At 37.6% G+C, this 288358-nt stretch overlaps 6 protein-coding genes and 1 pseudogene across 12 annotated transcripts; 1 reads left to right on the top strand and 6 right to left on the bottom strand.

Annotated features, from left to right (window-relative positions):
* Window positions 1–2697: 2697 nt before the first annotated feature.
* Window positions 2698–8556, bottom strand: LOC113069362 (ribosome production factor 1-like). Its single transcript, XM_026242382.1, has 9 exons — window positions 8241–8556; window positions 7867–7923; window positions 5960–6040; window positions 5770–5865; window positions 5508–5661; window positions 5287–5369; window positions 3473–3654; window positions 3086–3212; window positions 2698–2963 (listed from the first exon to the last, which is right to left on the bottom strand). Exons 1-9 carry the CDS (start codon window positions 8529–8531, stop codon window positions 2922–2924), a joined length of 1113 nt encoding a protein of 370 aa, XP_026098167.1. The 5' UTR covers window positions 8532–8556; the 3' UTR covers window positions 2698–2921.
* A 624-nt stretch (window positions 8557–9180) lies between these two features.
* dnase2b (deoxyribonuclease II beta) lies at window positions 9181–12613 on the bottom strand. Of its 2 annotated transcripts, none has more exons than XM_026242384.1 (6): window positions 12366–12613; window positions 12037–12174; window positions 11800–11878; window positions 10990–11151; window positions 10703–10900; window positions 9181–9926 (listed from the first exon to the last, which is right to left on the bottom strand). In XM_026242384.1, exons 2-6 carry the CDS (start codon window positions 12172–12174, stop codon window positions 9592–9594), a joined length of 912 nt encoding a protein of 303 aa, XP_026098169.1. In that variant the 5' UTR covers window positions 12366–12613; the 3' UTR covers window positions 9181–9591. The 2 variants fall into 2 exon arrangements, with proteins under 2 accessions (XP_026098169.1, XP_026098168.1); XM_026242383.1 differs by having other exon boundaries at window positions 9182–9926; window positions 12037–12205.
* Window positions 12614–14257: 1644 nt separating this feature from the next.
* On the bottom strand, window positions 14258–19271 carry LOC113069364 (sterile alpha motif domain-containing protein 13-like). 4 transcript variants are annotated; one of them, XM_026242389.1, is made up of 5 exons: window positions 19149–19271; window positions 18293–18400; window positions 18030–18069; window positions 16967–17078; window positions 14258–16340 (listed from the first exon to the last, which is right to left on the bottom strand). In XM_026242389.1, exons 3-5 carry the CDS (start codon window positions 18065–18067, stop codon window positions 16197–16199), a joined length of 294 nt encoding a protein of 97 aa, XP_026098174.1. In that variant the 5' UTR covers window positions 18068–18069; window positions 18293–18400; window positions 19149–19271; the 3' UTR covers window positions 14258–16196. The 4 variants fall into 4 exon arrangements, with proteins under 4 accessions (XP_026098174.1, XP_026098171.1, XP_026098173.1 ...); XM_026242386.1 differs by having other exon boundaries at window positions 18293–18447; XM_026242388.1 differs by having other exon boundaries at window positions 14259–16340; window positions 18030–18072.
* A 4592-nt stretch (window positions 19272–23863) lies between these two features.
* Window positions 23864–31844, bottom strand: LOC113069366 (cAMP-dependent protein kinase catalytic subunit alpha-like). The gene is made up of 10 exons (XM_026242390.1): window positions 31475–31844; window positions 30217–30278; window positions 29998–30126; window positions 27283–27381; window positions 27068–27150; window positions 26865–26991; window positions 26684–26779; window positions 26484–26606; window positions 24756–24920; window positions 23864–24661 (listed from the first exon to the last, which is right to left on the bottom strand). Exons 1-10 carry the CDS (start codon window positions 31647–31649, stop codon window positions 24536–24538), a joined length of 1185 nt encoding a protein of 394 aa, XP_026098175.1. The 5' UTR covers window positions 31650–31844; the 3' UTR covers window positions 23864–24535.
* A 1323-nt stretch (window positions 31845–33167) lies between these two features.
* ttll7 (tubulin tyrosine ligase-like family, member 7) lies at window positions 33168–151713 on the top strand. Of its 3 annotated transcripts, none has more exons than XM_026242391.1 (21): window positions 33168–33358; window positions 54625–54887; window positions 67226–67360; window positions 68710–68831; window positions 77594–77661; window positions 77783–77941; window positions 80143–80359; window positions 81005–81169; window positions 82490–82648; window positions 102659–102753; window positions 108139–108286; window positions 109428–109501; window positions 112170–112305; window positions 119227–119313; window positions 121758–121920; window positions 126404–126729; window positions 129124–129249; window positions 137646–137726; window positions 138594–138754; window positions 141807–141983; window positions 149643–151713. In XM_026242391.1, the coding sequence occupies exons 2-21, from the start codon at window positions 54863–54865 to the stop codon at window positions 149758–149760; spliced, it is 2742 nt and encodes a 913-aa protein (XP_026098176.1). In that variant the 5' UTR covers window positions 33168–33358; window positions 54625–54862; the 3' UTR covers window positions 149761–151713. The 3 variants fall into 3 exon arrangements, with proteins under 3 accessions (XP_026098176.1, XP_026098177.1, XP_026098178.1); XM_026242392.1 differs by having other exon boundaries at window positions 141810–141983; XM_026242393.1 differs by lacking the exon at window positions 54625–54887.
* LOC113069368 (cyclin-dependent kinase-like 1 pseudogene) lies at window positions 71174–74086 on the bottom strand (annotated as a pseudogene).
* A 67427-nt stretch (window positions 151714–219140) lies between the features above and the next one.
* LOC113069369 (zinc finger BED domain-containing protein 4-like) lies at window positions 219141–221124 on the bottom strand. Its single transcript, XM_026242394.1, has 2 exons — window positions 220679–221124; window positions 219141–220486 (listed from the first exon to the last, which is right to left on the bottom strand). The coding sequence occupies exons 1-2, from the start codon at window positions 221086–221088 to the stop codon at window positions 219958–219960; spliced, it is 939 nt and encodes a 312-aa protein (XP_026098179.1). The 5' UTR covers window positions 221089–221124; the 3' UTR covers window positions 219141–219957.
* Window positions 221125–288358: the final 67234 nt, after the last annotated feature.

A 288358-nucleotide genomic window follows, 5' to 3' on the forward strand; every position in this document is an offset into this window, starting at 1 on the left:
GACTCACCAAATAAACCAGAACTCGTGTCTGTAACTTTGGAATGATTGACAGTTTTTGCCCGTAGCTTGAACACATTTTGCAAAACTTCGCTCATTGTGCCAAAACTCTACACACAAGTAAACATGACACAACACTGGGAAATATACCATACACATCTGTGTCAAATTGAAACTCTAATATCAAATCCTAAACTTTGCTATCAAAAACTAACATTCCTTCGTCTAAATGTAACTCTGATGACAAAATTACACATACTTGCATCTTATGCATACACTTTCAGATCAGGGGGAACACACTAGTCTACTTTATATAAAACACTGCAGTCTTTGATTTTCACTGTTTATTCAGAAGGAATATTTTCAGGAGGCACATTTTCAAACAAAAAAAGCAATAGGGCCTGCTCAATATTGTACATTGTAGCACTGTACATTGCAGTAACATGAATTCAGATAAAGCAAAAAAAAATTATATATATATATATATATATATATATATATATATATATATATATAAACACTATACTGTAAATACAGAAAATCATTGCAATTGTGCATTCGTGGGCTCATGGATCCCGCCGTCTGTTGGCCTCATCGACATCGCAAGCAATGTCTTCTCCCGCTAAGCTCCGGGGGAAAATATCCCCTTGCATGTCGAAACCATCCATGGATTGCTGTCACCTGTCTGTCGTCACAGGTCTGTTCCACTGCCTGCAGAAGAGAAATGCGGCGTGTGGGTGGACTCTCTGCCCAGCTTCCCTCACAGTCAGGCCATGTTGATGACATGGTCCACCAAAGTTGCTCTTATATCATCAGAAATAGGGGTCCGTGCATGGCCTCTTCGACCTCCTCCTTCTCCTCTTCCTGTTCCTTCCTCCTCATCTTCCTCTTCCTCCTCTTGCTCTTCCTCCACCTCCTCTTCCTGTTCCTCCTCCTCATCTTCCTCTTCCTCCTCCTCCTCTTGCTCTTCCTCCACCTCCTCTTCCTTATGTCTTATGTATGAAATAGAGTGTAGTATGCAGGACCAAGTGTGTTGCATAAAGAAGTAAATGTGTTGCAGAATTGCAACTAGAGTGCAAAGCAGCGCTTTTGTTTAAGGTATGGGTACATGTGTTTGAGGTATGGTAACAAACGCTTCAAGTAGTGTTACTTTAGTCTAAACATGGGTCTATAGTGTTCAAGCAACGGGCAAAAACTGTAACATCAACACCAACATTTGTGAGACTTTATAACAGCTGTTTCAGTCTGCAGCATCTACATTCTTCTGTTCATTTCCACCGCGGTAAGAAGCACTGATGTGTAGCTCAAATGATATCTGTTCAGATTAGTTCCCACTGACTGCTGGTTTCATATTCCCTTTAGTGATATTACATGTTGTCATAGGAATGCCACCGTGCTCATTTAAATTAGCTTTTGGTTTTGGGTCATGTTCCAATTTTCATTGGCAAGAAAGGTCCTTTATGTGGGTTTCATCATATTGTTTAAAAAATGGGGGTGGTGAAAGTTATTTAAATATTTTAGTATTCAGTATTTTAGATCTCTTTGATCTGTAATTAGAGATCAAATTATCAGTACTATCGTTTCTTAGTTTGTCATCTTATTGTAGCCATACAGTTAGAAACAAGAAATAACAGACTTTTATATGTATATCAGTATAATATTTAATATTGACCTGGGGTGCGTTTCCCTTAAAATCATCATCCTCTTGTTGTCCCGAACCTGTTAGACCTTCTTCGTTCATCTTTGGAAAACAAATTGAGATTTGATTTGATTTAAGATAACAGGAAGCGTTATTTCAGGCTTTCAATGAAACTGTACCCAACAGATTCGGCTGAAGCAAAGCTCGTGATAACAGTTTGAGTTCTTTGCAGCACAACTACTACTATCCTGTAGGCACACAATACCTTCTGTTTCTTTTACTGTTGTTCTCTACAATAGCCTGTTTTTGATTTCATTGCACTTTACTTTATAGTCACAAGATGTCATTGCCTCAGCGCTGCTTTATTATTATTATTTTTTTCATATTTTTATTTGCCAAAAAAAGTATTTTAATGCCAACAAAGTTACAAAGGGAGTGACACAATGACCCATACTCAGAATTCATGCTCTTCATTTAACCCACCTAAAGTGAACACACACACACACACACTTGGGACTAAGACTCAAACCCACAACCTTAGGGTTAGGAGTCAAACTGCTAGGCCACAACTTCCCCCTGTTGAGATGATTTACAGATCGAAACTGCAGCATCTGTCACAAAAAGCTGAATATGTTTAGTGTGCATGGAAACAATTTACATCTAAGTTTACAGTCTAAATTTTACACGACAGAGAGAAAACCAAGAAATTCCCTATTGTGAAATTTTTGAATTCTACTTAGAGTAAGTTCCCCCTTCTACAGGTTAAAGTTCATAGTTCAAACTACTTTTTAAATGTTAAAACTGATTTAAAAAACGGTTTACAGTAAAGGTTTACAGTAATTTACAACAGTACTTTAGTTATGTCTTTCCAAGGGGTTGTTTCATGCATATTTAAATGCATTTTTGTGTATAGCCCAACTTCAGTATTCCAAAATTACAACATAACAAGGCAACAGTCTTTTTAACCTGAAATTTCACAAACACTCACCATAAACCTGCCTCTTCCACCCATGCCTTTACTCAAATATTTGGAGAAAAAGAAAAAAAAGAAAAAAGAAAACTTATAATGTATTTGCTTGATTTATTTGTCATGCCTTGACACACCAAGCCTCTTTGTGTCCAATCTGGTTATAATATTCATATGAAATGCTAAGCAAAAAATATAATACAGTGAAGTCAAAGCTTGTATTTCTACAACACTTTTTTTTTATCATAAAAGATCTAAATTTTTCAATTTCAATTCATGAAACGTCAACATGGCTGTCCTGCGTTTGAAGTCTGTCCCTTAAAGATGGAATTTTCTTCTGCTGGAGTCCATCTCGTGACGCTAAAACATTTAAAGGAGCAGTTAATGATGTATGACTGACACATAAATTACTGACAAATAACGGCACAATTCAAACAACCAATGAGGTTGATCACGAATGAGATTTTAGATTTAGAACGCACCTTGTGAACCCACTCATATTCCCCAAACTTTGAGTCAAAGGTTCCTTTCTGTAAAGAGCGAAGTTTAAGAGTGAAGCGAGGTCCTAGTTCCTGTATGCCCACTTTCTTCTCATTCTTGAAGATGTACCTGTATGATTTAAATGCATTTATTCAGTCATGTAGAAATAGAAGTTCCTAATCTGTATATCATTTTTAATCAGTTAAAATGTAACAATGCGTTTATAAGGGCCCTAATAGCAGTGTCAGACTTTTGAACTCTACTTAATATTCTGACCATTTGACTATTTTTACTACAATACATTCATACATCAGTTTTTAGAATCTACAGTGATACATACATGTAAGCTTTCACAATTACATAGCCCTTACAAATGAGAGAATATTTACCTGTGAAACCTGAAAAAAATGAAGTCTCTCTGATTGTGAAATGTGGCAACCTGACGGCCCACAAACTGTGGATCATGAGGAAACAGAGCAGCAAACATGCGGCCGATGGAGTGACCGAGTCTAGTAGTGAAGTTATTAAGGATGACTTCTGGGACGTGTTCCGTCGGGTCCTTACCTCTTCTCTAGTGAGGAAAAACAGGAGTAAGCATTAAGCATTTCTGAGTTCCATCGTCCCAAGTATGTAGTTTTTTAATGGGTTTTGGTAAAATGCCTGAAACAAGTTCTGTGATTAACACAAGTTCACAATATTTTCACTTTTTTATTCTACGATATGAAATGCATCAGCAATGCCCTCGTGATTTTCAGCACATCTTGAAAAAGGCAATTGCTAAAAAGTGGCTAAGTACTAGGTCTGGGACAATAAATCCATGCTTGAAGAATCTAGTAATTATTCCACAGATTTCACGAGTTGCATTCAGTTCGAAAAAGTCCAAATGAATTACAAGGATGTTCACAGTGGGCTGTTTACGTTATTTCATTGTGTCTTAAACGCCAAGGTGCAAGTACATTTAACCACTTACATGACAAACACACAAAGGGTCCTTCTTCACAAGCATTTGAGTGTGCAGTTAAAAACCAGCCTAGTGCACCATCTGCTGTTAAAAACTAAGCTCAGAATCCACTGCATGTGCATTGATTTGTTGTCCCAGCACTACTTAAGTATTAGAAGCTCTTAGGGACTTTAAATATCATCATGCTTAGCAGAAAAACACATCTACTCACTAGTCTGCTTTACAGCCCTAATGTATTTATATTTGCGTTTTCAAAAACTATTCCATTCAAACTTTACAACTTTTGTCTGAAGCTTAGCAGCAGTGATGTTAAAGGGTTAGTTCGCCCAATTTGCAAAATTATGTCATTAATAACTCACCCTCATGTTACTACAAACCCGTAAGACCTCCGTTTATTTTTGGAACACAGTTTAAGATATTTTAGATTTAGTCCGAGATAAGTCATTTGTGGATTAATGCGTATTGGAGACGTGAACCGTTTTAAACGATTCAGTTCGATTTGGTGAACTGTTTCAAAAAGATCTGGTTACATCGAATGATTCGTTCGCGAACCGGATATGACAAACTGCTTTGTTTTGAACGGTCTTACAAAAGACACGGAAGAGAAGACAATGCTGAATAAAGTCGTAGTTTTTGCTTTTTTTTGACCAAAATGTATTTTCGATGCTTCAAAAAATTCTAAGTGACCCTCTGATGTCACATGGATTACTTTGATGATGTTTTTCTTACCTTTCTGGACATGGACAGTATACCGTACACACAGCTTCAATGGAGGGACTGAGAGCTCTCGGACTAAATCTAAAATATCTTAAACTGTGTTCCAAAAACAAACGGAGGTCTTACTGGTTTGCAACGACATGAGGGTAAGTTATTAATTACATAATTTTCATTTTTGGGTGAACTATCCCTTTAAAGTGAAGTGGCCAGGGTTCTTTATATATCCTAACTTTCGACTGCATTTAGGCTTCATTTTCATCATAAACAACAAAGCTTATGTTTTGCTATTATCCAAAAATCCTATTGATTATTTTTTACAAGAGAAGCAGGGTGAGGCTCACTTCTGGTATGAACTACAGAAATATGTCTTCCTTGCCGAACTCCATTGATATAATTAGTCCAAATGATTATGTGATTAAGTATTGCACAACATGAATCATCAAAATTCACTGCATGACTAATTTTATATATATATATATATATATATATTAAAAAAAAAACACACACACATAATATTTCACTTACCTTCATTTCCTTGCGAAGGCGAACATTACTAACTTTGAAGTGTGCAGTTGGGCCATCAGGAAGGTGACAGAGAACCAAACCATCTGTGATACTTTAAGTGAGGGAAAATCCTTCATGTAGCATCCAGTGACTGCTTCTCGTGACCTCATTAAGAAGACGATTCAACAAAATCTCTCAGATCTAAAAACATGGTTATATACTGACGTCTGAGCAAAGGATACTTGGCACTTTTCTGTCCTCATTGATCACCATCAGATAAGTGAAACCTCTAGATACACACTGTGGAATGACTCTCTTCAAAGCCAGACCTCTTCTGTAGTACACATGAGCGTGTGGGATCACAGTCGCCAGCTGCTCACAAAACCTCACGGTCCTCTGAAAACAGACACACGTCATGAACCCATAAAAACAAAACCTGAAGTATATATCTATTCTATGCATAACACGAGTGAATTAGAAAACAGAACAGTAAACTGAACCCACTCCTCTGGGTCTGTCTGATGTGGTGATGAGAACTTTAGGATTCGTCAGCCGATTGAAGTAAGCAGAGAACTCGTCGGTTCCTTCATCGAAAGCCACCTGGATTTCCAACAAACTATTTCCAGGTTAGGTTCAAAATTGTACACGAGGTCTACTGAAGCAGACGGCATAAAGCTGACAAATCACACATCACCTCCTCATCCTCTGGGTTGACTGTAGTTTCATCGTATATTCTCTGGTTTTCTATTGTCTTGGGAACTTCTTTCGGTGGAGCCTGAAAAAGAGAAAATATATAGAAATAAAAATAAAAATAACCAAATTAAAAGAGACAGACATCTTTCCGATAACGTTTTGCAACAAACTCTTCCATTTGCAACAATGACTACGTTTACATGCAGCCAATAACCCGTTCAAAACCGGAATATTAGCAATAACCCGGTCGCACAAGGCCATGTAAACACCGGCAAAAACCCGGATATGCTCATATCTCCGTTTTTAAACCCGGGATATTATACCTGGGGTACCCCTTTTCTAACCCGAAAATTTGGTCTTGTAAACGCGTTTCGGCATATCCCCATCAAAATGTGTGTTCTGCGCATGTTCTATTCGCAAGGAATCTTGGTCTTTTGAGTCTTTGGATACAGGAAGAAGAATCGGAAATTACGCATATTGCGTATTACGTCCAGACGCTAACCGTGCGTCGCTGTTTACATCGGGATATTGGCGACTGATTACACATTCCATGTATACAGGAGTAACTCTCTCTGCTCACGCATGTAAACGGGTTATCCCGAATGTTTCAGAAACCCAAATAGTTACCTTAACCCGACCATAACCCAAATTTTAACAGCTTGTAAACGTAGTCAGTAATGCTAATTTGATGCTACTGAGGTGGGCAATCAAAATGATACACGGGTAGAAATGTGAGTATTGTTTATATCAAAGTAATGCAGTTTTTTGTGCAAAAGAGATCGTTATTTTAACTTCCGAGTTGTGAACGAGTCCATGGTGTGAACTGAATGTGACAAGACAAAACAAACATGCATAGCAAGAATAACCCAGTCCATTTAATAGATCCTTCAAAACTCACATTACGCTTCAAACAGTCTGATGAATACTGAACAAAACCTTTAGGGTGCTTATTTAATAAACGTTTGACTTGGTCAATGAACTGCAGTGTTTGTTTGTTTAAGTCTTTTCTGTAATAGGCTTGGGCGATACAACGGTACCGATATTTATCGACTGTAAACCTTCTACGATAACGATATAAACATTTGCATTTGAATGCAAAAATAGTACAATCAAATGTTAGAGGTGTGTGTCAGGGAGCGTTGTCAGTGGAGCACGAGATGCGGTGATGATAAGTGACATTGTAGTTTAATGTTTTGTTAGTCTAGCCCACAAAACAGGCAGTTACTGCATTATTCAAAATAGTAGAGAAATACAGTAGCTCTCTGCGTAGATCATCTAGATTAGGTTAAAACCATCCACATTCAAAAAACAATATCGGTCGATCATTACTAACCCTGAAGAGAAGACAATGCTGAATAAAGTCATATTTTTTGTTCTTTTTGGACCAAAATGTATTTTCGACGTTTCAACAAATTCTAACCGACTCTCTGATGTCACATGGACTACTTTGATGATGTTTTTCTTACCTTTCAGGACATGGACAGTATACCGTACACACAGTTTCAATGGAGGGACTGAGAGCTCTCGGTCTAAATCTAAAATATCTTAAACTCTGTTTTCTGAAGATAAAAGGAGGTCTTACAGGTTTGGAACAACATGAGGGTGAGCCATTAATGACATAATTTTCATTTTTGGGTGAACCTTTTAAGATCCAGTTAAAGAAATGGCTCATTTATATCAGAGCTGTCAACATTAGCTTACAACAAGACCAATTCTCGCTAGTGTGTGTGTATGTGTTCATGTATTTGTCTGATGTTTGTCTGATTGTTGGGCCTGCTGTGTTTCTAATGTACATCATAGTAATATATGAATATATGTATGTTTAAATATGTATAAATATATATACATAGTGAATATCAAGGTTTAGGAGAGCCAGTCTGATTATAGATGGTATGAAACCAAACATACCTTATCTCCAAGAACTTTTCTCTCTTTCTTCTTTTTCTTTTTCAGTTCCAACTTTTGCTGAAAAACATAATCGACATCTTTAACAATTTGGAAAATGTATGTCGCAGAGTTGCACCTTCAGTGATTAAAGGCTGTGTCTCAGATTTTAGCGAGCTACAGGACATTCATAAAAGAGTTGTTTAAAATAATTGTTTTTAAGTGATCTAATTCCGTTTTTTGGCACCAAATGCGCATTTGGTCATCAGTGACAGGACCTTTCTGTCTTGTGATGCCCATTTTGCTGTCTATCCTGACAGCTCGCTAGGTTTGAGACACAACCAAATTATCCGTTCGTATGTGTTGCAATACGTGTGTATATGATAGTGAGATGTCACCTTTCTTTTCTCCTCCTTGAGTTTAAGGAACATTGAATGTCTGCGCTGCTTGTTTTTGATCTCAGACACGCTGAATGTGGGAGGAAAACAAGCTCCCGACACGGGTTTCATTTCTGTTTCTTCACCCTCCGCCTGATCCATCTCTTGCACCGGAGCTTCGTCGGGTTTTACCTTTCGCTTTACTTTCTTCGTTTTCCCCTTTTTCTTAGAAAAACTTTTTGAAGTTGTTGCCTCGTTAGATTCCATTTTCTGTTGCTTCTGTTCTGTCTGCTTCACGTGTGTGTTATACATTACTTCCGGTCGAACTGGAGGTTCTTGCTGCCACGTGAGTTGCTGTTATGTTTAGCGCCCTCTAACGGAGAGGCAGCCGACTGATCAAAGTACGACTTTTGTAATAACAACAACATTTCTAAGGTAACTCTTACACATTTATTTTGTAACTGTAAATACTCTGAAGAATTTTTGATGCAGGTATCTATGTTAGTTTTTGATTGGATAAAATAATTAAAATAGATGAATCTATGATCCTTTTTTAAACTGTAATACTGGATCAGATGTAGTTGATAACACTTTAAAGATGAGAATTCTTCTTGGGAAGTTCAATGTACATAAAGCAAAAATAATGTCTATTACTCCCTCTTTAAAGTTTTTCTGTAAAGAACTTAAAATATTTAATGACTCATTGATTTCAATCACTAGGAACAAGAAATTTATAAAAACGTCTCTCATATAAAAACAATTAATCATTATTTTTTTATTTAATTTAATGTTTTACCTTCCATGATGTATATTTGTTATATATGTATCCCCCATTTTGTTTGTGATCTGTTTGATATTAAGTATCTTTGTATGCTTGTTTTTGAAAGAGAAAAAAAAAAGTAAAAAACAAAAAAACAAAACAAAAAACAAACAACAAATATTGTTACAGGTACAGGTTATAACAGGTATTCAATTAATTCATTCTTTTTAATTCACCTTCTTAATTCATTTTTTTTTATTTCACTAGTTTTACAAGTAACTACAAAGACATGGCACACAACAGATTGAATTAAATGTGAATTTGCGTACAGAATAAATGTGTTTATTAAACAAACATCACTCCAGTGATCTTTGTTTTATATACAACTTCAAAAATATTTCTTTCAATTATCAAAAAAAAAAAACTGTTTTATTTTGTGTTTCACAGAACATATTAACATAAACAGGTTTGGAATGACATGTCATAAAGGTTTGATACAAAATAAAACAACTTTAAAACTTGGTTAAAAAACAAACTGTTTTTCTTTTGTTGATTAGGTTTTCAAAAGTGGTTAATGCATGCACAAAAGTCAATGTACTGAAGGTATTTTTTTCAGCAGTGTTTATACCCAGCCATGGCTTGACGGAAAGCTTTATAAATGACTGAGCTTTGAGAACATATCAGCCCACCAGCTCTGCCAGCCTGGCCACTGTCTCTGTTCAAGTCCCCCAGACATGCCCACTGGTCTTTGAATGCATAAGACACGCACCACTTTGAATGATCCTCATAGCTTCTGAACATCTGCGGTCCTGGAAGACGAACTCTGTCAATGTTCATCACGTGCCGGGGAAGTGAGCAGTTGGAGGGGAGCCGATGTGCCTGGTGCAGCCATGACTCCACCAGCAGATCTGTCCCCAATGCTTGAGCCACCCAACCAGTGTAAATATCTGTAGAGGAGTATAAGTTATACTTATTAACCTATTACTCTGTTTCATGTTAAATTAATAGTTTACCTAAAACTGTTTAACCAAACATCCTCTGATCACATAGTCACTTTTAATTTTTGTGGGACACAAAAACCACAAAATCTTGAAGCCTGTCTATTCTCCTTTGCAATTACAATGAATAAGGACTGACAAATTGTTTGCGGTTTACCAAGCCTCCTGAAGTAGATACAGCTTTGAGAGAAAAAAACAAAAAACAAAACAACAACACCAAACATAAAATGGTAAAAACCTTTTTTTATTTTTTCTCTGAAAGCAACTAGTGTTTGTTTGAGGAAAAAAAACTCGCAGTCCTCATTTATTGCTTTTGCATAGAAAAATAATCTCATGATTTCTAATTTTGTGTTTCACAGAAGGAATATCAAATGCAATTAATCATTTGGGGAATGATGGGGATTGAATTACGATGGAACAATGACAAAATCACATTATATTTCACTACTGTAGCTTTTAGCCTACTGTGTCATGATGGGAATAGTAAGAAATAATAAAATAACAAACTATTTAACACTGTAATAATATATTGTCTAGTGTTGTGTCTTGAAAAATATTCATATTATATAATGGTCATACGGTGGTATGTGAAAAAAACATGTAGGGACTGTACTTCTTGCACACTTGGATGGTTACATAACCATGGCATAATGCAATATCAATAAACTGCTGTAGGACCATCCGTCTGAATATATAGAAGAGTTTTTGCACTTGAGAGTTCTCACCATCCACATAGTTGTGTGATTTGGCAAAACTGAAAAAAGTTTGTCCTCGGACGGACTTCAGCTTCTGCAGACTTCTTCTGTTTTTAATGGCAGGTGTCTTACCATCACAAATCTGTGCCATGACTGCAAAGTCCGGGCGAAATGCCATAGGGACAGAGCAGTTATACATGCGTGGATTAAGATATGCTAACTGCCATGCTGTTAAAAGAGAGGAATACTTATTTCAGACTGTGAGCAATAAATCAGAAATATCCTATATACCGGTAATAAAAATTGCATGTGCTTACATATTTGAGGGAACTGTGCGTAGTTGTATGTAATACAGAGCAGAGTCTGTCCGTAGTATTTTCCTGTAGATGGGTAACTGTAATTTCTCTCTGGAAACGGAGGGAAATGAGGAACACTGTGTGTGAGCCAAAATCCCTGAGAGTGGTCAAACATCAGTACGCCTGCAAAAAATCATAGTGATGACAATCCACTTAAACCATACAGTTGGATACAATATTTACAAGTTTCGAATCTTGTTTACGTAATGTATCAGCTAGGTTTGAGGGTATGAGAAGAGCAAGAATAGGCCAATTCAAATACTGAAATAATGCCCACTTGCTTCACAAGAGAGAGAGAGAGAGATTTGTCCTTAACTATGCCATTTTTTCACAAACATGACTTATTAGGCATCGCCTTTGTGCTATAACTTTAAATACTAAAAGTGAAAAGGCAATATTAAGTGAACAAAATCAAATTAAAATCTAATATTGTTGTTGAAATCTGTAAATCTGTGTATTGTTGCAGAGCACATGATCGTGAGGAGCAAGGAGACACAGGAGATTTAGTCAACATGGAATTTTAATTCAAAGGCGTAGAAAACACAGGAACTCACAGAAGACGTTTAAGACATTTAACAGCGGATGGGAAACATGGGGCAGAACTCAATATCAATACACAGACACTGGTAGAACACAGCTGGGATCAAAATAACTACACGGGGAACACCTGGAACTGATATAACTAAGGACAGGAACAGGAAAACCAAATATGGTCGCAAGACAAAGTCTGACATGTATACGTTGTATATACATTGTCACACATAAATGTACCTTTTGTATGTCCATAGTTGCTTGGGTACTTCAGTTCTGGTGGAGCGTCATTGTAAACCATATAGACTGAGCCGTTAGACTGAAAAATGAAAGTACAGTCATCTGCAGTATAACATTTGTACAAATAAATGAATACAAAATGGAAAGATTTGAACTTTTGTAACAGTCCTAAATATTGTGGTAACTGCATACAGTAATATAAATAAGTAATATATTAGTATTCAAAGAGCATCTTACTGTATATCTGGAGTAAAGCTGTGTCAGTGTTCTTCCTAAAGCTCCTTTACTGCTGTTGACTGTATGTTTGCTCATCTGGAAATCCACGACTGATGGATCCAGATACATGTAATCCACTCCACTTCCCTTAACTTCCATCTTGTAAATGGGAAGTTTGTAAATAATGAACCTTTTAAAACAATATATGAGAGTTGCAATACTACGAAACCTTGAATATTTTGATACACATACCAGTTTATAGTAGATACAGTAAGATTGATTTCAACAACAACTGTCAAACATGTTTTCATAAACTAATCCTAAACCTGACAGCAAAGGTTTCATCTTACCAGTCAACAGGCTGACCATCCTCATTTAAACAGGATATCACTGCCTCTGAAAAACTGATAAAAAACAACAGCGTATACACACAGACTCGAAACAACCTTAACATCTCAGTCTGATTCAAAGTGAATAAACCATCTGTATTTCCTGCTTAAATGAAAACAGAGAGACGCTTTCTCGCGTATTCCAAGCTGTGAAGTCAAAATAGCTGCTCTCATGTCAAAAAGAGGAAGTTTGTCTTATGACCGAGATCCTGCAGCTGTAATAGTGACAGTGAAGCAGCCTGAATATAGCAGGGACTGGGGAAATGAAAATCTGCTTCTTTAAAAAACTAGATTTTTTCCCCCTCAAACCAGTAAAAAAGTCAGTAAATTAAGTAATATAAGTGTGTTGTTACAACCTATCCCCACCACCAGATTTAATTTATTATTTATGAATAAACCCTGTAAAGTCTAACATGTGAAATAAGAGTCTTAAAATGCATATAGAGTATGTAATTTTTTTTTTAAATGGAACTTTTTAAAACAAACTTTTACAGAGTCTAACATATTTATTCTATATTAAATACAATATAAAAACTACTATGAAATCTATATGTTTTGCTTGGCTCTTCAGTTCTGGACTGAAAAGTGAAAGTAATCTTAAATATAGAGCCAACACTCGAGGAGGAAATGTGATTTATTGGTGCAGTTGCCATATCGTGAAAGAAGAAATTCTGATAATGTATATCAACATCTTACAGTACAGCAGTCTGCTTTCATAAAATGCTTATACATATTATTTGTCACTCTATATATCCCAATAATATGCCTAAGATGATATATAATGATTAGTTTTATGGTCAACATAGTTTTTGTGGTGAGCAAAACATATTATGCAGTACAATTAAATGATAATTTATAGATAAACGAATTTCTCAAAAAAACATACTCGGGTTACCTGAGCTACGGGAACGAATGCGTTTTGCTTAAGACACTATGGGGAAAACTCCTTTTTCTTCCATGACTGATGCCTTTTTAATAACACAGTTATAACAACAACTGTGTAATAGCGGAGATGCATGAGCCTATGACAACGAAGACCACCAGAATGGGTCGGGCCATCTGGCAATATAATCAGAGTAACAGAGTACATCCCTGTCGATACTTCACTCGTACTGCGTCTTGCTTAAGATGCTATGGGAAACCTGTCTGCCTGTATGGGGCGAAACACTAGGAAGCGCCAACAGAGTTATTACCTTTACTCTGAATGGAGTAGAAAGCACTTTAGGTTTGTAACATTGGCTTGTCTTCATGATGGCCTTGGAGTCACCGGGCTCAAATGTGAGGCAGGTGGGGCTCACAGAGAGCGCCTGAAGATCTCCTATACGCTTTACCAATAATAAATGCCAGTAGCAGAGTGGTTTTCAGGGAACAAAGGTCAACAGACTATAGTGGCTCAAAGGGAGGGTTTTTTACTGTCCCATGTAGGTGTTGGGGCGAGGTGGGTTGAGGCTCCTATACACCTTTAAAAACCGAGAACGGCCCTGTGTGTGACTGTATGTAGCGAATTTTTTGTGTGTTTGTCCCCTTTCAATGAAAATGAGCTTTTGTCTCCCTTTTCAGAAGAGTGCGGAGCTTCAAGAGCTCATGCTCGTGGTTTAACTGGTTGTGACCATGTTACTGACCACATATTGCTTCCAAATGCAATTTTTAACTACCACATTCCTATTTACGATGATTCTGGTAGCAAATGAAGGCATCATTAGTGAAAACAGGCAGAGACAATAGCCCTGTTTCCACTGTCGGGCCTGTGCGAGTCAGAGCTTTAAATGGGCCAGACGGGGCTATTAGAATAACAGCCCCGAGTATAATGTCATAGTAGTGAGATGTCTGAAACTACTAGTTTGGAGAGACTGTTTATGATTTATTGGGATTAGAAAACAATGAGTAGGTGTATTTTTACCATTGTAGGCTGGTTGTTTTCACACACTGTGGCCACACAACTGTGTTCAAACACCTTATAAAAGTGATTTTTGCATTCTATGGCACCTTTGAAGAAACACAGTCACTCTACCAAGTTAAGAAGAGTCACCCAACCCACACAACTGGCACACAAAGGGACAGCTTACAAATACAGAAAAAATCCACCAAAATAACTAATACAAAACAAAAGACAATGATAATAATAGCGACTATGATAAATTATTATTGCTACTACAACATAAAAAAACTAAAACGAGAAGGAAACACATCAAACTCACAATGACAAACCAACACATACACAATAAATTATAACAAAAACAGTACAAAAAACAAAAACAACTGAGCGCAAAGTAACCAAACTCACATAGAGCACCACTCACAACAATTAAAACACAATAAAGGCATTTCAAGGCACTTTTGTTCAGAGCTCATGGATGCAGCCTATATATTTCGCTAACTGCCCAATGATAGCACAACCAATGAACAACTAGCCAAAGAATTGTAAGCAGGAAGAGCTTCACTAGCCCGGCAACATTTGTATTTATATTTTAAATTCACGTCACAATATGTTGTTGTGCATTTATTTCAGGTTTATAATTCATCAAGAAACAACACAGGCACTACATTTCCTGTTTATCTGTTTAAACATTCAACAAACCAAATTTTGAATTTACAAACATATTTATTATTTTTTGTGTAACCACACAAGTAAAATAAAAAATAGAAAACTGTTGAAATGAAAACATCATTCTTGTCTCGGATAAATATATTAATAAATTTACTTCAAAAATGTGTATGTGTTCATCTTTATAACTTCTTTGTTTGAATTCATTTATAAAAGCAATATAAAATAATAATGGTCACATTTGTTAAAATTTCAGTTCGTTTCAGTTGAAAGGTGTTTACAGTAGTTTTTTTTTTTGAGTAAAAACAACACAATTAACATCAAAGAACAATTAACTTCATCCCCTTACTATAAGGATTTAAGTTTAGAAAAAAAAAACCTGAATCATATAATCATGCATGTAAAATATCTGGGATTTCATCAAGAAAATTAATTACATTTAATGATCCTTTTTTTTTTAGCTATTAACACAAAAGGTAGGAAGTCAAACAGCACTGTAATGAGGACCAGGAAGTAGATTTTTTAGCAGTCTGAAAAAGCACCATTTATTGCAGTCTACACTCACTTTTGTTTCATCTTCTAAAACACCGTTTCACAAACCGCTGTAGACTTACAGTGCTGTGCTGGCTTTCAAAAACAACAATTCACCAACTGATCAGGAATCACATTGTTAGTTACAGAATGAAATAAATAAACTGAATTTATAGCAGCACAAAGCACTGTCATTCTGACAGGATTCCTGCAAACAAAGCCCTAATGCGTTGAGCATTAATAGCTGTAAACCACAGCAAATACATCATTTTCAGACACTTGATCATTTGTGCTGTTATCTCAATACACTTTTTATCTATTAAAAACCAGAAAAACAAAAAGGAAAAATAAACACCAACAAACTAATAAAAATCACACGGCAACCTCCCGCTCATTTCTATTCAAAAGTACTTCATGCGTTACACAAAAACATCTTCAAGAATAGTGTTCCATTTATCATTTCATGTTATTAAACTGAGCATTTAATCTTAAAAGCTGTAATGATTTATGTACAAGCACACAAAGTGAAGGTAAAATCTGAACGAACATGTTAAAACGTAGGTAAACTAAAAACAGTAGATAGACCTGTACAGCAGAATGAGACCTTAAAGCAATAAATTCCCCATGTTTCTTTATTAAGATGGATAAAACGTATTAGTTCTGCCTGCAGTTACCCTGCTGTGATTGTCTTCCATGCATCCATGTGACTGCAGCAGCTACGAGACGTTACTTTTTAAGTGCTGGGTTTGGAGAGGCTTGACGTGATACTCATAGATCTTCAGTGCAGGACCCAGTTTTATTGACAGTCCGGTCAGAACGTCATTTCGAGTCATTAATAAAAGGGATTTGCCATCGATTTCCTGTCGGGGAAAGTGGAACAAAAATGATACAGGAGATAAATAATACAACTATATTATCTATTGATAACATGATGGTCTTTTAAAATTATAAAGCGCCGCTCCATTGATCTAAGAAACTGCAGAATTACGGTCAATTCCCATTTATTTATTTTTTTATATACAGCTGACTTTGAATGAGAGATCAACATGAAAAAGGCATTGTTGAAATGTAAATGTAAATACAAACCATGTTATTACTGTACATTATTTTTGTTGAGAACTGGGGGTCAGGCCTTTCGAGAAACGTTTGGGAGAAATGCAAGGATAAAATGTCACTGCATTTATAATGGTTGGAAAAGTAAAGGCTTTTTTTGTTCAGTCGAGAATGTTTTGTAAAGTTTCTATTGCTTTTTCTGTTATCAACATTTATTGATTTAGACGTTTTCTCCAAAGTGACTCTTAATTCAATTATTAAATACGCAAAAAAAAAAAAAAGAAAAGAAAGAAAGAAAAAGTGTGTACACACAGTATATTCACAGTATTATATCATATGAATCTGGTTAGTGTGTAGAAATATTTAAAAATATATATTTCTATTAAAAAATAAAAATAAGTAAGGAATTTAGGAATATAACAAAATATCCTACCTGATCCTTGAAAGCGTTGGCTTGCTCCTCAAACCCTGTGGCTTTAAAATAATTGACCACATCTGCTACGGCCCAGTGGGCTGGATCAGAGACCTGCCCATTCTCCACAGAACTGTTGGGGAGAGAAAACGTTTTCACTGAGGCATTCGCATAATTCCACCCCAAAAATTACATTTTGTCATTATTTTCTCACTCTCAAACACATAGGACTATCTCCGGAAAGTAATTGAAGATATTTTTAATGAAATCTGAGAGATTTCTTCTCCCTCCATTAGAACTCTGAAACTTCAAAACGTCCATAAAGACATCATAAAATGAATCCATATAAATCAAGCAGTTTGAATCGACATGAAGAGGAGTTATTTTTACTTTAGGGTGAACCAACTAAAATAGGTGTCCAGAGAAATCACACTGTCTCTGTAACAGCACACTAGAATATATGAGTTTTTTTTAGTCAAGACACTGTTCTATGCATTTTACAAATTCGTATATGCTGATATTGGGTTGGTTGAAATGTTTTCAGTGGGCAGTGTTTTGGAGAGAGGATGTGTGCCTAAATTTCTCTTCCGTTAAAAACAGTTGCCATACAAATGATTCTTTTCAGTCTGGCTGCCATGACTCTTCTTGTCAAAATAACTGAGAGGCTGAAGAGTGTAAAGCATATTTATTCAAATGTGAGGTTTGTTCGTTTTTTTTCTTCTGGAATTTTTTCATACAAACAATCCAAAACTGGTCCATTAATTGGGAACAAGAAATTATTATTTTTTTAATTTCTACAATGGAAGTAACAGCAACTTGGCTAAATAAATGGGTTGTGAAGGTAAGTTCTGCTTTTCTGAGTCAGAGCCAGGGATGAAATTATATTTCTGGCCTTGTGATGAAAAGGCCCTGCTAGTTTTGACCAAGTACAGTCAAAATCACTTCCTGCGTAAGATGAAAGAGTAAAAAGTACAGCAACAACATACAATTAAGATGTCAAGACATTAATAAATGTTTCTCACTCAAACTCAATTGTTAAAACACTTGGACTCCAATATTATCCAATATTACTCTGTACACATACCTTTTGGCGTCCACTGATCCATTTTCCTTGGTTTCCATGACTGCTGGATGAATAATAATAATAATAAAAAGGTTTAACACATGCAAATATAGTCTATCATCACTGGTGTAGTTTTTAAGAAATACTACAGTATGACATTATTACTCAATTTCAATAAACTGTGTCATGTTTAAGCATATAATAAATAACTTCTTTAGGTGGATAACGGAGGCTCTGTTTTTATATGAACAATAAGAATCGCATTAATCTGATTTATTGCTCACCTGTATGTCAGAGAGGTGAGACTAATCTTTTCCATTAGATGTGAGTTGTTTCCTCGTGTCCTGCTCATTCCCTCCTCATCAGTCTCCTGCTGTGTAGAGCTGCCCCATCTTCAAGAAATCCACACACGTTTAGAAATAAACTTAGAAAATTGATTCTGCAATCAAAAAGATGATAAACCAAAAAGTTTAGGACCACAAAACAGACAAGAGATAAAAGTTAAACATGTAAGGTTATCTGTCAAATAAACAAAACAAAAACATTTTATTAACAACTAAAATATATTAATACTACCGTCATTATTATAAAATGACTATCATCGCAATTTTGAAATAAAAACATACTGCATTTCCAAAACAGCTTGTGCAAATATAATGAGCCAAATATCATTTATGAGACGTTATATAAGCATTTTCCTTCATATTTGAGGTTTGACAGGTTCGGTGTCTATGAAGAGAAACACGATGAACAAAATGACAGCCATAATTTTTAAAGCAAAAAATAGATTTTTTCATTGTAAATAAAGTATTTAATAATTTATTGTAAATAAAGTGTATACTTGTAAATACAATAATTGTAAAATGCCGTATCAAATATAGTTATAGCAGGACTAAATGTTATCTGTCGCTGAATCTGTATTCTGTCTGGTTAAACAGAAGTATTGGATCATCAAAATATCCATTTAATATATTACAAGTGTTTTCATGATAAATTTCGACAGTGTGGTGATTAATAAAGCAGATGATAAACTCATTAGCTAGCTAGCTTCCATTAACTCAACATTTATGACATTTGCCGTCTTTCTGAGCAAACAAAACAACAATTAACAATTATTTGGATGAAAAGCTTTTTTCTTACCAATTTAACAGATGTTTTATGTAGATTGTTTGAATGTTACTGATTCTCGATCATTGAAACAATATTACGCTTTTTTCCCCCCAGCACATTCCGACTAATGCAGGCGCGGGGCTTTATGGGTAATGTAGTTTCGAATGATGGGAAATGTAGTTGTTCACACATCTCTTCAATAATGAATATGCAATTATACGCAGTTATCAGTTACGTTAAGAAAAAAGTAAAAAGGTAAATCAGCATCTTGACAAGGTATAAACATGCATTACTTAGGACGGACAGTAATTCACTTGTTTCTGTGAACTTCTGAAGGTAGTGACCTAGCCTTCTGATGTGTAATATAATTTTTCTTTCAATTTCCATTTCCATTTTCCATATATAATGAGCAAATTCATAATTAACCATATTTTAAAACCAACACAATTATCTTAAAAAAGAAAAAAAAAATGTAACAAAAATGTTTGTATTTATCTTTTGTTTTGTTTGTCTTTACAAAACTATGAAATCTTGAATCATACTTCCCTAATTAAGCCTGGTGATTTTAAAGATGATTTTAAGACACACTATTTAACAAAAATTGACTGAAAAAAAAAAGATGATTATTATATTTAAAAAAATATATTTTCTTTCTGCCATTATAAATTACTGAAATGATATTATTATGGCACATGATGAATTAATACTTTTGATACATAGCTTTTGTTTTGCAACATAATGCAACTGAACTATGAGATCTGCACAGAGATAAGGTGAATAGGACAAAGCGATTCCCTGTAATGTATTATGGAATATAACCAATTGGCATCCAGAGATGGATTTACTTGTTTTCTTTTCTTTTCTTTTTTTTTTTTTTTTTTGCAACTTTATTTATGATTTTCAACAAAACATTGACATAAGTTCAGCATTTCTTACAAAAGTTGTGTTCACTCCACCCCCCACCCCCATCCAGGTGGCATCCCCACAAAAAAGAAAACAAGTATACACAACAAAAAATTAAAATAAAAATAAAAAATAAATAAATAAATACAAATTCCAAACAGTCAGAATGCGGGCATTGAGGAGACTAGGGACGGCAGTCAGAGAGAAGTGCAAGAAACTAAATTACCAACAAATAAAAAGACAATGAGTCAAGCAAAAGGCAGATTCTTGATATGAGTTATGAACGGTGACCAGGTTCTGTCATATTTACCCTCCAAGCCGTGCACTGTATACCTAATCTTTTCCAGAGCTAATCCCAACATCACCTCTCTAATCCAATGGACATAAGAAGGAGGGTTTTTCGCCTTCCAGTTGCAATTTTATGGAGGTGGGAGAGCTTTAGCTCATCACGTGCTTCACCGAAGATAGCTATCAAGGGGTCAGGCCGCAGTGTTTCGCCAGATATAACTGACAGTGATTGAAAAATTGATGACCAAAAATCATACAAAGATGGACATGACCTAAAAAATGTGCCCCAAAGAAACAGGGGAATAGTGACATCTAGAACAGTTTGGTTCAACATTAGGGTATAATTTAGACAGTCTTTCATTTGAGTAATGCAATCTGTGGACAACCTTAAATTGAATCAAGCCATGTCTAATACAGAGAGAAGATGTGTGTATGCGCTGTATGGTATTTTTCCAGATGTCTTCCGGTATCATTTCTCCGAACTCTCCTTCCCACGCTACCCTGATTTTTGTCCCATGTATGAGGGCAGCTATCAAGAATTAATGTATAGATCTTTGATATTGCTCTTTTAGTAGGTTGACTCACATTAAAAACTAAATACAGTAGGTCTTTAGAGGGTGGAGATGGGTACCCTGAGAAAAATTCCGAGCCTGAAGGTATCTAAAGTGGTGAGACTTAGGTAAATTATTGTTTTCACATAAAGATTTAAATGAAACAAAGCCATCCTCAGTGAAGAGATCTCGAAAGAAAACCAAGCCACTTCTGTGCCAAGCTGCAAATGCATGATCTATTTGAGATGGTACAAAAAGATGATTAAACATTATTGGAGAGAAACTACATGTATTTATCAAATTAAAATGTTTCCTGAATTGAATCCAGATCTTAATCGAATTCTGAACCACCAAATTTGAGTTCAGCTCAGTTAATTTAATATTTAGTGGGAGAGGGGCAGTTAAGATTGAAATCGGAGAGACTGGGAGTGTAGCTTTCAGTTCCATATCAGTCCAGACTGGACCCTCCTTATCTGTGAACATGGTTATCCAGTATGTCAACTTAACAATATTGGCTGCCCAATAATAAAACAAGAAATTAGGTAAACCCAAACCCCCATCAGACTTAGCTCTCTCCAGGTTTGCTTTCTTCATATGTGCAGGTTTTTTGTTCCATATGAACAAAGAGATACAGCGGTCCAACTGAGCAAAATAGGATTTGGGGAGAAAAATGGGAATCATTTGAAATAAATAAAGAAACCTGGGCAGTACAGTCATATTCACTGCATTTATCCGTCCTGCCAGGGAGAGTGGAGTTTTTGACCACCTATCCAGATCAGTTTTGGAACGATCCAAAATAAACCTGTAGTTATACTGGAAAATAGCCTTAATTGAGTCAGCTATTTCTATTCCCAAATAAGTAAATTTTTCATTTTCAATTTTCAAAGGCAAATTTTCATAAGTGATCTGTTTTGCCAGATTATTTTATGAAAACAATAAAGATTTTGACAAATTAACTTTATACCCCGATATGTTACTAAACTTTTGTAGCCAATAGAGAAGATGGGGCATACTCTCAATTGGATCTGAAATCTGTAAAAGGCATCAGCATAGAGCAAAGTTTTATGTTTTATTTCACCCCTGGATATACTCTTTATCCTCTCATCAAATCTGATAGCAATTGCCAGTGGTTCGATCGCAATGTCAAACAGGAAGGGCGACAGGCAGCAACCCTGTCTTGTTCCCCTGTAGAGCGGAAAGTATTCCGAGATCAGACCATTTGTCCTGACTGCCGCCATAGGTGTTGAATATAGAACTTTGATCCACCTACAGAAAGTAGGCCCCATGCCGAATTTTTCTAAAACTGCGAAAAGATAGGTCCATTCGATTCTGTCAAACGCCTTTTCAGCGTCAAGGCTCAGAATAACTTCTGGATGTATCATTGAATGGGGGGAAAATATCACATTAAATAGTCTTCTCACATTAGAAAATGATTGCCGTCCGGCAATGAAGCCTGTTTGGTCCTCATCGATAATGGTGGAAATAATAGGGTCTAACCTTTGTGCAAGAGTTTTGGTTAAAATCTTATAGTCACAGCACAGAAAGCTTATTGGTCTGTATGAACTACACTGTACAGGATCCTTATCTTTTTTAGTAAGACTGAAATCGTGGCCTGGGTAAGCGTCTGCGGCAAATTTCCAGCAGCCAAAGCTTCATCATAGACTGATTTCAGGATGGGTATGAGTTTAGAAGAGAATTCCTTGTAAAACTCCACGGGGAAACCATCCGGACCTGACTCCTTTCCTGTCTGAGACAACTTGATGGCACTCGCTAATTCCTCAAGCAACAATGGCTGTTCTAAAGATGACTGAGCATCTGGAGAAAGCTTGGGGAGATCCAGCGAATCAAGAAATGAGTAGATCTCAAACGAGTCACTACCCACCTCTGATTGATATAGGGTAGAATAAAATTGTTTAAACTGATCATTAATGACTCGGGGATTGCGGGATATCGAGTCAGCACCTATTTCAATTCCTGAAATCATTTGTTCAGCCGACTGCTGTTTGAGCTGTAGTGCAAGGAGCCTCCCCGCCTTATCGCCATGCTCATAATATACCTGTCTGGATTTAAAAATATTTTTTTCGGCTTTCCACGTCATAAGCGTGTTAAATTCTGTTTGCAGCAGTAATTTCTCCTTGAAAAGATCTGACGTAGGTAAAAGAGCATAGCGCTTGTCAATATCTGCAATTTTGTCAGCCAGTCCTTTAAGTTGTTTAGAACGCTCCTTATCTCTATGTGCCACATAAGAAATAACTTGGCCCCTAATATAGGCTTCCATAGACTCCCACAATACTCCCCTTGACACATCCTGAGTGTCATTAATTTCCAAAAAGAAGTCGATCTGATTGTTGAGAAAAATTTTGAAGTGTTTACATAAAAGTAATTGGGGATCTAACCGCCATGTTCGTTGGGGCGCTACTTTGTCTGGTAAAAACTGGTATTTGGTGCTGGTAATTAAGGGTAATAACTGGTTATCGATAATAAATTAATCAATCCTGGAGTAGCTATGATGAACAGGGGAGAAGAAAGAAAATTGCTTCGTACCTGGATTTTTTATACGCCAAGGGTCTGATAAACCATAAGAACGAAGGAGAGAATTAATAGCCACTGCAGCTGACGAGAGAGTATTGTTCGACCTTACGCTTGACCTGTCCAACTGAGGATGGAGGACACAATTAAAATCTCCACCTAGAATTAGTTTGTAGGAGTTAAGGTCTGGGAGAGTCGAAAAAAAATTAAGAAAGAATTGTGCATTGTCCCAGTTAGGTCCATAGATATTAGCCAATATTAATGGTGTGTTAAATAGCTGGCCCACTACAACAATATATCTGCCATTAGCATCTGCTATTACTTCAGAGTGGATTTATTGTTTTCTATATGCACTGCATAATATGAAAACAAACAACAACAACAACAACAACAAAACGTACAAGCATCTTTTACAAGTATACTCACAACAGTACTCTGACAAACAGGTGTGACAAAAGGCATTGCACAATAAACCATTGTAAATCATTTTCTTTTATTCAGTGTCAAAATAAATTGTCCCAAAATTGGACATCATAAGCTCTACAGCAGATATACCATTTCTCTTAAAAATAAAAGTATTCACATGGTCCATATAAGAAGACAGATGGCTGTAGAAGGTACACAAATCAAAGGCATCTTTTCATTACAATTTCAGTGCAATCCAAGACTGAATTGTGTGGAATATCAGGATCATATAGAATTAATCTGCATTACCACCGTTTAAGGAGATATTTTACTTGATTTTTTAAAACTTGCTTTATCTTTTGATATTTCTAAACAACCAAAAGTTTTCTTTGGCACACATATTCCACATATGGTGCATACACAATTAAACATAATGTGGAATTGAGTTTTTCTCATTTATTAATACTAAACATATATACTACTTTTCCTTTGTTTCAAAATGTTCAATGTAGGAAAAATAGGCTTCATTGTATATTCATTGTATAAATTAATTAACATATAATGATTCAAACGGAAGATTATGTGATCTTTTTCTTTAATGCAGTAGACTACACTTCACTGGTAAAGGAATAAAGCACTGTGGAAGGAATTGTGATGTTCTTGGATTCAACTTTGAAGAAGCATATAATGAGACAAAATAAATGTAAAATGTAAAATTCTATTAAAGCCTTTACAGAAATTCTAAAACTCCAAGAATTCTTTTGTACATTTCTCTGTGACAGATACCCGGATGTCTTCCTCATCGTACTCGTCAAAGTTACTCGTGTCTCCAGGTCCTCTGCACTTTGGTATGATGGGGGCATCAATCTGTAAAATCAAAAATCCACTAGCTTACAAAAGAGCAGTTACCAAGAACCAGTTATTAAACTGAAACCTTAATGTTAAAAACAAAAGGCCACACCTTCTTCTCGTAGATTGCAATCCAGTCTGTTGTAGCGAACCATCTGTGGTTTTTGATGTCGTTGACTGCATTTTTTAAATTGCCAAACCTTTTTGTGAGGTCCACCTGCAGCAGATTGCGCAGAAGATCCTTCAGGTCCGAACTAAAGTGTGAAGGAAATCGTACCTGTGGAAATAAAATATTCACATCTGTTGGAAATGTATGGAACATTCGGGGATTTGATAGTTTCATTGACATTTTGTTTATTATTTTTCTTTTTCCCTGACTGTCGGTCATTTTTTACTTTTGTTAGCAGAGGTTTTAAAGAGGTCGTACAGTATGCATTTATCAAACCTTAAATTAGGATTGAATATTCAATAAAATGCAGAAAAATTATAGCCATGCACTGAAGAAAGTGGATTTACATTATTTATATATGTGCACCAGTTGCACTCCAATTAAGTATTTTGTTCACGTGACTGCAAAAACAATGAATTAAATTATTTTAAAATGACCAAATAATGTACTCTCATAACGATTTTATGTGTGAAAACTGTTTTGTTACATCACTGAATTATACGATTTTACTATCTAACAACTAACTAACTAACTGTTAACAAACAATAGCACATATTAGCATAATAAATGATAATTTTGCTTCTTAGAAAATCATATTTTATACCTTTCCACCCTTTGCCTAAGTAAAATCTCCACTCATCATCACAATGGTAACACAGTGTAAATGAAATGGTTCTAAGTCCCAACATAATTAAACATGATCAAGTCTCCCCCTTTTCTCATCTTGCTGAAAACACACACACACACACACACACACACACACACACACACACACACCAAAAAATGACCAAAAATATTTTCTATCCCCTAACCCAATCCTAACCCTAACCCTACCCTATATATAGTTTTAACATTCTCATACATAGTAAAATATATATATATACATAATATCACTTCCTCAGAAAAGTATTTAATTTCCTGTTGTGCTCTCACATCAAAACCAGCAACATATTCTGTTTTGAACTGTTTCAGCAGATCTGTGGATATGTGGAGGTGATTTCTTTTCACTGGACAAAACATATGGATAGAGGACTCATATTTTAACCAGAAAGCAGCAGTTTGAAGTTTAAGAGGTCTTAATGATTGATTTGTTTATCACAAACATCCAGCTTTCTGCTTGACAAGTTATGAATTGATAGATTGGAGTCGTGTGAGGATCTCAGCCGTTTGGACTCTCATTCTGATGGCACCCATTCACTTCAGAGGATCAACTGGTGAGCAAGTGATGCAAAGCTAATTGTACCAAATCTGTTCCAAAGAAGAAATAAGCTACATCTTTGGTGGCCTGAGGGTGAATACATATTCGTCAAGTTTTGATTTCAGGGTAAATTTGTCTCAAAACACATGATGGCATTAAAAAATTATTTCTTTTTTTTACTTATTCTGATACAGCAACCTAATTTTATTGTACTGATGGAGCCAAATAACTTGTGTAAGAATCGAAATACATTTACATTTAGCTGATGTCTTATCCAAAGCGACTTACAATTGCTATATACACTATATGTCAGAAGTCACACGCACGTGTTTTATCCACTGCGCCAACACCACCCCATAAGGACAGAATACAGATATACAGTAGGGCCAACACCAAGATGGAATTTTACTGGCAATTACAGTACAGTAATAAATAAAATAAATCATAGTAAAAATGACAGAGATTTTTCTGACCTTGCCAGATACAATTTTCTCATAGATCTGAATAGGTTGATCAGCAAAGAAAGGTGGATATCCAGCAGCCATTTCGTAGATCAGAACGCCCAATGCCCACCAGTCAACAGCTTTGTTGTAGCCCTAACAAAGAAAGAGAGAAAACATGAAGGATTTGTTTCACTTCTAGATGAGTAAGAACTGCTGCCGTGTTTTCTTACCTTACTGAGAATGATCTCTGGTGCCAGGTATTCTGGTGTACCACACAACGTCCAGGTTCTGCCTTTGACTCGCTTGGCAAAGCCAAAGTCTGTTACCTAAATCACATTCACATTTAAGAGATATAATTAAAATAGCAATTACACAACCCAAGTGCAGGCAATATTTAAGTGACTTGCACACCTGTATGTATCCCTGATGATCGATGAGCAAGTTTTCAGGTTTAAGGTCTCTGTAGATGAGGTCTAGAGCATGAAGATACTCGAATGTAAGAACTATCTGAGCAGCATAGAACCGTGCGTTCTGCTCGCTATGAGGAAAAATGATGGTTATTTCATTTATAAGAGGAAAAGACAGGCAAAGGCTGATGTTTATTAGCTGTTTACCTGAATCTTCCAATGCGTCTCAGATGTGAGAACATCTCACCGCCTTGGATATACTCCATCACCATGTATAAATTTGAATGATCCTGTTAAGGTTATTTAAATTAAATCCTCATAATGCTGTGTAATACAATTAGTTTCTGTTTTTATGCAATAATGTTGATTTCTTTTCAGTAGCTTTAGCTACATCTTAGAATCCATATAAGTTGCATGTGTACCTTAAAAGCGAACTCCAGCTTCACAAGGAACGGAAAGGACACTGCTTGTAATATTTTCTTCTCGTTTAATGTGTGTTCTATCTGTTTAAGCTTCACCACCTGAAAAATCACCAAAAGCAGGAAGAAATACTGAATAAAAAAGAAACGAAAACTAAAATTCTACACATTTCAAATACTAAAAATATATTGTTTTTAACATACTAAAAGCATTTCTTATGTAGAACAGTGTAAATAAGTAAGGTACAACGGGGCTAGATGCTTCTTTTATTAATCTAATTTAACTTTAAAATTCTAATTTGTGAAAAAGGCTAAAGAATGAATGAGTGATATAGTGTGTACAGTGTTTATTGGCAATTACTGAAAAAAGAAAAATATTGGAATTAATAGGAAATCTTTTGTTTTAAAAGATATGTGATAATTTTAGGGATTCTCATGACATACTTTGCATTATTTTGATATATAAAAAAACAACATTTACCCTTTTGTACCCTATTTCTAAAAACACCATCAGGCAATATTTGTGGTTTTAAAACTATTGCAAAGTAATATTTGTGGTTTTGATGAAACTGTTTTAGATTTCAGTTCATGAAGAAGTGGGATCCAGACACAGTGACTTTAGAAGAACCCACAGTTATCGATTCATATGTGACTCATTCCGCCAGCATACAGTAGCTAACATTTTAATGCATGATCCTCTCAAAATAATATATTTTGGTTTGATATTTGGTTACATGACACTCTAGCAGTCTTGACTGTGTGACAGTGAAAACATGATGAGGCTGCTCGCTGCGGTTTGATCTTGTCAGCAGAGGAAGTTATAGTTTCCTCCCTGCTCTGTAGATATATTTGCCATTTCACATTATGTTCTGACACATGAAACAAGACTCAACTGTGTCAATTAACCTGCTTCTGAATTCCCTATAATTCCAAAATAATAATCAGTTTCAGTGTTGAAAATGTAAGAAATAGTTAGCTGTAAATTTGATTTGATATAATTAAAGTCAATTTTATAACCCAATTTAGTTTAGAGCATACAAAACATAAAAATGCATTTAGTTGAATTATATCATTCTTTATAGGGAACATCGGGATTCAGCTATTTAGAAATTTCATCTAAATAGAAGTATGCAAACAGAAACCATGCTCATTACCATTCGCAAATCAGTTTTTACATTTTTCAGCAAAAATGTTTTCTGTAAACCAGATTATATAAAAATCTAAACAAATTACATTTATTTTACAATGTTTTGTATGAACAGAATTTAAGGTGTTAAATCCAAATAAGTGAAACTTTACATTTGCCAAAATTATTAGAACACTAGTTAATACAACTATACATTTCCAAACATTCATTTTACCATTGATTGTATAAATCCAGTGAGATTTTTGTTTGATAACAGCCATTGCTCCACACAGAGATCTGCTCCTCATCCAGTCTGTCTGGAATGACGTGAAGAAACAGAACAAACTGAGGCAGAAATCAATCCAGAAAAACTGTGGAGACGTCTCCAAGATGCTTCAAGAGATCTACCTGCAAAGCTACCTGAAAAACTATGTGCAAGTGCATCTCGAGCAAAAGCTCCTGCTGAAATGTTGATTTCATTTAGTTCATAGAAGTTATTTGATAAAGAAAATATATTTACACAATTATTTTTGACAGCATCTTAATTTTATAGCATTTTTACACAAGTGCCTTAAACGTTTAACAGTACTGTAGCTTTGGTTTCTTGATGCGTCTTGATGACGTTGCCACAGTTCTTCTGGATTTAGTTTGTTTCATTCTAGACAGACTGATGATGATCAGATCAGATCTCTGTGTGGAGCACTACCTGCTATCAGACAAACATCTCACTGGATTTTTACAAATAATGTATATTTGGAAATTTAAACTGATATTTCCTACTGACACACTACAGCAAAAGATAGAAACAAGTGATTCAAAGCCTTTTTTTCCCTGGTGAAAATACTATGTGGTGTTCTAATAATTTGGGCCACCACTGTAATTTGCGTAGCTAACTTATTTGCAGAAAACATACAGTAAATAATAAATTGAGATTACATAAAAATTAAGTAATAAAGAGCAACTTAAATATGCACAGCAAAAACTTACAATATCAAGTTTGATTCAAGTCACTGATAATAATAATCACCCACATGTATAATTAATCGCTTATTGAACGATAAATATAAAATCAACGTATTGCTAATTGCTCTAATTTGTACATTTGTACATTGCTCCATTGACATGGAGGAATGGGACTTTTCCAGCTGACCAAAGCTAAAAACAATGACATCAAATCAGAATCCACAGATGAAAGAGCTGAGCCTTTAAAGCAGCAGACAACATAAAAATAGAGCATAATAAACTCATTCATAATAAACAGAACAAGAACAGGTCTTAAATAATTTACTTTTGAGTTTATGGAACTTATTATGCTTATTATGTTCCCTAAAATAACAAGAACGTCCTTAATTGTTATGGTGATACAAGCATTTTCCCCCCATATCTTCATAGTGAAGTCTTATTCTTCTTGGAAAACCTAAAAATAAATACTTTCAAAATATATACATTCAGCATTTCCCAAAGCCCCAGGATGTACTCATTAAGAGACTGTGTTAAAGAATGTTATATCTCATAAACAAATACCTTGCACAGAGGACAAAAATCAATTGCTGGGTCCTGTAGGAGATATACAACACAGCATGCATACTCACTTTTTCTTTGTCCAGAATCTTCATAGCGTAGTATCGTCCCGACTGTCTGTGCTTGACAAGCATTACTCTTCCAAAAGATCCAGTGCCAAGAGTTTTCAGTCTGTCAAAGTCATCTAGACACGATGTGCTCTGCAGAACCCAAGTCAGAAGTCAACAATAGTTGTGCTAAAAAAACAACTGTCTACGACTATCATGTTTATTGTAATAAAGCTCCCATACCTGTGGCTGACAGTCCCATTTTCTCAAGAAGTCCTCTTTGGCTTTTGCCAATAATTCTTTCACTAAATAAACAGATAACAGAATTAACATTATAAACTGAAAAAGGATAGCTCAATGCATGCTTTTAAGAAAAGACAATAAACTGCTTAATATGGAATAGAATAGAACAAAACTTTAACATTTTCAGCTTCATTCCAATCTATGTAAATGTGTAACACAGAACTTATTTAATGCTTTGAAGTTGGTCTATCTGAATCATTCTGTCAGCATCCCCTGGGATTTCTACTTCTGAGTAAGGGATTGACATTTTATATTTATGTTTTTGAACTAGATTAAAGAGGGGGCAACTTTAAATCTCCATATGTTAGACATAATAAAAAAATGCAAATATTAAAAAAAGGTGTATTCTGTAATGAACTGAAAGTTGCAGGAACAGAGTATTTGAGTTGAGTTTCATGTCATAAAACCCATTTCCAACAGGTGAAACCACTGTCCAAACTGAAACGTATTTCAAATTACATAACACTGGATGTGTTATAAAATGTCTTGTTCTATAAAAGTTCTTGCTATTTCATTTAGGCAGCAGCAGAGTTGTTATCAACTAATCCATCTTTTCTTCTGGTTGGTCAGTCAAATGCATAATCAGTGAAAGCTGCTCAATTTTCTATCCAGAGACAATATCGAAAGTAAAGGTTTGGCCCGCCACCTGCACATGAGATTTGAATTGCATACGTTTGGATTTATTATCAGTAACAATGGTGTATTTGTTTATTTTTACATTTACATTTTGGCATAGCAGGGCAACCTACAGTATTATCAGGTCTGCCATTAACTAAAAGAAAAGTTAATACTTTATGTACAGGACACTTGATGTTTTAACACTAACAAGTTTAGTTTGCTTTAAATGTTTGCTGGCTGTGAGAAGCAAACTGATCTCTTCCTGTTGAAACCACAAAAAGTCTGACAACAATCAAAGTGTGCTGAAATATACAGTATGAACTTAGACGAGACTAACACATTTTACTCTGGAATTAAAATAAAAGTCCTACTTCATATCCTTCAATCTAGAGCTTGGGAAATCCATCAGATACTCTCTAAAGTATATGAAACGACTTTATTTATATCAAAAGTCAGTCATTAAAAAACAACAACAACAAAACAAACAAACAAACAAACAAACAACAACAACAAAAAAACAGCCATTTTGTGCATTTAATAGAAATAATGAAATATTTTAAAATAGTTCATTTTGACTTACTTGTTGCATCCCAAAGGATGGTATACTCTGACACATGTGGCCCCTCATTCTCTATTCCTTTCTCAAGGTATCCTTTTCGATACTTAAAAAATCGACTAGCTAACATGTCCAGCCTCTGAAGGGCAGAGTTGGTGCCTGTTGGCTGCCCAAGGTTTGGATCTTTTGTCTGGGCCATCACATGCACCGTTCACACTGAAGGAAACTCTCAAATGGTTGGTAACCACAAATGCTCTTCAACTGAAGTCTCTATATCACAGAAGTCATAGTCATTTCCTGTTTGAGAGGGTTAGATTAACAAGCGAGTTTTTTGCCATACCACCAACTGAGCTAGTTATACTTCCTGTTGGAGTATTCTGTGTTAATCAAGAAGTAAACACATCAGGCCCTTTGCTCAACACCCAAAACAGTGGAGAAAAACAAAAAGACACTCTAAAGTTCCAAAGGCCATCACAGGGAGAATGTATTGATTCTCACTTAGAGATAACTTGTGTATAGGCTTACCACTAACATGTAGAAATGTTTTACTTATTCTTGAAAATACAGACTTACAGTTCAGCTATGTATAACTGAACTGACATGCCAATATATTGATCATATCATTTGATGTTAGTGCATGTACATGCAGTATGTCTTAATTTTTCAATAAAAATGTGCATACATTAGTTTAAATATAAATAAAATGTGTCTGGCTATTTCATTCTTCTTCTTCTTGCTCATCTCATATGCGTTCTATAAAATAATTTCACCTTAATAGGTTAACTATTACTCAGCCCTGACTAATGTTATTACTAATGTAACTATGCCTATTATTATTATTAGTATTAGTTTTTTTTAGCAGAATGCAAAACAAATATACCCAGGTGGTCAGTGCTTTCCTTAGCATATGAATTTATATTATTACTTACTCCAGAGATCAATTTGTAGCCTAATAAAACGCTTGTGTTAGCAGTTATTAACAGATACCCTCACAAATAAAAACAATCCAGCACATAAACAAAGTAGACAAAACCAATAAAATAGTAGCGTAGCCTGTGATGCGTTAAGTCGTAGCACCATCATGCGGAGAAAATACGAAATAAACAGCAGTGATGAAATAGTCTTGATAACAAATGACACTACCGTTTATTCAGTGTTTAATATGTCTAGTATATATATATATATATATATATATATATATATATATATATATATATATATATATATATAAGTAAAGTGCGACTGTAGTTTATAGGCCAACTGTGATTTTTAGTTATCTATACACATAGTCAGCAATGATGAACATAATTTGGTTTATATTAATTAAAATTACATTTGAAAAAGAAGAAAATACGATTATTTATTTCTTTGGAAAAAGGAAATATATGTAATATTTATTTATTTGCCTTTTATTATTAGTCATCTGGAATAAGAACCCGGATGGAAACATTGGTTTGTTGCTAAGAGTCCGTGCGCTCTGGAAGAGTCCATGTGTTTCAGAGTGGGTAATTATGGTCACTCACCATTTAATGGTAATCATGGTCCCTCACCACATGCCCCTTAATCTACTGTTTAGAAATAAAGAGTAATTTATATAGATCCTATATGAAATATAAACTGACAAATTGTATTTAAATTATATTTTGTTCTTAGTATTGTGTAAACAGTGTGCAGTCCACGCGCCCCTATTTGAACAATGGATCGGTCCATCTTCATCGTGCACTCGCGTTAACTGGACAACATACAGAGCACAGATCGAGGGATTTCATTTAAAGCCAAACCTTTAAATGACATGTTAAAATGAGATAAAATGCATTACGGCCAAAAATAAGACTTATACAGAAAGAGAGAAAAGAAAGAGCAACAGCGACAGCATCGCAGACAGAGGCTGGAGCCTGTGTATTATAGGTAATTCACTCAAAACCTTCTCATTATTATCCTACTTTATCTAATTTCTGCTGTTACATAGTTTATGCAAAAATTTTACGGACAAATTACAATGTTACGGATAAATAATTATTCAATGGCTTGAGTTCAGTGGCTGTAAGCCATCAGGATGTCTTGTGTGTCAGGATGCGGCGCATCTCTCATCGCATCTGCCTTTTATAATTAATGATTATTTGTCACTTTAATAACATGCACCATAACCTAATCATTATTTATAAGTTTGTAATATTCGATGTGTAGTTTAACTGAGAGCTTCATAAATCGTGGCAATGCAGCACCGGTGTTTTATTATCATCTGGGCCTCTCTGCATCAGGAGGTCTTGCAAGAAATTCAGTGGCAAATGAATCACATGACAGCGCAGCGTAACCTGTTTTTAACTGTGCGTTATTATGAAGAAAGGAATAGGAGAATTAAAGGAGTAAAGCAGGTGTTTGGATGCAAATCTGGATTTAAGCATCCTCATATATGGCCTATACAAAGGCCAGCACTACCATCACATACAGTAATGCTCATGAAATAACTGGTGCACACGAGCTAGATCAGCAAAAACCAGGACCAGGATGTATCTACTGTATGTATCTGTACATTTATCCACCTCATGCCACAGGATCTATCATTTTTATCAGTACACCTCATGTAACATTCAGGAGCCAATGAGTTTTGTGCTATAACAGACGAGTGATTCAAGAAGATAAGCCAACATCACTGAATTCCTCTGTTGATGGGAGAGGATGGTTTCTGGGATGGATTGATGTTGTTTGCGCATTAGTTCATTGTTTCAATAATTTTTTTTTTTTTTTTTTTCATGGATTGTTCAGAGTAGGAGCTTTGGAGATTTCTGCTGTTCTGTTTTCTCTCTTGCTGTAAGTAAAACTGGTGTGGTTATTATGTTTCCAAGGATACATATAGGCCTGTGTCTAAGAGCTGTTCCTAATTTTAGAAACATACTCAAAACGTAACAACACCCCACGCTTAGTGTGACTTCACATATGCTTTATCAGGGGTTTGAGTCTTTACTCATTGCTTAATACATGAAAAAATTGGTATTTTTCACTACCAGTGCCAGAAACCTGGAACAGTTATACCTTTTAGTTGTCGTACCATTGGCATACAGGTTTGGAACTACGTCAAGTGAATTATTCTAACATTTTTTGGTGACTGTCCCTTTATGGGTAACTTAATTTACACCCTTTAGGGGTAGAAGGAGCACAAAGGGTGCTGCCCAAGTGACAAGCTACAATTTTTGTAACGGAAGTCTTGGAATAGGCAGTTTTCAAGGGAAAAGTTTGGTTGATATGCTTTATTGGAAATTCATTATCAATTAGTAGAACATGTACGCTTGTGGCACAGAGAACCACTGTCAGGCACATCTCTTAAGGGTCTTAAGGCTGGAATACACTTCACAACTTTTGAAATCTGAACAGATTTTTTATAATGTGGATAATGTCATTTTTTGGGGCCTGCCTACAAAATATATTTTTTTGGTGTGTATCACTTTAAATGCAAATAAGCTGTGTGAAAATGGAGGACAGCGTACAACCAGGGGGGCAGGGTTTCATATTTTTTTGAAGCAGCCCTGGGTGCCGCCAAGGGGCAAGGAACTCGACCGGAAGTTGAAGTCGGGTGGGGGCTGCCATCTTTTAGCAGAACTTCACTTGCGTTAGCATTCCCATTGACTCCCATTCATTTTGGCGTCACTTTGACAGCGAATAACTTTACATCTGAGGCGTTTAAAGACTCTGTTTGTCCATTATTTATTTCTAAAGATACACGACAATGTATAAAGGGCTCCATTACCTTCTATGTTACATTATGGCCCCGTATAAACAGTTTTTGTAAAAAATAGGCTAACGATTGCGTCATAACCACTCGGCTCTCTGTCGCATTACCGTACAGACAGGAGGAGAAGCTCGCAGGCAATTAACTTAATATGGCGTACTGGCGTTACATTTTAAAGTACTATACAAAATAATTAATCAGAATACTTACTCCTGCTCACTCACGACAAAGAACTCCCCGCTCAAGCTCGCCGTCTCTGCAAGATTAACGATGGCAGTTTGCACGCACAGCCACTTAGAAGATTTACATCTGCCAGACAGATTGCTGACGTCGTCAAGCTTCGTTTGAGTCTGCGCGTCAGAAACGGAAGTGCTAAAAAACGCTAAAACTGGGCTTCATTTGTCTCAATTGAGTTCCAATGGGGTCGCTGTGTCCATTTCTTTTACTGTCTATGGGTGCCGCCATTGGCTAGCGGACCCCCACCTGCTGTTAGCATTCCATTGACTCCCATTCATTTTGGCGTCACTTTGACAGCGAATAACTTTACATCTGAGGTGTTTAAAGACTCCATTTGTCCATTAATTATTTTTTAAGAAACACAAAAATGCATAAAATGCTCCATTACCTTGTATCTTACGTTATGGTCCCGTAGAAGCAGTTTTAGTAAAAAATAGGCTAATTATTGCGTCATAACCAACGACTTTCCGTCGCACAGTAGAGAAATTACCGTATGGACAGGAGGAGAAGCTCGCAGACAATCTTTTACTGTCTATGAGGCAATCGAGGGGACGTGGAGGCATAAAGTCAAGGGAGATAATTAATCAGAATACTTATCAAAATTTGCGTGACATCTACGTCATCAAGCTCAGTTTGAGTCTGCTCAGTACACCCAACCCCCAGGAAGTGCGTGCTTCTAATTGACTTTTCTTGTCTCCGTTGAATCCAATGGGGTCGCTGTGTCCATTTCTTTTACTGTCTATGCGTACAAACGCTGAGGGCAGAAACTGTAGCTGTGTCTGGAATCGCTCACTCGTTCACTAATCCCTATATAGTGTATGGCAGCTGAGTGCAGTGCATTATATCAGAAAGGAGTTAATTAAGTGAACAGATTCAGACGGTGACGTATACACTGCACGTGAGACTTGGAACTGTTGCAAAAACATCGTCACATATGTACTTTTAAATTACATGTACCTTATTTCAGAATGTATTATAAATCGCAATTACACTCAAAATGACTTTTTATTGTGATTATACATACCCCCGCATCAGCTTTGTGGTTTCATTGATGGCATTATTAATCTGTTTTGTTATATTTTTATGTTCATAATCATTAAATACTATTAAAGTACTGAGAATACACATATTATTTGTAATATCTTCTTGACACTCTCCCGAGCAGTGTTTAGAGCTCAGATAAGATACTGGCCGTAAAGCGCCCTCAGGCGACAGTTAATTTTACATAAGAATGATTACGCTAACATTACCTACTGGGATTAATTAACATTTTTAATCATCTTTAAACATTTTTTTAATCATTTTTAATAATCAAATTATTTTACATTTACATTTATTAATTTAGCATAATTTAGCAGACGCTTTTATCCAAAGTGACTAACAAATGAGGACAGTGGAAGCAATCAAAAACAACAAAAAGAGCAATCATATATAAGAGCTATAACAAGTCTCTATAACAAGTTTGGTTAACACAGAACACGTAGCATGGGATTTTAAATAATATAATAAATGAAAAGAAAACAGATAGAATAGAAAAAGAATAGAGCAAACTAGTGTTAGAGGACTTTTACTGTATATATATATATATATAAAATAGAATAGAATTAGAATATACTTAAATGGCATTTCTCATTCAAACTCGCTTGCTCCCACTCTTGCTTCCAGCTCCGGTTCTCCGCATTGGATTGTGGGAAATAATGCTTCACAGAGTGTACATTGGTTGTACCCTCAAAATCAGAATGCATTGTGGGTAAAAAAAGAGGAGGACGGATGTAGGGAATGAAGTCGTTCACATTTAGAATTTGGACAGCACTACAAAATTGCTGACACTCAAAATAGTGCACTATATAGTGTATAGAGAGCGGTTTCGAACACTGCTTATGGCAATGCAGGGCTGTCAGTCAGCTACTGTGGGCAGGGCCTAAGCAATATGAAGTCATATTGTTTGGAGAATCAAAATGACATGTCTAGTGAGACTGATTTGGTTTAATGTGGATAAAAAAGTAAAGTGTGGGTGGATTTTTATCATTGTAGGGTGGCTGCGTTCACACACTGCCAACACATATTTATGTCCAGACACCATGTAAAAGTGGATGTTGCATAATAGGTCCCCTTTAAATATTGGTTGGTTCTGTTATAAGTGAGAGTAAGTGTGGTTAAAGAGACTTTTAGTTGTGTATTTTCCGATTCCTAGAGCTAGTTCAAAGTCAAACCAGTGTGCACCGTTTTGCTACAGTTTCAGGTTTGAACGACATGTTTCCTGGAAACGGTGAGCAACGGGGTTTGAGATAAGTTTTCTCTTGTTTGGTGGGTATGTCAAACATGTCATACCAATCAGCAGCAACATGTATATAAACCACATGGTGTTAAAGAGACAGCTCGCACTTGGTAATTAACATCAAAATAAATTCACAAGAGCAAGTATATTGTTTGCACATGTTTATTTACATTTAAAGTAGGGCTGCACGTTTTCAAGTTTTTCATTAACGGTTAATACTCGGTTAACCATAGTGTGCGCCATGGTTGCCATTGTCCGGTATTGCAGACATTGGCCGAAAAAAGTAATGTCCGTCAAAATTAAATCTCTCCGGTCAAATTGTCAGATTAAAATAGCCTAATAATCCTGCCCCCTAACACAATCTGAATTTGAGAATAAGCATAAAATGTATAAAGCAAAAATACACAGACCTTTGGCTATGTTATAAAGGAACATGCTCTAGTAATAGTTATGTAACTTTCCGTGTTTAGAGCAGTCCAGCAATCCGTAGTGATGGCAACTACATCAGGTGACTGTAGATCTTCTTCGAGCGAATCTCTTTTTGCCTCATATCGTTTTTCAATGTGGCGTGTGATTGCCGAACGCTAGAGGGAATGCTGTAGCGGGGTGGAACAATATTCATCAGTTCTTTAAAGCCTTCGCCCTCCACCATTCTAATTGGCATCATGTCCTTTTCAATCATTCTGCAAATCCCCTGTGTTATGGATTCGGCTTTAGCATCACTGCACATGTTTTGCGCTAGCATCGTGGGGATGGGGATAATTATTTATTTATTTTTTAAATTACATTTATATCTGAATTTATGTCAACCTATAGACTTTCAAATATCAAAATGTCATGAATTCATATGTATTTGTGTACAAAATGACATATAAACATATTTTTCTATTATATGTTGCCTGGAAATGCTTCCAACACGTGCGCGTGTCGCGTGAAAAATAGGCTTCGGTTTTATTTCTAGCATGCACGCGTTTTCCGCGCGTCTCACCCAGGCAGTCTGCAAGCTCTAACCTTTAACATGGGAAGCTGAATTAAAAACAGACACGCCATGCAGCTGAGATGCTTGCGCCACGCATCCAGTGTGTCACCGGCCTAATAATGATGCCCGGGTGTTGGCTGTTGAGATGGTACAACAACGAGGTTGTACTTGAAGTATATCTAAGCACTGCATTGCAATACTTGCATTTTGCCCCGTCACTCCCAATTTTAAAGTGCTCCCACGCTGTACTTTTCTTTGCCCACTTCATATTAGAAAACTGGTCATGACTTCTTCTTGTGTACATTACAAATGTCTGGGAGCGCTCTGGCAGTCTCTAGTGGTGCAAAAATGTATTACAACTAAATTCAATGCACGCCATTGACGCCACTTAACCGAGCAAAATGTTTCACTCGGTTAAGCAATTTTTAATGGTTAATCGGTTAATCGGTTAACCATGGACACCCCTAATTTAAAGGCAAAATAACTAAAATAATAAGAGCACAAATATAGATCTGGAACTTCTTTAAGTCTGTTTAAATATCATTTAGTAATTGCAATGTCTTCTGGTCCATATCCTTTACTTAAGAAGGTGTGCTAAATACTGATTAATGTAATATAGATATTCTATAGATATTTATATATTTAGCTATTGTGACACTTTCATACACTTTTTTTATACACCTCTGATTATATATAATGGTAAATAATAGAATATCATAGCACAACAACAGTGATCAATAATGATAAGCCTAATACTCACAATAAAAACAATAAGGTCATAAAGATCATAACATAACACTCAGAGGTAAGAAGTGAATTATCCTTCACCTTAAATGGTTGTTGTTTCATCCTCAAATGCATGGCAAATGTTAAATCACAATAATGAGGAACCACAGTCCTTCAAATCCCTTCACTCGATTGGGATTATCTATTTTATTTTGGACAGCAAAGGCAGTGACTGTATCATCAAACGTATTTTCCAGTATTAAACAAGTATTTATACAATTTATACATTTCATCAGCCTCCGAAAATTCTTCCAAAAGAACGCAAAGAATGGCCTTCTCAGCTGCCATAGTTGCAACTCTTGCGTCATCAGACCAGGGTGTTCAATGCACCACCATTTACGTTTAAAAAACATTTTGCACCTTTTTTGGGGGGGCTGAACTTGGTCCTGATCTCCTGTCTTTTGTTCCTGAGTTGCCCTAATTTGTCATTATGTTCACCTGTGTTCATTCAATTAGCCTTTCGCCGGCCCCTCCCCCAGAATGGCCATCGTCCAGTCACACATCATAGCAACCGTTACTATGTGAGCAGCTTCGACAAACATTGACTCCAAGCAAGATGGTGAAGCGGTGCGCCCACGGCATTTGTAAATCGGACACTATATTCCCCGAGAAATTGCCTGGAGGAGTTGTGTTCTTTCCATTCCCAAAGCTGAAAACACAACGCAATAAAATAAAATGGATATCTGAATGCCTTATATTGTATTTTATGTGTTTCATTTTATTATTTTATCTGTTATGCACCTTTTAAGCCAAAGCAATTTTCTATTTGTGAATTCTGTTCATCAACAATGGAAATAAAACATTCTGATCCTGATTCTCAAAACAACAGAGAAATGTTAGTTAGCTTTGAATGGCTTTGACACACATGTAGGTTTAGCTAGCTAGCATACCTTTGTATTTGAACAAAATCGTTACTCACAATAGACAATAATAGACCATAACATATGAAAGAGAACTTTCACGGCAGTGCAAGAGCATGACTGGTCCACAGGGCGGTGCTGGTTGCATTTGAAGTACAGGTCATGGGGTTTCTCAGATTTCGCTTGAGACCGGTAAGCATTAGCCTCGATAGTAGTCGTGTCTCCTTCATTGCCTATTTTTATATTTTGAATGTATCCCTTCACTGCTTACTGTAACCCCTTTTACCTCGATCTGGAGGATATCGCGGATGTATTGCTCCAAAAAAGGTCACTGACACGCACTGGTATACCTCTTCCCGTCATGGCAATATGTCGAGCTGGTCGTGTTTGACCATTTGTTTGTAGGAGGTAGCAACAGTAACTAAGGGGGGCGGGGCTCAGCGAAAGGCTAATTATGTCATTAGTCTCTCTCATAAAAAAAAAAAATAAAATTCTCCCCATTTCTGTCCTGTCCTTGTCAATTATTATTTTGGTCCATGTGTTGTGCCACCTCAGCTCCTCGATTCCTTGTGTTTGCTGTGTGGATTATAATAAAATACTTTATTGGATTACCTCCTGCCTCCTTACAGAGCACAGTACCATGACTTTAAGCAATTCGCAAAAAGTTTTAATGAAACTAGTCAGTTTAGTTCTGAGAAAGAGTGTACAATTCTCAAGCAGCATCAATGAAGGTATGATAAGTTATCTTAAGTGGACCAAAAAAAATCAAATAAAATCTTTAGATTTAATTAAGTTAAATGAGTAATTAGCAAACTAGTATTTACATAAGTTATATTTGACTTGGCCACTTGTTTTACTAGTAAAATGAGTATTTGTGCAAACCCTACATTATATAATAAATATATATAAAAAAAATGTATTGCATACTATAATAATTTCAGAAGGTTATGTTGTGTTGTTATTTTTTCTTTTTCTTCTCAGCAGCTCCCACTCACTGAAGTGGAATAGTGACATAATATTCTTCTTCTAACAGTTTCCAGCATTTCAGTGATAAAAGTACATTTGAAATGCATCCACAAAGGGGAACAGTTATTGTACAATGCTTGGAAGTATTCAAAAAGCATTTACAAAACAACTTTTGAATTGATTCCCTCTTGTAAACTCAATGATGTGGAGCATGTGGAGAGAGGGGGCAGTCGTGGCCTAATGACGATAGAAATACTTTGAGTCTCAGGTCTGGAAGGAATTGTAGGTGGCCACACTTCCCTTACTTCACTTCACTTCACTTCACTTCACTTCACTTCACTTCACTTCACTTCAGATTAACATTTTCCAAATTTAGTTAGCATTAGTGACAAAGTTGAGAAATATAGGATATGACTTTAATTTCAATTAGTTACCTCCCTGATTACCATATTATTACCATATACCACTCCTCATTCACTGATATCAGAAACACTGAAAATATAAGGTGAAATATCACAGAAGTTCTGTTCATAACATATATTAAAAGAAAAATGAAGTCTCGAAGAGTAGTTTCAAGGTGGTTATTGTGCAAACATTTTTCCTATCAAATGCACATTCGTCAGCATTAAAAGGTATTATTGCAAAATTTTGTTTGTGAAGGATGAAAAATAGATACATTTTTGTCAGTTATTTTATCTACTGTTCGCTGCATTTCTTACAGATTTTCTGAATTCGAAATCAGATGAAGTAGCACTATAATACAGTACATTTGTTGGAACGCATTATTGAGAGAGCAATTCCGTTTAAATCATGCTTTCACTGGAAAATATTCAGTATAGGAGGAATACCAAATACCTTGAGAGCTATAGCTTGAGACTCATATTCATTGCAGTCATCTACATCTACATTTCAGTTATATTATGGGCTGTTGGCACATGCTCATGATGGAGCAGTAGTGGCGCGCTCTTGGAGCGAGTGAAAATTACAACGCTCCACCTTTTAAAAAATCCACTCCTCGCTCCAGTCAAAATAACACCGCTCCAATCCACACAGTTTACAAAGAATCCTGCTAAGCAAGTTTGTTATAGTCAGCCTGTTTATAGTAAATTTGCAGATCAGAATAATCAGGGCCGGTGCTGGCCAAATGTGTGCCCTAAGCAGGATTGTATTTATGTGCCCCTCTTCCTCAAATATCATGAAAAAACCAAACAAACAAACAGCAATTACAACACAAAAGCACCTACTATAGGGGTCAAAATAGAACTTTAATAAAAAATAAATAAATAAAAATTACAATTGTAGCTCTCGACATTTACCTATGGCTATGGCTTTATTATGACTAATTTATTTTATAGTCTCAAGCTTTCAGAAATCATGCAAAAGAAAATTAATACATTATTATAATACAAACAATAATACAGTATTATAATAATAATTCTTTGTAAATTATTATTTGAAGTAAAAAAAAAAAACATGGTTAAGTTGTGGTTACCAAGAACGATGCATTTTGGTGTTATTCTTGTTAAAAGCATGGATAATTTTCGTAAGGGAACCTGTAGATGCGTCGGTGGTGGTGAAATTATTTCTGACATTAAAACTTGTTTTTAACGTCAACAGCCAAAAAAGCTTCACAGGAATGTGCCTGAAAGTGATACAAGGGCCTCGTTTTTACCTAAAGGATTTACAGTTTATTTGATTAAATATCAAAAATGTAAAAGGTGTTTATTATAGTTGACACCTAGATTAACCTTTTACAGTTGTCTTTATGACTGTATCATTCTCCTCAAATGCTATTGACGTTAGAAAATTTGCGAATATCAAACCTCCAACGTCAAGCCAACTTTATGCCAGAATTTAAAAAACATTTTTACTTCCGTTTTTTTTCTCTCTGTGCTGATTGCTGATGTCTTTTTCATGGGCATAGATGTCCATCCATCAATTATAAGCTTCACCCGCAAACATGAGGTGCGAGCGCAGTTGGGGGAAAGGCACCGTTTATTTATTTTTTTAGCAAGTTGGATGGTGCCCCTCTGGGTGTTGGTGCCCTACACAAACTGTGTACTCTGCATATAGGGAGCGCGGGACTGAGAATAATGACACTTTTGTTAAAAGATGGCATACAGTGCACGGAGGAGAAGAATTGTTGAATAAAGTCGCTAATTTTGCTTTTGTGCACAAAACGTATTCTCGTATCTTCATAAAATTGTGGTTATACCACTGATTACACATGGACCATTTTACAGAGGTCCATCTTACTAGGTTTCTGGGCCTGGGAACATTTGAGTTGCATTGCTGTCTATGGAGGGTCAGAAAGGTCTCTGATTTCATCAGAAATATCTTAATTTGCTTTCTGAATATAAATAAAGGTCTTACAGGTTTGGAATGACATGAGTGTGAGTAATTTATGACCCTTTAAGTATGTTCTCATTACGTTACAATAGTCGTGCGGACAGTTACTTACTGTGTAACATTTTTGAGCAAATTATTTGCTGGGCACAGCATCTCACAGCACAAGCACATGTCAGCACCTGACACTGCAACTGATTCACATAAAACTCATCATCAACTTCTTTAAAGTGTTTAATGTGAAGCAAGCTTTGAGTACATTAGGTTTACAATGTTATCACTGTAAGAATATCACTCCAACTTCATAGTTATATTATTCACAATTACACTTCTGTTATCAAAACAAACTGATAAAAGCCATGCAAAACAAGTAAACAAGTAAAACATGATAAAGAGAGCACATTAAATGATGAAATACATATTATATTTGACAGCATTTTTAGAAGAAAATACATTTAAACAATATTGTAAATTGGGATAATATTAAATACAAAGTATATTAGCTACAGCTGCACAACCTTACATCATACAAAACTGCATACAACTTGGTGTTTTGGTAGTTTTAGTGCATTTTGAATATGAAATTTACTGCTGTGCGAATGTTGAAAAACAGAAAATTGGTAAGGATAACTGTGAAGAGTTTTGAAAAAGTGACCTAAGTATTTAAAATGATGTGCCAGTGATTGTAAAAACTAAACTAAAAGAGAAGTTTGATAGTAATAGCATTAGTCCAGGGGTGGCGAACTCCAGCTCCAACCCTAATGAAAACTCACCTGTCTGTAGCTTTCTAGTAACATTTCAGACCTTGCTTAGCTTGTTCAAGTGTGTTTGATTAGGGTGGAAGCTAAACTCTGAGGGCTGCGGGTCTCCAGGACCGACGTTCGCCACTCCTACATTAGTCCAAGACCATATTTTCTGGAGCATTTGGACGTGGCCTAGACTTGGAGCTGGTCTTGATTAGTCATAAAAAATATTTTTTCTTGGTCTGGACTTGGGTACTTGTACTGGAATGCCATTTTCTTGTAAAAAATGTATTAAAGAAATTATACTAATAAAAAAGTAAATGTAATCTAAGTGTATTTTTTCTTCTGATTTAGATTTTAAAGGGGGGGTGAAATGCTCGTTTTCACTCAAGTTAATCTTGAGTACCTATAGAGTAGTACTGCATCCTTCATATCTCCAAAAAGTCTTTAGTTCCCTGTCAAGGGAACTTCGAACTGCGTCCTCTGAAGGGACACTATGGGGAACACCTCGTCGTGACCCGTGTCTGAAGCATACTTTGAAAAACGCCAATGTGTTGGCCGGCGACAGCCTCTGACGTCGCTACCGGCGCGACTATAAATACGCGCCCGTAGGACCCGTCACTTATCTTCTTCGTCTTCATTGACTGTTTTGTTTGAAGCGTGCATCTGAGAAACGACCAGAATGGTAAGAGCGATCTATTATGGTTATCATGGCATCCACTAGCAAGGCGTTTAAACAGTGTGTGCATCCATGTCAGCGTTATTTGACACCTGATGACACACACAGTCTTTGCGTCTCTTGTTTGGGCAAAGAGCACACGCGCGATGTCCTTGAGGGGGCAATCTGCGCGCACTGCGAGCGTTTTTCTGTGGAAAAGCTCCGCTCTCGTTTGTCATCTGGATCTCGCGGCTCAGGACCCGCCGTTGCCGAGGCACGGAGGAGAATGAGCTCGTGGGGATCGCAGGTGGATCTCGCTGAGGAGTTTAGAGAGGGACTTTCCTCTCACACTCTCCGGCAGCAAACGAGAGCGAACTTCGAGAGGAAGATGCGTTGTCATTAACCCTTTCTGACACTGAAGTTAGTGCTCTGCTGGGTTCTAACCAGAAAGAGCAGGAGATATTTGAGAGTGGTGAAGAAGCTGAGGCTGAGCCGCTCATTTCTCCTGCTCTGCGTATGGGGAGCTGTTAGAGGTTATGGATCGCGCCGCGGCAAAAAAAAAAAAAAAATGTTTAAATAAAATAAAAATAAAAATAAATAAACTTGCCATGGAAGTGTGCCAGAAAGGTAACGTCGCGAGGTAGACTCGATGAGTGTTATTTTTCTGACCATAGCCCGCAGCCCAGGTGAGCCTTCCATTCTTGCCTGACTTACATGCAGAAGTTGAAAAGGAATGGAAGAGGCCGTTTTCTCTTGCATCCATCGGTTTAAGCATACGAGTTATGCTGATATCGATGGCATGCACGAGGACGGCTATGAGAGGATGCCCCCTGTAGAAGAGATGCTGGCTTGCTATCTCTCAGTGGGGGAACATCCTCTCTAAAATCTCCCTCTTTGCCATCTAAGCCCTTCCAGGATACATCCCGCTTAAATGGTAAATCATACGCAGTAGCAGAGCCCGAACAACAAAGGGGTCCTGGCCCATCTCGATCTGAGGATCGAAGACGGGCGCAGAAGGCTAGTGTCGCGGCTCGTGCTCCTCCCCCGCCTGAGGGCAGGGGCAAGAGGAATCGCAGGTCACGAAGAGGTAAGCAGGGTCTGAAGGATGTGATTCAGACGGGGCAGCGTTCTCGTCTGGATCAGAGCGATACCTAGGAGTTTGTCACTTCCTTTTGGATGTTTTTAAATTCTGTTTCATTTCTCCCCTGCCTAATTCCCCTGTAGCCACCAGCGCTCCACCTGATCGTGGTTAGGTGGAAAGTTTCTCACATAACAGTCTCCTATCCTGGACCTGTTATGTTTTTGGTTGGTCCTATTTTCATAGTGACCTCCTTACTGACGGTCCGGACCAAAAGGGGACGCCCCGTAAAGCGGGACTCCAGTACAGGAGGGTGGGTGAGTATGTAACCCTTTCTGCTTATGGGTGTTATGTTGCTGGTGGTTATGTCTTCTAACAGACTCTGTGAGTTTCCTTTTACAGTGCTCAGTTCCAGCCTTGTGCTCTGGCCACGATCACACGCTTTCGGCAGGCGGCCGTGCCGCGTGGGTTCGCCCCCCCAGGGCGCGTCACCCACCGCGGAGCGAGTTCCACGTGCGGGAAGCAAGCGCTCTGCGGTTGCTCGTCCCACACCCCTCCCGAGGAGCCTGGCTGATCGTCAGAACTGGCATAGCACTGCAGGGAATATCATGGATATCCGGCCAGGTCACCCTGAGGGGCCGCCTGGCCGCTTGGCGCATCCGGGGAGGTGGTAGTTACGGAGTCCTTCTGTATGTACTGCCTCAGGTGATGCTCCCCTCGCTTGAGGGTTGGAGCTCGCCTCTCCCGTGCGATCCAGCGCCTCTGCGATGCTTAGGAACCTTTCTGTACACACGCTAAGCCTGTGTACTGTCTCAAAACCACACGGTGGTCAGTTTGCACGTGAACACTTTGCGCACTGTCTCAAATCCACGTAAGTGGTAAGTGTGCACGCAAGGCTCTGCGCACTTTCTAAAATCCTGTACGGTAAGGGTTACGCGCCCCGCTTCGTTCCCTTTCTTAAGATGATTAGCCCTGAGGTTTCTTGGACTTCATTCAACCAGTGTGTATTTGTTATACACCCCAAGCATCGCTTCCCTCAACATGAGGGGCTGTGTGGACTCCCGCATATTGTGGTCTTTTCAGATAGTAGGCTTCACCAGGCCTCTCTGATGGTGAGCTCCCACATACTGTGGTTGTCAGGTAGTAGGCCTCACCAGGCCTCCCTGGAGATTTAGCTCCCACATGCTGTGCGTTTCCACTAAAAAAAAAAAAAAAAAAAAAAAACAAGCTCCCACGGTTTGTGGTTGTCAGGTAGTAGGCCTCACCAGGCCTCCCTGGAGTCGAGTTCCATATTAACTTCCACTGAGGTGGTTATCAGGTAACAGGTAGTAGGCCTCTCTAGGCCTCTCTGTAGGTGAACTCCCACATATTGTGGTTATCAGATAGTAGGCTTCACAGGTCTCTCTGAAGGTGAGCTCCCACATACAGTGGTTGTCAGGTAACTTTTTTCTGTACACACGCTAAGCCTGTGTACTTTCTCAAAACCACATGGTGGTCAGTGTGCACGTGAACACTTTGCGCACTGTCTCAAATCCACGTAAGTGGTAAGTGTGCACGCAAGGCTCTGCGCACTTTCTAAAATCCTGTACGGTAAGGGTTACGCACTCCGCTTCGTTCCCTTTCTTAAGATGATTAGCCCCGGGGTTCCTTGGGCTTCATCCAACCAGTGTGTATTTGTTATACACCTCAAACACCGCCCCTTAACATGGGGGGCTGTGTGGGCAATTCTCGCAGTAGTTTAGCAGCGCTCCCCTTTTCTAAAAGGGTCGCCTATGAGCATGCTGCTCGGAGCTCGGAGTCCTCCTCTCATGGGAGACTGAATTCTCGGTTTTTTCATCAGAGCGCTCCAGTACTACATACTGTTTTGAGACGCACTGTGAGAGCAGACATCCTGCTGAGGCTCGGGGAATGGCGCCTTCGCACCAAGGTGTTGAAGTAGAGTTAGAGAGGTTGGCCAGACCTGGGTGGATCGGTTTTGCGGCTCAAGAGAGCGTCGCACTATCCCCTCTGGCTTCCTCTGACTCATCCAGCTCCATTGGGGCTGGACGCCATGGTACAGGCGTGGCCGAGGCTTCATCTGTATGTTCCGTCCTCCAATTGCTCTGCTCCCGGGCCATTCCATCTACGAGCTTCTCTATCAGAGTGCCACGAGAGCCCCTCCTTTGTGACAGGCAAGACTTGGTAATAAACAGTGCTAAGTTCTTAGCCGTATCCCTTTAAAGGAATCTTTCGTGATTCCAAGCCTTCAGCTCTACCCCGGGCCGAGGCCCTTCAGGTAAGTTGGGTATGTAGCTTAGGCCTTTGGCCATAAGGGATAATGTCATGGACAGCCGTCGAACCGTCCCAGGGGCGACTCCCGGTGAAATGGTAGAGTTGGTACTTAGTGTTTGCCATGATTCTGGCCTGCACTCCCCTCAGCATGGCGGCGTGGGTATACTGTTCCCCATAGTGTCCCTTCAGAGGACGCAGTTCGAAGTTCCCTTGACAGGGAACGTCTCAGGTTACGAATGTAACCATGGTTCCCTGAGAGGGAACGAGACACTGCGTCCTCTAGCTCCCTGCCATGCTTCGGACGCAAGCTTCACGAAGAAGATAAGTGACGGGTCCTACGGGCGCGTATTTATAGTCGCGCCGGTAGCGACGTCAGAGGCTGTCGCCGGCCAACACATTGGCGTTTTTCAAAGTATGCTTCAGACACGGGTCATGACGAGGTGTTCCCCATAGTGTCCCTTCAGAGGACGCAGTGTCTCGTTCCCTCTCAGGGAACCATGGTTACATTCGTAACCTGAGACGTTTTATTTTATTCATAAGAGAAAGATAGTCTGCACCGATTTTTCCCGGAAAAACACGACCGGCTGGAGGAGTGACGTGTGGGCGGAGCAAAAGAATCACGAGCGCGAGTAGGCTTTTGCGTTGAGCGCATCTGGAAGCTGTGACATTACCTTGAGGAAAAAAAAAACATCATCCAAAACAAACCATGGCTAACAGTCAGATTCAGCCGTTTATTTATGATCCAGAATCAGATCCAGAGGCTGAAATTTAACAAGAGCAGCATCAGCAATGACGTCTCTATGTGGTATGTACTGAAACTGTATATATTTGCTTAGCGGTTTTGGAAAATGACTAAGTTCCACTTTATGTCATCTTTTTTTTTTTTTTTTTTAAGCTGTACATGTGGAAAGTGCAGTTTGATGACAACATCGCATGTTGTTTACTTGATGTGCTTACGCGCTGATAGCTAAGTTAACAACACAGAGATATTTGAAGCAGTTTTACTCACCGCCTGCGGTTCCAACACACGATCGTGACCCTTTTTCGTTGGGACTGCATCATCCTTAAGAAATAAACGATGTGCAAATCCGGCGTCAAACTGGGCCTTGTTTGTAAAACAAGCATCTTCGAAATGCAGGGAACAAACACAAACACTTGCACAACTCCGTTGATGCTCTGTAAAAATAAACTCCATACACTGGTCCCTTAATGCTGTTTTTTCTTTGGTAATCTGTGCAGGGTTGTCTTGCCCTGGCAACCAAAAACACACTCCTTTTGTGACATTTCGCGACGCTCTCGCTCTGATCAGATAATGCCTCTGCTCTCATTGCTCTCCTATACGGGAGCGCACACTCTTCCGGCAGACGTGCGTCAGGACCCATATAAGGAAATTCCGCTAACGTCACACAGACCCATACTCGAAAAAAACTTTACGAAACTTGTGACAAACCGGAAGTACTATTTTTGGAACAGAAATACTCCTTCAAACGTACAACTTAATTTTTGAAACTTTGTCCATGTTTAGTGAAAGTGAAGTGACATTCAGCCAAGTATGGTGACCCATACTCTGAATTTGTGCTCTGCATTTAACCCATCCGAAATGCATGCACACACACAGAGCAGTGAACACACACACACACACACTGTGAGCACACACCCGGAGCAGTGGGCAGCCATTTATGCTGCGGCGCCCGGGGAGCAGTTGGGGGTTCGATGCCTTGCTCAAGGGCACCTAAGTCGAGGTATTGAAGGTGCAGAGAGCTGTTCATGCACTCCCCCCACCCACAATTCCGTCCGGCCCAAGACTAGAACTCACAACCCTTCGATTGGGAGTCCAACCCTCTAACCATTAGGCCGCGACTTCCCCAGCATGGGGAAATTAGTTTGCCTTGAAGTTATAAAGTGAAATTTCCAGAGTGGTGCTAAAGTGAACAAAATGTTCTCTAAAACAGATGTGAAGCAGCATTATGCAGTCTTGCACATATTGGAGCAGTTCAGAAATATTACACGAAACCCTACCTTAAACCTAACCAATAGGTTTTTAGAATAAAAAGCAAACGTGAGATAGAAAAATAAATAGTGTGTGCTCTCTGACTCCCTCTACAGATGAGAGAGGTGTTAACAGGAAGTGATGCGAGGTCTCAGAGGAAATAAATAGTGAGTGGATTGTGGGTGGTGGAGCTGTCAGGGTGATGCATGATAGCAGGAGATTACTCAAGCACTCATTCGTCAAACACACGCCTGCCTGTCATTGTGTTGCTGTCTTGTGCTGTAACAGATTGACTGTAGCTTCAGAAATTGCCTGAACGTCTCTTTTAGCGACTGTTCTAATTGCATTAGTATCTCATAATTTGGAAAATGTATTGATAAAGCAGATACTTTTTATGCAAATATTTCATTGCAGTGTCTTGCACTGATCTAATTTCAGGAACACAACGGTGACAGGATGTTCTCAGTAGTTCTGCAGTTTATGGGTCGTCCCGAGACCAAACTTTTGAAGGGTGAATCAGAGCTCAGAGACTTAACCTTTCTGAATGAAGCACTGGAGCAAATAAATTAACAACTTGAACATATGAAATTTCATTACATTCATTACTTTCCCTTCAGTAAAGGGACTTTAGAGAGATACATTTTTTTAAAAAGATTTATTAATCTGAAGAAAACTCTTCAGCATCGAGTCACAACAAACTAAATAGTTTGTAATATAAAAAAGAAAACACTCTCAGAACACTAAAATAAAACATTAATAATCGGTCTGATCAGAGATGGGGAAGATACTTTGAAATTGTAGCTTTTCAAACCTCAAGCTACTCATAATTTAAGGTTAAATCTACAGCTACAGTCAAGTTTGAAAAACAACGTTTATTTCAGCTACACTGAAGCTACTTAAGAGGGTAGTATATATATATATATATAACTGTCCAATTATATAATTAATAATGAACAGCAGCATTTAATCATATGTTTTACTATAAAATATGTAATAACGGATTGTTACTTGTAACTACAATTAATCAGATGCTACAATGCTACAGTATTTTTATGTATGAGAAATATGGCATCTAATATCATATCAGATTTAGGCTTTGATATTCATAGAGATGCTGAATCAAATGTTACATTACTCCATAACTAACTTTCTTGTTTTTGAGAATCTCATCGAATCAAACCAAAACATCAAATTATTAAAATTATAAATGACTATTAAGCCCGGTATATGTACAAAATAGCTTTAGAGACTAGAATAAAGTTTCAAATAAAAGACTTATATTTAGCAATATTACATTCTAAATATGATTGGATGAGTCGCGTTTGAAGCTGGTGTAAATTTATGTAGGTGTAAATGGGATCATCTCCAGTTAAATGCCATTTTTGCAGAGATATTAACATTTGAAAGCATATCTTGTGTGTTTGAATACTACAACAGAAGCTACAGCAAAACACTTTACTACTATGTGATGTTTGTAGCCTCAACATCAGAGAACTCCTTCTCAAAATCACATTTTTTAAATGTCCATTTGAGTGGAATCAATATGTGCGATGCACTTTACAAACACACCACCAGAAGTCAGTGTTGTATTATATTTTGCCATCTGGATTGTCATAAAGTAACACTGAAAATAGCTGAACATTTAATTATAGTCAGGAACATTTAATACCAAAAAAAATAAATAATAATAATAATAATAAATAAATATATACCTCGACAAAGTAGGCTAAATAAAGCAAAATCATTCTTTCCCACAAACAGAATAAAATCTTTTTCATATACTGTGCACCATTGTTCAGAGCATTTCATGTACATGTATCCACATGGTATGTTTTTATCCAAAGTGACTTACATCGCAATCAACAAAAGAGCACATACATATTTTAAAGATGTTTACATATTGTAATTTTTTATATATATATTTTTAATTTGTATACACTCTTGTTATTTAAAAAAGGTACAGTAAATAATTTCTTCACATATTTTTTTTGGATATTTGAAGATGTCCTGATATGTGAAGAAGTCACTTGCAAGGTTGTATATTGGAATCGATGTTAATTTATTGTCATTTAAGTTAAGTTATGAGAGATATTTGTAGCACGTCCCCAGTTCATTAGAAGAGAAGTCCAGGAATGAACTTTGTGGTCCCTACACAGTGTTCAATGCTCTCTGCTCCCTGAAGTGTACTTCGTTTAAGAACATGGATGTGTGCTACGCCACTACCTTTCTTCACACACAAACAAAATGTACTACAGAAGTGTGAAGGGTTATTTAATTGCAATTATGGGATTTGCGTAGTAGTCACATTTTGCACACTTTTATGCCCTTTGAATTGAACATGCTTCTTTCAAACTGGAATCATGGTGGAATATCCTGTGATGACCACTTCGCAGGGCACTTACGGTTAAATGAAACAGATCCCCAATGAAAACCTTGTCTCCTAGATGGGCATCGGGACAATACCCCAAGAACCAGATGAGCCTGGTGTCTCCCAAGGTTTTTCCTCCATTCTGTCACCGGTGGAGTTTTGGTTCCTTGCCGCTGTCGCCTCTGGCTTGCTTAGTTGGGGACACTTAATATCCAGCGATATCTATTTAAACTGAACTGATCTGATCTGGATGATGACATCACTGAATTAACAATGAAATGCCTTTAACTGAAAATTGAATGCTTAGTATTGTTATTTTGCATTATTGACACTATTTTTCTATTTAATACTGTAAAGTGCTTTAACACAATCTATATGGTTAAAAGCACTATATAAATAAAGGTGACTTGACTTGAATAGAACAAAGCTTTGATGCAATAAGAGAAACTTACAAAATGTGCAGAGCTGTGGCGACACAAGGATTAGGATTTAGGAGCGCCTCTTTTGACAATCGAAACGTTGATTTTTTGAGTGATCAAAAGAATGATTGAATTTGAACTGATTCATGGAAGTGAATCCAAGTGACTTGTTTGTAGCAAAGCCATCATAAATATGTGATGAAGAATAAGTATTTCAACCAGGCTTAGTTATCATTTGTCATCCTTCTCAAAAGAAAATACTGCTTTGTTGTTGAGTATAATGTTATTTCTGCATTCGTTTTTGGAAAACCTGTTATGCTGTTAGTGGTATTGTCACAAATTCCAAAAATTATGACTTCGCTACAATACCTGACACATACTGAACTGATAGAACGCCAAAAACCTAATACAATAGGAAAAGTAATTCAACAATAGAAGACCCAACATAGAACTTATAGTTCTTAGTTTTATTAATTTAAAAAACCCTGAAATCTCCCCATTGACCAGTGTGTTCCTGCCCTGCTATTTGAACATCTAATTAAAAAAAATTAGAAATTAATACAAATATTATTAATAAATGTGTGTGCTTGGGACAGAACTGATTGTTTATTTTGTTTATTTTTATTTTATTTTAAACAATAGTGATTTGCACAAAAATTAAAAGTGATTATAGTAGTGATTACAGTACACAAATTGAAGACATAAAGTAATACAATTACTTTATCTTATCTATAATTATCTAATCTTTTATTTACCTATCTTTATCTAATCTATTCTGTCTATTTGAACTGACTATAACTATATTTAATACACAAAGCTAATTTGGGCTTCATATAAAATGATGATATTGTAGTAAGGAAAACTGCTGGAACTCACTCCTTTTGAACCAGTACTTTAGCACTTACACATTTTTTCAGGTGAACATAGCTTCAGAATTCATAGATCACATGCATTATTGGCAAAAATGAGACAGTGCCTTAATGTGAAATGTGCTGTTTTTGGACTGAATGTAACTAGTGCATATTTCTCTGCATATCACTCAGACAGCATGACTCTTATTAAAATAGTTTCTTATTTAAAGTGTCGGTAGTAATAAAATGAGGAAACAAACAATTTTTACTAACAAGGTACCAATACCTTTCTGGTAGGTGTTAGGTGTGTGCTTTGCTGCGTGACAGATTACAGACATGTCAAGCAAACATTAGAATGTTAAACATGGAGAAATCTCACAGACTGATGATGCAGTGGCGCTAACGCTGCCTTTGCTTGACAAGAAGCAGACAGACCCTCATCTGCTGAAGCCCCCGTCAGGCGGTAACAGCTGATCAGTGAGGTGAAACCTGCTGTCAGCAGCGCTGATAGGTTTGAGTGACACAACAACCATTTGGCCAGACTGTGCAGTTCCCTCTAGCGCTTCTTCTTTGTCTGACATTACCAATCTTGCTGTTTCTCTTTCTCTCTTCCTCAGACACCTTGTCTATCTGCCCATCTGTGGTTCTGTGGAGAAGCCCTGACCTCTTTCCTTCAGGGTATACAGTCTACAACCAACCTTCGGCACATCCTCTGTCACGTGATCTAAGTGGACAGATGATAGTGCCACCTCCTAAAACTGTTGCCACAAAGACAGCGAGGAGGAAGTAGACTGGTGCCAAACCGTGCCTCATAAGTCTCTGAGGCTGGGTATCGAGAGGTCAGCTGTTTGAGATATGCCCTCACCCCCCAATGATGGAGGTAAGTTTGATAAAACAGTTTGACAACAGTGACCCCAAAAGTCCTTCCAGAAAACCAGAACCCACTCTACATGCCCACTAGGGGTGTCACAAATAGTAGAATATTTTCTGTACATTCATGACTGCAGGCAAAAACAGCTGTACCCTGAGTGAGCTGAGAAGAGAGCTTAACTGATTGCGCACTGATCTGGAGACATACAGTATGCTTCCTTTAAGTTTCCTCAAGGGAGAGTGATTTAAGAACAGAAAACACAAAGCTCTGTAAGAAACTGCTTAGCACGCTGTTATCTTTTTGTCTCTGGAATGTCTATGTTGGCAAACTTTTTATTGTTAGAAGAACATCCCTAATGCTCACCCTCTTTGTTGAAGTAGTCATTCAAGTTGGTGATAAAGGGTGGTTTTTTTTTAAGTGCCCCTATTATGGATTGAAAATTACCTTTCATGCAGTGTGTAACACAGCTCTAAGTGAATGAAAACATCCTGCAGTTTTAAATCTGAAAGTGCACCGTGTATAAAGTTATTGTCTCTCTCAAAAAAAGGGTTGACTGAATCATTGAAACAATTCGTTTTTAACACGAATCCCAAGCCCAAGCCCAAGCCGAACATTAGCATATTGCCCACCTACTTGTTGCAGAGGCAGACCTGGGAAAACTTGACCATTGCTGCATCCCAGTTCACCTATTTATACTTTGACCTAAAAGTATGTACTCTTTTTGTGAAGATAAAGTACATTTGATTATGTAGCAGAATAGTAGGCAAACTTTGGGACATACTACTTCGTCATAACTGCGTCTGTAATGGATGCTTTGTTGCTTAGTTACATGAATTTCTTTCACTGTTTAAACTGCACTGTAATTTTGTCACAGTGAACAAAATACACATTTTGTTTAATTCAGATTCCTACCGAATTGGAGGTAAATGAATTGGCATGTTGATCTGCCAGTCACAGGTCTAACATGCCAAGAACTCTCTTCATGTATGCATAATGATGCATTTAAAAGTTAATGACCAAATATGTCATTATAAAAGTTCTCAATGTTGCTGCAGATGAAATATAATGCATATAACATTAAATAAATATTTTTAATCAGGTAAGACGTTGATCACTCAAACCCATCTAGCATATCTGCCATGTTTGTAGCTTTTAAACACTTTTTTTTGTGTTTTCGTAGTTCTAATAGAACACCATCCAATGTGTTGTTTGAAAAGTCCTACATTTTGCAGAAACTTTCCATTGGATCTTCATCTGGGAAATTTTGAATTTGAAACTTACCAGGAATTTAGGGGAATTATAAAACATAATATACAAACATAAATATTAACATTTTGTTTCATCATAGGCTCACATGCATGCAAACTCATGTAATAAAAAAAAATGAATTCAAGGATTTATTGATAAATATAAACTTATGAAGTGTTTATTCAAAATAGAAATCTTTTCTAACAATATAAGGTGTCTTTACTATTATCTTTTCTAATGATATATGTCATCTTTACTATTACTTATTATTAATTTAACATCCTTGCAGATTATTGTAAAAAAGAAAAAAGTTTCATTCGCGATTAATCGCATTATTGTCCACAATTAATCGCAATTAATCACATTGTTACGCACAAAACTAACCATACATTCAAAAGTAGTGTACTGTGCACTTTTTTTCATTTAAAAGCAGGCCTACTGCTGTATGAACAAAAGTGTAATAACATTTGGTTTGCATCACTTTAAACAAATACAGCAGTGTTCCTTTTACATGTTAGCAGTTAAAATATTTATTGTAGCCTAAATCTCAACTTATAACATCCATCGATCTTCTGCCGCTTATTTGGGGCCCGGTCACGGGGGGCAGCAGTCTAAGCAGAGAGGCCCAGACTTCCCTCTCCCTAGACACTTCCTCCAGCTCTTCCAGGGGGATACCAAGGCATTCCCAGGCCAGCCGAGAGACATAGTCTCTCCAGTGTGTCCTTGGTCTTCCCCTGGGCCTCCTCCCGGTGGGACATGCAGGACATCCAGGGAGCACCCATCCACCCTGCGGAGAAAGCTCATTTCGGCCTTGCCACCAAGAAGCTTCTTAACTACCTTAGTAACTTCAGCTTGGGTGATGGACAAGTCCACCTCTGAGCCCTCAGCCTCTGCTTCCTCAACAGAAGGCATGTCGGTGGGGTTGAGGAGATCTTCAAAGTATTCATTCCACCATTCGACGATATCCCCAGTTGAGGTCAACAGTTGCCCACCTCCACTGTAAACAGTGTTTGCAGGGCACTGCTTCCCCTTCCTGAGGCGCCCTACGGTTTGCCAGAATCTCTTTGAGGCAAAGAGTCTTTCTCCATGGCCTCACCAACTCTTCCCAGACCCAAGTTTTTGCCTCCACAACCACCCGAGCTGCAGCGCGCTTGACCTGCTATTACCCATCAGCTGCCTCAGGACTCCTGCAAGCCAGCCAGGCCTGGTAGGAATCCTTCTTCAGCTTGACAGCATCCCTTACTTCCTGTGTCCACCACCGGGTTCGGGGATTGCCACCTCGACAGGCACCAGAGACTCTACAGCCACAGCTCTGAGTGGCCACATTGACAATGGAGGTGGAGAACATGGTCCACTCGGACTCAATGTCTCCAGCCTCCGTCGGAATCTGGTCGAAACTCTGCCAGAGGAGGGAATTGAAAATCTCTCTGACAGGGGTCTCAGCCAAACGTTCCCAACAGACCCTCACAATACATTTGGGTCCACCGAGTCTGTCCAGCTTCCTCCCCCGCCATCGGATCCGACTCACCACCAAGTGATTATCATTTGACAGCTCCGCCCCTCTCTTTACATGAGTGTCCAAGACATACTGCCGGAGGTCAGATGAAACGACCACCAAGTCGATCATTGATCTTTGGCCTAGGGTGTCCTGGTACCATGTGCACTGATGGACACCCTTATGCTTGAACATGGTGTCCGTTATGGACAAACTGTGACTTACACAGAAGTCCAATAACAGAACACCACTCGGGTTCAGATCAGGGGGGCCATTCCTCCCAATCACGCCCCCTTATCTCCAGGTGTCACTGTCGATGCCCACGTGAGCGTTGTAGTCCCCAAGTAAAATGATGGAATCTCCGGTCTGAGCTTTTTCAAGCACCCCCCCCAGAGACCCCAGGAAATCCGGGTACTCTACACTGCCATTTGTCCCGTAAGCACAAATGACAGTGAGAGACCTATTCCCAACCCAAAAGTGCCGGGAAGCGACCCTTTCGTTCACCGGGGTAAACTCCAACACATCGCGACTGAGCTGGGGAGCTATGAGCAACCCCACACCAGCCCGCTGCCTATCGCCGCTGGCAACTCCAGAGTAGTAGAGAGTCCAGCCTCTCTCAAGGGGGGTGGTTCCAGAACCTATGCTGTGCGTAGAGGTGAGCCCGGCTATCTCCAGTCGGTACCTGTCAACCTCTCGCACAAGCTCAGGCTCCTTCCCCGCCAGTGAGGTGACATTCCACATCCCTAAGGCCAGTTTCCGTGTCTAAAGATCAGGTCGTCGGGGCCCTTGCCTTCGTTCCACATTGCACCAGCCCCTTATGATTCCTCCTGCAGATGGTGGGTCCACGGGAGGTCGGCCCCATGTTGCTCTTTCGGGCTAAGCCCGGCTGGGCCCCATGAGGGGAGGCCCGGCCACCAGGCCCTCGAATTCAAGCCCCCGCTCCGGGCCTTGCTCCATGGTGGGGCCCCGGCTGCGCCATGCCCGGGTGATATCACAGTCCTTGTTTTTTGTATTATTCATTAAAGGGCTATTGAACCACTAGAAACAAAGTTATGCTCAGAGTCCAGAACCTCAATCATAACATTATAACAGACACCTTCCTATTTGAGACCTGCACAATTTTAGAGACTTGTGTGTCCGGGATGCGAGAGAATAATTAGGGTGTGCTCACAATATGCAATCTTAACCATGCCAGAGCACGTTTGATCCCCAAAGCCTGGTTTACTTGACTAGTGTAATCGTTTAGTGTAGCAGTCCCTGGGTTGGTTGGAAGAGGTGGGCCAGAGCGCGGTTCAGTTATATATATAGATCAGTGAGTGTGAGTGCTAACCATGCCGGAGCACAGATTTTCTGATAAGTGCTGCATGATTGCGTGATTATTTCTGAGCGGCAAAAACGATAGACCTGTAAAGCAATATATAGTGAGAGGGTCGTTTGTTACCACCTCCCATATGACTCAAAATAATAAACCAGAAAGTTAACAAAACAATTCACTCCACTGTGTTGAGCAAGAGCGTTCCTCTGCTGTCTTCACATGCTATCGGAAACTTCCTATTTCCAACTTGCCCAGCCCTAACACATGTGGAATTATATTTGGAATTATATACATAACAAAAAAAGTGTGAAACAACTGAAAATATGTAATATTCTAGGTTCTTCAAAAAAGCCACCTTTTGCTTTGAGTACTGCTTTGCACACTCTTGGCATTCTCTTGATAAGCTTCAAGAGGTAGTCAACGGAAATGGTCTTCCAACAGTCTTGAAGGAGTTCCCCGGGAGATGCTTAGCACTTGTTGGCCCTTTTGTCTTCTGTCTGCGGTCCAGCTCACCCCTAAACCATCTTGATTGGGTTCAGGTCCGGTGACTGTGGAGGCCAGGTCATCTGGCACAGCACCCCATCACTCTCCTTCTTGGTCAAATAGCCCTTGATGATTTCAGTGTGACTCTACAATTTTCATAGTCATGAAAATAAAGAAAACTCTTTGAATGAGGTGTGTCCAACCTTTTGGTCTGTACTGTATATATATATATATATATATATATATATATATATATATATATATATATATATATATATATATATATATATATATTAAGCAGCAAACTGTTTCCTAAATGGATAGTAAATAATAATTTTAGAATGATTTCTGAAGATTGTAGATGGAGTAATGATGTAAAATTCAGCTTTGCATCACAAATATACAACGTTTTAAAATATATTAAAACAGAAAACCATTATTTTAAATTGTAATACCGGTATTACTGCACAATATTACTTTTCCCTTTAAGTTGGTTACTCTCTATGTCACGTTGGTGACTAACAAATGGAATATCGTTTAGAGAGACCAATCTACCTCGAGTGTAAACTAAATGAGCCAATGCACATTGACATGCAATTACTGCATCCAGCTGTAGCTGATCATAGCTTGAGAATAAAAAGGCAGCAGGTGCAATGCATACCAGCTTTTCACTTTGGAGCTGAGTGAAAATATTTTTCTGCTCCATCCAAGTCTCTTCAGTGAGCTACAAGTTTTTGTTGTTGGCAGCATGGCGCTTCAGCAGTGGTCATTCCTGTGTCGAGTGGGTTGCGCACTTCAGGTTGCTGTTGTGCATCAAGCGGCTTTCCCCTGTGTGCCTCAGCACTAAAAAAGCATTTCCCCAAAAGAGCAATTTCGTTAAAAGAGTTTACACAGGTGTGTCTTTTTAAAGACAAAGGATTGTCTTTTTAAAGATGCCTTTTCACCCATGTGTTTCTGAATGCGGTTGTTACCTGGCTCCGGGTGATGGTCACGATTGCTGCCTCATGTGTCTGGGCATTAAACATGCTGTGGTTCTTTTTGCGGATGATTCATGTTCCCATTTGTGGGAAGATGACCCTGTTGGAGCTACGAGCCAGGCTCTGTTTTTTCTAGGGGGGTGGACCTCCGTTGCCTCTGCCATAATCTTGGCTGCCAGCCTAAGCACGGGTGGTTTGTGGATTACAGTTGTGACAAACTCCTAAGGGAACCAACCTTCGGGGGCCCACCATTCCAGTTGAGAAGCCAATGGAATGGGCTGGGCCCTCTTCAAAGAGCATACCAGTGGTATACTGCTGGGCTCCTCCTGACGACAGGTTGTCGATTATTGCATCGGATAGAGAGCTCTCTGAGAAAGATTCGGCTGCGTTGCCGTCCTCTGGGATGGTGGCAATGCCTGAGTCAGATCCGGAGATGACAGCTATGTTTTCCCGGGCCGCCAAGAAGATTGAACTCAAATGGAAACTGCATCCCGAGCCTTCGAGGCTGGATGATTTGTAGGGTTTTACAGCTCTTACTTCATTGTACCCAAGAAAGGAGGTGGGTCACAACCAATCTTTGACCTGTCTGTTTTGAACCAGGCCCCATTCAAGATGTTAATGCAGAAACGCATCTTCGGGTGCGTCCTTCCTCGAGACTGGTTTGCAGCAATTGACCTAAAGGATGCGTACTTTCATGTGTTTCGATCCAACCATGCCACAGTTCATTTCAGCCATTTGCATTCGAAGGACGGGCATACCAATAGAAGGTCCTGCCCTTCGGGCTGTTCCTGTCTACCCATGTCTTCACAAAAGTCACAGATGGGGCTCTTGTTCCCCTCAGAGAGCAGGATGTTCTTATAATCATCTCGATGACTGGCTTATACCTAGATGTGATCAGATGTGCAAGCACAGGGACCTGGTGCTCCGGCACCTCAGCCTGTTGGGTCTTTGGGTCAACTGGGAAAAGAGCAAACTTTCCCCAATGCAGAGGATATCTTTTCTTGGTATGGAGAGGAGAGGAATGTGAGGAACGTGTAGGTCTCCAGGCATGGTGTGGTTCACATGGATGCCTCCACCACCATCTGGGGGACCAAATGCAATGGGCATGCAGTGATGGCTGTATGATCAGGCCCCTATCTGCACTGGCATATCAATTGCCTAGAGTTGTTAGCAGTGCACATTGCATTGAACCGTCTAAAAGCCTGGTTTCTCCCAAGGTTTTTTTCTCCATTCTGTCACAGATGGAATTTTGGTTCCTTGCCGCTTTCAACTCTAGCTTGCTTAGTTGGGGACACTTAATATCCAGTGATTTTGTCGACTTAATTGCACAGATACTATTTAAACTGAACTGACCTGGATGAGAACATAACAGAATTCAATGATGAACTGGGTTTTTGCATTATTGGCACACTATTTTCCTATTTAATGCTGTTCAGTTGCTTTGTCACAATCTGTATGGTTAAAAATGCTATATAAATAAAGGTAACCTGTCTCAAAGGGTGCTTGTGAGGCAACTACGTGCTGGTCTCACTGACAAGTTTTCTACATTCTGACTGAGGGAACACTCTGCATGGATGCACTTGCACACAGCTGGCCGTGGGGCCGAGGTCATTGATCAGGGTTGTGCTTTCCTTTTTGCAGCAAAGGCTGGAGTGACGGCTGTCTCCCTCCACCCTTAAAGTGTCACTGCGATTGCTGCTAACCATGACCCTGTGGAAGGGAAGTCGGTAGATAATCATGACCTGGTCTTCAGGTTCCTTAGGGGGCCACAAGGTTAAAACCTCCCTGGCTCCCCTCCATACATTCTTGGGACCTGTCTTAAACTGTCTGATTAGTGTTTAAAATGCTACAGCAGGGCCTATTTGAGCCTTTACACTCAGTCAAGCTAAAGTTTCTTTCATTGAAAATTGTGCTTCTGCTTGCACTGGGCTCTATCAAGAGGGTAGGGGAACTGCACGCATTTTTGGTCGACAATCTATGCCTAGAGTTTGGAACGGATGACTCCCAGGTAATCCTGAGGCCCCGGCCCGGCTATGTGCCCAAGGTTCCCACCAATCCCTTCAGGGATCAGGTATTGAAAATGCAAGCGCTGCCACTGTAGGTGGTACACTCCGCCCTAGGTTTGCTCTGTCCCATCTTAGTCTTGAGAAGCTATGTAGACTGGACACAAAGCTTTAGGACCTCAGACCAGCTCTTTGTCTGTTACGGAGGCTGGTAGAAGGGGAAGGCTGTCTCTAAACAAAGGATGGTCCAATGGATTATGGATGCCATCACCCTGGCTTTTTAGGCACAGGGTGTGCCTTGACCGCTCAGGTTGCGATCTCACTCTAATGTTGCATCCTCTTTGGCGCTGGCTCATGGTGCCTCGCTGACAGATATTTGTAGAACTGTGGGCTAGGTGACCCCCAAATTGTTCTCACCTCAAACAGACAGTGGCACTGAGTGGCCCAGTTAGTTTCGGCTTGTTAAAACTATTGTAGACCCTGTCGAGCTCATCTATCCCTTCGGCAGCCAGACATGACAGAACGTCCAGCACCAGGCCTTCACTCAGTGAATCCTTGACAACTGGTAGAATGCTGGGTTCCATAAATAAGATGTAATTGGATTTCAGATCTGTAATGTCCACAGTATAGCCTCAAAGCCCATGTTTCCCCTGGCAGAATTCTGGCATTTCCAAGAGGGTTACAATCACCTCCAATTTTTCATATGCACCTAAACAGATGTTCATGTGTATTTGCATCCCTGTTCCAAGTGAAACGAGAAAAAGATTCAACGATGAATGGTCTTCTTGCGAGTCCTGGCCCCAGGACACTTAGGATCACTAGGTGGGACCATTAACCCTTTAGATAGGCCTGTGCAAAAAAAAGGCTGAGTTTCTGGCTTGTATATGAAGCTATATGGAGTATAACAGCATATCATATTTTGTGTGTATGTGTGTGTGTGAGAAAGAGAGAGAGAGAGAGAGAGAGAGAGAGAGAGAGAGAGAGAGAGTGTGAGAGAGACCTTTGCGCACTTACCTTGATGTATTTGAGAAAATCAAAATGTACACCTCAGCTCTCAGAAATACATGGAGTAAAGAAAAGTGTATTTATGCACCTGCTGCCAAAGTTTTAGAAATTATAATGCAGCTTGACCCCTCCAGCGAGTTGCAGCTTATTTGAAGTTGGTATTGGATGTTGGTTCATAAAACATTATGTTCATAAATTTGATGCAAAGTAGATTTTTTTTTTACAGGATTTTAAGGTTTTAAACTGGTTTTACATTCAAGAAAAGAAGAGCATTTCACACATAGGCCATCTGTACTTTTCACCATCAAAAGGCAGCAGGTGCATAAACACACTTCTTTTTTTATTTGTTTGCTCCATGTAGTTCTGAGAGCATGAGGTGCATATTTGGATTTTTTCAGATACATCAAGGTAAGTGCACAAAGGTCTCTCTCACACCCTCTCTTTCTCTCTCTCACTCTCCCTCTCTCTCTCTCTCACACACACACACTATAATTTGCTGTTATACTCCATATAACTCCATATACAAGCCAGAAACTAAGCCGTTTTTGTGCACAGGCCTATCTAAAGGGTTAATGGTCCCACCTAGTGATCAACTGTAAAGATATAATTTTTTTACCTCTTCCTAAAAGGGAAAACCACAAACAATCAAGAATGCATGATTTTATGGTGTCATGGCTTTGCAATCAAAAAATGTTGTAATAATGGAAGTCAATGTGGCAAAAACAGCAACAACAAATGAGGGAGAAAAAATTTACATCTAATGCTGCACAAAAACTAGCAATGCATCAAAGCCAATCTTGTTACTAATCTTTGACATGCCCAAGACTGTGATAATAGGTAAAAAAATATCCAGTCCACAATCACTTTTTATATTGAAAATATGTAGTTTTGCGTGATTTTTCCCCCCAAATCATTGACATCATTTATGAACTTGGTAATTAAAGAGTTAAAATCTTGGATTTCTTTTAAACATTTGGTAGTTTTGATCAGGACTAAGGGTTGATTAATAGATTTATGCAAAATAATTTGAAAAAAAGATTTATCTGATATATTTTTACAGCAGTTTAATTTAGTGGATGTTTTCATTCACATAACGAAAGGGTAGTGAATTTGCCCACAGTGTACCGTTGAATTTTTGAAAAATTTGTCACCAAAAATCATTCCATTGGCTCAAACACAGAGAAAGTTGTGGCCAAAATAAGACTCAACTTTACCCCCTAGTGGACGAAAACGTCCCCAACAACGCATAAGGGTTAAATAAATTCAATGCACACAGACTGTAGTAAATGTAGAAGTAGTTTAAGTCTTTGTTTTTTTTAATTGTGATGATTTTGGCTCACATTTGACAAAAACCCACCAATTCACTATCTCATCAAATTAGATTACTAAATAAGACCAATTAAAAAAATTTAAATCTTTTGCTTTAATTACTGCCTCAATTCGGCATGGTATGGAGGTGATCAGTTTGTGGCACTGCTGAGGTGGTATGAAAGCTCAGGTTTCTTTGCCAATGGCCTTCAGCTCATCTGAATTTTTTGGTCTCTTGTTTCTCATTTTCCTCTTGACAATACCCCATAGATTCTCTGTGGGGTTCTGGTCTGGTGAGTTTGCTGGCCAGTCAAGCACACCAACACCATGGTCATTCAACCAACTTTTGGTGCTTTTGGCAGTGTGGGCAGGTGGAAAATCCTGATGGAAAATGAAATCAGCATCTTCAAAAAGTTGGTCAGAAGAAGGAAGCATGAAGTGCTCCAAAATTTATTGGTAAACGTGTGCAGTGACTTTGTTTTTTAAAAAATCACAATGGATTAACACCAGCAGATGACATTGCACCCCAAATCATCACAGACTGTGAAAACTTAACACTGGTTTTCAAACACCTTATGCTATGAGCTTCTCCACCCTTCCTCCAGACTCTAGGACCTTGCTTTCCAAATGAAATACAAAACTTGCTCTCATTTGAAAAGATGACTTTGGACCACTGGGCAACTGTCCAGTTCTTCCTCTCCTTAGCTCAGGTAGGACGCCTCTGACTTTGTCTGCAGTTCAGCAAATTACTTGAAACGTCTGTGTGTGGTGGCTCTTGATGTCTTGACTCCAGCCTCAGTCCATTCCTTTGTGAAGTTCACTCAAATTCTTGAATCAATTTTGCTTGACAATCCTCATAAGGCTGCAGTTCTCTCGGTTGGTTGTGCTTCCACACTTTTTCCTTCCACTCAACTTTCTGTTAACATGCTTGGATACAGCACTCTGTGAACAGCCAGCTTCTTTGGCAATGAAAGTTTGTGGCTTACCCTTCCTATGAAGGGTTTCAATGATTGTCTTCTGGACAACTGTCAGATCAGCAGTCTTCCCCATGATTGTGTAGCCTAGTGAACCAAACCAAAGTCCTTTTAGGCAAGTTGTGCCACTCGGCCGCCATCTTGGCAACGCCTCTGGCAGCTATTTGAGACAAACAAGACCAGGCTCCTATATAAATGAATGGGCATAGAGTCAGAACTGCACTTTCACTGGTCACCGGGACATAAAAACTGCATGCATAGAAACAGCAGTAAAATATGAAAAAAATCGCTGGAAAAGTTTGATGACTTTGCCCCAAAAAATAAGGTTTAAAAATGCCTTTTTCCCCACAGGTTATACTTTTACTACGCATGCGCAAGGGTTCCTGAACTGTGCGCATACATCAGTGGAACCAGACGATAGGCTTAAATGTTTCCCGGCTTGACTGTTAAAAGCAGATGATTGGCTTTCCAGCGGAAGGGGCGGGACATGTGCATACAACCGCCATCTTTGCCATTACGGGTTTTCCTTGTAGAGTTGTATTGAGGGTGCTGGAAGTGGCATGTCTCTTATAAATTGTCTCTGACCAAACTGAGAGACCATTTTGAAGGCTCAGGAAACCTTTGCAGGTGTTTTCAGTTGATTAGCTGACATGTCACCATATTGTAATTTGCTGAGAATTTTCTGTTGAGAAGAAGGGTTTTTGTTAAATGTGAGCCAAAATCATGACAATTAAAAGAACCAAAGACTTAAACTACTTCAGTCTGTGTACATTGGATTTATTTAATGCATACATTTTCACAGTTTGAGTTGAATTACTGAAATAAATGAACTTTTCCATGACATTCTAATTTATTGAGATGCACGTGTATATGTAGTCTTTGAGCTTTAATGCAGCAGGTGTGGGTTCAGAGAAAATGGAGGGAAGTCCCCCTCTTAGGTGACTAGAGTGGATTGTGTGTGGGGGATGGTCATGTTTAGACCTCTGTTTTATTATTATCTCACATAAATGTTTGTTCAGTCAGTGTATTTGATTTTACAATGCCTATTTTAAATATGCCCATTGTATAGCATCATTTAGTTGCCAAGTATATTACACGTAGCACAATTAAGTTTTAAACATAATCTTTTGTAATAGTCATGTAATTTACATGAACATTACCAAGATGGACATTTTGATGTTTTGTGTGTAGAATTTAAGAAATGTTCTGTTCATGTTATGGGGGAAAGCACAGTGCATGTAGGGGGAGTGGCCTCAATAGCCCTGCAGTAAGCAGTGTGCTGTATGCATTTGATTGAACAGTGTGTAGGGTAGAAATTAAACTGAAATTGCATTAAATCTGGTTGTTTCAACCAATATTATGCTACAAGATTTTTTCTCAACTACATTTTAGTGTCCAGTTCCTGCAATTTTTCAAATTTCCAGTTTATTCCCATTAATTCTCATATATATGCCTGTTAATTCCCATGGAATTTTCTAGTCTTGAAAATCCACAGAATTTTACAACCATAGTTATAAAATATTCCTAAATATTCCATAGACGATCAAGGAACGTCCCCCATGAACATGCAACCAACACTGTCCAATCAGAATGGAGTAAAAAGGAAGGTCCACACGAAGAAGAAGAAGAAGGGTTTCATCACCGCCAACGTTGCTGGAACAAAATATGAGATTGGTAGGAAAACATTCTATTATTTATGTAAAATTTGCTGATTCATACAGAACACATACAGTTATTTATCCAGAGACTCAATGGAACTGCATTCTCTCTTGAAAATAAGGCCGAAGATAAAAGGAAAAAACTTTTTTTGAAACAAGATTTTGAAACCCTCCCATATTTGAATTGTCGTGGCAAAATTTAAATCAACTCTCATCAGCATAAGAGACAGACTCATTCTCAGGTATAGAATACCATGAACTGTCTCTTACCCGAGAGCTCTGTTGCCACTCCGGTTCTTTTCTGATTCCAGTGGTGTCTCCTCCGGGCCTCGGCGGTCAGTCCCTTTCTCCCTCAAATCTAATCGGGGTTAGGGCTGAACTTCTATTGTTCAGGATGATCAGTCACCGTCCGCTCACAGGTCTAGAAGACACATCCAAGGAATCCCACTTTCTGACACCAAATTGTCGTGGCAAAATTTAAATCAACTCTCATCAGCATTAGAGACAGACTCATTCTCAGGTATAATTAAAAAGAAAGCTTTTATTCTTTGCAAAGAAGGTCAGACAGTCATACGGCAACACTGAGTTCCTGCAGAGTGAAACTGACCCAGGAAGAGGGCAGTCCTCCATCTTATATACCTCTGCTGCTTCCAAGGTTATACAGACTGAACAGCTGTAACTTTCCACACATAACAAGGAACACTCTCTATGGGCTGTTTCTCACACATTTAGGACTTAGGTGACACCCTCGGGTCATCCTCAGGCCTTGTTCCCCCACTATATGGCCCAATGACCCTCTCAGGTAACTCAGACATCTGTTTTCCCCCCAGGTGTCACCCTTCTGAACCACACAGCAATTCTAAGAAAACACATGCATATATAGGCATACAGAAGCAATGTTAAATGAATTTTTCCACCACAGAATTTAGTGTAAGTTTAATGCTTTAGAGTAATTCTCTTAATTAACAATCATATAGTTATTTAACAGGCATGGGAAGTTTTTAAGTTTTTTATTTTAACTGGATTCCTGTGTAAGCCACACTGATTTAGTTTTATCCAGTAATGCTGATGTTTATGAAAAATCATGATAATTACATTACCAGTTGCCACAACTCTGTAACGTTTCTTGGAAAGATAATGTAATGCAGACATCATTTTCTTAAAGCATTTGGGTTGAAGCAAAAGCATAAGTCAAGCATAATTATTGTTAACGAATGAGTTTTTATTTCAAGAAAAGAATTAGGATTTCTGTTGTAAAATTCTACTAATGAAGTCAGTTACTTGTGTTCATTCAGTCATGGAAACAAATATATGATCCAGTATTGTCAATGCATATTAAAGTAAAATAATTTGATACATTTGCAGTTCGTATTGTCATTGAGGAGATGATCTTTCATAAAGCCAGAGATGATGATGAGACGGCCAATCTCATCTGGAACGACTCTTCTGTGCAACATGAGAAAATCGCTGAGCTGAGGAACTATCAGGTATTGTGGTCTTCCTTTCAGTTCAAAGAAAGAAAGTAAAAAGTTAAAAACAAATATGTTGCTAAAGTCTCCTTTTATTTCCCATGGCTTTAAGAGCTGTGAACTTTACCATGACTTAAACTCATTTTCCTAAAACCTTTTACAGGAATTTGTGGTTTAATCAACATAAGTCACGTAATGTACTGTATACAACCCTCATAGCTAAAGTACGTACAAGTAATAAACGGTCAACTGAGGTCACCTGAGATTTGAAACAATGTAATTTTAAGGGAAATCAGTTCAATCACCGTTTTAAGTGTGTAATGATCTACAACAGAAATAGAGATATTGTTTGAGATAATTAAGCAAATGTTTACTTTATAAAATAATAATTTCTTGCTAAAAATTAAATCAGCTGTTCAAAAACAAATACAGTGTGTACACACAAACTGAACACCAAATGCAGCTTTCAGATGCCTTTTTTTTTTTAGCTCAACTGTCATAGAATTGAACAGACTGGGACTGTTGATGCCAAACTCTGTTTATGTACAGTACAGACCAAAAGTTTGGACACACCTTCTCATTTAAAGAGTTTTCTTTATTTTCATGACTATGAAAATTGTAGATTCACACTGAAGGCATCAAAACTATGAATTAACACATGTGGAAGTATATATGGAATTATATACATAACAAAAAAGTGTGAAACAACTGAAAATATGTCATATTCTAGGTTCTTCAAAGTAGCCACCTTTTGCTTTGATTACTGCTTTGCACACTCTTGGCATTCTCTTGATGAGCTTCAAGAGGTAGTCACCTGAAATGGTCTTCCAGCAGTCTTGAAGGAGTTCCCCGAGAGATGCTTAGCACTTGTTGGCCCTTTTGCCTTCAGTGTAACTCTACAATTTTCATAGTCATGAAAATAAAGAAAACTCTTTGAATGAGAAGGTATGTCCAAACCTTTGGTCTGTACTGTATATATACTAACATCAGATTCAAAGCAGTCTGATGTTATTATGTTGCCAAGCTAACAGCACACCACTCAAATAATGTCTTATGCACATCAAACTAAAATATTGGGTAATTGTTTTTAATTTAAATGACATGTAAGTTTACCGAATCAGTAATTCTCTCAAATTGTCTCTCACATAAGGCGCATTTTCCACTAGCCTTCAAATTGCGCAAATTCTGCAAATTCATAGCAAAATCTGACACTCAACTCTACCTCTCATTCCATCCTGATGATCCTACTGTAGCTATTTGCATCTCAGCTTGTATAACAGACATTTCTTCCTGGACCATCACCTTCAACTCAACCTTGCCAAGACAGAACTGATTCCAGCAAACCCATCGTTTCATCACAATTTCACCATCAAGTTAGCCACATCAACCATAACTCCTTCAAAAACAGCTGGAAGCCTTGGAGTTATGATTGGTGATCAACTGACTTTCTCAGACCACACTGTTAAAACTGTTCAATCCTGCAGATTTGCTTTATTCAACATCAAGAAAATCAAGCCCTTTCTTTCGGAACATGCTGCACAACTCCTTGTTCAAGCTCTTGTTCTGTCCAGGCTGGACTATTGCAATGCTCTCTTGGCAGGTCTTCAAGCCAATTCCATCAAACCATTACAATTAATTCAGATTAGTTTTTTAATGAGCCAAAAAGAATACACGTCACACCTCTGTTTATCAATTTGCACTGGCTTCCAATAGCTGCTCGCATAAAATTCAAGGCATTGATGTTTGCATACAAAACTACCACTGGCTCTGCACCCATTTACCTAAATTTGTTACCTCAGACTTATGTGCCCTCTAGAAGCTTGCGTTCTGCAAGTGAACGTCGCTTGATTGTGCCATCTCAAAGAAGCACAAAGTCACTTTTACGGACTTTTAAATTAAATGTTCCCTCCTGGTGGAATGACCTCCCCAACTCAATCCGGGCAGCTGAGTCCTTAGCCATCTTCAAGAATCGGCTTAAAACACATCTCTTCCATCTTTGTTTGACCCTCTAACTTTAACACTCATTATTCTAATTCTATTCTTAAAAAAATCTAACTACCTTTCTAATCTTTTTGTATTCTATTTTCTTTTCATTTATTATGCAGTTGGATGTGTGTGTGTGTGTGTAAAGACCTCTAACACTAGCTTGCTCTATTTTTTTATTCCATCTGTTTTCTTTATATTTAATATATTATTTAAACTCCCATGCTACGTGTACTGTGTTAGCCTAACTGAGACTTGTTATAGCACTTATATCATTGCTCTTTTTGTTGTTTTTGATTGCTTCCACTGTCCTCATCTGTAAGTCGCTTTGGATAAAAGCGTCTGCTAAATGAATAAATGTAAATCGAAATTGCGAATTGAAAATACGCCTAATGGAAATGCATCTGTAGCATTTGGACCAATCAGACACACAGCTATTTGTTTTATTTAACAATTAATATCTAACACACCCTCTTCTAAGGGTCTATGGATCCTTCCCCCGAAATGCAACTATCTGGTTCCATAGCAACCAAAGGCACACTATCTGATAATGCTAGTTTATGGCTCCCAAGAATGTGGCAGTCTGAACAGCCAGGAGCTGGCCAGCACCATCATCTCCATGGCCCACCTCTCAAGGGCCACAGACAGGTGGTAACTGAACTAAACTTGCAAGTCACAGAGTTCTACAGGGAAGCGACAGCTGCTTAATGAGAGAAAGCACAGAACAGATGCAAGGAACCTTACAGAATAGTGCAACGGAAGGAAATCACCAATCTTCAGGAGGCTTTATTAACAGTTGTTGGACACCAAGCGCAGCTGGAAAAATCCATCAGACAGGACTTGGAAAGAGAACTATTTCACACAAAGTCACTGTTAAATGTGGAACTTAATGAGAGAGACACCAGAGCTGAGTCCTTAGAAGGCCATCTGCATGCAGCCAGAGCTGAAGTCCAGACACTGACTCAGCAACATTAAAGAGGAGCTTGACATGGTTCAGAGAGAACTGAAACAGTCCTACAGGCTGTGTATGGACTCAAATAAAAGGCACCCTGCTGCACGTCACGCAACCAGCAGTTCGAATACCCTAACCCCTTTACAAAGATACGAAGGGGGGAGAAAAGCCTTCTGTTTGACATTTCACAAGTCAGCTTCCAGCAAACCTCTGCAGCTGCAGAAGAAAAGGGATTTATTCCGGTGAGCCCTGAAACAGCACATGGAATAACACTCAAAGACCTCAACCGAATGGGCAGAAACATCCCTTCATTCATAAAAGAACTTACAGGAGAACATGATGTCCATGCTCACTTAAGAGAAATTGACTTTTCCCTCAGTCTTGGACCAGTGTGAAACAACAAGAAAGACTCTATATGCTCTGGATCACCTCTAGCCAGAAAAATCCTGGCTCGATACATCCAATCGGACTACCCGCAGCTTAAACAAGCCATCATAAAGGAATTCTCAGACCCAGAGTCTGAACACGGACTGATCGCTGACCTAGCCATCGAACAGGACGACACTAGCTTTAAGAGCCTTTTCCTCCAAAACCTCCACCCGTTGTAAGTCACCGTAAAGGCATTATGGCCTGCCCCACAATGACTATTAAACAACTGTATGACACAAAAGGCCTTTAACAAGCACAAGGCCTCCACTTAAGGTGTTGGTAAGACCCCACTGATTCTGAACTACACATTCCAGAATCCAAAGGGGTGATAACTGTTTAAAAAATACAGGCCCACACAGAAAGAGCATTTCAAACAAGTTCTACACATCCCCAAACACTTATTGAATATTTTGTCTACGATGATCATGCTTTCATCAAGATCCATACTGCAAAATTCCAGTCTTTTATCTATAGAAAATCTGAATGAATGTTTGTTGATTTTTTTCTGGGTGAGGTTATGTCTATAGAATTGATTTGAGTCACATATACACACTTCAAACATCATTAGGATTTATAATTAAGTAAAACATCTGGATCTAATAGAGGTTAAAAAGAAACCTGTCCCACAGCGTGAACTCGTCTATAGCACCGAAGTCAGTTTCTAATCAAACTATCAAGCACAGTACAGCATTCGGTTTTAATGCTAGTATTATTGCTATTGTCATTTTACATATTACAGAAATGCCTCTGTGAGTCTTTGCTTTGGCAGTGTGACATCATCATTCTACAGGCAGAGCAGAGCCCTTTGTCTATAACATACATACACACACACAAGCTGGGAGGTGGTTGGTAGGCTCTCGGGTTCCTGATGAGTCGACGTCCGTCATATCTTGGGTAGATGATAGCTCAATTTGAGCAGGTTGTTGTAGTATTTTCTGTTTTCCATGGCTGGGAAGACAGTACTGCTGTTGGCCAACTGAGGAAGATACCCAGGAGGCAGGTGTTTGCTTGCTTGCGGTCCAGTTCACGTGTCATACTCTCGCTGTCTTCTATTTGACTGTCAAAGGACACAGGACAACCTCTTAGCCAGGTCCATCCGCAGATAACCCTTCATGAGGCTCAGTGCCTGGTACGAGATATTTGGGTACTTCAGTTCAAGAGGCTCCATTTCCTGTGGTTCAGGGACACAAACTCTGCTGAATAACTGGTTAGTGCTGAACACTTGCTGGTGTCGAGGAATCAACTCACCCAAAGCTTTCCTGATTAGATACAGCTGGTCTACATCGGATTTGCCCGGCCATAAAGGGGCACAGGAGAGAAGCTCTGCAAACACACAGCCTACTGCCCTGAGGATCCTGGCAAAGCCAAAGTCACAGTTTGATTACCTGTTGTTTGGTGATGAGAATATTTTCAGACTTCACATCTCTGTGGATACAATTTTGTTTGTGACAGAAGTTCACAGCATGAAGTGTTTGCCAGATGATGGTTTTAACCATGTGCTTTGGAACGCCTCTTGTGTATCTGTCCAGCTCATTTAGGACGGTGTGGTCGCAGTACTCAAACACCAGGTGCAGTTTTCTCTTTCTTCTGAACACCTCGATCAGATTCACCACGTTTGGATTTTTCTGTTTCTTAATGATGGGATCATCCTCAGACTCCACAAACTACTTGGATGGCAACGGTCTGTCCGGTGTCTTTATTCCTGCCCTTGAACACGATGCCATAAGAGCCTTCCCAGATCTTACTGATTTTCTCATACTTCTCCATCGCTTCCAATGTCTCATCCAAATATTTGCTTCATGATAAAAAAATTAATGCGAACACAAATAGCAACTTCCTGAAATCAAAATTTGTTAGATATCAAGGAGCTGTGTGTTGTCGTGTGAATCTGACGGACAGATAGAGCCGTGTGTCCATGCACAGTGAGAATGTGTTTGAGTTTGCAATCCTTCACACAGGTGCCAAACAGAGGCTACACAAGGACAGCTGGACACTCCTACCTCTGAGTTACAGGAGCTGCTGACACTAGCAAAAGAGCTCCTTGAACCAAACTCGACTGAGGAGAACTTGGAAGGACATCCTTAGGATCATCTGATTTCTAGTGACATTTGAGCAAAACAGAGGTCTAACAACGACCTTCTGCCCTCCAGCCATCATCACTAGGTCAGTCTGAACTCTCTACACATATCAAAATCTCCAAAACAATTCCCTACGACCCATGGAGCCTCCTGCACTCTCACCAATGAGAGTCCAACCTAGCTGTTCCAAAACTCAGGTACCACAGATAGTCTACTGGGTATCAACATCAACAACCATCTGACCCGGACCAACTCACTTCAGGACAACAGGTGACACAGCCTTAACACCTGCTACATAGGCTCGAGGACCCACACCTTGCTACAGCCTAAATCACCATGGTGCACCATCTGACAGCATCCACCATGGCACCACAACCACTCCTGGAGGCACCAACAGCCAGAGAGCCACCTCTGTCTCCCAGCAGTGAGCAGCAGGTGCATGTCCGATTGTTCTGCACCTTTGATGTCGCTCGCTTTTCTCTATTAGATGGACAACAACATTTTAAACGGTGGGGGTTATGTAGCATTTGGATCAATCAGACACATAACTATTTGTTATATTTAACAAATAATATCTAAGGCCCCCTCATCTAACCAAAGGGTCTATGGATCCCTGCCCCGAAATGCAACTATCACTTCAAAAAAAAGGAAGAACAGGCCTCTGGTTCCATAGCAACCAAAGGCACACTATCTGATAACACTAGTTTATGGCTCTCAGGAATGTGGCAAAGCAACTCTTAACTCAAGTCTCTCAAAAACAGACACATAATGCCCATAAAAAGGGACTCTTTTCTGATAAGTTCATAAGAAAACCTCTCTTTGAATGAACACACATATCCTTGAGGTCATTGTGTATATTATTGCTGTTCTTGTATATTGTCTCTTGTATTTGACTGTTTTATGCATGCTTATGATAGAACCACTCATTTATGTAATCTTACCTATATGTAATCTTACCATGTTTAGTATTTATTAATTTGACTTCTGATGAACTAAACAAAAGTGTATATTATTGTTTATACCTATGCAGCATATTAGTGTTCTAAGAACCTAAGAACCTTCTAAGAAGTAATTTTTGCATCACCCCCCCCCCCCCCCCCCACTCGAGTTCCATTTGCAAACTGCTATGCTCTCACACAAAGGGTCGTAAAACTTCTCAGTATTTCCTAACTTCCGTTTGGAATTTCAGCCTTTCTCATTGGACAAGCCCATCCTGAGAGGTGTAAACCATCTCAGACTTTAAAAAGGCTCACACACAGACAAGCCTGTGATTTCTTTTCCTTCTTCTAAGACTATGTGAGCTAGAACACTTCTGCAACCTACTAAGTCTGTGCCAGCTGACACCTCTCTTAGCTCTTTTTCACTTTCCACTGAAAAAAAAAAAACTCCCAATCACCCTTCAAGTCAGGACTTCTTTGGAATTCATCACTCTTCAAAACCGGAAGAACGTGATCGTGACTCCTACAGTTACTGCTGGCAGCTCATATAAATAATTGTAATTATTACATACATTTTTTCCTTTTGATCTTAAATTTACTAAATCAATTTCACAAAAACGCCCATATGTCGCAAAAATTATGTGCTTGCATGAGGTGGTTTTTCAGGCAATGCAAAAAAAGGAATAATTTGCAAAACTGGCAATGGAAACGTTTCTGAAGCGGCTCACGCCTCCTTTGAATAAATATAGCCAAAATGCCACCAAAATCCATTGCCATGAATTATTGCGAGAGCCAAAAAAAAAAAAAAAAGTGAAAGTGAAGTGAAGTGAGTGAAGTGACATTCAGCCAAGTATGGTGACCCATACTCAGAATTTGTGCTCTGCCTTTAACCTATCCGAAATGCACACACACAGAGCAGTGAACACACACACACACTGTGAGCACACACCCGGAGCAGTGGGCAGCCATTTATGCTGCGGCGCCCGGGGAGCAGTTGGGGGTTCGATGCCTTGCTCAAGGGCACCTAAGTCGTGGTATTGAAGGTGGAGAGAGAACTGTACATGCACTCCCCCCACCCACAATTCCGTCCAGCCCGAGACTAGAACCCACAACCCTTCGATTGGGAGTCCAACCCTCTAACCATTAGGCCACGACTTCCCCCCAAAAGCTTATGTTGTAGTTGCATAACACTGGTTAATGGAAACGCCATCATTTTACAATACTTTTTTTTATCGACATTTATAAAATATCGTCAAAGTTTTACGCAAATCCGTAATGGAAATGTGCCTGTAGTCTGCTATCTTTGCCTTTTTTGTGAAGGATATACACCATTCTGTCTTAAAATTGCTCTAAAACAGTATATTCCAGGAGGAAGCTTAGTGTTTGAATTGACACAAATGCTAAATATTAAAACACTCAAACAAACAACACAACATACATGGCTAACACTTAATTAAGATGGCTACCCTATTACCTAATTTAAATAACCTCAATAAATGACATGTTTAAACAATGTTATTAATAACAGATATTTCAACATCAGAGCCAGTCTGTGGTATTTACAGCAGCATGGCCATAATGTACTTCATATTTTCTCCATTTATTTTCAGAATTTGATAGGGAATGAGTAAAAGGATGAGTAAAAGATTAAAGTAAACTCTAAATTCACATTGGCAAAAAACATTTTTATCAAGATATCAATCTATCTTTTATGATTGAAACAAATAACATTTACATTCAGTATGACACTGTGTTTGGGCATGCTTTCATAAAGCAACTCTGCATGTCTGACTAATATTTCCTGTCTCGATCACAATATTACTGTACAGCTGCAAAGAAAAATGCCCCAAACAATTGGCTTAGATGCTTTGTTTCATATAACACTTTTCATAAAGTTGTGTTTTTTAACTTTTATTTTTGGAAAAGCATGCTGTGCTTTCACACCTACTAAAATGTTTGTTTTACAGTTTTTTTTTCTTGCTTTCCTGTGATTGGCTCGGCTGCCAAGTTACAGGTCATATGAGTCAAATTAATGGCCCTGTTCAGCCTCATTTGCTCAAAGAATACAGAAAACTCTCCACCCCCTCTCTTCCTCTTTGCATTCAAAGCAATTCATTCATCTGTCAGTACCTACAACTACATGGGTACTGATGCAGAACCAATTACCTTGGCCCTTAGAGTCAAAATTGATCGTCTTTTTTAGTTTTAAATTAAAAACAATGTGGGGAACTAAATAGGGGTTAAGAAAGGTCTGACAACTACCTTTTGTTTTGAGTCTGTAATTGGACATAAATGTCAAAATATTATAGTCTCAGTTCAAGACTTGGGGTCTAATGTTGTGTTTTTCCTCTCAAAGGTGAATAACCGAGTGCCCTCTAACAGTGTGATTATTTTCCTCAGAGGATAAACCATTTTCCAGGAATGGGTGAGATCTGTCGGAAAGACTGCTTGGCGAGGAACATGTCCAAGTGAGTTTGAAAATATGATACCATATAAGATACGTGACTGATTACAGCCGCCCTCCAGCCAAGAAAAATTGACTTAAGCTCTTTGTTTTCATTAATTTTAATATCCTCTTTCTTTCCTTAGGATGATTAAAAGTCAGCCTCAGGAATATAGCTTCATCCCCAAAACCTGGATCTTCCCAGCCGAATGCACGCAGTTCCAGAATTATGTTAAAGAGTTGAAACGAAAACGCAAGCAGAAAACGTTCATCGTTAAGCCTGCGAATGGAGCCATGGGCCATGGGTAAGTTACAGCAGAATGGAAACTGCGCATCCTGTTTTGCTGTTGTTGTTCTGGAATAGTTCTCAAAATAGAGGTTATTTGTCATTTTCCCATGGGCAGTATACTGCTACAAAAGTGGCATAGATTTCAGAGTTAAATGTTGCTATTTCAAAATTTTCTATGCCTGACAGATCAGACGTCATTCATTTATTGCTGAAAGTAGGACATGAGCTGCATGGAGTTCTAGCCATTTGTGTGTTTGGATGCAATTTGAGCTTTGGTTGCTCTGACATATTTTATCTTTTGCAGTTAGACTTACTGTATGTGAGGTGATATTTAACATTAAAATGTATTCTTTGATCTATTTTTGTAAAATCTATAAATAGTTGACTCTGAAATAACTGTTTATAATCTTATAAGCAGAGGGTAATGAAAAAGTCATTTCGGTTGGCGGCCATCTTTAAAACCCCTTTCTAGATCCAGTTTGTTGAATTAGCACTTGGGTTGAGATTGGTTGATAGGAGTATCATTCCATGTCTTACTCATGTTTGTAATATTATGCCATCGCAAGCACTAATTCTTAATGTAAATTTGAAACTAAACTGTAGCATAAATTATAACCCTAACACCAACCCTTTATTTTAATGCTTATACCTTATACCTAAGCTGAAGGCGTACAGCAGCAGATGGGGCACTAGTTTTATTTATGACTGCCTTTTATCTGTTCATAAATTAATATTTCTATGGTCATATGCTACAGCAAGCCGGCACTTATTAAAATGAGAAGTCATCAAAGGTTGAGTTATTGTGCCGCATTTAACAAGTGAAAGAAGATCGTCTGCTAGGCTGGAGATTAAATTTGAAAAAGCATAGCGTGACGCAGGAAATTAAGTTATATCTTCCTACATAATTTATTTTTCAGGCCGAAAACTAAATGAATATTGTTTGTGTCTAAGCAGAGGCTTGTTAAAAACTGTGGAGGGCTAAAAGACGAGATCCCCACTGGTGCCAAATTAACCACAGCCAAAGTGGGTTTTGATTACCTGCCATCAGCCCTCATCAATCATGTCATGCAATTCAAACAACCCCATTATCCTCTACAACATAACACAACACAAGCTACTGGACACTAAATACACACCTGAGCCAGCGGATGCCAAGCGCAGGACTACAGACTGTGTGCCAGTACGGTGGAGATAAGGAAGATTGGTTGGTGTGCTGCTTTTGGCTGAGCACCAAATTCACATACTCTGAACTCCCTTCACTATAGCAAAAGCAATTAATATTTAATATTTAATTCTAAATTAAATGTTCATATATTAAACAAAACACCTGTTAGCGATAGATGTGGCATTTCTTATGGAAAACAGAATGCATTTGAAGTGTAATAAATCCTGGAAACCCCCAAGAGCCACTTATTAATGCTAGTAGGAAGGAGACTCAATCGCGGTAAATCATTTTTAATTGTTTTAATTGAGCATATGGAGCAACTCAGTGTTGTGTTGGTCTTTTTTTGGCCCTTGTTCTTGTTTGGTCATTTTCTGCAATTTTGTTCTCGTACTAAACAAACAACCGTAAATGAGTCAAATGTATCACGAGTCACAGGAGAATCTTTCGTAACAACGCAATTCTAGAGAACATTCAGCTGTGTTTTAATAGTGCTGAACCTCTGCATTTAATTGCGGCAAGAGCAAGCAGACAAATTATTTAGCAATATTTATCAGTTGACAGCTAACAAATGAACTGTGATGATCGAGCCCTCCTTCAGCAGCTTGTGGTCTTTGGAAAGTTGACGTCTCAGGTAAACGCTGAGGTCACATGGAAACCGGAAGAAAAGAAACATGCAACCAATTAGGTTAATGCAGACCAATGGCTGTATATTTTACCGTCAAAGCTGGTTTTTCTAAGGCCCCTTTGTTTGTTAAACATCCAAGCTTCACTTATTCATGTGTTTGGTACTGGTAAACGGGTAGTCGTCTGTATACTATAACAGCCAAGAGCTGGAGATCTGTTCAAGCTCAGAACCAAAGGAAATAAATGATGGCAGGGCTTGAAACAGACCAAGATGTCTGGGCCTAGTCAGGGTCAAGGGTCCAGCGATAGACACAGCACCTTAATAAAGTCGCTCTCTCTGACACATTTCAGCCTGGGATTTTTAACCAACAATAACATATGCAGCACATTTTTGCGATGTGCGCTGAATCTTATCCATTTTCTCCCAGGATATCTCTGATTCGCAATTATGAAAAGCTCCCGGTCCAGGATCACTTCATTGTGCAGGAATACTTAGACAAGCCCTTCCTTATGGAGGGCTACAAATTTGACCTGAGATTCTACATTCTTGTTACTTCCTGTGATCCACTACGTGTCTTCCTCTACAACGACGGCCTGGTGCGAATGGGTACAGAGAAATACCACACGCCAAACGAGTCCAACTTGGTGAGTTTGCATATGATAACGTAAGTGATGTGAAAATTTTTATTCAATGTAGTAAATGGATTTACAGTCAACCCAACATCAAAATAAACTCCGTTCCAACAATGGGCAGAAAGCTCCACTCTATAAAACGTTCATATTGACAGCTTTCACAGTCGATTCCCGATGGATACAAGCAATTGCAAATGCTGTTTCATATTGACTTTAACGCTGTTATAGGTAATTGAGATAACAGTCATTAGTAAGAGTAAACACCATATGTAATTGTAATGAATATGAGTGTATTGATGCAGTTGTTACGTTTTAGCATGTTATCAAGTTGTCACATTATGAAGTATGCATAATTCAGCCATATGTAAAATGATTCATATGCAAATTGATTTAATATAAAATAATTATTGTTTAAAATCTTGCATTTTAAATCTTTCTGAAAACAATTGTATGTAAACTGCCACATAATAAATCTTCGTAAAACCATTTTTCTTTGCATTGTAATAGATTTACTTTGTTGTAAATCTTTGTAAAACCATTGCTGTGCAAAATGTTGCATTACATATATTCATAGAAAATTCTTATGTAAATGTTTGCATTGTAAACAATCATTTATTTGGGCCATAAATGTGACAGGTATAATAATGTTTTCTTCAGAACCAGCTCTACATGCACTTGACCAACTACTCCGTAAACAAACACAACGAGAACTTTGAGCGAGATGAAACTGCGGACAAAGGCAGCAAGCGCTCTATTGGTTGGTTCACAGAGTTCCTTCGAACCAACGATTACGATGTGGCCAAATTCTGGGGCGATGTTTCCGTGAGTAGTTTTTATTTATATTGATTCTTCAATAACTTTCAATCTAGGGCCACGTGATACATTGTTTGATAGATTATTTGAAAGATTATGTAATTAGAATTTTTAGTTTCTTGCCCCATGAGCAATATGTGAAATCAATAGAAGTTTTACAAAAATTTAAAAACTTCTAAAAATGTGTTTTCATGCTTGTCTTCATGGATATGTTGTCATCAGTTCACACACGAATCAGAAGACATTGCACACCCAGTCTTTTCAACACACTTCCATTAACTTCACATTAATGGCTTTAATTTCATAATGCAATGCATATCACGACCCTGATGATAAGCTTATCGAGATTTGCCATATTTTTCAGAATTCGATAGATCACACAGCACTACATTAATCAGCCTCCCTGGCTCCAGTTTCTCAATTGTATCAAATTTTCCTTTCCCAAACGAATCTGTTTCCTGTCAGAGTGTTACCAGTGTGACAGCTCTGCCCTTATCTTTCCTCTGTTTCTGTTTGCTGTCTCTTCCACCTCGCTGTCCACTTCTCTTTAGATCTAATTGTAATTCTTTCATCTTTTCAAATGGAGAGCTCATCCACTCATTGCACAACTGTATTTATTGACTGTGTATGTTATATTTTACCCAGTGTGCACCGTCTCTGTAATTCTGTGCCTCTCTATTGGCCCACAAGCTGTCCTTATTTATTGAAGCAATTTCTCAGACTCAGAATTAGACTCTACTGATAACTAATGTTAAATTCTCATTTATATGTCAGAAAAGATATGCATGAACATTTTCAGTTTGGCTGAGGACAAACACACACACACATACTTCTTTCTCTTCTCTGTGGAGGATGCATGCTGGGATCTAACCTGCTTCTCCGGAACTGCGCGTTTGGGGTCCACGGGATGCTCAGCAAATGTCCCGCCGGTTATCTGCCCCTCATACTTCAACACAGCCTCTGTTTAATCATGCAGGGAGACCGCCGGCCTGCCAGACCTCTGATAAGAGAGTACAGCAGCTGATACAGGCCGTCTGTTCCTGTCTTCCGACGATCTGCCCCTGTCTTCCCCTAGCGTGCTGTCAGTCTCTGACCTATCATGTCTCTTCAGGGAGCTGGGATGTTAATGAGTCCCTCATACGGGCTGTTTGCACATGCAATGAGATTTCACGAGCATGTCCTTACTGAGAGTTAACACAATGTCATGCATTTCTTGTGATTGGAGCAATTCAATTCACAGCGTTCAATTGTGAATGCACTGATTGGAGTTGTTTCAATTTGTTGTGTGGTCTTTTATAACAAATGCGTGTTTTGTGCACGTGTTCACAGGAGCTGGTGGTGAAGACCCTGATAGTGGCCGAACCTCATGTGCTCCACGCCTACCGCATGTGCCGCCCCGGCCAGCCACCAGGGAGCGCCAGCATCTGCTTTGAAGTTCTGGGATTTGACATAATCCTTGACCGCAAGCTCAAGCCCTGGCTGCTCGAGGTCTGTTTTCACCTTCTGTCCTCAATCAGTTCACTTCTTTTGATCCGCCACACAGTATACATTTCTGGCTATGGTCTATTGCATTTTTTTATATTAACATGGTTACATTTCTAAATGACATTATTGCTATAATGAAAGCTACAGTGGGTTCTTGTCAGCTAAATGTTTTATTATTTGTTATCTCATCTTCGTTTTGTTAATGAATTCAAAACATTTTGGTTCACAACAAGCTACTAAGGATTATATTTTTGTAATGGTTTCAATTTCTGTATTATTGCGGTTGACACCTCAGGTACCAATTGTGTTTTGTATAAAATGAAAGGGGTCAAGGCATGAGATATCAAATTTACCTTGATCTTTTGATATACAGTATATGAGGTCTTTGTACCATTAAAACGTCCTGGAGGTTTCATAGCTTTAAATGTCCTCCTCATTATAAACACATAATTTATATATTCAAGCTAATGTTAAGATGACATCACGTAAAAGATGTAAAAGATGACATCACCCGGGAACAAACATTTGCATAAAGAGAGCGTCCAAAGCAAGACATCAACGAATAGTCATCTTCTCACCATAGGCCACGCCCACCGGCTTCCATTCATGGCTAGGGATGGGCGATATCTTATCATTTGCGATATACCGGTACAAATTCTCCCCATGATAAGAATTAGTCTTCCGTAATAATAATGAAATAATGAAAAAGTCTAGTTGTTGACATTTCTGTTTGTGACAGTGCACTTTCCTAAGTTTTGCATGTGTATGAGCCTGTTTACAAACCCGTTGTTCAACAAGGAAATAATTTATTGATATGCTTTTTCTTCATATTAACTTAACACAGTTGACCTTCTTTTTTTGACCAGATTGGTTTCATATTACAGAATGATAGCATTATATAGCATTAAATACACTGATAAAGGCTATGTCGATTAGCATTGCATTATAAATATACTTTCCTCATAAAACAATACCCAAGATTGCTTGAAGAACACATATAAACCATATATTTTGTGCAATCGTATGTTTATTGTCTTCAAATTTCATCAGTTAATATTTCTCTATATCTTTTGTGCATTTTATTGAGGATAACTGGATACCTTTGTCCATATTAGGGATTTCCTGGAGTGTCATCAGTAGTATTACTTCTGCTATGCATATGTGGAGTTTCTGCGCAAGGGCGCCCTCTGGCTTCCATTATGAAATAAATGGTCAATACATTACGTTTAAGGGCTGTTTCATAGTCAACGCATCTGTACACATACGCGTCACCGAGGCTACGCATCGTTATGCTTTGGCTGCCATTATGCGTCGGTGCGTAGCCAAAATGTGTCGTCCTAGTTTTTGATACTCGACTCGCTGATGCACGCAATACTGTGCGTTGTCGGTGGGGGCGACATTGCAAGTATTGTACATTAATTCAATATATTGTGTTTACAGAAGAAGAAGGTTTGAATACAATGGCGGGTGAAGAGTAAAAATTATGCAAACTTATACGTATTCATCCACATTTATCTCTGCGTTGACTTTGTTGCCGCCTATGTAAAATCAGCAACAGAATGCCATTGTGATCTGAATATCACGCGACCCGACTCTACTAATATCACCCCTACTCTACTACCCCCTGTTGCGTGAGCGGTGTATTGCATACACGCATCGCCCGTGACGCTTGCGTCTGCTGTTTAGACTATGAAAGGGAGTGCGTCGCTCGCGTTGCTTGCTCGCGTTTCTCTAGTTGACTATGTAAGGGCCCTAATCAGTAATGCTCACAACACCCTATTTTGGATAAAAATAGGAAAGATATTACTTTACTCTAAAGAAACAGGATTCCCTGAATTATCGTCATTGGTATCGCAATAAATACCAGAAATAGAAAGAACGTTGGCTTTAACAGCTTGTTCGTGTCTTTGTACAGATATCAGAAGGTTTCCAGCATAAGGAACAAGTGAATATTTTATTTTTAATGGCATCCCGAATCATATCAGAGGATTGTTCTGAGAATTTTGTTTTGTAAATGAGGCACAGTGTCATGGAGAGTTCACAAAGAAACATTTGCTGAGAGATGAAGCGGTACTAGATCAGACTGCAACTGCCTCACAAACTGTAACTGAATGATTTCATAATGCTTTGTGTGGAAATGACCGTTTTATGTTGATCATTTCGTCAAAACAATCACATCCAATAGTGAGGGGGCGTTGATAGTGTTTCCTGTGCAATGAGGTTAGCCAATCATAACTGATTACTGGCAAGCTTTAAAGGAAAGGCCCATAAAACAGGTTGTTTTAGAGAGAGTTTTAGAAGGAGGGTTGAAGATAATAATTTTTTTCACATATGTGACCCTGGACCATCAGTCTTAAGTGTAATTTTTTTCCAAAATAGATGCAGTACTGCTGTAGAAGTGGTATGTTAGATATTTTAGAGGGTCAATTTTTCTGCTTATCTTTGAGAGCTGCTCTCACATCAGCTATATGAGGCCTTAAAATGCTGTCTACACAGGCAGCTCGGCAGGTTTTTTAACAAAGATATAGAGTGGAATGATTGCTGGACATCCCTGATTTACCCAGTAGGAAATAGGATGCATTTGCCTTGGTCTTTCTCAAGATGTCTTGGGTTTTGCGTCCTTTTGTTCAACTTTTCACCATCTAAGGCAAAACATCCCATGTCATTCAGCTAAACGAGAGACTCCCACTGAAAGATGATCTAAAGAAGCAGTTGTTTGTGCGTTTGAAAACAGTTGGTTCCTCAGATTCTGGGGTTTGGCATTTTTTTTATTGTTCTGTTTCTTATTTTCATTTCCTTTTGCTGTGGTGTTCTGTAATGCTGGATGACAGTCATCTAAACAACATTTTCCAGCCGTTCCCAGCATGTGCATCTTTTAACTCAACAAACATAAAGTGATTGTGCTGACAATGCTGATTAACCATGTGTTTGTCATGGTTATTGCTTAATTAAAAACATAAAAAATGTAGAGCAACTATCATTTTTAGTGAATTGTAAAGACACCAAACATTTATAAATCATCCAATATTTAAACCATTTTTTCACGGGTGAATCATTGTCATGAATCATGGTTTTATCCGTTTAATTTAGTTTTGATTTGACAAGAATAATAAAAGTTGCTATCACAATGTTGTTTTAGCATCATCAGCCAGTCTTCAGTGTCACATGATCCTTCAGAATCATTCCAATATGCTTATTTGGTGCTCAAAAACATTATTTTATTGTTATTATTATTATTATTATAAATATTGAAATCATGTTTTTCTGCTTATTGTTTTTGTGGAATCTGTGATACACTACATTTCATATTTTTTGTTCAACAATTTTTTGTTGTGCATCATACTGATCAAAAGTGACATTTATAATGTTATAAAAAATATTTATTATGCAGTAGAACCATCATTTTTAATATAAGAACCCTAATATTTTTCAATATTAGTTTTGACTATATATTTAATCAAATAAACTTAAAAAAAAAAAAACAGAAAAATAAACTTTTTTACTAGTAATGTACATATTTTATTAACCCTTTCCCCTTATTTAGCATGATATGGTATTTAAGCATTATTTTTAATGTTTAAACAACCATCAAGGTTGATCTCATGCCAAAGGGGAAGACTATTGAAGATATGGAATTTGTAGGGCTTTCGATCTAAGCTGTAATAAGTCCAAATATTCCTTGTTTGGTTTTGACATCATCGAACATTAAGCTGACCACAGCAATCCATTCTGCAAATCTTTATTATCATTCTTAGTCAGACAAAGAGCCTGTTTGCATGTTTTTGTGTTTTGTCTGCAGTATTTCCCCATGATGTCTTAGGCCGTTGGGACGCATCATGCAGGCCAATGTTTTTACGATGGTGAAAAGTGCTTTCTTCTGCACTCAGTTCTAGCTGCCTCACTTTTAGAGTACATGAATGTGTGAACAGTTCTTTTTTTTTTTGCTCAGTAAAAGTGATTTTGATGAAGCATGTTGACTGCAGACTGCACTGAATTTTGAATTAAATTCCTTATTATGGAATTTATAGACTGGCCAATTAAATCATGCTTTTTAATGCATATTTATATGATAGATTTTTTTCTGTGATGTTGGCAGTCCTGCAAATTTTGAAAAACTTTTGGCTCGAGGAACTGGCCACCTTGTGTGTTTTAACATCTGAAGTGGGGTTCCTGCACAACAGCAATGATAAATGGTTAAATAGCAGTGCATTCACGACTGACGTTCAGCATAAACACAGGGCTGAGTTTGCTTACACCAGAGCAAGAGCAGACTCTCTCCCCTCTTTCCTCTGTTTGACAGACACGCTGTAGAAATGTAGGTCAGGACTGTGAGTTAAGACGGTTAGGATGCAGGAATGCTGGCGCACGTACATGTGGGGTAACGTGCCGTTTGCCAGCCCTGAAAGTTCCATGTCGGGTTTTCTGGATCGCCCTCACTTCTGTGTGGCAGTTAAAGCATGACCTAAATCTTTTAACCCAAACTTCTGGCTGCAGCTTCCCTCTTACTAACCCATTCTAGAATGTAAAATGCCTTGGGATTATTATTATGTTATTTAATTATTATTTTTTTGGTTAAATCAGGCTTTTTGACACTCGCGCTTTTTTTTGAAAGGGGATTTTATTAAGGGAGTGGAAAATTGGATTCAAACCTACAACTCCCATGTGAGCATCACAAGAGTATGGTGCATATGTGGTTGACTGATAAGCTATGGCTCTGAAAGAATAAAAAAATAAATATACTGTATATATATATATATATATATATATATATATATATATATATATATATATATATATATATATATATATATATATATATATATATTATTTTAAGTCAAATCATTGGTGAAGTTTGTTTATGGCTAAGATTTTATTTTATTTATTTACTATTCTTTTTTTTTTACTTTCATTTTTGGCCTTTTTGCAACTTTTTAATTGAGACATTTAATTGAGATGAAGAGATATTATATTATGGTAATAGATTCAGGTTGCCGACTGGATTTTAATCCCAAAAAAGTGCATGTTTTTCATTTTGTTTTTAAGTTGAGTAATTGAGTAATTTCTTATATGGCATTTCTCTTTTTATTTTCTGAATTTGGTGCAATTGGATCAGGTTGCAGGCAATCTTGGAACTTCTATGTCCCACATGAGCACCATAGCTCAGTGCATGTGGAAAAAAGCTGATTTTGTTCAAGCCCCCCCGTTGTTTTAAGTCAAGTCATTGTGAAAGTTTGTTGCAGGTTTTAGGAACGTCTAGCGTTGAGTGACGGACGTTCCCAGCAGTTCTCCAGCGCTGTTCGTGTCTCTTTGCAGGTTTTGGGAAGAGAACACAAACTGTGGCGGTAGATGCAGTCGTTCAGCCCCAGTGATAATGATCCCTCAGTGCTACTAGCAGCCGCCACACACTCCCATCAATTAACATCCCACAAGCTCCTCACTGAGGGGGAAAAAAAGCTGTTTCTTTTTCACGCTACATTTACCGAGCGAACATTTATTTCCGATTTCAAGTGATTAGTCAAGACACATATCCACACTGCAGCGTCTGACGGAGAGAGGCAGGAGGTGTGCTTTTCTGCTGTCTGTTCTCTTATGAAAGTTTCAAAGCTGACTGTCGTAATCTTAGTGGATAAATATTGGGAATGGTATACTTTCAACTTCCTCCTTCGTCCTCTATTTAATTTCGGTTTTGATGGCTCACCCTTATCAGATATTCTATAAAATTTCTTTCTTTGAAGCAGAAATTGTTATGATTGATCTACAGTTATAATTTATTCAGTTTTCAGTGCATCCGCAGGTCTTCTGATTCTTTTATCAAGACACTTTAGTGTCTGCCGCAGTGGCAACAAAAAAGTCAAATGTAACCTCTTACTCTGACAGAGAAATGTCATATTCTCCTTTTTCTTCACCGCTTTTCATTTTATTTGCAGTTTCCTTTTCCTCTTATTTGCAAATGAGGCTGAAATGTCAGCTGGGCTTTTACAATACCTCTAAACTGACAGCTCTTTCGTTTTCACACACACAGACACCTTAGTGAGAGCTCTAAAACTTGTGTTTTAATGGACCTCAGCTCAAATAAACATCAGTTACTCAATCGCTACACAAAACCAGCATACTCAGATACACAACAGCATTCGAATGCAAATGGTAATACAAATACACCTTATAATTAACACACACACAAACAGTTAAAACCACACGTGAGCGCGGGGTTTCAAACTAAGGGACCCCCTGGGGGCAGCAAGGGAACTATTTACCATATACATTTTTAAAAATGTCTTTACGAATATAATATAATATTTTTTGTAATTTACCACTTTTTGTATTCTGCTTTCTAAAGACTAGTAGAAAAATATATATAATTGTAGTTAGTTTATATTATTGACAGAAATAGCTTTTAACAGTAAGCAATACACATACTTACTTACTTTAGCAATATACATACTTATTTATTTTTAGTGCTTGAACTGAAGATGTTTCTTTTCAGGTTTATCCTAAATGTAATTGTAATAGTCGGTAGAAAAAATGGAAAACTTAGCACAAAGTGAATATTTTCAACTAATATTTTAAACTGCTTTTAGTATAGTGAACATATTTATGCTTAATTAATCATACAGTATAAATTAGTCTTTATACACTTAAATAATATATATAAATGTATATAACATATATAAAATGCATATTTGTGAAAATATACAATATAATATAATATAATATAATATAATATAATATAATATAATATAATATAATATAATATAATATAATATAATTGAAAAATATATACTTTTTTAACTTAATAACATTTTCACCAATGTGGTTTTGTCAGATTTAGCTCACTTTTGGATACACATTTTTGGATTTCACATTTTTGTCACACACGTTTGTTTTTGTGAAAAGTGGGGGCATCCCATAGGTGTAATGGTTTTTATACTGTACAAACTGTATATTCTATGGCCCTACACCAACCCTACCCCTAACCCTAACCCTAACAGTAAACTTTGTGCATTTTTACTTTCTCAAAAAAACTCATTCTGTATGATTTATAAGCATTTTGAAAAATAGAAACATGGGTTATGTCCTCATAAGTCATGCTCTCCTTGTAATACCTGTGTCATACCCATGTCATTATACAGAGTTGTGTCCTGATATGTTACAAAAAATAAGAGCACACACACACACACACACACACACACACACACATACAAACAATAAAATAACGCAAACCACACTCAAATGCAGGGACAAAATGGATCTTACATATTTCAAACACACATTGTTAAAAATATATGCACCTTCAAAAACACAAATTGGCTAAATAAACACTTAACACGCATTTGAACACATACAGATATGATGGCTCACGTTCACTCAAACACACACACACACTGCAGGCAGCAGAAGCACTTTAGCTCTGGCCGAACAGCTAATGTTCTGAGGCTTTTGTACTGATTTTATCTTCTCTGCGGGTTTTATTCTCCTTCCATTGACATTCAAAACATTTGAGCCATTGATACGAGCAGGAACACAAACATGGAAACCGGAGAAACCTCACTCTCTTTAGCTCGCCTCGCATCATTCGCTAGACGTGGTGAGGCACCATTGTCCACGTCTTCAGCAGAGCGCATCATTAACATGTTAATCTGGGCACTGCTCGTTCGCGGGGCTGCTGGGAAGGTTCGTCCACTCCACAGGTCAGACAGAAGCATCTGAGGGACTTGAATAGCCATTAGTCAAATGCTGTGGCGCAACATTGATATCACTCCCCCCCGGGCCATCTCTGTCTTTTCCCTCTCTTTTCTTTCCAGAAACTGCTCACACTGGAGCCGTTAAGCTGGCATGACGAATAATGCAAAGGCACAGCGACAGACAGAGAGAATGAGAGAGAGAGATCGAGAGAGAGAGAGAGAGAGAGAGAGAGAGAGAGGGGAAACATGGCTTCTCTGTTTGCCTCTTTCACTGAGTAGACTAGGCTCGCACACATGTGTTTTATGTTCCAAAACTTAGTGAACTGCCTATCTAGAAAGCATTTTAAGACAACATAAGGTGCTTCGGACAAAACAGATGTTTCAAAATGTAAGTGGCAACATCATGCTGCCTACTTTTCTAGAATTAAATGCCACATTAAGAAGGCGTATACTGTATATTTTATAGAAAATCTCAACAAAATTGCTCAACTTAATTTTACATTTTTTAACTATCATCACCCAGCAATATGTTCAAATTTGGATATCGTAAATTCTAATTTACATAGAATATACTCACGTAAAGCAATGTATACTGTATAGAAAAGTTCAAAGCTGTATTTTGCACAGCTCTCTATATAAAGTTGTATATTACATACAGTACATACAGTACTATATAGCATATTTCTATCACAAGAATAACTGCTTGATTTCTTGTATCGTCCGAGATGCAAACTATATTATCTCCAAGCTGTGATCTGAATGCAATAACTTGTAATTTATAAGATATTATAAATATTTACATTATATTTGGTAAAGCTGATAAATTAGACATTTGATTTGAAAGCGAATAAAAAGTAAATTTAAGATGCTGGGTAAACAAAGATACTAAACAAAGAAACTAAATATAATTAACTGTACCCCTAAAAGACAACTTTTTGCATTTTGTTTTAGGATAAAGACAAGTATGGTTTATATGTTAATTAATTATTAAATAGTGCTCGCTCTTTTCAGTGGACAAATGTGTATATACACAAAGTATAGCTTCTCTTTCACAAAGAGAAATGCACTAGCAGTGATCTTCTGTTCTGTCTCTCTGATTCTGTGTGGGTTCAGTGTTATTGGGGAGACTGTACCTGCAATAACGACAAGGGAGAAAAAAATAAATAAAACAAATTGACTTCTTTTTGTGTTTAGCTCTCGTGAAGGTTGTGTCCTTGACGCAGTTGGTTTTCTGACAATCATTAGAAAAGCAGCAAGCATCCAGGGACAGGAAGTGCTTGTCAAGTGTTTGCCAAGCGCGGGTCAAGTAGAGCTTTAAGAGCTCGTCTGCACACCCGAGATGGTCGAAAGCACGCTTCTCTTATCTAATGCTTCTCTTGCTACAATCTTTTTTTTTTACATTATTTTTCTCTGAATTTGAAATCTTTAAAGTCATGATGAATACATTTTGTTAATTGATAATTTACATTTTTCATGTCATTCCAAACTCATATGCTGTAATTATTTTCATTTTCTTTGATTTTTTATAATCTTTACATTGCTGCTGTCATACAGGGATAATTTGGTGTTCTGTGAAATCACGTGATAGCTTTGTGTGAAAAACAGACTTTTAAATTATTTTTTTGGATTGTGATGGATATGCATTTTTCTATTTTGTGTTCTGTTTATAATAAAAACAGCAACAATGGGGATTTTTGGGTTAACCATCCTTTTAATTTAGATATGTCCTTTAGGCCATTTTAAAGTTTATGACAGCACATAATGAAGATACATTATTTTATTTTTTTGAAGAACATAAAAAAAACTGAAGAACTTTAAAAGCACTTTGTTTATTTTGTGGTTTAAAAATATTTGTAAATTCTTCCAAATGCTTAAATTTTTTTTTTAACCACTATGAATTTGGTTTTGCGCATAAGGAATTCATGCATGAAACAGAATTTAAAAACTGCCAACTTCCTAAAGATTCCTCACAGGATGACCATAAATTATGCAACACATGCATCACAATTTGAGAAGCCTACTTTTCCATATATGTACCCATACGTATCTAACACATTCACTGTTGGGCTGAATTTGATTTTCCTAGCATGCATTAGTCGTCACACTTCTCTATTTGATTTTTTATGCCCTTAATGAAGTCATAAAAGCTGTGGTTCACTGAGTGGAAACTCTAGGTGGCAGTGTTGCTCTGTAGTTTTGCTCTTTTCAGGTTTATTAAAAAATGATTACAGTGATCCATTCATCTGTCTATATCCGAACAAACTAAATTACTTAGCATTTTTAATGCAGTCTCACAAAAAAACAAAAACAAAAAACAAAGTAAAGGGCTGTTTCATGCTCTAAAATAAATCTCTCCATCACCTAGGTGTTTATTTGAAGAAGTATGACAGTCTGTGTGTGTTTGGGAATCTCTGATACGGGGTCAGGTCAGCGGCTGGCCCTGAACACGCACTGAAACACTGATTGGGTTTCGCCGCTGGAAGCAGCCTCTCCAAATGCGACAAAAGAACAGAACAGTGATTGATAAGGATGTGAAATGCGATCCACACGTCTCTCTCCGCAGCTGCTCCATTAGCAGAACCCAGATCAGTATTCCTGCGTGTACGGCGCGCTGAGGATTCGAGCAAGTGTTGTTTTGTTTATCCTGATGTTGTTGTTTATCGCTCATGCATGGGATGGCTTGTTCAGTACTGCTGCATAGTAATGCATCGTGCACTTTGCATCATTTCAAACATCACATAGATTATTTAAAACTATTCTAACTTTTATGTTTATATCTCAGATATTTACTTTCATTTGTATCACACCTGAACCTTTAAAGCACACAGATGATCATAAATGTACTCTTTATTTTCTCACCAGAAATATTCAAAGTTTTCATAAATTAAAACAGAGGGGCAAATAATTAAAATCTAAGTAAACATAATCCAAATGCAAAATATTCACTGGAATGATTACACACTGAAATCATAATCCCTTCGCTGTGGTTTCTTGGATTAATGTCAGGCCATGAGTACACCAAAACTTTGAGGTTACTTGAGGTTCCTAAATTGCATGAGTAGTTTTCACAAAAACTGAGAGAAATTAAGTGTATTGATTTAACTGGATTAACTATGATCAAAAAACAGTATAGCATTTCGTTTTATGTGCAAATTATTATTATTATTTTTTTAAACCTCTCTAAATGTAATTGAAAAACCTATAACACTTGAGAAATATTTTGTATGTAAAAGAGACAACTGTAAGTGTGCCATTTCTCTTTAAAGTTGAATCACAGCAGTGTTGGCTGTTTGCCTGACCAATAGCAGATGAAGTGAGTGTTCAGGAAACAATGAGATACAGACCCTGGTACATCGTTCAGCCAAGTGTTATCTTTAAACATTATTAGAGTTTTTGCTCGTATTCTCATTTTAATTTTATTTAATAATAATAATAATAATAATAATAATAAAAATTGTTTTGTCATTCTATTATTAGTATTATTTGTAACCCTGGACCACAAAATCAGTCATAGGGGTACATTTTTTGAAATTGGGATTTATTCATCGTCTGAATATAGATAAGCTCTCCATTGATGTATGGTCTGTTAGGATCATGGGACAATATTTGGCTGATATACAACTATTTATTAACTATTTAAAAAATTATTGTTTCATACAAGGGTTGTTTTTTTTTTTTTTAGTGGCAATTACTACAAATATACCCATGCAACTTAAGACTGGTTTTGTGGTCCAGGGTCACATTTTTTGGCTATCTATCTATCTATCTATCTATCTATCTATCTATCTATCTATCTATCTATCTATCTATCTATTTAGTCTTGGATTAGATAAGAAATGTTGCACTGGCAACTAGCTACAATAACACAAGTTTAACTTTTCAGACACACTTTATTTTAAGGTACAATTCTCACTTTTTACTAACTATTGACTACATTTTTTTTCTTGCCTTGCCTAAACACCTAATTAGCTGCTTATTAATAGTTAGTAAGGTGGATAGCATGCTAGTAAATAGTGAGTATTGGTCCTTAAAATAAAGTGTTACCAATTTTTATACTTAACTTTGCTTCAGTTAATGTATACTTTATTCAATGAAATTGAAATGTTTCATGTTTTCATGAAAAAAAAAAAAAACTTCAAAAACTAAAATTTCCAAAAGATCTCGCTAAGTATTTTTTTAATTAAACGTGAAGGGAAAGGCTGTAAATTTGAAATGTGTGCATGTGCTATAATTTGACTTTTGGTCAGCTTTCAAGTCTGCGCTATCATCCAGTGCTAAAAGACAAATGCAAAGCCACAGTTCAGATTTTCTGGGGTCTCTACACAGATTCATTAATCTCAAAACAGCTGGATTCCCTGTAGTGCGACACCACGTTTGCACCACAAGTCCCAGTAAAGGCACAAAGAAGGTGTGTAAATTAAAAATCAGTCAAATCCTTTGATGGCGTCGAGGAGCTTTTGTAAAATCTACTTGCGTCAGAGCAATTATTGTCAAAAGGTGTTGAATTATGAAGAAAAAGACCGAAAACATGGCTGACATCCTAAATCTGCGGGTCTCCTGCGTGGCGGATCTTGATGAGCCGCCTTTGTTGCTTTGTGAATCGGGCCATCTGCGGGGCATCTACCCAGCGAGGGGTGACGTGGCCCAGCTCGGAGAACTAAGAAAGCGTGAGCCGGATCAGCTACTGCTGCTAAGGTTACGGCTGATACAGTAAATTCATTGATTCAGTCCACCGTTAGCCACCCCTCCCACCAAACCCCCCTGCGCCGCTCAGTTGTGATGTAAATATTATCTTACGGTCCGGTCCTCTCCTAAGCGATCGCCTTTCTGAGGGGGGCAGCTCTATTACTGTGTCTGCTGTCATCTCTCTCTGGGGCTGCCATCTTTCTCCAACCGTTTGTCCGTGCTGACGCTGAAGCACTAATGCTGTTTGTCTTACACACTGTAATGTGCAAAGCTTTACCCAAAACTCATTTTTGCCATATCGGAGTGAGCGAATGCTTTTGCTGTTGTTTGTCATGGGCGGAATACAAAATGATCTGAGGTGAAGAAAACCCTTCAGGACACTTATCTGCTGATAAATGGAGTTGGTAGCTAAAGGAACGGTTCTCCCAAAATTCTGCCATTGTTTACTCACCCTCATGCCATTCCAAATATATTCCTTTGAAACAAAGTTACTGTATCAATGTCCTGTTAGAAGGCCTTTGTATACAAAAGGGGTAAAGATGTGGGCTGTTAGCAAAAGGTTGAATGTTTATAAACCGTATAATATATAAAATGTGTAATAAACTTTATTTTACCAAAGTGACTAGTCGACGTGTTGGATAATCAATATATTTATATTATAAACATATCATTTCAGACAGCTAAAATAATAGTACCACATGAAGGAGAAATCTATTCAGTAATAATGAAAAATAATAAAGCAATAATATTATTCCTTCGAGGTGTACTTTGTTTGAGATACAGATGATTTATTTTTCAAGTTGCCTCCAACCACTGTAACACTCTCGACTTCTTGTATAAAATGTGATAATATTTTCTTTCTAGTCTTTCTTGCTTTAAGTCTATTAATAGCACAGTTAGTTTTGGCTTAACATACACAACGGGTCAGAAGATTGGAATCATTAAGATTTGATAATTGTTTTGAGAGAAGTCTCTAATGCTCATCGATGCTGCATTTATTGATTAAAAATACAGTAAAATCAGTGATATTGTGAAATGTCATTTAAAATGTTTTATTTAAAAGATATATATATATTTTCAAATGTAATTTATTCCTGTGAATTTTCAGCATTTTCATTAGTCTAGTATTTAGTCTTCCGAAATCATGAATGTAATGTAAAACCAGTGTAAAAAAGTGTATTGGGTTTTGAAGATGCATGCAATTTTTTTGTATGTTAAAATAGACAACCATTTCTTTTAAAAGTTTAATAACAGCAGTGTTGGATATTTGCCTGACAGACCCTGGTAGATCGTTCAGCCAAGTGTTATTTTGGTATCATTAAAATGAGAAATGACTCATTACTTAATTAAATTGGGGTTTTATTTGTATTTTAATTTAATTAAATTATTATTTTTTATTTGTAATTTTATTATTATACATTTAAAATGTATTAAATTAAAACCTGTGTATATAGTTTTTGAATATTTTTTTAGCTGCAATAAAATAAGTTGAACATTTTGTACATTTTATTTTAAGGTCCAATTCTCACTATTTACTAGGCTGATTTATTAATACTTATTTAAAAAAACATGAAAAATATTTAATTATTTCAAATTGGGAGTGTATGTTACTTAAACTAAAATACAGCAGGGTAGTTATTATTACAAAATTGAAAAATAAAATAAAATAGATTATATATTTTAAAAAAGAAGTTAGTTACCCATAAAGATTAAAGCGTCTAATATATTGAGTCCTTGCTAATTGTCATACTTTTAAATTTTAGTGCAGTCACTTTTTTTTAATTTGTAGTTTTTTTTTTCTTTTTTTTTTTTTTTTCGTATGCCTCTTGAAACAATACAAACACTTAAATATTGAGTTTCTGGTCAGCTTCTGGTTTCAAATACTGCAGCACTGAGAATGAAAGTTATGAATGAGCATTACCATACATCACAGCGATTGTGCAGATATCATGAGCTGATCTCATTTCCTGTGCAGTTCTTTTTTCAGGTCCACAGAGAAAATAACTCTGGCATCTGATGAATTAGCTTGTGTTGGCAGGAATGTGACAGATTATACTAATGCACGGAAAGACATTCTATTGCTCAATTATCTCTAATTAACTGCTCAAATGATTCTGAATGGTTCTAAATGATTTAACTCAAACAAATATCTAAACCAGCATGCAAAGCTATGGTTTTCATGTGTTTAGATGGTGCCGTTATTCCGGCCAAAGCGAACCAAAGCTCATCTGATACATTTAAAAATGCTTGATCATCACTCTGGGTAAGGGCTCACAGGATATATTTGCATTTAGTGATGACTTTTTACCCAGTAAGCTCTCAGAGATCTGCGTTCGGAGTGACCGGAAAAGATTCCTCATGCGAGATAAGGAAAGATTGTGCCATTCAAGTGGTGGCGTCTACCAGCATAATGGACTAGTTGGTTTGTTGCCTGGCTGATCACACTTGCTAAATGTCTTTGTCCCATTCAGACTTCATATTTAAAAAAAAACAACAACATATGGTTTTTGTCACGTAACAATGAAGTCAAGAAACACGTTGGCTTAAATTGTCACGATTTTACAGTTTTATAGACCAATTTCGGTGTTTGCAAAAAGCAATGATTTTTTTTTTTGTGGCAGAAAATAATTGTTTTAAAGTAGCAGTCTATGGAAGCCAGGGAATAAAAAAAAAAGGAATTTTCAGTTTATATTTCAAAATACAGCAGCGTATATCTTAGTTTATGTTTTGGTTTTAGTTTTTGTCTCACACTTCTGTCTTTTTTTCCCCTCAGAATTGACAAACAATTGTTGAGTTAAATGGAGTTATAAAGTCCTTACTATGATATACAAACTTGCATTTGAGAGAAAAAAAGTCAGAATTTTGAGATAAAATAGGTACATACTAAGTGAAATGTTATAGGTTTAAATAGTATGTCATGCTTTAGCTGTAGGGCTAATTCATTATGTCCCCTATGGACTGCATATGTGAATATTATGCAGACCTATTGTTTAAATCAAATTAATGCTTTAAAAATAGGGTTATCATAGCAGGTTTTCATCCATCTGTCCATTTAAATATCTGCGTTTAGCTTCAAAAAGCATCTTTGGCAACATTATTCTTTAAAATGATTTGCATTCTGATTGTAACATCCCAATGTACAACAATAGATTTTTTTTTCTCTAATTCCATGGATTTTACTTGTTTCCCTGTACTTGTTAACAGTCAGAATGTTTACATGGACAACAATACTCTGATTTTAATATGATTAAGACAATACTCTGATCAGTGTTGTGATAGTTACTGAGAAATAGCAACTAGTTACAGTTACTAGTTGCTTCATTCAAAAAGTAACTCAGTTACTTTGTTGATTACTTACACCAAAAAGCAATGCATTACTGTTAAAAGTAACTTTTTAGTTACTTTTTTAAAGAATGTTCTTTAATGTTCCCATTGATGCCCTTTTATGCGTTATGGTCTATACGAACACAAAACTGACTTAAACAGAAAGTAATTTTTAAACAATATTTTATTTAAGTCAGACCAGAACAAACTGAATACTGTATATCACAATGATTTCTGAAATAAATAGCAAAAAAGGCTGAATAATATATTCAGAATCAAAAACTAAAGTGGCTTCTGCATCATAAAAGCTGTTGAGCCCATAAGAATGTTCCTTTCACAGCTTAAGTATGAAAACTATCAACAATGTACAACATAACACAAAACATTTTGAAATAAATCAATGAAAGCAATCTGAATTATTCAAAATCAATTTCGAAAAACTCAGCACCAAAAAACTGCTATTACAACCATAAATTATATGCATTAATATATATATATATATATATATATATATATATATATATATATATATATATAAATGCTGTTTAAAAATTAAATCTATATTATCATGCTAATGAGCTGCCTGAATGTGATGAGACATTGGAGCTTAGCTTAAAATCACAAAAATAAGTCTTCATGTGAACAAAGAAGTACACAAGCATCTCCAAAACCATCAAAGGTTATTTAAAAATAAACTAATTCATGAATTATTTTATGAAACACATTTTACTGTCTTATTTATTTAGCCTATAAATTAAAATTATAATAATGATAAAAATAACTTTATTTTTATTTATTATTATATATTATTATACAGGTTATGCATACAAAGCTTTTATCCAAAACGACTTACAAAAGAGGAACAAATTACTCCAGAGTCAGTCACAATGCCGGGTTTATTATACAATAATAATCAAGTGTTAAGATTATCACAAATTGAACAAGATTTTGATGCACATCTTTCTAAATCGTTGTATTTCACCTTGTACTACACTTGATAGAGAATCACTTTACAGTAGGCATGCTACACATAATAATATTCAATAAAACTGTATGTTAACACGTAGCAGCTTGCTGCATGAATCCCTGAGTACAGTTTACAAATCTGAGGGAACGGATTGCGAAAGCATGCACACGGATTATGAATTCGTGGATACGGTTTACAAAAACTGAGCACACGGATTGGAAATTTGTGATCACGGTTTGTTAATCCATGGGCACTATTTGTTAAACCGAGGGAACAGTTTATGAATTCTTGAGTACGTTTTATAAACTGAGGGGGCGGGTTGCAAAACCGTCGCCACGGATTTATTTTTTTCTCCTACAGGTGACATGTGGGGCTCCGTATGATAGAGAATCACTTAAGACACTTTGCTGTAGACCCATTCCACATAATAATATTAATTAAAACTGTATTTTAACACATAGGAGCTTGCTGCATGAATCCGTGAGTACAGTTTACAAAATCTGAGCACACACATTGGAAATTCGTGGGATAGGATAGGACATTCGAACCAGAAAGACACAGCTTACACTTGACTAAAAGGTTTTTGTCTTTATGCTCAACTAAAGTGAAATAATAAGCATATTTCCACTTTGAGAAACTTGTCTTGCTCTCGCCTTGACTCGCCATGACTGCCGCACATACTTGAATAAACGGAAACACGGCCACAGTGCGTCTTCGTGTTTACAGTGGTTGGCATTCACCATTCATACAATGTGTCGCTGCTGCAAACAGGTTAGGCTGTAGGCTGCACTTCAGCCAAAATTAATATGCACAATATGGTAACGGTAACGGAGTTAATTTTATTTAAAAAGTAATGCGTTACAGTATTAGTTACTGTTAAATGTAACTGCGTTACAGTTACACGTTATTAATAATGCGTTACTGCCCAACACTGACTCTGATTAACAATCTACCATGTAAACAGAGATTTTTTTATTGACTTAATCGGGTTAGGTCAAAATCAAAGTAAACTCTAATCGAATTAAGACTTGTGGAGTATTCCTATTTTAGTTGCGTTATTGAAGTACAGTAAAGACATGTACACACCCTACCGTAGTGTAGTCATTTTCATGCATCTTGCAACATGAGACACAAACGGCAGTGGTCAACCGTTTGATGGTAAACAAAATAATGGCTTCAACAACGGCATTGTCTGTTTGCATGTATAGCATGATGAATAATTAACTGCATTTGAAGCTTTCTGTAATTTAAAAATGAAACATCCAAAACTGTATATGATATCATAATGAAGATGAGACATATGTCTATGTGAAATTCTGGAGGGTCCATCAGATGACGTTGCGTAGTGTCTTAATGGCGTGCCATTAATCGATCTATGTACTATAACGTTAAATGGGAACATGAAAGTGATATTCTAAAAGCAACTCATGTAAACACCTTAATTGTAATATTGTCTTATTCAGAATAAGGTAAATAATTAGATTACTGATGCCTATGTAAATGTAGTCATTGTTTTTCTGCCACCCCAATGTGCACGTAGATGCAAGTGACGTAACAGTGACGTCTCCAAATCGGTCTATGGAGCCAATCTTTTCTTTCTTTATGATGTGCCTTTGACGTTGTGTCACAGACATCTAGATATGCAGGCTTCCATGTTTTACATTTAAATTACATTTAATCATTTAGCAGATTATTTTATGCAAAGTGACATACAAATGAGAACAGTAGAAGCAATCAGATCAACAAGAGAACAACAACAGTATACAAGTGCCATGACAAGTCTCAATTAGTCTAGTACAGAACGCATTGCCAGTGTTTTTTTTTCTCTCTCTTTTTTTTTATGTATGAAAGACAAGAAAAGTCATAGTATTAGTTGGTTAAGTGCTGGCAAAAAAGATGAGTCTTTAGATGTTTCTTGAAAATTTGTGGTCATTCCACAAACTGGGCACAGTCCAGGAAAAGGTATGTGAGAGTGATTTTGAACTTCTTTGGGATGGCACCACCGTCGTTCACTTGCAGAGCGCAAACTTCTGGATGGCAAATACGTTTGAACTAGTGAGTTTAGGTATGTTGGTGGTAGTGGTCACCTTGTAGGCAAGCATCAGTACCTTGAATTTGATGCGAGCGGCTACTGGTAGCCAGTGTAACCTGATGAGGAGAGGAGTAACATGAGCTTTTGTTTTGGCTCATTGAAGACAACCCCTTCCTGCTGCATTCTGGATCAGTTGCCGAGGATTGATAGTACATGCAGGAAGGCCCGCCAGGAGAGCATTACAACAGTCCAGTCTGGAGAGAACAAAAGCTTGGACAAAAAGTCCTCTGACAGGACGTTTCTAATCTTCCTAATGTTGTATAGGGCAAATCTGCAGGACCGGGTCGTTGTAGCAATGTGGTCTGTGAAGCTTAACTGATGATCCATCACAACTCCTAGGTTTCTGGCTGTCCTGGAAGGAGTTATAGTTGACGAACCCAGCTGTATAGAGAAGTTGTGATGAAACGATGGGTTTGCTGGAACCACCAGGAGTTCTGTCTTAGTAAGATAGTAGTTTTGATTTAAAGGCACCACCTGTGCACTGATATGTCATGTCAACTCTGGTAATCACTGGCTGCGCTTTTAAAGCTCAGCAGCAAACAAGATCAAAGTTGCATTTGTATGAAATTGAGTCTCACTTGACCAGCATGCAGTGCTTCACTCCATAGAGGTCATCATTTACTCACCTTTATGTTGCTCGAAAACCTGTGTGAGTTTCTTGATTCTGGGGAACAATTAAGCTTTCATGATACAAAAACATGACATAAAACATGTGCGGCATATTCCAAGTTATCTATAACCATACAGTAGTTTTATGTGATCAAAATTTAAGTAAACATTTAATGACAATCATGATATCTGCCATACCTCTTCTTGGTTATAAGAGAAGTAGCAGTGTTTGCCTAATTTATGTTCTTTTGAGTCTAGCCTTTTAAATAATTTTTTTAGTTGGTTCACAATGATCCATTCACAAATCAGACTGAATAGGTTCCTGAGTAAGTGACTAAAGGATCTGGTCTCAGCAGTTCCTTGTGAAGTCAAATTCGGAGTAAATGATGTACATTTCGGTGTGTAACACAAAGCTGTCTTATAGTTTCAGAAGACTGTTCTCAACATCAATGGCAGTTGTGGTTAATGGGACACTAAACCAGATTTAGTTTTAATGAGAGCTAATGCCCTGAGATTTCAATAATGGGTGACTGCTTCTATGTGGCTTCTCAGTCCTCCTTAAAAATGAATGTTGATTTTGGTTTTTGATGAAATCCAAAAAGGAAAACAATATGAAAACAAAAACATCTATCTCTCTTTTTTCCCCTCCACAGATCAATCGTGCCCCAAGTTTTGGTACAGATCAAAAGATTGATTACGATGTGAAGAAGGGGGTTTTGCTCGACACCCTGAAACTGCTCAACATCAGGTATGAAGCAATTCTCTCTCCAGAGTCCCATTAGAAAGAGAAAGAAAGAGTTAATCGGAAATCTCACTCTACGTTCCCAGATGTCCACCAGTCTTAAATGTTTTAGAAGATATTGATTCCTTGATCCTTGAAGAAGTTATTTAAAACTCATTTACAGTTCCACGCCCACTTAGTTTTACTGCTGCTCTTTGATTTGTAAGAAGAATTTTGGACATTTAAGCCACACTTAAAAATATGTAAAGGTCACAGGTTTACATGACAAACTATCAAAACAAGTGGTATCTTCAAATTAATAAGTGACAGACCAACTTTTTGAATTAACTTTTCTAGAGATGCACAGAGATGAAAATTTTGGCCGATACCGATAACCAATAATTCATTAAATATGAAAACCCATATGTTGGCTCACGAGTCAAGAACCGTTTCTGTCGGACAAGTCCGATTAGAGAGGCGAGGAGCTGATGATACTGCGCATTCTTGATTCAGCATGAAGCAGACCGACACACAGAGCATCTGAACCAAACTGATTCTTTTAATTATTGATTGTGAACTGATTCTGTGTTAATGTTATGAGAGTGGGTAAACCAAAGGCTCGAATCAAGGGCAATCATCGCCAAAGACGTCATCACGATGAGCGCAAAAGAACCGGTGAACCGTTTTCTTCAACTGGTTAATTCAATCGAACTGTCCGAAAGAACCGATTCGCGGAAAAGAACCGAAATTCCCATAACTACTGGTGATCCGACAACCGACATGAATCTCAACTCGCCCTCCATCTCCTCCTCTGGAGTCAGACGCAACTCAAGTCGCTGCACGCTATCCACATCTCGGGGGAGCTCAATCGTGCAGCCGACACGCTCTCACAACAGCTCACCTTTCCCGGGGAATAACGACTCCATCCCCAGATGGTCCAGCTCTTCTGGAGTCGATTTGGGAAAGCCCAGGTAGACCTGTTCACTTCCCACGAGTCCTCCCACTGCCAGCTGTACTATTCCCTGTCCCAGGCCCTGAGGGGTGCCAGAAGGTTAAATCCTCCTAGGACACCCCTGATTCCTTCCTTGGACCACTCTCTTGTCCTGGCAGGACTTCAGAGGGGTCCCTTTGAGCTGCTGGATTCAATCAAGCTTAAGTTCCTGTCTCTCAAGATAGCGCTCCTGGTCGCACTCACTTCCATCAAGAGGGTCGGGGACCTCCAAGCATTTTCGGTAAGTGAAGAGTGCCTTCTGTTCGGGCCGGCCTACTCTCACGTTGTCCTGAGACCCCGGCCGGGATACGTGCCGAAGGTTCCCACCAATCCCTTTCGAGACCAGGTGGTGAACCTGAAAGTGCTGCCGCTGGAGGAGGCAAGATCCAGCCTTGGCGTTGCTGTGTCCCGTAAGAGCTTTTCACATATACGTGGACCGCACCCAAAGCTTCAGAAGCTCTGAGCAGCTCCTGGTCTGCTTTGGAGGTCAGCAGAAGGGGAAGGCTGTCTCCAAGCAGACGTTGGCCCACTGGATAGTGGATGCCATCGCCTTGGCATACCATTCCAAAGGCGAGCCATGCCCTCGGGGGGTGAGGGCCCACTCCACATGGAGTGTGACCTCCTCCTATGCGCTGGCACATGGCGCCTCTCTCGCAGACATCTATCAAACTGCAGGCTGGGTGACACCTAACACCTTCACAAGGTTTTACAACCTTCGTGTAGAGCCAGGTTCTTCCCATGTGTTGGGTACCAGTTAATTGGCTTGAAGGCCTGGCTGGTTGTCATGCTTGCTGCGTCATTTACTCTAACACGGGGATGCAAGCACCTTTCTTCTCCCAGTAGAGTTCCCCAGTTGGCGTACCCTGGTTGAGTATCCTCCAGCACACTCGGCAGTCAGACTTGGCCGAGCAGTCTGTCGCCAGACCCAGTACTGGTGTTAGCATGCCCGAAGTTCTGGTCAGCCCCTGTACTGGGCTAGGTGTCCATATTGCTGATTCCCCATGGGTATTCCCATATCTGTATTCTTCCACGGTAATGTTTCCCTATTGGCAAACCCGTGTCTTCCCTTGACAGACCCGCTCTGTCAGTCTCTTCTGGCAGCTGTTCCATCCCTACTCTAAGGTAGGACCTGCCTCAGAGACCCATTCCATATGTAGTACTGCCCCCCGGGCCAGTCCATATCAGTATCTCTACATGTCACCTCCCTACGGGTAGGATGTGGTCTCCGTTGCAACCTTTTCCTAAGGCTCGCTTCCCCATCGTCTTGCCAAGCTGTAAGAATAAATAGGGAAGATTTTAAGCAATCTTTCACTGAAGGTTGAAATCCCTTCCATTAATTTTGTTTGGGCGGAACAGCAGCGTGGCCTTCTACAGCAGCGATGTACTCACCCTGCGCTGGGGCTTTAGGAAGGTTACGACCTTAAGCGTATTATTTGTGGCACGCCATGTCTTGCCGACAATTGCAGTGCCACAGGGTTGTGACAGTGTTCAGGTTGTGGCGTTTTTCATAGGACCCCATATGTTGTTCGACATAACTCGTAGTGACCGACAGATAGGGAACGTCTTGGTTACGTACGTAACCCTCGTTCCCTGATGGAGGGAACGGACACGTTATTTCCCCATGCCACAACCTTGAACCATTTGCTGTTGCCGGGACATGTTCTCGGCTCCTCAGCGTAAAACCTAGTGAGTGGATGCACCTGTCGCCCTATTTATACCCGTTGGCACGGGGAGTGGCTCAGGTATGTTGAATCCACTAGCCGATTTTCAATGGCGTTTTCTCTTAAACTCAGAGATGATTGGCCTCCCAAGTGATACCCCATATGTCGTTCAACATAACGTCTCCGTTCCCTCCATCAGGGAATGAGGGTTATGTACATAACTGAGACGTTATATATACCACATATTCGTCGTCCTCTATCTTCATATGAGATTCGTCTCTCATCATCTCTGAGAGAATATGCACTGTAAATGTGTGCGTCGTCAGATGCTGAAAGCTCTATCAGTTTTTACTTTCACTATCATGGTGAAAGACCGCCATAAGATTAACTTGCACACAGTTAGCCTGTTGCTTGTATGATACCCACTGGCTTGCCTTCATGGTTTAAAACAGAAGTAGCCTATTTCCAATATTGCAATACATCCGTGCTACAACCCGACTAGTCAGATGTGTTGTGAACCCGCTCTTAGCTCTTCCAGTAACAACACACTGAAACACGGCAAATAAACCCAAATAATTCACAACTTTTTTATTATGGTAATATTCTCTTTATAATATTATGTTTATGACATTCCCAATTATAGTAATTAATTTTGAGCATTGCTGTTCAAGCTGCATGTGCATCATATGTTCAGATATTTATACAACATAAATATAATATTACAACTTATATTTGTACAAAAAGACCAAATGCAAACAAATTCATAACATTTTATTATAATAGTGTTCTCATTATAATGTTATATATATATATATATATATATATATATATATATATATATATATATATATATATATATATATATATATATATATATATATATATATATATGACAATCTCACTCGTAGTTATTAATGTTGTAAGCTGCTGTTTGAACTGTGGGCTGAGCTAAAGTAACCCCCACATAGGCTATAGCTTAACCAAATGCATTCTATATGAGAAAAAAAATCTGATTTATATGCATAAAATAAATACAATATTACAACGTATAATTGCACAAAAGACTGTAAATGCACAAGCAAACTTAATTGTTCTAGTCGTGTAAATCTGTTGTGGATACGCTCTTCCCTTAACAACGAGCTAAAACACGGGCGAAGAAAGATTCCATTACTTTTTATTTACAGTAGCTAATAATATCTTTTTAATTTGACAGACTTGCACTGCACATGTTGCAGTACACTGTATATCGCTTTTCAAAGTGCTTCCAATGATATTTCAAGTAATTAAAAAAACATCATGGTGAACAAAAATGTATTTATCGGCTCTAAGAAAATCTCTTATCGGTTCGATAACGATAACAGACAAATGAATATTTGTTGACTGTTATCGATATGGTGACCGATATATCGTTCATCCCTAAACTTTTCTTTTTTTTGGAACTGCTGCATTTATGTGAGTTTAAAGAAGTGTTCTTGGTTGATGAGTTGATTGATGACTTTGTTTTTCTGGAAAAAAAAGTGTTATTTTTGCCTAAAGAAAAAAAAGGGTTAAAATCATCCTTTAAGCGGTGGGATTACTTTGCTAAGTGTTTAAGTATAAAAAAGTGCTTTACTTAAAGTGTAGTATGTCTCTTTCCTCTGTGGTGTCATTAGCACAGATAGCATGTGAATTTCCTAGTCAAATTAATTGAAATGGTTTTGAGATGTGTTGAAAGTTATAGATATAGCAAGGTGAGCAGATTATTAATTCTCACTAGACTCAGAAATTTAGATTTTTAAATTTGCCAGAATTGCCAGATTTACTAAACAAAGCATCGCCAATTTTTACAGCGCATATTTAGGAAAATAGTGACAGTAGACAATAGTCGTTTTTTTTTTTTATGCCAAAAGAGGGTTTATGCTGGCGCAAACTGTTAGTTACTCTTGCCCATTATATAGGCTTGCCCCTTATATTTTTTATGTTTATTACTGTGCCGTATAATCACCCAATACACTTCAGTTTTATATTTCAGTAAGTGTATTACTGTAAATATCAAGGGTAATACTAAAACAGTTTTCTATGATTGTATTGTATTTAACCTTAAGCGTGTTTGTGAGGATTGTGTGTTTTTGAGGGAATGTTGTGTATGTTCGTTTGTGCATACTTCTTGAGTTTGTGTGATTGCCTGTGCTTGTAGTTGTATGTCAGTACACAGGCTTTCCTGTGATTGATTATCATAGACCTGGCCTTCAAATCCCAGGTCCACCTTTTGTACTAAATATACCAGAGTGGCCCAACAATGGTCCTAGAGTAGGAAACAACAGCAGACAAACTCGATCCAGCAGTGGATCAGATTTCAGGATGCATTGCTACCATTCTGTCTCAGTGATTTTCTTGGAAGTCTCCACAGACGTTTACTGTGTCCCAAATGATCCAGCTGAGTTCTACCAGCAACATATCAAAACGACTCCCGTCTTATTTCCCCAGCAGTGGCAGGACAAAACCAATAACTCAGCGACAAGAACTCCAGAGTGTGAAAGTCGTATCAATAAACTGAGAGTTCCCCAGTGGTTCAGGAGCCCACTGACCCTGAGTGGCCACTTACAACAGCAAATTTGAAGGGCCAGTGAGCGATGAAATCTTGAAGTGCTGAATGCTGTCAAGACTAGTGATGTATGGAGTCTCGGAGTCTGTCAGGATTTCGGCTGGGAGTTTGGGCTACTTTAAGTGCTATTACTGAGTATTTCCTTTTATTTTATTTTATTTATTTATTTTATCTAGAGCGAGTGATAAACGTCGGAATTTGGCCCAGCAGAAGGCAGAAGCCCAGCGACGGCTGTATGGGCAGGGATCAATGCGCAAATTGACGGCCGGATCATCAGAATGGGAGAGACAACGTCACCTACTGGAGCGCAGGAGAGAAGAGCTGGTGAGGCCTGTTTAGCAATTGGAAATCAACATTTTATTACGTCATATTTAAGTAATGAATCAAAATAAAATTTGGTGTTGGAGCCATGGATTAGCAGTTTGTGCACTTGCTCCAGACTTGTTGAGACTTGGTGCTCATGTTGAAAAAGAAGATTTAGATCTCACTTATTTTTGTCTTATTTCTCCATCAACAAAAAGTTGCTTTTAAAATTAATGCATTACAATTTTTCACCTGAGCTGTGCCTGATTACTTATTTTTAAAAAGTTTTATTTTTGGCAACTGTAAAAGCCCTTTCATACCAAAAGTGAAATTAAGAAATCTCTGCACCACACTCCCAATATCTCTCAACCTGGTAAAAGGAGAGCTGCCAGTGAATAAATGGTCAAACAAAATAACTTGCATTACTTATTTGAAAAAGTAACTTTTGATACTTTTTTCTACATTTAAAAGTAATGCGTTACTTTATTAGTAATTTGAAAAAAGTTATCTGATTACATAACTTACGCAAACCCCCCAAAACCAAAAAAGAAAAAATATATTTAAATATTCATATTCGGCATATGTACAGACAAAGCACATTTTCCAGGAAGTTCAGTAAGTAGATGGTGCTTTGTGCACCAGTTCTTGATTGGTCTTTCGATCAACTTTTTATTATATGAGGAGATGAATGAGGTTGAGATGACTTCAGGTAGGTGGTATTTTCAAAGGGCAAAGCTAGACGCAGAAGAAGAGTGAGATTTGGGGATTGGGGGCTGAGCGAATATGCCTGTACCAGCATTTAGCAGAGATCAGTGACTATTATAGAAGACACCCTGCTGCGCCACAGCAAATTGACCAGCTGACCTTTCCACAATTATAGTTTTTGATGTATTAAAATGGTACAGTGGGAGTTAAATCTATATGAATTATGAATGGGCCCCCTGTATTAACAAGTGTAGAGGAGAGGCTGTTATTCCCGCTCACTAACTCTCAGACTTCATTAAGTTGCCTCGTAATATGGGAAACGAGTCATTCGGTGCCATTGTTATTGGGTTTTGGGTGGCTAAATTACACTGCAGTATAGCAGTAACAGAAACAGGGCTTTATTTCTTTGTTGTTCTACCTGCTTCTCACCGCTTATTCATTTGTGTTGTGTTTTCAGAAAGAAAGACTGGCCCAAGTCCGCAAGCAGGTCTCCAGGGACGAGCACGAAAATCGGCACCTGGGGAACTACAGGTAGGGGAGCCGCTTTGACGATTGTTATCCTGTAAGAATGCCCGTTTACACCTGTGGGGTCTCTTGTGGCTTGGTTTGGGATGTGACAGTATAAAACAATTTCTTGGGCTCTCATGTGAGAACAAGACAAGGACAAGAGTTGTTTCTGTAACTTGAAATATTCTGCCTTCGTAGACAGAAAAGTGGGGATAATAAGACACCAAAGCATGCCTGAATCCAGTCTTTGGATAACATTCTGTTTATTAATATAAATGAAAAAGTTACATTAAATGTAAATTTTGTGCATTATTAATGTAAAAAACAAACAAAAAAACATTATACATTATTATATAATTATTACATAATTAGGTCAGACGAAAAGGGGTTTTCAAACATTTGTCATCAATAATTTTTTATTATTATGTTTTAATTAATTAAAATATAATTAAATCTAGTAGGATCACTTTTCATTTAATATATTTTAATAAGTACAGGCCAGAATACGTATGCTGTTTTATTTAACATAAATATATCTGTTATGCTGAATGATGATGGGACATAATTTCACCCATATTTTATCATTTTATTTTCATAAAAGATATTTGAAACATTAAAGCTGACGCTTCACTTGCATTTTTTACTTGCACTTATGCTTTCTATATAAAATCACTTTTGTCAATTTAATTTGATGCGGACACCATGTGGGTCTCGTCTTTGACCCACATATAAGGCCAAAGTAAATCATAGACAATGTATTTGCAGGAAAACATTTATTTTCTACCTCACTTATGGTTGATAATTTGAGAGTGCTGGTCTAGAAGGTCCAAAAGTTTTCAGTATTTTTATCTATATCTGTCAGAGATTGCTAATGAGGTCCAGGTCACTACTTTAATGGCTGCTAATGTTTTGTAAAGAAGCCAAAGGCTTCTTGCTTTTATTACTTTTGTCATTTGCTAACATTTACATTCAGACACTAAGATCTGCCAGACGAATACCTGCCATTAAGACTTGATTAACCTGACCTCCTTACACAAGCATCTTGACTAACCCTTTGTATTTACCATAGAGGGTGGCTTCTTTCATAGAGAAATTGTAGCATTTAACATCTTGCAAAAAAAGAAAAAAATTCCAGTCACTTTGTAATTGCAACAAATCGTTTCTTAATACAGAGCCTCCACGTCAGAGCCTCAGAGGAGGAATACAAAACGAATGCCTCTTCCTAAATAGGTCATTTTATGCCTATGCCTGTAACTGCTGTTCTGTTCAACTCTAAATAAAAACACCCCAAAAGATGCTGAAACATGAAAAAAAAAAGTGTTTGAGGTTTGTGGGTCAGACCCAGATTTCAAACATGTGCCATATGCCGAAGACTAAGCCCACTTACTCTTACTAGATTACTTCTCCCACATAAGTTTGTCCATCGTGGTTGTAGCTCTTAATGGATTTGGGGCGGTTTATCGTCTGATCTGAACATTTACATTTACTTGAGCTTTTGATTACGTCAAAGCCGGAATCCAAAAGAGCTGTTTTAAATGTCACACGCCAAGTGAGTTTAAGTTTATTAGGCATAAATGTGGAAATATTTCGCTCGCTATACCCTTTGCTGTTTATGTAGATTGAGGTGCCACCATTATTTTGCTCAGTCCTTCTCAAATGTTGGGTCAGACTGAAAAAACAATAAAAATTTCAAATGCAGCTAACTATATAATTGTGTGAATTTATGATACCAAAATAAACAGTGTTTTTAGATAGTTTTCTGGAATACTTGGTGCTGATTGGTCAAATGCTGCATTCTGTAATGATATATTCTTAATTTATGTATTTGGTAAGTAGTCAGTATAATAAGCAGGATGATTCTTGCATTCTGACAATCATTATTTCTAAATAATCCACTTTAGGATGGTACAAGTTCATCTTGAGTCTACATTATCAACTTCCACACATATTTGTTGATGTCAATGGATATCCTGTCAAACTGTATGGTATTTTTGCACAAATACATTTGCCATCTTATCCCAGTATCTGTTTAATCCAAACAAGTAAATCAACCATCTTAGGTTTTTTTTTGTTTGTTTTTTTTTTCCACTAGCTCCTGTTAATGTTATTTATACAACATGAATTAATAATGAAAAAAAACGTATAAAACATTTATTAATATTAGTTATTGCTAATTTCAACATTTAGTAAACATTTTTTATTATTTGTTTCATTACATTAACTAAGAAAAGTTATGTTTTATTCACTAATTTTAATAAAGATTAAATACATACTGTAACAATACAGCTATTTTGCTTATTGCTCGTGTTGCCAGTAAAATTAATACATGCAAGGGTTTTGTTTGCATAATTTTGGTACCGTAGCAGGTCCCCACCTGATGTAAAATCTGGGTCCTGAAGCTCAGCCAGTTGCTGGTTTTGATTATATCCCCGACCCAATATGGCACTGATCTCTAGATCCATCACACAGATACAGACAAAGGTTTACACGTCTCTGGCTTTTGTTTAGTCTTAACGTCTAATATAAAGGCAAGTTTATTAATCATTAGTATATACACAGCATTAATGGACAAATGCATGTGTGAAAAGAACGATTGAGGTTTGTTTAAGTGATAAGAAAAGCAGGCAGACCAGGCTGTTAAATCAGATAATCAGATAAAACTCTCTCTCTCTCTCTCCCTCTCTCCGTACAGGCGTATTTACCCCCCAGATGACAAGCTGCTCTTGGAGAAATATGAGAGTCTCCTTTCAGCTGCCTTTCAGACATTCCTCGCTGGGCGAGCAGCTTCACTTCAAAAGGAAATGAATAATCCACTGAAACGAATGAAGGCATGTACCTGAGACACAACCGAACAATCTTTTGTTCTTATTCCTTCTTTCTCTCCCTCTGCTACTTCTTTTCCTACTTGCTCTTTTGCTTTTAAAATAAGAAATGTGGACATTTATTTTACGTCCTAATGCTTGTGGCCATCTGGTCTTCATTAGTGCAGTTTAAGGCAACCATCAGCATTGCTATTGCTCATTCATAGGGTTAGGGATTTAAACAAAGCTAAACCACTTGAGCTACGGACATGAATGATACCTAAAAAAACACATGGCTTGTTGAGGAGAGCTTGCTATTACTATAAGCTCTGAGACGTTTTGCCTAGTAGATGATATATCTAGCCCATTGACTGGCTGTAAATGCCATACAGAAGCTAGAAAATCTATAGGCAGTGTTGAGAAATCTATTTGGAAAATGGTACTTTTCAAACTAATAGCTACTCATAATTTAAAATAGTAGTCAAGCTAGCTAGTTTGGAAAAGTAGTTGGTGACTCTACAGATGATAAAAAACGTAGCCAAGTGCAATTCATGTGGTACAAAAACAGTGAGGTTCTATAGAAAGCCTTAATAAAAAAGATATAAGTATTAACATTTAAAATGATAATAAAGTCACTCTGTGAAAGTAAGGATTTTGATGAGATTGACAACATTAAAATCAGATTTAATCAGACTGATTTACTCTAGAAACACCATACACATACATATGTGTATAACTGACCTAAAGCTACTTAAATACAAAATTTTGCTAATACGTATTGTAATTTAAATATATACAATAATAATACCGTACAAGTGTTTTTTTAATTAAAATCCTAAAAAAAGAAAAAAAAAGAAAAGAAAAAAAAAGTCTTGGCAACTATCATGACATCGTTTTTATTGTAAAATATACAGTAAAAATGTTATTGTTATGTAATGCTTTAAAAGCTTTATTAGCTTTACATATAAATTGTCCTACTGCATTTCTAAGATTTCTTTCTTTCTTTTTTTTATGAAAACCTCAGTTCTAAGATTCTCTATTCAGCTGGAGTTCATTATTTTGCTGCACAACCTCTCCGAAACCTCTGGATATTCATTTTACAGGGCTTTTCAAGGCCGGATCTGTGTACCCATGCATATGAATGTGGCATATTGTTGGAAGGGTTTCGTCCTCATAGCTCACATTGATGGAATCTGAAATCTGACTTCGGAGTGGGGTTGCTCATGAGTTTGAATAGAGATGGTTGTTAGGCAGGTTGTAGTTTTGAGCCGAGAGCCGTCTGCTGATATGGCAGGGGAGTGCTTGAGCCGTTTCCTATGGCGCTGGTGTCTGGCTTATTTGGGAAAGATTCAAGAGCCAGAGTTCGTGCCATTGCCATGTGGTCTTTGACCTTCCTGTCTGTCAGTTTGTTAATGTCACTTCAGTTTCTCAGCAACCCTGAGCTTTTACCATTAGTCTAGGGCCTGTCTACCCCCTAAGATTTACAAAGGGTTGGGAAAGTTACTCAAAATAAGTCATTACTAATTGCTAATTACTTTTCTATTTTTCAGGGGAATTCTTTACTAATTACTCTGTCTAAACAGTAATCACGTATGTACTTACTATTGCTGCCAAAATGGCTTGTTTATTAAGAATCACTGGATTACAATCTCTGGCCAAATTTGCATGTCAAAAGCACCCATTTGATGTTCGGACCTACTCCATCATATTTGAGTAAAAGGGATAAATTCTATTATTCCTAAACACTAGAACAACTATCAATAAGAGTAAACTGTGGGGAAACTGTGTAGCACTTGTCACTTTGTATATTCTTAGGGGCCATTTAAATGAAAACAGGAATTTTTTTTGCCTGTTCATTTTGACGAAAACGGCATTTTGGGGACTTAAAACGCATAAATCATGTTTCAAAGTGCAAGTTTTTGAAAACGGCATTGTTATCGTTTTTCGTGTAGACACCCAAAATGTGAATCTTTGAAAACGGCGGCGTCATGCGCATGCGTAGTACACGACACAGTTAGGTATGCAGACATGACCAGTATGTGTTGATTTTAAAGGCAAGTGCGAACAAACATACACAACAGTGGTGGAGTACACGGAACTGTTGTTGCTGCTCAAGAGTTAGCATCTTCAGCAAAATGTGGATTTACTTCACCAATATTACAACCAACAGTAGAGACGTATCATATACAACATATAATCGTCACTTCCCTACAAGATACTGTTTACTAACAAGGTGACAGCGCCAACTACTGGCCTGGCATACGTAATACAGCATTTTTGGCCATTTTCACGGATACATTAAATGCAAATCATTTTGAAAACAGTGTTGTGTATACATTAAACTTTTTTAAAATGCAATGGAGAAACGTTTAAAATGTTGACTACATCGTTGTTGTGTAAAAGTAGCCTTAAAGGGATAGTTTACTCTAAAATTTACATTTCCCCATGGTTTACTCAGCCTCAAGCCATCCTAGGTGTATAAGACCTTCTTCTTTCATGCAAATACAATTGGAGGTAAACTAAAAAATATCCTGGCTTTACCAAGCTTCTGTTGAGATTTTGAAGCAAAATAAACATTCTTAAGTGAAATAAATGTACACATTCAGTGTGGATTGTTTTTTAGCTGTCACAATGTAATGCAGGTGGTACAAAAAGGCTGTTTTTGAAAGATAGGGCAGCACAAACGATACTGGATCTAAAAGAAAGCTCACAGCTCGCAGCAAAGCACTGATACTCATTTCACATGCAAAGACGCATTTGCATTTTAAAAGCACAGCCGCAAAAAAAAAAAAGGGCCTGTTTAATGCCAAGGGTCACTAAGAGGGTAGAAAATGGTCATAAAAAACTATGAAAAAGGATTTGATATGCTATTTTTTATTTTATTTTATAAAAAGGTATATGCTATTGTTAAGTGATATTGTGTAAAGAATTTTGTGGGAACAGGTCTGCTAAGATAAAAGAAAGATTAACAAAAAGATTAGAAATATCTTAGGAGTAAGGTAAACAATAAATTCCAGTAGCATAACTGCATATATCTGACACTTAATGTCTTAGTTTTTTTGTAGAGCATAGATAAATACATGGACTTATACATGGATGAATGGCACACATAAATGGAATAGCTCACAAAAAATAAAAGTGGAAATGAACTGTACGATTCATATTGATTAAGTCACAATGTCTTAATTGTTCAATTTAATTATAGAATTTTATTTAAATTGTATCTATTCATTTTTGTTTGTGTGTGTGAAAGTTTTTTTAATGATAAAATAATATAAAAATATATTTGTTGTTGTTGTGTTCTGAAGATGAACAGAAGTCTTACAGGTTTGAAATGGCTTGTGAGTGAAATGAAAATGAAAAAAAAAAAATAAACAATTAAATTTTAAATTTTTAATGACCTTACTCTAGTGCAGTTGGTCTCAGGCTGCCACAGGATGATTATTAAATTAATATTATAAAAAAAAAAAAAAAAACATGATTTTAACTTATACATAATACATAATAAATCATTATTAATATATTAAGATAATCTAAGCCTAATTTAAATTCAAATTCTAAAAATAAAAGAAACTGAAATCAGAGTTCTTTTTATTTAACCTCAATAACTTTCTCTAATGGTAATATGTTTGCTTTGAGTGTGACCAGATGATTATACTCCATCCAGAAAATAACATTTTATGTTAATACCAACATTTCTTCCGTACATCAGTCAATTTAAAAAGCGAATGTTGATGTATTTGTTTGCATTTTGTTTTGCGCTTCCTCTAGAATACATAGAAAACTGTGAATAGATTTGAAAAGCTGCTGTAGGAGAGAACATTGCTCTGTTATTTACTTGCTTTCCACAGCTGCAACAAGCACTTGGTAAAACATTAACAATAGCAAGTTCCAGCACCCGATTGCCACTTATTGTAACATGCGATAACAAAAGAAAACTCTTGTTGGAAATGCGTCCTCTGTATTAGGCACACACCTGCCTCAGAATTTTTCTTATGTCCTCACGTCTGTGCCCTGACACACAAAATAATCCCAAAATCGACTTTGTGAGTTTGCACCCAAATCAAAGCAACAAAAACAAATTTCATAACAATCTAACTGTAGCAAACACTGGCAAATATTGACTCGTCACCTGCAGTCAGGTGGCCTTTTTTCTCTTCCCCGACTGGCTGAACAATGAGTCTTACTCTGTGTTTGGGGAAGAATGGAAGGCGGCGATGAGCAAAAGAACAGATTTTAATGCACTTAAAATCTCTCTCCATCTGAGCCAGAACAACAGATCAATGCCTGGCTTATTGAGTTACAGCTGGGATAATGTTTCTGCTTGAAAAGCATGCGACATTTGTAATGGAGAAACATCAGAGTCTTACGGTTTTGAGGAAAAAAAGAAAGAAAGAAGAAAATATGTTGAAGCGAATTCAGAACATTATCGATCAAATTCTTGAGACTGTGATGATTCAGTCCTCACCCAAATACATTTATTGTTTGTTATACAGCTGCTCTCCTGCCCTTTTCTTGTCTGAAGTACTGTCATTAGCCAATCTTGTTTTGTTTTGAAATAACCTGCTCCATTTATTTGTATGAACCAGCTGACAGACATTTATTTTGGATTAGCAGTCTAATAATATCTCTCAAATGACTGAAATACAACTATAAAAAGTTAAATATAATATAAAAAAATATAAAAACATAAAAGTTATTTGAATGTGATTGAATATAATTAAATTAAAAACACTTGTTTTGTAATATATATATATATATATATATATATATATATATATATATATATATATATATATATATATATATACTTTTTTTTCCTTCTCAAAATACATTAATTTGGTTTAACTGTTCCGAGTTAGTAATTAAAAAAATAAAAACTATCTTATATTATCTATAATATATATATATATATATATATATATATATATATATATATATATATATATATATATATATATATATATATATATATATATATATATATATATATATATTGAAAGTGTTACATATTAGGACAGAGATTGGATTGCAATTTAAGCAGTGTTAATAGATAAAATAAAATATATTTTTCTTTTGACTTCATCAAGTACTTATTCAAATTATAATCAAATACATCAGTTAGGTAGAATCAAGTGCTAATTAGATGATAAGAAGGAAGGTGACACATTATATAAACCTAAAAAAATTTGGTCCATAAGTGAAAGTGAAAGTGAAGTGACATTCAGCCAAGTATGGTGACCCATACTCAGAATTTGTGCTCTGCATTTAACCCATCCGAAATGCACACACACAGAGCAGTGAACACACACACACACACACTGTGAGCACACACCCGGAGCAGTGGGCAGCCATTTATGCTGCGGCGCCCGGGGAGTAGTTGGGGGTTCGATGCCTTGCTCAAGGGCACCTAAGTCGTGGTATTGAAGGTGGAGAGAGAGCTGTTCGTGCACTCCCCCCACCCACAATTCCGTCCAGCCCGAGACTAGAACCCACAACCCTTCGATTGGGAGTCCAACCCTCTAACCATTAGGCCACGACTTCCCCACTAAGTCTGAAGCACTGAAGTACACCATGGCAATATCAAAAGAACTGCTTGAGCCCTCTCCAGAAGCCAAAAATGGGTTTAAAGTCATTCCCAAGAAATGTTAAGTCCACTATTGTATGGAATAATTGTTTCAGACTACTGGCGGGCTGTCCAGACTGTTCTGTCCCATCAAATTCATACAAAGAGGGGAGTGCAAGCTGAGTTTCAGGAAGATTCAAATAAACTCCAGGGTATCGTAAAGGAATATGCAGGAAGCTCAAGCAGCAGTCAGCCTGAATGTGACACTGTTGTCAAAGTGAAATACATAATTTAAAGACAGCTGGATTCATTGACAGTTTTTTTATGAAAAGTGTTATACTATTATTGGAATCTGTATTATTAATCATACTGATAATGAGTTCTACAGTGTTTAAATTAACTGGTGTTGCTTGCCTGAACCATTGGCTGTGATTCTTAGAATTGAATGGAAAAAGAATTGGTAATTTGTAATACCAGGAAACTGTCATTTTGGAGTCTTTAAATGTTATGAGCGCTTTTCTCATTTGAACTGTGCAGTGACCCCATACTTCAAAGTCAACAACAGAGTGCTTTATTTGAAAGAAATGACAAGAAGAAATTCTACATAGATTATGATGTGCTAAACTCAAAGTGTGGTTCAGATACAGAGACTTGTAAGAAGGAATGAGAATGATTTATATTCCAGATGGATTCCTGAACTTGGGCTAAACACATGGCTTTGATTTATGCCAAGGAATTGTTTAGGTGTCATGCGACGAGCTGTTTTGATTTAGTTTTTTTTATTTTTGAGAAATTACTCATAGTTTAGACAAGATAATAATGTGTTTCAAATATTTTAGAATTAAGAGGCCTCACAAAAACTATGCAATGTGTTTGTTCCTGATTTTGCAAAGAATGAGCTGGGCTATGTTAGGAAAATAGCTAAAACAATTATATGTTGATAATATACTACTTTTTGGTGATATTTGATTGAGATATTTATGTATTTAATATCACTTGAGAAGGTTCAGTTAGAGCATCCATTATTTCAACCAAACAATCACTGAAGGTAATTTAATTTACATTGTACATTTGGTCATAAATAATCAATATATAATCCATATGCAATTTGATAGATTTAGATAAAAAACTATTCACCTATACATGGATTCATGGAAATGAATCAAACTTACTAAAACTCCTAAAGCTTAAATGAAAGATGTTATATCATACATTCTCAGAGACATTGTGAATTTAGTGAACTTGTACTTAACTTATTTTCTTTTGACATGCAGTAAAATCACAAGTGAGGTGCAAACAATTATTCATATGTGTGTATATCCACATGAAAAGCTTAAAAATGAAGACTGTCTTCTGCTTTTGTTTCATGACTTGTTCTGCAGGAGGAAGATATCCTAGACCTCCTGGAGCAGTGTGAACTGGATGATGAGAAACTGATGGGAAAAACTTCCAAACAAAAAGGACCTAAGGTATATAGTATAAGGTATAAGGTATATATGCTGTATATACAAACCAGTGCTGTCAAAATTAGAATCTTACCTGTAAATGTTGTCCAATTTAACGAAAAATATTAAATAATAATGTTAAATATATGAACACAGGGGCAGAGCTAGGGTTGTCCCCCCCTATAACAACTGCTACTTAAGTCTATTTTTTTTTTAGAAGAACTGCGTTTATTTAGATGCAGAATGTCTTTACGACGACATCAAACAGGACACTTTTCAGACACACACTCCACTTCACCCCAGTGCCAGTCGCTAGTCAAAAGAGTGCTGAAAACAGTATTAGCAGCCAAATAACCTAATAACCCAGCTGCTGTTTTTTTATTTTCTGCTGTTTTTTTTTTATATATATAGCTATATTTAATTTAGAATTTAATATTTGATGACTTTAAGTTAGTGCAACAAATTACTATAATAACAATTATCTGAATTATATATTCAGTCTACTGAATATATGTATTTTTGGTATAATTGGTTTCATATTTTTCTAATTAATTTTCTCTTTTAAAAAGTTTGTCAGTAAGGAGTTCTAAACCATGCGCTGAAGCATAAAATATTATTAATGTTTATTTCTATGCTTTTGTCAAAACTTTTTTCATTTACGGTAGAAATCTTTTTAGTTCATCCATTCACTTGGAATCAAACCCATTGGGACCCATTTGAACTACATAAATGCTCTGCTCTGCTTTTATAAAGGAAGACCTCTTGTAAGAGACAATTAATTTTGTATCCCATCATGCATTATGACTTAATTCAAAACTGTATGATGATGCAATACTATTTAAAATAAGTCATTGTAAAGGAAGTACATTATATTTTATGTAGCCTAAATCATCCATGCTAGCATACACGTTTTCTATTTGATTTTTTTAAATTAATTTTTTGATTGAATGTAGACACTTCACTCTCTATAGTAGTGGTTGGACGGAGAAGATTTGTGCTTGCATTCATCCAAAGTGTGCAAATATTAAGCTCTCTCTGAAGTATTGTGTTTAAATGGATAAATTCAGACAAATTATGCCCATTTTGGTAAGTATCCTATAGCAGAAATAGCCAGCTGAACATAGGCCTACTGTATCAGTGCACTGGATCAGTGCTTTCTCTTAAAGTGACAGTCTTTATTTTAATCGAACAACAACAAAAAATAAATAATTTACTGCTCTGGATTAAAACGCTTTTGTAACTTAAAGAATCTTTAATTTATACAGCCCAATATGCAATGCTGTTTTACATTTAATTACTTTATTCAATTTCTGTACCTAAAAACTAATGCTAGACTTACCTAAACAAAGAAAAAAAAATTTTTTTTGTATCTTTACTCTATTGTATTTATTTGTTCTGTTGCTTGTAGGTGGATAGAATATTCTTTTTTTTTTTTAAGTTTTGTTTTTCCATAAACATGGCACATACCAAACTGTATCAAAACCGTGACTCTAAAACCATGAAACAAACTGAACCGTGAAAGTATAGATATATTTATCATACATGGAGTTTCTCGCTCAAGTTCACAGAGACCAAGACGCATCCTGTTTGCTTGAATTATTTTACAAAAGCGCAACGTTTCGTTGTTATTCTGAGTGCACACTGCCTATGTCATTCACTTAACCAGCCACACCAAAGCAAACAGGAGGAGACCATAAAGAGATAGGGTGACTAGAATTGAGTTCAATATTAAAGTAAACAGTTCATACTTTATTTATATAAAAGGTATATTTGTGTATTAAGTTGGGTTTCGTAGTATTATTACGATTCCCGGTCCCACCCACTCCCGCTGACATTTTTTCCTGTCCCGCCCCAATCACGTGATGAATAGCGATTTTGTTTCTCATCCCATGGGATTCATATACACCCAACACTGGCAGAATGTTGGTTTGATTTCAGCAGTATCTGCTCTGACGGATTGGAACACTCTAACAGTGCCATTACAGGGCCATCTGGAATAATCTGACTAGACAGAAATTAAGCAACTGAAATAGTCACAAGCAGTTCCTCTTAAAAATGCCAAGGAGAGCAGGATCTCTCAGAATTCTTTCAAAACTCTGTTGGAGATTATGTCCAAAGTGTTAATTTAGACAGACCATTGAGCCAAATTGAAGTTGAAAAGGTGAAATTGGTGCATTCAGAAGGCTAATAGTCAGTACTTCCCAAGTGTCAGACAGATATTCGATTATTTTTTCAATACTTCTTGAAGGACATAATAGATTAGTTCCCCAGACATGCAGTGTGTGTGTTTCAGAACAATGAACATGTTTCTTGGTGTGTTAGGCATGTGTCACTGCCACCCTTCCGTTCTGCCGTCAGTGCAAGCGTTAATTGGACTAGGGGTGGAAGCTGCAGAATTGACGTTTCTCTAGGATCTTCTCTCATCATCTCTCCCTGCGGGTGTGTTTATGTGATTGTTTGTACTGTAGGTCCTGTCATCCATGCCTGAGAGCAGCCCAACGCCCAGAGGGCACAGGGAGCCTGAAGACTCTTCAGCCAGCTGCAGCGACAGCAGCTCTGCTTCTGACGCTGATGGAGAAGATGAGAGCAGCAGCATCACACAAGAGAAATTCAATCGGCCAGAACGCTCCAGTGAGTTCTTTCTCTGGGCCTGTGTAAAAGAAAGAGGTCTGGGAGCTGCTATTGACCTTTATCCACAGGTTTTTTTTTTCTCAAAATGGTTCCAGTTCCAAATCTGGAAGAAGCCGTAGATCAGGAGATCGATCAAAGCTTTCAAAAGTTTGTCAAAGTTAAAAACATTTTGTGGTCAGTAAGATTTGCTTTAATGTTTTTGAACATATAAATCTCTTATGCTCACCAAACTTAGTTCACGTTCACACAGCAGCAGAATACGGTTGTCAGTCCTGTATTCGAGTCCCTAAATCGGTTACGTTCACACACAGTTTGGTTATTTATGGGTGTGACAACCGCATTCTGTAACCAAACTCATACCTGTCAATTTTCAGGACTCACAAGCGCACTCTCAGAACACACGCACTGTGTGAACGGAACAGGACTGGACATCTAGTTGTCTGTCACGTCATACAGTGCGAGAGAGAGCCGCTCTGCTGCACAAACGCATATCTACTGTGTGTTATGTATTTTCATGTGTTTTCGGGAACTTGCAGTGACGGAGAAATGAGCTGCATGTCTGTCATCTGAAATTTTTAGATCCCATCAGTTTTCCACCGGAGCCGCTCTTCCGTCAGTTTAAACCCAAATGTAAAGGCTGCTGCAGTTTAATGAAGATTTGACAGATGAACTCACATCTCGATTGGACTCTTGTCATGATAAGTGATAAGACTTTCAGTTTTATGGAAGTCGCCATCTTTGATTTTACCATGGTCACTGGCTTGACTCCCATTGCACGTTCATACAGACAGTATTCTAAACGCAACTGTAAGCCTTATTTGGTTAAAAATTCAATAAAAACAGTAATGTTGTGAAATATTTAAAATAACTGTTTAAAATAATAAAATATAAATCAGGGTTTTTTTTTTTTTTTTTTTTTTTTTTGGATAACAAAGCCAGTCATACGTGTAAGTAACACAGATACATTGGTAGCAAAAGCCAAAAATACAATGGATGGGTCAAAATTATCTATTTTTCTTATGCCAAAAATCATTAGGACATTAAGTAAAGATCATGTTCCATGCAGATATGTTGTAAATTTCCTACCGTGAATATATAAAAGTTTTATTTTTGATTAGTAATATACTTTGCTAAGAACTTCATTTGGATAACTTTAAAGGTGATTTTCTCAGTATTTAGATTTTTTGCACGCTCCGATTTCAAGTTATTGTATCTCGGCCAAATATTTTCCTGTTGTCCTTATTTATTCAGCTTTCAGGTGATGTATAAATCTCAAATTCTGACAGAGGACACTGGTTTTGTGGTCCAGGGTCACATTTTTTTAATCCTTACTGACTCTTTTACAATAATTCATTAATTTTAAAAAGAAATGCAAAAATCTTTTAATTTTGAAAATGTATAACAATATTTAGCACCCCCTAAAAAAGTTTAAATTTTTACTATTACAAACTGATTTTGATCCAGCTGTCTGAAGTTAGATTGATTGCAATCAGATTTCAGAGCATTGCAAATAAAATCACTTTATTTTTTATAATTTAAACACACTTTACATTTGAAACACTGGATATGGTAGAAAACTTTAACAACTGTAATGGGAGTGATCTAGTTTTGTTTTGAGAACTTTACTTGGCAAAGACATGATCTCACTACTGGACCTCTGGCGTTATCGGTTCCTACTTCGAGACCAGCAGGTTTTAGGGGTCTGTTCAGTGCAAAAGCTATTTATCACCTGTGGGCTGGGACTATTAGGGTAGACTGGGATATTCTGAGACGTTCTGCTGCTGAACCGCTTTTATAGGTGCTATCTGTCCCTCTATGGTTTCCAGATGACTGCAAGAGCTGCTTATGGCTTAAACTTTTAAGCAGCCTTTTGTCTAGCCAGACGCATTAAATCTTCAGTGCCGTTTGCCGAGCCTGAGCTAAATTACAGATGTAAATCTACTATAATGCATTTGTTTACCTAATTAATACATGAAACAGAGAAAATCCATCTTTTTTAATTAGGGTCACAGTATTCGTGGCCCAGTGCAGTGGCTCTTAATTTGACTGGCTGACTGCGGCAGGTGATGTCGTGAGAGGTCTCTCGGCTCTCATGCGCTGCAGCTTTAATGAGCTTTTCTGATGTTTCAGTCCACTGGTTTAAAAGGAGACTGGACGCTCAGCTTGAGGAAAGCACAGGTTGGGGAAAAGTTCAGAGGAGCACTTCTGGAAAACTGTGGAAACAAGCCTTGAAAAATGTTTGTTTGAAAGTAGAGTTTTTTTTTGTTAGAGTGTTCCTTAGGGTCCGGCATCCTACACAGTCTTTATATATATACTGTATAGATGTTTTTGAAGCTGCACTCACTATTCTTCCTATGTTTTTCAGAAATATTAGATCATTTGATTTTTTTTTTCTTTTTCAATAAATGGTCATGAAGGGAGTTGATAAACCTTTTTTTTTTCACTTTAGGAGGTCAAATTGTTTTTATTGCTTATTTTTTTAAACATAGGTTTGCCTTTTTTTTTTTTAATGAAGAATTGTCTAAAAACATTGCAAAATGAAATGTGTGGAATGGAATCATTTTCTTGCTATAAACAATTGACAAACTAATTTAAATGGCATTACAATATTTAAGCCAAAATGAAATAACTACAATTAAAACAAATTATAATTACTGTTTATTTTCCACCTTGCACAAAAAGATTAAACACTTACATCCTTAAATTGAGTTTCACGGTGTGAATGCAATATTTTTACATGAGGGAAATCATATACAGGCTTGTCCACAAAATGTGGGACATAGCTAAATATAATGTTTCTGGTAATTAACATAATTTAAAGGGGGGGTGAAATGCTATTTCATGCATACTGAGTTTTTTACACTGTTAAAGAGTTGGATTCCCATGCTAAACATGGACAAAGTTTCAAAAATTAAGTTGTACGTTTGAACCTTCCGGTTTGTCACAAGTTTCGGAAAGTTTTTTTCGAGTATGGCTCTGTGTGACGTTAGATGGAGCGGAATTTCCTTATATGGGTCCTGAGGGCACGTCTGCCGGAAGAGCACGCGCTCCCGTATAGCACAGCACTGAGAGCACAGACATTCACTGATCAGAGCGAGAGCGTCGCGAAATGTCCCAAAATAAGTGTGTTTTTGGTTGCGAGGGCAAGAAAACCCTGCACAGATTACCAAAAAAAAAAAAAAACAATAAGGGACCAGTGGACGGAGTTTATTTTTACAGAGCATCGACGGAGTTGTGCAAGTGTTTTTGTTTGTTCCCTGCATTTCGAAGATGCTTGTTTTACAAACAAGGCCCAGTTTGACGCCAGATTTGCGTATCGTTTTTTTCTTAAGGATGATGCAATCCCAACGAAAAAGGGTCACGATCATGTTTTAGAACCGCAGGCGCGTAAGCACATCAAGTAAACCTTGTTCACCTTTAAAGAAAAAAAAAGATTCTGATTCTGGATCATAAATAAACGGCTGAATCTGACTGTTAGTCATGGTTTGTTTTGGATGATGTTTTTTTTTTTTCTCACGGTAATGTCACAACTTCCAAACGCTCTCAACGCAAAAGCCTACTCACGCTCGTGATTCTTTAGCTCCGCCCACATGTCACACCTCCAGACGCTCGTGTTTTTCAAAAAAAATAAGCACAGACTATTTTTCTCTCATAAATATAATAAAACTAAAGACTTTTTGGAGATATGAAGGATGCAGTACTACTCTATAGGTACTCAAGATTAACAGGATATTGAGTGAAGCATTTCACCCCCCCTTTAACAATGAACAATACTTTTTTCAAAATGATTTTAACAATTAGTTTAACAGCTTATATCATGATTTTGTTTAATTATTAGGGAACAGGCAAGGCTATAATGTGTCAAACTGTAATGTTATGCTATGATTATTTTATATAGTTTAAAATTCAGTTATGGAGAACTAGTATGTACCCTACTTTTGGAAAGTGCCATAGATTGTGCAGTATATTGATTATCCGGGCCTGGCACAGTTGAAGCCATGCCTTTTCCATTAGCCACTGAAAGAGGGACAAAGCAACAAGCTGACAGGTTTATTTGGTGTGCGAGGGGTTGCTGGTGATTGGGTTGCTGCCGGAAGGGGCTTTGGGCCATTCTGGGGTGACATTGTTTGCCCCCTTTGCCCCACACTACCCTTAGGCCATCTGCGCTAGTCCGAACTAAGCTGCTATAATACCACATTTGGCAACTCCTTCCCTCAAGATTCACGGATGAAGCGGTGATGCCGCTGGCTAGCTCACAAACTGGAGGTCATTCAAAATCGTAGATTTGTCTGCATGTGTGTTTCAATTCACTGGCCTGAGTTGGAAACCTGACAGCCACCCAGGCCAGCAGGATGATCACATGGTGAAGTGATTAATTAAAACCTTTTTTGTTGGTTATTAGATTTATGATGCTTGACGTAATTTCCAAGAGTGTGTGAATGTGTTTTAAATTGAAGTCAAATGCTTTGGTTCTTTGTTTTAGGTCGTGTTCATTGGAAACCTGCCCCTAAACCAATGCGAGGTCCTTCCTCCTCGCCCAATCTTTCTGGACTCATCCGACGCTCCATGTCCTGTCCACGCTCCATATCCTCTCTGACTGCGCAGTCACCTACCAATGAGACCAGACGGCCAAAAACAGCCACTCACATGGCTAATGCATCGACTGCGGCCACTCAAACAGCAGCCACCATGACGCAGATGACCCCGATTCGACCCCACACGGCATGTCGCTCCCATTCGCTCAGTCGCAACAGTTCTACAAACAGAGTTCCACACAGCAGCAGTCTAGGTGCCATTCATCCCAATACGGCAAGTATCGAATTTCTCTCTGTCGCGCACAGGGAATTTTCACAAATTACCATACTGCTCGTTCTATTCATGCAGAATGTGCCCTGCAATTCCATATGCATTGATTACCCGGTCAAAAGATTGCATTTGTCTGAATTTGCTATATACAACCAGTGCACACTACTGTATGTGGAATTAGGTATCCCGCAAAGCAATGACCTGACCTTTCATTTCCAGCTTGATGAATGAACAGGAAGTTCCAGTTCCAGCTTAATTTACACCCCTAGAAATCAGGAAAAGGGAAACATAAAGTATATTTTGCATAATGGAAATTAGATTTGAGAGTTTTTAGATAATGAGAGTTTTTAGATTCTTGTACTGTGACTTTATATTCATGACAGTTGAGCACGTTTTCAAATTCTCAGTTCACAGTGAAAAAGATATGCTACATATTATATTATTATACTATATCTTGGTAGTGCTTTTTGCCATTAATATATTCTCATTTAAAACAATCAGAAAGAAGAATTCTAATTAAAATCACCACTGAGAGAATTACTTAATTAATTAATTACCAATTAATTTTCTTGTTTTGATTTTGGGGAAAAAGAGTGACCTGGAATTTCTTTTGTTCTTTTTCTCTTGTCATGTTTGCATTGCTTCAATATATATTTGTACTGACCAAAGATACAGTTTAATTTGTTTTTTTTTTTTTTTTTTTTTTACATCCCCCGATTGCCCCCACCCCAATATTGCTGCTATAAAGCAAAAGCTACATAATTTATTGGATGGGAAATAAGTGGAAATGAGTCATTTTGGATACTGCTATAGACAGTACTGCAGACTGTCTGTGCAGCATAGAGTAAGCATTACACTAGTATTTCATCCTGAACGTAGACTATATCTACACATACACATCTATCTTTTTCTTTACCCTAGATGCCCTTTAGAGAATCTGAACAGATGTTCACAAAGATGGCTGATTTAGAGAAGATCTGGCAACACACCACCTCTAAAAATGACAAATATCATTTTTATTTTCCCATCGCTGTCCTGAGTCATTCTAATCCATCAAACAATCGAGATTCAACACACGCACAAACACATAATCAGTCATGCTGTGTTTTCATACTCTGATCGTTCCTTCTCGTTCTCATATCCACTCTCATTCTCTCACTCTCTCTGGGCACACCTTGGAGAGGAAAATCAGTCATATTGTGGAAAAAATTGGGAGTCTGAAGCTAAATTGGGCCTGTGTTTACGGGCACATTCATCTCGTGAATACCAGCACACCCCCTTGTTCAAACTCTCATTAAGGAATATTAATCAGGAAAAACAGCACACACACTTATGCTCTGTTTAATAAGACTTTAGATTGTGTTTAGCAAGACGGACTACTAATGCTTCATGCTCTTTTCAGAGTAATTGTATATAGACTGCATGATCATCAAGTTAATAAGGCTTCATTTTCTAATAATGGAACCTGGTTAATTAGGATTTTTGTTCTTTCCTCAAAACTCTTCTAATACTTGGATTTTGTGCTGCATTTGTAGGACTCTGATAAGACTCCATGAGCATAAGTTTTTATTCATTATATGAAGCCTCGAGTATGATAAAACTCAGGAAATCATGTCCATCATAGTGTACTCGTCAAAATGTACATTCTTTAATATGACTATTTTTTCCACATTTTAGAATAATAGTAAAAACATACAAAACTATGAAAAATCTAAATATCAAGATTTCAAAAAAGCAACCAGCTTCTTTCACTCATTATTTTTTTTTTTGCAGTATTAAAAGGACTATTTACTGCATGCTGGGCACCACCCAGTCAGTGGAATAAAGCTATTGCTATCTGATCTAACCCTAATATTTAATTTTGTTGGTAGAACAAAATTTGTTTTGGTTGATTCAGGAGTTTTAAATGGCATTTTGGACATGAATAGAATCAATTGGTTCTGTTTTTAGGAAAAAAATTGTAAACAAAACATTATATTGTATGCATATGATGTACAGTATACATACTCTAAAAATAAGTTTTAAAAAACCATCTACTTTTTTTTTTTTTTTTTTTTTGCATTACTGAAATGAAAATATGATGGGGAATGACATCATTTCTTCTTCTTTATTTAGATTTTGGGATGAAATTACCTTGATGTCTTCTTGAGACACCTCGTTTAGGATTTAAGACTCTGATATGCTTCTGTAGACTATGTTTTTAAAACTTTTGCATGGTTTATGAAACCTTCTTTCCAGAAAGTAAAGATCACTGTTTTTCTTCTCACAGTAAGCAGTCAAGCACCATATGAACGCACTGCTGCGATGGCCGAAACAAACCTGATGACTGCAGAGAAAAGACGTCCCGCTCAATAATTCATCTTTATTGTGTTGGTTCTTTTGCATGTGCGGGTGCAGGGGGAGACCCCGCTGAGTAAAGAGCAGGAGGCCGAGCTGATGCAGCAGACTCTGGCTGCACTCGGGGAGATGAGGATTCGTTACCCGGGGAAGAGCGAGGAGGAGGCCGAGGCTGTGTTGGATGAGGTGAGACACGCAGCTGAGAGAAAGCGCTCGGTCAGGGCAAGTGCACCGGCTGCTCTGTTCTCCTCATTCCCCGAACTCATTTGAGGATGTCCGAGCCGTTCGCAGCGTCTCTCGTTGTATGTAGAGTCATTAGCCGTCACCTGTATGCTTAATGAGATCCATTAGCTGTCTGCGCAGAAACACAGCTGTCCAACAGCACCTGTTTAAGGCACTTTCCAGCATTCATTTACACCATCACTTTCACACCGACAGATCTGGCATACATTTGCACATTAACAATTATGGAAACGGCATTTAGCAGGAGAAGCACAATTGAACTGATGCTGCCCTATTACCAGAGCTGTGAAATTGTAATTGGTGCCTTCCATGAATACGGTACACTTTGGTAATTATTTTATTTGAATCCATTAGAGCCACACTATTAGGTGTGTTAGGTAAATTCTTATCTAACATAAAATTAACCTAGTGTGAAAAGTAGCTAGTTTTAAACACAACTGAATGCCTGCAATCTCCCCGACCCCTGTGAAGGTAAAAGTATAGCCAAATCCGAAAGCATTTAGATTTGAATTTTGAGAACTTATACAATAAATATTTGCAAGTTGAAATTTACACTTACAGCTCTGATGTGAAAAGCTGAATGCTTTGATTTACACATAGACGATAATCAAAACATAGCTGCAGTGAAAGAGTTTCACATAAAGACAGACACAAAGGTGTATTAAATACTTACTTTTGCACAGCCACTGGTTGGCCCTTATAACATTTCAAATCTTACAGTACATCCTTACAGTATAATCTTAATGCCTTAAAGGGATAGTTCACCAAAAAAGGAAAAACATTAGCCTGTGTTTTACTCACCCTCAAGGCATCCTAGGAGTGTCTGACATTCCTCGTTCAGACAAACATTGTTCATTCATTGTTCACATTCACAGTTGTATTCAAAATTGTCCGGTCTTTTCCAATCTGTATAATTGCAGTGAATGGTGCCCGTGTTTTTTGAATCTGAAAAAAGTGTATCCATCCATCATAAAACTACTCCACATGGCTCCAGGGTGTTAATAAAGGCCTTCTGAAGTGAAACGATGTATTAGTTTAAGAAAAATGTTGATTCTTAAAACTTCATAAACTATATTGTCCAGCTTCCGCTCAAGCAGGTGCATTCACGACAAGGTGGTCAAGTGTATGACACGAAAGGCGCAAAGTAAGATCAGGAGAGAAAGTGACACGTGCAGATGCACAGAGGAGAAAGCAAAACAAAAGGTGCGTCCCAAATCAGGTACTTGGGGTCTACGACATTTTTTAGTATGAACAGTGCAAGTAGTGCGTTCACACTGAAAATTCCAAAAAGAAAGAGTGCACTTTAAACATCCCGGGTATTGACACGAATGCACCATTTTAATCAAAACATGGTTCCCTGTGCAGTAAACAAAACTTGGTTCTCGCAAAATGACACATAATACACTCGTACTGCATCTTGCTAGATGCATATGGGAATTTTTTTTTTTCTCCTGAACTGAAGCCTTTCTTATTATGCAGTGAAAACTGCACGTCCATTGATTTATGCAGTGTATTATTAATGAACCAGTTGCTAGGCAGCAGAGCTGGATGAGCCTATGGCGATGAAGATCGTAAAGCGTGCCGAAGGTCGCTATATAGGTGGCTATATAAGTGGGTGTTGGCCACAGGATTCTTAGATTTCTTCTTTTTCAGCGATGACTACATATGTACACTGATCCGAAGCCGCTCGTCGTTTAATTACTATCGTTGGATGGAACAGGGCGTGGACACAGGGATGGTTTGCAGAAGAACAGTTGTCACGACAGATGCCTACAAACACTTGGGGGTTGGGGGGTATTGTCACATTGTCGAAAAAAGGCTTCCACATCAACTGCCTAAAAATGCTAGCAGTATGTCAGACCTGTCAGTTCTTCCTGCCAGTCCTAAAACGACACCATGTGCTGTGACACCATCCGATCTGACAACATGTCTGTAGTCTCAGCATCAGACGTCACGCCCATGGACCGTTGGCTAAACATCTGATGCATATGGGACACAAAAGTGGAAACACTTCAGGAATGTTGAAGTCGTTATCAGATTGGTTGAATTCTACAGGATTTCTGTGAGACGTATGTCGCGTTCTTAAATGTTCCACTTGGGAACAAAGATACTTTGGCGCCAAACCCCTCACGAAAGAAGAAAACCGTTGTGTTTACAACTGTGATGACCAGCGCTTATCAGGATTAACTAAACGCTGGATTTTCAAAAGCATGTCAAATATTTAAAGTTTGCGGCATAGAATCTTTAAAATATTTTCGAGAGTTTTACACTGTTATTGTGGTCTATTATTGTGGCGGCATTATCCATTCCAAATGTGGCGATGAACGAAACTAACTGTGATTGGTTGTTGGACATATCAGTCAAATGGCTTCATGAGCGAGAATTGGCCAATGAAAGCTGCCATGAATTCCAGACCTTCAGTCTAACATGTCTGTGGACAGAAATAGTATGGTTATCTGCTTCTTAAGTGGTGCCAGGAGGCTGAAACTGCCTTGTTCCTCTACCGTCCCTTCATGAGATCTGCCCACTATACTGAGTGTCCTGAAGGGCCCCACCTTTGAGCCGCTTCAGTCTGCAAATATTCGGTCACTATTGCTGGAGACTGACCTGCTTTTAGCCCTAAAATCAGTAAAGCTAGTAGGGGACCTGCAGGCACTCTCCATTAGCCCTGCCTGCCTGGAATCCGGGCCTAACGACACAAAGATCTTCCTGAAACCAAGTCATGGTTATGTACCTAAGGTGCTCTCCACTCCATTCAGAGCAGAGGTCATTATGCTCTCCGCGCTTCCTCCCTCCCAGAGAGTTATCTATGCTCTGCCCTGTCAGAGCTCTGAGAATATATATTGAGCATTCCACCCCTTATAGGCGATCAGAACAGTTCTTTGTCAACTTCAGTAACTTCAACAAAGACTGACGAATGGGATCTCACCCAAGAGCCCAATCACCATTCGGGTTGGCCCTGTCTACCCTTGTCTTTACGAAAGTCGCGGAGAGGGCCCTGGCTCTTTTCAGGGAACGAGGTGTCGTATCCTCAACTACCTCGATGACTGGCTGATTCTAGCTCACTCTCGAGCATGGTTGTGCGAGCACAGGATCTGGTGCTCAGACACCTCACCCGGCTGGGCCTTCAGGTCAACTGGGAAAAGAGCAAAATCTCCCCTGTGCAGAGGATCTCTCTTCTCGGTATGGAAATGTTCGCAGGCTTACGAACAACCGCACACAGTCACTGCTGAATTGCCTGAGACAATTAGAGGGAAAGAGAGTGGTTCCAGTGAAACTGTTTCAGAGGCACCTGGGGCATATGGCACACCGCTCGGGTTGCTCCATATGTGACCGCTTCAGCACTGGCTTCTCTACCGAGTCCCGAGATGGTCATGGCAACTGGGAACGCTCCAAGAGACTGTCACTCCGGCCTGCCCCCAAACCTTCACCCCGTGGTTGGACCCCTCATTTATACGGGCTGGCATTCCCCTATAACCTGTGCCCAGACATGTTGTAGTGTCAGCAGATGCCTCTGCCACGGGTAAGGGTGCCATGTGGAACAGGCATGCTGCATCAGGCTCCTCTACAGGACCCTGACTTCATTGGCATGTCAATTGCCTCGAGTTGCTTGCAGTACAGCTTGCTCTGCACCGCTATAGGGCCCTGCTGAAGGACAAGTAGGTTCTGGTTCATACGGACAACTCTGTGACCGTAGTGTACATCAACTTTTAGGGTGGTCTACGCTCCAGCCACATGTCGCAACTTGCTCGCCACCTCCTCTTGTGGAGTCAGAAGCATCTGAGGTTGCTTCGCGCCATTCACATCCCGAGCAGGCTTAATCATGCAGCCAACGAGCTCTCATGGCAGCAATCTCACCCCAGTGAATGGAGACTCCAACCCCAGTCGGTTCAGCTGATTTGGGAACGCTTCGGAGATGCTCAGGTAGACCTCTGGCACCCACGTCCCGATCTTTGGAACCTACAAGTGTGGGTTACGGATGGGTCACGGAAGGTTTAGGTACCTTGGCACCTCAGGTGGTAGCTACCATCACTTCAGCTAGAGCCATGTCCACCCAACATGCCTATGTTTGAAGTGGAACCTCTGCATAACTTGGTGTTCTTCACAGCGTGAGGACCCCTGGGAATGCCCGATCGGGTCAATGCTTTCCTTTTATCAGGAGAGGTTGGAATGAAAGGCTGTCTCCTTCCAACTTCAAGGTCTATGTGGCCGCCATTTTGGCTCACCATGACCATGTTGAAGGTAAGTCTCTTGGGAAGCATGATCTGATCATCATCAGGTTCCTGAGAGGGGCAAGGAGGCTCAATCTGCCTTGCCATCAGCAAGTCCCCTCTTGTGCCCTCGCAGTGGTTCTATCGGCACTGCAGAGCACTCTAAAGTTTCTATCTTTGAAAACTGCACTCCTGACGGCTTTGGCTTCGGTGAAGAGGGTCGGGGACCTGCAGGAATTTTCAGTTGAGGAAGCGTGCCTGGAATTCGGGCCGGCCAACTCTCACGTTATCTTGAGACCTCGGCCTGGGTACATGCCCAAAAAGTTCCCACCACTCCTTTTAGGGATCAGGTGGTGAGCTTGCAAGCGCTGGCCCTGGAGAAGGCAGATCCAGCCCTGGCGCTGCTCTGTCCAGTACGTGCACTCCGCACTTACGCAGACAGAACTCAGTGTCTTAGGACCTCAGACTAGCTCTTTGTCTGTTACGGAGGCTAGCAGAAGGGAAAGGCTGTCTCCAAGCAGAGGTTATCCCACTGGATAGTGGATGCTATTTTCCTGGCTTATCAGGCTCAAGACCTGCAATGTCCCCTAGGGGTGAGAGCTCACTCAACTAGGAGTGTAGCTTCCTCCTGGGCGCTGGTGCATGGCGCCTCGCTAACAGACATCTGTAGAGCTGCGGGCTGGGCGACACCTAACACATTTGCAAGATTTTATAATCTCCGTGTAGAGCCGGTGTCCTCCCGGGTACTCGCCCCTTCGGGCCAGTAAGGACTTGCTCGGTGTCAATCCGCTTGCTGCGCCATTCCACTCCGTGGACTGGATGCATGCGCTATTCCCCTCAGGTGAGTTCCTCAGTTTAGAACCCTGGGTTCCTCCAGCACTGTTGATGTACATCACTTGCGTACATGCCCCTTCGGTCAGCCCTGTGTGGGACTAGGTGCCTCCATGCATTGTGATTCCCCTTTCTGGGCAATCCCATGTGTGTATGTCAACAGTAAGTTTCTTCGCAGCATGTGTCTTTCCCATGACAAGCCACTTGCCGGCTCTGTAGTTGAAACTTCCACCCTGCGGGCTGGGTACCTAAGAGTTCATGTGTATCACCACCTTTGGTTGATACCTGCCTTTTTTTAAGTCCTCCTACGAGCAGGCAGCCTGCTAACATATGTCCAGCTGGGATATGCTACCCAGTGCATTCTGTGTAAGCTATAGGGCCTCACTCGTGCTGGCCTCATGACAGGGTGCTATCACTCACATGGGTCAATGGACACATGTGGCATTTTGTAAGGGTCCCCATTAATTTCCTTCTGACGTAATGTAGAATGTGACCGACTGATGTTCCCTTTCAGTCGGTCACATTCTACATTACGTCAGAAAGAAATGAATGGGGACCCTTACAAAATGCCACATGTGTCCAATGGTACTCGGCGTACCATTGGCTCGTTTTGTAACCACTCAAAGGTGATTGGACTCTCTGGCGAGATCCCATTCGTCAGTCTCTTTCTGACATACGTAACCGAGACCTACCCCTGTTAGCTTTTGACCCCTGGGCGTCGATGTTCCAGGAGTACTCTGGAACGAGTACTGCATTGCTAGCCATACTATTTAGCTGCATGACTCTCGTGAGACTGCAATCTTCTCCCCGGATATTATGTTACGCCTACGTCATACGCTCGACCGCCTTGTCGGGAACGTGCCTGCTTGAGCAACTGGAAGCTGGACATAATAGTTTACAATAGTTTTAATAATCAACATTTTTCTTAAACTAACACATCGGTTTACTGCAGCAGGCCTTTATTAACACCCCGGAGCCATGTGGAATAGTTTTATGATGGATGGATACACTTTTTTCGGATTCAGAAACAGGTGCACCATTCAATGCAATTTTACAGATTGGAACAGAGAGGACAAATTCGAATATAACTCAAAATCTGTTCATCTGAAAGAGGAATGTCATACATGGCTAGGATGCCTTGAGGTTAAGTAAAACAGGCTAATTTTCATTTTTGGGTGAACTATCCCTTTAATTTTCGCTACTACCTTTGAAATATTCCTGTTGCAAAACTCAGTTTTGCACTTGTAAATGAAGATGTGAGATAGCAAAACCCGGGATGGGACTAGGAATAAAGCTGTTTTTTGGTCGATGACTGAAATGTTTACATTTTCACATTTATATACATTTTTATAGTGATAAATGGAAATGGCAAAAAAATAAAATTCTTGGATGACTACTTTATCTATTAGAAAAAAAATAAAATATCAAAGATAGTATTTCTATTATTTTACAAAAGACAAAATAATACAGATTGATTATGTTGATCAGAGTAGAGAATGATGTCAAATTTATCATCAGCTGTTTTATTAGAAACACAGTATTATGTCATTTAATGAAAAGGTATAACACAAAGTATATTTATAAATGTACTCTACATTTCCAAATGTAAATATAAAAAATATTTTGCTAGAATTGTGATGTTAATAATTCCATAAGTCCATTACCCTTCACTCTGGTATGTTAAGTCAAAACATTAATTTTGGCATTCAGGTATTATCTAGTGAAGAAATGATAAAACATCTTTTGACAGTATATCCTATATTGCATATATATATATATATATATATATATATATATATATATATATATATATATATATATATATATATATATATATATATATATATATATATATATATATATATATATATATATAATACAGTTTGAGAGTCACATGGCTGTACCAACTTTGGGATTGGAATATGTTTTACTTTGTTATATAATGACAGTCATAAAGACACAACTGAAAATGAAACAGGAAGAAAAATACTTACCAATACAGTGTATAGTTAGGGTGTAATGGACCAAAAGCTAATTTTAACCCTGTGTACAACACATAAAATTTGCATTGCACAAAGAAGGAAAGAAAGAAAGAATGAATGAAAGAAAGAAAGAATGATGGATTGTGTATTGTATTCAGCAAAAGACTTTAATATGGTAGACTTATTCTACTAACAGCAACCTAACAGCCTACCAATACTCTAATACTCTAGAGTTAGTTAACGTGGTTGCAAATTAATGAGGGTTAGTTGACAGTTACAAAGTTACTTATAGTTAATAAATGCTGTATCCACTAAATGATGCTTAAAAAAAAAAAAAAAAAAAAGCCTGGCAATATACAAAGAAAGAGCACTAACTGACTAACCAAAATTGCTGTAGACTAGCTGATACGTTTAAGTTTTTCCTGCTGTATCCTAAAAATACTCATGCAGACCGATTAAAAAGACATTACAAACTATAAACTGCTATGAAAGGTGAACTAAACCAACATTTAGTCCCAAACTGGCCGACTCGTACTTTTTTAATCTGTATTTAAACGTGACAGATGTTGGTAACAGGACCACAAAAATCTCAAACCTCATTTAAAAAGAATAGAAAATAACAACAACTCATATAATATTTAGTTTGACCTCCTGAGATTGACGATCAACATTTTGAAGGTTAAGCATCTCGTTTCTCTGACACTTTGGTGAAAAAAATGAAAATAAAATGATTTTTGAATAACTCAGATTTTTAGAGCATTTCCTGTAAATGTTTGTAATTAATATATTTTCAATGTTTTTGGTCTAATCCACAGTCTAAATGAGTTATTAATGATAAGGAAGATAAATGATAAATGTGACCATATTTATGCCATCATCTCACACTCAAAACATGGACATAGTTCATCTACTCGTTTTAGTAGCGTGTACAAGAAAGTATTCACTAGAAGCGGCGCTCACTGGTGCATGCTGTGCCACCGGGATTCAATAAGGAGAGTGGGTATATTTTATTGATAATGTAAATGATGTAAATATATTCAAACATTCAGATCAATGTTCCAAAATGTTAAAAATTAATATGTGGGGAGAGAACCCATGTGAATGGGCTGTTCTTATTCAAGGTCCTTTTGTTTGTAAAATAAAAGAAAGATGCCTGCAGCTAACAGATAGATAGATAGATAGATAGATAGATAGATAGATAGATAGATAGATAGATAGATAGATAGATAGATAGATAGATAGATAGATAGATAGATAGATAGATAGATAGATATGCATATTACAATAATAACATGAATGTTGTTTGACCCTTTAGATTCTGAACAACTGGAAATACCATAAACCAAAAGTGGCTTCTTACTGGCTGGTGAAGTTAGATGCCACCAAACAAAGGAAGGTGAGTGGACTTGATATGCATGGAGTTATAAAAGGTGAAACAATAAACACTCAATTATTTTTTGATAAGTTGGAGTCTCAGGTGAACAAAGTGTATATGCTGGATGAAAAAATGGAGGTCTTAAAAATGCCATTTGGATCTGCCTTAAAAGAGCACATGATGCAACAAATTGAAACAGTTCAAAGGCACTCAATTTCAGCAATGTTACAGTAGTGAACGACAGGTGGTTACAGCAGGTTACAGGTGTTTTGATTTGACACAGTAGGGTGGACGTTGTAGGGTGGGCATGACAGACTGATATAATGAGGGATTGTCTCGTTCCACAAGCTGATTATCTGCTGAAGTTTGAGGGATCAATCAGAATAGAGTTAACATGTCTCATACGGGTCATTAAATCAGGCATATTGTTGAAAGTCACATCACAGATGTCGGTGAGCAGAATAACTGAGGGAGCTGAAAGGGGAAGAGGAAGATTGGCGGAAACTCGCTGAGACTCGTGCCATTACTCTTCTTCTGAATTTTACTGTTCACAATCCATACCCCTCCAGTATCTTTGGGAAGTCTGATTCATTTTTCGCAGATCAGTTCGTTAGAACGATTCATTTCAATAAATGATTCACTTATGCAATCTAATATTCTGCCCAGAAGTTCCTGCATTTTTTGTAGGAACTGTTTAAACTATGTTACTGTATTCATAACTATACTTTTTATTTTGCCATACACATCAGTGGGATTTAGAGTTTTTGCTTTTTTCAGTATAAAATTATGGTGATTGTGTTAATTCTGTCACTGTGAGATCTTTTGTGTGAACAGTGTGTTCTACTTTCTGTGGTATTTTAGCCACTTTTATTTATCTAATTATTTCAGGTTTTGGATATTGTCCGTACCAACATCCGCTCAGTGCTTCAGAGGATTTGGAGTGAACCGGATGTGGAGAGTCTACGTCTTTATCGCCTTTTCAACCGTGTGTTTAACCGTCTGCTCTGGAGTCACGGTCAGGGGCTCTGGAACTGCCTTTCCAGCTCTGGGTATGAGACTTTTATTTTGCCATAAAAGTGAACATGACATTTACTTTATGAATTTTCACTTCTAGCACATAATTTCAAAGGTAAAAATGGGATGTCTCTTTTATTTAAATATTTTAACTCGTTTATTGAACTGTTGTGTAAAAGCAATATCACACCAGCGATCGTACTGTCAGTCAGAATATCAATACGATTGTGATTTACTGTGGCAAAATCAAAACATTGTGATATTGCCTAACTGTATGTATTTTGCTAAAAGTACTGTAATTTTAGTGGAAAGGCCTCTTAAAATATTGCCACAGTCGTGTGTAAATTGGCAAGAGCTTCTCCAGCTCTATAAAGAATAATAAGCTGTCATATCTGTTTTCAAATGTCCTTCATTCATCAATTATTTAACTTGTAAGTGTCACATAAAATGGGTTGAGAAGAGCATTTAATGTAAAAGGACATTTAGAAAGAACATAACCCCAGTCATGAGAAATATGGTCTCTGTTTTGTCTTTATTGACTCAATCGTCAGTCTTTATATAGACTTTTACTTCCTTAGAGAGTCACACATAGAAGCATAAGATTTTGCTGTATAATACACATAGAGCCTTACATGCTGCTATTTTATCAGCTCTAGGTGCAAACAGCAGGGACACCTTCTTATTGACCATCTTCCCCCTCTAGTCATTGTGAGCACTTCTCAGGGACTTTGTGTGGCCCAATCACTCTTGTAATTGCCACAGAGTGAAGGATGTTATATACCCAGGTTTAGACCAATTGGAGTTGATGAGAGCGAACACAGCTCTAGGGGATTAGAGGCAGTGCCAGCGACCCATGCTGCTTCTGTTTAATCAGGGACTGACGTGTGAAGGTGGCCCATGAGCCGTTAGCACAGCGAGGAGATAGCAGTGGGAGAGGACTGTAGAGCCTGTAATGTACAATTCAGATCCCTAGAAGTTACATTTCATCATCTCTACAATGAAACCTCATCTCCTCCACCAAGGCTTTAAAGAGAAAATACCTTTTTATCGTTTCTTTCTTCAACAAGAGCCAAACGAATGAGAATCAAACCTTTTAACCTTCCTCATGGTTTGTTCCAGCAGTGTCTATCATTGTAAAAGCTGGCTCATATTGCCTCTATAGTGGTTTATATGAAAGTAAAATAATATAAAGTATTAGAATTTTATCATTTTTTTCTGTTTAAATATGTTAACACCAGTGGACCAAAATTAAAAAATAAACAAAAAAACAAAACAACAAAAAAAGTAGAAATAACAATAATAATTTGTTACTGTCAAATTTATTTGTCTCAAATTATATTTAGGATTTGGTTCAAATCTTACAATTTTATTTATTATTTATCCAAAATATTTCTTCTTGGAAAGACAAAAACAGATTATTTGTTATAAAGATCATATAATGATTTGTTCATAATTATTTGTTCACACGAGCAGTTTAAGTAGAGTTGAAGTGATTTTATATAGATATATATATTTGGTCACATCACTGAATATTGTAATATGGTATAAACTAGCAACAAAGACATATTCTTTATGTAACTACATATACAGAATGTGAATATCATGTGTATATATATATATATATATATATATATATATATATATATATATATATATATACAAATATTGTATTTATGTTATTTTGTTTATACATTATTTATAAAAAGGAAATAATTAATAAACAGAATTGTGTGAAATACAGATTAAACATAAGGGTTAAACATTTGTTTATAGTTTTTATGTTTTGAAACTTATTTAAAGGGGGGGTGAAATGCTATTTCATGCATACTGAGTTTTTTACACTGTTAAAGAGTTGGATTCCTATACATTTGTCCATGATTGCTAAACATGGACAAAGTTTCAAAAATTAAGTTTGAAGGAGTATTTTTGTTCCCAAAAAACCTTCCGGTTTGTCACATGTTTCTGAAAGTTTTTTTCGAGTATGGCTCTGTGTGACGTTAGATGGAGTGGAATTTCCTTATATGGGTCCTGAGGGCACGTCTGCCGGAAGAGCGCACGCTCCCGTATAGCAGAGCACTGAGAGCACAACAGACATTCACTGATCAGAGCGATTCACTGATCAGAGCGAGAGCGTCGCGAAATGTCACAAAAGAAGTGTGTTTTTGGTTGCCAGGGCAAGACAACCCTGCACAGATTACCAAAAAAAACAGCATTAAGGGACCAGTGGATGGAGTTTATTTTTACAGAGCATCAACAGAGTTGTGCAAGTGTTTTTGTTTGTTCCCTGCATTTCGAAGATGCTTGTTCACAAGGTCCAGTTTGACGACGGATTTGCGTATCGTTTATTTCTTAAGGATAATGCAGTCCCAACGAAAAAGGGTCAGGATTGTGTGTTGGAACCGCAGGCGGTGAGTAAAACTGCTTCAAATATCTCTGCCTCCTTATTAGTGCATCCGCCTCCCATCGGAGACCCGGGTTCGAGCCCCGCTCGGAGCGAGTCGTTGCTGCTGCTGCTTTCGTTCAGTTTCAGCCTCTGGATCTGATTCTGGATCATAAATAAACGGCTGAATCTGACTGTTAGCCATGGTTTGTTTTGGATGGTTGTCACAGCTTATACATCCTTTCAAAGCAAAAGCCTACTCGCGCTCATGATTCTTTAGCTCCGCCCACACGTCACGTCTCCAGCCGTGTTTTTCCGGGAAAAATCGGTACAGACTATCTTTCTCTTATGAATATAATAAAACGAAAGACTTTTTGGAGTTATGAAGGATGCAGTACTACTCTATAGGTACTCAAGATTAACATGATATTGAGTGAAAACGAGCATTTCACCCCCCCTTTAAGGTGATTTATTTAGTTTTTATTAAATATCTCATATATTTTAATTGTTCTTATATTTTGGTCTGTGTCCATCAAGATCCAAAATAAAAAGTTGATATAATCAAATGAAACTTTTTCTGTTAAATTTCCAGCAAAATATATTATCGTTATTTTACTATGACATAAATGAAGCATACCGTGTCATATACAGTATGTTGCTGCCACCTTCTCTGAGGCTGTAGGATTTATGTATGTATTTTTCTTCAGCAGGTCATCATGGGAGAGTGTTTTCAGTAAGAGCAGTGAGGTGGTGACCGCGCAGGAGCTGAGGTGCTGCCAACGTGTCGTACAGTTGTGTAGAGACTGTCTGCTTGTTGTCTACAAGTTTGTGGCTGACTCCCGTGGTTCTCTCAGTGGACTTAGCCCAGACTGGGATGACACAAGGTATAGTCACTTCCTCAAGTGCCCATGATCACGCTGTTATAAGAACATACTGACACTCACATCACCATTGCTATAGTTAACACCGCAGAACAGCATTTAATATGAAAGTTCAATAATGAAAGAAAAAGTGATTCATTGTGTCATGCAACCTCATTTAAAGCATTTAAAACTTTTGCAAAGTCTGGGACTAAACTCTACAGATGAATTTACAGAAATTTTGAGATGGCAAAACAGAGATTCTAGTCTAAATTGTCCGCTTGCTCAGACTCAGTCACACAGACACATTTTGTTTCTATGCCAATGCTCACTTTTGTTTCTAATGACAGCGAAAATGTAATACATTATTTCCCCTTCCTTAAAATCTTGAAAAATACAGAAATGTAACATGGCACTGGCTATAATAATTTTACATACAAATATCAAGTTTGCTAATTGTTAGTCGTATTTAAATGATGTCACAATAGGCAAATTCACAAAAAAAGCTACATTTTCCATGCAGTATTTCAGGACAAACTCTTGTATTTTAATTAATTCATTTAAAGTCAATATTTAAAGTCTTTTCAGTGCAGACACCCCCTTCCTATGTAAATTTTGCCCATAATGCAGGAGATTACAATTGATTCACAAAATTGAACAGTCTGGCATAATTACTATTGCACTATACACACAATCTCTGACTGTTTACAGGAAGGTGTTCCACATTTTCAGGCTGATACACTTCCTTTACCACTTTGTATGAAATGTGCATTCAAAGCAAATATTTTTCATTCGCTCAGTTCGTTAGGAAGAAGGTAAATTAGCTCCACATTTACTGGATTTCTGATGTTTAATTAACCCACCCACAATTTGGTTCTCACCACCTTGTATTTAACATGTTCAATTCAGGTCTTAGTATTCTGCAAATGTAGCTGAATCAGGTTTGTTAGGAGGAGGAAAAAAAAAGGTGGAAAGTTGGAACAGAAACTGCAAACTGAAGTGGTATTTATATGTAAAGAGGTGTTTATACAGAAATGACACTATACAAATATATGTACTCAAGAATTACAAATCACTAGGCACAATACATCAAACTGATTCTTAAAATATGGTCACATTTACCATTGCTAACTATTGTTATATTAAAAACGAATTATTTTATTTTTATTCATATTTTAAGTATAAACATCACCTACAATTATTTACAATATATTATATGAAAACAAGTCTTACTAATCTATTTACTTGAACAATAAAGTAAATTAATTAATTCTGAGTAAAGGATGTGTAGGTGTTTTGTTTTTTTATGCAAATGACCATATACAGGAACAAAAGAAAGAAAACTAACCAAAATCCCTCTGCAGATATCTTTCATTGCTGAGTTAGCCCCATAAATTCAGTGGGATCAACAGAAAGCTTCTTGGTTTGAAAGTGACTTGTGACTTGTGACTTGTTTTTTAGAAGTGCTTCATTAATCTCAACAATATTAAAGGGATAGTTCACCAAAAAAAAAAAAAAAAAAGACAGTCTGTCATTAATAACTCTGCAGACATTTTAGCTTGTATTTGTTAGAAAATGTTGTATTATTAAAGCTGATCAGCTCAGTTTAATGTACCTACCCTTTTGACATGCTTATGCAGACGTTGTATGATTTTTTATTTGTGTTTAAATTTTTTGACAGAGTTTACTTTCATTTCATAACCTGCATAAACTTCAGGACTTGGGAATGTAAAATCATGCAGAATTATTTTATTTGGGTTTTGTCTTTTGACCCTGACTTGTTGACTGCTGTGTTTGCTGGACGTCTCTCATCCAACCCTATTTTGGTTTTGGATCACAGTCGATCCCACCATATCTCAGTACAGTACAGTATTTCTGATATTGGGCCTCCAACCTTTGTCCACCTGCTTGCTTTGTTTTTATTTATTTATTTTTTTTGCTGGATTTCATGGAGAGACTAGACAGTCATTTTCGATTTCCTCTCCACTCTCCATCCCAGCCAATATCCGTTCTCTTCTCGCACTTGTGTTCTCTCAGCACATGCCTCATTGACGACTCATTGCTGGAACGGCCCTTGGGGATCCGTTATTTTTCAATCAGCCAGCATCTGCTTTGCCTCGTTAGGAAAATGATGCCTGGGTAACAGTTTCATTCTTGCATCCTACTCCATCGCCTCCCTTCCTTCCTTGTTCAGATCCATCAGGTGACTGTCCTTTCCCTTAGGTAGAAATAGAAGAGGTCATATAAGTGACATATAACCCTTAGTCAACATGAAATCCAAACTCACCTCATGTACTTTGTGTTCCAGGTTGCATGATTTAACAATGCACATTATTCAAAAGAAATGTGTTTGGAATCTTTAATAAAAATATAATAACTTGCTCTATCTCTAAAAAAAAAACTTTTCTTTTTAACTGACATCTGGCACGACCCTGGACTCTTTTTGTTTGTTTTCCCCTCTCAATTCCCTTTCCATGTTTCCCTCTCCTCTTTTCCCATGTTAATTGTTTCATTTGATTCCAGGTGTCTTGTTGTTCCCTAATTAAGCTGTTCACTTAAGTTTGAGTCTGTTCAGTCTGTGTTTGTCGGGTATACTATGTTGTGTTCATGTCATTCCTCGTTCCTAGTTCCTGAGTTGGATTTACCCATGTCTTGGATGTAATAAAGACTATTTTGCGTATTCCATGGCTCTGTGTTCCTTCTGGCAGAGATTGTAACAGAAGACCTGGCCGGAACTCCGTTCAATGCCTGTTCCCAGGAGAATCTTGCCAGTTCCACTTCTGACCCAGTGCCCAGCACATCATCTCGCCGATGCACGGAGCTCTTGCCCGAGCTCACCTCCAATGAAGATCCAGAGTCCGCCACAACAGAGCTGGCAACAGAGCCTGTCACAATGGAAAATGCCATGTATAGAAATAGTGTGAAGTGGAGTGGAGCCCACTGTGCCATGGCTGAGGGTGAGCTAATTATACATCTTGGACTGCTGAACATCGAGGAGGACCTTATAGACTGGGAAACAGAGCTGGAACCCGACTTTCCCACTTTCCTCATCATCCCCCGGTCCCATCCAGCTCTGAGTGAGCTCCCGTTTCCCAGTTCAGCCCAAAGAGGGTTCCAGTCCCCGAGTTTAGCCCCAAGAAAGTTCTTGTTTCCATGTCTAGCCCAGAAAATTTCCTGTTCCCATGTCTAGCCAAGAGAAAGTTCTTGTTCCTATGTCCAGCCCAGAGAAAGGTACTGTTCTCACATCAAGCCCAAAGGGGGGTTCCTGTTCGTGAGATCAGCCCTGAAAACCCAGGGGCTCACAAATGCTCGCCCTCCCACCTGCACTTGCCTCCTCCTTCGCTGTCATCTGGCAGCCCCTCTGCTTACCCTCAGCCCACCATCAGCACGGTGCACCGGTTCACCGCAGCTCCGTGGGACTGCCATCCTCCAGTGTCACCGGAGCTGGAGCATCCCTTGACTCCAGCCTGAGAGCCCCGGACTTCGCCTTGGCCCGTGGACCTGTCGGTTCCACCATGGCTCCTAGCTCCCTCTTTCCCACTGTGTCCCGGCAGTCCACTAGTTCCACCGGGTTCCTTCTTCCCTCCGGCTCTGCCTACCAACCTGCGCCTCAGGACTCCACTTGGGGTTCCTTCATCCCTTCGGCTCCTCCTCAGTCCTCTAATGCTGTGTTCACACCAAACGCGAATAGAGCATCTGGCGCGAATGATTTCAATGTTAAGTCAATGCAAAGGCGCGTTTACGCGCGTCTGGAGGTCTCGCGGCGTGAATGGGGCGTTAAGCGCGGCGCGGAAGATGCGAATTCGCCTCATTCAACAAGGAGGAACGACAGATGTTGTCAGTGAGCAGTCAACCGGAGCTATATGACAAAAGTTCATATTTCTATAGAGACAGGAATAAAAATGACCTATATATATATATATATATAAAACATATTAATAGATAAATTGAATATAGGCCAAAGATAAGAAACGTTTCATTTTACCCCAAACGAATTATATTTTATCTTGAACCACTAAAGACACATCAGAGCCAGCGGCAAATGTCAGAAGATCTAGCCGAGGTAAGGCTACTCTCGGCGGATACATGATGACGGAGCTCCCGCTGATCGCATGGAGCTCATCTCCGAGATCGGCGAAACACATTTTTTAAATAGACGCTGTTATTATAAATAAACCGCATATTTGAGTTTAAAACAACTACATTCTCGCCTGAAATACTTTTAAAACTACATTTCATGACACAATAACAGTAATATTTTGAAAATTATCCGAATAAAAATGGCGGTTGAAAATGCTGCGTGAACTCAGCTGGCAGAAGCCCCCCCATGACGCGAATTCGCGTCTGTTGTGAAGTTCATTTCACGCGCGAATGAAGCGAATGATCTCAAAATGGTCAAGCGGCAAACTAGGCGCAGTAGACGCGAATTTGACGCTCTATTCGCGTTTGGTGTGAACACAGCATCATGGATCTATGCCCCTGCGTCAGTCACCAGCACAATCTGCTCCACCTTCTGCCACCCACGATCCTCCCCATCACTCTGGCTAATCGGCTGTCAGCCCTTCCTCCTCCATGGCTCCTCCCTCCATAGGCACCTCTGGGATCATGGTCATGGCTGTGGCCTGGGTCCCACCTTGCTCCTCCAGCTCCAAATCATTCCCGTTTCCTCCTTGGCTCATTCCTCTGTTGTCTACATCATGGACCACATTCATCGTCCTCCGCCCGGGTGTCTTTCCTTCTCCCGAGCCTACATCTAAGTTCCAACCCATACCACCACTCTGTTGTTCTACAGCTGTTCTTCCGGCAGCGATCATGTCAACATCACCCAAGCCCTTTTATTTTTATGCCCTTTCTCTAACTATCTGTTTTATATATATATATATATATATATATATATATATATATATATATATATATATAAAAGTCCCATGCTATATTTTTTTATTTTTAAATTTGTCAGATTTTGGAGATAGAGTACGATTTACCTTTACTAAACACAAAATTTTGCAAAACTTTACATTTTTAAAAGTTACATTATTGCGTTAAAAGTAACTAATTACTAATCTATTTACAGTGAAGATACACTATATTCATTAATAATTTGAAATTCAGCGGGAACAGGATTAAGAAAACAGTCCCACGCAGGGCTTTAATACAGTAACGTGCATGATGAGTGGCATCTGTAGAAAGCAAAAGCTAAATCCCTTTTTGGGATTCCATTTTAGAAGAAATTAGGTCCAAAAAGAGGATATGTCTGTGAAAAAGAGAACGTATGGTTACCCTAGTGTAAGATATTACCTTATAACTCTGGACAAGAAGTCATTAGAATTCAGTCTTTAGTCATGAAAAGTAATACAGCCTACACCATCATTTTAGAATGAACACATTTAGATAAGATGCCATGGAAAGTTTTGTGAGGATTTTTATCAGGATGTAAAACTACGGAAACCTTTCTTAACTTTTGAGAACTGTAATATTGGTATTTGGTGAATAAGGTGAATAAGGAAGTCTCCATTTTCTCTCAAAGTGTCTGAAAGTTCTCTCTCAAAGTTTTATGTGGTGTGTGGCAGTTGGGTGATAGAGTGTAGGCTTTAAACAAGCAAACAGACGTGAGATATGTGCAGATCTCCGAGCGATTGTGTGTAATTAGTAAAGCACACACACGTTCGAAGGTTAGACAGCTGGCGGTTCTCTAGGGCTTTGCACTGGCAGGTTTTTCCAAGAACTGCTCAATGATCAAAAGCCAAAGACCTGGAGGAATCCTCACAGAGGTCCAATTAAACACTGCCTGCAGCCTGATTGGACCCTGAGTGATGGAGCTCTCTCATGGATGAGACTTCCTTACAGGGAATTCTTCAGAGCCAGAAAGGCCCACCTCCATATATGTTCATATTTGAATTTCATATTCCTTTGACATTTCCTTTTGTTGACCAAACTCAGCAGTCTGTAGTGAAAAATATGGTAATGAGGCTCAACCCTAACCCAAAACCATTTCCTGAGAACTCACCTGTCTGGAGTTCCCCGAGGGAAGAACCAAAGAGTCGGTCTGATTTTTAAAGCTTTAATGAAAGGAATGTAGGGAAAAGATCACGTGTGCATGAGGTGAAAGGTGGCCCAAAATGTGCATTGGACATTTTTATCGATATTCATTATTGTCCAGAGTTTTATGATCCATAACACACAACGAAGGACATCCGCATTTCTTATTATTCATCACTGAGTAGAGTAAATGCATCACAAACACATGCCTAGTGCTGTATAATGAGTAGTTTCAAGGACGCTCTTTTATAAAAGTTAATTTGATTCTTTCTAAGTCTCTTTGCCCTGACTTTCTGCAGCAGGGGCTTTAGAACAAATCTTCTTTCGTTAGATAAGAATTGGTCCTAATTTTTACTGGCATTATGTATTGCTGTCATAAGTGTTGCATTCATACAAAGCCAATTTATGTAATGTAATTAAAAAGGGATGTGACACTCCAACTCTTATGTATTTTATTTAAAATTAATATCTGTTTATATCAATGATTTGAATACATAACTATGCATATTTTTTGTTTTATATATATATATATATATATATATATATATATATATATATATATATATATATATATATATATATATACATATATATATATATATATATATATATATATATATATATATAAACAGAATTTAATAAATAAATAAACAAACAAACAAATAAATAGCGAATTTACTATGGCGTTATAGTTCACCCAAAATGACAATTCTGTCATGTACTCACCTTCAAGTTGTTTTAAACCTGTATGAATCCTTTCTTCTGTTGAACATGGATGGGGAAGAAAAAAAAAATCATATGGAATTATATATGAATTATGAAAACATATATTTTTATGTATGCATAAATGTATGATACATATGAATGATTGAAAAAAAAATATTTGTTTGCAAAATCAAAGTCACTGTGGGCCTTATAACTGATTAAGATGTTTTTATTTTATTATTTAAGATCGGTTACAACAATTTTTACAGACATATATCTAAAGGTTTACAAAAGCATAGGAAACATATAAATAACTCAAGTTCATATTTAAATACAAAAAACATATCAACTATATCTCTAAAATACATTTCTGTTTTTTTTTTTTACAGAAATCCTTTTTTGTCATTGCCCCAAAAACATTTTTACCACTACTAAAATAAAAAAGACTTCAGCAGCTGTTTGTTTAAACGATTTGGTGTATTCAGCTTATTTAGCACAACTTTTGTTATTATTATTATTGTCACTGTGTTATTTAATTAATTAAAAGTTTAAATTGCCTTGTTCGAGTGGAATTATAATTAAGCTGTGCTGCAATTAGTGTGGGTCGTCAGCTGTCCAGGCTGGTTACTCTCCTTGTCTGTGTGTAGGCCCTAATTATCTAACCTGTTATCCTGTCTCAGAACATCCTGCGCATTAAACAAGTTCTTATCTGTTAAAACAAGTCACGTCCAGCCACTCGTGTCACTCATTGTTAAAAATGGCTCAGTGTAAACGTGAGGGTCAGCCGAGGAGACGGGAATCTAAAGCATCAGCTGGAGAAGGATTTGAAGCAGAGAGAGAAAAATTGCCTGATCTCTTTAGGTGACCTTTGTGCACCTAACCCTGCCTTTGAGTCTGGCATCCAACCCCCATTTCTGATTCCTCTCTCCATCTGTGTAGGTATCTGCTGCCAGTCACCTCCCAGTTCATCATCAAGTGGCCGTCTTCTAGCTTCGGCCGCTCGGCGTCCTCCACTCGCCCCCGCAGTGTCTTTACTGCACGGATGGGTCACTTCTGATGGCCACTGGACTCAGACACCTGCTGGGGGAAACCATACCTAGACTTAAGATATCCGGATCTAAGGGCATGACGTCTGGGACCTCCGCAAACTCCAGCAGCATATTTAAGGGGATTTGCCCAACTGAATTGTTAATGCATCAGATGCATATGATCGAGCAGTCCCTGCCTCCTGTCCGCTGTAAAATATCAGCTACATTGCTATCTCCTTTAGGATGCTTGTAAAGATGAAGAACATAATGAAGTTATTTTCAAGACCCTATAATTTATTCAATAGTTTCCAGTGAATATTTCCGTGTCATGGAATCAGAAACTGTCATGTTCAAATTTTTTTTTTTTTGCTTTGATCATGGTGTGATTTCTTTCACACAGTTTTTCCTATGACCTAAATAATTGTATTGATTAATATATAACATCCCAGACAGCAACATTGTGTTGGCCCAGATTTGGCCCACGTGAAATCCATGCGGCCAAATGTGGGCGGGACCTGGGTCGATACTGGTTGCTGTCTGGGATAATGTCATTTTTTAACATTCACTTCATATTTTAACTAATTTAGTCTATTTTAAATTCTTCTCAGAGATAAAATTTGAATTATATGGGGCTGTTCACACAGGATCTCAATGAGCTTTTAAGTTTTCAAGGTGCTTGAAAAATTTTCATGGTGAGAGAAAAAAAAAAGTGTAGCAACGGTCGAAGATTTGAGTATAAGATCAGGAATTTGCATTCCTTGTGAACGTTTCATTCCATTGATCAATGAGTTTGGTCTATTCATTAAAAGTAATCTTAAAAAACAAAACAAAATGAAAGTGTTGCTGCATGCAGTCTGGAAGGATGTAAAGTTGAGTTACATGCAATTGACAAGCTCACATCCTAAGAATTTTTATTTATGTGGTATTCCACAGATAGAAAAACAAAATGTAGATAAAACTTTCAACTAGAATGTGTCCTTTGTGAATGCCCCTCTAGAATGATTTAGAAAGGGAAAGAGTAAGTGCTTAAGAGCTTAGTATTTGAATTGGAGTCAGGGTTAGGGTTAGAGATTAGGTCTAGGGTTATATGAGTATTATAGTGTTAGAAATTAAAACTGCTTACTGTTTGGAGTAAATGCTTTACATTATACTAGACTATAATTGCCTGTTCTGAACTAAAATCTGAGATCACCTATCAACTTTTAAGGGACGCAAGTCTCTTTTGCATAACTTTTATGAGCCATATTGTGTAGAATGGAAATATGAACCTCAGCGTCTGAGCTGTGTGATGTGCAGTGCTGATGAAAGGGATTTTTAGTATTGCTGCTGGTTGAGTATGTTTGGTAAATTGTCAACGAGTTCAATGTGCTAAAACTTGGATGGCTGCATCTTGAAAATACTTGAATTAATTTATGTTATTTATTTGATTAAAATGTCTGTGTTTACATCTAATTTGACGTTTGTTTTAAACATGCTTGCTCATTTTATTCATGGCATTACCAATGTATGCAGTGAAGTTTATGAACGGAATAACCTTTTAAAGTACTGTAATAAGTGCTAATTGCAGAGCTTTGCTTTGGATCTAATTAGAATACAAACTTTCATGTAGTGTTTTAGTAAAAGTGACCTGGATGTGCAAGCTCAAACCACGCTGTGCCAACACTACTCACAACCAGCGGTGTGTTATTGAGGAGCTCTATGTGACTTGATATCATTCATGGGATTTTCTGTTTAAATGGGATGTGCTGTTTAAAATCCTCAGCTGTTGGGTTTTTCTTGTTTTGCTAAGTGAGAGAAACTGTACTGACAGTGTTCTGACAGCCAGCTATGTTACTCAACTTACTTAACCCAACATTTATTTATCAATCCATTTCAGGTCATTTTGCCCAATGTACCATCACGACACAATGCCAAATATTATTTTTTGCCTGGATTTTCATTCAGGAGAATGGTTTTTAACAGCAATAAAAGGCTTAAAACATCTAAACCGCCTCTAGAATTCTATTTGAGCATCTCTTTGAGAGGCGTCTGACCTTTCTGACTTCAGCTTCCATCTCCTGAGGGTTTCTTAACACAAGGTACCTCACACACACCACACATACACTTCCACGGCATGACACTTCATGTCATTCCACACAGTCTCGCGTGAGATTCCAGAGCATAACCTTGTCATGTTTTGATCTAACCTAAGGTCATTCTTGAGAACTAAAAACTACACTTTAAAACTTCTTGTTTCTTCCCTTGTCTCATACAACAAAAGAAAGACCGTGATGGTGTTACTTAGCAACAGCAGAGAGAAGCATTGAGATAGAAACATGTGTTGACACGTCCGTGTGATTCTTGAATCGAAGAAATGAAAGTGTCAACAGCTGACACTTGATGTGAGTTTTGATTAAAATCAGTACATTTTGCTTTCAGAGTTTCTTGCCTTTGTCCTATAACTGTTTTGCTAGCGTCAATAGTTTTGCTGTCCTCAGTTAAGGTGCTTTCACACTGACATACTGATTTAATTGGTGGAGGTTGTGAAATTGCTGCACTGTTGTTTGCTTGTAGTTATTACTGCTTTACTGCAGTATTAAACCGTATCAGGGGATAGATCACGTCTGCATTTCCATTGGAGGTTACAACACTGCATTGCTGTTGAGTTGCATAAGTCTAACTGATTTGAAAATAAGAGTTGCAGATTCTTGTTTCTGTGAACTTTGTGTAATGCACTGCTAGTAGCACCTAATGAAATTGCGAAAACGTTTTCTATTACACTTCCCAAACATTTATACTGATCATTTGACCATGACCTGGCTGTTTTAATTGTTCCAACTAGTAGTTCCATCTCCAACTCGTGCTATCGATTTAATAAGATTTTATCATGCTGAACCATGCAAGCAACTTTTCTGAAAGCACCAGAGCAACAATGTCTTCTCTTTAGGTCAACCTACAAAGAATTAAAATAATTCCTGGTAATTCTCTGACTGCATTTCAGCACTGAACATATGCATTTTCTAGATTACTACAATAGGAGCTATAGGAGACATTAGCCTCAATGTCTTATTTTATGGTATTTTTACTCTTTCAGGCAAACTACCTGCTACTTAACTTAGTAATAATCTGCTTTAGTGTCAGAAGCATCTAAGTTCACGCACATGTTTACATAGCAAAATTTGGAAGCAAGTTAATATCTTAGCACTTCTAAAGTAATTTTTTTTTTTTTTTTTCTTGGCCTGTGGTGAAAAGCTCAACATATTTTCACAGTTTATTCTACAACATAAAATGCATCAGTAATATCACTTGAAATTAACCTTTACTTGTTTTGAAATAGGCATTTGTGAACAATTGGCTAGCTGGGACTACAGAGTCAAGTCAAGTCACCTTTATTTATAAAGCGCTTTAAACAAAATGCATTGCGTCAAAGCAACTGAACAAACATGCATTAGGAAAACAGTGTGTCAATAATGCAAAATGATAGTTAAAGGCAGTTCATCATTGAATTCAGTGATGTCATCTCTGTTCAGTTTAAATAGTGTCTGTGCATTTATTTGCAATCAAGTCAATGATATCGCTATAGATGAAGTGACCCCAACTAAGCAAGCCAGAGGCGACAGCGGCAAGGAACCGAAACTCCATCGGTGACAGAATGGAGAAAAAAACCTTGGGAGAAACCAGGCTCAGTTGGGGGGTCAGTTCTCCTCTGACCAGACGAAACCAGCAGTTCAATTCCAGGCTGCAGCAAAGTCAGATTGTGCAGAAGATTCATCATGTTTTCTGTGGTCTTGTCCTGGTGGTCATCTTAGACAAGGTCTTTACAGGGGATCTGTATCTGGGGCTCTAGTTGTCCTGGTCTCTGCTGTCTTTCAGGGATGTAGAGGTCCTTTCTAGGTGCTGATCCACCATCTGGTCTGGATACGTACTGGATCCGGGTGACTGCAGTGATCTGGATACAGACTGGATCTGGTGGCCACGGTGACCTCGGAACAAGAGAGAAACAGACAAATATTACCGTAGATGCCATTCTTCTAATGATGTAGAAAGTACAGTGTTATGTGAAGTGTTCCCAGTTCCGGTTTACCTAATTAATGCAGCCTAAAAATATTTTAACGGATTTGGATATTAAAAGCATATTAGTATGCTATGTGTAAGCCAGGTTAAAAAGATGATCTTTAATCTAGATTTAAACTGCAAGAGTGTGTCTGCCTCCAGAACAATGTTAGGTAGGTTATTCCAGAGTTTAGGCACCAAACAGAGGTACATCATCACACCAAAAAAAGTAAACTCAACTACTTACTAGTCATGTTCACAGATTTTTTGTGTTTATAATCGTGCTCTGTTGTTCGTCATGCTCTATTGCACACTCTATCGTTTATAATCATGCTCTATTGTAAACTCTTGTTGGTCTATTTTGTGCAATGATCCAAAAGCCAATGGAAAAAAAATGTCATAGGAATGAGGATGATGTTAAATTCTATAAATTGGCCTACAAATAAATGTGTCATGACTGCAGCACAGTTGTCTAAAAATGAACAGAACACAGTTGTGGTTGTCAAAATGTGTCTGTCATCTGAAGGCATTTTCAACATAAAAGAGCACATCACATTTACAATTTAGACAGCTCCATTGATTATACTTTGAACGATAGTTTTGTCATGTCGCTCCAGTAGAAGGAACCACAGATTAGCTCTTTACAGGATAGATATTAAGTCACAACATATTTTGATATTCTATTGATATACAGTAAAGGTCTTCTCAAAGAGATAGAATATATTATATATTAACACAAAACAAAAAAATACTCCATCAGTATATTTCATTTACTGATCTTTATCTTAATTTAGGCCAAAAAGAGAAAATATCTTTATTTCTGTAGATACTCTTCATTAAAGTCTGTTTTTTTGTAAAAATAGTAGGTTTGTGTAATAAAAGTACTCCATTGCACCATAGAAGTCACAAGCGTAGAAAGGCATGCTGGAATTACTGTCTCTTGAGCCCTCTACTCTGCAGCCTTTCTGTTGCCCACATATAAAGGTCTCTGGGTGCCTATTTAACGGATCACAGCCATAGACGCCTTCATGCGCTGTAAAGTGCGAGTTTAAAGCCTCAGATTACCTGTGAACAGCCAACAAGAATAGTATGATTCTGAATGCTGCCACTCTGGGATTTGAAAGTACTTATGGGGAAGTTTGCTTTTTTCCTGTCTCGCTGCCACAAAACCGACTCCAACCACAGTGTGGGCATTTCCACTGCTCAGCTAAGTAAGCGTCAGAAGAAAAGCCCATCTGCCAACTGGGGGCTTGTCCGGGATCCTTCTGGAGATTATCGTTGCCTCACTTCTAGCCAGTTTTGCAGACAGACCCCTATGCACTGATGTTCTGAGCTCAGGGAGTCAACAGCTGTCTGGCGGTCGCAACTCCCTCTTTCATGTCGAGTGCTGATGTATTCAACAGTCTCATTCAAAGCACTCGGTTAATTAGAACTCTTGTGTTTTTCAAGTGTGGTGATTCATACTGTTACCTTTGCCCCCCTCAGTCATTGTGAAGGACAGCTCACTAATGAAAATGGATTCATTAACATCAATGACTTTATTCCGCTATTTTTCTACTTCAGTTTTCTGTGGGAATGCGAGAAAAGTCCAGCTTGCCTCCTGTCCATCTTCTCTCAACCCAGTTGCAGGTATTGATTTTAGATTATGAACAGCCACAGTGATGGCTCAATTCTCACAGAGCAACTAACTTCTAGAAAGCCGGAGCAGCTAGTGTGAGTTGTAGTGGTCAATTAATGAGGAGAATGAATGGTCTTGTCAGCCTGTCCGATGTTTTTGGGGTCTTATTGTCAACACAGCAAATGTTTTTTATTTGTAACCGAATACATTCCTCCTGTGACTTGGACTCATTATGCTTGCCTGTTCTTTTGAGGTTTCCAGGAACTGAAATGCCAAGACCTAAGCAATCCTCGGAATATTTATGAACCCCCATGGTCCCAAATGAGACAAAACAGGCTTTGAACAATCGACTTTTTAATGTTTCATGATTTACTCTTCACTTCTGAACATAATTAAGTGTGGATTGACAGTAATGGTTATAATTATAATAATTATAATTACTATAATGATTATACTTCTTAGAAGAGAGGTGAGTGGAACAAGAGCAGTTTTTTACTATGAGGGAAAGCGATTAAAAAATGTGGCTTTTCTGAAACGTGTCTTTTTCTTTTCAAAATGACTGGGGTTTTTTTTTTTTTTTTTTTTTTTTATATATATATATTAATAATCCACTTACCATTCTTATCAAATGCTTCACCCATGAGTGATATTGACTACAAAGACTGAAAAGACCGATTGCCTGGACAATAATGCTGTTATCTGTCTCTTATCCTGCTGTTTAGCGTCTAATGCGGCTCTAGTCTTATCAGTTTCACACAGTGAGGGGAGATGCATGCAATGCGAGTTCTTGTGGATATCCATACGTCTCTCCAAACTTTGTCCTGCAGAATATTTAATAGATGACATTTTATGCCCCGTTTTACAATATGTAATAAAAGTCTCAGATTTCCCCGAAATGTGTCTGTATTCAGCTCAAAATAGCCCACACACGGTAATATTATAATGAGATCCGTTTGCAACGTAACTAGGGGAGTGAAATCAGATGCTTGCAGAAAAAGGCCTACCAAAAAAAAAAAAAAAAAAAGTTACTGGGTTAATATTTTTTACGTTTCCTTGGTTGGTAGATGCACTGGGCACCTGATTATAGCACTTAAAACCTGGACAATTTTAATTTTCATGATATATCACCTTAAATGTATGACACTGGTGCTCAGATTGACCACTCAGATTGAGTAAATTATAATATAAAAAAAGGTTCTGCATTTCAGAACGGTTCAGTCCTAATTTTCTTGCACAAGGGTGATCTAATATGATTCCAAAAGGCAAATTTGTGATTTGTATGCAAGTGCCAGTTTACTGTAGTATAATGCAATCTGATGAGGGCAAATACATGTATATACTATTGTTATTTTTAATGCAATATTTATAAAAAAAATATTTAAAATAATAAATTGTATATAAACCATTAACAAGGCATGGATGGATCCTGAAAATGATACATGAGGAGCCCAACATTTCAACTGACAAATTATTTTCTGGTTCTTGGCCTTCAGCCGCAATGCGTGCTTGAAATATAGGCTATATCAAGAGTAATATTAATGTTGATCTGTAAGAAGACATAAAAAATGGGTTCTTCAATGTGTCCTCTATTAACTCGGTGTAACCCTTTTGCATTGATCCGAGCTGTGGCTCCTTTAGAGTTCATGCCAAACATTTAATCTCTTTCTCCTACAAAGAATGGCAGAAATACAGGTTAATCTGAGCTCACCAGCTGCTGAAGACACCAGATTTGAGGCTCTGACTGGGCCAGTGAACAACTGTGAATTATTTTAACAGGTGTGAATGGTTATATGTATGCGTCATAAGTCGTGATGTCTTGTATATGATCATGTATAATACCTGTTTCACATTTACCTTTACTTGTTTTACATCTAAATCACTCACTTAAATGTCCTCTATTTTGATTTGCCAACAGGTGATCCAAAAGTACTGATTGTTGCTTGTAATTGTGACATTTTATCTCACGATTCTGCGAAAAGAAGTCAGAATTGCAAAATATAATCTCTTAGTTGTGGGAAAAAAATCAAGAGAATTGCAAGATGTTTTATCTTTTATCTACGTAGCCCCGCACATGACATGCAGGAAAAAATATTAGGCTAAATCGTGTGCAAGATTTACTTATTCGTTCCCTCCTTGTGCACACGATTACTATTGTGCTCCCTCAATTTACTATTTCATTCACTCAGTTTATAAATTGTGAGCACGATTTCCTAATTCATTCGCTCGAGTGAACGCAATAGTAAATCGAGGGAACGCAATAGTAAATCGTGCGCACAATTTATTTAATTTTTCTTGTATGTCATGTGCGGGGCTACGTATTTATCACTTGCAGTTGTGCTAAAAAAGTTAAAATCTTGCAAATCTTGTTAAAATCTTGCAATTCTGACATAAACTCACAATTGCGAGTTGCCTGTATAAAGTCCAATTCCGAGTAAAAAAAAATACTTTATATTTTCTTACAATTGCTAGTTTTTATCTCACAATTCTGACTCGCAATTGTGTGTTATAAAGTAAGAATTTCCATTCTGAGAGTTTATATCTCATAGTTAAATTTTCTCTCAGAATTGCAAGTTCATGATTGTGCCAATATTCAGTACAACAGCACACTTGCTTTTTGGGATTTTGCTTAAATATCACCTGACAAATGTGTTTAGGACATTTCTCTCATCTGTCTGTCAAACCCTGAATATTTGCATAGAGACTTTCTTACACTTTTTTTTTTCTTTCTAAAAATGGGTTTTTAGTGTTGGTGAAAATGTTTGAGAGAAGCCAAACCGTCCAGAATTTTTGGATGACAAGGGTGAGATGTGTTAGTAATGTAGCATGAAATCAGTAGGGTAAATAAAGCTGTCTGTTATCTCTCTACCATGTGATGAGGCAGAAGCCAAAGGATTTAATAGGACTTACTCAAGAGGGAGTTGATGCCCGCAGGAGAATGCAAACGTCTTTCTGTCAAAAAAACGTCAGACAACTGCTTACTTTCTCTCCTGGCTTTCTCAGCCCACTTTTAATTCCTCACTGAACGACTGCAGAGATAACTGATTTAGTTTGCATTACATTGTTGAAACAGTTTTCAACATAGTTGACATAGTGACATTGCATATTTGTTGTATGTCACTTCTTGTCACAAATAATTGTTCTCTGTACTGTTTCTATGGAAATAGAATTTAAAAGGCTGTGAAGACCCAACATGATCTCATGAGTATTCGTATGTATTTAACGTAAGGTGCAATTCTACCACACATGCATTTACTCAAGTCTGTATATACAATAAAACGTGCAATATTGACATATTAACAGTTTCTAAAATGTAAATAATTTATGTACCTGGACCTTAAAATAAAGTGGGACCTGTTCACCCATTACTTGTTATAATATATATATATTATGTATTTTATTATTATTTTTATAAAAAAAATATTGTGGCACACAGTGATTTAAAAAAAATACCATAAATTCCACATTGTTGGATATGAAGTAGAAAATGTATTCAGAGAATATCCTGTGGCACTGAACCGAATGATGTCAAGACTTCAATCTCTTGAAACTAAATTAAGCTACAAATCTTTAGGCATTCTAAGTTTTAACATGCAACCAAAGAGCACATTTCACTTCCTGTATACACACACATGTATACAACCCCCCCCCCTTTTTTGCTTTACCTTACTTTATGTACCACCTAAGATTTTAAGTTAATATTTGAATATTTTACCAACACATCTGCATGTTCTTAGTTTTCTGATATCAGTTAATGGTGACACCTTTTTCATATGATGCCACATTTCTATTTTGTTTAGAGTGATTTCTTCCAGGATGAATATGGCTCCATGCATAGGACACAAGTGGTCATTGAATAGTTGGATGAGTATGACATTTATGTGAATCATATGGCCTTCACAGTCACCATCTCAGCCCATTTGTACACCCATGGGAGATTCTGGACCAGTGTTGGACAGTGCTCTCCACATCATCAAAACAGCAAATGGGGGAATATCTTTTGGCTGAGGTGTTCCAGAGACTGTAGAATCAATGCCAAGAGAAACTGAAGCGGTTCTGGCAGCTCGTGGTGGCTCGACACCTTACTTTCTGTCACTTTATGTTGGGTTTTCTTTTAATTTGTCACCCATCTGTGTGTACGGTATACAAACTATAGGTATGTGTTCCCACATATATCAGATAACTATTTTTTTCATTACCTCAAGCTTAGTCTGTTGTGGCCAACTCTGTTTTCTGGACCACATTATGACAACTGCCAGGTCCTGCCACATTCTCCACAGCACAAGGACTATAAGGCCCATCCTCAACACCTACTCTACAAAGCTCCAGGCTCCAGATTTTTTTGGAAACTTTTTTTATTGCCGGACAACCAGCATCTGCCACCCAACCCCTTGAGGGCTTTCAGAATACTGTTTGTTTTCAGCCTCCAGAAATTCTCTCACATTACTCTTCTCAGGTCTCTTCAACGGCTGCCAATATCTACAAGAATTCAATTGGAAACACCGTTTCTGGCTCACACTGCTGCCAATGCTCCCCCTGCCCCCATTACCTTCATGCCTTTATCGAGCTGTGTCTCTCCACATGAAGGGTTCCTGCCTGTTCAGCTCCAGAAACTTCTTCATCCTTGTTTTTGACTTTCACATAGTATTAAAGGGAACTTTTATGTTACATCTCCTAACTTTTAAGTTCCCACAATATAAAAACGCTGTGTATAATATTTGCCTTGAAAACTCCAGGGCTGATAATTTGACAAAAGTTTATGTTTTAAGTAATTCTGCTTGAGGGTTTGAAAAACTTGGGGTTTCAAAGTCAGTTAATAATCAGTAATTTTATCAATTTGACTGCAGTGGCAGTGTCAGATGAGAGCAAAACTTGAACTGAAATGAGATTGTATGCTTCATTGCTGAACTGAATTTGTAAATTCATAAACTTCAACAGGTATTAAACTGAACTGAGTTTATGATTGACTCTTGTCTTCTGTAGAGCTGCTGTATACAGTAGCTGAATTAAATGTTTTATAGTTGATGCAACATTGACAATGTTATTGAACTGAACTGAATCAACACTTAACTGACTTTAGACACTTGTTAAATTGAATTTGTTTCAGTACTGATTGCCTTTGCAATATCGACAGTTATTGAACTAAAGTGAATCAGCACTGAACTAAATTGAGCTAAATAATGACTATTGTCTTCTGTGAATTTGCTGAACAGCTGAAATTGAGATTATTTCATGATTAATTAATTTTACAATATCATAGAATTCTGCTTCCATTGCTGATAAATAACTGTATGGAGTACTTTCTAGAGAGAAAAAAAGAAGCTTCAAACATCTTCATGGAAGAGTCAAAGGGTGAGAGAATTGGAAAACTGTACACCACAGAGAAAGCTTATATGTGTAAAAAAAATAAAAGTAAAAAAAACTTTGTACAGACATTCATCGATGAACTGATTCATGCTCCTTTGACCATTGCTGACTCATGCCTCCTACAAGCTCTGAAAACAAATGGCCCTCCTGTAAACAGGCTGTTTGTAGCTACGGTCAGCTAAGCCCGAACACAAGATGTCCTGGGGGTGTCAGGGAGCCAGGGATGTTGATAGGTCATGAGAGAGAGAGAGTTTTCAACAGAAGACAGAGTGCAGTTTAAGCTCTGTTAAAGTGAAATGAAAAACATTTCCCTCCTCCATCCTCACATCCACCCTCTGACCTCCATGGACACTGGATTGTTTTTTTTTCAGGCCTCATTGAATGGTTGGGAAAATTGTAGAGTAAGAATCTATCAGCGTGGAACAACTGACCTTACATAACTGATGGCAAGTGTAATAAATCACCATAATACTCACTTTGTGAATTCTGGGTCCAAAAGCTGCTGACATGTTTGTACTAGTATGCTGCTAATCTGGGAACATGACAATGAAATGAAATATTTCTTACAGGATTGGAGTAGTTTAGCCAAAAAGGAAAATTCTGTCAATATTAATCATTTCAGATCCATAATATGGTCTATATAGCGATAAATGTGGCTGCATATGATGTCAGAAGAAAATCAATTGTTTTTGCTATTTTTATTAAAGATTACAAGTTGACAATTTTTGCTTTGGAATAACATGCACAGATTTACAAAAACACTGGGAACATACATTCAGAAATGTACAAAAACTAAAAAAAAAATAATAATAATAAATAAATAAAAACCCTATAAAACTGTCACAGGTTTTTAAAAGTTACTAATATACTTTTAAGTAATAACATATATATATATATATATATATATATATATATATATATATATATATATATATATATATATATATATATATATATATATATAACATATATAACACAGAAATGGAAGGGGCAGCACCCATGGCGTTGTGGTAGGGATCCCAATTCGTCGGTCACCGACATAATGTAGAGAGCGACCGACTGAAAAGTAACGTCTCAGTTACATATGGTAACCCTTGTTCCCAGAAGGAGGGAACGGATCCACAGTATAGCCTTAGCGGCTGTGTTTTCCTGGCAGACTTCTGCCTTCCAAGAGGGTTACAATCTCCCTATATATATGAAATAGAATGAAATGTATTCATATACACCTAAACTGATGCTATATGTGTATTTGCTTTCGAAAACTCTTTCGGAGCTTCCACAGTGTCCCTGTTCCAAGTGGAATGGGTATGTTTTCCCAGTGTGTCCAGTCTCACTCAGTGAGGTAGTGCTTTGACAATAGAGAGTGGAACTGCTTGTTCTGAGCCCTGGCCTACACCAAACAGGGGAAATGATAAATGAATGACACTGATGTACAAGCTCCAAACAGTGATTTTAAGCATAAACTTCACAAAATCTATAAACTGGTTCTTCAAATCTGATTGGTTAATCACAATGTTGTTCCAGGGACAACAAAGGTGTTGTCCCAGGAACATGTCTCACTTGGAAAAATCAGGTTCTGCGTGACGACTCCGTTCCCTCCTTCAGGGATACCATATGTAACCGAGATGTTTTTCTATTTTAGTGTATTTATAAAAATGTTTTATAACAGTAAAATCCTCAACCACAGGACCATGCATAGAATCCTCCTCACTCAATAAGCTAACGATTACAGAGTCGTCAGCAAATTGTGCCTATTTTCAAAACTACTCTTACACGCATTAGTGTACAAAATAAATAATAAGGGAGAGAGGACGCACCCTTGAGGTGACCCAGTTGATGACACCAACCATTCAGAATAACAGTCATTTACTTTGACTCCCTGTGTTCTCTGCACAAGGAAATCTAAAATCCAGCCTACCAAATAAAAATCCAATCCACATTCTTCAATAAGTTTGTCAATTAAAATATGTGGCTGAATGGTATTGAAGGCAGGTGAAAAATCAATAAAAAGTAATTTAACAGAAGTTTTCGGCTTCTCCTCTATGACTCGCTTATTTCTGTACGCAAATTGAAGAGGGTCTAGAGAATTCTCAGTCTTATGCATAATTTCTCTCTTAACTAATTTTTCTATACATTTCATCACTAAGGATGGAAGCGTCACAGGTCTAAAATCATCTAATAACTGTTAGGGTTAGGGTTAGGGTTAGCATTCTGCTTTTTTTGGCATTACTGCAGTCTTCAGTGTCACATGATCCTTCAGAAATTATTCTAATTTGCTGCTCAAGAAAAACAAAAAAATAATTGGTATCTTTGTTGAAAATAGGTTTTCTGCTTAATATTTTTGTAAAAACCATGATAAAGTTTATATAAAGTAATAAATATAAAAATAAATAAATAGAAAAAAGAATTCAGTAATTAAATTCACCAGAACTGACAATAAAGGCATTTATAATGTCACAAAATATTCCTGTTTTTACATTTTCTATTCATGAAAGAATCCTGAAAGTAAATGGAGTATTACAGTTAAGCAGAAAATAACTTTTCACATTATTGTTGTATTTCAGAGTTAAAATGAATGCAGCCTTGGTGAGCATAAGTGATTTCTTTCCAAAACAATAAAAAAAAAAATCATAATTACTTTTGACTGGCAGTGTTTGTATACTTCAGAACAGTTCTGCAGTGTCACTGTAAAAAGAAAGTGCTTTTCGGTAAAACATTCCACACCGTTTACAATTTCTACCATGTTACTCTCCTTTGATTGAAATGTTCCAGTTCGCAGCTTTTCCCGAAGTATCAAGGTCTTGGGCTGCCAAGTAACATCAACCCAAATGATGTGAACACTGCGCTCATTATGTAGCCCTGCTGCCCTGCTGTTTTTCACCAGCACTATAGTGGACAGATGGTCACAAACACTGACCAGCTATTTCCTGGTCACCTGAGCAGCGAGGAGCGGCTCACTTTGAGCTTGGCTTCCTGCCTGCCTCCATGGGTCCTGGGAAGGGTCAGCGTGAGCCAGCATGTGAAAGGAGCCATACTGCCATATTTATTATTCCAGCAAAGTCTTCTGCTCGAGAACAGGCCACCAACATCTTTTTGTGAATGAGGAACGTCGGTGTACAAGGTCTAATCAGATCTCAGCGTAGCGTTAGAGTTACGTAGTCCTTCACTGCCTTGAAACGGCCACCAAAGCCTGCAAATATTTAGCTACGGATTCCTAGCAACCAAATGCAACAACAAAGACATTTATGAGCGATTAGGGAATGAAGCATTCTGGTTGATGTTTAAAGCATGGCGCTGTTCATTTGATCCTGAAGGATAAACAACAGTGTTGGAAAAAAGACAAGAGCCTTCATTCGTCGAGAAACAAGGCAGTTTTCAGAGCAGATGTTCCTGTTTTACAGGAGTCTCCGGGAGATAAGGTTTGAATTATGAAGGGAAATATTTATCCAGGCAGAGGAATATTACTCTTCCTCGTCACTCGGCCACACATTTGCACAGGCAAGACACAATATCCAGGGGAAGTGGAGGAGGTAACCTCATTTGTTGCCAGGGGTGATAAAACTAACCCAAGATCAGCAAGTCAGATATACAATGACAAATATGTGTCTCTGACTGCTTATATATGGTACTACTGAATAATTACGATTTAACATTATTTACAGACATTTCTGCTTACTAAGGTTGCATTTATTTGATCAAAAATACAGTAAGTCTGTAATATTATGAAACATTGTCAATGTAAATATTTTTATTTTAATATATTTTGCCATGTAATTTATTCTTGTGATGCAAAGCCGAATTTTGATTATAACCAATATAATAATGAATATAATAATGTTTATTTGGAGGAGTCCAGGAGAATTAGTCTCAGTAACTAATTACACAAATGTGACCCTGGAGCATAAAAACAGATATAAGTCGCATGGGTATATTTGTAGCAATAACCAACAATACATATATGGGTCAATATTATACATTTTTCCTTTATGCCAAAAATCATTTGGATATTAAGTAAAGATCATCAACATCTTTTGTACATTCCCTACTGTAAATACATCAAAACTAAATTTTTGATTAGTAATTTGCATTGCTAAGAACAACCTTAATGGCAATTTTCTCAATATTTAGATTTTTTTGCACCCTCAGATTCCTGATTTTAAAATATTGCCCTGTCCTAACAACCCATACACCGATGGAAAGCTTATTTATCCAGTTTTCAGATGATGTATGAATCTCAGTAAAAAAAAAAAAAAATACCTTTAACAAATTGAGGAGCTGATGTTGGTTTCAGAAATCTTGTTCAAAACCATCTTAAATCAGTATAATGTTTGTGAATTCTCCAATTCCACTATGATATTTTTTGTGATAGCTTTGTTGTTAGGACAAGGGTAGAGCACATGCCATATTTTTTAATTTATGTTTTAAACCTATGTGCTTTATTAGTGATCATCCAAAACAACTTCTAATCATATTTTTTGTTCATTATGTTGATGTTTTTATAATTGTTTTAGCATAAAATATTCCATTTAATATGCAATTAGTGTATAATTGTTCAATCAATGACTAAACTCACCCTGACAAATTGTATTCAAGTAAAAAGATTGACAACTAGCCCCCACCTTCCCTATAATGTGTATAATGTATATAGTCTTTTGCAAGACCATTGCAACATGCTCTTAAGCAGTTTCTAAGATTTCTCAAGTTATTCAGTTTTAAATCATGCCATTTGATTGCATTTTATTATCACCCCACTGTCATGGCTTATTCACTTCTGCATCATGATATGCATAACTTCAGCTCTTATCTGTTGAATAATAATCTTTTGGTGAATAAATCTTATCAGCTGTGAAACTTGGCACTGGGCGTCTGTTGGCTGATGACATATGAAGATAAAACGTTATGTCAGAATGTCAACTGTGATGCTTGAAGTTTTAGATTTCAGTCTAAATAAAGCATAAATGAAATGTCACGACTATATTTGACGTTAATGAAATATCCCATTATCCCGGGCCTCCAAGATGAATTTAAAAAATCATTAAGAGATACATTAACACAGATCAAGCTACTCCGCTTACCAGAGGAAAAACACATTTTCTCCACCCAGCCGTGAGATTAATGGGTTTATAAACATGATTAATGAGCGTTATTTGTGTTGACAGTCCTTGAGTGACATGTTACAGGTGTGAGGCAGCCCACAACAGCTTCCTCTTAAAAGAGACTTTACAGCTGTCTCATTCATTCCAAACTACCTTCTCCATCAGCGGCAGAAAGCCATGACTGGGAGCCAGAGCCTTCCAGTGTGATGATAAACATTTTCCAGGCTTACAAGGAAAGTTTTGTTCACATCCAAACCATGGAGTGCTCATGGTCCTTAACATTCCCAACGGACCGGCCCGACTGAAGAAATAGTTAAGCTGTCATCCAGCAATCAGACACAGCGGCCCACCAGACATCCAGAGAGCAGTTGGCAGGATCTATAACAACAAAAAAATCAAAGGGATGAAAAACAACTGGAATCAGGATTCATGTAACAAGAATTTAGACGAGCTGACAGAACATGAACTTCATATCTCAAATTCCTTGATCCTCACCTCTTAATATTTTTTCCTGGCTTAATTTTATCTTTATTCAAACGAGTTAAAGGGCTGTTTCTTCAACCATGGACACTTTTGGCCCAGTGGACGTTTAGAAAATAAACTTTCCTCAAAAACACTTTTCACACTCTCACTAGTTTATTTCATTTGTCTGCCATGTTAGACAGTGGACTCTCACAGGAGAATTCTGCTATTTTTGTATTGAGAAAAAAAAGGAGAAAACTTTATTAGTGGCAAAATTGTTAGTTGTGATAGAAAATAAACACACACACACACACACACACACACACACACACACACACACACACACACACACACACACACACACACACACACACACACACACACATAATATACACACACACATACACAATACATATTTAAAATGTCTGTTTTTTTACAGTCTTTGTTCATTTTAAAACTGTCTGTAGTAGTATGTTTGTAGTAGTACTGTCAATTGATTAATCCCATCCAAAATAAAAGTTTGTGTTTACATTATGTATGAGTGCACTGTGTATATTTATTATGTATATTTAAATACAAACACATGCATGTATACATTTAAGAAAAATATTTTTTTAAATTTTAAATATATTTATATAATAAAATATAATTATATAAATATATAAATGTACATACATGTTAATATTTTCAAAATACAATATGAGTGTATTTATATATACATAATAAATAAACAGTACACGTACATATATTATGAAAACAAAAACTTTTATTTTGGATTTGATTAATCGTTTTATAGCACTAGTTTGTAGTAAAATGCTTGTTGTAGTATCCGTATATTTATATTTAAATGAAATATATATATATATATATATATATATATATATATATATATATATATATATATATATATATATATATATATATATATATATATATATATTAAGACTTTGGCAAAGCTAAAACAATAAAAAAAAATAATAATAAAAACATGTAAAAAAAATTATTCAGAAGGCATGTCAATTCAGTTTTAATGTATTCTACATACAAGACCTTTTTTGAAAGTGTTTAAACAACAGCACTCAAACAGTAGATGTTAACATTTTTTGCATATGATTTTTGTCCAGAAAGACCTAAAACATGTTTCCCTCAGGGCAGTCTTGCTCAAGGGCACGATGCTGATAGAACAGGACTGTAATCTCAGTAACTCTCCGGTTCATGGATCACTTACGACAGAACAGGCAACCTTTGTGTAAATGGCCCAGTTCCTATAGCATCCGACTGTCACCAGACCCACGAATTAGTCGTCCAGGAGGGAAACCTTTCAAGCCACCAGCATTCCTCTGTGCTCTGCTGTCTAGGCCATAACCTCACCTGTGCTGAGAGACTCAGATCAGACAACGCTTCAATCCTCGGCCACCTGGAGGTAAATAAGCTATAGATAAGTTTCAAAACCACAAAGCTAAATGACAAAATGGAAATTCATTATAGAAATGCTTTTTTCTTCTTCTTTTTTTCCAGCAATATTTGTTTTAATTTAATGAACAGCTACTGCAGTCTACAAATATGTGAGTTACTGATAATTTAAAGTAGTTAAACTACAGTGAACTATTTAAGGCAGCAATATCAATTAAATTGGTTTAAAAAAGTTTATAATTTGAACTAATACATCTACATAAAATGATACGCACATAAATAATCGTAGAATAAGCAGCAGCATTTAACAAAACTTTTAGTTTACTACAAAAACAACATAAAATGCCACACAGAGGCCTCTAGAGAAACTATTGAGCAATGAATATAATGATAAAGTAAATCAGAAGAACCATCTAAATGAAACGATTCTTCTAAAATGAAGCTGAATTCACAACACTACAAGGAAGAAGACATTGCAGATTGTGTACAGTCATTTTTATATAAAACATTGATTTATTTATAAAAGCAATAATCTGAAATCATCTGAGCTGCTGTCACAGTATTAAAATGTGATCAGTAGTATAGCTATTCTTCAGACTAGTAATGACATATAGAGCCTTAGAAATACTAATTAATTTCATACTTATTATTACAGAAACAGTCTCTTGACGTAACCCAAGGTTAAGTGCCTTACCCGAGGGCACAATGGTGATATTTCATGAATTAACCCTTTTGGGGTTTGAACCTACAACCTTTCAATTACTGGCCCAGATCTTTAACCGCTAAGCTCCACGACCCACCCAAAGACTATTTAATGTAGTTACCCACCCAGAACCATTTTATTGGCCCGATGGCTGAAAATCTTTGCGGTAATGTTTCGTTGGTTTGCTGTAAATGATATATAAAATGAGACATTTCCAGTGTAAACACATAGAACAGAAACAGGTGTGGGCATCGCTAATGCTCAATGACTATGAGGTCACAGAAAACCCCACAATTCCTTCCACCGCATCAACTCCAAGCTCCAAAACCCCAAACGCATCCCACCCCACCAGCTCCACCCAGAACCATCCACTCCACCCAGCCCATAAACACCAGAGCTAACTGGAACTCTCATCTGGACTTTACTGCCGTTGTGCTATTTTGCAACAAAATAAGGATGAATCGCCATCTGTGCAGGAAACCAGATATCTTCTGATTTTCTGAAGTGCATGTGAGTACTTGGCAGTGCAAAACTCTCTGCCAGGTGATTGCTGTGTGGTTGCTAACGTGTTCAGGGTAGTTAGATGGTTGCTTACTTGTCCAAGTGAAAAAAGTCTACTGGTCTCCAGATTTGGCTTTGGTGCCTCTCTCAATAAAAGTTTTTTTTATTTTTTTACCACTCATTCGTTATATTTTCACCAGATGGAGGTTGTAAGTTCGCTCATAAAATGTGCTAGAATACCTCTTCTCAGCAAGCTGCATGAGTTAAGGTATCATTCCTGGACGATATGAGCCAAAATATAATTTTACGGTCAGAGAACATCTGAGCCTAAGTATGAGCAAAAGTGAATATCTTAAAATCTGTAATATAATGTTATTTTCATCAAGTTGATGACATAAGTAAATAGACAGACAGATAGACAGTCAATTGTAGCCTATAAATTCTAGGTAATAGGTCCTTAAAATAAAGTATTATCGAGAGGTTTGCACTGATATCTTGGTAATCTTTCTAAATAACCTGCACAGATGACTGTAGGATGACAAAATCCCAAACATAGCCAAGATCAGCAAACCAGGTTTAATCCGTATAGCTGGATGTGTTTGAATGAGGAGCCACTGTGCTTTGTGATGCAAAGCTAGCGTGCACATATACGTGTGTGTGTGTGTGTGTGTGTGAGAGAGAGAGATCGAGCTGGTGGCACTTGTGTTTTGGCAGCATTTTGATGTAGTACCAGTGTGAACCAGATGGTGGTGTTCTCTGCAACGGTTCTATAAATCAGACCCTGATCATCTTCATCCTATCCCTTCTTATTCATTAAAAAAAGCTGAGAATAACAAGTCCCCGAGAAACGGAGAGAATGTGATGAAGCTGTACTTAATAATGTATCTATCCTGTTGCAGTGGTGAGCTCTTGTAAACTCCCTGTTCCTCTTTACACATCTCCACCCAAACACGCACACACACACACACACACACACACACACACACACACACACACACACACACACACACACACACACACACAAATAAATAGGTCAAACTGTGATTCCATATGTAAATTAATTTTATACAATTAAACAAAAATAAAATTCTAAACATATTGAAGAAACTATGCTACCATACTATACTACAAACACACTAATAAACTGGTCTACTTTAAATTCTGCTAAACTAATTATGTGCTTCATGCACTTTAATTGTGCACAGTAGTGGTGAAGTCCAACTTAAGATATACTGAAGTATTGTCTAATAATTTGTTTTCGTGTAGTAATCATTTTTGTTCTAATAAAAGGTTTAAACGTAAAGATATACTGAAGTGGAACTGTTGCAAGTTTAATTAAGGTACACGTTAAATATCTTGCATTTAAAGACCAGTATTATTCAAAGACCAAACAATCATCATCAGCAGTGACATTAAAACACACTGTAGGCATAATACTACAAAATGAGTATTGTCCAGTAAAGAAATACCCCAAATATTATTTTAATTATAATTTTATTTAAGTAAGTGATCTGTCTATTAATATTTTAATGGATTTGAAGTATACTGAGTATGAAATAAATGTATTCAAAATAAATTATGGAATAAAAAAGTGGCAATTTATAAGCAGTAATGGAGTAAATTGTGGATGGAGGAGAATTCTGAATATGTGGGTGTCTCCTCAGACAAAAGGCAAGGTTACGCGCGTGTGTGTGTGTGTGTGTGTGTGTGTGTGTGTGAAACTCTATTTGTGCAGCTCAGAGCACACCTGGCAAAATGTGTTCCTAATAATGAAATGAATTTTGCCTCATAAGCTCCATATGCAGATGCACAATTATGTGGTGGTAGATTTTGTCATAAATTGGCTCAGCTGGAAGCCTGGTACACACAATAAACCACTATCAACATCACCAGCACACACTAGATACACTGAGCGCGCGTGTGTGTGTGTGGGTAGTTGTGTGTTGTGTATATGCTTTAGTATTATTATTATTATTTCATATAAAAAAACCTTTGTTCTGTGTAAAATATAAATCAAATTTCCTATTGAAAATCAAACCTATTTTCAAAAGGCTTTAAAAGAAAGAATTAAAAATAAACAATTAAAAATAATAATTAGTTTAGCTCTTATTTAATCAGTCACACCTTATTTTATTTAATATCTTTTTAGTCTTAACGTTTGTATTTGCTCTCTCTCTCTCTCTCTCTCTCTCTGACACACACACACACACACACACACACTCAGCCGCTGTCTATTGAACAATACTGCGTCCATCTCGACTCTTTCTCTCTGTTGATGAAAACACTCCAAACCCGTGCTGATGAGATAGTTAATTAGCTTTCTACTCGTTCACATCTGAATTTGAGGACTTTGAAGAGATGAATAAAACAAAAAAGAAAATGCTGGCAAACAATTTTGCTGGCACACGTGCAAATCAAACAGTGAAATTTGTTCATTAAGATAACAAAATCTTCTATGTAAAAGGCATTGGGACACATTTATTTAATAATTTCGAGTGAACGTGACTCTTTTTGGTGTGATAACTTTGTTCAACACATCCATCTATTTTCATGCTTGTAATCTGCACATTTTGAGAGTATATCATATTTTAGATGAGATACTCAAAATATTTATGACAACAATTAAAATGGCACAAAGACACCATATGAGGCCATTAGTTCCACTGATAAAAAGAGGGCAGTAAATTTCTCACATTTCTGGGATTCAAGCTGGGATATTAATGTAGTGTTGCACTGATCATTTCTGCTGAAATTAATCTGAGAGAACTCGACAAAGGATATTAATAGTGGAACCACACTAAAGACTTACAAATAGTTGATCTAATATGTATTGGTTAAACGGCATGAAACAGCAAAAGGTAACAAATATTTCTGAAAACACAGGTCAAACATATTTCTTCATTATATAGTTCACTTATGTTTGAATGTATGTTGGTGTAATTTTATTGTGCTAGTTGTTTAAAACACACCTAATCCATTGTGGCATGTAATATTGTTAAGAGAATTGACAAAAATATCGATTTGACTACATTTTAACATACAAAGCTATTGCTAGAGAAAACAAACATTTTGTCCCTGGACCACAAAACCTCTTAATGGTCAATTTTTATAAATTGAGATTTATACATCATCTGAACGCTGAATAATAAGCTTTTCATTGATGTACGGTTTGTTATGACAATGGGACAATATTTGGTCGAGATACAACTATGTGAAAATCTGGAATCTGAGGGTGCAAAAAATATATATATATATATAATATAATATTATATATATATATATATATATATATATATATATATATATATATATATATATATATATAATAATTATGGTAGGAAATTTACAAAGTATTTTCATGAAACATGACCTTTACTTAATAACCTAATGTTTGGAATAAAATATAGAATCGCTAAATTTGACCCATACAACATATTTTTGCCGTTTGCTACAAATATACCCGTGCTACTTATGTTTTTGTGCTCCAGGGTCACATTTGTGTAATTAAACATTTTGCTAAAAACCTCTGTCACTTGTAAACCTTGTGTCAAATCTCCATACAACAAACACCCATCGTCCCCCTAGACAGATAGAACTAGGTCTGTAGGAACAAAAGTGTGCATGCATGAATAGTCAAGGCAAAACCTTTTAAAGAATGAAACAGAATGACCCATTGAAGTCCTAATCCACTCCAAATCAACACCCGTGGGTAACCGAGACCCCATGAACGCCATGGAATGACCGTAATATCAAGGTATGTTTAGCCTCCGTAATGATAAACCCTCGAATTCTGTGAGAATTAACAGTAGCTTTTCTTCATCCCGCTGATGAATATTTGCAGGTGATGAAACGCCAGTCAAAGCACGAAGGGGGCCGGGGATGTTCAAAGGAGGGTTTGTCGATGTGTATCTTTGTGTTGGCTCTAATAATCACCATCTCACATGCTGTGCGTCTGTAATCCTGCTAATTAAAACCCGCTGACAGTTGACGCACGCTTCATTGTTGTTGACCACCGGAGCTTTGGACATTTCGACTGAATTAAACACGTCAATGCCGCAGTCATTCACAACAAGGCCAGGTCTGAACAAATCCACAGATATCTGTATATTTACATGTATATAGTAAATAGTGCACTGCTCTGAATAGGCAAACCGTTCATTTTGATGGCAACTCGAAGTGCCACTGCCAAAAATGTTGCTATCCAGACACAATAGTCTACGCAGTGGCAATCTCTGGCTGGGGAACATGCACGCGGCAGACTATTCCCGCTGGCCAATCAGATGGAGCTACCAAGAGATGAAACCAGCGCTTTACCTCGAGCCCGCCTGAGGCGAGTCATTAGGGGGAAGGAATTTGATGCCCCGTACCAGTGCTCGGAGCTCTCAGATACAGAAAAGTTAAAGCTCATCACTTTTCTCCACCCAAAATCACCATGTCCTTGAATGCAGAAGACCCGTGGAGGAACGGGAAAATGTGTGTGTGGATGGGGGAGGGCTACAGCCTTTAGGTGTCACTCTGCTTTCAAGAATGATTCGGTGAAAACACATTCAAACAAAATGATGTCTTGTGCCGGACCCCTGTGCTCATCTACAATCCAAATTTATCATGAACTTAAACCTGTCTAAAGCTGTGGTTCTTAAAAAAGCTATGTTTGTGGGGATTGGTGTTTGCCTGTATAGAAACCTCCCTAATGAGATGGGTTAAATGTTTTTACACTTTTAAGCGTGCCAGCGTCTTCGCAGAGTGTTCGAAGACGATATATCCATACAAGGAAAACAAAAGGAAACCAAAGACAAAGAAAAAGCACCCAGTGACCTCAGCAGAGCATTTCAAACACTGTGTCATGTGTATGTATGTTCTTAAAGACTTCCAGATGTGTCGTGTTCTGGACACATGCATATTTCTGCTGCAGGAAATGAATGTGGTTTTGTTTGAATGGCTTCTTTTCAGAAAAGATATTTGCAGATGGCTAGATTTAAAGGAACATTTTTCCATGCATGACTTTACTGCTTTGGAATTAAGTCAGATAGCATCAGCACCCAAAGACACAGCTTCACGTCATTATCCACTATATTTCTGTCGCAAACATCAGGAAACTAGCAGGAGATGGTAATATCTCAATCTCATGAGAAAACTAGTTTGTAAGAATTCATACAATGCAATTGTATGGAAACATATTACTTTCTTTAAGAAATCCATCGTTAACAAATAGAAAACGTGAAGGTCCACCACTAAACCTAACCGTCAGCGGAGCGTAAGCAAATTACATTAAAACGTACAAAATCAGACTGTACAAATTAATGCAAATTGGCCACCAATTCTTCGAAGTGTAAAAAATTACCAATTGCCATTGGAGCAGGTTAAAATGGTAACTAGATAAAGCAGAAAATCTCACATAAAAAAAGAAAAGAAAAAAAGTTGAACAATAAGAGATGCGTATATTTAAAGGTTTAGATCACTCTGAATGACACATTTTATATATTTTAGACAACAAACTCGCAGACTCAAAGTTCAGATGTTAAATTGTTCCTTGGTTCATTTTAAAGAGGAGAGCTCATGTTTCATAGGACTGGAGCAGCGTTCACGGAAATGTACCTTCAACAATATATAAGAGCAGCGCACATCTTCTGCAATAAAGTGTCAGGTTCTGTCTCAGGAGACGTGCTGTCATTAGATATTCCTGGTATGTTTCTAAGAAAAGCAAATGCAGATTGACTCAGTGGAACGCAATACTGCCATTGTTTTTTTGTCACCGTGATAATCAGATTTCTGTGATTAGGTGAGATAGTATAAACCACATATTATTATTATTTTTACTACAAAGCTGCAGGATTGTGGAACAGCTTTTTTTTATCTTGTTGTTGTTGTTGTTGTTGGCTCGTTCACAGAAAAGGAAGACAAGAACCGATGAATGTGCAGCATCTGTATCCGTGTGGCTGGGATTTCCATGCCTGAAGAAGATCATTAACATTGTGTCCCTCCTCCCTCTCGGATTCTGCCAGGGCAGTTTCCAAAAACAAAAGCATTTAGGTGAGTTCAAGGCAAAACTGTGTGTGTGTGTGTGTGTGCGCGCGCTTGAACGAAACAGCCAGAAGAGCAGCCTGGGATAAACTAAAGGGTAGGGAGTGTGTGTGTGTGTGTATGTGTTAAAATGAAGACAGGAGGGCCATGTTCCTGCTTTTCTCTGACCTAGTTTACGAGTTTGGAAGTGTGTGTGTGTGTGTGTATAGGGAGAGACAGAGAGGCAGAGAGAGGAGTGCTGGGTTTCAAATCCAGCGGTCAGACAGTAACGGTGCCAGATGACCTTGGGTCGGTCCGTGACCATCTGCCACCTCCATCCCTCAGAGTTCGGCTCTCTAGCACGGCTGTCATGCATGTTACATTCTGCTTACAGATTTCTTAGAAGGGTTTGCACAGTATGCAGATACATTTAACAGAGACTAGTACTGCTCAGTCATGGCATTCAGTAGTCAATTTTTTGTATAATGTCAAATAAAATTATTTTCTGTTAAAATATTTGTTTATTTTGTAATTAGATGTGTAAGTCACTTTTTTCACTGTAAAATGTTTTCCCAATGCAAAATGAATAAATAAATAAAATAAATAAATAAATAAATACTTTAGTTATTTAATTTAACGTTCTAATTTTCTAATAATAATGATTCCCCAGATAATGGCTATGTTTATGCCATGAGTAGATGAACAATACTCAGTTACTCTGCAGCAGACTATTTATTAAAACATTTAAATAAATTAATAATGGGGGACAAATAAACTTGTGAATACCATATTTCTGCAATACTGTCAGACAATGAAAAAAAAAATACTTTGTGTCATCCACATCAATATATGTCAGTATATTACATGCAAAACACCTCATCATCACCATTAAAAAAAAAACAACCCATTTGGCAGTGCATTAACTATCATTACCTACAAATGAGCATTAAACCATTTGGAAAGTATTTCTTAAGCTTTGTTTATATTAGTTACAAAAATACAAATGTTCATTGTTAGTTCATGTCAGGTCCATTAAAAAAATATTCATATACACTAGAAGAAGAAGAAAAACTCTTAGCGTTATTTTAGAAATGAAAGAAATATCTATAAAACATATAAACATATAAGTTGAATAAAATTAACTTCAGAGGAACTGGAGGGAGTTTCAAATATTTTTAATATGGACTTACATATTTACTGAGCTAAAATGCTAATCTGACCATAAAATATTCTCACGCATGTAGTTATGTGTTTAGTAATGTATAAAATATCTAATATAGAGCGATTCTGTCACCTGCACATTTTCCTTACTGTTTTAGGACTATTTCCTTACTGAAGTCAAATAATTAATATGCACATTCAAATTTATGCTCTCGGCACTTTTTCTTACCTATGCGACTTACAAGAAAATGCATGCATTTACTACTACAGCAGGTTAGTGCTAACTTTAAAACCTCAGCTGCCAATAATAGCACAGTAACCAATGCAAGCATCACCATTTACTCTAGCTCAAACTTTGGGCTAGAAGTTTTGTTTTAATAACTATCCATAAGTCTTAAATTCGAGCGCATAACATGTCCTGCACAGTTTGTGTTACTGTATGTCTCAGATTTTTTGGCTTGTTAAAGAGAGTAAAAAAATTACAATTTCTCAGAAGGAGAGATCCAAATCATAACTAGAGACAAGAATATCTTAACACTTAAGGATGACCTGTTTTGATTTCGGCGTGCAGTTTTCTCAGTAGAACCTCAGATATAACAAAAACCCCATCTGAACATCAGCTCTTGCCAAAACACCTGATGGTCTCCACACTCCAGGTTTGCTGTGCTTATCATTGAGGAATTGTCCATAATGTGTTAATTATCTGCAGCTCTTCAGGAGTGTCTGAGAACCAGCTGGACTCTGCATTCCAGACGAGAGATAAGGACTGAAGGATCAGGCTGATTATTAGTGCTGTAATCCTTTAAATGAAGCCTCCTGACATTTCTCACTGCTGCTGCTTTAGATGAGCATCTTCAGTTCATAAATCTAAGCGCTCACTCCACACAAGCTCAATTCCGATTCTAAGGCCTGAGATTTAGCAGAAGCCTCTGAGCTAAAATGAACACAAAACACCAATATGCCATTCAAGAAGGCAGGCTTTTGTGATGCCTGTTGTAAATGTGAAATTGGACTATACTGGCTAAAACACATTGTAATGCAATAATAATTACAATGTAATAACATTGTAATAATTAAGATAATCAATTGTTTTTAGATTCTTGCTTTTTTTCCTGACATTTAATTACATATAATGAAAGAGATACCTCAAAACGATCCCTGGTGTGTCTTGTTAAGTTGAAAAATAGCAATGCATATATGTGTGTGTGTGTGTGTGTGTGTATCTACATACTACATTTAGAATAATCTCGTTTTGTTAATAATAAATAACTATTTTAGTTCTCGAAAAATCTGTATAATTCTGCAAAATACTCACAGATTGTTAGTTTCTTATATATTCCTCTTCCTTCAATCTCCCAACAATCCCTCCCTGTTTTTCTTGCCATCTGAAAATGATATAAGAGGTTAGAGTATTGTTGACCTCAGTTCTGACTTTGGGAAATTGCTGTGACCTTGTAGTTCTTATGAGAGGAAACAACCTGGCACATACCAAACAGGATGATGGTTTGAGCTTGAATCTGAAGAAAGGGAGAGAGAAAGAGAGAGAGAAAATATCTTCCCGCTTTCATTTGCACACGGAAAGAGCACCTCATGGATCAGGTTACACCCCTCTGTCAGCTCATAACACACAGATTCTCAGACGTACACACACACAGAGACACACAGTAACGTCTGGAATGTATGTTTATATAGAGCTGCTGTTATAGAAGTCACATTGTAACATCAATTAGATGGAGAATAAGAATGAGAGAGTGCTCTAAAGTAAGGGGAGGTGTCTGGATACGTATAGGGCAGCTTGTGGGAGTTTGAAGGACGTCAGAAAAGAAAATTCACCATTCTGCTTGAACAGCACGCATTCCAGGGTCACGCACAAATACAACAACTGACATACCATTAATAACATTCTTAACCAGGCCTCCTGAAAAAAAGAGAGACGGGAATGCTAGATCATTTATCAATAATCCACTACGATCACTAAAACTAAACCATAAAAAAATAAAAATAAATAATTACTTGAAATAAAATAAACCTTAACTGAGACTTAGTTTTTTTTAGAGACTCACTTATTAATGATTTTTTATTTATTCATTAAAATGTATGAATTTATGCAACATTTTATGCAAAATTCACTTTTAAGGATATCACAATTTCATTAATGGTGATAATATGAAAAAGGTGGAATAATTCAGTTTAAGGTTGATGCCATCTACGGAAAAACTAGCACTTTAAAATTTAAATAACATGAAATTTCAGTATCACTCAATGGATTTTTTAAAATTGGATTATTATAAAATTATAAAATAATTATTATTCGTTTTTTAAATAAAGCATCAGTGTTTGCAACCATACCACATTCTTACAGTCAAACTGAACATGGTATTATGCATGTTATACAGTATTTGTGATTTTATTTGACTTTATTTTTTTGTCACATTAACATAGAGACATACAACCAGATATAATTCCAATTTATTTTTATTATATATATATTATTTTTAGTTTGTAGAGCAAACAAGTGTTGCCAAGTCTAATGCCATTTACTGTAGATGAAGGGAACATACATTTATTTATTTATTTGGTTATTTAAATTTCATCAAGCGCCATTTGGGGTTGCACACTGCTGAGGACTTTAATATAAATAAGGGTTAATATAAATCTGAACTTTATCATTTCAAACTATGCATAAATAATGCAGATTTTTAAATGGTAAAAGCCCTGCTTGGAACATACTGCAAGCTGCTATTTCTTTTTAAAATGACTAAAAACAAACATCAAAAGCACTTGCTTAATCCCAACGAAAGCCTCAAAGTACTACGACAAATGTTAAAGTAAACCTCTTGAGTTTTGCCGGGGAACTAACACTGGCTGAATTGTTCTGTTTTGTGGCAGGCGATGCATTTTCGTTAAGTGATGTCATGTGGCCTGCTGTGTCCGTCTCTGAGAGACGACTGGGAGTATTTCTCATTTCAACAGCCACTCACTCACAGTTGGGGAGTGACTACATCTCTTTCTCATTTGCAGGAAGTAAAGGGGGAGGTGGGCAGAAATACCTTTGCTGGCAGTGTAAAGTGCACCCAAGAGTTACACTTGGCCAGTGTATGCACTTCTGTTCCTGTGCTGTGATACGACCTTGTCACTTTGTACCAATATTACAGCAATCTAGGCTCTTAAAGAGTCAGACCTTTATTTCCTCACAGCAAGATTCAGCATTTTGTTGGTCACTGTTAAAACAACAATTGCTATAAATAGAGCATACAGCAAGTTTAACTTGTCAAACTTGTTACTGGCACTAAATAAAGTAAATAAAATGAGTATTACAACTTTAAATTATGAGCCCCCCCCCCCCAGTATTGCATGATATACAGAACTAGCATTTTCTTTTTATTTTGTTTGCTTACTTTATTTCTCAATAAAAGTTCCCTAACTATTTAACTATTTGAGTTTGATAATTTTTTTTCATTTGTTATTACTGTAATTCTACAGTAAGCAAGTAAACAAATAAAATACAATAAATATTTATTCAGTTTAAATATCTAACACTTATAAGTACAAATGTGCAATATTCAATTATTCTGATATCCATTACTGCAAAAGCTCAGCTGCGCATTAATTAACTTTGCTGGATTTCAAGCCATCCGTGGCTAATTTTAATACAACACATTAAAACTGACAATAAAGCTCAGAAGTCTAGTGAAAGTCTACTTTATTCCATCACATTATATATATATCAATTTGTGCTTCTACACATCAGTGTATCTCAGTGACCCTTAGAGCTGTTGTTATAGCTCAATTATGCTCTAATAAAATCTTACACCTTGTTATGTTTAGTAATAAGGGACACAATGAACAAAGACTGTTAAAAGCCTTTATGGTGGATGACTACTGCATAATGTGAACAATCGACCACTCTAAATGGCAGCTTAATTAAATAAAGTACTTAAATAAGAGAAGCTTCATTTCCACCAGCAATTGTGTCAACACACAAAGATTTGGAGTTCCTTAGAATTAAAAGATCATTCTAGAAATACAGAAAGAAAAAAAATGGCAAAACTGCAAACAAATCTGATGACAAAAAAAGAAACTTGATTTAAAAAAAAAAAAGAAGTAAATATGTAACTAATGATCATAATTACACCAGTGTAATATTAGCCCTGGGGCCGCAGAGAAACTTCCTCTGTTGGCTTTAGTCACTTGCCATGTCTCGTCCTCTTTACAGGCTAATTGAGAGTATTTGTATGTCGGCTTGCTAATGAAGGTCTAGATGTGCCTGTAGCCTCTACTGTTACACTAATTCAGATAAAAGCTTGACTTCAGCTGCCATACTGACATTCAAGGTGTAGGACGGCTCAGTTCTCATCTATCAAAATGGCCATTACGGGCTGTGGAAACTAATTAGCACGACAAGATCTAAAATACACGACTCCTCCTATTCACAGCATGCGTCCCTTAATCAGATAGATTGTGGCTAATTGCTAAGACATTGAGTTGATTTTCACTGGTGGAGTGCGGGTGCTTTCAGGGCCCAAGATGTGCTTTTATGAGTGTCTGACACGCGTAACCTGTCTGGAAATTCAAAAGCAACACGGCTAGACTCTGTGGTGTTGGGCGGTTTGAGATACCCGTCAAACAAACTGAGGGAATACTAATCAAAATTATATAGACATATCTTCCTGTGCACAGTATTTAAAAGTCAATTCAATTTAATCAATTAAATACTGACCATGAAAAGACAATGTGAAACTGATATTAGAAATCACAACCAACTATCTGTGATGGTGCCTTTGGTGCCTTGCTCAAGGGCACCTCAGTCGTGGTATTGCCGGCCCAAGACTCAAACCCACAACCTCAGGGTTAAGAGTCAAACTCTTTAACCAATAGGCCACAACTTCCTCCACGATGTTATAGTGGAAAATAAAGAAGTAACTGGTTCACAGACTGGAACTGTTACCAAGATATACAATGTTTTGTGAAACTAGTCAATGCACATTTAATGCAGCGCTATGCAGAGTATACTGATTCCAGTTTTTTTTTAGGGATACTAGGGTTGTCAGATCTGTGGAACAATACCAGCCCGATTTCAGCATTTCTTTGAAATATAAATTCTTCTTTTTTATCTGTCTGGTTTATAGAATCCATTATGGCATCTTTAGATATTTATGATACCATACTCACTAAAGTTTATAAAAGGCAAAACAACTTTTGAGAAAAAAAAAAAAAAATGTTTCATCAACTTCCATACCATTCGAAATCTGTTTGATTTCTGTTGTGAGATTCAAAATTAATTATTTAAAATACTGATTTTATAATATTGAATTTTTTTTTTTTTTTTTTTTTTTATGAACTATCAGTTTGACTATGCAGTCTTTTAAGTATTACTAGTAGTGGCATAAACTTTTTTCATAACATGGGTCGGTCTGTGGAGACCACTGACAAGATGATTTGAGAAGCTTGCATTAATTCCACTTAAACAGAGCTGCAATAAAATAACGAAAAAAGAATGGCGGAAACACATGAGACCCGCCGCAGTCTGGGAAGCAGGAGTGAAATCTCATGAACTCATGATCGTGAGGATGCAATAAAGAACTGGAGCAGCCGACCAACAGGCCCTGACAGAGAAAAACGCTCCCCACCTACAGCAGATAATAAATCAGACGCAGGCGAATTAAAAAACCAACAGAAGAACAACAAATATGGCATGTCTTGCTGGTTTTAAGTGTCCATACCTTTCCCCCTTCACTGCAGGAGGGGAAGAGTATAATAACTTCACCTCTCTCATTGTCACCTAGAGAAACATTGGGATGATTTTCAATATGTTTTTTAATTACGCTTGCTTATTTCATCATTAGCTTAAAAAAAGAGCATGAGTGCCAGAAGTGGCCAGGGTCGTGTGGGGATAAAATGACAGAGAAAAAGTGTTCATGAGAAAACTCTCTTGTATGAGGAAAGGTGATGAAATAAAACAGAGAGAGAGAGAGAGAGAGAGAGAGAGAGAGAGAGAGAGAGAGAGAGATGAGACATGAGATGAGGAGATGATTATTGTCTGTGGAGGTGCAGATTAGAGAAGAAAAAAAAAAAATCAATCAATCAATCAACCAATCAATCAGCCAGTCAATCAATCAATCAATCAATCAATCAATCAATCAATCAATTAATCAATCAATCAATCAATCAATCATATGTCATCTCTTTTGAAAGAAGCAAGGAAGAAAATTGGTATGGCAATAATTTATCAGTCAGACCTTTTTATATAAGGAGACATACTATTTTTAAATCCAAGTAAATTTACAATTATTATTTCTTTACATAGAAAGGCATATTAAATGTAACGTATCTGCTTCAAAGTTTCAAATTTCACAAACTTTTTGTTTAAAACTTAAAAAAAAATGTAATTACCTTTAAAATATAAATTACTTTTAAAATAATAGTAAAAAAACATTTAGAATTACAAATATAGCTACAAGCAGCTATTACGGGGCCAAGCACTATAGAAGCAAGCCTCAGACCAACTGCAGGAATTAGTAATTAAAAGCATTTTAAGATTATTTTAGTTAAAATGGCTGTAAAATCCTAATACTAGTTACCAAATTAATGTGGCGTGATCAGTTCGAGGTGACAATGGTTTTATGTAAATGTGTCAAGGCGTTTCAGAGATACAGCCCTCAAATGCGGTTTGGCATCCTTCCGGAAAATTCGTTGACGTGATAAACGAGAACCGTTTTTTTTATCGACAACAAATCCACAACTTTTTGCCATCATCGTCTGAAGTCAAGTTTATTGAAAATCTGATTGACGGTCTAGGAGGAGTTTAAAAAAGTAGGTTTTCAACATAAATCAAAATGGCGACAAGAAGTTCAGTCTATTATGACAAAAATTGGTATCGATGTTCTCAACATGATCAAAGGAATCTATCAGCATCAGTCCCATTACAATAGGCTAATGTAAGCACACTTATTGGCATTTTTTATAAATTTCATAATAATTTTTGACCAACAAGGTGGCACTGAACCAAAGCTTTTTGAGTACCATCAGGGCATGGTGTCAAAGATGCTTACCGAGTTTCGTAATGATACATCAATGCTTTCATAAATTGGCCAACGTCCAAAATGGCTGCCACTGGAAAACTGGATATCATTGGACTTGGCATGATGCATCAAATCTAAAAAGACCAGTTTTGTCATTTCTGGCCCAACCATTCAGAAGTCAGAAGTTATAAGCAAAACAAAAATATGAATTTTTCATGTCTCCTGAACACTAAGTGGCACAGTGCCAAAATTCTGCAGGCAGTCTCAGGTCATGCTTGTTATACACAAACAAGGTTTGGTTTCAATATGTCTAACCATTGCAGAGATATAGCCTCACATGCATTTTTGCATACTTTTTGTAGAATTATTTAGCATGTTATTCAAGAAGGGTTGGACAAATCAACTTGAATTCCCAATTTTTTTGCCAGCATGGTCTGAAGATAATCTGGTTCAATTTTCTTGACAATTGGTGCAACAGCCTAGGACAAGATCGAAAAAGTAGGTTTTACGAACAATTGAATTTACATTTTCTGGCTTACGGTTCAAAAGTTCTTAGCATAAACATGAGTGCAACTTTGGACAAGTGGTGGCGCTACAGAGTTCGAGTGTGCCAAATTTCACAACTTTCCCGCAAACAGTTCTTGTGGTCGAAGAAGAAGAAGAAAATTTCTACGCACCTTCGGTTACAATTAATTTGATTTTGGGGTACACACTGTGACAATTTTATTGTCATCTAATGATTTTTGGAGGGATATATGAACTATGAAGCGTTGTTGTGGGCATTGTTGTTGGGTAATGCAAATCATGTTGAATGTGTTATAGTCATTGTTTTTGGACAGAAAAAAAGTAATTTTATACAGGACACATTCTAATATATGGAAAATAAGCTTTAAATGCATGATTACATATTATAAAGGCCTAGTACATAAACTGACACTCTAATGCAGCAAAGTGAATTGCTGTAAAAGTATCTGGTTTGATCTGAGCAGATATGATTTCTTTTTTCTTATCCAGAATCCATCTCCTGCTCACTGTAGTCCATCAGTCACATCATCAATATAGACAAGAGTGACTGTTCCAGCGACAGTGATACATAACAAAACCATAACTATATCATCAGCACGTTTCACGGATGAGATGGGATTGTCAGCAGTCCCTCAATGCTTTCTCTTTCCAGGATTCAGGTACAACATTTTCTTTGTACCCAAACTTATCCTTCTTTTCTTTTCTTTTCCTTTCTTTTCTTTTCTTTTCTTTTCTTTTCTTTTCTTTTCTTTTCTTTTCTTTTCTTTTCTTTTCTTTCTCTCGAGTTTGTAACGTTTATGATTCTTTGAGAGTTCTTAATTAACAGCCAGAATAGTTTTTTTTTTTTTTTTTTTTTTTTTTTTTTTACTTGTTAGCACACTATTTCTTGTCATGCCATTTATGCTTTGTCAGATGGTTTTGCCCACCTCTGTACATTCTGCTGAATTGTCAGTCGAGTTGTTGATTTAATGTGGAGAAATACAGGAACAGACTCCAAATTCAAAGGAAACCATACAGCGGTTTTTAAAATCCCTGATCAAGCACACCTAAGCCAGCTTATCAAGGTCTCATGTAACGCGAATCATTTGTTCTCAGAAATTTCCTATATCTTTACTTACAAAGTCATGGTTACGATCTTATATCCAAGTGGTTTGTTGTTGGAAAGAATAAAATGTAGCAGCTCATTGGTTGAAATGGATAGATAGTTTGCTGACATTTCTGGATTTTGGAAAAGTTTTAAAAACATACAATATGCTTTAAATGATTGTTCATATATAGCCTATACATACATTACTTTAGCAATGAGACAAAGTGATGTAGTTGTTGTGGGAAAAAGGAAAATATAATAGCATTGACAGCAGCAATGGTTGTCCAATCCACTATAGCCTGGCCAACTCAGAAACTGACTTGAGAGACTCATACGATAATTCCGATAGCACATGAAGGCAGCATAAGGGTTACATGAAAGCTACAGGCAGCTGAATTTTTGTCAAGGCTGGAGCAAAACTCTACAGGCTCTCTGTTGGCCCTCCCTGTGGTACTGTACAGTAAACTCTGTGTTTGAATAATGCAAGCACACCAACACAGCCAACACACAGCTGATTAATTATACTATACATTTTTATAACAATATAAATATAGTTATAGTGTAATTAATATACTATTTAGAGTTTATTTTTTGTTTGTTCTGCACTTTACTTTAATTTTAGATAACAATAATTTAATAATTTGAATTCATGTTTTCATATATGTAAAATGTGTTCATTTGTATTTATATAGTTTTTTTTTTTACTTTTAGTAATTATAGTACTAAAATAGTATATTTTATTTTATTTCAGTTAACATTTATTTTAAGTATGTTATGGTGTTAATTTAGTTAACAATTGATTTATATTTGAGAATTGACTAATATAACATTATACTTTTTTATAAATAAATTCTATGTAGAATTAATTTTTACACACACACACACACACACACACGCACACACACACACACACACACACACACACATATATATATATATATATATATATATATATATATATATATATATATATATATATATATATATATATATATATATTTATTTATTTATTTTTCTCAACCTGGTATGGAAAAAAATATGCAATCCAACAACGGGTTTTAATCCCGCCCCAGTCACATGACTTGATCCACTTTTCAAAATGGAGGCAATAATGATTGGTTGCTGTCTGTTTCTGTTATAATGATGACTGGCTGGCTGAGAGATTTGGCCTAAATACTACAACACATTCATGACTGCAAAAAAAGGAGGTTTCTTTAAAAAGAAAATGTAATATAATTTATCATTAAATGGCATAAAATGCAGATTTTCCTGCATCATCTGCTTTAGTGATAAGCTCCGAATGACTGCAGATGTATCTTCAGAACTAGCGGAAATGTTTTTCCCCTGCACTTGTGATTCTCTCACCTGTGAACCACTAAACACTTGCAGTGGTACAATTCCCACATTACAGGGGGTCAAAGACTCACATGTGCGTCTTTTAAAACAAGCGATGTCAGCTGTGCAATTCTTTTAAATAGTCACCAAGGGAACGTAACATATATAGTGCCGACCGCTTTTCCAAGGTTCAAGGTTGTACTGACACTTGCTGACATCTCATCACCATGGGAACCTTGAGGTTGCCGAGAGCAACTTTCCCAAGATGCACATATCGAATAATTGTACAAATAGATATAGAATAATTGTACAACACTAGTGCTGTTTTTGGCCCTAAATAAATAGCTGACGATAAATAGCTGGTGCCAGCATTTACTTGGGTATACATAGACACACACAATCACACCATAAATTGTATTTATTTATTTTCTGAATATATTTTTGGCCTGTCCCCAGCCTCCTTGTTATATTGTGCAAATAAAAATACAACCAAACGAAATAAAGTGCCGTTTTATTTTTCCTGTCTTTAAATATTTATAAAATGTAAGTGACAGTGAATTCTAAAAAGATGATAATTTCCATTAAAAAAATAAAAAAATAAAACTCATAGTCACAATCTCCTCAATCACAAATCAAAATGTATCTAGTAACTCTTTCAAATAAGCCGATAACGCTTTAGTTTAGGGACAAGTTCTCACTAACTAGCTTGCATATCATTAGTATATTGGCTGTTTATTAGTACTTATAATATTAAATCTAAAAACCACTTTGTTTTTTTTCACATTATTTAGCACAAAGCTTGTAATGCTAAACTAAATTGAATAACATGCTCTACTAATGCAGAATCACAGTTTTGCATCTCATGCATATATTGATAAAAATGTATTTATATAGATTAATTTACAAATCTACATCCAAATATCCAAATATCCAAGACTTTGCGTGCCATAGCAAGCTTGAATAAACACTCTTCATTAGTATTGCTTAGTCGGGATGGTGTTTTAATTGGGCATTTACAGCCAAGAGTAGAGGTTAACTCAATGATTATTGAATTTCCATTTACCAGCTATTAAAAGAGTCACTTCAGCTTAGCTAAACCGTGATACAGAAGTGTCGGGGCAGCGGTGGGTGTCATAGCACCAACATCAGATCAGCCAGTGTGGCTCAGAGGGGGCAGCTTCTGTTTGGATACGCTACTTTTAGCATTCTCATCTGTGCTCGTGTTGCGCTCCACGGCGAAAACAATGAAAGGAGTCCAGGCGTCCCTGTCAGGGTGAAATGCAACCGTTGTGTAGATAACAGACACCCATCTCCAGCATTATAGCATGGACAATACCGTGAGGAGTAATCCCTCTTCATGGGGTCTGATTTCCCCGTCACTGCTGAGCGTTAGCCACGCTGAGAGGCAGCGTCTGTAAATGACATCAGCACAAAAGCAGAGCTCAGGGCCCCTACTGGAGGCTGCTGGGCGTAGAATCGGGAATGATAGGGGAACAGAAATTCCTGTGGGTGTTGCGTGGATGTGAATCCCGCCGTGTGACCACCCATCAAATCCCCCTCAGAACTGACCTGCTGGAACATTCAGCCACCCTGTAACCGAACCGCCGTGGCCCAAGATCTGACAGCTGCTCGCAGAATATTGTTCTTACGAGACCAACACAACAAAGAGCCTCATATCGCGAGGGGGTGGGTGAGCCGGTGTCATTGTTTCCATGTTAGTTGCTCTAACATAAGGGTCTAACGCCCAGTGCAACCTATACATCTTTTCCCCTGTCCTTTATGAATGTTTACTTGTCAGATTGTACGATATTAACCCAGACAGATGTAAAAGCCGAGGCAGGCTGTGCAGCTGTCTTTAATGTCACACTATATAGTATCTAAGACATTGACTGGGATTTTGAAATGATTAGTCTTATATGCTTATTTACACGCAAAATTGAAATAGTGCCGCTGAAACTTGCAGAGTGTGATAGTATGATCATAACCAACACGTTCTCACTCCAAACTCGTCACGTATTGATGCTTGCTAAGGGACACTTGGCGTTACATTTACAGTAGAGTCCCAGGGTACCCCTTTAGTATATTTTTCGACACACAGGGTATTTCTTTTACTTTAAATAAGGAACCCTTGGCATCAATATGCTGACGCGAAAAGGCACTGGGAAATTTATCGTCATGATTAAATTATATATTGGGTAATAATATTGCCAGTATTGCATATATGTTGGGGTGTGATTTTTTCAATGTAAACAGTAATAACAGTTTTATTTATTTTACACTATTTACACATTTATGAGCACATAACCCAATCCCTGCCCCTAAACCTACCATTTGACAATAAAATCCAACATATAACAGCCAGATACAACTACTGTTATAATTTATTTTAAAAAAAGTGATAATATTCCAAGTGTTCAGAGGAAAAACAATTGATTTGTGAGAGGAATAGACACAATCATCCTGTGGGCTGCAGTCTGTGCGCAAATTTAAAAAATATGGCTGTAGAAGCCTTACATCAGCCTTGGATGTTAAATGCTATTGGCTCTTGTGTGTCTCGTGACTGATTGCGTCTTGCTACGGGAGCATCTTTTTGAATGATATATGAGCATGTTAATGGAGCAGGATCATCTTCAGTGATTAAAACCTTATTAAAACCTTATATTTTACTCTTTTCTTCACATAAAGACATTGTATGGCTTCAGAAGACTAGTTTGTAATATTTTATACTGCTTGTTTAAGGTCAGTTGTTGCAATAAATACCTTTGACTGTACTTATATTAGCCTGTTACGTGTTTTATATTGTCCAGAAATGGGTAGGTTCAGGGTATGGGTGGGGTTAGTTACTCTAATGAAAGTATAAATGTATCTAAAATTATTAAATAATAATGATTATTATTATCATTTATTTATTTATGTATGTATTTATTTATTCATTTACAAATGCATGCAAACCATTAAATTAAATTAATACAAACAACTGAAAACAAAGGAGGACCCTGCATGTCGGAAATTATGCTAAAGGCGTACTTTGAGCATCAAAAAGCTCCGCCAAGGGGTCCTGACCAAACGTCAATATGTAACAAGCTGGGAGTGAGAACGTGTTGTCATAACACAAAAGGATCATGAAATAAATTAATGTTGTATATCATACTGACAAGCTAGTATAAACATCTTTAACTCGTCTTTTGTGATTTAATGTCTCTCGTTTTCTCTCTGTGGCTCTCTCTCTTTCCTACAAATCTAGGTTAATGATTCTATTGGTTTTTCATTCGACAGCTACTGTAGCAGTAGCCGTACTGCAAGACTGCGACCCAAAATTTCACACATTCCTGAACGTTAATGAAAAGCGATCAGAGACTGATGAAATTGGCCCTGCTATGAAAGAAATACTTTAGACAACAAATATGTGGAAAAACAGTGCACATTTTTTTTTCTTTTTTTCTCAGTGTGTGGGATGAACATGAACGGTTTTTCAAATGTTAACTCTGATTGTCTGAAGTAGACATCGCTGTAGTAACTAATTACGTGTGATCTTTCTATTGCACTCATATCAAATAAATAGCATCTTCTTGTGATGTCATTAATGTGGAACATTTCTTTTTATAGCTCTCTGGGGAAATTGTCTGGCTTTTTTTTCACCTGATTCACTAAAAGCAAATATGCAAATCAGGTAACGCTGCAAACACACAAATGAAAGTTAGCGGTAAGTGCCATTTTTGCATGGAGCAATTTCCTATCATTGTGGCTAGTCTGAATGCTTGGGTGAGGAGGATTCATAATACTGAATTCAAGATCTGAGTTCAGTCAAGAGGTCAGTCTGACATTTAGCTTGTTTGTTGGTCATATGTCTTCTAGTCAAGAAATGGCAGGTCAATGTTAGCTTCTATTCGCAGTGGAATGCAAAACTTGTTCTCCAGTCTGCTGTGTTCACGTGTCTATGAATGGCGTTCAACAGAGTGCAGTCAAGTTTACTTCACCACAGCGATTACAGAGTACGTCTAGATTAATGTCACGTTATAATGCTGTTCTCCATTATTTGATCATCATTGGATGAATTGTTGCTAATATCTAGAAAACATGCACACATATTTATCTTTTAAAAGAAATGCCTAATTTAGTCTATAATTTACACACTAAAATATGCTTAAGAAAATAAAATAAAAATGGCTGGCTAAATCAGTGCAGATAGTGGTGGGTTAAACTGGATTATGGGTGTTTAGTGTATAATAATAATATTAATAATAATGATAAAAAGGCTTAAGCTTGCTGCCTACACAGATTTAAAGACCTATCTTATTTTTATTTTTTATTTTATTTTTTTGACATATTTTTGTTCCAATCCCGAAATGTGTTCTCAAAAGGTAATACCAAGCAATGCACATAGGTAAATTACACAAGAGTTCTGAACAACAAATAATCAAAGCGAAAAGGTAAAATGAAAAATAAAAGGATGACAAAGAGGCAGAGACTGAAATCTTTTCAGTTTTATTTATTTATTTAACTATTGGCCTCACTTCCCAGTAACTCAATCCTCTGATGTCCTGTTGGTCTTTTACAGTTTGGATGATACTCATTTATGCTCTCTTTAACATTGTGTGGACACCTGACAACGGGTGGTTCATAATTCAGTTTGAAATTTAATGTGGAGTTTGCAACTCATTATAAGTGCGCTTAATAAGAACAGCATGGCTTAAGTGCAAATGCTGCGAGATGGTGAAGTTCTGAGATAATGTTTTTTTTTTTTTTTTTTTTGTCACAAAATAGACAGTCTTAAACATAAGGACAACTACAGTAGTTTTAGTCTTGTAGTTTACAATTGGCTGCAGGCGCCCTAAGTGTCCTTTACTCATTTAACTTAAGTTTACTGAGAGAGCCATTCATTTGATTTAGAGGGGAGATGAAGATGCTTATTACCATTGTAAATGAGTTTTTCTCCCATGGCTATTAAATTGTTTCTCATGTGCCTTTCCCTCTCAGGCCTCATATTTTAGTGTTTTTGATTGGCAGTTATTTAAAGCTCTGATCAAATATATACATACTTAGCAGGGTATGTGGCTCTGAACATTAATATATGCTAATTACCAGATAACAAGGGGAATAACAGGCCAATGCTCATTAAAAGTCACACAGACTCGATTTCATTTTTCATCTATTAAAACTTCGACAGAGCTGTACAAAAGTGATTGTTGAGCTGCCGTTGAGTCATTAGAGAGGACAATGATGAAAGAAACACAGCGAGGCATCGTGTTCGATTGAAACTGAACTCTCTCCATTAAAAAAGAAAAAGAATGATTCAGAAATATATATGCTTTTCTTTAAACAATACGCAGAAGATGGAATTATTTGACCTTCTGTGAAGCCTGTATGTGTAATCTATTATAACAATGCTCTCAATGGGTTATAATTAGGGCTTCCAATCTAATGTATTCATTTAGTATAATGGATTGAAAGATATATATATATATATATATATATATATATATATATATATATATATATATATATATATATATCATGACCCCTTAACCATATGTAAATACATTGTTCTGTATTTGCTGTTATTATATGTTATTATGACATCCGACACATTGTAAAAGGTTTAACCCTATTCCAAATATTGTTTAGAAATCATACCAATTCTGTATAAAATGTCAGAATTTAATGTTAAAATCGGCTAAAAAAAACTGTGCTAAACATTTTCAGTTAATTGCATGTTGATTCACCAGCTCCAATTTTAATATTTTATTTAGCATATATTTTTTTTCATCATAGTTTTTATTATTGCAACTGTATTTATAATACATTGTATATTCAGTAAACATTAACATTTAAAGAATGTATTTCAACACAAGTGTGTTTTATTATGTGTTACAATGCATTATACTGATTATGCATATTATAAGTATGCATATGTATTATATACAATGCGATCACGGATAAGTAAATATTCCAATGTATAATAACTGTCATCATCTATGAAAATTTTATCTCTAGATATTTTTTGTTGGCCTTTGATTAGGTTAAATTAGGTTGAGAGCTTATGCAAAATCAATAAGGTTCTTAATAAGGTTTATTGCTTTCATTTCATGAATATAATGAAAGGTAGAAATGAGTGCAAATTATTCTTAATGTAGGTGGTTTACAGTTGGCAAGCATGTAGTAGGTTGGCACACTATCATCATTTTAACATTTTCTTATTGGTTTTCTCAACCATGATATAAAAATACAAAATTTATTTGGTTATTTGATGTAATGACACTAATTATCAATGCTAGTTTACTAAAGAAACACACCAGCAGACCTAATGCATTTTAGCAACACGTTTAGCCTCAAACCCTCCCCCACTAAACCACTACACAAACAAACACTTTTACTTGTCTCTATTCCTAATGGACACCACTCTGTTGTCCATTTTCCTTGCCCCAGGAAAACTGGACGGACAGCCAGTGCAGTCTCCCACAGCCAAAGACACAATGCTGTTTATCTCCTAATTGATTCTCAGAGGAAAGTTGGAGATGGACAGCATCAGTCTGACACTGCAAAGCAGCCTGTGTTAATAATGTATCATTGGAGTTTTTATTGATAAGCTTCTGCTCTGAACTTCTGTCTGTCCTACTTGTCACACGTTTGCGGCATGTCGGTTTATGTGGCTCAGTGGAAATGTAAAAAAATTCTTCCACTTATTGAAAACATGCAACAAGTCATGGTTTTTGATTAAATTAAAAGAGAGCTGTATGACTACACAGGTTTGGCGTAATAGGAGCACAACTGGCAGATTGAATTGTGTTGTGTGTTTCAATCAGCTCAAATGACTTCATACTCTACGTCTGTGAGGAAGTTACAGCTTTACACTGTAAATAATAACAACTTTGTCAAATCAATCAAACTTTGGGCTATTCTTACATTACAGTTACACTGCAAACCCTAAAGCTGTTATTTAAAATTAGTAAAGTGGTTCTAAATAGACATGACTTCAATCAAAATTTGATATTATTCAAAAATCAAGCAAAAACAGTGATTCTATGATATAGGTACAGTCCTTGCAATGCATACATTTTACCTACATGATTAAGTTAACTCTCTGATAAAATAACATGAGATAACCTGAAGTACTTCTATGGAGAAATTTTAATGTCTATTGTCTATTTTAATTGTCCCAAATAATTATTTAACCTTTTGTTTTTTAACGAGAACCAGTTAGTATGTTTTAAGGTCAAGCAATTAGAGTTAAGAGTGGTGATAATCACATCAGCAGATGAAGGCAAACAGTGAAGAGAATGAAGATGTTGTGGTGGTAGAGCACGTCTTTATGTTTTCAACGCAGGAAGCAGGTCTCATATGATTTTCTCTGTTAGTCAAGCGTGCTTGTGCCCTGCAGGCCTGCTGATGTGTGTTGAACTTCATTCTCATGGGTTTGCACCTCACATTGTGTTGTATGGATTTTTTAATATTGAATATAATTGGTATTCATGCTTGTATATTTAGGGTGCAGTCGAAGGTCATGTCTTCAAATTATGTTATAGGACAGTTGGCGCATACTAACATGCATGATGCCAGAAATTGGTAATGATCCACTTAGTTAGACTTTGTTTGGTGACCCATAACCCTAACTACTAAATCAGGTGGATTGACAGATGGACACATGGAAAGCCTTCCCAGAGGAGTGGATGCTGTGAGCAACGACCAGTTCCTTAAAGCCAGTCTTTTGGCAGTAACAGACGAAAGAAAGAAAGAAAGAAAAACTTTTTATGCATGAAATTTAAAATCTTACAATGTATAAATCTGTAAAATGAACATGCAGTGCTGGGTAGATTACATACAAATTGTAGTCCATTAATGGTTCCAAATTACAATGACAAAAATTGTAATTAGTAAAGTAAGCCATTACTTTACACATTCCAGGTAATATAATCAGACTATTTTGGATTACTTTAAGATTACTTTTGACCTTATTTGTTTATCATATTGATTTAAATAAAATAATCTTGTGCTATATTGATATATAGTAGAAATACAAAGAGACATAAAATATATTCCATTTGTTGTTATTAATAACATTAAGTGCATTAAACATTGCATAAAATCTAATTTCCCAAACTTTTGAAACACTGCACAGAAGTCACTTTCTAACCAAGGAGATTTCTGTTGTCAGTGTGGTGAATTCTTGGGAGCAAAATCTGCCCGAAGAACTTTATCGCCCTCATCAAACTCCTGATTTAACACATATCTGTTGAAATTACTACATTTCGCCTGTTATATTCCTCTGAGCAGTGCATATGTGACTGTATACTTAAAAAAAAAAAAAAAAAAATTAATAATTAACAGCAAACATATACATGCAATACAGACATGACTAAGAAATCATGAAGTTATAATGTCAAATTATTGACATTATTATTATTTGAGTTAGAGACAGTTTTTTTTTTCTCAGAATTTGGAATAAGGTGTACATTCCATTATTTCAATATTCTATTAAACTATGAATTCTGTGTGGATTCATAAGCATTTATGCACCTTTAAAGATGTACACACATAACTGTTCACATATAAAATGCTTTCCATACATAATTATTGTATGCATTAATGTCCAAACTTAAAAGTTTGTATACTATATGTACAAAAACCTAAAACATTAAACATATCACATTTGGACAGTCTAGTTTTGTTCATGTGCAAGAGTATATTTTGAATAGTATGGGGAAAATCATTCATTCATCCATTCAGTCATTCATTCCTGTATTAAAATATGTGAATTGATATTTACTGACAAAATACAGCCATCAACACATGAGCATCACACAAAAACACAGCTTAAGGTTTATTTGATTTAAGAAAGACCTTGACATTTTATTCTACATTCAGACATGAAGACCAATTATATTCAATGGTCACACTATTAGACATCATATAAATAACCACAGCAGCACAGTCATACATAATTCAAGAGTTTCTCAGTTTGTGACAACACTAACCTTCACTTGGGTTAATTAAGTATCTGTTTCACATTCATGTTCTAATGCTGTAGGTGACATTTTCCCAATCCTAAAGAAAAAAAAAATGTGCTGTTGTTCTTTAACTTGGAGCTAAATGTCGTCTGAAAAAAAGATCTACTGTCGTTTTTTTGTCACTTAAAAAAAAATGTTGAAGCTAAAAGGCCATAAGAACCATGATTTAGCTGAATCTGTGCTTCTATTGCTTTCTCTGTCAATTAAATACAGAACGTAATTCTGTATTGTAGCTCATTCTTTGATGAAGTCCATAACTGGTAATGTTTTCAAGCAAATGTCAAGGGTTTTTGTGGGTCAGAATCAGACCTGAGTAAAATATACCTTCTGGATTTTTTTATTAGTGTCTCTTAGTGCTTATTATATTTTTGAATAGAAATAAATAAATAAACATGTCAGGAAATATAATCCTTAAACTGTATAAATATATATATGAAATGTATTATCAATTTAGTTTTATTGTCAGATGACATCATTGCATAATTATTCTGCTTTTACAGAAAATATTATTCTACTTCCTTCTATTTATCAATCTAGTGTATATTTCATGCATTGTAATTCATCATAAAATATCATCCTGCTCATATTTTTATGTATCCCTATTTAACACAATCAGTGACAACAACAATTACTGATATATATTTTTTCTAACAACAACAATACTACTACTACTACTACTAATAATAATAATTGTATGGTTTTATTTCCAAATATTAAAGTATATTTATAATTCTCAAAACAGTACATCCGCTTATTAGTATTTGAAAGCAGACCAAATTTAGTCCTTCATAATTCTAAGAAAGTTACACTTCAGTGCAGGTGCAACAACATTTTTAATTAGGAAAAATGAGAACTGTCTTTTCATTTTCCTGCTTGACACCAGCAACCAAGAAACAACAGTACAGCTGCCAAAATCAGCCCCCCAAAAAATCTGTCAAAGCAGTGAATGGATAGACAGTGTTAGTTAAGTCATATCCTGTCTCTGCCATATCTGAGTCTCAAAACACACACACACACACACACACACACACACAGACATAAGTATATCTACTTAGCAATACAGACCCTTGTGAGAGACGCAGAGTCTCTCATGCACTGAAGTGTTATTACATAAAGCTTTGTCTCTGTCAGTAACTTCACATGATCAGAAAGTCACCACAGGTAGAAGAGTAGAGATTAGTTTTAATTAATTTCAGTCATCATGACTGACCACTTTTAATTTAACAGATAATATCATATCTGTTCAGATAATATGATGATAGTATTTTATATAACACCTCTGTGTTAACACCTTCTATTTGTAACAGAAATAATTCTGCCAGCATTCTTCTATCGTTGTCACAAAATACAGTTAAAATATAATTAATAGTTGTGTTCGCTAAGACAAATATTTATATTAATGTTTCTAATTCATGAATGAAACATAAACCTGCTTACATACAAACAAACAGACAAAGCACCCAAGCAACCACATAGCAACGTGTCAAAACACCCAGAGCACCCTAGCAACTGTATAGCAACACTCTGGCAACCACCCACAACACCCTTACATCATTTTAATGATTTTCATGTGGACAAGCAGCACTTTGCAAGCATTTTTTTTTTTATGTAGTTATACACATAGTTTTTTTCCTAATCTGATTTTCTGATACTCATCAGCTTTGTTAATTTCACGGAAGAGTTAAAATTTATTTTCTGCAGCCATTAACCAAGATGAAGCTCTGGGAACCTATACGACAGCTCTAATCCTTTAGCAAATGCAGAAGTGATGTAACCTTAGAACGGATAACCAGCATCCACCACTGAATAGAGCCATGATTCATTTCCGCCTCTCAAAGAACCCCTGAGAAATGAAATAAATACATTAAAACTGCTCTGACCTTGTAATAGTGATTGTTATTCCAAGCAGGATGGACAGATATTCAGCTGCTTCTAAAAGTGACAGAGGCAAGTTTGCTGCTCCAGGCTAACAATTTAGTTTGGGTGTCCATGGGGGTGGGATTAGGTGTATTTGTGTACGTGTGTGTGTGAGAGAGGGTGTGTTTGTATTCCTCTGCGTGCAAAGGAGTGTGTGTGTGTGTGTGTGTGTGTGTGTAATCGTATTCCGCTCTCTGGTAATTAACTTGACAGCATGAAAAATGGCCGTGATAAACGGTCTCCTTCTATAAAACACAAATATCCCATAATATTTCTTGCCGCAAACCAATGAGCAAAAGACATCGGGGGTTTGATTGCACTAATCACGTGGAATCTTTCTAAAGCCCAGGAACAGAAAAGATGCATTGACTTCTCTATTATTTTGCGAGGAGAGTAACAATACTTTGCTGTACTCCAGGCCTATTACTCTGAATCAATATGATTTAGTCTTTACTCCCTAGTGTGGAAAGCCCAATAAATGAAACTGAGTGAATTTCTATAGCTAAGGCTAAACTATAGGCTTTTAAAAAATTGTGAACTTATACAAAATATAAAAATACATTTTATTTTTAATATAACTTTTCACAGTCTCACTACATTATTTTGTTAATATTTCTAAATGATACATATAGCTTAAATTGGTATTTAATATAATTACCACCATTTTTTAATTCATTTGTTTGTTTGTTTGTTTAAATTTGTGGATTGGATTATTCTTTTGTATTGCTCTAAGGCATCCATACATCCTATGGAGAGTGTTATTTGCTTTTACAAGAAACATGAACAAAACAGGTTTTCACCGAAAATCATGATTTTTTTTGACCACTTTAAAATTCCACTTTAAATAAATTACACATTGTTTCGATTTTCAGTGCATAACTGAATTAAATTACACTTAAAACAAAAATGGTGCTAAAATATTTAACGTGTTTCATTGGGTTGTAATCATAGGGGAACCACTCTAATATCTTTAGAGGTGCTATATAGCCAAATATACAGTCAAATGGTGGGGTCTGTAATGAGGGATGTGTGACAATGAAGTGGGGACCCAAATGCAAGGCGTTAATAAGAGCGTAGTAAAACAGACGTGGTCAAAAACAGCAAACAACGATGGCAGTGGAAAGGCCAAAGAGTAATCCAGATAATCAGGCAATGGTCAGGGAAGGCAGCAAATCGATCATAAACAAGAAAACAGTCCAGGGATCAAAACACGATTGCAAGTAAATAGAGAAACTAAAAACACAGAAATACAGAAGGTCCAAGAGGAATTGAAGCAATAGGGGACTGAGGCATAGCCGGCAGGGCAGGAAGCCAAGGACCACGATGACGGAGCAGACAGCAAAGACCAGAACAGGGCAGAAGACCACCATGGCAGAGCCGAAAATCCCCACAGTGGAACAGAATACCACCAGAGCAGAGCTAAGGACCACCAGGGAGGAGCAGAAGACCACCAGGGCGGAGCTTGAGCCCACCAGAGCAAAGCAGATGGAACCGAACATCCCAAAAGCGGAGCAGATGAGTAACAGGGTGGAGCTGAAGACCACTTCAGCATAGGTGATGGTGCAGGATACCACCAAGGTGGAACAGGCAGAACTATAACATAGAGCACAGGGAGGTTAACAATGGCCTTAGCGGTCAGAATAGGACTGGCAGAGTGTTCACAGATGACATCCATAGCCATGACAGGAGAAGCAGAGAGCTAATAGACAGCCTCCATAGCCATGACAGGATAGACAAAGAGTTCATTAATGGGCACCCCATCTTAAGAGAATCTGAATCTCCACCTCTGGAGGTTCTGCAGAGGATGCCACCTTAGACAAAACTGGAACAGACTCAGGGACTGTTCAGGGGCTTGAATGAGCTCTGGGAGAATTTTGGGAGATAGTACTTGATCTAGACTCTGGAACAGATATCCTTTCTGGGCCAAACTCTGGATTAGGAGTCCTCTCTGGGCTAGACTTGAGATCAGACTCAGGGAGTAGAGTGGGCGCCACTACCTTGGGAGGTTCTGCAGTGAAGGCTACCACTTCTGGGGAAACTACAGTGATGTGTGCAGCCCAAACACAGAGAATGGCCATAGCCATAACTGGCAAGACAGAGAGTACATTGTCTATTTCCAATACTGACAGTGCTGTGCCCTGGGAACTGGGGTGAGTAGTGGCCAGCAAGCTTGGGAGTGTTAAAACTGTGTCACTAAAAAGTGTGGAAACTGCATGGCTCATTAGTGTAGAGTCAGCATAACTTGTAAGCATAGAGACCTTTGGAATGACAGCAGCTCGCACCAACAAACTGAGGGTCCTCTATCCTCGAATGCCTTGGGACTGACTTCAGTGTCTTCAAATGGAACATTTATATGATTCTCTTGAATATTGGCTCTTGACTCTGGCTTGGCAGACTTGATGTGATCAGGCTCTGGATGATCAGCTGTGACATGACGAGACTCTGGATGATCAGCTGGGAAGTGACAAGGCTCTGGACGATCAGCTGCGATGTGATGAGGCTCTAAGATGTTCAGCTGTGACAAGAAAAGACTCTGGACGGACGTGACAAGACTCTGAAATGGCGGCCATCTTGCAAAAAGTCTCTGGATTTGCTACCATTTTGAAAACAGGTTCTGGGTTGGCTGCTATTTTTGGAAGAGACTCTGCTTCTATCACAGAAAAAAAGGGAGCCAACTGAGTGCAAAATCCACAATGTCCCTCAAACTACCATTAAAGTCCCCTCTGGGTAACAATGATTTTATAGGCTCATTGAGTCTGGGATCCAGATTTACTGGGCGTATGATTAATCTGAAAAACTCGCAAAGCCACTGGGTCCATGTATGGCTGGTGATTCTGTAATGAGGGAGGCGTGGTCAACAACAGCAAACAACAATAGCAGTGGCAAGGCAAAAAGAGTAATCCAGATATCAGGCAATGGTCAGTGCACGCAGCAAAACAAACATAAATGAGAAAAAATTGTCAAGGGATCAAAATATGAAAGCAAGTAAACAGAGAATCTAGAAACACAGAAACTTAGCATCCACAGAAGAGCTATACAACATTAAATCAGTGTGTTTCCTTGCCTTTGTGTTTTGATCCCTGGACTGCATTCTTGTTTATGATTGTCTTTGTGGCCTGCCCTGACCATTGTCTGATTATCTGGATTAGGGCTGCACGATATTGGGAAAAAATTACATTGTGATATTTTATTTTTCTGCAATATATATTGCAATATGAAATAAAAAAAATTCTTACAAACAAAAATGGAGTGAGCACACTTACATTCTCATTTTAAATGATTTTAACATCGACACCATTGTGTCAATTGATTAATATGCATGAGGGAGAGAGAGCAAGACAGCGCTTGTGTTGTTTGAAGACATCGAGTGTGCGGTCGGGGCTCTCTCTCTCTCTCTCTTGCGCGCGCTCTTTCTCTCATGCCGGTGGCAGGTGCAATATTTGAAAATCAATAATTATTAATTTATTTTTTAAATTACATTTATATCTGAATATATGATCTAGATCTAGGATCTAGCTTTGTCATCACACCTACCTTGTTACATCCATTATTCTCCTTAGATTTTAGATGTTACTCCACTCTAATATATTTGCTATGAATGAGAATTTGCTACAATGACAAAAGTGGTTTGGAATGGGTGTTAGGGGTGGTGTTGGCACAGTGGATAAGACTCATGCCTTTGGTGTGAGAGACCCGGGTTTGAATCCACTGTGAGACACCAATGTGTCGCTGAGCAAGACACTTAACCCCTAGTTGCTCCAGAGGTGTGTGACCTCTGACATATATAGCAATTGTAAGTCACTTTGGATAAAAGTGTCAGATAAATGTATATGGAATCATTTTATGCTTTTCTGAGGTTAAAAAATCTTGTGTGGGGGGCCATGGAATATTTCTTTATAGCTTGATTGAAAAATGCATAAACTATTCTGTACACAAGCAATAATACCTTGATTTGTCTTTGTTGTTACACAAATAAAATGTCTCATATTACATATCAAGCATACATAGCAGCCCCATTAAGAAAATGTCATCTTTGTAACCAAATACTCAAACTTAAAAAAAAAAAAATATATATATATATATATATATATATATATATATATATATATATATATATATATATATATATATATATATATATATATATATATATATATATATATATATATATATATATTATTATTATTAGAGGCAGTTGGTGGCTGAAGTACTAAATTGCCTACAAAATGTATTCTATTTACTCTTCATTTACAGTAGGCTATCAAAATTTTATATTTTTGTTTGATAATTTTATAATTGATTTTCATATTATTCTATATGTCACTATGAAAGCTATACTTAAAAATTTATGACTTAAAATGACAACGTTTCCAAGTAAGCTGAAATCTGCTACATTCAATAAATATGAGATCATCATCAAAAAATTGAACGTTTTAAACCTACTAAAATGAATGAATATATAAAATCCTGCAATATGCAGTAGATGCTCTAATATTGCCATGACTATTTACATGTAAAAAAAATAAAATAAAAAAATAAATTATATTGTCAATAGAAATACAATAATGTTGTAAATGGGATTAGCCCTTCATGGAGAGAGTTGAAATTTGATTTGAAATTTGAGAACTTGCTCTGTCTGTAATGCCAGAGCCACGATGGAAAGAGCTAAATGTAATAAACCTGCACAAAGTTTTAAAATGCATATTGCGCAGATAAGGAACGCAGTACTGTACCTTTTTCTAAAGTAATTAGGAGATATTTTTTCATTTCTGTCATTAGTCAAACTGACAGGAGATCCCCTTAGGCCAGGCTCCCTTGTGCTCGCTGCCACACACCTCTCTCAAACACACTACTGTAATGAATGTTTACAACACACAGGTAATGGGGTAAATATTGGAGTCATCAATTATTGAGGTTGAGGGACAGGCAATCAAATCCCATGATTATTGTGTCTTTAGAACACAGCTCCACATGTAGGCCGCTGTCTGGCGGGCAGAGATCGCTTGGATTGTTCCGATGGGATGGTAGTGCTAATGTTTTTGTTAGTGAAACAAAAGGGTGAAACAATTAACTGACATTGTTAAGCTGAGCTCTTAAAAAAGACAACCACAATATTGCAGCACTGTTATACAGTAGCAATAAGTTTTTATATGATGACTAAGGTTAAGAGGACACAAACAAATGAACAACACATCGTGTCACGTGTTTTAAAATAAATAAACATGCCATAAATGTCATTCCTAAAACCTCTTAAATAATTATTTTTCACATCATTACCGAAGAATCTTAAAACCAGCAAGCTAAGAGAGTGAGCCACACACATCGATAGGGAGTGCAGAAGTGTGTGTGTGTGTGTGTGGAGACATCATTTGTACTGAGTTTAAAAACAACTGAATTTCCAGAAGCAGGCCTTAACTTTAGTGCTGATGCCTGCTGTTTTGTTTTGACAGAGCTCTCTTGTTCTGTTTTCAAGTGTCACATTTTGATTTTAACAATGAAATTTCAATGTAAATGAAAGCCTAAATGAATTCTGAAATGTCTAAAATTAATTTGATGAAACATTTTAATATCTTCTTCCTCGTGCGCAGTGGCATTCCGTGAGACATTTGAAAAGCTGCACCCCTGTGAATTGCAGGTCAGCGAATTTGGTTTGACAAGAATAAAGCACACAAGCAAAGGCCTTGCACCCACAGCTTGATATGTACAGCCTTTAATAGTTGCCATTTTGTGGCAAAAAGGCTATTCAATGGACTTTTTCAACATTTGAAAAGGCTATCTGAAAGACTTTTGGGAGTTCTTGGCACCATCTTTGAAAGCTAATTTAAGATAGGATTTTAGGAAAAGACTGAATGTACTCATGGGCCTCCAGGAATAGCATTAGCCTGTGCATTCATGCACACCAAAAAACATCAATTCACTGTGAAAAGATCACAAATTTCATCTGAAAATCAAAGAACCATTCACATTGAACTGCCAGCTACAGACAACCTTTCATCAGGATCTGGTTAACAAATGCACATTTCAAGTTCTTGCTGACAGACTGGCTCACATATTAACAGTAAATTCAAGTGAAGGATTCACCACTGAGCGGTTGGCATTGTTGCTCTAGAATGGCACAAATGGGATGCTGTGGAAGAGTAAATGGAATTGAGCTCTAATTTGTGAAGGGCACTTAGTGCTAGCGCTAATGAGTCCACATTAGAAGCTAGCTGTGCAGCTGGGTTCAGCCTGCAGGAGTGAAGATATGCCCAGAGCTGGAGATGAACCAACTTAGACTGCTCACCCCAGAATATCCAACATAACCCATCCATCAGTTCTCTGCTGCGGTAACAATATGACCTGACATATTACTGCAATAGCAGACCTGAAAAGATAATTGATATGATGATATCTTCATCTACATTTTAGATTAACAGCATCAAAACTTAACTCCAGCTCCAGTGTAAAATATACATATTCCCCAAACTTTCTCCCAGTGTTTACAATAATTTTTATTTTTGACCTTTCAGCATTTGCCAAAATGTTTTGAATCAAGTTAATTTCAGGTTTCTGCAATAATAAATTAACACCTTGTAATCCCTATTCTGCAGAGACAACTTAAACGCATAGTTCATCCAGAAATGAAAATGTATTCACCCCTGGGCCTTCCAAGATGGTATGTAACTGTTTATTTTTTCCTTGAGAAGAACACTAAAGAAGATTTTTAGTTGATTGATAAAATGCAGGCATGTTTTGAAACTTAATAAAATAATAATAAATGCAATTATCGGTCTTTCCAAGAAACACCAGTGAAATTAAAAGATCAGTTTTGTAAATTAGTGTTTGAATGTTGTCAGACCTCTTGCAGGGTCTCCTTAACACTTCAACATCTATAAAATGAGTATATAGGATTAATTCCTGGTACCCAGGCCATGGGTATCCCAATGGATCCCCAAGGATGGTACATTTTGTACAAAACAAAAACCTTTTTGAGCTTATCTCAAATGAGATTGAAAACTATTTTAAATCTGTCATTCTAGGAACAATAATCATCGAAAAGCCGTGCAAGCCAATCCCTCCCACTAAACTCACCCAAAGAGCAGACTATATGATACTTTCAAGGACTCCCAAAGAACCCCAGGGAGTCATCAATACATTTACAGGCAGCTTTGGCAATAGTCAATGTGAATGTGCACCCTTGAACCCTTAGAAAGAGACTTTACAAATGTGTTTACAAAAAAACCATTTTGAAGGAAATTGGAAGTTGTTAGGCAGAAGTTCCAAACACTGCATATAACTTCTTACCAACTGTGAAAAATACTGAGGGCTGTGTTGTGGTCTGGGGTGTTTCAGGACTTGTCAACTATGAAAAACAAGACAAATCTAATATAAATATAATAATGTTTTGTACTTTATTTTCCCACAGAATTGTAACAAAAGGTTTAAATTAAAGACAAATAATATAATGCAAAGATGAGGATCTGTTGTTTCATTTAATTTATGAACACTTCATAAAACTTATGTGGGCACTTGGACATGTTTAGACATTCAATGGAAAATCAGTTTCAAATGGCAAAAAAAATATTCTATGTCAGGGAAATAGTTTAACATTTTTTTTTTTTAATTTATTTAATTTAATGAAACATAACAGAACACACATCCCATTTTTTTCCCCTCCCTTGTGGGGTTGAGTTTGAAACTGCATGAGAGTAGTGTAAATGATGATTTTTTTTTTTTTTTTGCATGATTTATCTCTTAGTTGCAAAAAAGTCAAACCATTTAAATTATTGATAAAAAGAAATCACATTATAGCATTAAATCTTTTTTTTGTTTCTTTCATTTAAATCTGTTTTATAGCCTGGAATTTTCTAAAATCTAAGGGACATGTTGATCGCCATATTTTGTAAATGACCAGTTTGCAAGAACTATATAAAAGTGAATAGCTGATAAGCTTAACAAAAGATTTGGTCCTCCAGAATTTGTTCAAGACAGCTTGTGTGGCCTCTACTCCAGTCAATATTCTGAATGCACTACTGCCTACAACCCACAATCCCCTTATACTGAGCTCCCTAGAGCCCAATATAACCTGGTGTGTACTGTAATAAATAGTGCATCTTTACTTGAGAAGTTTCTCAAGGTCATCGCTCAACATCAGCTACCTCAGCCAATACCAGGTCATCTTGTTCTAACTTTATGGTACAGATGAAAGCCCTAACATTGTTCAGAAGAATCCCAAACTAGCAGAGATATAGTCTATGATAGTACAGAGATTTGACTTTCTTGTCATAGTAACCAGGCTTATTGTAGAGCCAATGATGTTTGAGAAGCTTTAAGAGATCTGAGAAAAAAAAAAAAACTGTAATGTGAAATCTGAAATGTGAAAAACTGAAATCTGTACTAATACCATCAACCGAGAGCAGTTATATCCAGCTCTTGAGAACTCTCTGACTAGAGGTGAGACCTGGGCTGATGCATCGTTTCAGCAAATATATGGATTCGTTGACCACAAGAAAATGCAATGGCGGCATTTTCAAATCTATCCACTCTGCCAGATCCATGTGGATGTGCTCACGATTTAGCCTATTTTTTTTCCCTGCAGGCCATGTGAGGGGCTCTGTATATATGGACTTCAGAAAAGAATATTAATCAATGCTAACTTATTTTCATTTTTCTTCCTTATTAGAGGGACAGACCCTCCAGTGAAAAAGCCACTAGGCTTCACAACTAGCTACAGTACTGAAACATTGCACTAGTAGGGACAGAACTTTACTCTTGGACCTCAGGCAATTATTTTAAGAAAATACACAAACTGAGTAAAGAACCAAATAAAACCAGGGTGTCTTATGATAAGGCATTGGATGTACTCATGAAGTACTGTTGTTCAGTGGATCTCAAATGGCCCATGTTATTAATCTACATACTGTACACACACACACACACACACAAAAACTGAATTGTAGATAGGCACAGTCTGAGGAGCAGTCTGTCGCCAGGCCCAGTACTGGTGTTAGCATGCCCAGAGTTCCGGTCAGCCCCTGTACTGGTCTAGGTGTTCATGCAGTATGGCTTGATTCCCTACGGGTAATCCCATATGTGTATTTTTCCAAGGTAAGGTTTTCCTCTTGGCAAATCCGTGTCTTCCCTTGACAGACCCGCTCTGTCAGTCTCTTCTGGCAGCTGTTCCATTCCTACTCTAAGGTAGGACCTGCCTCAGAGACCCATTCCATATGTAGTACTGCCCCCTGGGTCAGTCCATATCAGTGTATCCACATGTCACCTCCCTACGGGTAGGATGTGGTCTCCGTAGCGACCTTTCCCTAAGGCTCACTTCCCCATCGTCTTGCCAAGCTGAAAGAACAAATAGGGAAGATTTGAAGCAATCTTTCATTGAAGGTTGAAATCCCTTCCATTAACTTTACAGCAGCGTGGCCTCCTCCAGCAGCGAGGTACTCTCCCTTTGGCTCCTTCGGTACCAAGGTCAATGAATTTGCGCTGGGGCTTTGGGAAGATTACGACCTTAAGCGTAGCTTTTGTGGCACGCCACGTCTTGCAGACAATTGCAGTGCCACAGGGTTGTGACAGTGTTCAGGTTGTGGCGTTTTTAATAGGACCCCATATGTCGTTCGACATAACTCGTAGTGACCGACAGATAGGGAATGTCTCGGTTACGTACGTAACCCTCGTTCCCTGATGGAGGGAATGGACACATTATTTCCCCAAGCCACAACCTTGAACCGGTCGCTGTTGCCGGGACACGTTCTCGGCTCCTCAGCGTAAAACCTAATGCGTGGATACACCTGTTGCCCTATTTATACCCGTTGGCATGGGGAGTGGCTCAGGTATGTTAAATCCACTGGCCAATTTTCATTGGCGTTTTCTCTTAAACTCAGAGATGATTGGCCTCCCAACTGAGACCCCATATGTTGTTCGACATAACGTCTCCGTTCCCTCCATCAGGGAACGAGGGTTACGTATGTAACCGAGACGTTCCTAAATGTCTTTAATTTTAGTGTGCATTCAGAAGACAAGCATTGACAGCACAAAGAAACAATTCCTTATATTAACCATTTTATAATTGAGTATTGTTTTAACTTAACATGCATAAAGAACTGTTTACAAAGCACAACACTTACAATGACAATCCCTAGCAAATGGCAAAATTAACCACACAACAAACTGGCTTTCCTGTATTGTATTATATTCTTAAGGCAAAACTGATCTCTGGACCCCCAGAGTGAAAACACTGGATTAATGACCTTTTATCTTATAGTACCCCTGAGAAAATATTTTATTCTGTTAGGCAAAACCCCACAGATTTCTTCTATATTTGGGCTCCTTTTTTTGATGCATCTTTGTTAGGCTTTAATGATTGACCAGTTTGTATATTAATTGTTATATGTATTTTTCCTTTCTTTTATTTTCTTGCTTCATCTCTGGACATTATTGTTTTTATTCATTATTATCGTTAATTATTGTAATTCTATTTAACGGTGTGACAAATGTTTTGACAGACATTTGAGACAATTATACCATGTGTGGGTGGTTTTGTCAGAAAATGAATATTCTGATATTATTGGTACTTTTGCATACTACATAATTTAATGTAAATTCCCAATAAACATGTTTACAAAAAAAAAAAAAAAAAAAAAAAAAAAACAGTTTAAAGGAAACATTTTCCCAGAACTGATGTTTGATTCATATTATTTGCTGGAACACAGTCTGGAACACATTAGAATAAGACATAACAAAATGAAAAAAGGCAGACCAGCTTAGAGTCCAATGAAATGGAAGACAGAGCAGAAAGCCTGCAGATATCCCTAACTGGGACCTTTCTAAAATGACTAAAAAGTCCAACAGAGAAGCCATCAACCAGTCACAGGCAAATCCAATACCCTAAAAGCACACATAGAGAAAAGCTTGTACACCTGAAGAATCATACCCTGACCAAAAGAAAAATTCAACACAATGCAGTTAATAATGTCTTGATTTAAACATTGGGAAAATGGCACCACTGTTTTACAAGGTGATCGCTTAACACAGAAAAAGCAGCCCCTCTTGGCAGGACTTGATCATGTACTTGCATCTAAAGGACAAGAATCATTCAATAAAGGACAGTGATGTGAAGATTTGGACAGGGAGGACATATGGTTTGAGAGAAGACTGAAAGAGGCCATCTTTGTAAAACTGGAACAGCCATCTCTGCGACAAGGCCTGTCAACTACTTACAATGCTGTCCTTTCATCTTTAGCCCAGCAGTTTCGCCCCAATTCACACAGCAATTGCAATTCGCACCATCTGGGAGGCGACTCCCACAGCGAATCAAATCTCACCACAGAGTACGATCCAGTTATATGTCAGGGAATCTCCTCAACCTGATGAATCCACTTGTACGAGTGGAGAAACATCTTGAACATACAGTACAGAAGAATGTGTCCTTCAAGATGTGCAAGAATAAATTTTAGAAGACAATTTTGTGCCTGAGCTTTTCTTGAAACTCTCTTTTTTAACTCAGTTTCTCAGCATGTGGGTTCAGAACTGCAGGAAAACCTTTCATTCTTGTGTGGTCTAATGGAGAAAGAATGATTGAGTTCAGGGATCAGAGAGAGGGATGGATTTTTACAAATATGCATTTGGTAGATGCATTTATAAAATCTGGAAGTCATTTTTTTTTTATTATAATTGTACTTTTTTTGCATTCTGGCAACATATAGACACTACAATGTGCTACTACTACTACAAATTTACTAATTATTATATTATAAAACTAAGCTACCATCAAGTTACCCTTTTAGCTATAGCTGTGTAGCTAACTGTATAATGAACAGCAATGTTGAATTAAATACTTGAATTATGCAGTGCTGCTTCGCACATTACACAAAGTATGCAAGTTGTGTATGGACCCCAAACCACTAGGGGGCCCCCTTGCTCTCAAAGATGGTTTAATGACTAGGGCTGTGCGAAAAATTGAATTTTAGTTTAGTTTTGGCTTTGGCTTCAAGCAATTATGATAACACAATGTTGCCTTATTTTTCCTTAAAGCAGTGCATTGTTGCCCTTCCTACGTAACATTCAAATCATTCAAATAATGTAACGCGACTGTCGTCTCCTATAGGATGCGCTTAATGTTTAAAAAATAATTAAGGAGGTTTTCTGTGTAAACAATCCAAAACGGGAGTGAAGCATGAACAAGTATAGGCTACTCTTTTTTTTTGACATGCACTTAAAGACAAATAAACAAAAAATTGTTCAGAATGCAGGACGTAGTCAGTTACTGTAAGTCTTAAGTGAACATAAACAGTTGATAAATTAACTCAATGCTCATTAGAATATTAGATCTGTGCATTCAGTCTTGAAGGGACAGCAGCCTAATAAACCTGCTGCTGTAGCATTCAATTTTAATCAAACAACAAAATGTAATACCCTTAATAAGAATCAATATAGATTAACTTCACACAGTGTTTTGTTTTTAAATTATTATTATTATTCAGTTTCAGTATAGTAGGCAAAATTTTATTTTATTTGTATATTTTTCTATTGTTGTCCTATAGTCCTATTGTTTGTAATTTTCTTCTTTTTTACCCCTTATGTTTGTTGACAGTGAAACTGCTCTGAGCAAACAGTTTAAGCACTTTGAGGTCATCCTGGGGTTTTTATGAACACACCGACACCTGACAAATTTTTGCTGGTCTCCAGAAATCTAGGCACAAATAAGTACAACACAGTGACTTCTAGGAAGGGGAGACTGATTCACTAAAATGAATCTGAACTTGTAATCTGCAAAATAACCATAGACAAACTGAGAGATGATTATTATTTTTACCATGGTTGCGGTTTGTTCAGTTGTTGCTACAATACACTGTGGCATGTAGAATGCAACGATTTGGATAAAAAAAAGTGTTTTTAATAATTGTATCACTATATCACTCTAGTAATTGTTAGTATCACTGAATGGATGGATGTGATAGGATGATCAATGACAGTGGTTACCAGTGTTCCTTCTATCTTTTCTCATGTTTTTTATTTTATTTATTTGTTTTATTCCTGAATAGTCAGCAAATGCAATGGAACATTTTAATTAACCATTAAACAGCTTCTTCTGTAACAGCTGGAGAGTTAAAGGTGGTCACACAATAATTTACAGAGTGATTTACACGCAGATGCTGAATATGTTACACCTCACAGCTGGACAGGATGTGGCAAACAATTTTCCATTCCAATTGGATATGAAAATATGACAATGAATTAAATAAGTTTATTTGGCAGTTTTGATTGTCAACGCAATGACAACTCAAACCCACTATCCACCCCCCACCCCCCCTCCCCAAAGACACACACATGCTCTAGTTTTTGACACATCTCAGCTGACAGTTGAATTGAAGCAGCAACAGCAAAAGCGGTAGCGGGACAGACTCCAGTGCTCTTGGGCACTGACACGTCTAATACGTTTATCGTTAATTGCAGCCTTTAGGGACATTTACTCTTGAATTAATTAATCCATGCTAGGTCTCTGTAGATATAAGATTATTCTGTGAAGAGTAATATTTCACATCATTGGCCACATTTCATATGCAATAAATTCAGCATCAATACAATGCCCAGCTTTGTATGGAGTAATACATTTTTTTATTCAATTTTTAAGGAAGTGCACTGAAAAAAAGACATCCTTAAACCTCATAAGGATGATCTCATGTTTATAAGCATAACGTGTTACAGGGCCATTGCATCGTTCAGAATTGTGATGAAATTTGTCTTGCAAGGGAAAATTCTGCCCCCCAGAAATTCCCACGCAAACCAACAACAGCTATAATAAAACCCCACGGCCCTTAGTAGACAGTCAATTATCATTTCAGCAGACAAATAGAAGTTTCTCTGAATAATTCAACTAATGAACGTGAGCCAAGTCTGACGAATAGCCGTCAAACTGGCAGCTTGTGATACTCTGCGTCTTGTGGAATCTGTTTCACTTCAAAAGACTTTCACGCCAATGCTACTTGATAATGAAAGATGAAACAATTATTGGCTCGTGACTTAGATTTAACTATGTTGAAGCATTACAAAACTTCAACTGATAGTTTCACTTGTATATTCATCAATATAGAGAACAAATATTTAAAAATGTGCTGAGAAGCTCTGGTCATATGGTTTGTGATTTAGTGTGTTTTTGTGAAGATCTGAGAGGTGGTGTCCAAATATAAAATCGTATTTTAAGGGACCTGCTTTTGTAACACAGCCTGTATAAAATGACCTCTTATTAATAACTGTAGAAATACTGATTTAGCTATGGACAAAATTTGGATCCAAACAAGTGATGCAATACATTTTAAGATCATTCACGAATGTGTGTTCATGTTTTTTTGGTACAGTTCTTAACCCTGCTAATAATAAATGCCAAGTTATGTCATGAAACTCTAGATGGCTGAGGCTGATGGGTCATTAACACAAATAGATGTTATTCACAGTGTTAAACTACTTGGTATAATGCTGCATACACAGCCAATGAGCTTGCTACTTAACATTTAAATAGCTGGTTAGCATTCACTAGAGTATTTCTCAGTACTTTCAGAGATCCTCTGAATCCCTCCATCTCCCCAGCTCCACATGTATAGATCTGCTAAGGGTTTTTATAAAGCATATGCTATTTGTGCAGCAGCAGTATGTCTTAAATATTCAGAGCTCTGTATCCATTGGTCGTAGAAAATTCCTGTACCTGCTTTTTATTGCAGTAGCAATAATCTACAATTTTAGCAATAGCCAACAGCAGCCACAACAAGGGGTCATATGATGCGATTTAAATTTTTCCTTTCTCTTTTGAAAGTTACAAGCTCTTGGTGCATAAAGAAGACCTGTAAAGAGACCTGTTGCAAAGACAAAAGCCTCAAATCAATAGAGATATTCTTTATAAATTTAAGACTTCCACGCCCTGCTAAAATGTCTTGTTTAAACACGTCCCCACATGTCTACGTCACTGTGTGGGAAGATTTGCATAACACTGACTAAAAGTTAACATGAATAAAGAAGGCGTAACTTTTATTCTCACTGTAGTATTGTTGTTGCCTGTTGTGGAGAAGCTGTGTTTCGTTGTGAAAGTGAAACTACTTTGTTTGTCCTTCGAAAAGCTTGATATTGCCTAGAGCTGATCTGTGCTGGTCAGTGAGGAAATACATAAACTTCGCGCTGTGGATCGCCAGATCAGCTTTCACCATGGACGAAGCAGAGGCCAGCCCTGGGTTGTCACATGTGTGCTTCGTTGAATCCACCGACCTTGCGATTCTCTAACCTGCCGGCTGTTCCTCACTCAGACTCGTAATGTGCAACGTATTTTATGGAGGACTGTTTCCTGAACCTGACTAGCCTACAATTGGTTTATGCTCAAAGGCTGTTCTATAAAGTGAGGCAGTTCCAACTTGCAAGGAAAGAATGGCGCTTTTGAATTACAGCCTGTAAGTAAATGTTTTATATTCAAAGAATTTGCCACTGATGATTCAAAAGTGAGATTTGAAAAATGTAGAGTAGTGCTTGTTGTTTATCGTTGCTCCGATCACAAATGCAGACATGATTTTATGTTTACGCAATGCGATACGCGACGCAATGCGCAAAAACACAGTATAAATCATTATAATCAGTAATTATGTCCCCACTGGGTGCAACAGATGCCTCATTTGTGTAACCCTATATAATAGGGTTAAAACATTTATTGTATTCTATTTTTTATCATTTGTTTGCACTTTTATTTTTTTTGATTGCTTCCATTGTCCTTATTTGTAAGTCGCTTTGGATTAAAGCGTCTGCTAAATGACTAAATGTAAATGTTTGTGCATTGTACATTTGTCCATTCATTTCTAATTCAGGAATGATGTTTTTAAAATCTTTCTGTACTGGCATGCTTCTACGTACATATGTATCACTACAAAATGTAGAGTAAAAGTTAGAAATGCACATGTGAAAAACGTGGTGTGTACAATCAAACATGTCTTGTGTTTAATGATTGGATGCCTAATAGCTTAGACCCACCTCCCAAATAGGTGAACGTATGCTATTGGTTAATGAAGAGGGCCGTGAGAGAGAGAGACGGAGGAGAAGTGAGTTGTGAGAAGTTGTTTGTTAGTGAACAATTATGAAATGTGAGGAAAAATGTGATTTAAGTTTGATTCATTTTGTTTAAAACTGATTATATTCGTTGTTGGACTTCTGAGATACAGTTAACTCACAATATGGGTTAACACTGAATTTCTCTGAGTTATACTGAGTACTTCAAGACATCACTGCCTTTAAAATGGACAGTTCATGCAGTTCACACATATTGAGGTGAGTCTTTAAACTGTTTCACACATTTGCTGCTGTTTGTGTTCTGCCATGGGATGTTTCTTTGTGGGGCATCGAAGACTGTCAAAAGCGTTTTTGAAATCCAAAAGGCGATCAAGTCTTCTGGCTATGAGGGAGAGAGTGACGGTCATCATCCAAATAGTGCAACCAGCCACCAGAAGCGTTGGGTGTCCTCCAGCGATGATGGATAATCTCTGCTTCCTAGGAGGATCATATTGTGCACATAAGGATCGTGATCGACAGGAGAACAAAGGTATTGTCTTTTTTTTGCTGGTTTGCTTACTAGATTGAAGCGGCCAGTTTAAGTTTTCAAGGCTACAATGTTCTAAGCCATGACACAGGCCTGCATCAGGGGTGTGAGTACTGTTGTGTGTGTGATTGTGTGGGCCAACTTCTATTACTTTTTAATTCTGTTGATACACTTGTTGCTTAGAGTAGATTTTCTGTAGAGTTAAGTTTGAGTTATTTGCTCATTTAAGTAATCTTTCAAAGTTGAAAATAACCAAACAATTATTGTTTCATTAGTTAAACTGTGTGCACTGCCGTAAGTGTAAAAGTTGTTGGGTGATGCATGGTTTCAGGTATATTGTAACCCAGTAATTCCTCTAATTTGAGCATCTAAGTATTTTGTTTAATTTTAATTATTATTTTAAATTACTATTTCATAAAATTACTCATCTTTATTTGTTAAATCTTCTCTTTATTTAGCTGTGGGTATGATTATATTTGGGATACATCTTATTGAAGTAGGACATAAAAGTAGATTAAGGAGGTCTTTATTCAGACAACAAACATATTAAGTCAAAATGGTAGAGTGTAGTCGGAGAGGGAGCCTTAATCCAACATCACAAGACATTTAATTTCTGAACCTGGTGCTACTCCTTACAAAATTCTACTTCAGAAAGGTAGGGGGCGCTACATAAAATGGGGGCTCATCTGGGATCACTCCTCTTTGATACGTCAAACTCCCTGAAAGACCAAGGCAAGGCAAGTTTATTTATATAGCACATTTCGTACAAAATTGTAATTCAAAGTGCTTTACATAAAAGAAAGTAAAATAAGTAACATTTATTTGTATAGCACATTTCACAGATAAAAATCACAAAGTGCTTCACAACAATAGGTAGAATACACAACACTTAAAAAATCATGCTGGAGAGAGGGATAATGTGTCTGGTGAGATGGGCTGTGTCTCTGGTGTTTCCAGTGGCTGTGATGTGTTGTCCTGGCTTCCCTGACTGTTTTCCAGAAAGTCATCCTTGGGTGGTGAATCTTGTAGCTGTTTTGATACATCACAGTCTGTCTGTGAGGAGCGCTGTGGGCAGGGCTCAGCAGGAATACTGTCCATCAGCAATGCTTGTTTTGGGTGCATGGTGTTATCAGTGCCCTTGTGGGATATGTCAACCACATGATAACTCGGACCCGGTGTGTGTGTGCTGATTGGATTGACACACTCTGCTGAAGGATGACGGAGGGAGAAGTAGATATTGTCCTTAAACACTCTAGCACCAAGTTTGTTTGGGTGGAGGCCATTCAGTTTAAACAGTTGTCTATGGCCCCAGAAAAGATTGAAGTTGTCAATGAAATTCACTCCTTTTATACTGCAAGATCTTTGTAGCCATGTGTTCAGCCCAAGCATCCGTGAAAACATATTTGCTCACATTGCTGGGACGGGTCCACTGATGAATGACTGAACTTTGAGTCTTTGAAGTGTTTCAAAGAGTTCACTGAAGTCCTTCTTAAGGAGTTCTGACTGTTCTTTCCTAATATCATTCTTTCCCATATGGATGATGATTCGATTTGCAGTTTTGTGCTTCATCAGAATATTCTTAAGTTCCTTGTTCACATCAGAGACCGTTGCTTGAGGAAGGCAGCATGTTGTTGTAGTCCTGCTACTAATGTTTCTGATAACAGAGTCACCCACTATCAGACACGCGCTTTGAGCTGAATGCCGCTGTCTGCTCGACCTTGTTAGTAGCGATGTTAGCTGCTGTCTGATCCGATCCATGTTTAATCACATTTGGGGATTCCCCACCCACATTCATAAATGCTTCAAATATTTTCTCCAGATGTATAGGGGGTGGTAGAATACCAGTATTTACAAGCATTGTCATAGTCGAATCTTGGGTAGAGGAAGCTATGGTAGCAATACGAGAAACTTGTGACAATCTGATATCTCGTGTTCCTTTGGGTCTTGCTCCCTGTTTGTGCCATCGATTAGTGTGGTGATCAGTTTTGGCTTGTTCCTCTACATTTTGTATAAACTGTTGAGATTCAGAAGATTCATGGGACTCACCGGCTGTATGCTGAGGGGGTCCATGCCTACGGTCTGCTGAGTCTGTTTTGGAAGTCCAGAAAGTAACTTTGTTTCAAGAATCACAATCCTTTGTAGAAGTTTGCAGCAGTTCATGCATTAAGTAGATCTAACGAAGGCATTTTCTCTCTCTTCTGTTTGAATGTAGGCAGTTATTATCCTGTCTCCGGAATGTAAGCTGGTGGCAGTGGGAGGCAAAGTCTTCTTTTTGTAGTATTATTCCAGTCCCAATGTTTTTAGTTTTAGCGTTTGTGCCAAAAATGTTGTTTGAGCAGTGTCCTGATCTGCTGAAGTAAAAATCTGAGAAAAATCGGAGAAAACTACAGAATTTAGAAACAGAGCAGTAAGCTAGAATGTACGAACGGTAGCAAAGCAGGAACCTCAAACAAGTTTGCATGTTCAAGTTCTCATTAACAGTGCATTCTAAGTAACAGTGGTTATGTGGATGTGTGGGAAGTCGTGGCCTAATGGTTTGAGAGTCGGACTCCCATTTGAAAGGTTGTGAGTTCGAGTCCCGGGCCAGCAGGAATTGTGGGTGGAGGGAGTGCATGTACAGTACAGTAATGGGTTAAATGCAGAGCACAAATTCTGAGTATGGGTCACCATACTTGGCTGAATGTCACGTCATTTCGTCACTTTAAATCAACACCCAAGATGGCTCTGGGAAAACACCCTAAAAAGCTGATGTAAAGATGTGGGCATTCATAAGACGTATTCTGTGATGTTGTTCAATGCACCTACAGATAAAAGTCCAAGGAAGAATTTGTGTAAGAGACACAAGTGAAGGACTTACCTCACATACTATGCTGGTGTTGTGCGAGTGCAAACAAGTTATTGATGCCACACTTACACCCTCTGAAGTGACTCCTGATAAAACAGGTGAGCCCTGGACAGTCATGGTAGTCCCTGCAAAAGAAACCTTACCTGAAACCATTATATGCACAGTGGGTGAGATCTTGGAAAAGACTGCAAAGCCCTCAGGAGACAGCAGTGCGTACCGAAGATTATGTACCTTCTCTGCCATAATGCTAACCCCCATGGGAGAAGAAAGTATGGAGAACGGGATGATGCATTGCAGTATTTGGCGGCATTTAGAGAGTACTTTAGTATCATCAGGGTCTGGGGAGGATTTGTACTTTCAAGTTTCATTTGATGCTTGAAAGTCCAGGTGTGGCTCAGTCTGAGTTCCTAAGATAGATTAATAAATCCCTTAACGAACTAGTGGAACGCGATGGATTGTCTCTCAGACTGGTGGATAAAGTTTGTGTGGAACAGCTGATCAGGTGTGGTGTGCATTCAGATATGATGTTGCTTCAATTACAGCTCTGCGAACGAAAATTATGCCCATCCTCTTTTCAAAGTCTGTTGAAGGAGATACGTGAGGAAAATTAAGCAGCCTGACACAGGATGACTGCAAAAGCCAAATCGATACAATCTCATGAGGATGAAAGAGTTATCCCCTCAGTCATTTATAAACTTAAGTTGAAGATTCAGGAGTTAAGTGCACACATATGTGGAAGTGAATTTAAAGCTGTGGCCACGTCATCCATGGTGCTTAAATCTAAACAAAAGGCATTCAAGCGGACTAAGAAAGCTTACCCGAAGTTCCTCTGGAAGAGAAAAGTGTCAGCTCATCCTTCACGAAAAGTACTGGATTCAGGAACTGCACTCTCTGCACGATGACTCAGGACATTTGGGGGTGAAGAAAATTGCCAAACTCCTGAAAGATCAATCAATCTCCTTTATTTATATAGTGCTTTAAACAAAACACATTGCGTCAAAGCACTGAACAACATTCATTTGGAAAACAGTGTGTCAATAATGCAAAATGATAGTTAAAGGCAGTTCATCATTGAATTCAGTGATGCCATCTCTGTTCAGTTAAATAGTGTCTGTGCATTTATTTGCAATCAAGTCAATGATATCGCTGTAGATGAAGTGACCCCAACTTAGCAAGCCAGAGGCGACAGCGGCAAGGAACCAAAACTCCATCGGTGACAGAATGGAGAAAAAAACCTTGGGAGAAACCAGGCTCAGTTAGGGGGCCAGTTCTTCTCTGACCAGACGAAACCAGTAGTTCAATTCCAGGCTGCAGCAAAGTCAGATTGTGCAGAAGAATCATCTGTTTCCTGTGGTCTTGTCCTGGTGGTCCTCTGAGACAAGGTCTTTACAGGGGATCTGTATCTGGGGCTCTAGTTGTCCTGGTCTCCGCTGTCTTTCTGGACAGTAGAGGTCCTTTCTAGGTGGTGATCCACCATCTGGTCTGGATACGTACTGGATCCGGGCGACTGCAGTGACCCTCTGATCTGGATACAGACTGGATCTGGTGGCCACGGTGACCTCGGAACAAGAGAGAAACAGACAAATATTGGCGTAGATGCCATTCTTCTAATGATGTAGCTAGTACATAGGGTGTTATGTGAAGTGTTTCCGGTTCCGGTTTACCTAATTAATGCAGCCTAAAAATCCTTTAACGGATTTGGATATTAAAAGCATATTAGTATGTTATGTGTATGCCAGGTTAAAGAGATGGGTCTTTAATCTAGATTTAAACTGCAAGAGTGTGTCTGCCTCGCGAACAATGTTAGGTAGGTTATTCCAGAGTTTAGGCGCCAAATAGGAAAAGGATCTGCCGCCCGCAGTTGATTTTGATATTCTAGGTATTATCAAAGTTTTTTGAGAACGCAGCGGACGTAGAGGAGTATAATGTAAAAGGAGCTCATTCAAATACTGAGGTGCTTAACCATTCAGGGCTTGATAAGTAATAAGCAATATTTTAAAATCTATATGATGTTTGAAAGGGAGCTAGTGCAGTATGGACAGGACCAGGTTCATATGGTCATACTTCCTGGTTCTAGTAAGAACTCTTGCTGCTGCATTTTGGACTAGCTGTAGTTTGTTTATTAAGCGTGCAGAACAACCACCCAATAAAGCATTACAATAGTCTAACCTTGAAGTCATAAATGCATGGATTAACATTTCTGCATTTGACATTGAGAGCATAGGCCGTAATTTAGATATATTTTTGAGATGGAAAAATGCAGTTTTACAAATGCTAGAAACGTGGCTTTCTAAGGAAAGATTGCGATCAAATAGCACACCTAGGTTCCTAACTGATGACGAAGAATTGACAGAACAGCCATCAAGTCTTAGACAGTGTTCTAGGTTATTACATGTTTTTAGGCCCTATAATTAACCCCTCTGTTTTTTCTGAATTTAGAGAAAATATAGAGCGAAATATAGAGCTGAGTATCATCAGCATAACAGTGAAAGCTAACACCATGTTTCCTGATGATATCTCCCAAGGGTAACATATAAAGCGTGAAGAGTAGCAGCCCTAGTACTGAGCCCTGAGGTACTCCTTACTGCACTTATGATCGATAATGATATCCCTTCATTCACTGCTATGATTGATGGCAGTCATATAAATACAATTTAAACAATGCTAATGCACTTCTATTAATGCCAACAAAGTTTTCTAGTCTATGCAAAAGAACGTTGTGGTCAATAGTGACGAACACAGCGCTAAGATCCAATAGCTCTAATTAGAGATGTTCCGATACCATTTTTTCCCTCCCGATAACGATTCCGATACTCGTGCTTTGGGTATCGACCGATACCGAGTACCGATACCAGTGTGTTAAAAAAAAAGGAAAAGATCATACTATGCCTGCATAACTGTGATATTATCATTGTGGTAAGGTCTGGCTCAGGTTAAACCCTTTGTAAAACATGAATGAATAGAGGAAATGCAAGCCATTTATTTTTAAATAGAACAGTATAACAGTAGTGCAACAGCAACTTAAATAAATATAGGAATAATTATTTTTTTTTAATTAAACTGCAGCCACAATATTGTAAAATAAAGGCATTTAAATGTTTAAATAGAACAGTATAAAACAGTATTGCAACAACAACTTAACTAAATAAATATAGGAATAATTATTTTTTTTAAATAAAGTGCAGCCACAATATTGTAAAATAAAAAAGGCATTTAAATAGAACAGTATAAAACAGTAGTCCAACAGCAACTTAACTAAATAAATATAGGATTTTTTTTTTTTTAATAAAGTGCAGCCACAATATTGTAAAATAAAAAAGGCATTTAAATAGAACAGTATAAAACAGTAGTCCAACAGCAACTTCAATGATTCCTTTAAAAAAAAAAACTTAAAGTGCAGCCATTATGTTATAAAAAGGCATTCAAATCTTCAAATAGTGCAGTATTTAACAATAGTGCAACACCAACCTATAAAGTAAACATAAACAAAAATACAAATCAAAAGAGTAGCAGCTACATATTAAACAAAAAATACTTTACACCAAGTAGGCTACACATTGCAGTAGCATTTAAGCAATTTAGTATTGCTCATAATTTCAAGAGCAAAGGCAGATTCTTCTTCAAGAAGATGAGCATTTCTGCCCTCTCTCCTCCTAGCCTGTTCCTTCTTGCATCAATAATGTTGGATGCTACACTGAACAGTCTCTCACTGTCAACACTGGTACAAGGAGCACAGAGAAACTTTGCAGCAGTGGCAGCCAGGGTGGGAAAACGAATTTGGTTGACTCCCCAGTACTGGAATGGGCTGTCTGAGCGTGGGACCGTTTGCTCTGTCAAATATGTCTGTATTTGATTTTGAACTTGTGTGCTAGTGCTACTTGCCCCACGTTCCTCATCATGCTCCTGCAGGATTTCCTCAAACAGGCCTTTCAAGCTGCTCTTTCTGCTGCTGCTGCTGTCTGGCTGTGCTTCCAGACGTGGGGCTTTATGGGAGTTTTCTGGCACTGTCTCTGCTCCCTCAGGTGTGGTCCTGCTCAGTAACGCTGCCTCCATCTTCTCCACCTCTTGGGTCAGAGCATCCTTGGCATTCTTGTTGCTGTCTGCTCCTGTGAAGTATCTAAAAACAATGAAAAATAATAAATAAATGTCTTAATGTGTAAAATAAACATATAAACAACCTCTATAGTAGCTTTTAGTGGTAACATATTAATGCAACAGTAATCAATAATAATGCAATATCTAGTTATCCAAAACACCGTTTCAAAATTTTGTTTATAATATAGACATTTAATAAACATATTAGACATACCTGTCTTTGAATCGTGGGTCTAAAAGAGTGGCAACTGCATACAAGGGCTCATTCTCGATGGTCTTGAATCTTTTCTGGACAGCCTCAAGAAGGGTTGTTTTCATGGTTTTTATACCCGTGTCCCCCTCGTTCTCCCGAGCAAGCAGGCGTTTCAGCACTGTGACTGAGGGAATGACTTCAGCTGCAGAAGAGGTGGAGGAGCTAATCTGTCTGATCAGTTCTTCAAATGGTGCCAGAACAATGATGATTTTCTCCAGTAAAGCCCACTGGTAAGATGTAAGGGTCACTGGCAGGTCGTGGTCAGCTCCATATGCTGAAATTGACCGCTTCTGCTCCAGTAAACTTTCGACCATATAGTAGGTACTGTTCCATCGTGTTGCTACGTCTTGGTGCAGACGTTTGGTGGGCATTTGGAGATCTTTTTGAATTTCCTCCAGGCGTGTAGTAGCCAGTGGCAAGTGTTTGAAATGACCGACTATCTTCCTACCATTCGCCAGTGCATCACTCACACTTCTCTGTGACAGTAGTCCTTCATGCACCAGCAGCTGGAGAGTGTGGGCGAAGCATCCCAAACTTGCTACATCCATCTCGTCCATGGCTTTCTTCATGTTGCTAGCGTTGTCGCGCAAAACAACATGAACGTTGGACTTGGGGATTTTCCATTTTACTAGCATCTCCTCAATTGCTTCGGCAATTGATGTGCCAGTATGTGACCCTCGGAACTCGTTCGCGTGCAGCACCGCACTTCGAGGGGTAAATGTTGACTCTCTGTCCACCCAGTGTGACGTTAAACTTAGCAAAGACATGGGGCACACGTCGGAGCTCCAAATGTCCGTGGTAAAGCTGATTGCATGCACGTCTTTCAGCATACACAAAATGTGTTCCCTAACTGTCTCGTATAATTTGGGTAGCGCAGTTTCAGAGATATATTTACGACCTGGCAAACAGTACCTTGGCTCCAAATGCTCCATTAAGCGGCGAAATCCAACATTTTCGACGACAGACAGGGGTTGGTCATCCAGGACAATAAACTCCACAATTTTGTCGGTTATCTTTGTTGCTTTTTGGCTGTCTTTGGTGAATTTATCTCGTCGCTGGAAGGCAGTTTCCAGAGTTTGCTGCTGCAGTTCGTCCTTTTTTTTACCCTTAGCTTTGGTGAATTCGTCATGCTCTTTAGTGTGACGTGTCTTCAAATGTTTGATTAAGTTGCTGGTGTTGAAATTTGCAACATTCGTGCCACCCCTCGAAATTCCTTCTTTGCATATGTTGCATTTCGCCGTCTTACTGGTGGGAAAATCCACTGTAAAGTACTGCCAAACTGCCGACATGATGCGTTAACGTTAGCTCTATGGTTAGCTCCTTTTAAGGGAGGAGTCAGGTGGTCAGTTCTTCTTCGCCCCTCGAAAACAACAGTAGCTGCCGATGGCAACACAGCGCAACTGTTTTAAGAGCGGCGAAGAAAAACTGTAAGCTAACGGAGCTAATCAGTAAATAGATTCCTATTTCTAATAAATTATATGGTATCGGATCGGTGCCTGGACTCCAGTACTCGCGGATTCCGATGCCAGCATATTCGGCAGTATCGGAGGCATTTCCGATACTGGTATCGGAATCGGAACAACTCTAGCTCTAATATACAGATACAACCACGATCAGATTATAAGAGCAGGTCATTTGTAACTCAGCAGTCTCAGTACTATGATATGTTTTAAATCCTGACTGGAAATCCTCACAGATATAATATTTCTCCAAGAAGGAATATAATTGTGAGGATACTACCTTTTCTAGTATCTTGGACGGAAAAGGGAGATTCGAGATTGGTCTGTAATTAACTAGTTCTTTGGGGTCAAGTTGTGTTTTTTTTATGAGAGGCTTAATAACAGCCAGTTAATAATAGTCAGAAGAGAATCCGTGACTTCTGGAAGCACCTCTTTTAGGAGTCTGTTAACTGTGTTTTTCCAACCTTCTACCCATGAAAGTGCACTGGAACAGCAGTCAAATCCATGACTTCCCACCTGTGAACTCATACTAGATCGATGTAGTCCTAATTCCGATATCTGACGTCACATAGGCCGATAAAAAAACAATGGCAGACCGTACGGATTATGTTGCCTATGGATGCAGTGTTTATGCAAGTGGTACACGTTGAAAAAACAGGCCAATATAATGTTGCAATAAAATTAATAATCTAGCTACAATTCCTTGTGCTCAGGAGGGTCTGGCCACAGAAGTCATGTGTCATGGTTTGAAGTCGTGACTTACGGGCTCAAAAACCTGGCTGGAACGCAGCATTAGATGGAATAGGGTTTAACATACATGTTGTTGGTTTAGATGATTTAACCAGTTTATACAGTTCAGCAGATTTTTCCCTCAGGCAATCTATAGCACGCTATCTGATGCAATACTGTAGCTGATGTCTGCATGGTTACAATTTTATCTCTAATAGTATTAATCTTATAATATAAGTCATTGCTGCTGTTCTGTTAGAAAATGTCAACACAGCATTGTTGATGCCTTATTTTTCATTAATTTAGCTACTGTATAAGTACTTGAATATAAATACATTGAATAAAAACCTGGGGTTATGTTTGTTTCCTTCTAAAAGAGACGAAAAATAATCAGATCTAGGCATTTTTAATGCTTTTCTGTAGGGCAGGTTACTTTCCTGCCAAACAATATGAAATATCTCTAGTTTTGTTTTCTTCCAGCTGTGCTCCATTTACTATTTTCCTTAATCTTCCTTAAGCATAAAGGAGCAACTGTATTTAACATGCTAGAAAAGAGAGAGTCTATAGTTTCTGTTACATCAAGTTGTTGTGAGGTTTTGGATATACTAAGGAATTGGGATACATCAGGAAGGTCACTTACAAAGCAGTCTTTTGTGGTAGAAGTGATGGTTCTACCATACTTGAAACAAGAAGTAGAATTTACAGTTTTTGCCGTATAAAGTTTGCACAACACTAAATAATGATCTGAGATATCATCGCTTAGCTGCATAATTTCAACACTATCAACATCAATTCCATGTGACATTATTAAATCTAGAGTATGATTTCGACAATGAGTAGGTCCTGAGACATGTTGTCTAACCCCAATAGAATTCAGAATGTCTATGAATGATGATCCCAATGCATCTTTTTCATTATCAACATGGATATTAATATCACCTACAATTAAAACTTTATCTGCAGCCAGCACTAACTTGGACTTTAATAAAGTCTGTATGGTGCCCTGATGACCTGTACACAGTATACAGTTGTGACGATTTGTGCACCCAGAGAGACACAGGAGAGAGAGATCCAAAAGCAGGTATGCTTTATTGAGGGATGATCTAAAACCGAGGTCAAAAAGACCAAGGTCAAAACCAACAATCAGTCCAGAACAAAAACAAACAATGGAAAGGAAAGGGAACGGAACGGGAACTCGGAGGACGAGAAGACTAAATAACACGAAAGGTAAGGACTCCATACAAACAACAGGGAAAGACTGGTATTTATAAGGAGGCTAATGACAATAGATTGCCTGCACCTGGTGCAATTAGCTGGCGTGCAATTACTGTGAAGACAGGACCAGACTAGATGAATTCTAGCGCCTATGGTGAATTGCCTAAGGGGAAGTGAGCCCACTTGTGGACACCCAGGGAAACCCCCTCCTCCACGGAGCAGCTGCCAGATCCCAGGGCGGAGCAGAAGACCACCACAACCATGTGGTCAGGGCGGAAGCCCTCCAGGGTGGAGCAGAAGACCACCACAACTGTGTGGTCAGGACAGATGGCCCCCAGGGCGGAACAGAAGACCACCACAATCATGTGGTCAAGGCAGAAGCCCCCCAGGGTGGAGCAGAAGACCACCACAACTGTGTGGTTGGAACGGGTGCCCCCCAGGGTGGATCAGAAGACCACCACATCCATGCGGCCGGGCCAAAGGGAGGACAAGTCTGGTTGGGCAAGTCTGAAACATAAAACATGAACATGTTAGGGGTAGCCTCCGTGGCCACAACAGGAACAGTCGGGTGCTCAGAGGGTTCGACTTAGACATGATGAGTCTCTGGAAGTTCCACAGAGGTGAGGAGAGACTCTGGTAGTTCATCAGAGCCGTGGAGAGGCTCGAGTAGTTCCACAGAGAAGTGACGAAACTCTGGTAATCCCATGGTGTTTATACTGGATTCCAGAAGATCGGTGCTGACTTGACTCTGCTCATGAAGATTATTGGTGACTTTCATTTGTTCATGAAGATCACCAGTGACTTGACTCTGTCCTTGAAGATCACCAGTGATTTGGACTCTGTCCTTGAAGATCACCAGTGATTTGTACTCTGTCCTTGAAGATCACCAGTGACTTGAATCTGTCCTTGAAAGGTCAATGGTGACTAGCCTTGACTCTGGAAAGTCCATGGTAACTAGCCCTGACGTTGGGAGGTTATTTGTGATTAGTCCTGATTCTGGAAGGTCAACGGTGACTAACCCTGACTCTGTGACGATTCGTGCACCCAGAGAGACACAGGAGAGAGAGAGATCCAAAAGCAGGTGTGCTTTATTGAGGGATAATCCAAAATCAAGGTCAAACAATCCAAGGTCAAAAACAACAATCAGTCCAGAACAAAAATGAACAAAGGAAAGGAAAGGAAAGGGAAAGGAACGGAATGGGAACTCAGAGGACGAGAAGGCAGGGATGAATCTCGGGGAACGAGAAGGTTGAATAACACGAAAAGGTAAGGACTCCTGGTGCAATTAACTGGAGTGCAATTACTGTGAAGGTAAGGACTCCTGGTGCAATTAACTGGAGTGCAATTACTGTGAAGACAGGACCAGACTAGAGAAATTCTAGTGCCTATGGTGAAGTGCCTAAGGGGAAGTGATCCCACTAGTGGACACCCAGGGAAACAGAAACTAGACAGCGTGACACCAGTACAGACATCACAGAGGATTTATTATTTACAATGTTATATGAAGCACCGTTTCTTCAAACGAGTTATACTTGAAGCCCGCCCTCTGAGAAATACTGAAATACTGTTATAAATTGAAACAACACCTCCCCCATTACCTTTTGGACGTGGCTCATGTTTATAACAATAATTTTGGTGGGTAAACTCATTTTAAATTATGTAATCATCAGGTTTTAGCCAAGTTTCTGTCAAGCAGAGCACATCGAGGTTATGATCAATGATCATATCATTTACAAAAAGTGGAGGAGGGGACAAGAACATATTACAGTGTCTGACATCGTGCTTGCAAGTTCACACACCTCTTTAATGTTATTATTAGGGATCTCCGACTTGCGAAGTCAAACATCATTAGCTCCGCGGTGAATAACAATTTTAATGTATTTACGTTTAGCATTAGCTAGCACTTTTAAATTTGACAAAATGTCAGGTGCTATGGCTCCTGGTAAACATTTGATTATAGTGGCTGGTGTCTCTATTTTCACATTCTGTAAAATAGAATCACCAATAACTAGAGCACTTTGATCAGATTTTTCAGTGGGTGTGTCACTGAGTGGGGAGAACCGATTTAATGTTTTGATCAGAATGGAAGAGTGATGTTTTGACCCATGACACAGTCACCCAGTTGCCGTGCTGCACAGGTGCCAAAAAGCTCTTACTGTGGCCAAGACCCTCTGTGACAAGTTCTTCATGGTTTGCCCTCTCATATTCCTTCAGATCAGGTGCAAGATTTCAAGAGTGGCATCTTAAGGAGGTGCTGAAGATCCACAAGGGAACATCCGAAAAGTTTAACAGAACCCTCCTTACCATGCTTGGAACACTGAATCCTGTGGAGAAAAGCCAATGGCGTCAACACATCAATCGCTTTGTACACACATACAGCTAAGAATGAAGCAACTTGGTACTCACTGTATTATCTTTTCACAAGAGAGCCTCGCTTGCAAGTGGATGTAATCTTTGAAACTTTCCCAGATGGAAAGGGAGCCAAGTACCATCAACAGTATGTGGAAAGGATGGAATCGGAGTTTGAAAGAGCCTATCAGCTAACAAAGGAAACCACCCAGAAGACTCAGCAGAGAAACAAGCGGATGTATGACAGAAAACTGAAACGCCAGACTTTGGCTGTCAAAGACCCACTTCTATTACGGTTTAATTCTGCTGACACACTTGCTGCTTAGATAAGACTTGTTGCTGCTCCTTAGAAAAAGGTCCAAATTTATATTCATAATTTTTATTTCCTGTCCCAGCAAAAAAAAAAAAAAAAAAAAAAATATATATATATATATATATCTTGGAGTCTATGTGGTTTAACCTGGTCAGCTTCGATTACTCTCCATAAAGCTTTAGATAGGGAATCAACCCAAATATGAAGAGCCTTACGTTGAAATGACAATAATATATTTTCAATAATATAATTGAAAATTTGGCAAAGCCAATCCTCCTGAATGTATAGGATGATGCAGTGTGACAAATGTTATTCTGGGTCGTTTACCATTCAAGAAAAACTGGAAAATTATGTAAAGTAAAGTAACCTGGACAAGGGGAAAGTGGCAGCATAGAAAAACTGAAAATTAAGTCAAGGTAACAAATTAATTTTGACGGTGGAGATTTTGCCTTGGAAAGAGACTTTAAGATTATTCCATCTTTAAGTATCACTTTTGATTTTGACTAAAATGTTATTTAAATTGTCTTTATATATGGTAATACCAAAGTAAATTAAATAGTGCATGAATACAGCATTAAAATCACCACCCATGATTAAATGACAATCAATCTCTATATATGTAATATGTTTGAAATATTTGTGAAAAATGTACTGTCTGCCTCCTTCAGGCAGTAAATGGAGACCAGTTCTAACCTGTCATTATGTATTTTACAGCATATAAAAACAAATCTACCTTCATCATCATTCCGATATGTTCGATGGTTAGACTTAACCTCCTATCGACTAAGAGAAGCACACCCTTAGTTTTATTTATAGCTTTACAACTATAGGACAGAAAGAGCTAAATAAACTTATCACTGCATCTAACCCAACAACATGTTTATTAGATCCTATACCCACTAAATTACTGAAAGAGTTGTTACCTGTAGCAGATTAACCACTTCTAAGTATTATTAACTCATTGTTTTCTGTATGAAGAATTTCAGTCAGGTTTCAGGCCCCACCATACTGTAGCACAGAAACTTCACTTGTTAAAATTACGAATTACTTGCTTCTTGCGTCAGACCAAGGCTGCATCTCATTGCTAGTTTTACTTGATCTTAGTGCCACATTCAACACCATAGATCATGACAAACTCATAAATCGATTACAAAACTATATAGGTATTCAAGAGCAGGCTCTAAGATGATTTAGATCCTACCTGTTCAATCACTACAACTTTATTTAAATGGGGATTCATCTTATCACCAGTAAAATATGGAGTGCCACAAGGATCTGTCCTAGGTCCTCTGCTATTTTCAATATACATGTTGCCCCTTGGTAATATTATTTGAAAATACAGGATTAGTTACCACTGTTATGCTGATGATACTCAACTATATATCTCAAAGAGACCAGATGAAACTTCCAAATTATCTAAGTTAACAGAGTGTGTTAAAATGTAAAAGACTTGATGAACAATCATTTCCTCCTTTTAAATTCAGATAAGAACGGTATTATTTGACCAAAAAGATGGATGTACTGTTACTTCATCTACAGTCAAAAAAAATCTGGGTGTTATATTAGACAGCAATTTGTATTTCCATGTTGCAAAAACAGCATTTTTCCATCTTGGAAACATTGCCAAGCTATGAAACATATACAGAAAAGCTAGCTCCTGTATTCATGACCTCGAGACTGCACTATTATAATGCACTTCTAGGGGGTTGTCCTGCATCTTCAATAAACAAGCTACAGATAATCCTAAATGCAGCAGTTAGGGTTCTTACCAGGGCAAGCAAATATGATCATATTATCACAATTTTACAGTCTCTGCACTGGCTACCTATAAAGTTCTGTATCAGTTACAAAATAGTATTACTTGCCTATAAAGGCTGATTTATACTTCTACATCAGTCATACACTGTAGCCTATGTGTAGACGCACTCCCTTAACCTGTAGCCTGACGTGCACCTCTCTAAAAATCTAACATTGCGTCAATTTATGTAAATTGGAATATATTTTAATGTTACTCCTTCTTATATAAAATAAAACAAAGCAAAGAGCAAGTGTCTTATCATTTATTATAATAGCATTATACATCAGTAGTTGTCCCTGAAAAACAATGTTGATCTGCCGTGGTATAAGTCAGGGGTGGACTGGGATCAAAATGTGGCCCTGGACTTTCTGGCCCACAGCAGCCCACCACATTATAAAGCATCAGCCCCTGTTTTGATGTCAATTATTAATTTAATGTTTAATTAAACAGTTTGGGGATTTTAACCAATAGGGCAACTGATCCTCCATTGAAGAAAAAAAAAAAAAAACTGCATGAAGCAGCTGTACATTTAGCTACTCCGAATGAGTGATACAGGCTCATCACCACACATTCTCTTAGAACTCACACTTTACTTTCAGCTACAACATCCATACGAATCATGCATAAAATAGACATTTATAAACTCAAACGATAGCTTTATGTGCTTTACAGATGAACTTGAAGTCTTTATTAATTTGAGATGTTCAATAAAAGATCTTTGGCTTGGTAAAAGTTCATGCTCCGATTTGTGAACAGATGATTCTTTTGAGTCAATCTTTTAAAATAATCGTTTATTTTGTTGAATGAAATCATTGTGGAAACCAGTGGTTCACAAACTGGATAGATCTGAGGTGCAGGGCTCATAAAAACGCAAGCCCGACGTCCCAGGGCTATTGTGTTTTCCAGTCAGGCTACAAAATATATCCCCACCCTGCCCGACGGGCTGTCTTTAATGATGTCAAATTCCTAACTTGATTTGCGTTGTTCACTGGATTGAAGGGGTGAAACGGATCGTAGTTGATCGTTTGCACTTGTTTCTATATCTTGCAGATTCAAGCATTTTAAACAATTTGTGTGCATTTGGAGCTTGCGCGCACTTATTCAAAGCATGCAGAGAGCAGCGTTTCAGACAATGCGCGCACACAGAATTCATCTTTTGCGTATCCTAGCTTCTGAATTAACACCTAGAGACAAAATTATTTCAAAATAATTGTCTCTGCAAGTATTCTTGTAAACACAGTCGGTTATGTTTTAAGTGAATGTATAGAGTGGCTTACTGCTCCAGAGAAATTCACCGTACCAGATAAATCGCTCTCTCTGTAAATTAGACTACGTGAAAGGGGGCGTGTTTCAAGATACGCAATGGAGTAGACCAAACTAAACAGGGAGGGAGGGCAAAACACTCACATGCAAACAAAACACACTCCTTATCGGCCGCACGATCGACTCACTCATCCATTTCCGTAGAAAAGAAATGTAATATTATGATTTCCGTCATTTCAAAAATATGTATATATTTTGGTGGGCCGGACCACATTGGCCAGCGGCCCACCGGGAAAAGTCCCGGTGCTCCAGATGGCCAGTCTGCCCCTGGTATAAGTCCTTGTGGAGATGGAAAGAATGCCATATTCTCCTTTTGTAGTTTTAAATAAAGATTTAATGATTTGATTAAGTTTGGCGCCATCATGGCTACAATACTTCTCAGATGAGCCACCTCTTCTTTCACTTTTGTCATAGTATTGCAGGTTACACCAGCAACTCGCCCTGGGACACTGCAGACTAGCGGTTTATGTGTACTGCATGCCAAAATGGACAACAACACAAGAAGTAAATGAAAAGTGATGCATAGCCTATGGCTGTTAATTTTCTGTAAAGTTGATTTGCATCGTAAAAAGTGCTTTACAAAAAAAAAAAAGAAACAAAACATACAAAAATACAAATTTAACAGGCTTTCAGCTGTTTAGAGCGGATCGTGACACAGAATCAACGGGGAAATCGCGCGGCGGCGGGACATGCTTTTACATCAATGAGCGGTGGTGTAGAGATGTAACTGTGTTAAAGAAGATGTGCTGTCCTGATCTAGAAATGCAGTTTGTCAACTGCAAGCCGTTCTATTCGCCGCGGGAGTTTCACTCGTTCATTCTGGTTAGTGTTTACATCCATCCGCAAGCGCACGTGAGCTCAGCTTTACAGAAACTTGCTGATCAGATCACAGAGACAGAACAACAACACCCGGACTCTGTTTTAATCATTCTGGGGGACTTTAATAAAGCCAATCTCTCCCGTGAACTGCCAAAATACAGACAGCATGTTACATGTCCCACCAGAGACAGTAATATATTGGATCACTGCTACACTACAATAAAGGACGCATATCACTCTGTTCCACGAGCAGCTTTGGGAAATTCTGATCACTGTCTGATTCATCTTATACCATCCTACAAACAGAAACTTAAATCTGCTAAACCTGTGGTAAGGACTGTGAAGAGATGGACCAGCGAAACGGAGCAGGATTTACAATCTTGTTTTGACCTCACTGATTGGAGTGTTTTTGAAGCTGCTACCACCGATCTGGACGAACTCACAGAGACTGTAACATCCTATATTAGTTTCTGTGAGGATGTTTGCATTCCTACCAGGACTTATTTAACATTCAACAACGATAAGCCATGGTTTACAGTAAAACTCAGACATCTTCGTCAGGCCAAAGAGGATGCCTACAGAAATGGGGACAGGGTCTTGTACAATCAGGCCAGGAACACCCTGAACAAAGAGATCAGAGCGGCTAAAAAGAACTACGCTAAAAAGTTGGAAGACCAGTTTTCTTCCAACGACTCAACTTCAGTTTGGAGAGGACTGAGGGCCATCACAAACTACAAGACACCATCCCCTTGCACTGAGGCTAATCAACGGCTTGCTAACGACCTGAATGAGTTTTATTGCAGATTTGAAACCCCCAACACCTATTCTGACCATCTCCCTGCACAACCATTAACACCTCCTGCAATCCCCCGTTCCACACCTACTGCTCTTCAAATCTGTGAAGATGATGTGCGCCAGGTCTTCAAGAAGAACAAAAGAAGAAAAGCACCAGGCCCAGATGGTGTTACACCAGCCTGTCTGAAAATCTGTGCTGACCAGCTGGCCCCCATCTTTTCACAGATCTTCAACAGATCCCTGGAGTTGTGTGAAGTACCTTCCTGCTTCAAACGCTCCACCATCATCCCCATCCCAAAGAAACCCAAGATAACAGGACTTAACGACTACAGACCTGTGGCTCTAACGTCTGTCGTCATGAAGTCGTTTGAAAAACTGGTTCTGGGTTATCTGAAGGACATCACTGGACCCTTACTGGACCCCCTGCAGTTTGCTTACCGAGCAAACAGGTCCGTGGATGATGCAATCAACATAGGATTGCACTTCATCCTGCAACATCTGGACAAAACAGGGACTTATGTGAGGATCCTGTTTGTGGACTTTAGTTCGGCTTTCAACACCATCATCCCAACAACCCTCCAGACCAAACTGACCCAGCTCTCTGTTCCTAGCTCTATCTGTCAGTGGATCACCAGCTTTCTGACAGATAGGCAACAGTTAGTGAGACTGGGGAAATTCACATCAAACAGCTGCTCCACCAACACTGGTGCCCCTCAGGGATGTGTTCTCTCCCCTCTGCTCTTCTCCCTGTACACCAACGACTGCACCTCTAAAGACCCCTCTGTCAAGCTCCTGAAGTTTGCAGATGACACTACAGTCATCGGCCTCATTCAGGACGGTGATGAGTCTGCTTACAGACAAGAGGTTGAGCAGCTGGCTGTCTGGTGCAGACTTAACAACCTGGAGCTGAACACGCTCAAAACAGTGGAGATGATCGTGGACTTCAGGAGAAACCCCCCTGCACTTTCCCCACTCACCATCATGAACAGCCCTGTGACTGCAGTGGAGTCATTCAGATTCCTGGGAACCACCATCTCTCAGGACCTGAAGTGGGACAATCACATTGACTCCATTGTAAAAAAGGCCCAACAAAGGTTGTACTTCCTTCGCCAGCTGAGGAAGTTTAACTTGCCACAGGAGCTGCTGAAACAGTTCTACTCAGCCGTCATTGAGTCTGTACTGTGTACTTCTATAACTGTCTGGTTTGGCTCAGCAACAAAATCGGACATCAGAAGACTACAGAGAACTGTTCGGACTGCTGAAAGGATTATTGGTGCTCCCCTGCCCACCCTTCAAGAACTGTATACATCCAGAGTGAGGAAAAGGGCTCATAAAATCACTCTGGATCCCTCACATCCAAGTCACCCCATTTTTGAACTTTTGCCATCTGGCCGGCGTCTCAGAGCCGCAAATACCAGAACAGCAAGGCACAAAAACAGTTTCTTCCCCCAGGCAATCTACCTCATGATCAGTTAAATGTTCCCCACTTATGCTTATGCAAACAAAAGTGCAACATCCTTATATTTATTTGTTACCCCTCCATCCTAGTACATCCCTGCATCTTTTTCAATCCTATTCCATTATCATTCATAGCACAATTGTTTATACACTTATTTATTTGACTACCTTTTTTTTTTTGTCTGTGTGTTGGTGTCTCTGTGTACTGGAAGCTTATGTCACTAAAACAAATTCCTTGTATGCGCAAACATACTTGGCAATAAAGCTCTTTCTGATTCTGATTCTGATTCTGATTAAATGGTACTCTTTTATCAGGGCACTGAGGAAATCAATTTATGGTGCAAGTATTCTAATATCTGGGTCTGCTTAATAGGAGTATTTAGGACATTCACATTCAATTATAAGATATTCAGAACCTGCGTTGTGTGCTCGCAATGTCAAAATTATTTCTACTTGAAGAAAAACTGAAGTAATGCCTTACTACCAGTGACATACGTAAGCATCCTAGATACCAATCCATCTAGATTAGAGCTTAGATCGGGCCCAACAAATCAAGCCCGACCCTACACGAGCACGTTGTGTCCGAGCCCGGCCCGACACGTTCACTGTTATTATGAGCATGAGCCCGATTTTTATATATATATATATATATATATATATATATATATATATATATATATATATATATATATATATATATATATAATTTAATGTACGAGACAAAGCCAACACATATGTTGTCACTCCCCACGACTTTCCATACCTCCGATTTTCCTCCAAACTTGCTCAAAGTTAATTCTCCTGTTTTATTTTTTTTTCTTTGCTTCTTCAAGCTCCATGTTGCACTTAGGCTACTGAATAGTAGAGCATGCACAGCAGGTGTGATGCGTCACACATGCGAGACTGCGATTGGACGAGATGCTGCGCATGACATGTGACTTGCTTTATAAAGGGCCCGACTCGGCCCGAGGATGGCCGCGGGTCGAGTCGGGTCGAGCTCGGGCTCGGGCAGAGAATCTAAGGTCTAATCTAGATTCATAATCCATTGTGATGAGTCAGCTGCCTCCTCCCTGATTTTCATCGGCATCCCGTCCTAAATTGCCGCCCTTCACCAGGCACCCGACAGGAGTGGGTGTGTGAGAGAGGAGGGGCGCTGGATGAGTAAGGGCTGACGGCGTGTGATGGGGCACACCTTAAGGAAATGGAGCCTCATCACAGCCGCTGTTGAAAATAGACCTAGGTCTCTGCAGTGCAAAAGTGGGCGTTTTTCACCTTGTGGGTGTTTTCAAACTGCTGGGTGTTTCTAAATCATGCAGTCTAAATTATCTCTTACCCAACCCCACCCCTAAACCTAACATCACTATGAAGTCAACCAATCAGGTATCATGGTGTAAAAAAACACCCTGATCTGGTAATTCCCATTACTTGCGCCTCACCTCGTGAGACCGGTCTCTTCCCCTTGCATAAACACTGGTGTCCTCGTGGGTCCAAGAAGGGTGCGTTGAGGGATTCCCGCGCCACTAGATACGTGAGCCGCCGGAATCACAGTCCAGACGAGAACCGCACCCCTTTACAGAGTCTTCAGTCCAGGATGCCCGGCCGTCCATCCCCTGCAAGCGCTGTGGCCAATGAGAAGGATGCGGCTGCTAGAAGTTGCCGCCCCTTGTGCCCTGGACCTAAGAGGGGAGCGCGTGCGGCCGCTGGACTCCACCCCTTACCTGGAACCTTCCTCCTTAAACACTGCCTGACACACATGAACCCTGCAGCACGACAAGGACACCAGGTTCCCTGTTTGGTTTGGACACTCTCCCCCTTTGGCCACTTTTATCCCTTTTTTGTTTTATTTTCTGTTATTAAAAGCCTCTCCGAGGCCTGACGCCAAGCCCACTGTGTCTGTCATTTGCTCCTCCCACCACATAATTCAAAAGAGAAGTCCAATAAATAAAAGTATTGACATCTGCTAGAGGGCATAAAAAAAAGAAAAAAAAAAGGAACAACTATGTACAAAATCCAAAGCAGACCGCACATTAACGAGAGTATAGGTCTACATAAACCAAAGAAACATATGTTGATGCGTGACCAGTCCAGTCCACTTCAAAGCAAGTCATGTCCCCTCCAAAAATGGCCCACTTTTAGAGCTTTTTCAATCTGAGCACGCTTACACTAGCCTGAAAAATTTTAATAATTAATACAAATAAAATTATTATTTATTAGTCAGTGGATGAACCGTGGCAAGATTCCAAAAATAAGATAACAAGCGTCCATGGCAACCTTGTTATTATCCTGTTCAGGGCAGTTAGGATAACCACATACCTCATCTCGTTGAGCTGAAAGGATGGAGATGGTAGCTGTTGTCTTCTGTGACAGTGAAGTAACAAAATACTCCACCTTTTGAGGAGAGTTGAACATCATCTGCTAACCTTTGTGCTGTAGTTTAATTACCTCCGTACAGGTGAAGAAGGGCTGGAGACCGAATGCTATCATCTTCTTCAAGACTGAATTAAAGGTCTTTCTCTTGGTAGTGGTGGCTGAAATAGTCAGGAAAGAATTGTAGCGTGACATTGTCCTGCGTATATTTGACCGGATATGCCTGCCGAGCACCCTTCAGGATCACAGACCTGTCATGGCATCTTAGAAAATGGAAGATGAGAGCATGCGGCCGATCTAAATTTTTCCTTCCGCTATACACGCGGTGTGCCCGATCAGTCTTGCTGTCACACCCTTTCAATGAAGGAATCTAGCTGGAAAGATTAGCTCTGAGGAAGCCAGTTGCACCGAACCCCCTGGTCCCCTCTGGGAACCCCACCAGTCGTACATTATTTCTCCTGCTCCCGTATTCAATATCCGTCATGAGTTGTTCCAGCTGATTTCTTAAGTTTCTGACTGTCCTCATATCTTCACATGCAGCTGCTTGAACGGAATCAACCCATTCCTGTGTCTGCTTTGCTGTGTTGGCTAGATTTACAACTTCTGCTTTTAGCTCTTTTACAGAATTGTCGGTCTTTTGTATATCAAAATGAAGATCACCGAGTGCTGGCATCAGTACAGAGTCTATTGCTTCTCTTACAGTTGAAGCCACAACTGAATCGAATGTACTTTGTTGCTTTTAGAGTGCTAGCTTGATACCGTTAACTAAAGCAGCGTTGAGATCCTCTCTGGAGAATATTTTCTTTATTGGTGGTTGTTCAATCTCTCTTTTCCGAACATCATTGACTGCTGGGGTACTGGGGTAGAGTGAGCAGAGTGAAGGACAATGTGTGCATTGCTGCTGAAGGGTCATGTGATCTCTCCGCAGATGGACTATTCTGATGATTTTTTCTGGACCTTCACAGTATAATTTACTTGGCAGTGAATGGGACAGTCACAAGCCTCTGTTTTCATCCAAAATATTTTAAATTATGTTCCGACGATGAACTAAACTTGGAACGACATGGTGGTAAGTGAATAATGACAGAATTTTCTTTTTGGGGTGGAGTATCCCTTTAACATTTTCAGTGGAATTCTTCTTCACAATTGACTGATCTAAATGTTTTGATTTGCCATTCATGTACTCATCAGACACACCTGTGCTGATCAATGCTGCAAAAAAAAAAAAAAAAAAAAAAGGCAATAAAACAAACAAAAGCAAATATTTAGTGTAACTCAAGCAGATCAATCAACACATTTTGCTGATTTCACTTTATCTGTGATGGTCATAACTAATTCAGTTTTAACTTTATTTTTTATTTTATTACATTTTTTGTCCATAAAGAGGCCAGAATAGCAAGAAGAGTTGGCCAGTATAAAATCACCTTAATGGCACCCCCATCCAAAAAACAAACAAAACAAACAAGAACATCTCAGCATCCACATTCCTACATTTACACTTACGATACTGTAGCATTGCGGCAGCAAGTTTTACACGGACAGGAACCGCTCTCTTATAAATCCGAAAATGTAAAAATCAAGTTATTTTTGGTGCCGCTATAGTGACACAGAAATGACACACTTCACCTTTAAGCGACTAAATCCATGAAAGCAGACCAGCGGTGGCATATAAAGTCATTTTTAAGTAAAATGCAGCGACAACCACCATGAGAGCAACGAGAAAGGAGAAATCTTAAATTGCAGGTTCTGTCCATCAGCTGTTGTGTTGTAAACTCAGAGGAAGGGCAGAAGAGGCCCCGCTCGTGCGGCTCCTACCTGGGCTGCTAATTTCAGCTGATAGCTGACAGCATGTCACTCCGGTCCATATCCAGCACACACCTGTGCTCCACACCTGCTATAACTATTGACGGGGTGCTATTGCTGTGCCTTAGTGTGGCCCTGGTGAATAAAGCTGACTATTAGTGAGAAAAAAGTTTAAACAATACATAAACTCCCTTTGTGAAAAATACAGAGAGTGTAAGGGTTAAGAACGGACACGGAGAGGATGGTAAGAGACGATCTCACCCCAGCGCACAGTCATGCTCCACAAACCTGAAATCAGCGGCTATGTCTGTCCTTTAAACCAGCGGCACGCCAAACATTGCTATCAGCTTTTCTACCACTACTGTCAATCACTGTCATTCTGGATCAACAATGCAGAACTTCTCCTTACCTCCAACCTTTCCCTTGGCAGAATTCCTCTCAAACTCTCTCCACATTTATTTATTTCTTTAATAGCAGACGCAGATCGATACTATTCTTTTCTGTAGCTACATCAGGTTCCTATAACAGAAAGAGTTGCTTGCCAGAGAAAGAGACTGAGTGAAACATGTAAGAGAGTAGAGTATTGAGAAAGAGATGCCAGTGAAAGACAAACGAGACAACAATCCTTTACACAACTTGGTACTCATCATATGAACATAATTCGACTAGAGAATGCTGCTAGTGGTCTCATAGATAAGTTGTGTAAAAATGAATGTTTCTCAGAAAGTATAAGGTTTTGAGTTAAAAAATCCTACTGGTTGCAAACTAGTTCGAAGACCTCTTAAATTAGGAAAAATGATTTCCTCCAACCTCAATAAAAACACACAAACATATATTTAAGCAAGGGTCAATTATTAAATGAAGGTGTATTTTAACTGAAGGGTTGAATTTAATACAAGGCTATTTTCTAATCAATATCAGTTTGGTTCATGAATTAAAAATGTTATTTGCTGGCTAGAATACTGGTTTAACAGTTTTCTGTTACCTCTTACATTTGTGCCTTTTCAAAAAAAAAAAAATAATGATAATAAAAAAATATATATATCATATTTGTTTTATTGTTGTATTACTAATGTAATAAGCTGCTCAGAGGCTTCCAATTGTGACAACTTGTGACTGAATGGATGTTCAGTAACCGTTTCTCTTTTCTTTCTTTTTTTTGTGCAACAACGGGGGATTTTGGACCATCTTTAAGTGTTTTTAACTTCTATCTGCTAACATTTAAATCGATCATTTATGTACATGTTTTTAAGTTACTTCTATTGAAAATGATCCTGAATGTACCTGTAATTACAATGTTGACCCCACAACTACACCTTAACCAACCCTTAAACCCTTATTTAACATCCTTAATTCCTTAAAAACTGTTCATTTTCTTCAGTCAATCCAAATGTCACATGTAGTCACATGTATATGTTAATATTGGCAGTAGAATGTCATCATCCAAACAGAATTTTGAGCTATTCATTTTCAAAAACAATTTGAACAATTGCTGCAACAGAGAAAACATTAAACAGAATGGATTAACAGAAGCCATGGAAAATATAAGAATCAAATATGCATCATATATGTGTAATACAACAAATAACTGATGCAGGGCTGGTTGCAAACAGCATATGTAAACTACATGAATACAAATGCAGTACATTACAAGGTACTGCAATAAAACATTTTATGCGCATTAGTGACTTGGACTAAACTTTCTTGATGTTGATCAAAGATTGGGCTTAAAAGTGTTTACATCAACTGCATGTTCAAACTTCACCCTGCCAGACACAGTAATGAGAGGCGTCACAGATCATAAGTGATGCCCTAGTTATTATTATGACTGCCAGTCATGGTTATGATCATTAAACTTACAGTAAACAGTTGCACGAGTCTGTGTTTGTCACGCTGGCCTCCATCTCTCTCTCTCTGGGAGCAGATGCCTGCGGTGCTCTTTAATGACATGGTGTCAGTGCTGCTACATGCGCTGGGAGAAAGGTTAGACAATGCAGTGTGCGGCAACTTTCTGTCGTTCTCGTTTTCTGTCTTTCTGTCCCGTCTCTCTTTTGCTGGGTCTCAAGCCCTCTCCAATTTCTCTGTCTTTCTACATTTCACTGTTCTTGCTTCCCTTTCTCTCTCAGCCATGTGTCATTGAGGGTCTTTGTCTGACAGGCTGCTCTTTCTGCTCAAAGATAGAAATATTTAATGAAGAAAATGAAAAATATGAATAAATATTACTACATACAACATAAAAGATGAAAAAAAAAAGTCTTGTTGCAGCATGATTCGTGCATCTTACTCTTAATTAAAATACAGTTTCTGGAAAACCACATACCTTAATGCATGTGTAAACTGTATGTTAAGTAAAAAAACAAAAAAAAACCTTCAAATAGCTTTATATTTACATATATATGTCCCAATTTTCAGTTTCCATAATCAGCAAGTAAAAGTCTAACAAAGCAGCTCTACACAGAATAATACTGAGTCAAATAAGGGCTGCAATAGTTTCCACCACAGCTTCACCGATGAGTTATACTGACTATTATTTATCTTTATGTACTGGTTGAGCAAGCCAAAGGCTACAATGGAAAGGAACAAAACCTTCATAAGGTGACATAGTGTAAAAAAAAAAAAAAAAAAAAAAAAATATCAGGAGCAACTAGGCTCCGGAGCATCTATAACATCTAAGTATAAATATTTGTAAATAAATGAATAAATGGTATTTCATTGGCAGGTATTTTTGTGTAGTTTAGCATATCCAATACAGTAACTTACTCACAGCTTTGCTTCATTTGTGCTTACATTACACATGTCGTCATATGGTAATTGACATCTTTTTACCCGTCTCATCTCAACTGAGTAAAATCTCTTGTTTTATTCAAACTAAAATGATAGCTTAATAAACTAACTTATTTATTCATGTTAATTCACCACATGGGTATTTTTTTTCAAATCTATAAAGCAGCATCACACATTATTTAAAAATAATAAATACATACATAAAATATTTTATATTCAACTTCTTCATCATTCAGAAGCACTTCAGCATAGCCTTCAACTTATTTTTGATAAAAATTATGCATATAAAATAAAGTTGCATATAAGCAGTATTAATAAGAAAATTAACAAGGACAGCCATCATTGTACTCACACTCTATACAGTACATGCTCACTATTCAACAAACAGTCTTTAATGAATAAAGCCCTTTGCATATACAGATAAAAAAAATTATCACAAAAATCCATCAATTCACACTGTGCTACAAGGACCCTCTCACCATTATCTGTACAAGTCAAGGGAGATTTCCAAAGTTGAATCTTTAAGGTAATAATAAAATAACATTCATGTATAAATGTCAAACATGAGGCTGGAATTATCTACAAGTGTTTGAATGGAGACTAAGTGGTTTGATTCCACAAAATTAATATAAATCTTTTTGTATCTTTACTTTTTGTCATATTAATTCTTGCATTGTGCCCTACCCATAAATTCACATTCATGACAACCAGCCTCTCACATCTTATTGCTTTAATAGTAGATTATACAGAATACATTTTGTGAATCCTGAATTAAAAACTAAGTCTAATAACATTTATATATATTTTTTATCATTCTCTGAAGTTTGCCTGATTTGATTTCAAACTTTATTTACTTTTTTTTTCTTTGATTGCAAAGTTTAATTAATTTGCGGTCTAACCTTGGTGTCTCTCTTTCCTTAGTCTTTATTCAGCAAGCTGAATGCCACATACACAAACAATTAAAAGATAACTTTGGCATTTTTTGTCTTTTATTCTGTTGAGCGCACCACAATAGAATTGAGAAAGTGAGAATTTTGAAAGCCGCTCACGCTGATTAGCGTATGGAGCCTGAAACCGTGAGATCTTAATCATCAAACCATCGTATGTGGGAGTTAATTTTGACTGGCAAACGCTTTCTCCTTCACACCGTTTTCTGAAATGCACCGATACGCCAAAGTCCTTCACAGTTCGAACTTCAGAGAGCCTAAGCTCACATGACACACATGCAAAACAAATCCAACCAAATCTATTATATAAATATAAGTTGGCAAAACAGTTTTTGGAAAGCAACCCCAATTTCTTCCACCATTCAAATCAGCTTAGAAGATCTACCTTATATGACGGATAACTATAGATTTATCCCACTCATACGTGACAAAAAGCACCTTGCACAAAAAAAAAAAAAAAATGTCCATCAGAACTCTCCCAGATTCCTGGATGTTGTATAATAAATTACTCCTGCAACTCTGATCTGTAGCCATTCGGCCGAGGGTAGGGTTTGTAAGCTTTTTCAAGGCAAGTGATGCAGCCACGACTGTAGCAGTGGGAGTGGGAGACTCCACTCGGGAAAAGACAAAGAGAATGTATTGCCCATGCTGACTAGGGAGTGTGGGGGAGGACTAGGCATGTGTTCTAGTTAATGACATGTCACCAACAGGGATGAAAGGTCAAAACCTAACACAGTTCACAGGAAAGAATACTACATTACTTGCCGTGTTGCCGTACTCTAAGGGCTTCCTGCACAACGCAAGAATGTGTCACGCTGTGGTTTGCACTGAGTAGATTAACTGATGTCTGCTGCTGGGAGCCTCATTGGTCCGAAAAATGATGAGCTTGCTGAATCTGTTTATAAAACTGCTTCCTTTCATCTTTTTGGTTCTTTTTTTTGTGTTTGCCTCATGTGCTGAAGATGAAACTAACTTTAGTTTTGGTAAAGCATAAAGGAAACATCTGGTTAGAAGCGCTTGTCATGTGTCATCCTAGTTGTCTGCGAAACAGATCATAATCCTGATGCCAGAAACATACTAGAAGGTCCCATTGTACATACATATCCTCACTGTGGCTGTAATAAACCTCAATGCTCAGAGCTGTTATATGCAGGTACAGTAGCTAACTTTAATCTGCTCTGCAAGATTTTCTTCAAACTGTTGACCTGAAAGATAAAACCAAATATAAAACAAAAAAGGCCTAAACACGTATCGGTAATGCCTAGCTCTGTAAAAGCAACAGTGTTGGGGAAAGTTATTTTTAAAAATAATGCATTACAATATTGTGTAAAGGTTTTTTTTTTCAAGTCATACTTAAAAGAGACTTAAAGGGTTAGTTCGCCCCAAAAAATAAAAATAAATAAATGTTACTGATATCCTTACTACGTTTCTTTGCATTGATCGTGGTAATAACCTTGCTGTCATTTTCATTTTTGGGTGAATTATCCATTTAATTTTTAAAAAGAAGTAACATGTGACTTTATTTGGTCTCCAAAATTAAGACTTACTGTATGAACAATTAATTAAATCCAATGCTCTCTGACAAGGTTTTTAAAACTGACATTCAGTTTATGGAAAACTACCAGAAGACTTTAAAACATGACTTAGATTTCGGAAGTCTTGACTCCTGCTCAAAAATATTGTCAAGACTTATAAACATGTTGTTCTGACACATATCAGAATCTAAACCCACAGAATAGACTCTCATTGGAGGAAGTGTTTGTGTTCACATATTTCTGAAGAAGTGCCTGATGTCTGCATCGTATGTTCGTTTTTTCAGTTGTTAAGTCTGATGACAAATTATATAATTAGCATAAATGATTTTTAAGCAATAACAAGCAGATTTGTTACATGTGGGCTCATCCGTTTGAAGACCAGAGTGTCTCTCGGCAGGTGTATTTGTGAGATGAAGTGATTTGTTTGCATCTAGCGTACAGCATCTGTTTGTTCCCCCTCACTATCCAGGCAATCTAACTAAACGCCATGATAGCCTTCCGCTGCCCAACCCCATGCTCAAATATTTCTGTGCGGAAACTGTCAGACCACAGTTTAGAGACCAGATGTCACTTCTGTACAAGATAAACGGATGTTCTGCGGCTCCTGAGGACACTTCCTGAACCATTATTCTCTCAAGCCTTCAGGGCCACCGGCTCAGGCGGCTCTCCATCTTTGAAATTTAATTGCTCAGTCTTCCCAGACTTCTGGTTAAACTTAACATTGTCCTCCAGGTAAATCAAGAGGTTGGCTGAGATGAAGTGGACTTACTCCGAGCCCAACTGTATATAAGACACCAACCTCTAAAAAACAGCCTTTCCATTGTCTTCCATAGCACCTGCCTTTGTTTATCTTATTAGATCCTTTGTAATGTTGGCACTTATCGTTACCAAAGGCAAGACTAGATTCAAGCTATTAAAAAAAAAAGAAAAAAGGGAGATAGATGACTTTAAAAGTACCTCCTGCTTTACAATTATGTACCAAACACATTATTGCCAATGCATTACGTGGTCGTACATAAGCAAGACCAACCTGAAAAATATGATTGTTAAAAGTGTGATTTAAACTAAACTTCCTATTTTACAATGACTTGATTTGAAAATGTTGGCCTTTCCCTATATATTCACTTGCTTGTTGAGAAAAGAGCTGGCACCAAATATAACCAAGATAGCTGCCAAGTTGACAGAAATAATTGCATTAAGGATTTTGCCACAACTCCTTTTTCCTCTTGACTCGTTTTGTAATAAAAACATTGTATCAAAATTTTAGATATGCATGCTTATTCTTTATTATTATTCTAAAATAGTAACAATAAAGTCAGTAAACTATGAAATAACATCAAAGGAAGTAAGGGGGTTGTGATGTGACCACAAACCAATTTAAACGCATTTAAAGTCTCATACTTAAGATTAAAGTTTTGCTTGCTCTGGAGATTTTTTTTTGACCAACTTCATTAGGTGCATCCTTGGATGCATTTATAAAGGACTGAACAAAATCCTGTGTAGTTGTTGGCTGCTTTTCCTTCACAACCTGGGCCAACTCATCCATTATTTCGTTATTTATTTATTTTTTGCATTACATTTTTGATTTTTTTTTTTTTTTTTTTTTTTTCTGTTGACTGTCAGTAAACACACACACATACATTTAGTTATTCTGTGATATTATGTGATGCACTTTAATACGACTGTAATATATAACACTACTGACATGCTATATTTGCCATCGGTGGAATGTGGTGTCCATTGACTGCATTCACTGGTGGCCAAATGAAAATAGAAGAAAAAAGAGGGAAAAAATGTCCACAGTACCTCTGTACGACAGCTGATCTGTCCATCTAGCGTGCATTGTTGTAAATGTCAGGTCTTAAAGGAGCTTCTACAGCAGACATTAGGTCTCCAGGGAGCTCGGGAGTGTGTGATATTTCACACTCCACTCTTGAGCAGATGAGAGAGACCTGTGGACATCCACTCAGGAGACAGAAGATTCACATTCAGTTCTCACACACCTTCAGTTCCCCATGAGTTCAGCTCAATTTCAATCACTCTTGCAAAGGCCTCTGCGCTCTCTCAATCTGCGGTTGAGAATTCATGTGAGGATACACCAGGAAAGTGTTTGTCTAATGTGGAAAACTGAAAAGAAAGACAGTAAATAAAATACTGTGAGCTTAATAGAATGAGTTCAATATTTTTTATATTGCTGGAAATGTTGTTTCAGCACAAAATCTTATTGCAGCAGAATTACTTGTATCCTGTATTTTTACAATATACAAAAACTTTTAAAGCTATGTTATGTATAGTGATACAAATCAAATGATATATGCTAGTGTATTACCTTACCCAAAAGTTTTATGTTATGCATAACACAGCATCACTGATAATTGTGCTGAATTCCAGGAGAAACTAGATGCATTTGTTTACTGCGCACTAAACATGGTCTAGTACATGCCCTTAATAACCAGAGCTTGTAAACACAATATCATTTATAGATCTCATCTCAACCTTGTATTGCATTTTTTAGTCCAGTGGTCTTCTTCATTTATCATCCATGTGATAATACTGCCTTTTATGAAAGCACTTTTGCTCAGCTTTCCTGAAGGGTGAAATCATTCGTAAGCTCTAGTTTGCGTTTTGAAGAGCACATTAATCATTAGGGACAGTTGGACTATATGTAAATTAATGGCATAGTGGTGCTAAAACTTTGACAAATTGCAGTTTCCTCTTTTTCTTCAACAAAAGGAAAGCCCTCTGTTATTTTAATGACCCTAAAAAATCCAGAAGCTCATGGTTACATGTCCACCCTTTAGCAGAGCAGGTCCTCCCTTAGGAACGTCATTAGGAGAATCAGTCAATACAGCCCATTTGGAAAGTAGTACGGTGGAGCGCATGATAAAAAGAGAGAGAGAGAGAGAGAGAGAGAGAGAGAACAAAAGATAAAGGAGGAAGAAGATGTAGTTATTCAGCTTAAAAACTTTAAATATCAAAATGTATATTATTTTATTTACTAATTCAGGTATGATTATCTAGAATCATCTCTCTATTATGTTACCCTACAGTCTATTAGTAAAACTCAAGAACAACTTCAACACTAAACAAGAAATTTGCTATTTGAACCTATACTGTATTATTGCAATTAATACATTCAATTAAATTCAATTCACGTTTATTTGTATAGTGCTTTTTACGACACAAATCATTGCAAAGCAACTTTACAGAAAACTAAGTTTCTACAATATTTAGTAGTAGCTTATAAGTGGTGACCGTCAGTTTATGTGCATATGACAATTTTCAGAGAAGTTAAAACAAGATATGGTCAAGAGCAATAATTATGTGATTGCATAGTAAGTAGCAATATTTGTTAGTTCTGTATGTTGTTAATAAAATAATCCTTATTACAATGTCACATTTAAAAAGAAAAATAATGATAACCTAAATTGGCAAAACTGATTATGCAAGAAGTCTTCTGTCAGTTGAAGCAGAAATATAGAATTAAATGTATATATTAACATTAAGAATCCAGTATCTTATAACTGGAAATTTGATGGGACAAAACAAGGAATCTGTGTTTAATTGTAGAAAAAAGTGAGTCAGATGAGAATCTGAATGTGTTACAAAAAGGTTTATTATATATTAAATACATTTTTGATTAATGAATTAACTGTTTTAATTAGTTTAATCTTTTTACAGCCATAATGGTTTGAAAATAAACATTTTTAAGTTTTTATTTCTGCGTAATGGTTTTAACAAAACAACATAAAACAAAGACATTTCCTCGTACCTCACTTTAGTGTCCCCTGGGGTACATGTACCACTGATCTAGAGCACTAAATATTCTGTACTAAAGGGCTGACAAAAACTGCTCTGTGAATCTGTGAATATTAGCCAGGTTGGGCATAAAATCAATATACCTAAAGGCATGAGAGCTAAACCTTGTCCGTGGGTCTAAATGGCTCTGCAAGCCCTGCGTTCACATGCAGTCAAACACACATATCACCAACCCTCACACATGCAGTGATGGACAATTTAGTTCTGTTTTCCCAGATAGTTATATTATGGTCTAGTCTGCTTTTGAAAAATTGCAGGTGAGTTTTTATGGCTAGAAACACACTTGCTAACATGCTACAACTTTTGATATTAATGCAAACGTGTTAGTTCATTCCAGACTATTATGCTTAGTTATTTTATAAAATACCTTTAGATTACATTGCTATCATTCTGTTGTTAATACTGATATGTAAGTGTAAGAATTTCAGGAGACACATTTCAGCTTGTCGATGCCATGACATTTGATAAACCTTATCACTCTTACTGATACAGTTTGATTCTAGAAAAAAAAAAAAACTGTTCATCCAAATCAATAGCTGTTAATCTTGTTGAATTTTAATTTAGTAGAGCAACACACTAAGATAAGTGATATAAGTGCACAGGTACTATTCAAGCAACAGTAGGATTCATCTGTAATTTAGACATTATTCAGCTGATGAATGTGCTATTAATTACAGTTCTACAAAAAAAAAAAAAAAAAAAAAAAAAAATTCGGATTCAAATGTTTTTTTTTTATTTTTTTTATTTATTAATATAAAAAATATTCATAATTAAGAAGTAGCGGAAGATGTCAAAATTGATCAAGTCAACATTTGTACTTTATTATTTACTTAATTTAATATTTCTTTTAAATCCAAATAAATGTCAGACTTCTGTTATATGCTTATGTGCACATAGATTATGTACATTAATATCGACTTATCTATTCTAACAACTTAACATTTGTTGAGATAAATGTCTAACTTAATCAGAAGTTTAATTAAACGTATAACTTTACGTAATTATAAACAAAACGTTTAAAGCACGAACACTTTGACAACACATTGTCATTTATACTAATGCTACATTTTAAATTGTGATAACTAATTGCAGCAAAAATGATTCCTGCGATCAGTTATCACAACTTAAAATTCACTAGTGACAACTGCTATAGGTCAAACTTAGGAGAAAAAGATGGAGTATCTATACTTGACTACAAATTGTTTCTACGCTCATTTCTATATATGACGACAAATGGCAAGCTATTCTTTTCAAATTAGCTGAGCGAGTCTATTTTTATTCCACATTTGAGTATTAGTCTAAAGTAAAGGTCAGCTTGCTTTTTAGTTGAGCTCAACTTACTCCTTCCTGTTTCTAAGAGTTGCATATAATATTATATGCACCACTTTAATTTGTAAAATCTCCATATTAACAATTTGTTTGGCTCTTTCAACCACCATAGAATAAACTCCCCATTACATCAGCCCATCCTGGCTGCTTGCATTTCCTAAGCGGCCACAGCTTCAGCGTATGTTTTACATATGAGTTGAGCATATACTGTCAGTTGGCTCTAGTGAGCTGTCCAGCTCTGAGGGTGTGAGACGGAGCCAATGAAAACAACATCTCCTTCTGTGGCTCCTTTCCAAAATGCAATTTAGTGTGTAATCTATGGAAATCTGCTCGGGAACGCGCTGTATGAGGTAGACGGACGATTATGCTTAATGTGCGTGCAGCAAATACTGTGAGAAAGGCTGCATTCGGCCAGAAACCAACTGTTTTCTGGAATTCCATGGTAACCTAACTCTGTGACTGGAGAAATATTACAATAGCAGTAGCTAAATATAATGGACCAAACGTAAGAGTGCCATTTTATTACTCATGCAAGCTGACGGTCTTTTCAGGCATCTCTTCAGCCACTTATTGTAGACAGTCTGCAAATCAGTCATCAAACCTAAGATTCTGCAAACATAAGTGTACACCCGGAAAATCTTACCTGCTGCGTTTTAGAGGCTATGCTCGGAATGGCATGCCTCCATACTAATCTTACTCTTTCTGCAGTAAATAGTATAGTGCAATAGTAGGCAATGTGCTGCATGTTGGTCTGGGCCAAGCTGATATGTTTACCAGTGCATGCACAATAATTATATTCCCATGTAAAAAAATACATACATGCATACATCAAAAAGAGAGGCCACAAACTGGACCAATCAACAAAAGGCAATGCATTATTTTGTTTGCCCTTCGTTTGCCCTTAAAGCTTGATTTCCTGCTTTTACACTGGATTCTGCACTTAGTGTGTATTTTTTTATTTCATTTTTTGGTTAAAATATCATTAACAAAACAAGACAGAGCTCTTATGAAGAGATGAAAGTAGACTACAGTACATTGCATCCAAATTGCTCCAAAATATAGTCATTATTCAGTATTAGTGGGTTTGAATTGGATTACAACATTTGGAATGATTTTCAAAATAAGGTGTTTGAATTGGACCGCAAAATCTTTACACATTACTGTGGCGTAGGTGTATGTGTGTGCTTCGAATGAAGTACTGTATTTATATTACTCACAGTTCTTCAGCTTACATTTTAAAAAGATTTATATTTGCACAGTGCTGAGAATAAAGCATTGGTGTTACATGGATGTTCTGTTTTGAGAGGTAAGAGAGAGTATAAAATTTGCCAAAAATAGGCAGTATATCACAGATCATGCTGTATCCCACATCACAATGTGTGTGACTTGACCTTCCATTTCCAGTGAATGATGAGATATATATATATATATATATATATATATATATATCACCCAAAACTATAGTCGATCCAGGACTACTGTACTTAAATATGATTTAGTATAATAGCTTACACAGTCATGTCCCTGAATATATCTTAATGTATTCATAATGCTGTATATTATACTATTGTTGTATTTTGAATTAATTGTCTTTTTATTCAACGGTTTCAGTGCAGCACTCTGTAGTGTATTCAGAAGCATCCATTACAAAATTGCTTCTTAACTAAAAGCTGCACACGGCACATTCCAAATGGCAATGATCTGCCTAGAAATTCCTGGGAAACAACTCCATAAGCAGCATGGAGCAAATTACCCTGAACTGTTCATTTAGAACAATGGCACAGAGGACCATCTTTTTTTTTTTTTTTTTTGTCCTCTGGGATCCACTGCATCCCAATGCACTCAGTGTGCCTGAACGTTACATGAGGACAATCAATTGGAGAGTTAGATGAGAAAAAAAAACTTTAATAGGAGTAAAGCAGCCTTTATAACATCAGACACAAACATCTTCAGCTTCATTTAATCTGCAGTTTGAAAGTAACAATGGCTACGATGCTAGGTAATTAAGACAAATATTCCTCAGGGAATATAATAAATGGGGAATGTATATAAAATTACAGCACCCAGGGGTCTAATATATAAGTATTAATCTAATTGTACTCGTAAATAATGTACTACAGGTTTGTTCCAGATTCATAACAAGTAAACTCAACGGGCAGAATTCATTGCAACTAATAATAATTCTAACTCAAAAGCATAATTTGCAGTTAGAGCCAGGCATTCATCTTAAGACCATAACGCAAAGCTCATATTTTTGTCTAAATAAGAAATTTAATTGTTCTATAATATGTATATTATTTGGGAAAAATTATATTGCTATACTTTATATTGCTATACTAAATGGATAAACTTTTAGTTATTGGTATATTTTAAGGACAACACTCTCTTTGCAATTTTTAAATTTTTTTAACATTTTAGCAAATTAGCTGACAATTCATATGAATTCGTAAATGTCTTCATAAAAAGTACTCATGCTCAGGGTTAGGCTTTCAGGTGGACTTAGGCATTGACCTCCAAGCTTATTTTATTATATATTTTTTTTTCTTTCAAAAAATTATAGAAAAATATAGACTTTCATTCAATTCGTATCATACAAATTGTTCCATCCAACAGATTGGCAAAAATGTCTATTCAGCGCAACAGAAGACAAAATCTAAAAACACTTTGCACATGTCTGGAAAAATGCAAGCCAGTGCATTTATGATTATATATTGCAAATGCATGACAAATTGCCACTTTCATCTACTGTGGCTAAATTTATTTTTTATTTATTTATTTGGCTTCTTGGTCCATTAACACAGTGAGGTTGAGCTGAGAGCAGGCAAATGGAAAAAGCAACTCAAAGGGTGCAGAAAGCAAACTTGCTGGAGACAGACGGACTGAAAAAAAGTTAGCATTGAGTGTGACACTCGTGATGGATAGCAGGCAGCGAGAGAAGTTTCTGTTTCTCTGCAGAGCACACATCATTTCCCATCAGCCGTATGCACAATTTCTCCAACAGGAAACGCAAAGTGGAATGCTCAGGCGGCCACTTGAGAAGCAAAGATTTAGTTTTTTTTTCAGCAGGGTGAAAGCTCTGACATATGTACAGTATTAAACACACCAGACAAAGAATCCACCTCACTATATACTTGTCAGGCTTCAGTCAACGACTCCTGTTGTGATCCTAAGCATTTCCAACAGTCCTGCATTTTAAACATGCTTTTTTTTATTATATGTTTTATTATAATATATATATTATATCACACAATGGCACAAAATCACTTTCCAGAGCGATTTTTGTTCACTGTTGTTGGTGGAATGATCTCCAAATAACTGACACTATTCAAGAAACAACTGAAAACTCATCTCCCCCGTTTAGCTCTTTTTTTATGCTTTCACTATTCCTAAATCCCTACTTCTTCTAGCTTGTACTTTTCTGGACAATGTTTGAAATTTTGTATTGCTAGCATGTCTTAAATGATTATCTCCTTATGAAAAATTGCTTTTGCTCCTCATTTGTACAAACATTTGTAAAACACTTTATTTTGATTGTCTACTTTAGACATTCTACTAACTACAGTGTAAGTAACTTTGCTACTGCATGACAACTGCCGGTCTGTTTAAAATCTGCTAAAATATTTTGATGCTCCCCTAATAAACATTCTACTGACTATAAGTAATTTTGCAAGTACATGCCAACTTATTCTACCAATCCGAAACAAATAGTCTTCTAATACTCTGAGAATTAGTTGACATGTAATCGCAAAACAATTAGTTTGTTTCCATGTACAGTAGATGTAAAGTTACTAATAGTTAGTAGACTGTCTAAAGTGGACTATCAAAATAAAGTGTAACCTTAAAATGCTCTGGATAAAAGTGTCTGCTAAATAAATCAACGCAGATATAAATAGTGATTTTAAGGATCCTAAAAGTCAAAAATGTTTATTTTTTAACTATGTTAAATATTTCTCTAAATGTAAAGTGTGTAATTTCTGCACCATTAAATAGAATTGCTAAATTAACTTGATCTTCACTTTTTTTATATACATTGTAGTATATGTGTGGGTGGCTTGCCAGTATATTGCTCTTCACCTGAGCAGTAAATTCCATGTGACTAATTACTAACGGGGCAGAAAAATTAGGAAATGCCAGTGCTGATTGGCTGATGGCCCCACAAGACTACAAAAACTCCCAAGTCATTCAGCAGTAGGGCTGTGCAAAAAATTGAATGCGATTTTCATGCACATCTCATCAGTAACGACGCTCCTTTTATTAGAAGTATTATCTCCAGCGCGTGTGTTCAGATCAGGGTTGCCAGGTTTTCAGAACAAATCCTGCCCTGTTGCTTCTCAAAACTAGTCCAAAACGAATCGCGATTCAAGGAGGTTCCCAGATAAAAAAAAATGGCTTCCCGGGGTTAAAATATATGTTTTTTGGCATGGTTGTCTTGGTAAAATTCGCATTTTAGGGGCTAAATATCACGTTATTGGTATTGGGGTTGCTTCGAACCGCGGACATGAAAAACAACCGCAGACTTGGCAACACTGGTTCAGGTGGAGCGGCAGTTACTAAACAGAGCCGTAGTCTACCGACAGCTAACACAAAATCGCTTTCAAAATCGACAAAGAATCGGCACCGATTTTAAAATCGATTTTGTGTAGATTGGCAGTGAATTACGGCTCTGTGTAGTAAATGCCAACCAATGTTGCCAAGTCTGTGGTTGTTTTTCATGTCCGCGGGTCGAAGCGACAATACAAATAGCATGATATTTAGCCCCTTAAATGCGAATTTTACCAAGGCAACCATGCCATAAAACTTAAATTTTAACCCCGGAAAGTAATTTTTATCGGGGAACCTCCTGGAAATGCGATTGGGTTCGTTTTGGACTAGTTTTGAGAAGCAACTGGGCAGGATTTGTTGTGAAAACCTGGCAACCATGATCTGAACGCACGTGCTGGAGATATACTTCTAATTACAGGAGCGTCTTTACTGATGAGATGTGCATGAAAATTGCATTCAATTTTTTTTTCACAGCCCTATTCAGCAGTGACTATCCTGTACAAAAAATATGTTAATTATTATTTTTTCTGTAAGAGAAAGACCCCCAAAGACGAGCAAAAACAAAAAAAAAAAAGAAAGAAAACGTCTCAGGTTACGAATGTAACCATGGTTCCCTGAGAGGGAACGAGACACTGCGTCCTCTGAAGGGACACTATGGGGAACACCTCGTCGTGACCCGTGTCTGAAGCATACTTTGAAAAACGCCAATGTGTTGGCCGGCGACAGCCTCTGACGTCGCTACCGGCGCGACTATAAATACGCGCCCGTAGGACCCGTCACTTATCTTCTTCGTGAAGCTTGCGTCCGAAGCATGGCAGGGAGCTAGAGGACGCAGTGTCTCGTTCCCTCTCAGGGAACCATGGTTACATTCGTAACCTGAGACGTTCCCTGTCAAGGGAACTTCGAACTGCGTCCTCTGAAGGGACACTATGGGGAACAGTATACCCACGCCGCCATGCTGAGGGGAGTGCAGGCCAGAATCATGGCAAACACTAAGTACCAACTCTACCATTTCACCGGGAGTCGCCCCTGGGACGGTTCGACGGCTGTCCATGACATTATCCCTTATGGCCAAAGGCCTAAGCTACATACCCAACTTACCTGAAGGGCCTCGGCCCGGGGTAGAGCTGAAGGCTTGGAATCACGAAAGATTCCTTTAAAGGGATACGGCTAAGAACTTAGCACTGTTTATTACCAAGTCTTGCCTGTCACAAAGGAGGGGCTCTCGTGGCACTCTGATAGAGCAGCAGTAGATGGAATGGCCCGGGAGCAGAGCAATTGGAGGACGGAACATACAGATGAAGCCTCGGCCACGCCTGTACCATGGCGTCCAGCCCCAATGGAGCTGGATGAGTCAGAGGAAGCCAGAGGGGATAGTGCGACGCTCTCTTGAGCCGCAAAACCGATCCACCCAGGTCTGGCCAACCTCTCTAACTCTACTTCAACACCTTGGTGCGAAGGCGCCATTCCCCGAGCCTCAGCAGGATGTCTGCTCTCACAGTGCGTCTCAAAACAGTATGTAGTACTGGAGCGCTCTGATGAAAAAACCGAGAATTCAGTCTCCCATGAGAGGAGGACTCCGAGCTCCGAGCAGCATGCTCATAGGCGACCCTTTTAGAAAGGGGGAGCGCTGCTAAACTACCGCGAGAATTGCCCACACATCCCCCCATGTTAAGGGGCGGTGCTTGAGGTGTATTACAAATACACACTGGTTGGATGAAGCCCAAGGAACCCCGGGGCTAATCATCTTAAGAAAGGGAACGAAGCGGAGCGCGTAACCCTTACCGTACAGGATTTTAGAAAGTGCGCAGAGCCTTGCGTGCACACTTACCACTTACGTGGATTTGAGACAGTGCGCAAAGTGTTCACGTGCACACTGACCACCATGTGGTTTTGAGAAAGTACACAGGCTTAGCGTGTGTACAGAAAAAGGTTACCTGACAACCACTGTATGTGGGAGCTCACCTTCAGAGAGACCTGTGAAGCCTACTATCTGATAACCACAATATGTGGGAGTTCACCTACAGAGAGGCCTAGAGAGGCCTACTACCTGTTACCTGATAACCACCTCAGTGGAAGTTAATATGGAACTCGACTCCAGGGAGGCCTGGTGAGGCCTACTACCTGACAACCACAAACCGTGGGAGCTTGTTTTTTTTTTTTTTTTTTTTTTTTTTTTTAGTGGAAACGCACAGCATGTGGGAGCTAAATCTCCAGGGAGGCCTGGTGAGGCCTACTACCTGACAACCACAGTATGTGGGAGCTCACCATCAGAGAGGCCTGGTGAAGCCTACTATCTGAAAAGACCACAATATGCGGGAGTCCACACAGCCCCTCATGTTGAGGGAAGCGATGCTTGGGGTGTATAACAAATACACACTGGTTGAATGAAGCCCAAGAAACCTTGGGGCTAATCATCTTAAGAAAGGGAACGAAGCGGGGCGCGTAACCCTTACCGTACAGGATTTTAGAAAGTGCGCAGAGCCTTGCGTGCACACTTACCACTTACGTGGATTTGAGACAGTGCGCAAAGTGTTCACGTGCACACTGACCACCATGTGGTTTTGAGACAGTACACAGGCTTAGCGTGTGTACAGAAAGGTTCCTAAGCATCGCAGAGGCGCTGGATCGCACGGGAGAGGCGAGCTCCAACCCTCAAGCGAGGGGAGCATCACCTGAGGCAGTACATACAGAAGGACTCCGTAACTACCACCTCCCCGGATGCGCCAAGCGGCCAGGCGGCCCCTCAGGGTGACCTGGCCGGATATCCATGAAATTCCCTGCAGTGCTATGCCAGTTCTGACGATCAGCCAGGCTCCTCGGGAGGGGTGTGGGACGAGCAACCGCAGAGCGCTTGCTTCCAGCACGTGGAACTCGCTCCGCGGTGGGTGTCGCACCCTGGGGGGGGCGAACCCACGCGGCACGGCCGCCTGCCGAAAGCGTGTGATCGTGGCCAGAGCACAAGGCTGGAACTGAGCACTGTAAAAGGAAACTCACAGAGTCTGTTAGAAGACATAACCACCAGCAACATAACACCCATAAGCAGAAAGGGTTACATACTCACCCACCCTCCTGTACTGGAGTCCCGCTTTACGGGGCGTCCCCTTTTGGTCCGGACCGTCAGTAAGGAGGTCACTATGAAAATAGGACCAACCAAAAACATAACAGGTCCAGGATAGGAGACTGTTATGTGAGAAACTTTCCACCTAACCACGATCAGGTGGAGCGCTGGTGGCTACAGGGGAATTAGGCAGGGGAGAAATGAAACAGAATTTAAAAACATCCAAAAGGAAGTGACAAACTCCTAGGTATCGCTCTGATCCAGACGAGAACGCTGCCCCGTCTGAATCACATCCTTCAGACCCTGCTTACCTCTTCGTGACCCGCGATTCCTCTTGCCCCTGCCCTCAGGCGGGGGAGGAGCACGAGCCGCGACACTAGCCTTCTGCGCCCGTCTTCGATCCTCAGATCGAGATGGGCCAGGACCCCTTTGTTGTTCGGGCTCTGCTACTGCGTATGATTTACCATTTAAGCGGGATGTATCCTGGAAGGGCTTAGATGGCAAAGAGGGAGATTTTAGAGAGGATGTTCCCCCACTGAGAGATAGCAAGCCAGCATCTCTTCTACAGGGGGCATCCTCTCATAGCCGTCCTCATGCATGCCATCGATATCAGCATAACTCGTATGCTGAAACCGATGGATGCAAGAGAAAACGGCCTCTTCCATTCCTTTTCAACTTCTGCATGTAAGTCAGGCAAGAATGGAAGGCTCACCTGGGCTGCGGGCTATGGTCAGAAAAATAACACTCATCGAGTCTACCTCGCGACGTTACCTTTCTGGCACAATTCCATGGCAAGTTTATTTATTTTTATTTTATTTAAAAAAAAAAAAAATTTTTTTTTTTTTTTTTGGCCGCGGCGCGATCCATAACCTCTAACAGCTCCCCATACGCAGAGCAGGAGAAATGAGCGGCTCAGCCTCAGCTTCTTCACCACTCTCAAATATCTCCTGCTCTTTCTGGTTAGAACCCAGCAGAGCACTAACTTCAGTGTCAGAAAGGGTTAATGACAACGCATCTTCCTCTCGAAGTTCGCTCTCGTTTGCCGCCGGAGAGTGTGAGAGGAAAGTCCCTCTCTAAACTCCTCAGCGAGATCCACCTGCGATCCCCACGAGCTCATTCTCCTCCGTGCCTCGGCAACGGCGGGTCCTGAGCCGCGAGATCCAGATGACAAACGAGAGCGGAGCTTTTCCACAGAAAAACGCTCGCAGTGCGCGCAGATTGCCCCCTCAAGGACATCGCGCGCGTGCTCTTTGCCCAAACAAGAGACGCAAAGACTGTGTGTGTCATCAGGTGTCAAATAACGCTGACATGGATGCACACACTGTTTAAACGCCTTGCTAGTGGATGCCATGATAACCATAATAGATCGCTCTTACCATTCTGGTCGTTTCTCAGATGCACGCTTCAAACAAAACAGTCAATGAAGACGAAGAAGATAAGTGACGGGTCCTACGGGCGCGTATTTATAGTCGCGCCGGTAGCGACGTCAGAGGCTGTCGCCGGCCAACACATTGGCGTTTTTCAAAGTATGCTTCAGACACGGGTCACGACGAGGTGTTCCCCATAGTGTCCCTTCAGAGGACGCAGTTCGAAGTTCCCTTGACAGGGAACCAATTGCTAAATGTCTATTATGCAATAATTGTGGCACTGATTTAGCCTGAGGGAAGTTGACCCACTTTAAGACAGCAGTGTTTTGAAAGCACTACAGCTGCACTGTTTACACCTTTCAGAAAGTCAAACTTCGAATGGCTTACTTCAGTTGTCTCTGCACATTAAGTTTTACAGGAGAAAGTATTTTGCAAAAAAATACACACTTCACATTTAATTTTGCTGACGTTAGCATCGCATTTGTCATGTGCTATACTGTGCATTGCATTTGGCATCTTCTATCAGCATCTAAATCACTCCTGAACTGCAGGAGCACACGGAAGACCGAACAACATGACTAGTGAATTGCAAGTTCTCCAACAATGCTGATTTTGTCAAGCAATGTGTCCACAGCAAGTGGAGGTACATTTTTAGTCATATCCCTATTAGTTAGCTCTATCTGCTCTCTGTGTCATTTAAATGTGCACCTGCATATAGCACTAATAACCAAGTCAAACCACAGCTCTCACATTGCAGACGAAACGACAGTCAACAGCAGCCCTCTGTCACACATCGCAGATTGGCCGTCTGCAAGTAAACACTTCAACGGGTCAAAAACACATGAAACAACATCAGCACTCACTGCCTTTCCTACCCTGGTATGGCATGTCCCCTGAGCCATGCATTAAAGACTCTCATCTTTGAGCATGGCTGTCAGACGCCAGCCCACCTTTCCACTCATCTCTGCAGACATCTCCCTACAATTGTTTTGCAGGCTCTGGCAAAGCCGTACAGCCTGGCAGGGCAGAGAATATAATAACTAAGCCCTCTGCGACGGAATGAGATGAGACTGCTTGATATGGATCCAATGCATAAGCTGTATGCATATCGGGCCAATCCTTCAGGGCCTGCATATCATTGCCTGAGGTAGACAGCTATACATACACATTTGACATTTCAGAGTATGCAGTGTTCCCTCGATAAAAGCACTGTAACTGGGACACAACAGTTATGGGAAGTGACAGCAATTGTAAACAAATGAATTCTGTTATTGTCTGTGGAACAGCGAAATAGGGAATTCCCTTTATCAAATAGAATTTCCTTTAGAAACTGACATCAGAAGCCTGAGCAGATAATTAGCGTTTACGTGTAAACACACAATTTGTAACCTGATTAGCATTGCAGGCTCTTAAATTGCCCTTTGTGGAAAATTATATTTGTGTCTAATATCTGGAGAAAACTATTTGTTAGCAACTTAATGGCAGTTGCTTCTCTTGCCACCATCTTTGCTAATATTTTAATTTAACCAGTTAGCTTTAAATGTTATGTAATCAATCTGGTGCCTCAGGTAAATGACCATTTCATACAAAATCGAATGCAATTTTGCTCATATGTTTACATAGCCCTTACATAATATTTTTTTTTTTTTTTTTTTAAGTAAGAGACAAAATAATAACCAAATTTACACAAGTTCAAAAACAGTTCAAAAGTTGACATCCCCTAGAATTTCAATTCTGTATGTTTTTTACGTTTTGTGATTAGTTCTTCATCGGTCCAATTAAACTGCCTATTGTTCCCAAGTAAATCTCTCCAAGTCCTGTGCATCTTTGGTTTTCTATCATCTTCTGCATATTGAACCATTTCCAACAGTGACAGCATTTCATACGAAGAACAATTGCAAAACATTCACTGAATCTCGAGAATGCAACATAATGAATTAACAGGCAAGGAGTGTAAACTTTTTGTTAATATGTCTTTTTAAATGGCTATCGATGGATTCCTTCCAGAAAAGAGTTATAGCATTTTCTTAAAGGGCTGCAATTCTGTCCCTTCCTAACAGACCCATGAACAATTTTAGCATTAAATCACTGGACTCTTATTAAAAGGAAAACGTGTTCAATCCCAATTTGAAGTGTGCACCAAGACCTCGTCACCCAAGCTCGTGTTTCAAGCCAACAAATCTTCTATGACATCACCCTCAAAAATCACGTCTGCTGCGGGGGCCGCTGATTAGCCTTACATGCCCCGTGGCAAGATGCTTGATTGGCCAGACAAATTCTTCATGTACTCTTTGCTATCAAGCAAGCAAGCAACTTTATTTATCTATCACAGCATGGCTGTCCAAACCATGCCAGCTATGTACACCTCCATGGGGGGCCTAATGTTAGATGTAACATTTGTAACATATAACTTTACATTATAATCAGAATCAGATGTAAAAAAAAAAAAAAAAAAAAAAAAACATTAACTAAAAAATAAGGAGCAGTGCTATTGTAGAACACAACAGAAAACTTGTATAAGGTCCAAAATGGAACATTTTCAATCGTCTATTCTAGAGGTCTCCTACCCAATTTGTTGACTTTTAGTGCAGGTTTAAGTTAGTTTTTAATTTATAACCTTTGGGCTACACTGAGTTAGTAGAATAAATTGAGATGTACTTGTAAAGTTACTTAAAGTCAGTCTATTGGGGGAGCATCACAGTTAAGAGTTAGCAGATAGCAGACGGTCTACTAATACTCTGGTAGTTTACATGTAGATGCAAAGATAATTATAGTCAGCTGAAAGTAGAGCAGTGCAATAAAGTGATAACAAATTGAATTAATGTGGCAGATGAGTACAGCATTGGACATGAGGTTTCTTTCTATGTCTATATACGTTTGGTTTTGTTTCTACACAACTGTACTGTCATAGTCACTGGCTACAGTACATAGCAATCCATTTTGTGATCGTGCTGTCAGTCATTCCAAGGTGGAAATACGTTTAAGTCCTGATCTTGTTTTCTGTCTGCGCTACCCCTACATCAGACAGTTGCCTTTGTCCATTGAGTTTTGTTACATTGTCAGTGCGATGAGCACCCCATTGCAAGATGTGTGTCAAATTCTGGTTCAGTTCTGAATAGAGATTCTGGCATCATTCAGTTTTGTTCTGTTGTGCTGCTTTGTGCTATTTTTGAATATAAGAATGCAGCAAGTTTGAACACCTCCTTACTAATTTTGTGCTGCCTATGTTTTAGTGTGGATAGGTGCTTTGGAAGTTCAAAAATAAAAGGTATTGTTATTATTATTATTATTTTCCTAATTTCATTTCATTTTGTGTACAGAAGAAAAAAGTGACCAATTTTACAAATTTTGGGTTCAATACCATTACCAGTTTGTCATCTTTGGACTTCACTTTAAAGGGATGCCCTGGTATGAAGACATGTATAACTTAAAATAACATAAATTATGTCTCTTATTGAAATATGTTATAGAAAACCTATTAAAGGTGTAAGTTATTTTAAAAAATCAACATCGTTTTTACACTATGGGGGGCGCAATTATTTTATGTTAATGACGTCAAATGGTTGCATTCAGTGAGCTTCTGGCGCTTTTTACCACGACACAACTCAGAAAACACAACTCAAGAAAATAAAATACTGATACAATACCACAATGTGTGGCTTTGGGTTGTCATTTTCAGTCTAGAGAAGCAATATAAGACTTCACTGATTTCCTAGCAATAAGAAGAGGAGAAAAGAATGGGAAGATGCATGTGGAAGAATAAAACTTCCTATAAATACCTGCTTTTTCTCTCTCCACTTCAGCCCTGATGCCTGTAAGGTTTTAAGTGGACCACAGCTACTGAAGAAACGGCTTAGAAATGGCTGAGACTAGAAACGCTTTGCCATACTGTTAGGATGTAAACATGCCGATGCTAATCATGATTCTGCGTCCACTGAAGGAGTTTCTCAGCACGGATTTCCCTTGAGATCCGGGTCGTTTAGACTCCTTGTGTGGAAAAATCGATGGTACGACAAGTGGTTTGAGCCTATACTTATATCCGTCACCACCTGTAAGCTCTTTCAGTAGCTGTAGTCATCATATCAGTATTTTATTTTCAGACTCGTCTATTCCAAGTTGTGTTTTGGTAAAAGCTGCAACAGGTAACGGCAGCAGCTCACTTAGTGCTACCATTTTAAGTCATCAGAATAATGGCACCCCCTCATAGTCCAAAATATGTTTAAAACTGTGATTTTTTTTTTAATTTATTTTTTATAACATAAATCTTTAATGGGTTTTCCACTACATATAGTAAGGACCTTGTGTTATATTAAGCTATATAAGTCTTAATACCCAGGGATCACTTTAATAGTGACATAGTCAGTGGTTAATTTGTAAATTGCGAGGTCCCAGAACAAAGCGATTACATTAGGGAGAGGTAATGGAACATTCGCGCAATCACATTGCTGGACAAGTTTAAGTGATTTTGAGAGCATGCATCAGTTGCATTTAGGGTCTGTAAGGTCATGAAAATGCCATGCGATTTTAAAACAATTTCCAGGCCTAAAAACGTTTTGAAAAAGTTGTGGAATTTTATTTTTCAAATCTCTGTGTAATAGTTATATTTAATCAGGTCCTACATTTCTGTGGTTTTAATAATTCTCACAACTTTCAAGTTTATAAGGAGGTAAATCCCTGCATTTATTCAACATAGCTTGTAGGTTTGAATAATAAAAGAAATCCACACAAACAAGATTAAATCAGTCATTCGAAACCATAAACTCTCTCGGAAAACAAGCTCAAATTGAGTTAACAAGGTCTTTGGCCGGCGAATGAGGAGATCTGTGTTTTGTCCGCATCTGAGGAAAGTGCAGCGCATTATATACTATCATCAACTTTTACAGGCTATATAACGTTTATTGTTGCTATATGGGCGCTTAGTTTTTCTTGTTGTTTAGTAAACTTGGCCAATGTCTCATGATATAAACGATAAATCGCTTATGCACAGAATATTCAAAACGTACAAAAGTATATTGGCTAGATGGCAAAAAATGTACTTCTCCAGACTTCAAACACACACAGACAATAGCCTTTACAGACACAGTGTTTGAGTAAAGAAAATGCTGTACTATTCAAAACAGTTATTTGTTTACCCTTGCTTTGCAAATAAGCGGCGATCTATCTCCTGCAGGGGGTGCGTCAATCTGAGTGGAAGCGGGGGGAGTGACGAGGTTTCGCTTAGAGCTTGAGGATCCAATGGCATAATGAAGTTTTACTGAGAAGCTCTTTTAAATACTTATCATTGGTTAAATATTTGTAAAACCCTCTGATTTAAAATAATAATAACAAATTGTAATAGAGATATGAATTTTGGTTAATTTTTCACGGCACATATCTGTCTGCCATACGGAAACGGCACCCCTGGAGGAGGGGGATCCGCCACAATGAGGTGCCGGATCCGATTTCGGAGGTGCCGGATCCGGCTTGTTCAGCCCTGGAAGTCCTCTATTGCCCCCGAAACCTATTTTGGAATGGTACGATGTCATTGCATTTAAGTACAAAGGATGACAGGAATCTGCAAAGGAAAATTTAGATGGTATTGTGGCAATCAAAGTGAGCCATTCATTTATTAAGGAATTGTGAGAAATCAGAGGAATGTTCCTTGATCAAGATGGTAAACACTTTGGTTGCTGTGACATTTATGTTGCCTGTGAGGTGTTAAACATCATGGGGTTTACTTTAGTAAACATGATTAAACAACTTGAGATAAAAATTAACAAATTAGTTTTACAAGGTTGATGACACCAACATTGAGAGCGGAGTGCTTGTTAGCAATATATGTGTCTTTGATGCTAAGTGCTTTAACACAAAGAAACAGATGGCTCAGGAGTGCACCAATGAACAGTGAAATTCTTCACAACTTTGTTGATTTAGAAAAACCATCCATGTATTCATCTCAATACACTATCACAGATGCCTAAGTGCAGTTATGTATGTAAATGTAAACCCATTGTATTGTTGATGGCAAATAACATTTTCCTTGGTAGCAGTTCATTATTGTCTAGTAGCAGTTAACTGGATAGTTCACCCTAAAATGAAAACGCTATAATTTACTCACCCTAATGTTACAAACCTGTACGCTTTTTCCCCTTCTTCTTCTGCAGAACATATTGGAAATATTTTAAAGAACACTGAGAACCAAACAACACTGGAACTCAGTGCCTTCCATTGTATTGACAAACACACACACACACAAGAATAAGGGTGACTGAGTAAAATAATGAGACTATAAATAAACCCTAATAAGATATTTCTCAAAATATCTAATTTTATGACAAATAGAAGAAAGAATTGACAAAAGAAAGAAAGCTTTGGAAATACATGAGTTAAAGGGAATAAATGACAGAACCTTGACACGTTCTGACATACACCAAGATGTCTGTTTGTTTGTTTATTGGCCAGTGTGGGAGCTAAACTATTCTATAATATTTTATGCTGTTGAAACATTATTTATGAACTTGAGTCAGTTTGAAAAAGTTGGTTTGAGGATAGGTTCATCAGAAATCTGCAGATTCAGCAATTTGAATTAACTTTGCAGTAGTGATGTGATTAATGATGTCAAATTTGCTTGTTTGTTCTCTCGATTACACCCATCACATATATGATGAATTTCCCTTAACTCATCTATGACTAAATGTTATTTATTGCAAGTTGCAATGCAATGCAAACAAAGTTGTTGGTAAATCCAAAGGGACAACAATTTTCCTTTACCTTGTTACATACAGTGGTAAACAGTTGCCTATAATACTCACAGTTGTACTTGTATTGGTGACACAAACATACTGCAGTTTTAACTCAAATTGCACAAAGTGGAGAGAGATCTGCAGAGGCGAAGGGAGTGGAGTGGAATCAAACTCTGGTTTGAACCAAGCAATCAACATACAAGCCTCAAAATGACTGGTTGGAGCAAAAATAATTGTGACACAAAATTCTAATAAAAACAAATGGTGAATCTCTAAATAAGGCAAACAAAAAACAAACAAACAAAAAAAGGTTTGTCAGAACCTTTTTAATGATGTTTTTATAGAGATTTGTTTAAAAAGAACATGCGGAACATTTGCATGTTCTTTGAAAATCAACAAGTGTAGGGGTTTAATGTAAAACTGCCAAGCAACGTAGCAATCAGCTATCAAGGAACATTGGTGCTTAAAGATGACATGATGCAACATGAATTCTGTTTGTTATAAACAAAATACTCATTTGAGAGTCTCTGTATGTCAGGAATGTGTCTTAGTTTAAGAAAATAAAATATTTAAGTTATGCATTCCACCACATAATGGCAAGTCCTATATATGCCATTACAAAGAACTTGCTGTAATCAGAAATATTTTTCTTTTAAACTCCAGTCATAGTACATGTGCTCCAAATACATAAAGTGCAGTTGTGATCACAAGGACATGGAATATAATATAATATAATAATCCTACCAGATTAAATTAAAAAAAAAAAAAACTTTTAAAATTTTCCTTAAATCTGTGCAGATAAAATGTATCGGGTGAAAAAATTATAAGCAATTTTTATTTACTCAAATCGGTTGTTTTAAAAGCTTCTGCTGTGTTTATGTGACTTCATACCTGTGTTTCCTTTCACAGCTCAGCGACCATCTGTGTTATACCAGATGGGTGTCTTCTCATTAACGTCATTGATTGGTAATAAAAAGATCAAATGTCTTCAAGGAATTGTCATATTTATCAAATGACAGAATGCCAGTAACACATTCATATTAGTCATGAAGTTCTAATTTAAATGTTTTATGCACTGTTAGTTTGGGTATATTTTGTGTATATTGTAAATTAAAAAATCCAATGGTTTATGTGGTGACAGGCTTGTCTAGCAAAACATTTTCCTTCATTTTCTAATCTCAAGAAAAAATAAAATCCAAATGTAAATCATCAGTTGCACACCTGTTGTGATGTGTAACAAGTAAAAAATAAAAATGTTTGCTTATGAATCCTACTTACAAACTGTGAGCAGGAGCTTTCCAGGAGGCCATGGAGAAGTCCAAATTATTTCTACAGACAATTTTCTTTTATTTTTATTTTATGAGGCAGTATTATATACAGAAATCGGGTCGAGTACATGTATCTTTTCTTTCTTGTGTCCACACGACACATGCAGCACAAAGACACTGGGACTCAAATCCCAACGTAGCTACTGTAGCCAGCCACATACAGTACTTACATTTAACAAGACTTTTATTTTCTTGGAAGCTTCCTTATGATAGGAAGTTTGTTGCCAAAGTCTTCTGTTTTTAACTTGCATGGTTTTTAACACTGCTCTGGCTTATCCAGGTGTTGTGAGGTTCAGACATTGAGTTTTGCGATGGCGATAGCAGGAAATGTTCTGATGTCTCTGTCATTCAGATTTGAGCATGACCGGACACGAGGGCACAGTTAAAACTTCCTGCACACTTTCTTCTGTTCAGAATAGAACACAAACTGTTCTATTAGAGATTTATCTTGGTCTTCTAGATCTTGTCTTGACTTTAACAGTTCCTTTTAAACGTCTTGACATTTCGGACTGGGAAGACTGCAAACAGGAAACATTTAGATGTGTTTGTATTACATTCCTCTGCCTTGTGAGTGTGAGTTATCTTGAGATTGTAATCCTCAGGCAGTTGGTTAGTAGAGCTCATGGTTTTTGAGTTTAAGTACAATTCCCAAGAGGTACAACGAACCTTAAAGTTTATTAGGTTCTGGAACTGTCATTACTGACTGAACATTCCACTAGGAGATGTTCCTAATCCTCTGCACACGACTTATTTAGATTCCAATCTTTATTCCACTGAACAAGAGACAAACCAAGTGTACCAAGTTTCTTGGCATGCACCTTACTTCAGTTTTCACAGCAGCCAGACTCTGATGTCACATGAACTCAGGTTTGCACCAAACATTGGAGTGTAAAAATGCTCTCAGCTATGTATTACAGTCAGCACTGCAGCATGAAAACTTCTCACCTACTCGCCAAGCTTTTGAACTCACCATAAGGGATATTCCAATCCATATGATTATAACACCGGATCAGAATTTGGATAGGTTTAATCTTCTTTTGTTCTATTTGGTAAGCAAGAATTACGTAGACTTATCAGCCAAAAGATTAAAACCACTGATAGGAAATGAATAACGTTGGTTGTATCGTTACAGTAGCATCTGTCAAGGTGTGGAACAAATTAGGCAGTAAGTTAACAGTCAGTTCTTAAATTTCACGTGACAAATGGGCAAGTTAAAAATCAGAGTGACTTTGACAAAGGCAAAACAGTGACAGCTAGATGACTGGGTCAGAGCAACTACAAAACGGCAAGTGTTGTGGTGTGTTCCTGGTGCACAGTTGTTAGTACCTACCAAGTGGTGCAAGGAAGGACAATCGGTGAACCGGCATTAGGGTCATGAGAGCCCAAGGCTTGTTGATGCGTGTGGGGAGCGAAGGGGAGCTTGTCTGGTCCAATTACACAGAATAGCTGCTAAAATTCAATGATAGAAATTTAATAATAGCAATGTGTCAGAACACACAGTGCATCACAATTTTCTGCATTTGGGACTGTGTATATGCAGACTGGACAGAGTACCATGATGACCCATGTCCACTGATGTAAGTGCCTACAATGGACAATTTGAGCATCATAACTGGACCATGGAGCAATGGAAGAGGGTTGCCTGGTCTGATGAACCACATTTTCATTTAGATGAGTTGGACAGCTGGGTACTTGAGTGTCATTCACTATGGGAAGCAATGTTATGCTCTGGATTATTTTCTGCTGGGAAACATTGCAACCTGGCATTTATGTGGCTGTTGCTTTGACACATCCCGCCTACCTAAGATTGCTGCAGACCATATACTGTACACCCCTTCATGGAAGTGGTATTGCCTAAAGGCAGTGGCCTCTTTCAGCAGGATAACACTTTTTCAGGATTGGTTTGGGGAACATGATGAAGGTTTCAAGGAGTTGCCTTTGGATCCAAATTTCCCAGATCTTAATCCAACTGAGCATTTATGTAATGTGCTATACCAACAAATCCCATCCATGGAGGTTCCACCTCACAACATACAGGATTTAAAGGATCTTCACATGTCACGTTCAAAGGTCTTGTGGAGTCCATGCATGGGGGTGTTGCGGAGGTGTGCAATAAGCATAACATTTCTCAAGAGCAATTCTTTAAGGGAACACGAATAATACAGCTAAAATTGGACTTGGAAGGATAAGTATACACAGAAGAAAACCTACTTTTACTGTAACAGTGAGACTGTGCCAAATTAGACAACTTCATGCTTTTGTGATCACACTCTGTTGTAGACATTACTATCCATCAGGCAGGTATCATTATTATTGCTAAAATAGTGGACTCATCCAAAAATGCATTGGCATCATCTGCATTAGAGTAAATAATTACTTCATACGATGTTAAAAGTGAATAAAATAGCCTTGACAGCAGAGTTCCACAACTATTGACCTTTTTTTTTTTTTACTCGCCGGACTTGTGTGTGTGTGTGAAAGTAATGCAGGGTTGCCAGGTTTTCATAAAAAAAAAAAAAAAAAAATTCAATAGTAGCCTGGTAATACCAAACTCTGCTACTTCGCTTTGCTTCATAGACAGAGTCTGGAAGGGCATAATTGACAAGGGTTTTCTTTCTCTGGGGGGGGGGTGGGGGGTGGGGGGCACTTGTCTGAAGTTTAAAATCATTGGTTACCTGTAAGCCAGTCACATAACATTTGGTTATGACTTGTGTTATTCGCCGGCTCAGCGGCCTCGAATTTTCACTGTAAACACAGAAATGCAGCAAAAACAAAACCATTGAGCGAAATACCGGAGCGAACATGGCAGTTCATAATCAAAATTATAGCCTTACCGAATAGCATCTCATGTCTCCATGTCCGTTTTGGATTTCCCTAACCTAAACTACAATCCTGTAGTCCGGCTGTTTTGGACAGGGAGATAGTCTGCTATCTCAGACTGAGTACAGAAGCTAACTGAAATTGAGTGGAAGTACGAAGTCTGATGTAGTCATGCTAATTCAATAGCCCAATTCCATGTGAAAACTGCAAACTTGGCAACACTGATTGATGTAAAAGAGGAAAGCAGGCATTTGGACCAAAGCACTGTGAGGCAATGGAACAGGAGACTCAAAATGTTTCTAAACTTAAAATGCATTTTTGCATATGATTTCTGCCAATGTATATTCCCTTTTTATTACCTTATGTTTATCCTGCTTTTTACCTTTTAGAGAAGACAGAATAACTCTTGAATTATAATCTTCACTGGTCCCATGTGTGTCTGTGTTTTATTTTTTATCTTATTTTTTTTTTTATATACTTTAAACACAATATGGTCATTTGACAAAATATTTAAAGCAAGCCAAAATAGCAAGCCAAAACATTGAGAATTCTGAGGTTCTCAACTCCATTCCTGAGGCCTGATGGCTCTGCAGATTTTGTATGTCTTTCTTATCTAACACAGCTGATTCGGATCATATGCTTGTTAAAAGATACCCCCATGAACTGAACTGAATGTATCATATAAGAGAGACATACAAAATGTGCAGATCGGTGAGATGCCATGACCTTTGGTTTAGAGGAAAAAACCACCAACAAAACAACATCCCAACTGTAAAGCTTGGTGGAGAGAGCCTTGCTGCCTCAGGGCCTGGATGCTTTGCAATCATTGAAGGAACAATAAATTCAGTACTGTAAGACATTTTACAGGTGACTGCAGGACAGCAGATCATGTTTTCAATTTTTAGAAAGGTTGGGAGATGCAACCAGAGAATGAGGCAAAGCACACTGGTAAAAAAAAAAAAAAAAAAGAAAATGTGTTTTTCTGTCTCAGTTCCGTTCCTGGTGCCAATATACAATATAAATTGCTATATCTTCATATAAAATATAATACATGCAAGTGCATTTATGTAAGCATTCAAGTGCATACTTACTTTCTGCACCCTATCTTTGCGATATCTTAGTGTATTTGATGACGTTGTGAAAAGGCCAGTTGTCTGTGTGTTGCAGATAGTGTTTCTCTATAATTGTGTATTAAGTTACAATTGGAGTATCCAATGCTGAAATCCAACAAAAAATACAACTGATACTAAAAGTGACCCTCAATTAAAAATGTCTAGATAGCATAAAAAAGGTACCACCATTTATTTATTGATGATAAATTACCCAATGCCTTTTGCATCTCTACACTGATGTAAAAGGCTTCTCATTGAAAGCAGTGGAGTTCCTGGTCTGTTGTAATAGTGACACCAATGTGCTTCAGTTTCTGAGCCTTGGGAGCAAGCACGGGTTGAGTATAAAAATATCTCCCATCCACCCAGACCTGTATGCACATGCATACTCTGAATACACAGACTCTATGCCCTTGTACTGAGATTAGAAAATCACATTGTGCTGGAAATGTTCTTGAGTTTCAGAGAAAAACGTCCTTTCGACTTCAGTCCCCGTTGTAATCACATTTCCTACAATTCAATAGATGTCTTACAAATTTCTCCTTTTGTGTTCCACGGAAAAAGCCAGACCACCTCAAGTTCTGCTGCAAACAAATATGTTTGTACAAATTTTATCTGGACTCCAGAAATCCAGTATTGGTGGTGTTTCTTTTTCTTTTCTTTTTCTTTTTTTAAAACTTATTCACTCTTTACTATTTATTATTATGATTATTATGATTATTATTTTTGTTTTGTTTCAAAAACAGCTTCGTTTCCAGTTAGCTTTGGATTTTTTTCATAACAAACTGCAAAAATTCACAGACAAAGAATGTGCTCTTTTTTACCATTTTATTTTACATATAATTCATTAGTATTAGTTGGATTTAAATTTCCATTCACTGTTGCTCTAAATTAGATGAGTTTGCAAACATTTTTTTTATTTTGCTATTGAGACCTATCTTAGACTGAAATGTAAATATTAAATGAGACAATTGTAAGACAGATTTACTGGATTGTAAAAACTTGTTTATAGTGAAGGTTTATAGATATGCAGCAAAATGCCTCTGAAATGAGAACAGATCAGAGAGGTGGGTGTAGGGGAGTGGTTGGAAAATACGAGGGCTTTATTCATTCATTCATTTCATGCTGATTCTTTTACTACATCATTGAAGTATTTTTTATTTTTTACTTATTTATTTTAGTTGAACATGTACGCTAATTAACTAAACAAATTAACTTTAAGGCTCATTATCGTTTGTATATTAAAAGAGCTAGAACAATTACCAGTAGTAGTTATTTTATTACACTGAAAACATTCAACTCCGCTGCAATAATTGGATGTTATATATGTATATAACCATGGGCACTTTTATATCCCAGGGGTGTGTTTTATTAAAAGTAACTGCTTTCCCCACAGGTTTTTATTTTTTATTTTTTTTATCATCAAATGAAGGTCACAATAAAAATGTCCTATTAAATGTTATTGAAATGTGTTTTAAGATTCATAAAATGCCAGCTATGAATTTTGCCTTAGCAAGGGAAATAGTTTTGCCTTTTATATATACAGTGTAACTTTTTAAAAACCAAAGAATACACACAAATACATAATTTGAGTAGCACTTTATTTTACAGTCCTGTCCTCATGTACATACTATGTACTTATTATAGTAATTACAATAACTATGTAATAACTAGGTACTAACCCTGAACCTACCCCTAAACCTAACCCTACCCCATGTAGTTACCTTGTGTTACCAGAACTTTCTTAGATAAATACACTGTAATTACACTATAAGTACATGATAGTAACGTACTGTAAAATAAAGTGTAACCATAATTTGTGATGTGGTTATAAAAATAGTGGTTCAGAAGAAAATCTACAATGGTTTCGAGTGTGAATTTCCTTAGAAGTTTATTTTCTAAAATCCACTGGGCCGAAAGTGTTTTCAGATGGAGAAAAACCCAATTACGTCCTGAACATAATTATTATGATAATTATAATTACTTGTAGCTGCCCTGTTTATCAGCAACACTGATCACAAATGCCTGCCGTAATTATCGCTTCTTCAGAATTAAACCCAAATGAATCTGAATCTAAACCAAAAAAAAAAAAAAAAAACGAAGCAACAAGCCCAGAAAGCAAGCAAAAGCTGTGCAAAAGAGTAGAGGCCATAACTGACTTCAGATTAGTTTGATGGACACCTAGACTGGAAGTGTCTCTGTGATGATGTTCTAAACAGGTTTATAGCACACCTGATGGACTGAAAATAGCCACACAGAGGCCGCATCTCTGACAGATGGCTGTACTGAGAAGGAAAAGGCCCTGCCGAATCACCTTTGATTGAAACACAATGAGGGCGGCCCGCTGTTCAGCGCTGTGAAAATTGCGGATCAGCACCTTCTGATCTCCGCTCGCTGCCCTTGCCATGTTCCACCTTTACTTGATGTGCACTCCTCACCTAAGACCCAGGTGATTGGCCCACAGGCAGAAGATATTATAACACACAAGGGAATGACCTCTGGCTGAAGACTCCAGCATCATTTCATATCCTGTTTGGGCTGTCCTAATCTGCAGGGGGGATGCACAGGATGGGAAAAAAAGACTATAAAACACTTTTCCATTCCATTTCGCAAAGATACACCCCGTGAAATAAATTGGCAGCAAAAGGGTAGAATAACATATTCATCTATAGATGGAAGAGCTTGTGCAGAGACGGAGGGAAAGGAGAGTAGAAAGAGCGAGAGGAGAGAGATGCCTGTCGCCGGCTGCTGTAAATTGATGCAGGAGCGTTGTATATTTGTGTTTCTGCAGCGAGTGAAGCTGATTTCCACTCATCTGTCGGTACCTGCTTTTAAAAATACTCACACCGTCGTTTCCTATCATTTCTGCTACCTTCTCAAAATTCATGTGCATTTAATTCTCCCTGAAATGCTGCGAAAATGCTTTGTTTTTTAAATCTTTTTGCTCTGGATTGATGTGGGGCACGTGTTCGAAGCGATTGTGTGTGTTAACAGCATAAGCTGTCAATGGGGTCAAAATTGGGGCTGTTTCCTAAATGTCATCCTTCTGGAAACAACCTTTCTGTACTTCAGCAGAAACTCAAATTTAAGCTCTTTATATATAAAAAAAAATAAATAAATAAAAAAAATCTATTAACTAGTCTTGAGCAGTTCAGGCAAAAAAAAAAAAAAAAAAAAAAAAAAAATGTATATATATATATATATATATATATATATATATATATATATATATATATATATACTTATTTTAAATCAAGAAAAAAATATTCAAATTAGGGGTCCCACTTTATATTAAGTGGTCTTAACTACTATTTACTTCCATCAAAAATAAATACAATATTATTGTGTAATTGTATAAACAATTTTAAAATTGTATTGTGTAAACACTTTTGCTGCTTCTGATGTGGGATAAAGGTGAGGTTAGGGACAGGTTTGGTGGTATGGGTAAGTTTAAGGGAAAGGGATGGGTCAACAGTGTAATTATAAATGTAATTACAGAAATGTGTTACATGAGGACATTTTTTTAAGTGTAAGTACAATGTATGTAGGAACATGATAAGTGCATTGTATCAAATTGTTAATTTAAATGTAAGTAGTTAAGGTCACTTAATATAAACTGGGACCAAATGATGTAACAAAATCTTTACACCGCCCACTAAATAGCCGACAAGTGCTCGGGATACATGGTGCTTCACTACACCTCATGAAGCTGACTGAGAGAATGGCCACTGTGTCTGTAAAGCTTAGCTACTTTGAAGAAGCACAACATAAATTAGTTTTGGATTCATTTGTTTTTTTGGTCCTACATAATTGACATATTTCCACTTTTGGTTTGTGTTATTTTTTACTATTTTATGAAATATTACTATACACCATTTAATATATTATCCATAACTATATACCATATCATATTTTACCTGAATGCATACTATATTTGTGCACCCTGTTTTTCAGTTTTCATTGAAAGGAGAATATTTTCACTGAAAACTAAAATTAATTTATCAAAAAAAAACATGTGACCAGCATCATGTGATGTAATTTCCTCTGCACCTGACATTGTAAAGGCTTTATGTCCTCTTCATTTTTTTTACCCCTATACACTTGATCTTCAATGAACTATTGTTAAGGAGTATATTAGTTGTCAACTATGCTATATAGTTAGATATATTGTTATGGCTTACAATATTTTTTTTAATGATTGTAATATAATAATAATAATAATAATAATAATAAACAAATTAAAATTTTAAGTTAACCTGGAAAAATAACATTTGGTTGACCAGACGAGGCCAACTGAAATGGTCAAGTGTTACCTGTGAACCGATACTGTTTGTCTGTGACATAGCTGACAAACCCACGACCGGTGTAAATTATTTATGTATCTATTTAGTTAGTACTATCAAAATGGTGTTTAATGATTAAGCTTTGCAAATAGCATACACTGATAAAATAAGGTCCATCAACTGAAACCAATAATTGTTTTATTGACAAGGTATTTTTCTGATAAAATATACCGTACATTATAGAATGACTTTTAGTAAAGCATATGCATATATCAAAATAATATAATAAGAAATATAGATGAGGAAGAGAGCATAACCATTTTAGGGCTGGCCTGCTCTTTAGATCTCTCTTTGTTCATAACTGGCTGTGGTCCCACATTGTCTGGCTGGTGATTGGCAGAGTGTCCAGCAGCGGGGTCTAGAGGGTCCAGCTTTATTGATTTCCTGCTTGTGCTGGCTGCCTGAGCTGTCAGTCAAGTGCTCAGAACAGTAGGATGTCACTGGGCGTGCACTGACAGGCATGCAGCCATGAGCACCAAACAAGCACAACATGTTACTGCGGGCGACAACCAGAGCACCAGTGGGCAGAAACGCCCTCTTTCATCTCAGGCTATGGACCGGCATCATTCTGAATTAAAATAAACCGCTCTCTTGTCTTAAACACATTCAATACCAGACAGAATGAATGGGTTGTAATGAGATGTGTGAGAGAGGCTCTCAGGCGTGGCTGTAATATGTTCTGGGCTGATTTCGGTTACATCTGCCAGTGAAGCCAGTGATTAGTTTGAGAGAATAATCCACAGACACTATGATTAATCTGTTCTGAAGAGCATTGAGAAACATTCGACTTCTCAAACCTCACCGATCCATCAAAATGGCCTCAAGGAGCAGAAATGATTCTCTCGTTTAAGAGCTGGGCAAGGAAAGATCAGAAAGTTTTGGTGAAGTTTGGGGTCTTGGAAACACTGTATTTAAAGGTGTCCTTGTTACACAAGTTACTGTACATGTACGTACTATTATAATAACAAATTCAGCATAACTGCATGCAAGTAACCCTAGCCATATAGTGCGTAGATATAATCAATTAATATTTCTTAGTACTTAACAGTATAATTACACAGTAACAAGGACACCTCTCAATAAAGTGTAACTGTCAGAAATTTGGAAAGGTAAACAATGTAACCATGTAATCAGTTACATTACTAAAGTAACTGAAACAGTTACACTAATTGTTTTATTTTATTTTTAATGGCGTAACTTGTAATCTGTGACCTACAGCATTACATTTCCAAAGTAACTTTCTAAACACTGTCATCAATAGTTGGAAAGTTAGTTATGGGGTGGATTAACGGATATAAAATATGATCATGCATAATAAGGCATTAAAATGTGGTTTATAAGTAGAGTTTTTTTAGAGTGTGCATGTGCATACATGCATTAGGGGATGTACAATGATCAATTTTCAAATAAAGCAAAAGACAAGGAACACACATACACAAATATCGTTACAGCAGCATCTTGAAGATCTCAAATCAATGAATTAGAAGAAGTTTTTACTCCACTGCCTGCATGAGACTTCTTTAATGGCCGTTGTGTATTGTTCAACCAACAGGTGTTAAGCGACGGAGATGTGGCCATGTTTGGGAAGCAGTCATGACCATCTAGGTAGTTTCTGCAATGTTGCATCATACTGTGGTGGTTAAGCAGTGAGTAATGTGATTGTTTGGCAAATACATTGCTGCAAATTTTTGCTACAACCTCAATTAAACACACCTGAACCGGGGTAATCAAAGTCTCTAGTATTACTAGAATCTTCCAGGCAGGGGCGTTGGGACAATTTGGAGCTAAAGTGAAATCTACAAGAAATTGGCTCTCCTGGAGAGAGGGTAAAAATAGAAATCACACACATATGTACGACACCCAGGCAATGATTAGTTCTGTGAAAAAAAAAAGCAAAACCAATGTTACGCCATCTCTACATTGGACGCTAGAAGCAAGTTTTTAGTTTTTCCTTATCTTAAGCGTTCTTTTGTTCTACAGACGTTTGTTTTTTTTTTCTCCGCCATCTCATCGCTCGGCTCTGCTAATATCCGTCTTGTGCACTGAGCGCTCTGTTATCCTCTTCTAAGTAGACATGGCCCTTACAGCTGATTGGCTACAAGTTTGCTTTGGTACTCAGCCCGACTCAGTTTCCTAAAAGGTTTTGAAAAAGTACATACCCCACCTTTAAAGTTAATTATTTCACTTGAATTTTTTCACACATTTTTTTTTTTTTTTGCAATTTGTATTCTTTTCTTGCTTTCTAAACACACTCTAATTATCCTTGAAATGATTTACCTGGTTGGCAAAACTGATAAGATACAAATAATTTATTATGATGTGTCTTGATCCATTTGCAAACTTTTTAAAGTACATCTGACAAAATTCAAGAAGTTATAATAATAATAATAATAATAATAATAATAATAATGTTTTTAAGAGGGCTTAGTAACTATATATATATATATATATATATATATATATATATATATATATAGGAATATGATTTTCTCTCTCTGAAATACTGTTATTTACTTACAATACAACTTCAATAATTAAATGCATAGTTAATTATCATTTTTTTTTAAATGGGTAAATTTTTGCAATAGGCTTACTAGCTTAATAATATTAGAAAAGCCTATATTAAGTTACTTTTATGACCGTTTCCCTTAAAAACACAGCATAGAATATTTCCTCTCAAGTACCCATAGTCGGACATCACATTTGTGAGATGACAGAATCCAGTCTCAGCAGAATAACACATGCTCACGCATCAAGCTGTCTGCAGAGAAAACATGTACACCTCCAGGATCCTGACAGGCTGGAAGAGCAGCCATTACCATAGCATGCTTAATTGAGCATTTTACCTTCCCATCTATAGTGTGTGTGTTTGTGCGGCCTGTGACGATCTGAGATGTGTAATTGTGCTCTGCTGACGACTGTGGTTTTTACTTTCACTAGACCATCAGCATCTTTATGTAGATGATGTTGCTACAAAGATACATTTTCCAACGGTCTGACCATGAAATCGTCCTCTCTGACACCTGGATTATTTTCGTTTAGGTTTGAAAAGGGTTTTATTGTCTCGCTGGACTGTAGCATGAAATTAATCTGCAGGAAGAAGATTACCAAAACAATTTTGTTAAATTAATTCAAAATCTCGAATCGTTCATTACAATAATAACTGTAATTATAACCAAAAACCACAAAATTCATAAATAAGCATGTTTGGCACACTTTAACATTACCTTGTATATGTTAGAACATGCTTTTTCTTTTCTTTTCTTTTCTTTTCTTTTTTCTTTTCTTTTCTTTTCTTTTCTTTTCTTTTCACATTAGTTAAGGCAAGACACTGCAGGTGAAAATGGTTACAATTTAATTAATACAAATTTAATTAACAGATGTCACCAGTTGATTAATCACAGTACATTAAGACAATTGTTTTGTATTAGCAGTGTTCTGAAATGTTGTTTTAATATGCAAATTAGTTCTAATTTAATTTAATATGCACTCATTTGCATATGAGATAAATCTGAAGTTTCGATAAAGCTAGGCTCAAATTTTAGTTTATTCAATATAGTAGTTAAAAAATAGTTAATGGTTTTACAGAGGAGATGTCCATTTAATGTTCCATAAATAAGAAAATCCTTTCAGTAGCCAAGAAAAAAATAAATAACAATAAATAAAAATAGGAATTAATTCTAAAAACCAGTATAGGAGAGAGAGTGTATTAAAATGTGTATTGTACTTGACACATAAACGTTTAAATGGAATCTATTGAATTGTACGTTATGGCATATATATATAAAGAATAAAAACAGAATGCTATGATGTGGAAATTTCAAATGTCAATATTTTATTCAGAATACAACATAAGTTGATTTTAAATTTCATGGCATCAACACATCTCAAAAAAGTTGGGACATGGCCATGTTTACCACTGTGTGGTTAATACATGCTTCTAGTTGCTCAACTGTCTTAGATTTTCTTCAAATGTTTTCTATGGGTGAAATATCTGGACTGCAGGCTGGACATTTCACTCCCCAGATCCTTCTTCTACACATCCATGATGCTGTAATTGATGCAGTATGTGGTCTTGCATTGTCATGTTGGAAAATGCAAGGTCTTCCCTGAAAGAGACAATGTCTGGATATACCTTTCAGCATTGATGCCTTTCCAGATGTGTAAGCTGCTCATGCTACACACACTCATGCAACCCCATACCATCAGAGATGCGGGCTTCTGAACCGAGCGCTGATAACTGCTTGGGTTGTCCTGGTCCTCTTTAGTCCGGATGACATGGCATCCCAGTTTTCCAAAAAGAGCTTCAAATTTAGATTTGTGTGACCACAGAACAGTTTTCCACTTTTCCACAGTCCATTTTAAATGAGCCTTGGCCCAGAGAAAACGCCTGCGCTTCTGGATCAGGTTTAGATATGGCTTCTTTTTTGACCTATAGAGTCTTAGCAACGGCGGCAACGGCGAATGGCAAGGTGGATTATGTTCACCGACAATGTTTTCTGGAAGTATTCCTGAGCCCATGTTGTGATTTCCATTACAGTAGCATCCCTGTATGTGATGCAGTGCCGTCTAAGGGCCCGAAGATCACGGAAATCCAGTATAGTTTTCCGGCCTTGACCCTTACGAACGGATATTGTTCCAGATTCTCTGAATCTTTGGATGATATTATGCACTGTAGATGATGATAACTTTAAACTCTTTGTCATTTTTCTGTGAGAAACTCCTTTCTGATATTGCTCCACTATTTTTTGCCGCAGCATTGGGGGAATTGGTGATCCTCTGCCCATCTTGACTTCTGATAGTCACTGCCACTCTGAGAGGCTCTTTTTATACCCAATCATTTTCCCAATTGACTTAATAATTTTAAATTGGTCCTACAGCTGTTCCTTATATGTACATTCAACTTTTCCGGCCTCTTATTGCTACCTGTCCCAACTTTTTTGGAATGTGTAGCGCTCATGAAATCCAAAATGAGCCAATATTTGGCATGACATTTCAAAATGTCTCATATTTTCAGTATTTGATATGTTATCTATATTCTATTGTGAAAAATAAATAAATAATAATAATTATGTATAATATATATATTAAGGTTTTGCTTGTAGTGTCTTGCTATAATTATACTGTATTATGAATGAACATGAATCTAAAATTAGAAGTGACAATGTTATAATATAAATTAACCTTAACCTTAAAAATCCTAAGAACCCTTAATCATAACTCATTGTTAGTTTGCAATACCTTATGCATTAATAACAAATTTTATTTCATTGCAAAGTGTTACCACATATATATAAATTATTTTTACAGAACCATTTTAACATCTAAGCTGTGGTTTAAAATTTTAAGGTTTTATTTTTACTTACTGTAATTATTTAAATTCTGCCATGAGACACAAGGAAGTATTAGAAATAATGTTTTAAAACTTTATTATTATAATTATTATTTATTTATTGTGGATGGTGATTTTACACTGACAGAGTCATAATAATAATAATAATAATAATAATAATAATAATAATAATAATAATAATAATAATAATAACATTATTATTATTATTATTATTATTATTATTATTGATAATAAAAAATGAAGGCATAAATAGTCAAAACACAAACATTTTGCTTAAGGTCCAGTGTCACTGATTAGCGCTTTCACATTTCATCTGAATAACATAATACAGGGCAGGAATAACGTTTTCTTTTTTTTCTTTTTTTATAAACTTCTTATTTAACCTTTATTTTATTAGCATTAAACACTAACATTTTAATCTGTTGTTTTCACACCATTTATCCAAAATATAGTTCTTCAGAGTCTGCCAGCTTGTTATTTTTATAAACACTGGCAAGGGAGTTTGGGTGATGGAACGGTTGCTCATGTTGACATTTCTCCAGCATATCTTGGGAAAATGTTGTCAGTGTTTCTCCGACTATGCTTTTCATGTACCAAAAAAAAAAAAACTTGTGGCATTTTCCAAATCCAGCTCATACTGCAATCACTCTAATCCTCACTTGAGGACTTGCAATCTCTGTCCATCCAGCAGTCTGACTTCCTCTGTCTCTACAGATACTTGGACACGAGCACTTCCCCTCTTAGCTCAGCAATAACACAGTGAGCTCACAGGCTGGAAGCACTGAATGGGAACAAGCCAGTACTGTTGGGTCTCTGGCTCTAAAACATGGCATCTGGGCTAATCTGCTACTTCATATTTCTTGGTAACAGTAAGGTGATGCAACTTTATTTTGTCAGTGTACATGAATTGGAGTAAAAAATTGAAGGTGAAAATATTTTGGTTCTGAGAATTTCACAATGAGTAAAAACCAGGTTTTATTCTTTCTTTCTTTCTTTCTTTCTTTCTTTCTTTCTTTCTTTCTTTCTTTCTTTCTTTCTTTCTTTCTTTCTTTCTTTCTTTCTTTCTTTCTTTCTTTCTTTCTTTCTTTCTTTCTTTCTTTCTGCTGCTTTTGATGCTGAGGATAGGATTAGTGAAATCCAGCAACAACAACAACAAAAATATCTTCCATAATACGATCAACCATGTATGATGTTGCTTGCTAAACATTTTTATTTATTTATTTTTGTCAGCGGATGTTTCATCTACAGAATTCTGCGGTTACAGCATCTACTAGCAAGATCAAACTAGACTTCTGACCCCTTGAGCGTGCATCTGCTAAATGAAATAAAAAATAAATAGTTGACATTAAACCGAAATAAAAGAAGCCCTCGTGTCTGTAACCACCAACAATCTAGGTTTAAATTTAGAAAGATGAAAAGCAGAAAGATCTAACCGAAAGCCATGGACCACACATCATCTTCAAGGAGTATTTGAGATTCAGAAACCATTCAGAAACCCCAATAAAAAAAAACATTTCAGCAAGTTTTGTTCCCTCCATTTAGAGCAGAGACATGATGGATGGCGCTGAGAGAGATTGGAGGCAAGAGACGGGAGAGGTGCTGGACTCCATGACCACTGCAAGTGGAGAGAGAGATCTGTCTGACAAACGCTGTGCCCCGTGCACGCTGTGTAAAAGCTGTCTGACATCCCACTGTTGACAGGTTTGGCAGAAGAGCTGCATTGGTGCTCAGAAGTGGATTTTCAGTGAATTTTGATGACTCAAAGTTCACTTTCCCAAGACAAATATACTTGAGGGGGCACAACCTTCCCCTTTTGACTTCGTCCACTGTTTCTCTTTGTGTTTTTTGATGCTTTGATGGATATCATGTTCCGTTTTATATTTCGGTAAATGTACAGCACAGTCTGTTTACATTAAGGTGTAGCATTACCTAAACAAATCTTATTATACTACACAGGAAGAGTGACTTTCAGCTGACAGATATTTAATTACACAATCCGTTGTGCTTTTGTCATTTAAATAGGTGTTATCCCGCCGCTGAGCTGCTGTACAATGTCAGAGGTCTTTACGAGTGAGTGAAAATGTCCTCGGCTTTATTCAGCATTGGGATTTAATATAAATTTCTCTCCCCTCAAAAAAGCATTTCCATTACAGGATAAAATCCATATTGAGTCTCAAGTCTGACACTCGCGAGACATCCCTCGAGTTAGACTGACCTAAGAGAACGTGTGAAGTGCAGGCGAATCGATTAAAACGTTTGTGTGTGTCATAATCGTAACTGTTGGCTTAGAGATATCAATGTCACCCCGTTGCCACGTGGGGAATTTAAGACATCTTTTCCTGTGAATTTATTCTGACATGGAGGTGACATCGCCATATATAAAGCTTCTATTAATAAAGCTCTGACAGCCAAATGCGCCCAGCACTCCTCCAGGGTTTGCTCGGGTTTTTTAAGATGCAAAGTCTGCCATTGTGGGACTCCAAAGGAAGTTGTAAATGTGTTCTAATGCGCGTGTCACTTGCATCAGAGCGATGTTTATTTGTAGGTAACGGTTTGTGGAAAAACCTTGGCTCCATCATCCGCAGGACCACCCTTTCTGAGAGAGGCAGGGCGGTAAATCCGGAGGCGTTTGGCTGTTGATGGAGTTCTGGGGGACGGCAGCGATTGCACCTCACTTTATGAGTGATTTAGGACGAGTTTTTCCCTCAATGTTTTAGTCATTACTCTTAATCACACACTTCAGCCATTCCGTCCGCTTCCGTCGCCCATTTCCTCTGTCTTCAGGCTGACATTGACGGATCGCAGACGCCCGCTGTATCTCCTCTGAGCCAGACAAGAATATTATCACTGCGTTTTTTTCTCTCCATCTCAGAAAAAAAAGAAAAGGCCTCAAGACTTTCTGTTTTTATTATTTTTTAAAGCACGATATGTTTCTGCCATTGTAGTTGGTTTTAAAACAACAGAAATGTCCTGCGAGAGTTGGGTCCCATGCCATATGAATGTACACTCTTTTCGAGCTCATGATTAGGATTTTCAGCTCAGCAGAAAATCGCAATTAATCCTCAAACGCAGCTCATGGAAATCCCAGCGAATGTCAGGAAACATTAAGGCTTCTTCCCCCAAAATGAATTCCAATATATTCTGCGAGGAGCAAATGTCAGACAGCCATCATTACAGGGCTAAAGAGTCGGCAGTATTCCGAGATCATACACAGATCTGTTATCACACTTGAGGGGTAGACATGTAGGTGACACACAGTTCATGCGACAGAGCCCTGGGGGACAGACTGGCTTTCTGCTCAGCGTTTGACATCTTTTCCATATGCAAGCACAGGGCCGGCTGAAGCTGGATGGATCTGCTTTATTAGGCTGGAAATGGGGGTCAGTGTGTTTGACACGAGCGATTCTCCTCATGCTAACAGCTGGCCTTGACTACATTACCCACATCAATCCACATGCCGCTGCCACAGTCGAGATGAAGGGCTGCTGGATTCCCATATCCTGAGAGGCGAGGAACCTTCGCTGTTTTAGATTCACTATTTCTCATTGCCAAATGGATACGGTTGGGATTCTGTCTGGTGGTCTTTTGAGTTTTCTATCAGACAAACATAAACAACAAACTGTATAAAAAGTCTCACCGCAGCACAACGAGTGGATCTTGACAAGCAGTTCACTTTAAATGGTCATTTGCTTTTTAGCAAAAGGCAGTAAAAACATACTCCCATTTTATAAACATGTTATTTAGAGACATATGTGAAGTCGAGCCTGTCCTCCAACAAAAAACGACCATATAAGTCGTTTGTGCAAGCACCTTATTACGACCTATATTTACGTTTTAAAGTTAAGCGCCCTCTAGCGGGCGTAAAAATAATGACAGTATCGTGTTGCGTCTGTCCTCATGAAATGACGTATCACGTCATTACCAATCAAAACGCACGTTTATTTAAATGCAATGTGTGGCCATTTTACACCGATCTCACAGTAATTCGTACATATTTTACTAGGTTGCTTATTCGTTCGAATGACCACACCTAACCCCACCCCTAAACCTAACCCTGACAGAAATCATGCTAAATTATTATTTATTGAGCATATACATTTTCGTGCATGTCCGTTGCCTGGGATCTAACCCATGATAGCATGATTACGTATCAAGGTATAATGCAATATTCTACCAGCTTAGCTACCTGAAACGCAAACCAGAGGGCAAATAAAGGGTACAAAACATTAATACGAAAACAACCTTTTGCCGATAGGTGCGCAATTGTAGGATACGCTCTGATGGGTCATATTTCAGGGATTTGGACAAACGACCTATACGAGCGTATTGGTTGGAGGACAGGTTGGAGCAGTCTATTATCTGAATGTCACGGCATACTGTTTCAACTACAGCTGACATTACAGTCTCTATGACTCCATGACATATATTAATATTGAAGAAACTGTCTGATGTTTTATCTTGTTCTCTAAATACCTTAAACTGTTAATATACCCGATTAGCATGTCTATCATCTTTATAATCTACCATGCACAACTTCATAACCATTTAATGACCAATGTATTCAGTGTACTGTATAACAGTGATATTCATTATATCAATAACCCTAATGATCAGAGATGTAAGTTGTACTGGTACAGTCATAAACATGATATTTCTGCAGCAGTCATAATAAAGAAAGTAAATACAGTTGTAAAAAATAATGATGGCCATGAATACAAGTAATCATGTTAATGACTGCAGCTTTTATGTTCATTTATCCATCATTTTTGAGTCCATAAATAACAAAATCAAACAGGCTTTTCCATATGGCATCGTCCAGCTTGTAGAACTCAGCTCTCCATCACCGCCCAGTATGCCAGTGTTTCCCGTCTGCTTATTCATGCGTGTCTTATCAGAGATGAAATTAGCATCTCACTGCTGTAATTAGTGAAGATCAGTTTATTAGAGCTCATTACACGCGCATTTTTGCAGCCTTTAAAATGAAAAGCATTTTACTGTATGCAATGCATGCTTGAATTAAAAGAAACAATGTAATTCTGCAAAGTACATATTGCTTAGATAAATTGTAGATATTCCAGTAGTTCCAGTATGAGATATTTTGGTTGCACTTTATTTTACAGTCCTGTTCTGCATGTACATATTGTGTACTTGTTATAGTAATTACAAAAACTGGATAATAAGTAGGTATTTACCCTGAACCTACCCCTAAACCTAACTTAACCCATGCAGTTAATATGTATTACCCGGTACTTTCTCAAGTAAGTACTCTATAAGTACACATACTGTAAAATAAAGTGCAACCAACAAAATACAGAGTATATATTTAGTATATATTTTATTTGTGTGTTTTTATTCTCATCTTATTATTATTATTTTTTTATTGTCTGTGTACTGGAAGCTTGTGACACTAAAACAAATTGCTTGCATGCTCTAACAAAAACAATTAAACATCATAAAAGTAGTCCTTGCAAACTGTGCGCTACAATTGAAATGTGAATCCATATCTAGAAAAATATGTGTAAAATGAAGTCATTATTTTGTGAAAATCCTTCACTCTTCTGTAGCTCTCAAAGCATTTGCATACATATATAAGTCTAAAAACAGTTTATATTGAAGCCAGTCTGGCAAAATGACAGGTTGTGGAATGTGATTCTCTATGACGTAATAGTGTGGCTAAGCACCGCCTCCACAGCAGAAGATCAACGCCTGCTTCTACATCTCTGCCTGTTTAGCCCCGCCCACTGACTCTCACACATAGTAGGTCAATTGCAAGAGCGGCAAGCACAGTTCTACGCAGAAACAAAACAATGTCATGCCACACAAGTGTGAAAACTGTTTTTATTACATGGTCACTATTGCTTTGTATGTTATTACAGATCGTTTGAGTATTTTTGCGTTTTTAACTTAAAACAGAGCAGCGTCCATCACTAAAGGATGTAAGCTGTCAAACATACACAAAAATTATCCAATCAGAGCGTTGGTTGTTTATTTCCAAATCTAAAATCCACCACGCCTATTCAAACTGATGAAGGGGGTCAAAAAAGGACAGAAAATAACCTATTACTTCTAAATTATTTTTGGAAATATAAGTGGACCTCAGAAAACAGTACCAAAAAAATAAAATAAAATAAAATAAAGGCAGTTCTTGACCCCTTTGAAATCTGGCTACTATCCACTACCATATAGATTGCATGGAATATTAAAATAGCAAGAGGTTATTTTGTCATCATTTCTTGGTAGATTCCTGATAGCAAGATGTGACTGGATTACTAAGGCTGAGTTCGACTCATGGATGGCATTAAAAGCTATAGAAATGGAGTTTATTGCGGTCTGTATTTGCTCTGAATGTTATCTTATATAACCAACATACCAGCACTTATTTATTTTTTGTGTACAGTGATAATCTGCCTTCACCAGCTTCCTCTGCAACCACTCTGACAGACACTCAGCGAAGAGTAAGAAGATTTCAGGGGAAGAGCTCTGCTGGTGCACTTCATATTAAAGTACTAGAGATTAGGGAGCTGATATTAGTGGAATTCAGAAACCATTTATGATGAATCCAGTCAAGTGGCCCATGAAACACATGTGACATTTTGAATTATGCCCTTCTCCTTATAAGAGCCAAAAGAGGAAATAGCACTTAGCGTTTGTGTCTCCAGATTATACTTGATACAGACCTGTGGTCTCTGGGACTGGGTGATTTTACCACACAAACGAAGCCTGAATCCCTCCTCCTGATTCTACAGATTACAGAGCAGCCACAAAATCAGCCAGAAGAGGATTTGAGCTAAATACAACGGTCTAATTCAATTACTAATCCAGAGATTTACCGGACTTTAAAAACACAAAATATGTTAGATATGTTAGCCAAAAAAGAAAAGAAAAAAAGAAAAAGAAAATTACTTTGGGGGAAAGTGTAATATTTTCTTCTGATAATTTCTTAAAATGCCTTTTTAAATGTTTTTACACTTATTGTATACTATTACGTATAGTCTTTATGGAATGATACAATTTTACGATAGGTAAAAATTGATAGCCTTAATGCACTGTAAGTCGCTTTGGATAAAAGCATCTGCTAAATGCATAAATTATTTTTTTTTAATTTTACAATATGCCTATACCAATCTTGGAAACACTTTATAATTATACACTAATAAAGTACTTAACAAAGAAACTTGAAATCATTGTATACTTTCTGAAAGAAAAAAAAATTTTTTTAGATTTTATCTACATTATCTACTCATTAAAAGTTGAATGTTTGTAAACATTAACACATGATCCACTAAGCATTATATAATGTTTATTAACAATTTATGAATGAAGATTTTAATCATTGTAAACCATCTGTCAAAATCGTTTGATTTCTTTTTTTTTATATATATATACATGATCATATGAATTGAAAGTTTAATTACATTTGCAAGCATTTCAATTTACATTAAATAATGATCTGTCAATCATTTGGTAATGTGTAATAAGTTCATTAACATTAACATTAACAAACACGTGATGGATATATATTAAGTATACTGATAAGTTAAACATTATACCTTTTTGTAAATTATATATATATATATATATATATATATATATATAGTCACTCTGTCAATTGTTATATATGACATACAGTAATATTAGATAACACTTATTTGTCTACTGTGTCTACACTAATGTAACATTATCTATTTGTAGTTTATCATTTGAATGTGTTTATATTAATACTTTCACATATACATGTACAAATGTTGCAACTGTTATAATGGATGAGCTTACTAGAGTTGATTAGATCAAGCCAATGAAAGACAGTCAGAATATCTCTGTATGATAAAGACTCACTTTTTACTGTGTATGGAGCCAATATGAACACGCAGAAGCATCTAGCAGTCATATCCAACCTGTTGTACAGTCCAGTGCCAAAACTACTTCCACAGACCACAATCAAACACCCAAACCCCAAAATAAAATAATAATAATAAAAAAAAAAAACTTGCAGATCACTGTAGACTGTACATCAGCAGTCATGTCCTACAGTCACACCTTGAACAGAGCACTGCAGGTCTGCCTGGTGTGCTTCCTCCAAGGGGAACCCAAGTCCCTCTGTAGGGATCTATTAGACAGGCCAGCACTCACGCTACTGTTCTCAATTTTCATGGAGGCCTTTGCCGAAGGGAAAATAGAACCATTTACCTAGGATAGCCTGCAGACATTTTCTTCTTCTTCTCTTTTCTTTCACTCTTTCTCTATTTCTCTGCCTCTGTCCTCCCCGGGGAGTGAAATCAAGAGGTTTTCTTGGCATGTGGAAGGTTTTTCTGTGGTGTCCGGCATAAGTTTGAGAGACTGCAAGATTGTTCCGGATATGTGTTTTCTAAGGGGAACGTCACAAAATTTGAAATCGCACTGAACGAAATGCATCAGCCATTAATTTATAAAACCACCTATACTCAAACTACATAGTGGTCATAAATTTGAATGAATAATTTTAATTTCAAAGAACTGACTGTTTATATAATCTTTTAGCCGGCAGTATATATATACATACACAAACTCTATTTTTATTTATTTTGCAGATGCTTTTGCCCAAAGTGACTTATGAATGATAAACACCAGAAGTGATTAATCACAGAGGAGCAGCAACGCCGCTAAGTTCCAGGATTACTGATGCTTTTCCAGAAGTGAACTACAGTAGAACAGTGATGAAGGTTTAGAAATTTCATAAAATAAGCACATTAAAGAAACAAATACATTTTCAGGTTTAAGATCACACAGTAAGAAGAAAAAACAGTAGAAAAATGGATAATGTTCTGGCAGAAAATATCAGAACATTTTCCATCACATTTACAGACATTTCCTTCAACCCTAAAACCCTACATCAGGGATAGGCAACTCCGGTCCTGGAGGGCCACTATTCTGCAGAGTTTAGCTTCAGCCCTCATAAAAACTCACCTACCTGTATCTATCTAATTCCGAAAACACTGATTGCCTTGTTCAGGTGTGTTTAATTACGGTTGGAGCTAAACTCTGCAGGATAGTGACCCTCCAGGACCGTAGTTGCCTATCCCTGCCCTACACAATGCAATGCTTAATATATATATATATATATAATATGTATATATATAATATGTATATTGATAGCAAAAAGTGTCCAAAATGACCGGAATTCACCCTATTTTCACATCTTTACAAATCATTTATTAATCATCTGTTCATGTTTGAGGCAACCTTAAACCTACCCATACCACTAAACCTGAGCCTAACCTTACCCGACACCAGACAATAATAACAACAAATGCTTTTAATCATTGTATAACATGTTAAAATCGTTTGTAGATTTTTAAGATGTGCATGATCATATGAATTAGAAGTTTAATGACATTTGTAAGCATTTTCATTTACATATAAATGATTAAATAATCTTTAATAAGTTTGGTAACTTTATTTTACGGTTACATCTATTAGTTGCTTAATATTAATAACTATGACTTTTCTCTAAATAAATTCTTAATTTTCTGCTAATTAATAGTGAGTAAGGTAGTTGTTAAGTTTAAGTATTGGGTAGGATTAGGGATGTAGAATAAGGTCATGTAGAATAGGGCATTAATATATGCTTAATTAGCACTAATATATGGCTAATATTCTAGTAATGTACATGCTAAAAAAAATTAACAAGCAAATTATTTCAAGTTTCTAAATATGTAACTACATATTAACTAACGATCCATTAAGCATACATAATGTTTGTAAATGAAAGTTATTATAAAGTGTTACCTAATAATTTGTTTTATTATTAAATGTGGTTGTTTTATTACTAATATCAAATAAAATGCAATTTTGCACACTAAAATTGATTAATAGATCCTTTAGAGTAACTGCCAATGTCATGCACTCCTTATACACTGAACAAAATTATAAAATACTTTTTATATGTACACAAAAGGCCTATTTCTCTCAAATATCGTACACAAATCTGTCTAAATCTGTGTTAGTGAGCACTTCTGCTTTGCCGAGATAAACCATCCATCTCACAGGTGTGGCATATCAAGATGCTGTCGAGACCCCGATGAGGACGACGAGTATGCAGATGAGCTTCCCAGAGAAGTTTTTCTGACAGTATGTGCAGAAATCCTTTGCTTATGCAAACCAGCTGGAGATGGCT

Source organism: Carassius auratus, unplaced genomic scaffold (assembly GCF_003368295.1).
Source record: "Carassius auratus strain Wakin unplaced genomic scaffold, ASM336829v1 scaf_tig00001591, whole genome shotgun sequence".
Lineage (NCBI taxonomy): Eukaryota > Metazoa > Chordata > Actinopteri > Cypriniformes > Cyprinidae > Carassius > Carassius auratus.

Bases quoted from the DNA above. Each gene is read 5' to 3' on its own strand.
- LOC113069369 (XM_026242394.1), bottom strand. From the start codon at position 221,088: ATGCCCACCAAACGTCTGCACCAAGACGTAGCAACACGATGGAACAGT. The intron at 220,487-220,678 runs GTATGTCTAATA...CATTGTTTTTAG, and splicing joins GACCCACGATTCAAAGACAG to ATACTTCACAGGAGCAGACA.
- LOC113069364 (XM_026242389.1), bottom strand. From the start codon at position 18,067: ATGGAAACCAAGGAAAATGGATCAGTGGACGCCAAAAG. The intron at 17,079-18,029 runs GTATGTGTACAG...TCTCCCCAACAG, and splicing joins GGATCAGTGGACGCCAAAAG to TTCTGTGGAGAATGGGCAGG. The intron at 16,341-16,966 runs GTAGGATATTTT...TTTCCCCGACAG, and splicing joins CCAACGCTTTCAAGGATCAG to GAAATCGATGGCAAATCCCT.
- dnase2b (XM_026242383.1), bottom strand. From the start codon at position 12,469: ATGTTAAGGTTGTTTCGAGTCTGTGTGTATACGCTGTTGTTTTTTATC. The intron at 12,206-12,365 runs GTAAGATGAAAC...TTGTTTTAAAAG, and splicing joins GATGGTCAGCCTGTTGACTG to GTTCATTATTTACAAACTTC. The intron at 11,152-11,799 runs GTACATTTATGT...GATTTTTTGCAG, and splicing joins CAACTATGGACATACAAAAG to GCGTACTGATGTTTGACCAC.
- ttll7 (XM_026242391.1), top strand. From the start codon at position 54,863: ATGCCCTCACCCCCCAATGATGGAG. The intron at 138,755-141,806 runs GTATGAGACTTT...ATTTTTCTTCAG, and splicing joins AACTGCCTTTCCAGCTCTGG to CAGGTCATCATGGGAGAGTG. The intron at 141,984-149,642 runs GTATAGTCACTT...CCATCTGTGTAG, and splicing joins CCAGACTGGGATGACACAAG to GTATCTGCTGCCAGTCACCT.
- LOC113069366 (XM_026242390.1), bottom strand. From the start codon at position 31,649: ATGGCCCAGACAAAAGATCCAAACCTTGGGCAGCCAACAGGCACCAAC. The intron at 30,279-31,474 runs GTAAGTCAAAAT...CTGTTTATTTAG, and splicing joins CATCCTTTGGGATGCAACAA to TGAAAGAATTATTGGCAAAA. The intron at 27,151-27,282 runs GTACACATGCAA...TAACCTTAACAG, and splicing joins AGCTGGAGTTCGCTTTTAAG to GATCATTCAAATTTATACAT.
- LOC113069362 (XM_026242382.1), bottom strand. From the start codon at position 8,531: ATGTATAACACACACGTGAAGCAGACAGAACAGAAGCAACAGAAAATG. The intron at 6,041-7,866 runs GTATGTTTGGTT...TCTCTTTTTCAG, and splicing joins GAAAAGTTCTTGGAGATAAG to GCTCCACCGAAAGAAGTTCC. The intron at 3,213-3,472 runs GTAAATATTCTC...TAAATCATACAG, and splicing joins ATTTTTTTCAGGTTTCACAG to GTACATCTTCAAGAATGAGA.